Source organism: Sciurus vulgaris (assembly GCF_902686455.1).
Source record: "Sciurus vulgaris genome assembly, chromosome: 13".
NCBI lineage: Eukaryota > Metazoa > Chordata > Mammalia > Rodentia > Sciuridae > Sciurus > Sciurus vulgaris.
In genome coordinates this window covers 14,421,634-14,709,991 of record NC_136474.1, presented here as the reverse complement: position 1 = coordinate 14,709,991, position 288,358 = coordinate 14,421,634, and the positions used below count along the sequence as shown (strand labels likewise).

At 43.4% G+C, this 288,358-nt stretch overlaps 4 protein-coding genes across 7 annotated transcripts; 3 read left to right on the top strand and 1 right to left on the bottom strand.

The window, feature by feature from the left end:
- Positions 1 to 11,819: 11,819 nt before the first annotated feature.
- On the bottom strand, positions 11,820 to 34,420 carry PSMG2 (proteasome assembly chaperone 2). The gene is made up of 7 exons (XM_079108920.1): positions 34,235 to 34,420; positions 31,593 to 31,764; positions 22,421 to 22,479; positions 18,906 to 19,024; positions 17,816 to 17,989; positions 12,801 to 12,921; positions 11,820 to 12,115 (listed from the first exon to the last, which is right to left on the bottom strand). Exons 1-7 carry the CDS (start codon positions 34,289 to 34,291, stop codon positions 12,017 to 12,019), a joined length of 801 nt encoding a protein of 266 aa, XP_078965046.1. The 5' UTR covers positions 34,292 to 34,420; the 3' UTR covers positions 11,820 to 12,016.
- A 257-nt stretch (positions 34,421 to 34,677) lies between these two features.
- On the top strand, positions 34,678 to 56,259 carry CEP76 (centrosomal protein 76). The gene is made up of 12 exons (XM_079108854.1): positions 34,678 to 34,871; positions 35,338 to 35,493; positions 36,578 to 36,653; positions 37,269 to 37,493; positions 39,191 to 39,376; positions 41,002 to 41,099; positions 43,103 to 43,231; positions 47,859 to 48,047; positions 50,874 to 51,040; positions 52,426 to 52,759; positions 54,053 to 54,270; positions 54,683 to 56,259. Exons 1-12 carry the CDS (start codon positions 34,809 to 34,811, stop codon positions 54,819 to 54,821), a joined length of 1,980 nt encoding a protein of 659 aa, XP_078964980.1. The 5' UTR covers positions 34,678 to 34,808; the 3' UTR covers positions 54,822 to 56,259.
- Positions 56,260 to 76,639: 20,380 nt separating this feature from the next.
- Positions 76,640 to 222,555, top strand: SPIRE1 (spire type actin nucleation factor 1). Of its 4 annotated transcripts, XM_079108850.1 has the most exons (18): positions 76,640 to 77,111; positions 99,744 to 99,778; positions 147,486 to 147,719; positions 155,600 to 155,725; positions 174,716 to 174,793; positions 175,608 to 175,772; positions 188,380 to 188,466; positions 189,345 to 189,474; positions 196,968 to 197,009; positions 200,925 to 201,097; positions 209,234 to 209,324; positions 209,993 to 210,135; positions 212,448 to 212,621; positions 216,367 to 216,504; positions 217,009 to 217,079; positions 217,635 to 217,662; positions 217,754 to 217,890; positions 219,424 to 222,555. In XM_079108850.1, the coding sequence occupies exons 1-18, from the start codon at positions 76,844 to 76,846 to the stop codon at positions 219,680 to 219,682; spliced, it is 2,379 nt and encodes a 792-aa protein (XP_078964976.1). In that variant the 5' UTR covers positions 76,640 to 76,843; the 3' UTR covers positions 219,683 to 222,555. The 4 variants fall into 4 exon arrangements, with proteins under 4 accessions (XP_078964976.1, XP_078964978.1, XP_078964977.1 ...); XM_079108852.1 differs by lacking the exon at positions 212,448 to 212,621 and having other exon boundaries at positions 76,641 to 77,111; XM_079108851.1 differs by lacking the exon at positions 196,968 to 197,009 and having other exon boundaries at positions 76,642 to 77,111.
- Positions 222,556 to 242,393: 19,838 nt separating this feature from the next.
- On the top strand, positions 242,394 to 244,266 carry LOC306643017 (protein AF1q-like). Its single transcript, XM_079108939.1, has 2 exons — positions 242,394 to 242,550; positions 242,758 to 244,266. The coding sequence occupies exon 2, from the start codon at positions 242,827 to 242,829 to the stop codon at positions 243,214 to 243,216; it is 390 nt and encodes a 129-aa protein (XP_078965065.1). The 5' UTR covers positions 242,394 to 242,550; positions 242,758 to 242,826; the 3' UTR covers positions 243,217 to 244,266.
- Positions 244,267 to 288,358: the final 44,092 nt, after the last annotated feature.

Sequence of the window (288,358 nt, the reverse complement as noted above, 5' to 3'; positions counted from 1 at the left end):
GCTTACAATTAAATTTAATTACCACCAGTTGAAATAAATGTTTCATTTTCATCTCTTATTTCATTTAATCTGATTTATCTTCTTCCCAAAGGAAAAACTACAATTTTATTTCTGCTGGCAGCAGCAAGAATTTTTCCCTCCATAAATAAACCAAGTAGCAATATGCTTTGCAAACCACATAATCTCAGGGTCAGAAAAAGAAAGCAAAACAAAATCAACAACAAAAAATGCTGAAGGAAGAAAATAAGTTTAAAATGTTTATTCAGGGAGCTCAGCGTCAGAGTGTGCTTAGCATGAGTGAAGCCCTGGGTTCAATCCCATCACCAGCGAGTGAGAGAATGAGTGAGTAAACAAGTTTGGCTTAGGCAGTTCTAGGTTGGGGGAGCTGGAGAGAGGCGAGCATGGGCGTGCGCTCTGCACTGTGCCCAGGGCATCCAGACACACAGATTGCTGTAGAGGGAAAATCACGACTTGCATGTCAGTAGAGGACCTGGAACCGGTCCCTGGCCTGGAAGTTCTCCTGGACAACGGAGTACCGGTGCTTCCCTGGAGTAGCGCTCGCCCAGGAAGGTCTGAGAGTGAAGCCAGAATTGGGAACGGGCAGTTAGTGTAGAAATAGGAGGCCATGAAAGCATCTGCTTCTGGTAGCTGGAGACTGCCCCTGGGAGAATGGAATGTAAAGGAATTTCAGAGCCCATTGATTACCAGATTTGCCTGTGTTTGTCAGGGACTGCAGGCAGGGAGCTGCTAATGAATGCCCCCTGGGCCCTTGCCTGGCTGAGTCACTTTGGCCCTCCCCCTGCCCATTCACTCCTCACTTTATGCATCTCCCCTGCAAAACCAGGCCTAGTCACTAAGCAGGAAGGACAGACAAGGGGGAGAGAACTGGAGAACAAAAGAGACCTTAGCCATCAGCCATGGCCCCCTTTTCCCTTCCAGGGGAAGTCTGTATTATTACCATTAAATAAAACCTGCTAAATCTGCTTGCCTTGGCTTCTCTAGTGTTCAAACTTCAACATTAGAGGGCGCAGAACTCGTCACCGTTAAATGGAGGTATCAAGAGGATGCATAGGAAGTGCAGTAGGTCGCTGTGGACGGGCAGCGCGTGACAGGGACCGGTGGAGGGACTTCACATGCACTTGGGTTTCTCAGAGTGTGTTCGTCACTTACACAGTAAAGACTTTAAAATCAGATACAAATCCTTTATGCAAGGTAGTGAAAGAATGGACATTTTTTTAAGCTGTCTGAGGTCACCCTCCCAGTCATTTCAACTCCCTAAGGTCTCCCTCCCAGTGACGGGAACAAAGCCCTTAAAGCTGTTCCAAGAAACAGCCCCAAACAGAGAATAAAAGGGTAAATTGAGCCAGATAGCCAGATAGTGCTCAAACAGAATGATTACCAGAAACTATTGACCAGAATCTACGCCCTGTAAAACATTGTGAAACATGTTGTATGTTATCAGCAAACCCAGACCCCCTTTGGAATTTCCCGGCAGCTTTGTCCCCCTTTTCCCTTTCATGTGCGACCCCTCCCGATGTGTGGTTTCTGCCTTTATAAACCTACAAGATTTTCTGCTAGGGACTCGACTCCTCCAGTTGGGTCCCAGCGCGCTGGAATAAACACCTCTTGCTGTTTGCATCAAGTGACGCCTCCTGCGGTTGATTGGGGTTGCCGTCCATCCATGGGACAGAGTTGGGGTTTCCTTTTTGGGGGCCTTACAGTAGCATAAGTTTTGTTTTAAAAAGTCAAAACTTACGCTGGGAATATAGCTCAGTTGGTAGAGTACCTGCCTTGCAGGCTCTACAGACCCTGGGTTCAATCCCCAGCACTGGGGGAAAAAAAAAAAAAAAAAGAGTAAGTTAAAACTTACCTAGGTTTTGTTTTTTTTAAAAGTTGAGTTACTGCCCTTGGTAGATTCTGGGTAATCAAGTTTCCATCTTTTATAGTTTGTCATTCTTAGGAATTAACCCTTACTATATTTGAGACAGGGTCTCCCTGAGGTGCTGAGGCTGGCCTTGAACCTGCGCTCTTCCTGCCTCAGCCTCAAGAGTCACAGAGATCACAGGCATGCGCCAACACATCTGGTGATCCCCAAGCTTTTATTTGACACTGACACCTAGGAAAACAGCTGTGTCTCTTTTATCCTCATAGTCACTGCATCTGTTTATATAGTTGGGAGCCTTTCTTCTCAAACTATGTGCTCAGGACTATTGAAATGATCACTCTGTGTCCTGTGCATGTCCAAGGAGAGCAGTTTGAACCTGGCACTCCTCATCTGGGTTCTTAGGATGGACTTGAAAAGGTCTGGTGTGTGTTCCTCTGTCTGGGAACTTGGAAGGCCGGAGAAACCAAGCTTTATCTTACGCCAGCCCAGAGGAGATTAGCCCTCCAAAATTCTGAGCCCTGACCCATGGTTCCTCACGATATTTACAGGTTATTTCACGTCATCTTAGACCCATCCTATCATTGGGGTTTTTCCTCTTTATTACAAAAATTCCTAATCTCTGCGCTGAAGGGCTGCGCAGGGTCTCTAACACAGAGCTGCTCACAGAACAGAGAAGCAATGGCTCTGTTCACAGACGCGGTTACACTTCAGGAGGGGGCAGTCAGACCCAGGGCAGCCGTTGACCCTGCAGGAGGTAGGGCCTGGTTAATTAGGCTTCCTGCAGGGGGTGGGGGGAACGACCCCTCCCCAGGCACCCGACTCTTCCCAGAACGTTCTTGTGATTCCATTTCACAACCAGGTCTGGTTTTGCATCACACTCCTGCTCTCCCCAGGTCGAGGGGCTCTGGGGGCGTGGGGATCTCTTCTGCGGGTACCACCACTGTTCATGCAGGTCTGTTCTCCCTGCACAATGGGCATTTATGGCGACAGAGAGGAACCACAGGACCCAGGGAGGGAGGCCGTGGGCCTGCCGTGATTCCAGGCAGGCTGAGGGGGTTGCTCCACCCAGATGGGTGCCGGTCCCAAGGTGTTGCTGATGGCCTGGGGTCGTCACGACCTTGATGATGGGAGCAGTCGATGTGGGGGCACTGCCTGGTGCCCCAGCTGATCCTAATAACATCATGCGACCTTCCCTGCCTCCAAAGCCACACCTGGGAAATCAGATAACATCAATAACAAATGTAGACTTTTCACAATTTTTTGGATTGCTTGTCTGAGAATCAGAGTCAATGTGTCAAGTGCAGCTACTATTTGGAACTGGAAAACAAAAATGCTACCTAAATCTCTTAGTCAGGCACCCGGTCAGCAAACTCGGTTCGCAAGGGCCAAACTCTAGTTGAGACACTCTCGCCCTCCCCATCTCAAACTCCTGCTTCAGAGGTGATTTCAGCCCTGCAGATTTCCCACCTCCTCCTCAGCTGCTGCCTTCAACTTCTTCCTCTACTGTGCAGAGCAGCTTAGCTGCCTGCAGCCACAAACATTTTAAAGGAACACACTCTAATGAGTTTCCAATATGCCCAATATATTCTGTTCCCTGTTAATTTTCACTGGCTCTCAGAGGAAAATCGCTGCAGGTGTAATCGTTTATTCATTCAACAAACGTTTCCGGAGCAAATGCTCTGAATCAGGTGCTGGAACGTGAAGATAAAGTGCAGAGGGCGTGTTGACACACACCCCACTAAGCTCACTGCCCTGTTCTGCTTCTTGGGTCACTCACTGCTCTTGTCCCAGCTGTCCTCTGCCTGGCGTGTGACTCCCCATCCTCCATTGGCCTCGGTAATTGATACTCAATTCGGATGTCACTTCCGCTCACTGGCCCAACCAGGCTGGCTGAGGATCATTTCCTCCCCGTCCTCCTGTCCCATGTTCTTATCTTTACATATGCCACAGGGGACCGAAACTAGCTCTGAAAGAAGTGGGAAAAGAAGGCTGAGTGAACCACAGTCTTTTTGGTTTAGATTTAGGTTCAAAGACTTGACTCTCCTGAGAGTTCCTGGGCCCCCAAATTCATACACGGAAATCCTAGCTTCCAAAGTGGGGGCGGGGTACCAGGAGATAACTAGGTCATGGTTGGGTGTAGTGCCCTTGTCAGAGTGATACAGACAGGGTGCCATGGATCAGCCAGAAAGCTCACCACCACACCCTGCATCTGCCTTGACCTTGGACTTCTGCCCTCTAGAACCTTGAGAAATAAAGTCCATGCTGTGTAGGGGCCATCTGGTTCATGGTATTTTGTTACAGCAATCTGAGTGGGTGAGGACAGTCCTCAGGTTCATCGATGCAGTAGCTTGTGACAGAAGAACTTCTTCCGCTTCCTTTATATGTATAAGTTGCAGGAGGACACAATACCTTTGGTTTTATTTTTATGTGGTGCTGAGGATCCAACCCAGTGCCTCATGTGTCTGGGTGGGCGCTCTGCCACCACCCCAGCTCCAGAATCTCCTTCTTGAGGCTGAATAATATTCCATTGTTATGTTGCACCATGTCTTTTCCATGATGCATCCACAAGTGCTTCGATTGCTTCTATGCCTTGGCTATTGTGAATAATGCCCAAATCAACACAGGTGGGCAAAGGACTCGTAGCAACCATGTTTTTAATTCTCCAAATGCATATCCAGAAGTGGGACTGCTGGGCTGCACATCCATTTCAACTTTTTAAGCAATCTCCATATTGTTTTCCACAGCAGCTGTTAGGTAGGCGTTCAGGACACCAAGATGGCAGAGGCAGGGCAGAAGGAGGACGCTGCTGGAGGTCAAGTCGAGGAGAGGAGTCATGTCCCTGTTACCGTAAGTCCCATCAAATGACAAACCCTGCCACTGAAGACTTATCACTCTGACATTTCCCACCACGGTTTGTATTTCAAAATGACCAATGGGCAAAAATTGGACAGTATTCTAATTAGGTTTTCTAAAGTTGCCAAAGCAAGGAAACTGGACGCTATTCTAATCAGGTATCATAAGGTAACCAATGGGAGCAAATGGGGTAGGTCTTCAATCCAGTCCATATAGGGAAGAGAACGCCTCACAGCTCAGCAGACAAGACAGCAGTTTCCAGGATCTGGACCTTGCGCCTCTCTCTCGCTCGGCCCACTTCCCTCTACCTTATGGGGTACTCCTTCCACCTTCCCCTCAACAAATCTACACTTTGCCTGTTACTTGTGCATGTCTTGCTTAATTCTTTCTTTGGATCACCAAGGACCTGGACCCTGGGGATAACAGCTGTGCCATTTTACAATCCCACGGAGCATGGAGGTTCCAGTTTCTCCGCATCTTCTCCCACACTTTATCTTTTAATAAAAGATCAGCCAAATGGCTACTGGGGTGCGCTCTCATTGTAGTTGTTTTTGCTTTTTTAGTTGTTGACAGACACAATACTTTTATTTTATTATTTCCATGTAGTGCTCAGAATTGAACCCATGCCTCACATGCTAGGCAAGCACTCCACCACTGAGCCACAACCCCAGCCCAGCATTGTTTTGACTTGTGTTTCCCTGGTAGAGAGGCCGAGCACCTTTTGGAGTACATGCTGGTCATTTGCATATCTTTAGAGGAGAGATGTCTGTCCACGTCCTTTGCCCTTTTTTTTTTTTTTTTTTTTTTTTTTTTTGCGGTGCTGGGGATCGAACCCAGGGCCTTGTGCATGCAAGGCAAGCACTCTACCAACTGAGCCATCTCCCCAGCCCCTCTTTGCCCACTTTTAACTGAGGTTTGTTATGTGTTGTAGGAGTCCTTCACACAAAGTGTCACTGACCCTCTGGCAGTAAATGATCTGCAAAGGTTTTGTGCCCTTCCGTGCATTTCCCTCCTGCTCTGTCGTCTCCTTTGTTCTGCAGAGGCTTTTACGTTTGATGTAGCCCCATCTGTCCATTTTATTTAGTTAGTTAGTTTTGTTTCCTGTGTCTTTGATTCCATGTCCAAGAAGTCAGTGTCTGTTCAACGTCCTGAAGATTTTTCCGTTTTCTTCTGGTTTTAGGTTTGTTTACATCAGTTTCAACACTTAGATTCAGGTCTGTGATTCCCCTTGAGTTATTTTTGTACAGGGCCTAGGATAAAGCCCACCTTCAATCTTCTACATGTGGAGAGCCAACTCTCCCAACAGTTTGTTGAAGAGACTGTCATTTCCCCACTGTGTAGTCTTCAGCCCCCTCGTTGAGAATCATTTAATCACAAATGTGGGGTTTGTTTCTGGGCTCTCTATTCTATGGCTCTGCTCTATATGCCGCTTCTAGACCTTCTCATTCCTGTAGCTTTGGAGTATGCTTGTTTGTTTGCAGTACTCAGGATCAAACCCCAGGGGCTCTGTACCATGAAGCTACATTCCCAGTCCTTCTTAAAAATTCGAGACAGGATCTCACTAGGTTGTCCTCAAACTTAGGATCTTCCTGTCTTAGGCTTTCCCGGACCTCACTAGCTGGGTTTGCAGGTGTGCACCACTGTACCTGGCTGTAAATTTGGGGAAGCGGGTACTAGGGATTGAATCCAAGGGCATTTAACCACCAAGTCACATCTCAGCCTGTTTATATTTTGAAACAAGAACTGCTAAGTTGCTGAGGCTGGCTTTGAACTCGTGATCCTCCTGTCTCAGCCTCTGAACAGGTAAGATTACAGGCATGTGCCACCCCACCAAGCTGAAAAGTGCCTTATTCTCTTTGATGCTGTTGTAAATGGGATTCTTCTTAATTTCTTCTTTGGACTGTCCATTGTTTGTGCGTGGAAGCCCAACTGATGTTTGAGTGTCAGTTTTGTATCTGCAACTGTGGATTCGTTTAACACGGTGTTTGCAGACACTGGATTTCCTGCAGTTACAGTCCTGTCCTGTGCTGCGGGCTTACTTCTTCCCGGTCTGGATGCCGTTTGCTTCTTTTTCTTGCAGAGAGGCGGGAGGGCGGCACCTGGACAGGTTCCTGAGCAGCTTTCGGGTTTTCGCCTGAGCGTGGGGTCAGCTGCCATGTGCAGCCTTTCGATGGCCAGGCACTGGGCCTTCGTTCCTAGTGTGCGTCTCATCCGGCAAGGCTATTGAACACCCTTGGATGCTGCTTCTGCACCAGGGCCATCATCCCGTTTCTGTCTTCCTGTGCGTGTGGCGCACTACGTTTGCTGACTTTCCACATTGAGCCATCCTCCATTCCCAGGGATGATCCCACTAGGTGATGCTATAGAATTCTTTCAATGTGCTGCTGGGTTTGATTTGCTAATATTTTGTTGAGAATTTTCGCATCACTATTCATTAAGGATATTGGCCTATAGTTTTATTTTTGTAGTATCTATCTGGGGGTCGTGCTGGCCTTGTAAAAGGAGATACGGACTGTTCCTTTAATTTTTTGGAAGAGCTTGTGAAGTATTGGTATCAATTGTTTTTTTGAAGTTTGGCAGAATTGTCCAATTTTCCAGTGACGTCATCTGGTTCTGAGTTTTCTTTGAGGGGTTTGTGATTATTGATTCATACGTCTACTAGTTATAGGTCTGTTCAGGTTTTTAATTTCTTTGAGGATGTGACTTGGTGGTTGAGCACCTGGTGAGCATGGGTGAGGCCCTGGACGTGGCCATCAGTGCTGAGAAGAAAAAAAGAAAAAAGTCCTATTCTCTCTATGATTCAGCTTTGGTGGATTGTATGCTACTGGAGTTTCGTTCTTTTGGACTTTCCAAATTATTGGTATACACTTGTTCATGGTATTCTTATTTCTGCTACGATAGGTATAAAGTCTCTTTTCTGCTTTTAGTTGAGTCTACCTAAGGGTTTGTTAGTTTTTTAATCTTTTCAAACAGCTGACTCTGAGTTAACCTTTTTCTATATTTTACTATTGTCTAAAATTTTGCCCTAATTTTTTTTTCTTTTCTTTTTTTTTTTGCTTTGCATTTAGTGTTTTCTTCTTTTTCTACTTTCTTGAAGTTAACTTGAGGTCTTTTTTTTTTCTTTTCTTTTTAAATTTTTAAAAATTTTCAATGGCTCGTTTGTTTATTTAAATGTGGGCTGAGGATCGAACCCAGGGCCTCACACATGCAGGGCAAGTGCTCTGCCACTGAGCCACAGCTCCAGCCCCCTTTTTTCTTTTTTTAGGCAGTGACCACTATAAACTTCTTAGTTCTGCTTTTGATACACCCTGTAAGTTTTAGGGTATCCTAGTTTTTTTCATGTCTCAAGGTATTTCCTAATTTTCCTTGTGATTTCTTCTTTGACCTATTGGTTGTTCAAGAGTTCGTTGTTTAATTCCCACATATTTGTGGATTTCTTCAGTTTTCCTACTGGTATTGATTTCGGTTTCTTTCCATTGGGACTGGAAAAGACACTTCTAATCTTAAATTCTGTGGGGCTGAGTTAGTGGCCTACTGTGTGATCTATGTTGTTAGGAAATGTTCTGTCTGTACTTGGGAAGAATGTGCTGCTGGGCTCCTGGATGTGTCCTTTGTCAGGGCCAGGTGGTCTCTGGTGTATTTAAGTCCTCTGATTCTAGTGGACCTTTCTATTACTGAGTATGGGTGTTGATACTCTCCTCCCATTATTATTTATCCCTTCAGTTCTTAGTGTATTTGGGTACTTTAATGTTTGTTCACATATATTTATAATTGTTGTATCTTCTTGGTAAACTGCCCTTTTCGGATGAGATCCTTCATTATTTGTTGTTGTTTTGGTACCAGGGATCGAACCAGGGCACTTAACCAGAGTCACATCCCTAATCCTTTTTATATTTTATTTAGAAACAGGGTCTTGCTGAGTTGCTTAGGGCCATGCTACATTGCTGAGACTGGCTCTGAACTTGAGATCCTTCTGTCTCAGCCTCTGGAGCCTCTGGAGTTACAAGTATGTGACAAGGGGCCCTGCTGTTTTTGACTTTGTTGTGTTATCTGCCCTGCCCTGCCTGGCTACCATTGCCGTGGGCTTACCTCTTTACGTCCTTCCACTTTTGCATTGTCTTCGTGAGTGAGTCTCTTATGGAGGTGTATGTGGTGCCTGCTGAAGAAGGGGATCTAATCCATTTACACTGAAAGTAATCACTGATAGGGAAGGGCTTACTATTGTCATTTTATTCCTGTCTTGTAGCTATTTCTGTCACTTTTCCTATTGCTATGTCCTCTTTTTTGTATGGACACAATTTGATTCCTTTTTCATTTTCTTTTTTGTATTTTCTATCAGTGTTGTGTGATTATCATGTTTACTAAGACACCTTATTCCAATTAAGAAGCTATTCTAAGCTGATAGCAACTTAACATATATAAACACAAACTTCTTTACAATACTGTGTTCATATATTTTAACACTTGAGTTATGTCATGCCTTTGCTTTCAAATTCTCCACCAGAATTAACAGTGCTTAACGCGGCACCAGCTAGTGCTGAAGGATCTGCCTTTACCCGTGAACTTTACGATTCTGCACGCTGCCTTCTGCTCAACCTGCAGGACTCCTCTTGGCATTTCCTGTGAGGAAATGTTCACAGTGATGAACTCCCCCTGCTTTTATTTATTGGGAGTCTTTGTCTTTCAAATTTAAAGGACAGTTTTGCTGAAGAGCATTCACAGAGGCAGCTGTTCTCCTTTCAGCACTTGGAATATAACACCCGTCTCGTTCTGCTGTCAGACTTCTGTTGAAAACTCTGAAAATATTAACGGCAGCTCCCTTGTTTCTGATGAGTCTTTTCTTTGCTGTTTCCAAGAGATTCTCTTGACTCTTCTTTCTTCCTTGGATTTAGGAAGGCTGGGTGGTTCTTTCTTTAGATCTGCTCTTTTCCTTTCCTCCTCCTCTCTAGAATGACAGTCGGTCCACTTGATGGTATCACTTAATTCCTTTAGGTTTTTTCTTTTTGTTCCTCTCAATAATTTCAAATGGGCTGATTGCAAGCTTGCTGATTCTTTCTTCTACCAACTCTGCAACTGAGCCTCTATAGTGGATTTTTCAATTCAGCTATTAAATTCTTCAGTTTCAAATTTTGCTTGCTTCTTTTGTTTGTTCGTGCTCAAATTAATGGTAAAGTTAAATTGCCTTTTTAACAGTATCAAGAAGTGGGTCCTTTAAGCTGGGTGCAGTGATGCCATCTGTAGTGCCAGTGACTCTGGATGCCACGTGTCCGTATCTTCATGCGCCTTGTGGTTTTTGCAGTTTGTTGAGTTTGACACAACGGCCATCTCTCTGTTTAAACACACTGGCTTTGTGCTGGAGGGAACACCACCAGGAAGCCTGGATTGATTCTGGGTGCCTGTCAATGTTTTCACAAGGAATCAATTTCTCCGGCTTAGTCGTGTCATTTCCTGGTGCAAGTGGTTTGGTGGCTCCTTTTTCAGATTGTCATCTCTTGCTTCCTCAGCTGTCAGTCTGCAGGACTACAGGTTCACGGGTGTTGCAGCAGCAAGTTGTCAGCTCTGTCCTGAGGCTTAGGCATCCAAGTGCGGCAGCTGTCCGTGAATGCCCCAAATAAAACTGAGACAGACACCAGTCCCTCTAGAGCACCCTGAAAAAACCAGAATGCTGGACTCTTGCACTCCCCCCAGCTGGGTGAGAAGCTACAATGGGAGATGTCTCCTCACTGTGCCCAGCCACAGGTGCCTCCGAACTGCAAGGCCTGGTGCCACAGCAAGCTACCCCACTGGTCCTTGTGATCAGGGGCTCCAGGCACCCAAACTACACCACGTTCATCAGTGAATCAAGTCAGGTGAGTCAGAAACCCGTCCCCGGGGCAGTCCTCTGGAAAGCTGGAATCGATATGGTCCACACCTCTCTACCTTGGTCTTCCTGGAAGCTATAAGCCAGGTGTTTTTCCAGCCATGCTGAGCTGTCAGCCTGGGCCAAGGCAGTCACAGGAAGTGAAATGAACCTTCTTACCTATTCCAATGCAGCTGTTCTTGGTTTTGCACTCATTTTCGGGTACTGCAACTGAACTGGTTTCTAGTATTTCACCCAATATATCTAGTGAGAGCTAGAATTTGAAACCTGACATCCTGTCCTTGTTCCCCCAAATTTTAAATGGATTCATTTTATAAAACAGAGATAATTATATCTTCCTCAAGGATGGTTGTAGGGACTGAATCATAAAATTGGCAGACAATACTTAGCAGTAACAATCACTCAATAAAAAGAAGTAGCACTAAGTTTTCCTCCCATTAACAATTCCGGTCTCTTCCAGTTATGTATTCTCAAATTGGCATCTCTGTGGCATATAAAGGGCTGGTTCTTCCTATTCTGTCACTCTGTCACACCCAAAATTTTAGCCAAAAAAAGAAACAGGCCATGGAATCCAGGATGATTTACATGTCATCAAAAGTGCTGTGGAGTAGAATGTACTCTTTGATACTCCAAGTCCTTGTTTACACAGGAGGGAGTCTGAGGTACAGAAATGACACAGCTGTGAAGGACTGGTGTCTGTCTCAACCTCAGCTGGGGCATTCATGAAAAGCTGCCACACCTGGATGAGGTACTCACTGCAGCAGCACCCATGAGCCTGCAACCCTGCGACCAGACACCAGAGGGAGCAAGAGATGGTCTCCTGAAAAAGAAACCACCAAACCACTCACCAGGAATCACAGATGCGTAAGCTCCTGTGTAAATACAATTTTTATTTCTTTTATAGTAAAATATATTTGAGATGGAGAGATTATCCTGGGTTACTGGGATAGGTCCTATAGAATCATAAGACTTTTGATGTGAAAGAGGGAGAAAGATTTGCGATGCTAAGTTCCTGGTTTTGAATTTGGTGGAGGGAGCCATGAACCAAAGACTCTGGCGCCCTCCCAAAGGTGGGAATGGGCTCTCCCCGAGCCTCTAGTTTCTAGAATCGTAGGTAAAAATAAACGTGTCATTTTATGTCACCAGGTTAGTGAATTTAGGACAACAGGAAGAGTGAACGGATACAGTCTGTATAAGAAAATACTTTTCAGACAGAATTACTCAGGAAATAAAATTTTACTGTATGAAATTTACATTTGTTACATATGACGAAAAGTACAGCCAAAGATCTTTTGCTCTGCTCATTCTTTTCCTAATGCATTCTTGCAAAGTCACATTTTTATATAGATTATTCAACAGTTGTTATAACAGTTGTGCTGGCAATAAGTGTATAAATAAGGTATAAAACGAAAAACAGATCAAAACAGTGCAGGGGGAAGACCACTGCCAAAGAGTAACCTCCAAGAACTTGGGATTTTCCACGGCAAGGCAGGTGTTGTAGGGTCATCGCTCTGTAACTGAAGAACAAGATACTTTAATCTTTTACTTTTACTGTCAAATCACCCTTCCAGTTCCTCTTTTACATGGTTTTCACTGTTAGGAAAAATAAAGCAATAATTTTCTACACCCCGCCCCCCCCCCAAATATAAATTCCTTCAAGTTCCAAATCATAGAGATATGTCAGGAAGGCTGCAGACAGTCTACTACATAGAATCAAATTCACAAAGAACAGGGGGTAAACAACAAAGTGATTGGTATCAGGTTTCTTCTTAGCAAAAAGCATGAATTCAAAAGTAACCTCTGCCCCTTCCAAGGGCTGTCATGCTCCTATTTCAGGATAGAGAAGGTTCTTCACTCCACGTGCAATGGCTACAGGAAGCACTGCTTGTGGGCAACACCTTCTGCTTCCCTAAAACGGTCCTGAATTCCACAGAAGACCTTTCTAGAAGTATCTGTCTGATGTAATGAATATGACAAGAATAATGGGTTCAACAGAGAACCTGGGCTTTCCTTTCTGGAAAACGAAGCAACTGTAAATAGACTGGTTAACTATCTTATTTTCAAAAGTTCAGCTTAAACTTAATTTCATATAGATATGTCTATATTTAATGTAAATTCTCACTTATCTACTCACATATATAAAATGCAAGTTAAAGAATACAAAGCAGACAAACCAGAGGCTGCTGGTGTAGTAACACTTACACAAGGTTTGATGATCTGAAGCCATTCATTAAGATACTCGACAAGACCTAATGCATCTGGGATATTGTCCCCCTCGGAAACAAATTTCAGCAGAATAGCCATTTGGATTTCTTTAGAGCAGCTACAAGAAATAAAAAAGAATAATTCAGTGTTCTTCCACTCATAGAAGATTCTCTCTACCGTGTTAGCTTTAGAGTTAAGATAACCTGCCAGGTTTTAGGCAAGGAAAAGACACCATATGATAAAATCACTGTCTCCCAGGGCCCCACATATACTTCTGTAGGTGTGGGGCAGGAATAGGAGCCCTGGATTACCCACCGGGGGATGTACGAGTTTGCGCCTTACCCCACAGCTGCAAGAACATCTGTCCTTGCACGGTTCAACTGCACTTGGCTATAGCATATGAACTGCTCTGAACTACTCCCCAGACCTACTTGGGAAGACAGTGACCTTCAGAAGGACCATAGCAAAGTGACCGAAAGAAACAACACCTTTGTTATTAGTTATCTAAGCCAGGGAAGGAAATCTGGAGAAAATGGAATGGCTAGAGGGAGGAATACTCCCACCACTTCTCAGAGATGGCACCTACCTGCAGCTTGTTAGGTGCTAGGCGCTGTCTGCAAAGTTTGTGACTCGGTACTTCCTTGAGGAAGCTGGAATCATCTCTATTTTCTAAGTGAATCAGTTTGAAATAGTGGGAACCAGGACAGATTGCCAGGATTCAATTTTTGCTCTCCACTGATCATTTGACCCATTTGACATGGGTCAAATTACTTCATGTCCCTCATCCCTAAAAGGAGGACAATGCCAGAACCTACCTCACAGGCTACTGTGAGGCTTAAAGGAGGTAATGGAGGCAATAGGCTTAAAGGTGAAAAACTGGCAATACTATGCAAGCATCAGTTGCTGTGATGAGGCAACAGGTTTGAAGAGAGGGAACGCAGTTAGCCTGCTCCAAGTTTCCCATCCAGTCCAGTGGCAGAGGTGGGACCTGAGGCTAGGTCTTCCTAACTCCCAAACAGCCTCCCTACTATCACGGGCAGCTGCCTCCAGGCAGCGGTGAGGCAACACACTGATGCGAAGTTTCCTGTTTGCCAACAAAAGCAAAAAAGTCCTAAAACTAAGAAGTGCGAGAAAGATGTAATGTTGGAAGTTGAGAGTGCATGACTGACAGCTACAGCAAGAGTGGGGCGCGAGCAGGGTTCTAGGACAGAGGAGAATGCCGTCCCCAAGGCTGCATGGAACCAGGACAGTTAGCACAGCACTCTGTCCTCGGGAAGCAGAGAGCGGTCGTCGTCAGCATTGCTCACACCACTCCACTCTGCAGTTCTGCTTCAATCTTCATATGGAAGTACCATGAGTTCTGATGCTCAGAAAATTCTAGTTCCCAAGTGCTTCTGCAGTGGCCTCAGCGAAGGCTCCTTACAGGAGGCTAGCCTCCCTGATGTGCTTTATTTTAAAGGTTCTAGCCTGTGCAGTGCTTCAGCTATGGAGAGCAGTGTAACAGCTTTAATACTACCACATGTTCCTGCTGACAAAGGACGATGGAAGAGGGTTATTTTTGTTACTCTCTAGGACATTAAAATCTAGCACAAGATATATCCAATTTTTAAAGTACAAGTGTACTTCTATTCTGATTAAATGTGATCTCTGATCAGCTACACCATTACCACTATATGTTATCGAATAACCAGTATTTTTCAGAGATAGGAATAAATATTTGTTCTGATAAGGGAAAGCAAAATATGCATATTATAAATACACTGGAAAATATTTGTGATAAGCACTGAGGGAGAAAAAGGACTCAAAATAGTATGTCATATGATCTCAAGCATTTTTTTTCAATTTCAAAAATTCTTTTACCACAATAAATGCTTAATTGTACTGAACAAGGTTTGGTAATGAATGAATAAAAGATTTGCTAAAAGAAACTTAAAACTGTGAAAATTCTTTGAGTAGGATGAACTCTAATCAGTGTAATAAATGTCAGAAGTATATTATCTCACAGATACATATACTTGGTTCAACTATAAAGAAGTTTTTAAGAAAACAGGATAAAAAAATAATGGAGTGTGACTTCTGCGTGACAAGACTATCGGGGATATTGCTGCTACCTTTGGGGCAAACTTACAACTATTCATGGAGTTTCACCTGCATGTGGCTAACAATTCAGAGACGCAAGGAGATCCAGAGCTCTTCTAGGGAGCGACCCCTCCTCTCTGGTCCTCTGCAAGGATTTCCAGTCCTCTGCACCCCCATTCCTTCAACTCAGTAGGATGCAGTGCTCTGCTGGGGCACCCCCTGCTGGGCTGCAGTACAGGAAGTGCTGCCAGCAAAAAGCTTTCTCTCAGATCAGACCCAAGCGCAGGCTGTGGTCCAATGTCTGAGAAACAGTTGTTTCGTTTATTCTGCCAAATTTCTTGTTTTTACTGCCAGAGAGCAAGTCTGCTATAGGGTATTCTGTCATGGTCAGAGGCAGATGTCAGGCAGACTGACTAGTGAAGACTCAAGTGCCAGAGAGAAGAGGTGACACTACTATTGACTCTTGGAAACTAGGCAGGCTTCTGCCAGGAGGACAAGAAGAGACAGTGACAGAGGAAACAAAGAATCAAGAGACTATAAGGCACACAGAAAACCAAGGGTGGGATGGCAGAAGTCCTTCCTCATCAGTGATCACTCTCGATGTAATGGCTGAAACACGATCCAAAGGCAGAATGGATAAGTAAAAGGACATGATCCAACCACAGGCTGCCTGGAAGACCCACTTTAGATCTGAGGACTCACACGGGTGAAAGTGAAAAGATGGAAGAAGACACTCCGTGCGTACAGAAGCCAAAGAAGAAGGGTGGTTATATTAACATCAGACAAAACAGACTGTTAAGTCAAAAACTGTGCAAGAGACAAAGGACAGTCTACACTAATGAAGTGTCAGTTCTTCAAGAAGACACAACAAAGATAAACATATTAAGTGCAAAATAACAGTGTCTCAATACGTATGAGGCAAACAGTGACAGAAACGGAGGAGAAATAACTCTATAACAGCAAACATCGGCTAGAAGAGTCAGCCAGAAGATCAGTGAGGAAAGGGAAGACTTGGACAGTGTTATGAACCGGTCCTGAGGAACGTGTGCCAAGCACTCCCGACAAAATGGCAATGCTCTTTTTTTCTCAGATACACATGGAACATTCTCCAGGATAGATCATATGTCACACCACAGAACGAGCACTGATGATTAAAAACATCAAGATACAAAGCTTTATTCTATACCAACAAATGAAGCTATGAATCAATAACAAAATTCAAAACATGTAGAAAGTAAGCAACACTCCTGAACAATGGAACAAAGAAACCACAGGGAAGCTAGAAAATACTAATGAAGGAAAATTAAAACACAAAACACCAAAACTGCCGGACGAGGTGCCACACGCCTGTAATCCCAGGGGCTAGGGAGGCTGAGACAGGAGGATTGCAAGCTAGCCTCAGCAATGGTGAGGCGCTAAGCAACTCAGTGAGACCCTGTCTCTAAATAAAATACAAAATAGGCTGGGGACTTGGCTCAGAGGTAAAATGCCCCCGAGTTCAGTCCCCAGTACCAAAAAACAAAAAACACAAAAAACCCCATCAAAACTTATGGCATGCAGCAAAAACAGTGTAAAAAGGGGAATTTGGAAATATAAATGCATACATTGAAAAAAGAGAACCAGGTTAGGGCCATGGTGCACCTTTGAGATTCCAGGTGCTCAGGATCTGAGGTTGTGATCCTGAGGAGGATCACAGGTTGGAGGCCAGCTGGATAATTCAGCAAGACCCTGTCCTGATATAAAGATAAAACGGCTGGCGATGCAGCTCAGTGGTAGACCTTTTTTTTTTTTGGCCCTGGGTTTGATCTGTAGTACTGTCTAGGAAAAAAGAAAATAATTTTGCAAATAATAATCTGTTTATACCTTGGGGAAGAAGGAGGGAGAAAGAAACAGAAGCAAACTCAAAGAGAGGGGGAGAGAGAGGGAGGGGGGAGGGAGGGAGGGAGGGAGGGAGGGAGGGAGAGAGAGAGAGAGAGAGAGAGACACAGAAGCAGATGTAAAGCTGGCACAAGGAAGAAAATAATAAAAGATTACAAATGCAGCTAAGTGAAAGAATAGAAAACAGAAAAATCAGCGAAGTCAAAGTTGGTTCTTTGTAAAGATCAACAAAACTGACAAATCTTTAGCGAGACTAAAAAGAAAAAAGACAAATTAGTAAATTCAGAAATGAAAAAGTGGGGACATACTAGGGATTTTACAGAAATAAGATGGAGAGTTATTTTATGTGTGCAGATTTTCTATTTAGGAAACAAAATTCTGGAAGTGGGTAGGGGTGACAGAGGCATGCAATGAGATTACACTTAATGCCATTTAACTGTGCACTTAAAAGATGAAAATGGTAAGTTTATATTATGTGTATTTTACCACCATTTAAAAAAAGTGTTCGGAGAAACTGCATGGAATGATCAGAATTCCTAAAAAGTTACACACTAATACAGCATTAAATATGGCTTTTCAGGAACCATGTCTTCTATAACCAAATTTAAATTCTTCCCCTACAAGCAAGATCTCTATTCATAGCACCTAAATTTTTTTTTTTTTTTCGGTACCGTGGATTGAACTCAGGGGCACTCAACCACTGAGCCACATCTCCAGTCCTATTTTGCATCTTATCAGTGACAAGGTCTCACTGAGTTGCTTAGCGGCTCACTTTTGCTGAGGCTAGCTTTGAACTCCAGATCCTCCCTTCTCAGCCTCCCTGTGGTCATATAGCACCTATTTTATTAATACATTCTTAAATTCTAATAAAAAAATCCAATACACTCCTAATTACCTTAAAATTTTTTTATTTCTATTTTTTTGAGACAGGGTCTCAACTTCTGGACGAGTATTCCTCCTGCTTCGGCCTCCTGAGAGCTAGGACTACAGGTATGAATCACCATGTCAAGCAATTTTAATTTGTTGTAAATAAAAGGAGGAACAGACACACTCACCTTTCATCATAGAGTGTTTTTGTGATCCCTCCTCCTGGAACACGGACACAAAACTCAGAATCATCCATTTGAGGGATGCATGGACTTTTTTCCATTTCTTGCCAGTTAAGGCTCTCTATTTTATTTTGAATCCTTTTGTGCACAGAAGGTGTAAGCAGGTACCGGAAGGGAGTACTAGAAACAATCACATAATTACCTTTTCAAAAACTCACCAACATGAACACTATGGCAAATAACAGTTTTTAACCAATATCTTCTTGGTCTCCATATTCTGTTGCATAAGGCAAGTAACAAGTTTCAGCAGATGAAAGGTAACTCAGGCAAAACATATCTGGCTTGACATTTACATACAGGAGGGAGTGAGAGAGACAGGAAAACTTGAACCAGTGAAAGCCTTTGTGAAAATAAGCCCATTTTCTATAGCTACACTCCCTTCTGCTATGGGGTCTGAAATGTCTATTGTGAGGATCCTAGAAATGAGGTCCCTTTGAAAGGTTAGCTATGGGCTTACTGATATTTTTTACCCAGGTTTTACAGGTATATAAATGATAAAGGTTATGATCTAAATGAATCAAAAGTCAAATCTTGGAGAATATAAAAATATTTTATATAATATTTTATCAACTATGTGACAATGACAAAATATCATTTATATTCTATTTCTGGGATACTTTGTCTTATATTTAAGAATTCACTCTGACAGGCTAGGTGACTAGACTTACAGAAGACTGGACTTCTGTGAATACAAATGGTTGCACTTTGGAAATAAATAGAAATATCAATTTAATTTTCAAAAGTCAGCAATCAATACAACCTGGGTGTAGCCTGCCCAGCAGGCACAAGGCCCTCGGTTTGATCTGCAAAATTACCAAAAAGGTCATCAATCAATAAATCTCAGGTCCCTTCTCTCTCTCATGCTCCTTAATAAATACCAAGAGCAAGGTTCTAAAGCTTGCTCTCCATCAAAGTCCTGGCAACCTCACAGGACTGGAGGACCTACTAATTACACTCTCCTTATCTCTCACCTTTCTTTCACCTTCCTCTTTCTAAAATGGCCACAGTATACACCATAATGACGGCAAGAACACACCTGCGCAGTTGGAGATCATTGCGCTGGTAGGAATGACTGCTTGAAAGGACGATGACTTTAGCACAGCCACTGCTTTGCACCCAGGAGAGCAGCTTTTCACAGAATGACTTGGATTTATACTTCGTACACCATTGAGAGAACAGACAGACAACGTGAAAGTGAGACCTTAGGGTAAAAGAATGGTGTCTAGTTATCCACGTTATGTGACAATGGTAAATAATTTAGATACTAAAATGGTTAGTATTGTCAGATACACTTACTGTTTTTAAATTGAAAATGGAAGATAAAGGGCAAAAAACTAATATACCTTGACAATTATAAAATAATTTTAACTAATTGTGAGAAATCTGTATTTCTAAGGAAAATGTCTCATTTCTCTGCTTAAGAAATCTATTGTTACATAATGATCTCCACATGGTCATCATGAGGTATTCTTGCCAGAAAGCCACTGCCTGGAATCTGATCACATGGTAGCCACCAGGTGACTGTAGAACACTGAACATTTCTCACCTCACGTCCTCACACAAGTCAACATGGGTAGAACAGGAGGAGGAAGGGGGCCAGTTGTACACCAAGGAGCACCAACTAAATGATGTAATGGAGATATGCAACATGTGAACCTTGACTGGATCCAGAACTGGAGGATATCTTGAGTAGGAGTGGGGGAACCTGAGGCCACACTGGATGACACTTCTGAAGGAAGCATGCAATGCTTATTCTCTCGAGTATGGTAATGATGATGGGGTGGTGATAGCGAATGTCTGTGTTCTTGAACATGCTTTGTTTTTCCAGTGCTGGAGAACCCAGGGCCTCATGCACACTAGGCAAGCACCTACCACTGGGCAACAACACAACCCCTGTCCTAGTTCTTGAACACTGTGTGCTGGAGTATTTCAGGGCAAAATACCATATTGTTAGCCTATTTTTGGATTGCTTGGCAGAAAATTGTATATGCATGTGTGTGTTCACATGCACAGAAAGAGAGATCAAGTAGGTGTAGCAATAAGAGGGTAACAGTGGGTGAATCTGGAATATGGATTATAAAATTTTAGGGGAAGACACTGTACAAGAAGGGGAAGGATTCTCTGTATGCACAGGGGAAGCGGTGTTATGGTAGGAAACAGAGTGGCTATGGTGGGCAGACTAAGCCAATTTTCAGGAAAAAGGCTAAAACTACAAAGAAGATTGTGCTGAGGCTTGAGTGTGCTGAGCCTAACTGCAGATCTAAGAGAATGCTGGCTATTAAGAGAAGCAAGTGTTTTGAACTGGGAGGAGATAAGAAGAGAAAGGGTCAAGTGATCCAGTTCATTGTTTGTTATGAAGATAATAAAATGTTGAGGTTATCTTAAAAAAAAAAAATTCTTAAATTTAAAATGTGGTGGCTAACTTTTTGAAGGAAGAGAGCAGCAAAATACAGCGTGTAAGAGAGGCAGGCTCTGAAGTCAGGCTGCCTGGGTGGGAACACAGGTTCCTTTCCAGACTCTGCATCTCAGGCAAAGGGTTTAACCTTTCTGGGCTTCAGTTTCCTCCTGGCAAAAACAGGACTGTTGTGAGGAGTAAGGGAAGAATGAAGTGCTCAGAATAGCAACAGTGCCAAGAATGGATGCTCCGCAACTGTTCTCTATTTTTAAATCATTATTTCCACCTACTAAAAATTCATTTAGAAGTATCTGAATGGTCCACCTTAATTTTTAAACTGACACTGATTAGGAAGACAATCAAAAAGCCATGGGCCACAATGTGACAATGTCAGTAACTCTCCACATGGTACTGTTATGTGAAAAAGTGATCCTGATACTAAAATCATCATAGCGGCACTATCCACTAGAGCCTGAACCAGAAAAGCCGAGTGCACGTTGACAGTGCAGTGGCCCACCATGGTCCACTCATACAGCAGGACAGGACGTGGTGGTCGGAGGGCCTGCTGCACGGACTGGCGTGGATGGGCCTCACAGGTGGACACTGAGAGCGGGAAGCCAATGTGCTGGAGCTACGCCCACGTAAGGACGACTAGGACACATGGTAGCAGCCCTTGGGATATGGACAATATTCTGTCTTGATCATGAGGCTAGTTTCAGAGTTTTTACTCCTGAAATTTCATCAAGTTGTACATTTATGATTTGTACACTTTTCTCCATGTATGTTATACCTCGATAAAAAGTTAAAACAAGTACTATGAAGTTAACCTTGTTAATAACATCCTATATTTCTGACCTCCTGACCACACATATTTTAAGTCATTTCAAATAACTCACTCAATAAATATTACCTATTGACAGTTTCCCTGTGTGAAAAGCTGTCCTAGGTGCTGGGAATATCAGAGTGAATGCCATAATGTCAATTCTCTCAGGAAGCTCACTTCTTATTAGTAAGGAAGGTAATAAACATTGTCATGCCAGGAAGCGAAGATTTCCGAAGAAAATGAACACAGAAAAAAGAGACAGAGAAGGTTGTCAGGGACAGCCTTTCTGATGAGACAACATTTAAGCAAATGCAAAAGGAAGTGAGCCACTTGGGTCTGCTTGGAAAAGCATTCCAGGCAGAGAATCAGCAGCAAGGTTCTGAAATGGGCGTGAAGGGAAAGTGTCTGAAGAACAATGCAGGCAGCCAGGGAAGCTGGGGTCCAGAGCACGCGGAACTCTGTGAGAATTGGCAATGCTCTTCAAGGCGGTCACTCACCATGTGTGGGTTATGGAGAACTTGAAATGTGGTTGCTGACCCAGGAACCCAATGTCTAACTTCATTCACCTTAAATCCATGAGTTAACATTAAAACAGCTACATGGTGGGGATGCTGGGAGTAGAGCTTAGTGGCAGAGCCCTTTCCTAGCACACAGGAGGCTGGGTTCAATCCCCAGCACTGCCGATAAATAATGAATGAATGAATGAAGAGTGACATGGTGCTAGTGGCTAGCAGATCAGAGCCTTGCAGGCCCTGGTAAAGGGTTATGGATTTGCTGTGAGACGGGAAGCCCCCAGAGGGTTCTGAAGAGAGTACCGACCTGATGTGACTTGGTTTAAATGATCATTAATGTTGCTGTTTGAAGAGTTCATTGCAGGAAGTGGGCAAGAGTGAAATCAGGGGCTTGAGAGAGCACGAGCGATTTTGGCCGAGTGGCAGCATGAGCCGTGGCAGTGGAGGAGCAAACTGGATGCAGAGCACACTTTGATACACAGGTAATTTGACAGACACCTACTTTATATGTAGATGCCACTGGTTGATGTAATACAAATGGAATAAGCCCATAATGTTCACATACTGAAATTTTTTCACAAACATAATCTGAACTGAGAATATCTCAGACCTGAGTTATAAGTCCCAATTCCTTTCCATGTAACCATGAAATGATGGTAACACACTATGAGATTCCTTCTTCATAGAATCAGACCTTTTTTAACTATATGCACAGTATAATAGAAACCATTTTTTAATCTGAATTCTTAATGATACTGACTTGGTTTTTTCTTATTACATTTTAATTTAATAAACTTAAGAAGTGAATATAACATACCAACCTTGATAAAAATGGATCTTAACTGAAGAGCCACAAGCTTCCTTGCAGGCAATGAATATACTATAAGGATAAGAAGAAACTGAAATCATACAACAGTTAAAATGAAGGAACTCTGCAAGATGAAATTATTAATAATAAAAAATAATATTTGAATAATATATACATGCTTTTGCATCTATTTTCAATAATTAAAATATAGAACATAAGTGCTATGTTAATTTATTAAAATAAAACATTTTAGAAGTAACTCGAAATATGTGCCAGCGGGCTCTGTTCTGTGGAATACAGTCATTTCTGAAAAGCTAATGGTAGCGTTTGTGTACTCCTGTAGTCTAGATTATGGCAGAGGCTGAGCTGGACAGCTTGAACCCTTGCGTTTGGGGCCAGTCCAGGTAACAGAGTGAGCCATGCGTGTCTCTTAAACCAGAGAAGTACTTCCCCAGAAATTTCTGGTATTATGACAAAAATCATCTTTAAGAAAGCTCAACTTTTTTTGTCTGATATTCTTTCCTCTTCTCTCTTGGAATAGTAATATTCACTGGGATTAACAGAAGAAATAGGTAAATTTGTGTTCTTTAGGAGTTTTTAAAACACCTCAAGATAACAAACATTCCTGTGAATCAGTGTGCTTATTTTTTCTGTGGAAAGGATTCACAGCTCTCACCAGATTCTACAAGAAGCCAGCTCTGGAGATGTTAAAGGCTCCCCTGCCCAACTTTACCTCTGTGAATGAGAAGTTCTTGTATGAACCAAAGGCAGAACAGAGTCATTAGAAACAGAGAACTAAGCCCCTGTGGCAAGGAGTTTTTGTTTTTAGTATCAGGGAATGAACCCGGGGTGCTTAACCATTGAGCCACATTCCCAGCTCATTCTGATATTTAATTTTAGAGACAAGGACTCACCAAGTTGTTCCGGGCCTTGCTAAACTGCTGAGGCTGGCTTTGAACTTGCAATCCTCCTGCCTAAGCCTCCTGAGTCTTTGGGACCACAGATGTGTGTCACCACACCTGGCTTAGGAGTAAGTTTTTAATTAGAATAAATGGATTATAAATAACCTAGATTGGGCAAATTCTTTGGTGGGTCAAGTCTCTCCTGTTACAAGTTTCTGGGGGATTGTTATCTTGTGGTTGGTATGACTAGGGGTTATGCCACACTCAGCAAGTCTACTAAACACAACTATACTCAGGCCAAAGGGAGTAGAGAAGGAAGTTTAGGAATTAAGGAAAGGGGTATAAATTTAGGGAAAAAGGACTGAGGCACAGGCCACTCAGGCCTCTAATCTGTGACATACTCCTGTAGTCCTGTGGTAGGGATTTTCACAGTACAGAAAAAGATAAAAGGGTACCATCTGCATCAGTGTGAGCCTATCACAGCTCAGCTGCAACACTGTCATTATTCTGTAGTGCAATAGTAAAATTCCTTATCAGAAATGTGTACTACCTCACATGGGAAACAAAGAACTTGTTTGTAAAAGAAAACTAACAGCAGACCAACTGCAGACCACCAGTAACCCCAGACTGACTGATTGCAACTCACCTCCAGACCAACAACATCCACCTCCAGGCCCACTGCCCGACCAACCACACCCCACATCCAGGACCTCCAGCCGACCACGCCCACACCCCAAGCTGCAGCTCCCCATTTGACAACATATTTGGAAACCAGAGTGGCCATCTTGGATAATACTGGAAGCTGTATCTCTCATCTTTAGGTGCGGCAAATTTCATCCTGAGACACCTGCTGGAGACTTGAAGCTCATTGTCAGAAAAGGTTTGGCAACCTGTAGGGTCACTATAAGCCTATGGGGGGAAACTGCAATACCCCAGATCAGCACTGCTAGAGGGGAAGATGCATGAACAACATGAAAAAACAAGGGAAGAAAATGATCCAAACAAATATAGATTCTATACTAGTAGAATTCAATCACAGTAAGGTAGAAGAAATGTCAGAAAAAGACTTCAGATTATACATGATTAAAATGATTCATGAAGCAAAGGATGAGATAAGAGAGCAAATGCAGACAATGAATGATCATACCAATAAGCAGTTGAAAGAGCAACTGCAGGAAGCAAAAGATCATTTCAACAAAGAGACAGAGATTCTCAAAAGAAACCAAATGGAAATCCTTGAAATGAAGGAAACAATAAACCACATAAAAAACTCAATGGAAAGCATCACCAACAGACTAGACCACTTAGAAGACAGAACCTCAGACAATGAAGACAAAATATTTAATCTTGAAAATAAAGTTGTCCAAACAGAGAAGATGGTAAGAAATCATGAACACAATCTCCAAGAACTATGGGACATCATGAAAAGACCAAATTTAAGAATTATCGGGATTGAGGAAGGCACAGAGATAAAAACCAAAGGAATGAACAATCTATTTGATGAAATAATACCAGAAAATTTCCTAAACCTGAAGAATGAAATGGAAAATCAAATACAAGAGGCTTACAGAACACCAAATGCACAAAATCACAACAGACCCACACCAAGGGATATTATAATGAAAATGCCCAACATACAAAATAAAGATAGGATTTTGAAGGTATGAAAGAAAAGCATCAGATTACATACAGGGGGAAACCAATACGGATATCAGCAAATTTCTCAGCCCAGACTCTCAAAGCTAGAACAACCTGGAACAACATATTTCAAGCTCTGAAAGAACAACCAAGAATCCTATACCCAGCAAAACTAACCTTCAGATTTGAAGACAAAATAAAATCCTTCCATGATAAACAAAAATTAAAAGAATTTACAAATAGAAAGCCTGCACTACAGAATGTTCTCAACAAAATATTCCATGAGGAGGAAATGAAAAACAACAATGTAGGTCAGCAAAGGGAGGAACTACCTTAGAGAAAAACCCACTCAAAGGAGAAACCAAGTCAAGTTAAAAACCAAAAATAAGCCCCAAACTGGAAATACAAATTATGTCTCAATAATAACCCTGAATGTTTATGGCCTAAACTCATCAATCAAAAGACACAGACTGGCAGAATGGATTAAAAAGAAAGACCCAACAATATGCTGACTTCAAGAGACTCAACTCTTAGAAAAAGACATCCACAGACTAAAGGTAAAAGGATGGGGAAAAGCATACCATGCACATGGGCTCAGTAAAAAAGTGGGTGTTTCCATCCATTTCAGATAAAGTGGACTTCAAGCCAAAGTTAGTCAGAAGGGACAAAGAAGGACATTTCATACTGCTTAAAGGAACCATAAATCAGGAAGACATAACGATCATAAATATTTATGCCCCAAACAATGGTGCATCCATGTACATCAAACAAATCCTTCTCAATTCCAGGAATCAAATAGACCACAACACAATTATTCTGGGTGACTATAACACACCACTATCACCCCAGATAGATTTTCCAAACAAAAGCCAACCAAAGAAACCACAGAACTCAATAACACAATCAATAACCTAGACTAATAGACATATATAGAATATTCCATCCATCAACGAGCAGATTCACTTTTGTCTCAGCAGCACATGGAACCTTCTCATAAACAGACCATATGTTATGCCACAAAGTGCCCTTAGTAAATGCAAAGAAATAGAGATACTGCCTTGTGTTCTATCAGATCACAATGTAATGAAATTAGGAATCAATGACAAAATAAAAAACAGAAATTACTCCAACACCTGGAGACAGAATAATATGCTATTAAATGAAGCATGGATAACAGAAAACATGAGGGAGGAGATAAAAAATTTTTAGAGGTCAATGAGAATGACGATACAACATATCAAAATCTCTGGGACACTATGAAAGCAGTACTAAGAGGAAAATTCATTGCATGGAGCGCATTCAAGGAAAGAATAAAGAGTCAACAACTAAAAGACCTAACATTACAGCTCAAAGCCCTAGAAAAAGAAGAACAGAACAACACCAAAAGTAGAAAGTGGCTGGGGTTGTGGCTCAGTGGTAGAGCACTTGCCTAGTATGTATGAGGCACTGGGTTTGTTCTCAGCACTGCATGTAAATAATTGAGTAAAATAAAAGTCTATCTAAAAAAATATTTTATAAAAGTAGAAGACAGGAAATAATTAAAATCAGGGTTGAAATCAATGAAATTGAAACAAAAGAAACAATTCAAAAAATTGACAAAACAAAAAGTTGGTTCTTTGAGAAAGTAAACAAAATAGACAAACCTTAGCCACACTAACAGAGGAGAGAGAAAACTCAAATTACTAAAATTCGTGATGAAAAAGGAAGTATCACGACAGACACCAGTGAAATATATAACATAATGAGAAGCTACTTTGAAAATCTGTATTCCAACAAAATAGAAAATACTGAAGACATTGACAAATATCTAGAGACGTATGTTCCTCCCAAACTGAACCAGGAGGACATACGCAATTTAAACAGATCAGTATCAAGCAATGAAACAGAAGAAGCCATCAAAAGCCTACCAACAAAGAAAAGTACAGGACCAGATGGATTCTCAGCCAAGTTCTACAAGACCTTCAAAGAAGAACTCATTCCAATATTTCTCAAAGTATTCCAGGAAATAGAAAGGGAGGAAACCCTACCAAACTCATTCTATGAAGCCAATATCACCCTTATACCCAAACCAGGCAAAGACACATCAAGGAAAGAAAATTTTAGACCAATATCCTTGATGAATATAGATGCAAAGATCCTTAACAAAATATTGGCAAACTGCATCCAAAAACATATTAAGAAGATAGTGCACCATGATCAAGTGGGGTTCATCCTGGGAATGCAAGGATGGCTCAACATCCGTAAATCAATAAATGTAATCCATCATGTCAATAGACTTCAGGGTAAGAATCATATGGTTATTTCAACTGATGCAGAAAAAGCATTCGACAGAATACAACACCCCTTCATGCTCAAAACACTAGAAAAAATAGGGATAGTAGGAACATACCTGAACATTGTAAAGGTTATTTATGCTAAGCCCATGGCCAACATCACTCTTAATGGATAAGAATAAAAGCATTCCCTTTAAAAACAGGAACAAGACAGGGATGCCCTCTTTCACCACTTCTATTCGACATCGTACTTGAAATACTAGCCAGAGCAATTAGACTAAAGAAATTAAAGGGATACGAAGAGGAAAAGAGGAACTCAAGCTGTCACTATTTGCTGATGACATGACTCTCTATTTAGAGGATACAAAAAACTCCACCAGAAAACTTCTAGACCTCATAAATGAATTCAGCAAAATAGCAGGATATAAAATTAACACACATAAATCTAAAGCATTTTTATACATAAGTGATGAAACATCTGAAAGGGAAATGAGGAAAACAAATCCATTTGCAACAGCCTCAAAAAAAATAAAATACTTGGGAATGAATCTAACCAAAGAGGTGAAAGATCTCTACAATGAAAACTACAAAACATTGAAGAAAGTAATTGAAGAAGACCTTAGAAAGATGAAAAGATCTCCCATGTTCTTGGATAGGCAGAAATAATATTATCAAAATGGCCATACTTCAAAGGTACTATACAGATTTAACACAATTCCAATTAAAATCCCTATTACAGTTCTCATAAAAACAGAAAAAGCAATCATGAAATTCATCTGGAGGAACAAAAGACCCAGAAAAGCCAAAGCAATCCTGGGCAGAAGAGTGATGCAAGAGGTATCACTATACCAGACCTTAAACTCTGCTAGAGAGTGATAGTAGTAAAAACGGCATGGTATTGGCACCAAAATCGACAGGTAGATCAATGGTACAGGATAGAAGACACGGAGACATACCTACATAAGTATAGTAACCTCATACTCGCCAAATGTGCCAAAAACTTACAAAGGAGGAAAGATAGCCTGTTCAACAAATGGTGCTGGGAAAACTGGAAATCCATATGCAGTAAAATGAAATGAAATCCCTGTCTCTCACCCTAGACAAAACTCAATTCAAAATGGATCAAGGATCTAGGAAGTAGGCCCGAGACTCTTCACCAAACAAAAGAAAAAGTAGGCCCGACTCTCCATCACATTGGTTTAGGACCAGACTTCCTTAACAAGACCCCCATAGCACAAGAAATAAAAGCAAGAATCAAGAAATGGGATAGATTCAAACTAAAAAGTTTTTGTCAGCACAGGAAACAAACAATAATGTGAAAACAGAGTATACAGAGTGGGAGAAAATCTTTTCCACACACACTTCAGACAGAGCAGTCATCTCCAAAGTTATAAAGAACTTATAAAACTTTACACCCAAAATGCAAAGAACCCAATCAATAATTGGGCCAAGGAAATTGGCAGACACTTCACTGAAGATATTTAGGTTATCAACAAATATATGAAAAAGTGCTCATCATCCCTAGTAATTAGAGAAATGCAAATTAAAACCACTCTAACTCCAATTAGAATGGCTATTATCAAGAACACAAGCAATAATAAGTGTTGGCATGGATGTGGGGAAAAAGGCACACTCACACATTGTTGGTGGAGTTGCAAATTGGTACAGTCACTCTGGAAAGCAGTATGGAGATTCCTCAGAAAGCTTGGAATGGACCCACAATTTGACCCAGCTATCCCACTCGTCAGTTTATACCCAAAGGACTTAAAATCAGCATACTACAGTGACACAGTCACATCAACGTTTATAGCACCCAATTCACAATAACTAGATTGTGGAAGCAACCTAGATGCTCTTCAACTGACAAATGGATAAAGAAACTGTCGTCTATATACACGATGGAATATTACTCATTCATAAAGAAGAATAAAATTATGGCATTTGCAGGTAAATGGATGAAGCTGGAAAATATCATGCTTACTGAAATAGGCCAAGCCCAAAAAAACCAAAGACCAAATGTTTTCTCTGATAAGTGGATGACGATATATAATGTGTGTGTGGGGGGTTTGAGGGGGGAGAAAAAAATGAAGGAACCTTGGATGGTATAGAGGAAAATGGGGCAGGAGGGGGTGGGAGATGGAAAGATAGTAGAATGAAACAGACAGTATTACCCTATGTATATGTATGATTACATGAATGGTGTGAATTTACATTATGTACAACCCTAGAGATGAAAAGTTATATCCCATTTGTGTACAGTGAATCAAAATGCAGTCTGTAAAAATAAAAAAGATTAAAAAAAAAAAAAAAAAAAAAAAAAGGAAACTAACCAAAATTTATAAGGCTATGTGCCCCTAAGCTAGGGGTAGGGGCTCAGCCTGTGGATGATAATCTGCTGAGCCAGTGCTGGCACTAATAAACACTGTTTCCTGCTGATGGCCTTGCTGTCCCGTGTCTTTGTCTGAACAACAGTCCAATTCAACAGATCTAGGTATAAAAAGCATGTATCTATTAAAAGCACAAGATATACCATCTTCAATAACAGCAAGTTTCATATTGTCCATGAGTATATCACACAATTATTTTTTGTTGTTAGGATCCTGTTTTCTGGTTCCTTCTTCCCCCCATGACAATGACAGTATGAAAACAACATCAACTTTTATGTGTTACCTTGTAGGAAATCAAGACAACAGACCTAACTCCAGGTTCAGAAAAGAGGGGCCAGAGAAGCCAAAAGATAGCACAAGGAAATAATCACACAAATGCAGAAGCCAAGACATTCTATACAACAATGGACCCAGATTTCTTCAATAAGTTGGTTTTGTGAAGAAGAGAAAAGCACTACTCTAGAATAAAAGTGATTCCAAGGTCACAGCCATCAGTATGGGTCCTGATTTGGAGAGATTTATGTGACATTGTGAGGCAAACTGGGTCAATCTGAATACAGATTAAGCATGGGAAGATATTAAAATATTAATTTTGTTAACATAGTGCTAATGTCATTTTAGTTACATGATAGGCCAATGAAGAATTATGGTCTTACGGTATAAGAAAAACTCACGTATCAGTGGCACTGAACAACTCAGAGTCTTATATATATTGTATTATTATGGATTCTAAAAATTTGAGGGGATGACTATGAGTCTTAGATGAAGTAGCATATATTAAATACAGGACTCGGCCTACTGGAATTTCTTTTCCTCTATCTACAGTATTAGTGATGGTAACATATGCCAGTAAGAACAGAAAATAAAACAGGATAAAAGGAAAAAGATCTATGTTGAAAAAAGTGGAAATCTGAAAGGATATCCAGATTACAAGGACAATATGTGTTCATAATCTTCATGAGTTGCCATTACACTCAGTTTTTCTTTTCTTCTTCTTCTAAGAAATCATGTGAAAGGAAGTCTTGTCATGCGAACCAGGCTTCTTGTCAAGAAGTCTTACAGGGGCTGGGATGGTGGCTCAATGATAGAATGCTTGCCTAGCATGTATGAGGCACTGGGTTCAATTCTCAGTACCACATACAAATAAATAAATAAAAGTTCATCACAACTAATAAAAATATCTTTAAACAAACAAAAAACAAAAAAAAGGTCTTACAGACAGGCCAGACTCCCAGCCACACTCCTGATACTCCTGCCTCAGCATCATGAGTAGCTGGGATTATAGGTATGTGCTGCTGTGCCCAGCTTAGTCCTTTCTCATTTAAAAGAAGTGTATCATGTGGAAGAAATAAACATGCTAGCCACACCTTCAGCACTTACACTAAGCAAGAACTCTGCCTGGTGGTGGAACTAAAATGCTAAAACATAACCTCACTGTTCATACTAAGGATGAAGTCTTATTACTGTGGTCCACTTTATGCTTTGAAAATAGCCCTTGCTGCTCTGCCACTGCAACTTATTTTTAAAATACACAGGACATATTTCTTTCTCTTCCTCTTTTCCTGCTCCTCCCTAATCTCTCCTGCCCCTAATCTCAGGGGAAACAGGATTACCTTTCTTCCCTAGTTTAGGCAGATTTATCTGTCCTTGAGTACACACCCACCATAGGAACAAAGTAATCCAGACTTCGGGAATGGTACCACAAGATTTCAGAAATGACTATTTCCCAAATTAACAGGCAAATTACAATTCCAACAGAGAACATGTAGAATGTAGTCTCTGTACCTCTTTAAGAGTCCCCTCTTCCTGCTGATGGAAAACTTCTTTTTCCTTTTTCTCCAAACTGTGTACTCATTATTAGATTGGCACTGGAGACAGGATTGAGCTTTTGGTAACAGAAAAGAACGTGCCAAAGACATGCCTTCAGCATTTATACTAATAAAGAATTCTGTCTTATGGTGGAACTAAGAATGCCAAAGACATACCTTCAGCGTTTGTACTGAGCTCTGTTGAATTGTCTTCTGCAGTTGCATATGGATTGTTTCCAACCATTGGCACCAGGCAATCGGTATAGAAGTAGCCAATTTTACGCATGTTCAATGTAGAAATGATCAGATCTATTGCAAGCTGGCCAACGTTTCCAACAGATACTGCTGGCTGAAAAAAGACATGTTCAATGAGTCACCAAAATTAGGAGTACTTCAGTTTAGACAGAAGATAATAACTGATTGTTCTGAATGCTTATGTTCAGGTGCATAGCTAGACACTGACTCTTTCATGCAGTAAAACTAAGTTTCTGCTCTTGTGGAACTTCCATTCCAGTGAAAGAGTAGTTAACCTGTAATAAATAAAAATAAATAGCAAAATACAGTGCTAGTACTATGAAGAAAAACACAGTGAATGAATGGGAGCATATGTGTATGTAGTTGGCTGCAATTTTAAATGGGGTGATCCAGGACTTCAGGTGAGAAATCACTATAAGATCTTAAAGCCGTAATGGAGTCTGAGAGAAACCTGGAAAAACAATACTCCAGGAAGCAGGAAATCAAGTACAAAGTCTATAAAGGATCTGTGAAAAAAGTCTCTGAGAGCTGGCACAGAGGCCCACACCTGTTATCCTCATGGCTCAGGAAGCTGAGGCAGGAGGATCACGAGTTCCAAGGCCAGCCTCAGCAAAAATGAGCTGCTAAGCAATTCAGTGAGACCCTGTTTCTAAATAAAATACAAAATAGGGTTGGGAGTGTGGCTCAGTAGTTGAGTGTCCCTCGGCTCAATCTCCAGAACCCCCCCCAAAAAAAAAAAAAAGAAAAAAGAAAAAAAAAAAAAAGTCTCTTGGACTTCTTTCCATTTGTTTTATTAGTCTCCTTTCCATCCACTCCCTGAGGTCGGCATGACCTTTCACATTAAACACACACACCCTTCCATAACTTCAAACAGCCTAACTGTGAAATTTACCTACATCACCCATTAATTTTTTAGGCTCCAGAGTCTACTGGACATATCTACATAACTCCCACTCCACTCGTACAAAACCAATTTTTGCCCAAACTTGTTCTCATATTTGTATTTTACAAAAGAACGTTATTCTCTTGACTACCTAAACCAGGAAATGTCTTCCTTTTCCTTTATTAACTTATATATGACAATGTTTTATCGATTTATCTTCAAAATACCCCTTTAATGAGCTCCTCCTCTGCATTCTTCCAGCAATCACCTTTTTTTTAGCCTTCAATGTTCTTACCTACGCTTTCTCCCATTTCTCACAGCTACCATCTACCGAACTTCAGGTTACCTATGATGTATAATTCCCTTCTCAAAGATTTTGCTACTTTGGTTGGACTCATCTGTGCCATCCTTGTCCTCACTATTAGACTGTTCCCGTCAGCATGTAAACATGTTATCTTTCTTTCTAAAAAAATCTTCCCTTGGCTCCACATACTCCTCTCCCACCTAATTTCTCTTGCTCTTCATTGCCCAAATTAGCCAACAGCTGTCTACTAAACATAAGGAACTTTACCTCTGAATGAAGAAATGTGTGGACACACAGACACACACAATCTCTACAGCTTCTCAGATTTACTCAACTCACAGCAGTATGCTTCCCTTTTCACCACCCATCCCATCAGTAACTGTTTGCCCAGGTGATCCCCACTAACTTACATGTTGGTATCAAATTCTTAACATGTTTGATGTTTTATTAATAAAAGAATGTTAGTGTCACTCCCAGTATTACACCACTCCAAACAGTGCATTCTTCAGTGGTACGTTCGGTGTTCACAGGGATCCCAGCTTATTCTCTCTCAAATCTTTCATTCCAAACCTTTTTGCACCCGTCAGGTCCTCATTGCTTATGTACCTCTGGTTCAAGCATCCAACTTTCAGAAAAGCCCCCTCTCCCATCTTTCGGACACTACCTTCTCGGCAGCAGCTTTTCTTAACAAGCTCCTGTGTCCCTCTCCCTGTCAATTATCTAAGGCCTTTCTGCATCATTTTCAAACTTCTAGTATTACTGGTAAGGATTTCCAACTACATTGTAAACTCTCTGAGAAAAGCATCTGTTCTTCTAATACTGGCACAAAATAGAACGTTCACATAAACAGACGGAATGCGGGCAATTGAAAGAGCAACAGAACTTCGTGTTAGCTACTAACAATTACTCTTATTACCTAACAGTAGTTCTAGTGACGATGTGTTAGCTGCGGACTTACTCTAAAAAATATATATATATTTTTTAGTTGTAGATGGACACAATACCTTTATTTTGTTTACTTATGTGGTGCTGAGGGTGCAACCAGTGCCTCCCGCATGCGAAGCAAGCGCTCTGCCACTAAGGCACAGTCCCAGCCCTAAAACAATGTCAAAGGACGGAACTCAGGGATGCGCTGCACGATGTGCACGCCACGTGTCTGCAGGATACAAACCTGCTACGTTTCACCGGCAACAAAGACAACCGGTAAACGTTTATTTATAGCGCCGTCAAAGGCGGGATCCAGGCCGCCGCCCAGCGACAGCCTCCGGCTCCTTCTCAGGCTGAACAGCTGAAATAAAGACGCGCGCCTTCCCCTCCCGAGGCCCCGCGGGCACCCCCGGGCGGGGTCGCCCTGGGGCGGCCGCAGCCCACACTCACCATCAGGAGCGTGAAGCCCGTCAGGTCCGGCACCCAGTCCCCGCAGGGAACAAACATGATCGCGGCGGGGCGGGAGGGAGGGGCCGCGCGCGGGCTGGGACCGGACCAGGGCCTCGGCAGGCGCAGACGCGAGCGGGCGCCGCCGCCTCGCCAATCCCCGGAGCGCCGCGCGACGCGGCCGGGGTCCTTCGAGTCCCCCGGCGCCGGGTCCTGAGAAGCTGTTCAGCCTCCTGCCGGCGCGCGGCGCGGAAAGCGGCGGCCCGCGGGAGACAGGCGGCGGGCCTCGCCGTGGGAGCCCCGGCTGGGCGCAGCGACCGGGCCCGGGGTGGCCGGGGGCGGCGGGACCGGGGCCTGCGGGGGGACTGGGCGGCGAGCGCGGAACAGGCAGCGCGGCGGGCAGCCCCGGGTCCGGCGCCGTTTGAAAACAGTTGGCGGCTGCGCGGCAGCAGCCGGGTTCCCGCCCAGCGCCGGGTCGGCCTGACGCGGCGTCGCGTCCCGCGGGACCCGCGCGAGGCGGGCGGCTGAGCCGCTTTGTGCTGCGGCCGCCACTGACGCTCCCCGGCCGGCCGCCAGCATGTCGCTGCCTCCGGAGAAGGCGTCGGAGCTGAAGCAGCTCATCCACCAGCAGCTGAGCAAGGTGCCGGCGCGCGGCCCGGGCGGGTCGGGGCGGCGGGGCGGCCAGGGCGTTCTCTGAACCTGAAGTGGGCACGGAGCCCGTCTGCGGCCGGTCCGCTGGCACTTCCGCGCCTCCCCAGCGCCGGGCAGGTGCAGCCAGCGCCGAAGAACCACCTGCGTGGCGCTGCGCTCGCGGCCGAGCTCTGGCCGGGGTCCGGCGACCGCCGCCCGGGCGGGGCGAGGGTCAGGGACGCCCGGCTCTGGCCTGCGGGTCTCCGGGCTGAGCGCCTACGGCTGGGTGGCTCTGTCCGCCGCCCGAAAGGCTGGCTGTGGTGCTGGGGCGCGGGGAGAGCGCTGGCCGGGGTTCCCGCGTTCGCAGTTTGCCCTGCTCACCGTCGCTCACCGTTAGCCTTAGAAGCCTGAGGCTGGGGAAGCAGCGCCTGACTGCTTTGTGATGTTGAGAGTTACTCTTGGAATTTTCTGCGTAGATGGATGTCCACGGCAGAATAAGAGAGATCCTTGCTGAGACTATACGGGAAGAATTGGCCCCTGATCAGCAACATTTATCGACAGAAGATTTGATAAAAGCCCTTAGACGTCGAGGAATCATTGATGATGTGATGAAAGAACTTAATTTTGTTACTGTGAGTCATGTTAGGGGAAAAATTTGGAAATGTATTTAATCATGCATAACTCTTTAAACGGACTGTATTTGGGTCCTCTCCCTTAATTTAGTAAGATCACTTTAAAGCCATTCTGTCTACTATTAGCTTAGTTTCAGCTTTGAGTATGGCAAATAGCATTTTATATCAATGAAACTTGAGTTATACATCATGTTCCTTTTTCTGCACAACAGTATTTTCTTTTGTTTTTCTTTACATAAGTAGTCTTAAGTACACATCCTTTAGTCAAATTAGTTCCCCATTTGACAAAGTGCTTTTTTCCAAGATTGTTTTATAACTCTTTTAGGTTGTTATTTTAAAGAAAATCTGTTGTGAAAGTTTTTAAAGAAAATGCTGGACTACATAAGAGCTCTGGAATCTTTTGATATATATAGGTCAAAATGGGATGATAGCCTCTTGGTACATTAGTAAGTAGGCCCTCTTTTGAAAATGAGGCAATAATGAGAAACTGACCTCAATATCTGGGTAGTATAATGTAAAAATAGAATGGACTTCATAATACAGCAGGGAATTAAGTCTTTTTGTACAGCATCCTTTTTTGGTTTTTGAGGTTTATGAACCCATTTGTTAAAAAAAATTGACCTATTAAAAGTCTCTGCTATATGAATGTCACTTTATTAAAACCAGTTCATGGTGGAATCCTAAGCCACTATTATATAAGGTTTAGAGAAAGTTTAACCTTGTTTACAGTGTTAAGAATTTGTTTTAGGGGGCTGGGATATAGCTCAGTTGCAAGACAAGGCCCTGGGTTCAATCCCCAGCACCGCAAAAAAAAAAAAAAAAAAAAAAAAAAAATTTGTTTTTTCACAATCTGTGAATGGTAAGACTTACAGGCAATTTGCACTTTAGGAATAACCAGTTTTACCATCTTTTATGCAGATATTTTTAGGTATTTTCATTATACTAGGAACATAAAGTTTTGGGTTTTCTTTTTTTTTGGAGGGGTCTTATGCTGCCTACTTTTGGTTTTAATGATTGTCATGTTCTTACCTAACTATAATTTTTGTTTTCTAATTGTTTTCATTTTTGTTATCCTGCTTTTTAGGACAATGTTGATCAAGAACTTCCTTCCTCTCCAAAACAACCTGTTGGTTTTGATAAACAATCAACACTAAAAAAAAGTATGTATATATACATATGTATTTAACATTAATTTAGTTATGGTTATTAATGGGTATTAAAGCACTATAGTGTTTGATATTTAATAGAAAAATACTCAGTAATTGTTTACCAAAATGAAACACTTAAAATTTTATGGTTAGTTTGTCTAAACTTGGATTCCATTTTGTATGTAGTGTATCAGATTTCATATGTAGCAAGTAGATGTGAAACCAAGAACACTGGTTTCTTATGTTTTAAGATATTTTATAAAAACGTTACAACTTTGCTTTTTAATGGTAACATAATTATTTGACATATACTTGTTAAGTTGATAACTGTGTGAATTGGTTTATGGGGCAGAGGAATGTTTTATAAGCAGCTAAAAAAGCAGTGAACAGGGAACCTTGGCTCTGATTCCTTTCCTGCTGGGAGGAAGTAGCCAGAATGTAAATTCAGAAAAGGATATTGTATTCCATATCTCTTGTCAGAGTGCTAATGATTTGCTCTATAGTAAATTTGTTGCCTTCTTTTTTTTAGTATTAGGTTTTATTTCAGTCAAGTTATTGTTTCCTAATGTCTTGATCACAGTCTAAGTTATTTGGCAGTTTCCTCATATATATTGCTACACTTTACAGCTAATATTGATCCAACACGGAGGTATCTTTACCTTCAGGTTTTGGGTGGAAAAGCTTTCTTGGAACATCTTCAAGAACCCGAACCTTTACCAGGACAAGTTTGTTCAACTTTTACTTTATGTTTACATTATCGGAACCAACGTTTTCGTTCTAAACCTGTTCCATGTGCCTGCGAACCGGATTTTCATGATGGCTTTTTACTTGAAGTACACAGAGAAAGCTTAGGTAAGGAACGAGAAAGACGTTTAATCGAGTAAATCTTTGTCAGGTTTTATTGCAGAACAACTACAGCTTTCCCTGTAAGAAGAGGTTTTTTGGGGGGTGGGGGGTACCTGAGATTGAACCCAGGGGCACTCAACCACTGAGCCACATCCCCAGCCCTTGTTTTAATATTTTTATTTAGAGACCGGCTGTCACTAAGTTACTGAGGCTGGCTTTAAACTTGCAGTCCTCCTGCCTCAGCTGCCAGAGATGCTGGGATTACAGGCATGTGCCACCACACCTAGTAAGAGGAGATTTTTTTTAATGGATGAATCTTTCTAATCTTTTATTTTTTCGTGTACTGCTGTTTTTTTATTTAAATGACTTCTACCCACCTTGTTTTATTCTGTTTGCTAGTAATTTTCCTTATAGATTATTTTTTGACTTTTAATTATCAGTTCTTTAGTTATAAACACTTAAGTGCCTATCATGTGCATATTACTGTGCTAGGCAATTGCTGGGGATGTAATGGAGAATGAGACATGATCCTTACAGTTATGTAACTTAAAAGTCAAAGTTTGGAAAAATCATCAATAATTTTTATATTGAGTATTTATTGAGAAGATACTCCTTGGGATTTACTGGGTTAAATAAAATATAGTTTTAAAATTAAAAAAAAAAGTCAAAGTTTGCATGTATATAAAGGCATTTTATTTTATTTATTTATTTTTGTGTACTGAAAATTGAACCCAGGGACACTGAACCACTGAGCCACATCCCCAGCCCTTTTTTATGTATTATTTAGAGACCAGGTCTTGCTAAATTGCTTAAGGCCCTACTAAATTGCTGAGACTGGCTTTGAACTTGCTGTCCTCCTACCTCAGCCTCCCAAGCTGCTGGGATTACAGGTATGTGCCACTATGCTTGGCCTATAAAGGTATTTTATACATTTTAGTTGTCAACATAGCTTTATACGTAAGTAAAATTGTAGAATTATATCTTCATAAGTTTAGATTTTAAGATGGAGAATGCACTCATAAATTGTTTTTTCCCTGTAAAAAAATGTTAAAGGCCGTTAATGTGATAAATTTCTAGATCCAGGCATTACATATTTTTCAGTTTTCTGTAGATAATAGAGTGATAATTTCTAGAGGTTGAGAGTAAGGTAGGCAGACACAGTAGTGTGGGCCTATAATCCCAGAGACTCAGGAGGCTGAGGTGAAAGATTGCAATGTCAAAGCCAGTGTCAGCAACTTAGTGAGATCTTCAGCTACTTGGCGGGATCCTGTCTCAAAATAATAATGTGGTAAAGTGCTGCCTCTGGGTTCAATTCCCAGTACCAAATAAAAAAAGAAAAGAGTAAGATTCTCACCATGAACATAATTTAAAAAAATTTTTTTTGAAGAAGAAGAGAAAAGATAATTTAAGGATTAATGATGTCAAACATGGCATTTTATTGTAGTGTTTGCTTTATGTACTTTAAAGAACAAATTCGCACTGTCTATACATTAAGTAACTGGATGATATCACATATTTGCCAGTTCTCTTAGAAGTTAATGACAGACTGTATTCTTATTCCCATTTTTCCAAGACATACAAAATTATTTTCTTTGGTTTTATATGAGTTACTTATTTAGTATAATTGTCAATAAAAGTTGTCTTTTATATTGTCTAATGAATATGTAATGTGATATTTTTTCTCTTTTGGCTTATGTTGCTAGGCGATGGAACTAGAATGGCTGATTCAACAACAATGTTATCAATAAGTGATCCAATTCATATGGTGCTAATCAAAACTGACATATTTGGTGAGACCACTTTAGTAGCATCCTATTTTCTGGAATGGAGATCAGTTTTGGGCTCAGAAAATGGAGTAACCAGTCTGACTGTGGAGCTTATGGGTGTAGGTATGATGAGTGTCAATCTTACTTTTTATAGGCACAGTTTGTATATACATTTTATATTTATATCTTAGAGATTCCTTATAAGCCAAGAGGGAAGCCTGTTAAAGAGAATTACTTCTTTATTTATATTTGGTAACAGGAGTTGAACCCAGGGTGCCTAACCTTTGGGCCACATCCCCAGGTTCTTTTTTAAAATATCTTTTTATTTAGAGACAGGATCTCACTAAGTTTCTTATTGCCTTCCTGAGTTGCTGAGGCGGTCTCCAACTTGCAGTCCTCCTGCCTCAGCCTCCTGAGCTACTGGGATTACAGATGTATGCCACCATGCCCAACTTAAATAGAATTTCATTAGCATTCCAGTTGTAATCTTAGGGCACATCTTGACATATAATACCAGTATAGCACTGGTCAGTCGGCCTTGCCTTACAGAAATTTTTTTTCCTGGAAATTGAATATAGAAATTTTGAAGGTTTTTGATTTTCATTTGCTCAAATAAGTATGAGACTATAAAGAAAAATAAGATTTTTGGCATACAGAAATATGCGTGTGCAAAAAGCTTACTCCTCTCTAGCATATGCTGAAATACAGTGCATCTAGTCAGTACCAGTGATTTCTGAAGAATATGGAGTACATTTTTCTCTCAGCATTTTACAGTGGGCAAGTGAGATTTGGAAGAGGTGATAACTTGCTCAGTGTGAGTATTAATAACTAGTAGTCCTTGAGGGGAAAGTTCATGCCTATCTTCTTTATCATTGTCTCCTTGGAATCTTGCATACTGCCTGTTATGTATGTTTGCTAATAAAATGGAAAACCCAAAATCCCAAACCTACCAATGTTTTATGCATGACTTACAATGGAATTACTTTGATATTGAAACTTCTTCACAGAGTTAAACCTGGCCAGTGCACAGCATAGCTTTAGTAATGGTTTGGTTTTTAAATCAGACCTAGAATGTTTTTCCTTAAGTAAAAAGAAGGGAAAAAAGGTGTTCTTTATGCAGGAAATTTATTTTTAAAAAATTCCCAGGTATTTGTCTTCAAAAATAGGCCTAACATGATAATCACAGTAATGATCTGGAATCAAGCATATGCTGATTTACTGAAGCAATATTAAATACTTTGGGTATGAAATACATTTGTTTTCTAATTCTTCAAGTCTAGACATGGATTAAAAATTTGTATTCATGTGTGATGTGATAATAAGAAAGGGTAAAAGAGAATTATTCTACATGTCAAAGAGAACAAAATGCTTTCTGACTTTTTTATTCATGGAGACAGAATGAGGTATTAACAGTTGCATCGATTTTGTGTTTAGTGTAAGTCTGGTTGGTGAGATGCATTTAATAAAGATTAAAAGTTAAGAATCCCTAATCCATTAGATCAGAAAAATTTCTTAAAATGTGATTAGAAAGCCAAGAAAATAGTTAATCTTCTTCTAACTAGAGAAATGCTTTGTAAAAAATAAAAACTGATTTTGTTCATTTTTTAATGTGAATGGTAAAGGAAATGTTAAATATTAATTCCATTTAAGTGGAAAACACCAAGCTAAGTTATTCTGGTTACACTTTGGTGTATGTAATACATAGTACTGAAACTTGCCAAGTTCTAAATCTTTATTTATGTTTATAGGCACAGAATCAAAAGTTTCTGTGGGAATTTTAAATATAAAACTTGAAATGTATCCACCACTCAATCAGACGTTATCTCAAGAAGTGGTGAATACACAGGTAATTCCTGGTTTCTCTTTGTATATTTGTTTTCATTGTAATATGTTTACCTGTTGACCTTAGAAAGTACTCCCTTTTTGAAATTGCCATGTATTTTTAAATTAGTATTCAAAGGTTAAAAAAGATTGAGAAAATGACAAGATTGTTTTTCTAGGGAAATCTGTGGTCTGCTTTGGTAAATGCAGTGAATATTTGAAACGAGCAGAATTACAATATAAGGATTACAGAACTGAAGGAGATAAAGGAGTAACCTCAGTAGGGTGGGGTTTGTGTTCCTTTTGTAGACGTTTATTGAGAGATCGGTGTCATGTTGTTTCTGTTCTGTGCTTAGCGGTTGGCACTTGTGGCAAGTTTGGAGAGGCTTTCTTCCCTGCTTCTGCTGTCAGGTCTCTGAGGAGCCACTTTCTTCTTGGTACCTGAGACCAGCAGGTTTCTCCACCCCTTCAGGTGGGATGTACCACCCATTTCTTGTTAGTCTTTGCATTGCAGGTCATGATCCTCTGCTGCCTTGTGGCATGATCCTCCTTGACTGCATACTTTGGTCCTGAAATTGTGCTTTTACTCAGTCATACCCTTTCATATTGTTCTATTTATAGTCTTGTGGTATCTTAGTCTTATTTACTTTTTATTATTATTTTTGCAATATTGGGGATCAAACCCAGAGCCTTGCACATGCTAGGCAAGTGCTGTACCACTGAGCTTTTTGGGGTCTTGTTATTGGTTTTGGTTTCTCAGTTTTGCATTGCTAGCCCCTCTCCCCCAGGTAAACAGCATCCTACTCTGCTTTCTGAAACAGCTTCTTCAGTTCTGAACTCTCATCATCCTTTAATCTCTGGCATCTGAGATTTGTGTTACATACACCTTAAACTACATAGTGGGAACTAACCTGATACTACTGGTAAATAAATAGAAATGTGTACATACACATACATAATGTATAAGTTTTACTTATGTTACTCGTAAGTTTATATAATATATAAGGAAGTAAACACTTGGGTCCTATTTTCTTTTTAATATATTGACAAGCAGTGGGTTTTGTGTGTGCGTGTGCACCCATACTAGGAATTGAACCCCAGGCTTCTGGCATCTGTGTAGACACTCTACCACTGAGCTCCATCCGCAGTCCCAAGGGCTCTAATGTTTAACATTGTTTTATAAGCATTTCTCATGTTTCTGTTGTCATATTTGTTTTTTAATGACTGTATCGTAGGTTTATTCTCCTATTTCTCATATATTTTTAATAATTTCTCAGATTTTTTCTTTAAAATTGCAATTGTTAACATTTTCAGGTCAGAAATACTTATTGATCTTAAACAGATATTTAAAAAGGCCAGGCACTTTTCTAGATGCTGAAGATGCAGCAGTGCACAAGGCAGAGAGCTTGCTCTTTGGAGCCTAGATTCTGATGAGAAGACAAATAATAAACATGAGTCCATAAGCAAAATACCAGATAGCAGAAGGTGTTAGGTGGAGAAATGTAACGGGTGAAATGTGCGATATGTGATAGAGTGGATGCTGGGAGTGAGTTATTAGGGCAGGGAAAGGTCCAGCTGGCAAGAGCAGCACACTAGGCCAGAGCATTCCAGGCATGGGGAATAGTAGCTTCAAGCAAAAGTCCCTGACAGAAACAAAGGCCCTGTGTGGATGGGGCAAGAGAAGAAAATGAGATCAATGCCAGAGTTTGGCAGCCCAGGCAGGTACTCCAGAGTGTGGTAGAAAATTATTGAAGTGTTTTAAACAAGGAAATAACAATGTAATTTTGTAAACAATAAATTGCATGTCTTGGGAGGATAAAAAGATTACTTTGACTATTGCCTGGAGACCAAATAGTATGGCTAGTCATAGAAACAAGGAAGTGTCCAGGCTCTTGCAAATGAGGCAAAGACAAAAAATGAGGCAAAAACGAGGGAAGAGAAGTGGATCTGTTATATATGCATTGTGGTAATCAAGGAGATGGAGTAGAAATTTTAAAAAAAAAAAAAAATTGTTTTTTAAATTTTAAGCTTGCCTTGGAACGTCAGAAAACTGCAGAGAAAGAGCGGTTATTTCTTGTGTATGCCAAGCAATGGTGGAGAGAATATTTGCAAATTCGACCCTCACACAACTCACGGCTGGTGAAAATTTTTGCACAGGTAAATATTGTTAGATAAATTTCATTCCTGTATATGATATTTAGTATTATATATATAAATTTTATTTAATTTGTACTTGTAAAATGCATGTATTCCAGGTAAATGAAAGTTTATTTGTAAAATGCAGTGCTGATTAGTGGCATAACACAATCTTTTATTTTGCTTTCAATTTTTTATTAGGCTTTTAAAACCCTTTCTGAATTTATTTGATGTAAAGTAGTTGAATATTTTATTTAACCTGAACTTGACCCTTGCACAATACTTAGAAGTTAGATAATTAACCACTTGGACACTTTGCAATTTCTATGTAAGTGCAGCTCTTGTGTGCAGAACACAGGTTCAGGACATAGATTATTTTCAGTTGGGTTTTAAAAAAATGTTACATGCAGTAATTCTGAATAACCAAGATCTCTCAGTGACCCATTGATGGCCAACTGCAGAATTCCAACAACAGATGCTTCTTGACTTATAATTGGGATTATATCCTGATAAACCAAAACCATCAGAAGTTGAAAATTTAATACATTTTAAAATACTGTACATCATAGCTTAGCAACACAGAGTGTTTACCCTTGTGGTCATGTGTCTGATTGAGACCTGTGGCCACCTAGCATTGAGAGATGGTATCATACTGCATATTCCTAGTGTGGAGCGCAAAGTTGAAAATGTGAAGTATGGTTTCTACTGAATGCACTTAGCTTTCACACTATAATAAAGTGGAAAAATTGTTAAGTCAAATCATCCTAAGCCTAAGACTATCTGTATATATCTCTGTCTCTGTTTTTCCCGAGTCTTAAGTCCATTTTCTCTTTAAGAAGCCATTATAAACTGTGTAGTATGATTCTATATTTATTATAACTTTTGAGGAGCCATTCAAATATTTCACATATGTTCAACTGCATATAGATGCTTCTGTATATAAGTATAATGTGGTATTTTTTTGACTTATTTCTCAGATCCTAGCTTACCCTGTTCTTCCTGGATGTTGGTACAAATGAAAAATGGTTCAGTATCTAGATGGGGAACTTGGGAATGAGAGTCCCTGGTTGTCTAGTGGTGGGAATGAGGGAGATGGCTTCTGACTTCACAGAGACATTGTCCGTGCTTTAAATGACTGCGTAGGTAAGATAGTGCTGATGTCATCACAAGGGCATGGAGAAACCAATCAAAATATAAGTAGCTTCCTGCTTTTTAGTCGAATTGCAGATTTTCACTGATGTGGAGTCTGGGACCAGAGAGGATTCAAGAAGTGGATCAGATAAATGACAGATTACAGAGAAAGGGCAATGGACTAGGGGATGTAGCTCAGTAGTAGTAGCAATAGTAAGAAGGCAACCCTGGAATTGATCCCCAACATCAGGGTGTGGGGAGACGGGGGGACAAGGAGGAGGAGGAAGTTGATATGCAGCTAAGGAAATTAAGGAACTGGAATTTTCTTTTAGGAAATATTGAACAGGGCTGGGAATATAGCTCAGTTGGTAGAGTGCTTGCCTTTGTAAGCACAAGGCCCTGGGTTCAATCCCCAGCACCGCAAGAAAAAAAAAAAAAAAAAAATTGAACAAATTTTCTACCTCTTAAAATTCATTGTCAAAAGAATTGAACCAGTAAGTTCATTTAATCTCATGATAATCATATCAGATTGTCAAGTGGTCAGGTGTTCCCTGTCTTTGTAAACAGTGCGAATGAATAAGTAGTAGAGTCTTTCATAAGATCAAATGGCAACTCCTTGGTCCTGGCATAGTCAACATTAAATTGCATTTATGACTAGGTATTTGTGCTGTGTGCCACCTCTTTATGTATATGTAGAGTAATTAAAGTGCCTGTTTTATTTAGTCCTAAGGTATTCCCAGTGCTTCTTCCCATATTTAACTATCTGTGAAATTAAGGAAGAACAGGTATTTAAGGCAGTCAATCTAATTATTAATACCATAGTATTGTGTTGTGTTTTGTTTTTGATTGAACTCAGGTGCACTTAACCACTGAACCACATCTCTAGCCCTTTTTATTTTATTTTGAGACAGGGTTTCACTGAGTTGCTTAGGGTCTTGCCGAGTTGCTAAGGCTAGTCTCAAACTTGCCACCCTTTGGCCTCAGCTTCTTGAGTGATTGGGATTACAGACATTTACCACCGTGTCCTGCTTAGAACCATAGTTTTAAACTAGAAAATTATACATGGCCGAACAAGAATTTATTCCTTCCAGGCCCAAGAGGAAATGAGTTTACAGCAGTATTATGCAGTAGAGCTTTGCAGAGATGGCAGTGTTCTTTGTCTGCTTTGGGCTCTCGCAGCCATGTGTAGAGAACTCAGAATGTGGCTAATGAAACTTAAACTGAAATTTAGTAATTAAAATTTAGGATGAAATTCTGGTGTTGTATTGCACAGTGGATTGACTGAAGATAATAATAATGTACTGTAAATTTTTAAAAGCTAGAATAAAGAATTTTGAATGTTTTCACCATAAAATTAGTAAATAAGATATATATAGATAAGTATAATTTTTATGTATTGAAATTTTTTTAAATCAATGAATTTAAAAATGGAAAAAACTTTATTATTGGATAGTGCAGGTTGAGAAGTTGAAATTTTGAAATTTTCAAGAGAAATAATATATGGGGATTTATAGATAATATATTAAATATTGTTATAATGAAACATGATGATATATCTTGTATTCCAAGATGCTATTGTTGATAGCAGATAAATCTGTTGTTCAGGTACTTGCCCTTTTCTTTTCATTAGTGACTTTGTAAAAACAGAACTGGGTTCATTATTTTTACCTAACCAAAGATCTGTGGACCCACCATGATTATTATATACTTGGTAATCCTTTGTTCCTTTTCTCCCTCACTAGCTAGTTTTAGTACAGTACAACAGCAATTCATTTAAATGACATCTTTTGAAATTTTTAGTGGAAGAAATTTTAAATTAAGTTATAGAAATTGAACCTTAAGGCTAATAAGTTTTAAGAAAATGTTATATCCTTTTAATGTTCTGCTTGTGATTTCAGAACTTAATATTCCCATACTACACTAATTAGTAATGCTGTATTAATGTAAAAGAAAACCAAATAATAGTTTTCCACTTTCCCCTAAAATTAGAATAATTTTGTTTTAAAAAATTGGTGGCAATCAGAGTTGAGAACTGTCAGAATGAGTGAAAATGAATGAGTGAAATGTTTTGTTCTGGATTGTGTAACAATTTATGATCAGATGTGTATAATAATCAAGTGTAAGGGATACGTGAGCTTTTTTTCCTTGCTGAGGTGCAGGATTATTCTGGAGAAATGATGTCTTTGTGATATAGAAAGATCAGCACTTCTGATCGTTGTCGGCTGAGTTGGGTTTTGTCTCTGAGGAGCCCTGCCAGGGTCAAGAGTGGGAATGTAAATTGGTGCAACCATTATGGAAAGCAGTGTGGAGATTCCTCAGGAAACTTGGAATGGAACCACAATTTGACCCAGCTATCCCACTCCTTGATTTATACCCAAAGGACTTAAAATCAGCATACTACAGAGATTCAGCCTCATCAATGTTTATAGCAGCTCACTTCACAGTAGCTAAACTGTGGAGCCTAGTTCACAATAAGGGGGCGGAGGTGGTCCTAGGGAAGAATAGAGTTAACTTTAGGTTAGGTAGAGTGGAGTGAAGGGCAAGGAAGGGGTTGTGGAGGCAGAAAGGATGGTAGAGTGAAACAGGCATTATTACCTCCTGTACATGTATGACTGCATGACTGATGTGATACTACAACGTGTACAATCAGAAAAATAAGAAGTTATACTCCATTTATGTATGATTAATCAAAATACCCAAATGCATTCTACTATCATATGTAAAACTAATTAGAATAAAATTTAAAAAAAAATTTTTAAAAAGTGATAGGTCTCCAGACCTTGACCAGCCAGCCAGTCCTTTTTTATCACTGTGGCAGTAACTGTGAAATTAAGGAATGTGTGTGCCTTGGTGATGTTAACTCCTCTCAGTCAGGAGAGACTGTTACGCACACAGTAGTTACTTCCACAAGCATTAAGAGGTAGGATGAAAGGCATTTTCATAAAATGGTTTTTAAAATTGAACTTTCAGTTGACTTGGTTAACAAATGAACATTTCCTGAGGATCTCTGAAGTGGGATGCTGTAATGGAAACAAATTAGCAATAAGCTCTGATCATTGTTAGATCAGCCAATCAGAGGAATTATTTGTTCTGTCAGGATACATATTAAATTCTGTTTGGTAATATGAAAGTCTTGCTAAGATGCTGAGGCTGGCTTTGAACTTGTAATCCTCCAGTCTGAACATCCTTAGCCTATGGGATTACAGGTGTGCAGCACCTTGCCCAGCTGTCATAGGCTTTGGAGCCAGACAGCTTAGGGTTTGAATCCTGACTGTTGTGTGTTAGATGTAGCTTCTCTTTTTTTATCTATGAAATGAAAATAATACAGATGAGAATGAAAGGAGATTATATGGACAGTTCTTAGCAGCATAGTGCTGGATTTAAGGTTAACAATAAATGGTATATAGAGTTATTTTATCTCACATTCATGTATTCTTAAAAAAAAAAAAAAAAAAAAGCTAAAATTGGGGGATGATAATCTATCATTACAGATGATGTTCTCATCCTCTTCTTCCAGGATGAAAATGGAATAAATAGACCTGTCTGTTCCTACATTAAACCACTTCGAGCTGGCCGGCTTCTGGATACTCCACGGCAGGCAGCAAGATTTGTTAATGTCCTTGGTTATGAACGAGCCCCTGTTATTGGAGGAGGAGGTAAACAGGAACAGTGGTGCACTCTGCTGGCCTTTCTCTGTAGAAACAAGGTATCATACACACATAGTAGAATTAAGTAGCAAGTACATCATAGTTACTCTGAACTTAAAGTACACTTGTAAAAGAGTGACCTTAGGAAAAAAATGTACATACTGTTAACTTGAATGAGAAAATCTCATTCTTCCATTTGCCATAAACATTTCATTGTCTCAATACATGCAGAAGGAATCTTAGCATCTTTGTTTTCTCACAGTTTTCTTGTGTAACATTGTGATTTCTGCAAGGTAAGGATGTGTAAGTACTAGTCAGAAACCAAGCTATAGAGTGAATTGGAGACAGCCTCATGACCAGAACTATGGTCTTCTGGTACAATTCTTGTGTTAATATATATTTTAAAACGGAAAATGGCAGTACAAAATGAATATGAAAAAAAAAAAATCTTGGATTCCATTGTATTTTTGTTTAGTTTTAAACACAGCATGTGATTAAAGATGTGTATAATTTGGTAATGTTAAAATTTTTTAATGACTCACTTTTAGTAAGTAAACAGATTATGGGATGTCCCCTAGTCATCTGAACTCTAAAAATGATGATAACATAATGAACAAATAAGAGTATAACATTTAGTTCTATCGAAACAGGAAAAAAAGAGAACTTTCCTTCATCTGTTATTGTTTTGAAACAGTTTTACTTATTCTGAGGTTGTATAAATAGTATGGTTATTCTAGGTAAAGCTCAGTCTGTGGAAGAAAGATTTTTTTCTTTCTTCCATGGATTTGGATGATGTTGATAAGACAGAAAAATGATGCATGGGTTTTTGTTTGTCTTTGTTGTTGGTTTGTAGTGCTGGGGATTGAACCAAGAGGTGCTCTCCGCCTTGACTGTGTCCGCAGCCCTTTATTAAAGACGGTTAAAGAACATTTAACTTTACTTAGCAAAAAAAGTGAGATTTATTTCTAAGCTCTAGTTCCCAAAAGTTATGTTTATGGTCTTTTTCAAAATTTCAAATGTAATAGAAATAATGTATTCACAATTATGTCTATAATTATTTTGTAAAGAAAATAATCACCTTTTTATTTTGGTACCGGTGATTGAACCCAGAGGGCACTTTACCACTGAACCACATGCCCAGTGGAGCTGCCCCCCCCCCCCGCCCCGCCTTTTTTTTTTCTTTCTTTCTTGAGACAGGATCTGGCTAAGTTGCTTAGGGCCTTGCTGAGTTGCTGAGGCTGACTTTGAACTTGTGATCCTGTGCCTCAGCCTCCTGAGCTGCTGGGATTACAGGCAGGCATATACCACCATGCTAGCTTGATTGCTTTAATATTTAAAGGCAAGGTACATCGTAAAGGAGAAGCTTAAAAATTATTCAGTCTTATAAAAAAGCCTTACGATAGTAAAGGTGAAACTTCAGAAACTGCTAATTCTTTTCCAAACTTACCATCTCTTTATATTTTTTTTTTTTTTTGGAGGTATGTTGCTTTTTCCATAATATAAGTATAAATTTCCATAATTTCCACAATTATAAGTATAATGTTTGGTACATTTTTGTGATTTCCATCTTCTAATGGTCATTTCACATTTTCTTGAGTTCCAGTTGTAGGAACTGTTTCTTTTGGCCAACTTGTGCTTCCAGTTTTTTGATATTATGAATGAATTTTTAAAAATTATTGTAAATTTTGTTTTTGTAACCAAACCTCAGGATCTAAAAGGTTGTTTGAAGTCAATTTTAATAACTATAAAATAGCACTTGTTTAGAATGCATAAGGCCCTTGGTTCCATCCCCAACACCACAAAACAAACAATGGGGAGCCAGTAATTTAAAATTTCGAGGGGAAAGGAAGCATTCTTCCTTCTAACATTCGACTTGTTATTTTCAGGGCTGGGGATGTAGCTCAATGGTAGCTAGCACTTGCCCACCAAGTGCATGGCCCTGGGTTCCATCCCCAGTACTACAATAACAAAAAGTTTTTTTTACTTTGCATGTTACCTGTAGTATTTCAGTATACAAATACATATATTTACATAATTGTAGCCATATTGTTATTTTTATAGTTTTCCACAGAACATATTAAATATTTTCTATGTGCAGTCTTCATAATTTTTTTAAATTGTGAAATAAAACCATAGCAAAGAGAATTTGGAAAACGGGGAGAATGAAGTATAACCTAACTTAATAATAGATTGTTGTCATTTTATTATTCTTTTCCCAGTTTTTCCTACATATGTATTTCCTTGAAATTATATACAGATGCCACAAAATCATTAGTTTTTCCATTTATTTACATTTTCTGCTGTATGATTTGTCAACTTCCTTATTCATGTCCTTTAGCTATTCATTTGTTAAAATCTTCCTGATTTGTATGAGTTCTTTGTAAACTTCTGAATCTAAGTGCCGCCTTTTAAGTGTACATTATGATTATTATATCTGTGAGAACTTAATTTTTTAAATTAATTTATTTTGTGGCACTGGGGATCCTATTTAGTGTCTCATACATGCTAGGCAAGCACTGTACCATTGAGCCATGTTCCCAACCCCTGAACACTAACTTTGTAAAATAATTCAGGGGGGCTGGGATGGTGGCTCAGTGGTGGAGCACTTGCCTGACATGTGTGAGGCACTGGATTTGATCCTCAGCACCACACACACAAAAAAACTAAATTAAAAAAAAAAAAAGGTAAAAAAATACATTCTGCAAAAAATAAAACAATTTAGGCCCTTCCAAAATTAGTATATTTCCCCCCATTCTTGCAATTTAATACTGAACTAATGATTGAAAAAGAAAAAATTTGTTAAAAATTTTGATTGTATTAGTGCAACAAATATTAAATGAGGCAACAATATAAAGAAAGTACTTTTAATTCATTCTCTCCTCTAGGGTGACTGTGAAGATCATGCAAACCTTCTGTGCAGCCTTCTTCTTGGATATGGGTTAGAAGCCTTTGTCTGTGTTGGGACTAAGGCAAAAGCAGTACCTCATGCATGGGTTATGACTTGTGGAACTGATGGAACCATCACTTTTTGGGAGAGTTTAACAGGACACAGGTAAGTCAACTCCATTTACAGGGATTATAAAATGAAGGTATCAGTAGTTTTAATTAGTTGATTTTTGTGGTGTTTGGGATCAATCCAAGCCTCAAATGCATTAGGCAAGCACTGTACCTCTGAACTGCATCCCCAGCCCTAAATATTTTAAAATAATAGTTTTTGTTTATATTGATGGTTCATGTTTATAATTTTAGTTATTAGAAACTTTTTGGAGACTGTAAGAAATTACTTCAATTATGGCAGCTAAGTAAAAACTCCATGAAAGTCTGTGCCCCTAAAAAGAAATCTTTCCTGACATAATACTGTTAAAAAACAAATCACAAATCATAGTGATTTTTTTTTTTTTGGTAGCGAGGATTCATCTCAGGGGCACCCAACCACTGAGCCACATCCCCAGCCCTATTTTGTATTTTATTTAGAGACAGGGTCTCACTGAGTTGCTTAGCAATTTTGCTGAGTCTGGCTTTGGACTTATAATCCTCCTGCCTCAACCTCCTGAGCCCTGGGATTACCTCACCTAGCTCATAGTGACTTTTAGTTTTATATAATTGGCACACTTTTTTTCTGACAATCATACCTAGATCTGAAAATAAGTACAATGGATTTTTTTTTTTCATTTAATATCTTGGCACTTATATTTTTATTTCATTGTACAATTACCAGAATTTGTTATGGTTTGTTAAAGTACTTTTAGTATTTACAATTAGGGTTTATTTCAGTTTTTTGTTTAAAAAACTCAAGCACTCCCTCTTTTCTGGAACATTCTCTCCTTAGCTTCTATCCTTCTTCCTTTCTGGATGGTCTTTCTCGGTTTCCCTCATCTCATCTTTATTTATTTGTTTTAATTTTTTTTTAGTTGTAGATGGACACACTACCTTTATTTATTTTCTGTGATGCTAAGGATTGAACCCAGTGCCTCACATGTACTAGGCAAGAGCTCTACCACTGAGCTACAACCCCAGCCCCATCATCTCATCTTTAAATGCCGAATGTTATAAAGACATAGCCCTGGATTGCCTTCTTGTTTCCCTGGGTCTTCATTCTTCCTGGCTAATAATCATTTTGGTTAGTCATGCCTGCTAATATATAGCTTTTATTCTAATTGTATTATACGAGATAAACTTTTTTGATATTGACAGTAGACATAGAATATATCATATTGTTAGGTGAATACAGTTTGGTTTCTATATTATAAGATGTTCATGCAGTTAATACAGAGTAATCAGATTGTGAAAATATGCAAAGAAAAAACAAGTATTAAACTTTAGTCCTTCAGGGTGGCTATGGTCTTATGTGTTAGACTAGTTTTTTTCCCTCAGTAAGATGCTGTCTGCAGTTTTAAATTTTTCAGTATGTAAAATTTATAATTTAATTTTTTTTAGGTACATTCACAAACCTACCAATCCTGATGAGCCTCCACTTGCCGAACAGGCCAAACCATTGTACCCATATCGAACAATTGGTTGTGTTTTCAATCATCAGATGTTCCTTGGAAATTGTCAACCCTCTGACGCAGTAGAAACCTGTATATTTGATTTGAATGATGAATCCAAATGGAAACCCATGAGTGAAGAAGCAATTAAATCTGTGTGTGCTCCAGGAGCAACAACATCCCTTCCTCCCTTCCCACCTCTGTGTGCATCCACAATTGATGCGTCTGTCACAAGTAATGAAATAGAAATGCAACTGAGGCTCCTGGTGTCAGAACACAGGAAGGTAATCAATGTCAGAATAGTTGTAGTTCATACCTTTTTCATTTGTTCATGTATTGAACTTTTTTGTGCTTTTTATTTTTGTTTTTGGTACAGAGGATTGAACCAAGAGGCCCTTAACCACTGATCAACCACATCCCCAGCCCTTTTAATATTTTATTTGGAGACAGGGTCTCACTAAGTTGCTTAGGGCCTCGCCAAGTTGCTGAGTCTGGCCTTGAACTCACGATCCTCGTCTCAGCCTCCTGAGCTACTGGGAGAGGATATCATTTTATATACATCCATCTAGGCAAAACAGATGCCAGTGTTGATATTATCTTTAATGGTATCTGTGAACTAGAAAGTGAGGTTCCCATTTTGCCACAGGAAAAGTGTAGTTGATCATAAACCTTTGTGATGAGCAAAAACCTTTAATGTTAAGTTAGAAATTAATAAAGATACATTATGGTTATCAGAAGATTTAGAAGTTTGAAAAGTTTTTGTTTGTAAATGTATGTTTTTTAAATCATGTGTTGTGTACAAATGAAACCATAATTGCCTTTAACATTCCATAGAAACATGCTTTAAGCTCCCTAAGGACCTATAGCTGGTTGTCTTTTTTTCTCTTATGGTATAAAAGAGCATTTTACAGAGTAAGTGCTTACTAAATACTGAGTTTAATTATAATGTATCATTAATTTGTTTTTTCTCATGTACTGCAAGTGAATTGATATGGGTTCAGTCTTTTTTCTTTTTAGAAATATATGAAAGTAGCATGTATTTTGACACATTATGCATACATAGTGTATAACTTATTCTAGGCAGATTCAGTCTTATTAAACTCTCTAAAGTTAAATAAAATATGATCTCCAAATTCATTGACTCTGCTGTGTCTTCATATTAGGACTATTCCATGTGGCCGCCTCTAGTACATGTTTTAAAAGTACAGGATATAAAACCTTCATGAACATCATTATATTGAATGTTTTTTGGTTGTTTAAGAACTGAAACCTGATAACCGTTAGTTCCTCTTTTTTTACTTCTATTCATTCTTAGGATGATTAATAGGAAATTTTTAAAAAACTGGTTACTTTAAAAATCTTTTCTTGGCATCCATTAAAAAATAATCAACTTTTTTTTTTTTTTGTTTTTGTTTTTGTTTTTTTGCGGTGCTGGGGATCAAACCCTGGGCTCTGTGCTTGCAAGGCAAGCACTTTACCAACTGAGCTACCTCCCCAGCCCAATAATCAACATTTTTATTTGTTGATTTGTATAATATTAATGTTCTTCACTTTTTCGTTTCCTCTTGATCTTGTAGGATCTTGGCCTCACAACTGTTTGGGAAGACCAGCTTTCCTATCTTTTATCACCAGCTTTGGCTTCTTACGAATTCGAGCGTACCACAAGTATATCTGCAGGCAATGAAGAGTTTCAGGATGCCATAAGGAGGGCGGTGCCTGATGGTCACACATTCAAAGGGTTCCCAATACATTTTGTGTATAGAAATGCAAGGCGTGCATTTGCTACATGTCTCCGGTAAGGTGGCATTATGGAGGTATCACTTTTTTTCCTTAGAAATCTTAGAAACGAGTTATTCTGGTAGTTATTAGGAGTGACAGCACAGCATGAGCAATGACTTAACCCTTCTTGCCACACATTTTGTTAGGTCTGATGTAACCCTAAATAGTCTGGGATAATTTTCCCAATGATTTTGGTCCAATCTCAGTTGAGGATCTCTGATCTTGTCTAGTGTATAGACTATGAGGAAAGAGTCTATAATTTGAATAGCTCAACCAAAATTATTGAGCCATTGATAGCAAAGATAGGATTTTTAAATATTTAGATACTTATTAAATATTTAGTTAAGTATTTAAATACTGACTTAGTTGGAAATAAGAAAGTAAAACCTGTGGTCACTTCTTAATTGAGTAAATTTTCTTTCTAACAGATCCCCTTTTTGTGAAGAAATAATCTGTTGTCGTGGAGACCAAGTGCGACTGGCAGTTCGCGTCCGAGTGTTTACTTACCCTGAATCTGCATGTGCTGTTTGGATCATGTTTGCTTGTAAATATCGCTCTGTATTATAGGACTAACATTTCCATAAGAATTATATCTGTGTTTTACTGGAATTTTACACATTATATATTACTAGCTGTTTGGAGGGTTTTTTTTTTTTTTTTTTTTTTTTTTTTTAAATTTTAGCGTCATAATCTGATTTGGATGTCTTATTTCAATTTTGTATAGACCTGACAGTGTTTCAAAAAAAAATCATGATGTATGTATTTAAAGTATAAGGATGAAAAGCTTGTAAAAAAATCTTAGTTGAATTTAGTATAAATTAAGTGTATATTCTATTTTAATAAATGCTACTTTGTTTACAGATATTCAGTAGTTTAAATATGAATATAAAATTTACTCAGTTTTCTTTACATTAATAATCATAGAGGTATATGTCTAAAAGTTTGAACCATAGTAAAAATCAAAGTGATCATTATTTTTCATAGGTGAATGAATTATTTTGCAGACATTAGGAGAAATTAACCTCACAAGATTTGTTTATTGCATATATAAAAATACATTTTCTGAATTACCACTTTTGTGGTTTACCCATCACGCTGGGGATATTTGAGACTTCCCAGAAATTTATGGGAAGTCTTTGAAATAACAGTAGGAAATCAGTAATCCCATGAAAGCATAAATATTAATAACAACAGTAATTTATAAATATTCATTATTATAAAAGTGTATTGGGAGCCTGGTACAGTGGCACACATCTATAATCCTCAGTGATTGGGGAGGCTGAGGCAAGAGGATCTCGAGTTCAAAGCCAGCCTCAGCAAAAGTTCTGTTTAATTCTTTTCATCATTCACTACTGTAAATTAAATGTTTTAAAAACATAAAACAAAGTTATTGCTTTATTTTTACATATAGTGAATATTTATGATTTAACTTGTTTCAAAAATTTGGAAATATTATCCTATCAGTTTTCATGGAAAATGATAATCAGGTGTTTTCTTGTGAGATGACATGATTTAAAAAATTAGTAAAATAAGAATTGACATTTTTTATCTGTTGCCACAATTACACATAAAGCTATCAAGAGAGAAAATTGCTTGTAATTTTAAATTTTTGAGATGCACTATGAAGCACATACTAAGAGACAGACTGTACACTTTGCATAGTGGGACACACCTGTAATCCTAGCGACTCGGGAGCCTTGGATAGGAAGATGGCAACTTGGGCCAACCTCAGCAATTTAGCAAAGCCCTTAGTAGCTTAGTGATTAGTGAGACTGTCTCAGAACAAAAGATGAAAAGGGCTGGGAATATGGCTCAGTGGTTAAGCACCCTTGGGTTCAATCTTCAGTACCAAAAAAAAGAGGCAGACTGTATTATCATCAAGTGATTGAGACTGTTTTAACTTTTAGGTTGGGCTTCCTGCATTCCCGTACCATAATAACATGTGTTTTGAATGTGCTTTTGGTATAAATTCTAAAATAAATTTGCTTTTTAAGCACTTTAATAAGAGTCTGGCATTAATATTTTCCTTTGAAGATAGTCTACTTCAATGACTTCAATATGTTTATCCTACTAATAATTTTTCTTAAGAATTAATTTACCTTGTATATTTAGCCTCTTATAAGGTTGTTTAAAAAATTTTTGTAAAATGTGTAATGTGTTCTTTTTGATAATATGAGTATTGACATGGTTCTCTATATTTATATATATATATTTATTTATATAAACATTTAGTAGAAAATTATGAGAAGCCCAGAACTTTTATTTTTCATTATCAAGCATAAACCTGTTGAATAAAACTTACCTAAATCCAGTTCCAACTTACTGAATACTCCAAGTGCCTTGGGAATTTTTTTCTAGTATTTAGGCATGCATTTTTAAATATGATCTGCAACACAATGGTTTCATACTTTCTACTTTAGTAGTATAGGAATTGGATGATCTGTTTTTAACATGGAATTTAACCTTTGAAAGTAGCATTACTTTTCAGAAGTCGATAATTGAGAAATTTTGAGATTAGTCAAAAGCTGTATAAAATCTTAAAATAGCCAGACTTTTAAACTAGATGCCCTCCTATTTGAAGAACCACATCATATTGTTTTACCATGATATAGTTAAAGCACAAATTCATTTATAATCATTAATGTACTTAAATAGGGGTTGAATGTTGTTTAAGATTTTCTTCTGAGACTTGGTATATTCTTTGAACTTCCATTTGGCTTATAATTGGACTGAGAACCAACTACATAATACAAGTGTTAAAATAGTCACAGATTTTTAGAAGAACAGGGGAGAGAGCTGTTAATTGGCAGCAGTTTGAATATGTTTACATGAAATGAAAGATTTATCTTATTCTATTGAATTTAGATTTGTAAGCCAAATTTCTAAATTCTGCATGTTTTCTAGTATTTTTGAAAGTTAACCATTGAGTTTTTTGTTTGTTTTTGTTGTTTTGGTTTTTTTTTGTTTTGTTTTGTTTTTGGTTTTGGTTAGTTTTTGTTTTTTTCCATTTGACCAAAACTGTCGAGTTTTAACTGCCTTTATATGTGTGTTCTCTATTTTTAAATGTGATTGAGTATTTCCTGGACTACAACTATGGAATTTTGAATTTGAATCTTAGGGCTTCCAGACAACAGGATTTATATTAGTGAAATGGAGATCCAGAGAATTAAGTTCCTCACCTAAAGATACATATCGCTAGTAGCAAATCGGTTCTAGAATTCCAGTTTTGATTTTACTTTTACTTTTTGCTGTAACTCACTGTGCATAAGTGTATGTTGTGTGTTTTTTATTTTGTGACTGGGGATGGACCCTAGGGCTTCACACGTGATAGACAGGTGCTCTAACACTGAGCCACATCCCCCACCCTCAGGTGTGTTTTTGTCTGTGCAGAGGTGGTGTTGTTCTGTCACCATTATAGTTTAGAAAAATATTTGTAGACAGCTACTATCTTTAAAGAAAAAAAAATGCTGATTGCCCCTCAGGCCACCATTCCTACTTTCTGATTTTCGTGTGTCTACCCCAAAATTAGAAATACGAAAGGTATTTCTTATGGCACCCATACATAACCTAATAAATTTATAACAATATATTGGGCATGGAGTCACTGACCAGTGGGACTAGAATTAGTTTTTAGAGAGGATGACTTGGGAAAGGTGAGACCTTGAGACAGGTAGTGGGTGCCTGGTTACTTGTGGTGTGGTGGGTTCAGCAGATACAGAATTTTGCTGTTTGAATACTGAGAGATTGAATCCATGACTGAATACAGTGTCCACTAATGTGCATCCATAAACTATCTCAGTCATGTTTAGTTTGTATTCTGAAAGAATTCTGAAATTCATTTACAAATTAGGTCTAACTAACCAGTTGTTTTACATTTTCTTTGCCAAAATGTACAGCGACAGAGTTGTAGGTCCAAAACAAGGAAATGTGTATCAGAAAGTACAAAAATCATTTAATTTGAATATAAGCAAAGATATTTCTCACCAGTTCCTAATTTTTAACTTCTTTATTGAGATTTAATTTGCAAGCCATACAGTTAATTTAAAGTGTACAGTCAGTGGTTTGGAGAATAGTGAGATGGCAGTCACCACTCAGTTTAGAAGATTCTTCCTCACCCTTAAAAGAAACCCTGGACTCTTCAGCCAGCAGCCCTCTATCTCCACATCCCTTTTCACACCAACAGTAAGCACTAATTTACTCTCTAGAGCTCCCTATTGTGAACTTCTACGAGTGGAATTAAATAATTGTCTTTAGGGTCTGGTGTCTCACTTGGCGCGATGTTTGCAGCTTCACCCAGCTCATAGCGTGTGTCATGCTCGGTTCCTGTTTGGAGTGAAGGCTGCACCATTGGGTGGATGCACCAGACCTGTCCTCTTGTCACTTGTATTCTGGGTATTTCCGCCTTTTGGCTGTTAGGAATAATGTTCCTATAAATGTTTGGGTTATTATTGAATTGAAATGGTTCTTAATATTATGTAGGTGCAAATCTCTCATTAGATACATAATTTATAAATATTTTCTCTCTGGATTCTCTCTTCATTTTCTGTGACGGTGTCCTTTGAAGTACAAAGTTTTTAATTTTGACGGATTCCAGTATATTTGTGGCTCATAGTTTTGGTGTCATATCTAAGAATCCATTTCCAAAGTCAAGGTTATGAAGATTTACCTGTTTTCTTCTTAGACTTTTGTAGTACTCTCATACTTAGGTCTTCACACAATTAGGCAAACAAATTTTCAGTTGGTTTTGTGTATGGTGTGAGGTAAGGGTCCACCTTCGTTCTTTTGCATAAGCATACCCAATTCTAAGAGCACCATTTTTTGAGACTTTTTTTCCCCTGTTGAATTGTCTTCTCACCCTCATCAAAAGTTATTTGACCATTGACCTATTGGTTTATTTTTGGACTCTCAATTCTATGTCTAGTACCACACATTTTGATTGCTGTTGCTTTTGTAGTAGGTTCTGAAATTGCAAAGTGTGGTTCCCCCAACTTTGTTCTTTATCAAGATTGTTTTGGCTACTCTGGGCCCCTCGCAATTTCATATTAATTTTAGATCAAATTGTCAATTTATACAAAAGCTTTTTGTAGAAAAGGCAGAAGGGACTGCCTTCAATTTGTGGATTATGTTGGGGAACATTGCCATTGTAACCAAGTTAGGCCTTTTGATATTTTGAACATGGTGTGATTTTCCATTTATTCCAATCTCCCTTCAACAATTTTTGGGGTCTTAAGCCCCCTTGCTCTTCTCGACCAGCGGCAAGGGATGGGGACACTCCCCAACAAGGTCAGACCGGGATAGGTAAGGCCGACTGACCGCTCGCTCCCAGCCCTCCAGGCGGAGGACAATCAGACGAGTCAGGGAGACCCGTCACAGCAGGAACTCGTTTATTGAGAAGATCACACAGCTTTTATGTAGGGTGAAGGCTAGGCGGGAACCAATCAGCTTAAAGGTCATCAAGGCATGGGGTGTTCACGCAGGCGAAAGTCCCATAAGACTATATGGCAAGCACGAGCTGATCACGTTAGCAGAACTATTGTTCACCAATCCCTGACGGTGGTCCGATTCATCATGATTAACTATTGAAACCGCCTTTGAGGCCTTGATCTTGCTCACTCGCCAGGGAGTAAGGAGTCAGCCTGAGTTAGTTAACGTGTCATTAGTCCCAACAAATAATGAGTTAATATTATTCCTACTTTTTCCCTTTTGATGCTATTATACATGGAACTTTTTTAAAAATTTCTTTTTTAGATGTTGATAGACCTTTATTTTATTTATTTACTTATATGTGGTGCTGAGAATCAAACCCATTGACTCACACATGCTAGGCAAGTGCTCTACCACTGAACCACAATCCCAGCCCTACGTAGAACTTTTTTTTTTTTTTCTTTTTTTCTTTTTTCTTTTTTGTAGTTTTGGGGCCAGGGCCTTGTGTATGCTAGTCAGGTGCTCTACCAAAACTTCAGTTCCAACCCTAGCATTGGATTCTTAATTTTAATTTCAGATTGTTCATTAAAAGTGTATAAAAATGCAATTGATTTTTGTATATTGATTATATATCCTGCAACCTATTGAACTCATTTATTCTAATAGTTTTTTAATGAATTATTTAGCATTTTCTTTATACACAATTGTGTCATCTACAAGAGAGAGTTTTACTTTCCAGTGTAGATGTCTTTTGTTTATTTGTTCACCTAATTGTGCTTCTAGCACAGGTCAGACAGAAGTGGAAGGGCGGATGTCTTCCTGATCTTGGGGAAGACATCCATTATTCCACCATTATGTTAACTGCGTGTTTTGTTTTGTTTTGTTTTGTTTATAGATGACTTTTTTCAGGTTGGGAAAGTTTCCTTTAATGCCCCTTAAACATTGTTTTTATTAGGAAAGGATATTGGATTTTGTCGAAATGTTCTTTTAGTGTCTGTTGAGATGATCACATGATTTTTGTTTATTATTTGATTAATAATAATACTAATGCATTAATATAATTGATTTTCAAATGTTAAACCAACTTTCAATTTCTGGGGTAAACCATACTTGGTCATGGTGAAAATATGATACTCAGCATCTGTATTTTGCTGAATTTGGTTTGCTAGTATTTTGTTGAGAATTTTTATGTATACATGAGATTTTGGTTTGTAGTTTTCTTTTGTTGTCTGTCTAAATAGCTTCATAAAATGAGCTTGGAAGTATTGTCCACCTCTTCCCTTTTTTGAAAGAGTTTATGAAAAATTAGTATTGATTAACTTTGGTAGAATTCAGAAACCATCTGGGCCTGGGTTTTACTTTGAGGGTAGTTTTTTGATTATTAATTCAACCTATTCACTTGTTATAGTCTATCTAGAGTGTGGTATTTAGGGAGTTGTTCATTTTATCTAAGTTACCTAATTTTGGTGTACAGTTGTTCATAATTCTTTTTATTTCTATAGTGTTAGTGGTAATATCCCCTCTTCAGTTCTGACTCTAGTAATTGGAGTCTTTTTTTTTTTAGTTTTTTGGGTTTTTTTTTTTTTTTTTTTTTTTTTTTGTACTGGGGATTGAACCCAATGGTACTTTACCACTGAGCTACATCCCCATTTCTTTTTTTTTTTTTTTTTTGGTTAAAGTTGGAGAGAGGGTCTTGCTGAGTTGCCCAGGGTCTCACTGAGTTGCTCAGATGGCCTAAAACTTGCAGAGCTGCCTCAGCCTCCTGAGTCTAGGTGGGTGTGCACCACCTCACCAGCCTGGCTAAGGACATAGCAATCATGTTAATCTTTTTAAAGATAAACCAGCTTTGGGTTTCCATTGATGTTTTTCTATTCCCTGTTTCCTGTTTCACTAATTTCCATTCTGACTTATTATTTCCCCCCCCTTTTTTTTTACTTCTGGTTAGTTTGTTCTTTTTTTTTTTTGGTGTAAGGTTAGGTTATTGGTTTGAGATCTTCTTTATTTAAACATGTAAATTTCCCTGTAAGCATGCTTCAGCTGTGTCCTATAAGTTCTGTTATAGTGCTCTTCATTTCCATTCATCTTAAAGTATTTTCTGATTTCCCTTTTGATTTCTTCTTCAGTCTGTCGGCTATTCAGGAGCAGCGTGTTATTTACATGTCTATGTGTGTTTCCCCAGTTTCGCCCCTGCTATTGATTTATACTTTCATCCTGCTGTGGCTGGAAAACATACTTTGTATTACTCCTATCCTTTTATTTATAAAGGTTTGTTTTATGACCTAGCATATAGTTTATCTTGGAGAGTGTCCCCATGTGCCTTTAAGAAGAATGTCTATGTATTTTTTGTTGTTGGGTGGAGTGTTCTCTAAGATACATGGTAGGTCTAATTGATTTATTGTGTCATTGAAGTATTTCCTTGTTAATCTGCTCATGTTCTATTCCAGTTGTTGTATCCACTATTGAGAGTAAAGTGTTGCAGTCTACAACTAACTGTTGTGTTGCTGGTTTCTCCCTCCATTTCTGTCAGCGGTTGCTATGTGTGTTTTGGTATGACCGCATCTTACCATAATCTATTTCTCTCTCTCTAATATTTTTTGTCTGAAACTCTTTTTTTCTGGTATTACTGTAGCCACTCCAGCTTTCTTTGGTGCTGTTTGCATGAATATATCTTCTTTCCTCTTTCTTTGGTGCGGATGGGTACTGCAGTTGAAACTGGGGGCCTCACCCTTCCTAGGCAAGCACTCACTCACTGAGCTACATCCCCTGTTCCTCTTCTAGCCTTTCACTTTTGATTAATCTGGTTTTTTTTTTTTTTTTGTGGTGCTGGGGATTGAACCCAGGGCCTTGTGCTTGCAAAGCAAGCACACTACCAACTGAGCTATCTCCCCAGCCCTAATCTGTATTTTTGAACATAAACTCTGTCTTCAGTAAATTAAACTTTTTTAAAAAAAATTCAGTCTTCACATCTGCCTTTTGATGGGATTATTAAATCCATGCCCATTAGACTAAGAGCATATATATACCTCAGTAGTGGCGCGGGTGGCGAACATGTGGAGGACCCAGCACTTCCCTCCCCAAATTCTTTCACATTTAATGTTCTAATTGATAGAGTTGGAGTTAGATCTTTTTTCCTTTGTTTCATTTCTATTTTTTTATTCCTTTATTCCTGTTACTACTTTATTTTATGTTAAGTGAATGTTTTATAATGTAGCATTTTGATTAACAATGAATTTATCACTGTTTTAGAGGGTGTGTGTGTGGGTGTATGTGCATGTGTGCACATACTTTGGGGTTTCCCGTATGCATTTTAATTTATCAGAATTCACTTCACATTTTTACTAGCTTAATTCCAGTGATATGCAAATTTTAAACTGAAGTTACAGTGTTTTGAATGAGAATTTATTATTTTTTTTTTCTGGAAATATATTACTAAAACTAATGTCTTTGGATTAGTTCAAAGAGGGTAAATTGGAATCATCAGTTTTTGTTAAATTTTTTTTGTTGTTGTTATTGTTTTTTCTTTCTTTCCTTTTCCTTTTTTTTTTTTTTTTTTTTGTACCAGGGTTTGAACCTAGGGGTGCTTAACCACTAAGTCACATCCTCAGCCCTTTTAAAATTTTTTATTTTGAGACAGGGTTTTGCCAAAATGCTTAGGGCCTCGCTAAGTTGCTGAGGCTACAATCCTCCTGTTTCAGCTTTCCAAGCTGCTGGGATTACCATGCCTGGCTAGAAGATATAAATTTTAAGTCATTTGTTTGTAATTGTCCCTGGCAACATTAGGTTCTTTTTAAAATGATGTTTTCAGGATTAATTTTTTTTTTTTTTTACTGGGAATTGAACTCAGGGGCACTGAGCCACATCCTCAGCCCTTTTTTGCATTTTATTTAGAGACAGTGTCACTGAGTTGCTTAGTGCCTCACTTTTGCTGAGGCTGGCTTTGAACTTTCGATCCTCCTGCCTCAGCCTCCTGAGTTGCTGGGATTACAGGCATCTGCCACCATGCCCAGCAAAGATGTCTTTAAGTGAAGCATTTTTCTTATAAAATATGTAGAGTCTAGTCATTTGGTAATGCTACTGAATAGATGAAAATGCTAGTTTCTGTGTCATGAACTACATAGTAAAACTTACTAGTAGGATACTGGTGGAGAAATTCTCATGGCAGTCTCAGTTTCTAGGACTGTAGCAGCCTCATCTTTCTGGACCTCAATTGCCTCATTGTTTACATTCAGATCATAGAAGTTGACCTGCCTGGAGTTATAGATCTGGATTAATCTCTTGAGATCTTCTAACAGATCTTTTATCTGTTACTTTATGAACTTCCTTTTCAGCTATGTAACAATTTTCAGGTACTTTGAAAGAATTTTATTTACGTCTTAACATGACTGATTTACTTCAATTAAACAGATTCAAAGTCTACATGCTATGTGACTCTTAGTTGCCATGTTTATTCTCTTGCATAATAAAGTGCATTCTTGAGTGGGTGAGAAGTGGAGGTCCCGAGCTAGAGGTGGTGGAGAATTCCAAATACTTGTAGATATGCTAGGAATAGTGTGCAAGTGTATGTCCTCTACCTTGTGTCTAAAGTCAGAGTAAAGATTGTGAACAGTTGGTCTGAATTATCTAGGCCATTACTTGAGTGTTTTGCTTTAGCTAAGGAAAGTTGGCCCAAGATTGATAACAACATAAAATAAAAATTGTCTATTAAAATGAAAAAGTATACAACTTAGTCATCCCTGAAAATGACCATGGCATTATTTTTGACAGTATGACAGTTGAAGAATGACTATTAACCAAATCTTGCAAGGAAATCATTTTAATACTATTAAAAAGAATAACGTGGGCTGGGGATGTGGCTTAGTGGTTAAGTGCCCCTGAGTTCAATCGCTGGTACCAAAAAAAAAAAAAAAAAAAGGATAGCGTAAGAAAGTTTGCTTAAGCTGTGTGCAGTGGTGCATGCCTATGATAGCGACTCGAGAGACTTGAAATTTCAAAGCCAGCCTCAGCAATTTAGTGAGGCCCTAAAGGCAAGTCAGCAAAACCCTGTCTCTAAATAAAGGTCTGGGGATATGGCTCAGTGGTTAAGTGCCCCTGGGTTCAATCCCTGGTACAAAAAAAGAAGAAAGGAAAAAAAGTTTGCTTAAAATATTCTCATTTAACTTCAGATTGAACTCTGGGGAATCTTTTTACGAATTATCAATGATTTTTCTTCTAACTTTTTTTGTTTTTTTTTTTTTCTTTTTTGATACTGGAGATTGAATTCAGGGGTGCTTTTACCATTGAGATTGCCTTTTTTATTTTTGAACAGGGTGCCACTAAATCATCGAGGCTGGCCTTGAACTTCAGCTCCTGCCTTAGCTTCCCGAGATGCTGGGATTCCAGGTGTGTGTGCACCACTGCACCTGGCTATCTTCTACCGTGTCTTAAGAAGGATGCGATTGTGAGGCAGAAGTAGGAGCAGAGGTTAGAGGTTCCTGAGGAATGAGCATGTGGAATAGCTCCATTAATGACCCTTCACTGAGAAAGGACCCCAAGGACACAGGGCTTCAGGTTCACAGAGCAGTTCTGGGAAAAACAGCTCAAATATGGGGCTGGGGAGATAACTCAGTTGGTAGAGTGCTTGCCTGGTAAACACAAGGCCCGGGGTTCGATCCCCAGCACCCTAAAATAAAAAAGGCTCGAATATGAAGAACAGAGCCCCATTTAACCCTTCCAGTAAAATCACCCAGGCAAGGCTAGCTTAACCATTGCTTATTTAATTGACTTAAAGGGAAGCTACATTTTATGTTGGTTACATGCTGACCTTGGAAGAGAAAGGAACCTCTCAGGGTCAAAGGAGAACATAATCCAAGAGCAGCTCCACACCTCTGCTGTATGTTAGGAAAAAAAGATGGGTTTTAAACAAGAAAGGGCTGTCTTTTTTTTTTTTTTTTAACGATCAGCAAAAATTAGGCACAGCACCATGGCACACACCTGTAATCCCAGCGGCTCAGAAATCCAAAGCAGGAGGAGTTCAAAGTCAGCCTCAGCAATTTAGTGAGGCACTAAGCAACTTAGCAAGACCCTGTCTCTAAATAAAATGTAAAAAAGGCCTGGGGATGTGCCTCAGTGGTTAAGTGCCCCTGGGTTCAATCCTTGGTAATACACAATCAGCAAAAATTAAAAAGTGGTATGAAAAAAATATTTTAACTTTTCTAAATTCAGTATGAAAATGGATTGCCTTTAACTTATATATAACTCCAAACTCTGGTTTCTTAAACTTTTGTCAAGAATTCTCCATTTTAAAGCAGTTACTGTCAAAAACCAAATGCTTGCTATCAAATAAAGGTATTTTTATACTTTATATTAATATAGGATATTACTTATATCTGGATATATTATTTATATCTGTAGTCCCAACTTCTTGGGAGCCTACAAATTCAAAGACCAGCCTGGGCAACATAATTAAGTCCATCTCAAAAAAGAGGAAGCTACTGCTTGTCCTCACTTTTTAAAAAAAAAATTTTATTTTTTGGTATGGGTATTGAACCCAGGGGCAATCAACCACTGAGCCACATCCCCAGCCCTTTCTTATATTTTATTTAGAAGCAGAGTCTCAGTGGCTTAGGGCCTCACTAAGTTGTTGAGGCTGGCTTTGAAATGGCCATCCTCCTGCCTCAGCCTCTCAAATGGCTGGGATTACAGGCATGCACCACCATACCTGGCTTTGTCTTCACTTTTGGAATCTGATGGGAATTAGGTAATATGGCTAAAAGGAGGGTCTAGGAAGTTTGTTTTAGGGAGAGTATTTGAATAGCCTCTGGCAATGAACAGAAATTCAGGGTAAGTCATTTGACCTTTGCAGACTCCAAATCCTATTGGCATAAAAATAGTGACTTGGCCTAAAATTTGGATCCATGTGATCTTTTCCATATTGAGTCTTTCTAATTAGCTGAAGCTAATAATCCTACTTACACCCTAATCAAAATATCATACTGGTTTTAAAATAATTGTTTCAACATTAAAAAGGTGAAGCATGTCTATTGCTTGGCCCAGTATTTTTCAGAGTTGTCTTGTATGTACTCATATTTTTACTGTTTGTGTTTTATCTTATTTCTCTACTTTCCCTCAATTTTTATCAAAAGGTACATAACTCCCTTTGGGATAGGTTAGGTAAGTTATAAATAGATTTTATAGAATGAAAATGTAGAAACATTGGTTTAGGATATAAAAATGAAAGAGCACTAATAAATATTTTCCAGATAAATATATACTTTTTCCATAAGAAAGAAAAAGTTAATTCTTTAGAAGTTTAGAGACCAAAGGAAGCCAATTTTGTTCTTATTGGGTCTGTGTACTTGTAGTTCTGGGGATAAAATCACATGCTGGTTTTCATGCTGATTTTAAAGATCATTGATTACTAGAATTATAAGAGATCAGTTTCAAATTGCACTTAGGATTGTTCCTGGAACTTTGCCTGCCTGTGGTGTGATAATTTATAATCCTTTCATGGGGATGAAATCAATAGATCAAATGAAATAAAAATGAAAGCATTTCGAAAGTTTTAAAAAAATCACTAGAAATTTATAACGTATTATAATGATGAGCAATGAAAATTTAGGTTGCAATGTTGAAAAAATATGCTGTCCTATTTTTTTTCCCCCTTTTTGGTGCACTTTTCTAGGTGAATGTGCCTCTTAGGAGCGACTGTCTGGAAGTGTCTGGGATGAGCTTGGGCTGCACATGCAGCTGTGCTCCCTGAGGCCCGCGCTCCCCGGAAGACAGAGCAGCTGCGCCAGCACATCCGGAGCATGAAGCATCAAGTACATTTATTCTGCAAAAATGATAAGTAAATATTAGGAAAAAATGTCAAGGATTCCTTTTTTTAATAAACACAGCAAAAGCAATGAAAACAAATCATTTTTGGAGTAACATGCTGTTCTTTTTCACAGATCTCTCAACATGTTGGAAAAGACATTTCAATGTTGATTTGAATTGTCTAGACATTTTAAGCACATAGAACAATTTTTAAAAGGTGAAGTCACAGAGTGACGATAATATCAGGGGTGTGATGTAGCTCAGTGGTAGAGTACTAGCATGCTTGAAGCCCAGGGTTCATTTCCCCAGCCCTGCAAAAAATAAATTTAAGAAATCAATGACAGGAGCTGAGGCTGTGGTTCAGTGGTCGCACGCTTGCCTGGCATATGTGAGGCACTGGGTTCGATCCTTAGCACCGCATGTAAACAAATAAAGGTCAGTTGACAACTTAAAAATATATTATTAATATATGAAAATATTTAAATAAATTAATGACAGAAATTGGGGCCGAATATACTGAACACAAGGCATTTGAATCTTTGAATTTTAATTGAAAGTGAAAAAGACGGAAGGTGCCAACTTATTCCACAGGATTACTTGAACTCCACTGAGAATCGATCTGGTAGATTTTGAGGGGCCCGCAGTCACTTTCAAAGACATCTTGTGATGATGAATGGGTGGGACTTATCAAAATTTCAAAGGGTACTGAAAATTATATAAAAAATTATGCTGCCTTTGTACAGAAAGTGTCAAATGTTCAGACTATATAAAATATCATTGCTGACCCTCTTCCTCCAGACCCAGTGGTTGACAGACTGTGTCTCAGTGTCACCAGGAAACTACTAATGTTCCTGTGGAACCAAAGTAGAATTTATAAGAACATAATGGTACCTCTTTGAAAAAGACTGATTGCTCACTGACTGGTGCCTACCATCCACCATTTGCCTGCCCTTTGCTTGTCTGTCACCTTCCTTTCACCTACCCATCACCCACCACCCAAGTTTCACCTCTCGATTCTCTGACAGCAGTCAGCAGACTGACCACAGACTGCCAGAGGAGCACCAGCTGCCTGCTGCTGTTGCCTGGAAGTTCACTGTCACAGTACCTGCAGGTTTGGTTACACATGGCTGCCGCCATTTTGAGACAGAAGCCAGGACTTCTAGGATGCCAGGCCGGACTGACTAAGCCCCATTTCCAGAATCCCTCAGCCTGACTGAACACACCCTGCCTCCGGGACCCTCATATCAACTGACTGCTTCCTGCCACCAAAACCCCCAGACCGACTGACTGCGCCCTACTACCAGGACCCTCAGACCAACTGATTGCACCCCGCCTCCAGAATCCTGCAACCAGAATGACAACACCCCACCTTCAGGACCTCCACCGACCACGCCCACACCCCGAGCTGCAGCTCCCCATTTGACAACACATTTGGAAACCAGAGTGGCCATCTTGAATGATCCTGGAAACTGTATCTCCCATCTTTAGGTGGGGCAAATCCCATCCTGAGATGCCAGCTGGAGAATGGAAGCTTATAGGTTTTAGAAACCTATAGAGTCACTCTAAGCCTATAGTGGGGGAACTGCAATACCCCAGATCTGCACTGCTAGAGGGGAAGATACATGAACAACATGAAAAAACAAGGGGAAAAAATGATCCAAACAAATCTAGATTCTATACTAACAGAATCCAAGGACAGTAAAGTAGAAGAAATGTCAGAAAAAGACTTCAGATTATACATGATTCAAATGATTTGTGAAGCAAAGGATGAGATAAGAACAAATGCAGACAATGAATGATCATACAAATAAGCAGTGGAAGAGCAACTGCAGGAAGCAAAATGTTTCACCAAAGAGTGATTCTCAAAAAAAAAAAAAAAAAAAAAAAAGCAAATGGAAATCCTTGAAATGAAGGAAACAATGAACCACATAAAAAACTCAATGGAAAGCATCACCAACAGACTAGACCACTTGGAAGACAACCTCAGACAATATAAGACAAAATATTTAATCTTGAAAATAAAGTTGCCTAAACATAGAAGATGGTAAGAAATCATGAACACAATCTCCAAGAACTATGGGACATCATGGAAAGACCAAATTTAAGAATTATCGGGATTGAGGAAGGCACAGAGATACAAACCAAAGGAATGAACAACCTATTCAATGAAATAATATCAGAAAATTTCCTAAACCTGAAGAATGAAATGGAAAATCAAATACAAGAGGCTTACAGAACACCAAATGCACAAAATCACAACAGATCTACACCAAGGCACATTATAATGAAAATGGCTAACATACAAAATAAAGATAGGATTTTGAAGGCCGTGAGAGAAAAGCATCAGATTACATATAGGGGGAAACCAATATGGATATCAGCAGATTTCTCAGCCCAGACTCTCAAAGCTAGAACAACCTGGAACAACATATTTCAAGCTCTGAAAGAACAACCAAGAATCCTATACCCAGCAAAACTAACCTTCAGATTTGAAGACGAAATAAAATCCTTCCATGATAAACAAAAATTAAAAGAATTTACAAATAGAAAGCCTGCACTACAGAATGTTCTCAACAAAATATTCCATGAGGAGGAAATGAAAAACAATGTAGGTCAGCAAAGGGAGGAACTACCTTAGAGAAAAACCCACTCAAAGGAGAAAACAAATCAAGTTAAAAACCAAAAATAAACCCCAAACTGAAAATATAAATTATGTCTCAATAATAACCCTGAATGTTTATGGCCTAAACTTATCAATCAGAATACATAGACTGGCAGAATGGATTAAAAAGAAAGACCCAACAATATGCTGACTTCAAGAGACTCAACTCTTAGAAAAAGACATCCACAGACTAAAGGTGAAAGGATAGGGAAAAGCATACCATGCACACGAATTCAGTAAAAAAGTGGGGGTTTCCATCCTTATTTCAGATAAAGTGGACGTCAAGCCAAAGTTAGTCAGAAGGGACAAAGAAGGACATTTCATACTGCTTAAAGGAACCATAAATCAGGAAGACATAACGATCATAAATATTTATGCCCCAAACAATGGTGCATCCATGTACATCAAACAAATCCTTCTCAATCCCAGGAATCAAATGGACCACAATGCAATAATTCTGGGTGACTTTAACCCACCACTGTCACCACTGGATAGATCTTCCAAACAAAAACTAAACAAAGAAACCACAGAACTCAGTAACGCAATCAAAACTTAGACTTAACAGTCATATATAGAATATTCCATCCATCAACAAGTGAATTCACTTTTGTCTCAGCAGCACATGGAGCCTTCTCATAAATAGACCATATGTTATGCCACAAAGTGCCCTTAGTAAATGCAAAGAAATAGAGATACTGCCTTGTGTTCTATCAGATTATAATGGAATGAAAGTAGAAATCAATGACAAAATAAAAAACAGAAATTACTCCAACACCTGGAGACTAAATAATATGCTATTAAATGAAGCATGGATAACAGAAAACATGAGGGAGGAGATAAAAAAAATTTTTAGAGGTTGATGAGAATGACGATACAACATATCAAAATCTCTGGGACACTATGAAAGCGGTACTAAGAGGAAAATTCATTGCATGGAGCGCGTTCAAGGAAAGAATAAAGAGTCAACAACTAAATGTCCTAACCTTACAGCTCAAAGCCCTAGAAAAAGAATGGAACATCATCAAAAGTAGTAGAAGGCAGGAAATAATTAAAATCAGAGCTGAAATCAATGAAATTGAAACAAAAGAAACAATTCAAAAAATTGACAAAATAAAAAGTTGGTTTTTTGAGAAAGTAAACAAAATAGACAAACCCTTAGCCACACTAACAAAGAGAAGGAGAGAGAAAACTCAAATTACTAAAATCCATGATGAAAAAGGAAAGATCATGACAGACACCAGTGAAATATATAACATAATGAGAAGCTACTTTGAAAATCTGTATTCTAACAGAATAGAAAGTACCAGAGACATCTAGAGACTTATGATCCTCCCAAACTGAACTAGGAGGACATAGGCAATTAAAACAGATCAATATCAAGCAATGAAACAGAAGAAGCCATCAAAAGCCTACCAACCAAGAGAAGTGCAGGACCAGAAGGATTCTCTGCCAAGTTGTACAACACCTTCAAAGAAGAACTCATTCCAATATTTCTCAAAGTATTCCAGGAAATAGAAAGGGAGGGAACCCTACCAAACTCATTCTATGAAGCTAATATCACCCTCGTACCCAAACCAGGCAAAGACACATCAAGGAAAAAAAATTTTAGACCAATATCCTTAATGAATATAGATGCAAAGATCCTTAACAAAATCCTGGCAAACCGCATCCAAAAACATATTAGGAAGACAGTGCACCATGATCAAGTGGGGTTCAACCTAGGAATGAAAGGTTGGTTCAACATCCGTAAATCAATAAATGTAATCCATCATATCAATAGACTTAAGGGTAAGAATCATATGGTTATTTCAATTGATGTGGAAAAAGCATTTGACAGAATACAACACCTCTTCATGCTCAAAACACTAGAAAAAATAGGGATAGTAGGAACATACCTGAACATTGTAAAGGTTATTTATGCTAAGCCCACGGCCAACATCACTCTTAATGGAGAAAAACCAATAAAAGCATTCCCTTTAAAAACAGGAAGAAGACAGGGATGCCCTCTTTCACTACTTCTATTCGACATTGTACTTGAAATACTAGCCAGAGCAATTAGACAGACTAAAGAAATTAAAGGGATACGAAGAGGAAAAGAGGAACTCAAGCTGTCACTATTTGCTGATGACATGACTCTCTATTTAGAGGATACAAAAAACTCCACCAGAAAACTTCTAGACCTCATAAATGAATTCAGCAAAATAGCAGGATATAAAATTAACACACATAAATCTAAAGCATTTTTATACATAAGTGATGAAACATCTGAAAGGGAAATGAGGAAAACAAATCCATTTGCAACAGCCTCAAAAAAATAAAATACTTGGGAATGAATCAACCAAAGAGGTGAAAGATCTCTACAATGAAAACTACAAAACATTAAAGAATATGAAGAAGACCTTAGAAGATGGAAAGATCTCCCATGTTCTTGGATAGGCAGAAATAATATTATCAAAATGGCCATACTTCCAAAGGTGCTATACAGATGTAACACAATTCCAATTAAAATCCCAATGACATTTCTCATAGAAACAGAAAATGTAATCATGAAATTCATCTGGAAGAACAAAAGACCCAGAATAGCCAAAGCCATCCTGGGCAGAAGAGTGATGCAAGAGGTGTCACTATACCAGACCTTAAACTACAGTAGAGCAATAGTAGTAAAAATGGCATGGTATTGGCGCCAAAATAGACAGGTAGACCAATGGTACAGGGTAGAAGACACGAAGACATACCCACATCAGTACAGTAACCTCATATTCGCCAAAGGTGCCTAAAACTTACAATGGAGAAAAGATAGCCTGTTCAACAAATGGTGCTGTGAAAACTGGAAATCCATATGCAGTAAAATGAAATGAAATCCCTATCTCTCACCCTGGAGAAAACTCAACTCTAAATGGATTCAAGGATCTAGGAATTAGGCCTGAGACCCTTCACCAAACAGAAAAAAATTAGACCCAACTCTCCATCACGTTGGTTAAGGACCAGATTTCCTTAACAAGACCCCCATAGCATAAGAAATAAAAGCAAGAATCAAGAAATGGGATAGATTCAAACTAAAAAAGTTTTTTCTCAGCACAGGAAACAATAATGTGAAAACAGAGTATACAGTATACAGTATACAGAGTATACAGAGTATACAGTGTGTGGGAGAAAATCTTTTCCACACACTTCAGACAGAGCACTCATCTCCAAAGTTGATAAAGAACTTAAAAAACTTTACACCCAAAATACAGTGAACCCAATAAATATGGGGTAAGGAAATGGGCAGACACTTTACAGAAGAAGATATACAGCTGATCAACAAATATATGAAAAAGTGCTCATCATCCCCAGTAATTAGAGAAATGCAAATTAAAACCACCCTAAGATTTCATCTGTCTCTAATTAGAATGACCACTATCAAGAACATAAGCAATAATAAGTGTTGGCGTGGATGTGGGGAAAAAGGCACACTCACACATTGTTGGTGGAGTTGCAAATTGGTGCAGTCACTCTGGAAAGCAGTGTGGAGATTCCTCAGAAAGCTTGGAATGGACCCACCATTTGACCCAGCTATCCCACTCCCCGGTTTATACCCAAATGATGACTTAAAATCAGCATATTCCAGTGATACAGCCACATCAACATTTTCAGCAGCTCAATTCACAATAACTAGATTGTGGAACCAACCTAGATACCCTTCAATTGACGAATAGATAAAGAAACTGTGGTATATATACACAATGGAATATTACTCAGCCATAAAGCAGAATAAAATTATGGCATTTGCTGGTAAATAGATGAAGTCGGAAAATATCATGCTAAGTGAAATAGGCCAATCCCCAAAAAACAGGCCGAATGTTTTCTCTGATAAGTAGATGATAGTGTATAATGAGGGGGGGTGGTGGGGGGAAGAGAAGAATGAAGGAACTTTGGATGGTGTAGAGGAAAAAGTGGTGCGGGGTGGGGATGGATAAACAGTAGAATGAAACAGTATTACCCTATGTATATGTATGATTAGGAACGGTGTGAATCTACATTGTGTACAACCATAGAAATGAAAAGTTGTATCCCATTTGTGTACTTGAATCAAAATGTGTTTGTAAAAATAAATATTTTAATTAAAAAAATTTTAAAAGAAACAAAATTGCTGATTTTCAAGATTTTCCTCTGTGTAGAGATGGAACATCTAGCAATATTCTAGCCTCTACTGAATGACATACAAGCTCACAAAGGCAAAAGATTTACTTTTTATGCATGAATTTGCGTTTATGCATGACACACACACACAGACACACACACACACAGACACACGAGTCCTTCTATTGTATATACCCTCTGTGACTCAGTGCCATGTTTTTCCCTCCCCAAATGTTTATATTTTTAAAATTATCATTTAGGAAAGGAAAAAAAATCTCAGTGTTACTAATTTTTTTAAGAACCTTTTAAAAATCAGTGTTAACGTTGTTTGGATTTCTTTTCCATTTCCACTCCTCCTCCCTTGCTATTTGTTGTCCTTTGGTGGATGTTTATTTCCTACCCATGCCTGATACTAAGTAGCAAACAAGTGACTCCTGGGTTGCTCAGTTGATTAATTCATTTAACTTGTTTCTTGGCAGGTAAGGCAAGGACACCAGAGGTGTTTTTGACTGTAGTTGTGCAAATGCAATGGGGCAGCAATATCCCACAAAGCCAGAAGATGGTGGTTCTGTTCACAAAAGTAGGCCATTTCACTCCACTGTTCAATCTACTTTAAGCCCCTTGATATTTTAAAATTCCACCCAGAATCTAAACTTGCAAAATAGCAAAATTTGGGAATGTTTGAGCATGATTTTAATCATAGTCTATAAGGAATCAAAGCTTTTTACCTATGAGGGTATGGTGACATATAAATACTGCATTTTTACATATGAGATTATGAACTGATAATTAAGTGGTGCTACGTATGTCTTTTTAAAAATATCAATTTGTTTTTGTACTGAGGATTGAACCCAGGGGTGCTTAACCACTGAGCAACACGTCCAGGCTTCTTAATTTTTGAGACACTGTTACTTAGGGCCTCCCTACGTTTCTGAGGCCAATCTTGAACTTGCAATCCTCCTTCAGTCTCCCGGAGTTGCAGGGGTTACAGGTGCGTGCCACTATGTCCAGATGTATGTCTTTAAGTGAAATTATAATAAAGTGACTGCACCCCATTTCTTATACTTCCTGAGTTTTGGCTTCCTCTTTTCCATATTCCAGGTGTATACACGGTGGCACCTTAGACATTAACAATAAACTGTTGTGAGTTCTTCTGCAAGAGTTAGCATGAGGTTTCTTATATTGCACATAAAATGGTAGTTCTATAAATTTCTTGGCTGATGCTTTCGACTCTGTAGAGTATTTGACCCAAGACTAGCCTTCGAATTAACTCCTTTACCAATGGGTGATTATTTTACTTAAGAATTATGTTTTATGGCTTGCTCAGCGGGTTCAGTGAGGCCCGGGATTTATTTCTTGCATTCTGTGGCTAATTGCCCTCAGCTGAGTTTTGCCACTGTGATATCAATTCCATCTCCTGTGAGCAGATTGGGTTAAGTGGGTCATGACACGTGTGGATACTGGAGAGATTACCTTAGTGAGGGGCTCTTCTAATGATACCAGTGAATGTGAAAGGAGACTGAAACAAACATCTGCAAATTGTTCCAGGCCCTGATCTAGGCGATTGGAAAGAGTCAGAGAGGGGCACCCGAAAAGTCCCCTGTTCTTACTGAAGAGGAGAAAGAGATATATAATAAAAATCTAAAAATCAGTGCAGGGACACTGTCGAATCGGATGGTCAGGAGAGACTGCACAAGTCTCCAAAGAGTCGAGGGGTCCAACAGGGAGGCCCGGGAAACGGAGGCCGGAGCGTTTCAGCAAACCTTTCGTTTCTTGGGGATTCACTGCAGGCTGGGCTCAGGTTGCCAATTAGCATTTCCGTAAGCCTGTTCCGAGGGCGAGTCAGTGACAGCTACTACCTTGCTTGCTCTGCAGGGTGGCATCCCGCTGGCGCGCTCGGAGCACCGCCACGGTCCGCGGGAGGGCGCCGGGACCGTGCCCAACCTTCCGTCGCGCAGCCCCCAGGCCAGGCGCCAGGGCCCCGGGCGCGTCAGCCTCCCGAATCCGCACGTCCTGCCCTCCCCCGCGCATCCCCCGCCGCACATTCCCCCGGCCGCGGGCACCCTCCCTCGACCGCTCATCCCCCGCCGCGCACTTTCTCTCCCTCCCTCCCTCCACAGCGCATCCTCCGCTGGGTTGCGCAAGTCTCGGGACTGCGGGCCCCCTCCTCAACCGCGCGTCCCCGCGGCCGCGCCGAGCCGGGGCTGAGCATTCCCCGCGGACCCTGCCCACCGCTCCCTTCGGCGGCGCGGCGCCTCCGCCGGCGGGCCTAGGGGGCGGGGCCTAGGGGGCGGGAGGGGCGGGGCCGGCGGGCCTAGGGGGCAGATGGGGCGGGGCCAGCGGGCCTGGGGGCGGGTGGGGCGGAGCCATCGGACGCCGGCGCGGCCGGCGCGGGCCTGTCAGAGCTGCTGCGGCGTCCCGGCCGTCCTCGCTCGCCCACGCCGCCGGCCCTCGCTGTCCCGCGCCTAGGCGGCGCGCGCGGCCGGGTGGGGCGGCGGCTGGGGCGGCGGCTGGGGCGGCGGCGGCGCGCGGAGACGATGCCGCGGAGCTGAGCGGACGCTGGCACCCGGCGCGGCGCCTCCACGGGATGGCGCAGGCGGCGGGCGGCGAGGGCCCGGCCGAGCCGGCGGCCGCGGCGGGCCCGCCGGACGCGCTGAGCCTGGAGGAGATCCTGCGGCTGTACGGGCAGCCCATCAACGAGGAGCAGGCGTGGGCCGTGTGCTACCAGAGCTGCGGCTCGCTGCGGGCCGCCCGCCGCCCCCCGCGCCGCGTGCGCTCGGCCGCGCAGGTCCGCGTCTGGAGGGACGGCGCCGTCACGCTGGCGCCGGGCGACGAGGGCCCGGCGGCTGCCGCAGGTGAGCGGGGCCGGGCCGGGCCGGGCCGGGCCGGGGCTGGGGGGCGGGCCGCGGGCCCGGGTCGGCTGGCCTCCTCCGCGGCCGCTGCCGGTCGGCGCGCAGCGGGTCTCGCAGGTCCGCGGCCTGCGGCTCGGAACGCCCGGTTGCAGCCCCGGGAGGAGGCTGCTCTTCGGGGAGAAATGAAAATAGGCCAGGGTTTTAGGGGCTCCCGGGGCTGGAGAGTGCGGGCCCGCCCGTGTGGCGCGTGCCGCGGTGATGAGGAATAGGCCCGTGAAGTGGAAACTTGGCGGTGCTCAGGGAGCGGGGAAGGGGCTGGTCGCCTATTGTCTAGTGTCAGTCGACAAACACCTGCCCAGGGCGAAGAGGAGGTTGGCGGCAGGTGTCTTCTGCCGGGTTTGAGCTCATTCAGCCTTTTGAGAGGCAGGTCTGTTAAAACATAGGAAAACAACCCACCTTCAACTTTGAGAAAGTTGATGGAAGTGTCAAAATGCTGAAGGTGAGAGATGTAATTCAGAATTAGTCAGTAAAATGGCATCCAGTGAAAATCCTTTACTAAATTGAAAAACATCCACGATTATAGTTATTCTTTCAGTCCTACCAGAACGTTTATCTTTGTGTGTGTGTCAGGTAAACCCATTTTGTATTTTAAGCCAGCCTTTAAAATTTTTTTTTAACCAAGACAAGTCTTTCAAATTGCACATATTTATGGGGTACCATGTGATGTTTCCACACATGCATACATTGTTATTCAAAGCCAGCCTTTTGATAATTCTTTTGAAATTATATTTCAGATTTTCTGGATCTGATGTACTTCTTGTATCTGGAGTTGGACTCAGTAGTACTAAATATTACTTTCAGTTACGAAGTATTAAGACAGAATGAAAATATACATTTTTGAAAGGACAGTGAAGCTGTGCCTTGGTATTTAGCTGTTTTCTCAATAGAGGTGGTGTGCAGCCTTTATTTAGAAGTAAGTAGTATTGGCACTTTACAGAGAGAACAATCCCTGGTTGAGAATAGTCTGTCTCCTGAACTTAATCCCAGAAGAGTACTTTAGTTGCCAGACTGACAGATTCTTTTTGTTGCTGATAGAACTTTCCTTGTATGACATGAGTAATTTTCGGCTACATAGTGCAGGTGGGAGTGTGTTGACTGCAGTGTGAGCAGAAATGGCCATGGATGTGTCAACCGTCCTCTTCCTCCTTGCTTCTGCACGTGACCTCTGCTGCCAGTTGTGGAGAGAACCTAATCAATGTGTTGACGAAGTCTTGAGCATTTCAGGCCTTGTTCATGAAAAATATTTAGGAAGTTCATAGTAAAATCTTATATTAACTTATTTTTTCAGGATTATGAGTAGATGCATGGCTACAGAAGACACATTGTCTTTGAATATTTAATCATGATTCTTAAAAGTGATGAGTAATTTGGTACTGTGCATACTTGTGTAAGTTCTATTTTTAAGGAAAAATCATATTTATACAACAGCTATTGTAAGGAGCACTTTCTTTTTCCTCTTGTATTTAGCATGATTGTATGTAGTTAGTGATCAGCATTATTCATATTTTTAAATGTTATACAGTGAGTTATTTTCTAAATGGAGACTTAGGAAGTTCATCAACTTGCTGAAAGTCATAGTGGTAATTCTGAATCAAATCCAAGTCTTTTTGACCTCTATTCTTTGTAGTAGTGTGGAATGACAGATTTGGTTTGATTCCTTTCCTTTGTAGCTGAATGACCTTGAATAAGTTCCTTAACCTTCTTGTATCCAGCTTTCTGTATAAAAGTAGAATATATGTCTTTTTTTTCATCCAGGAAAGTTTTTTTTTTTTTTTTTTTTTTTTTTTTTTTGTGGTGCTGGAGATTGAACCCAGGGCCTTGCATGTGAGGTAAGCACTCTACCAGCTGAGCCCCAGGAAAGGTTTATGTGAACTAATACATTTAAAGTGATTGACACTTTCTCACCCTCTCTGCTGGTCTTTTCACACCACCGAAGTACCTGTAGTTTAGCTGCTTTTTATTTCTACTCAGAATTGGGACAAATGTCTAAGGGCTACTTTTCTTTTTTAGTGCCAGGGATTGAACCCAGGGCTTTGCCATTCTGGGCAGGTGCTTTACCACTGAGCTACACCCCCAGCCCCTAGGCAAGGGTTTCTCCATCTCAGCAACATTGACATTTTTGGTTGAATAATTCTTTGTGTGGGGGTCTCCTGTGTAGCATCCCAGGTCTCTACCACTGGATGCCAGTAAGCCCCAGCTCTCCCCTCCAGTTGTGACAATAAAAAACCTGCAGACATTGCCATCTGTTCTCTGAGGGACAAAATTATCCCCTGTTGAAAGCTACAGATGCGCCCAGGAGTGTGTTCATGTGTAGCAGTGGATATTGGTTGTAGGCCTCAGGTGAACACAACCTTCAGCCTGTTGAGTGAATGGGTGGCGTTGGTGCTTGCCGCCATTAGTATCACCCCACTTAGCCCCATCAGAAGAAAGAGCACCTCATAAGCTTTACCATCTTGGGTGTACTAGGCAAGTGCTTGATCACTGTGCTTCACCCCTAGACCAGTTCTTTTTTACTTTTTTTTTAAATGCATTTCGACTCATTGTACACAACAGAGCAGAACTCTTCATTTCTCTGGTTGTACATGATGCAGAGTCACACCATTCGTGCAGTCATACATGTACATAGGGTAATAATGTCTGTCTAATTCCACCCCACACTCCCTCTTCTCTTGTATACTTTTAAAGAGTATGGTCCTCTGTCAGCATTTGAGGGAGTTTGGTTCCAGGTCTGCTGCAAATACCCAAATCTTTGGATGCCATATAAAATGGCATAGTATTTGTGCGTGAACTATGCATATCTTCTCTAGATTACTTTTGACACCTAACGTGTGGGATCCCACAGATACTGAGGACTGACTTTGGAGATCCATCCCAGAACAGTCCCATTTAGCTTGGATAAAACAAGTAGGAGTACATTATAAGAGAAGTAGAAGATGATGAGAACTGTTCACGGCATAGAAATGAGACATTGGAAGGAGAAACAAGTAGTTTGGCTGCTAAGTACTTCAGGTACATCTCAGAGCCACACTTAGGGTTCTCATAAAGGCAGCAAGATACAAAACTGAAGGAGATAAGGAAAAGGGAAATTGTGAATTAGGATCGTAAAACCAGCAATGTGTTTTGTGAAGTGTTTCTGTGATGACAGGAGGCTAGATTGCTTAGAATTGTGAGGGTTTATGAGTATTTTTAGGTAGTTTATATGCATTCTTTCCTGATGTTTAAGCAGATGTACTCATAAGACCTTACTGTGGGAAGAGTTTCTTAGGTGCAGATTGATGAAGTTTTCATTTTCATGCCCTGATAGTCAAGGAGCTAAAGATGTGGGCCCTGGGTGCTCACGAGGAAACCTAACTGGCACTTAGAGTATACTTTGGTATCTTTAGAAAGAAGTAACTGATGATATTTAGGTGATATTCTAGATTTCCATAAGATTAAAAAATTTGTTTTTCTGGGTTGCCACAGAGTTACTAATAGCATCATATTAAAAATTAGAATCATGTGTGGGCTTGTCAACCTTCAGGACTTAAACACATTTGTTAAATGATGACCAATATTTATTTCAAATTTTTATTTCAACATTTTTAATGTGCCTTTTTAGATTGGTAAAGAACATCTTAAAGATTATGGTCACATTTTGATTTTCAATAATCTTAAGGTTGGTAATAGGTTTTCCTGGGAGGAACAATGAAGGCTGTGTATACTAATAAAGGCATCCCTTGAGAATGGTTTCTTGGTGTAGGGAACATTCAGGCTTTGTTTGGGATTTGAAAAGAGGATATGATCAGTCAGGCTTCTCAGCAAGGTTCTTTCTAATTTAGTGGTGAGAATGGTGTTGGGATAATATCCCATTTGCTTTTAAAGAGGGAATATTTGTGAAGGTAGACCTAATGAAAACGTGTAAAACAATTTTGGTCCACTCCTGCTTTATTGCTTGAGTGTTCACCTCCTGGTCATTAAATGAAAAGAACATATGAGGTATATGTGTGAGTCCAGGGTAGGTGTTGGGGGTTAGTGGTGGACTTACGGACTGGTGAAATGCCTTATTGGTTACAGGAATAGGTAAGACTCACCTTCTGTGCTGCGTGTTCAAATCTGTCAGCTTAATTCTGTCTAACGTGTATTCATTGGCTTCCTACTATGTGTGTAGTGTTCCAGTTTTCATGGGTTATTTAAACATAAATAGTTGTAGTCATTGAGGGGAGAAAATAAAACCTATACAGAGTAATAAATTTACCGTGAAGTTAAGATACCTTAAACTCCAAGCCCCTTCATTTACCCAGGCCCCTCCCAGTTCATTTGCACAAATAAATCATTATTAGATGACTCTCAGCTTCACCCTCCAGCAAACTTCCATACATCTATTTGAGCTGTATGCTCACAAGCACGAGGAGAGATTCTAGGGTAGAGCTTTCTGTCTTAAGCAAAGGGAAGCAAAGAATTTATATTCAGGTGTTGGTGCTTCGGTAAGTTGTGCTCAGGAAAGCATTAGTCTCGATAAAAGTTTTTTTTTTTTTGGTATTGGGGATTGAACTCAGGGGCACTCAACCACTGAGCCACATCCCTAGCTCTGTTGTATTTTATTTAGAGACAGGGTCTCACTGAGTTGCTTAGCACCTCACCATTGCTTTGAACTCACGATCCTCCTATCTCAACCTCCTGAGCCTCTGGGATTATAGGCATGTGCCACCGTGTCTGGCTTGCTTTAAGTTTTGACTGAATGAAGACAATCATTGATCTGCCAAGGGTCATGTGTTGGTAAGAGCCACTCGGCTGCTCTCCGTAAGGTCAGACTCGCCCTCTGGATCATAGGTTCTGTAGGCAGCAGCTCCGTCCCTCTTCTGTAGGAGTCATGAGCCTCTATACTTCCACTTGCTTCCTGTTGACCAAGTGGAACACAAGAAAAGGGCCTCTTCCCAAGTATTTAAAAGAATGAGGGAAATACTACCTGTCACCCCCCAAAAAACAAACAAACAAACAAACAAAACTTTATTTTGGGCAGAATTTTAAGATTACAGAGAAGTTACAGAGATATTCCCAGGGATTCCCGTGTACCCCTCACTCCCCCTATGATGCTGGCATCTTACATCACTGGGCACATTTGTCAGAACTGAAGCCAGCAGTGGTACCCGACTGTTACCTGGACTGCTGACTTGGCTCGCATTTCCCCAGCGTTTCTGCTCGTGCCTCTTTCCACTGCAGAAATCTGTCCAGGATGCCATCCTGAGTTAGTCCTCGCCCTGCTCGGTCTGTTTTGGGCTGACAGTTTCCTGGTGGAGTGTCTCTCCGTTTGGGCTTGTCTCACGTTTTTGTGTCTAGACCTGGGTGCAGATGAAGAATTCCAGAGGTGAAGGGCTCCTCTCCTCGGTGGTGTTGGGGCCCGAAACGTCAGTGGTTATGTTAACCTTGACACTTTGTTAAGCAAGTTTTTTCCAGGTTTCTCTACTAAATTACTGTTTTCACCTTTTTGTGCTCTTGTTTAGAAATGGGTTGCCTCCTCCAGCCTCATTCAGAAAGGGGGCCAGGTAATTAAACAGCTCTTGGAGACCAGAATGTCTCTTCTCTAGCTGAGATTGTCCCCTCTCCCCCCATTCACTTGTTGATCCAATCACCTGTTTTCATCAGTCTGGATTCCCACATGTTTTGTACTTTGGTTGTTATCCATTTACACTATTTTGCTGCTCAGATGGTTCTAGCTGTGGCCATTGTGGTGCTCTTTTGGGTTGGCCACAGTCCTTTTAACCTTCGCCATCCTTTTTGGTGGCACACATCCTTGCTTTCTGGCACTGCAAGATGTTTTGAGTCTCATGTTGTGTATTTCCTGTCCAGCACCTGGCTTCGTCTGTGCCTCCAAGGAGCTGTGGTTCCTTTGGCTGGGAATGGTTGGACATCAGAATTTGAGCCCCAGCCATGCTTGTTGCTGCTGTAGCTTAATTTTAGTTTTAATGTAGAAGAATTACAGTGTTAGCTTCGTTCTTTTTGGTGATCACACTGCTAGGTTTGGGGTTTCTTGCCGGTGTTTTATTCCTCTTGGATGCCACTGTCCTGTTCCTTTGCTCAACAGGTATTTACTGGATACCACAGAGCCAGGCTGAGTGGGGAGGGTAACAGCAGTCTCTGCAACCTATGTGTCAGAGGGAGAAACGCCTGGGAGTTGAAGCCAGAGAATCCTTTCCTGGGACGTTGAAAAACGTCAAAATAGATCTACTGAGTCCTGGGGTTGTGGCTCAGTGGTAGCATGTGTGAGGCACTGGGTTCAATTCTAAGCACCACATAAAAATAATTAAAGAAAGGTTCATCAACAACTGAAAAAAAAAAAAAAAAAAAAAAAAAAAAAAAAGGATCTACTGGCCCTGGGAGGAGGATGCCTCGATATAGCTGGGCCAAGCATTCATTGACTGAGGTATGTGGATGGTCAAAAAATGGTTTGGGAAATCTCAAGGTCATTGACCTCCCACTTTCAAAGTAGTTGTGGAGACAGGACTGGCAGTGCCCCTAAAATAGTAACAGAACTGTCCAAGTTATCACCCATCAGCCACATTTGAAATTGTTCCCTGTTTTGCAAATGTGGGTTTCCATTAGTGCTCTGAAGTGCAACATGTAGGTACAGTTCACTCTCTGTGGTGTGTGGATCTGCTCATAAAACATCTTACACAAACAAAAGAGACGAAAACAAAGTGTGGTCAGCACAGCGTTGGCTGAGTATTTCATATTGCTAGCTGGGATCTTGTTGCTTTAGGGATCTAAGACTGAAGCATGCCATATAATGTGATGTAAATTAATTGGGAAGGTCCTGATATTTTCTCCAGTTCTAACCTCTTCGGAGTTACTTTGGTGGCACTGCCAAGTCAGCCAGGCAGGGTTTGCTTTTGACTGCATTGGGACCACCTGGTCCAGCCTTTGCTCATAGGTGGGCATCCTGTGCATTTTCACGTGTGTGGAGGAAGCTGTTTCCTGGCACCTTACTTTGTTTTGCTGCTGGCATTATTCTCATTTGAAGGTTCTTAATGCCTCACCAGATTTTTAACCACTTTAAGCCCATTTCATCTGTACCTAAGTTCATTCAGCAGGTAGTGTTGGATTTATTCCTGGTGGGCTGATAATGAAGTACTATCAGGGTCTCTTAAAAACTTATTTTTTTGTGTGTGTATGTTGTACATATTTGAAAATAAATATTTGACCAATTTTCTTCTAACTAAAAAACTAATTTCACATTTCTTACTCAGAGCTTATTTCTTGGACTTCTTGGGCTTTTTCCAGTTTTCCCCCACAATTTTTCTTTTTTGAAAGTTCAGCATACATACTGGGAAGTGCCCAAATCATTAGTAATACAACCATGTAAATACTAACCCAGTAAGAACAACACTCAGCATACAAAACAGGACCAGACCAGGGCAGGAAAGAGGACATTACCAGTCACCCAGAAGCCCTCAGCCCAGCTAATCATTGTCTTAGTTTTTATCACCAGAGATTGGATTTGCTTGTTTCTGAACCTTATGTGTACGGGATCTTATATTTTGTTTGTGTCTGCTTATTGAAATTTTTATTCTTTTGTTTGGTGCTGGGGATGGAATCAAGGACCTGGTGTTTGGTAAGCATGTGCTCTGTGGCCAAGCAATACTCCCAGCCCTGTCTGGCTTTTAATCAGCCTTGCATTTGTGACATACATGATTAGCGGCATGCTGTTCAACTGTAGGACAGTACCTGAATTGATGTATCCTTTCTGCTGTTGACTTGAATTATGAATAGTTTGGAATTTTTAGCTGTTTCAAGCAACACTGCTGTAAACACTGTTGAATTAGTAATATTTGGCTTTCAAAAATCTGCTAAATTATTATTTGCTTTCTGTTTATCCCACCTGTTCTGTATTCATTTTCTTATTCTCTTTATGGATATTTAAAAAAATTATTAAAATTTCCTCCTTCATTGTAATATTCCTTTTTTTCTTGTGATTGCCTTACAAAATGCATTATTGACTTATTAAGTCTTACATAAATTGCTAGTTGTATTATTTTCTGGAGGTTCTAAGGTCTACAATGGCCTTAGAACACTAATTCTATTTATTTCCTGTTTTTAATATGATTGCTGACATGTATTTTAGCTCATATATTTTATTTATTTATTTATTTATTTTGATATCCAGGATTGAATGGCAGGGTTGCTTAACCACTGAGCTTCATCCCTAGTTCTGCCCCCTCCCCCGCTTATTTATTTATTTATTTATTTTTAATATTTTGAGATAGTCTCCATAAGTTGCTTAGGACCTCACTAAGTTGCTGAGGCTGGCTTTGAACTCTTGATCCTCCTGCCTCGGCCTCCTGAGCCTCTGGGATTACAGGTGTGTTCCACTGCTCCTGGCAAGAATTCCTACGGCAAAGGAGTAACTATTTGAGCTAATAGATATGCTAAGTACTCTGATGTGATCATCCTACAATATATACATGGTGAAATATCCCTTTATACACCATAAATATATATAGTCATTGTCTATTTGAAATAAAGTTAAAGGACTGGGGATGTAACTCAATGGTAGAGTGATTGCTTAGTGTGCATGAGTCCCTGGGTTTGATCCCCTGCGGGGAGAAGGGGTGAGGAGGAAAAGGGGAGAGAGCGAGACAGAGGAGAGAGTTTTTAGTGTTGGTTGTGGTGGGGTTTTATTCCTAATAATAATAGGACCTCATGGCCTGTGTTTTGCTTATAAAAACGGACCCTTAGGTTATACTGATTGTGCTAATTTTTTTAAAAAGTAGTCATTTCTCATTTTCTCTACCTTCCTCAATATAATTAGAAGTCAAATTCCTATTTAATATACTTCCTTAATATCTTTTCTTTCTCAGAAATAAAGCTGGGTTCTTCTATTTGACCAGGAATGGTAGAGTGCCTTTAACAATCCCCATAGGCCTGGGCATGGTGGCTCATGCCTGTACTCCCAGGGGCTGCAAAGGCTGAGGCAGGAAGTTCATGAGTTCACATTCAGACTCAGCAACTTAGTGAGATCCTGTCTTTAAATAAAATACAAAAAAGGACTGGGGATATGGCTCAGTGGTTAAGTGTACTTGGATTTAATCCCCAGTACCAAAAGAAAAAAAAATCCCCGTAGGTTGCCTGGTCCTGGGCGTGGCCTGTCTTTCTGGGTGTTTAGTAAAAATACCATGTCAGGGGAATCCTGTTACATGACTTACTAATTTCAGGGATATTTGAGTGCCTTCTGAGAGAACTGTCCCACAGGTTGAAGATGCCGGGGGTGGGGGGGTGGGGGGGGATGTGGTGCACCCGTGCCAAGCAGCGGCTCGCAGCTGCATTGCCCTATAGTGCAGGGCAGCGACTTCAGAATCTCAGAGGCATGTGGAAAACTTTGGGCCCAGAGCAGAGTGCTGGCTTCCCGGTGACACCGACTGATATCAGAGGAGGTTTCGTTTCTGGACAACGTAAGGGTTGAGCAGTGGGATAAAAGGAAGGCCGAGGGAGGCAGTAGAAAGGTTGGCAGTATGGAAGGATGTCTGTGGTAGGAGACAGCATGCCACCTGCGGGGCGGTGAGTGTGGCGCTGTGCTGCCCCCACTTGCCCTGGACATCTTCACTGCGTGGCTGCTAAGTCTGTCAACAGCCAAGTTCTCACGGGGTGCTTCAGGCAGCACTGCCACTTATTTGGACTTGGCATAGGAGGTTAAACCTGTTGGTCCTCTCTAGTGGGTGTTCACTGCGCCTGGGGCATGGGATGTGTGTGGGAGGGCATGCTGGCTGGGACTATGGGCACTGGAGAGGCCGCAGAGGGCTGTGTAGGGAGATGAAGAGGAAGGGTGACCTGGAGGACTTTGTAGAGGGGTCCTTGATGGGGTGAGGTCAGGGCCAAGATGCCACTGGTCTTCCCCGCTGTCTTTGGAGCCAGTTGCTTTGAGTTGTAGAACCAGTTAGAGTTACCAGGGCTGCTCAGATCAGAGGGATGGAGGGCTGTCCAAGGACAGTGGGACTGAAGAGTTGGGAACTGGAACAGGGTGTGGCTCTTGAGTTCTTGATGTGTGGGTGAGAAAGAGGAAGGAATCTTCAGAGGCTCCCAGTCTCTCTGCCTGGGTGGTGTGGAGGCCAAGGGGCAGGTCAGGGAGGGAGGAAGATGACCTGTGCTTCATGGAGACTACTTTTCCTGTGGAGTCATGTTACCTTGTTCTTCCAGACACTTGTGAATCCACTGTGTGATGTGTGATAACATGGAAAGACTTGGCTACAGAAGATATGGTTTTGATTCTTGGCTCTGATGCTTATTGCTTGGTTGTAACCTCAGGCAAGCCATGTAGCCTCTGACTTTCTAATTAAAAAAAAAAAAATCTATGAAATGGAAGTGATATTTGTTCACTTTTTTTTTTGTACTGATGATTGAACTCAGGGGTGCTCTACCACTGAGCTTCATCCCCAGACCTTTGCATTTTTTATTTTGAGGTGGGGGTCTCATCATATTGCTGGGACTGGCCTTGAGCCTGTGATACTCCTTCCTCCTGTTGGGAGTTATTGGGGTTCCAGGCGAGCATCACCACACCTGGCTGTTCAGCTTTTTTTACAGGATTGTTTGCAGGATCGAATGAGGAATGTGTGAGGGCATTCTGTCAGCTCATATGTACTGCACAAATCTTTTGGTACCGAGCTGTTAGTACCCTTTGTGAAAAGATGAGTATTTTAAGATTCTTTGAGTCAAGATTGATAAGAAGTTGTAAAACAATGTCAGATATAATATCTGGAGATTCACAGAATGATTCTTGAGGTTGAAAACAGTCTGAAACTGCAGGTGTTCATATTTGTCTTAGTACTTGCTATCCCAGGTTGTAAGAATAGATCATAAATACTATGAAGAGTTCAAGTAGCAGAGGAGGGTAATTAGCCTTTGAGAACTATTTATAGTTTTACTTGGTTTCCATGTGTATATTCTTGTTTTTCCTGTTCTTTACTACTTTCTAACTCATTGGATATTCACTTACTAATTAACTTAGCTTCTTTAAACCTTTTTTTTGGGAATGAAAGAGCTTATTTCCATTAATAATAAAAATAATGTAAATATAGCAGATCCCCTGAACTCTGGGAACAGATTTCACATAAGACCTGTAAGATAAGACAGCTTAGAAGAAATGAAACATTTGGATGATTCTTTGCGTAGTGTGTTAAAATTTTGATGGGATATTGTCATAATGGTTGCTCCCAAACTCATGTTTTCCTTTAGTTAATGTCATTTTGTTCTGTCGGTACTTAAAGAACTTGGGCAGGGAATGCAGCTCAGTGGTAAGGCACCTGTGCACGAGGCTCTGGGTTCAATCCCTAGCACCAAAACAAGCAAAAACTCAGTATTTTACTCACAGGTATAATAAAAAGCAAAGCTGCTTCTTGACTCTCCCCTTCCCCTTTTCTTTTTCCACATGTGTCTGTGTGTGTATAAATATTTACATGAATGAAAATTGAAATAAAAATTAAAAACATGTTCCTAAGTAGGTTTGTGTATGTGTGTTGTGGGGGATGCTGGGGATGAACCCAGGGCCTCTTTCATGCTGGGTAAGCACTGTACCCCTGAGTGACCCTCTCTGTCCCCAGGCCAACCTGGGTTTTTTGTAGTTTAAATCAGATATACCCAAATCTTGGTAGGGACGAGTAATAGAGAGGTCAGTGATATGGATGGTGGCATCCATATCACTGACCTCTCTATTACTCGTTGTGATCTTTCTAGGGGAGATGCAGCTGGCAGGATAGGAGAACCTGAGCTGTCTGGCAGGGCTCCTCTTGGCTGGAGGATCTCCATGCGGTCCTGTGCTACAGTGGGGAGGAGATCCTAAGGGTGTGCAGGGACGTGTATAAGGGACACAGGAGAACCGGACCCTTGGCTGACAGGGAGCCCTAGACATTTGGGATTGGCACTGCCAGGAGCCTCATGTGGTGATTCTGCCTGGGAGTCTCCTAGTTCTTGTTCTTGAAGGAAGTGATATAATGCTATAGTCTTAAGAGTGTTCTTAAATTTCATGAAAACAATATTGTAATTAGTATTGCTAAGGAAAATTGAATCTGAATTTTCGTGTTTATAAAAAAGTGTCACAGATTCCGTTATCTCAGTTCTGGTGCAGGTGTGTCAGCGCTGAGCTCCAGGGCTGATCTCCTGCCTTCGGGTGCCCCTCCCCTACACCTCCCACCTCCCACCTGCCACCTGCCCACAAAGCTCTTCTGAAGACTGAGTTCTGTGTAGCCATGACTGGCTGGCTGCAGCTGGTGCCAGATGAAACCTGTTCCCTCTCGGAGCTTTGGTATTGCCACGTTATGTAAAGTAGATGAAGGTGATGTTTGAGCTACGCTGAGAGAAGCTGTGCTGAAACTGAAGTGATTATTTTTCAGGGGAAAATACTTGACATTTAATGATGTTTATGATGTTTGTTCTATGAGACAACATTAAGGTTGTTGAACACGAAGAAAAAAACACCAATAATTAAGAACGCTTCTTTGAAAAGTTAAATTTCTAATATAGTGCCATAGAACTGGTCGGGGGGCTGTGGGACACACTTCCTCTTACATTGGGGCGGTGGAGGCGTTGAGACGTGAAGAGGGAGAATAGAATCAAGGTGTTGGTCCCACACGGTGCTCAGCCTCCATGGGCACTGCTTTCTTGTCTGGCATGCAGCCTGTAGCCATAGCCAGGAGCCAGTAAGTAGTGTGTGCTGGAGAAACTCGATGGTGGGTTTTGATCCTTGGTGTTGGGTCCAGGACTAACCTCTGGCCCCTGGGAAGGTGACGAGCTATAATAAACAAACAAGGCTTTTGATGTTTTTTAAAGTAAGAAATTTAGTTATGAAATCTAGGATGCACAGTGTAGACAGTCTTGAAAAAATAAAGCAGACATGTCACCTTTGTCACAAATCTGATTTTATAAAAATTCTAATTAGCTATACATGACAGCAGAATGCATTTCGGCTCACTGTACACAAGTGGAGCACAGCTCTTCATTTCTCTGGTTTTACACGATGCGGAATTGCACCATTCGTGCAGTCATATGCATACACAGGGTAATGATGTCTGTCTCATTCCACCATCTTTCCCACCCCCACGCCCCTTCCCTTCCCTTCCCCTCATTCCTTTCCGCCCAGCCAAAGTTCCTCCATTCTTCCCTTGCCACCTGTGCCCCACCCCCACTCCCATTATGGATCAGCATCCACGTATCAGAGAGAACTTTTGGCCTTTGGTTTTTCTGGATTGGCTTATTTTGCTTAGCATGATATTCTTCAGCTCCATCCATTTACCTGCAAATGCCATAGTTTCATTCTTTAAGGCTGAGTAATATTCAATTGTGTATATATACCACAGTTTCTTTATCCATTCATCTATTGGAGGGCATGTAGATTGGTTCCACAGTTTAGCTATTGTGAATTGAGCTGCTATAAACGATGTGACTGCATCACTGTAGTGTGCTGATTTTAAGTCCTTTGGGTATAAACCAAGGAGTGGGATAGCTGGGTCAAATGGTGATTCCATTCTAAGTTTTCTGAGGAATCTCCATACTGCTTTTCAGAGTGGTTGCGCAAATTTGCAGTCTGAACAGCAATGTTTGAGTGTACCTTTACCCCACATCCTCGCCAACACTTATTGTTGCTTGTGTTTTTTATAATTGCCATTCTGACGTACATTGGAGAAAAAGATAGCCTCTTCAACAAATGGTGCTGGGAAAACTGGAAATCTGTATGCAGCAAAGTGAAATTAAATCCCTATCTCTCATCCTGCACAAAACTCAAAGTGGATCAAGGACCTAGGAATTAGACCAGAGCTGCACCTAACAGAAGAAAAAGTAGGCCCAGATCTTCATCATGTTGGCTTAGCACCTGACTTTCTTAACAAGACTCCTAAAGTGCAAGAAATAAAATCAAGAATCAATAAACGGGATGGATTTTAAATAAAAAGCTTCTTTTCAGCAATGGAAACAATAATGTAAAGAGAGAGCCTACAGAATGGGAGAAAATCTTTACCACATGCATTTCAGATAGATCCCTAATCTCCAGGATATATAAAGAACTCAAAAAACACCAAAAAATCCCAAATAACCCAATCAATTACTGTGCTAAGGAACTGAACAGACACTTCACAGAAGAAGATACACAATTGATCAACAAATATATAAAAAAATGTTCAACACCTGTAGCAGTTAGAGAAATGCAAATCAAAACATCTGACTCTTTACCCCAAAAGTTGAAGCTGAAGGTCCTAGAGCCGCCTAGGGCAGAGCCTGTAGATGGGGGTTATTTCATCCCAGAGGAGAAGTCAGTTCTGGGCAGTGCTTGTCTGTGTGTGAATAGATGACAGAACACTTGTTCCCTGAGTGGCGTTAAAATTAGAGGTTATGTTCCTGACCAGGATCTTGGGGTCAAAGTCAGGTATCCCTAAGAGCAGCAGTGTACATCATGTCTATCATGTCTAGCAAGTCTGTAATTGTTTAAAGTAGTAAGATTATGCTCCAGGTCCTTGAAAATGTTGATTAAATGTATCATGTGTGTTGATTATTCAAAGGATTACTTTGCCCTCTCAAGTAGGTGTAAGTCTTTTTTTTTTTTAAGGTGTAATCTTAAACACAGCTTTTTTTCTTTTGCCCACAGTTATTAGTTACAACCAAGGAATAGTAAACCAAAGTAATACTTAGCAAACTTTGCTTCTAATATTTCCAAACTTTCCCCTTCTGCCAATCCTCTGCCTCACTGTTAGGCACTATTGATTCCTGTTCTTTTCCTTATTGAGTGAGGAGATATCATGGTTAGGTCAGCAGCCTGGGCACTTGGTCACAGATCTTGGATCTCTGAGGACTCATTTTATTTTTGAACTCGAGCCTCAGCTATAGCAATGAGGACTTTATACCTTTCTTCTCACGTCTGGTCTTCAGATCAGCATGTGGCATGTGTTTGATCTCTATAAAACAAGTGTGAACTAGTTGTAAGTATTGAGATATTTCACTAGTAATAATTTTGTGTCTTACCTTTTAAAAGGCCACTGTGAGTGTTTGAATGGCATGTATTTTTAGAAATGTCCAGGGAAGTTTGGATAGATACCTCTTGTCTTTTTTTTTGGGTGCTGGGGATCGAACCCAGGGCCTTGTGCTTGCAAGGCAAGCATTCTACTGACTGAGCTATCTCCCCAGCCCCCTCTTGTCTTTTTAATATGTCTTTGGCAGAAGTGTTCAGAACAGTCCCAGTGTTCATAGCATTTCCCTTAAGATGAGGATCCTTGTAAAAATGATGGTCAGAGCATCTTCATGAAGTTTTCAACTAGAGGTGTTCAGTGTTAGGAGATGGAAAAAGTCATAATAACCAGAATCTCTCAGAGTGCCGTCAGTTTTGGAAGAACACTTGCAAGGTAGGATAGGACCCCTGGGTATGCACAAACTGCACAGCCGGGGAGAAGCCACGGTGGAGACAGTGGAAAGGCAAGGGAAGGCAGAGACAGAGGAGAACTGAGGCTCCTTGCCTGCCCTGTCTTCAGAAATGTCAGTGATTTTTCTGCTTCCAGGCTAGTAATGCAGAAGTAGCAGACTCTTGGACCTTGAAGAAATTGGGTGGGGGCTGGGGCTGTTGCTCAGTGGCAGAACACCTGCCTAGCATACGTGAGGCACTGGGTTTGATCCTCAGCACCACATAAAAATAAATAAATAAAACAATGTGTTAATCTACAACTTAAAAAAGAAAGAAATTGGGTGGTCTTTGTACTTAGGGCCCAGGCATGGCGAGGGCTTAAGTTGTACCAGATCTTGGAGAGATCAGGCAGCCTGTTGATGTGTAGCTAGTGTGGAAGAGAAGAATCTTTTTGAGTCATCTCCCTAGAGAGAAGCCTTAAGTTTAGGAAGAAGTCCCCCTGGATCACACCTAAAAAGTGATGCTGAGGCCTCGCTCTGCCGTCTGTGTCCTGTGAATTGTGTGGGGAGCTGTGGCTGACGTCTCACCCAGGACTTCCTCTCTGGGGTTAGTGGAGTGTGCACGGTGTCCAGGGTTGTGTTTGTAATGGAGATGGGATGTCCTTTTGCTTTGATGGTCCATGTCTTGGTTTTCTGTAAAAAAAATCACAAAGTTGGTGACTTGAAAACAACAAAATTATTATCTTACAGTTCTGGCAATCAGAAGTCTGAAAATAAGAACCCAAATCTAGGCCTTGGCAGGCTGCGTTCCCTCTGGGTTCTAGGGAGAATCCATCTTTCCTTTTCCAGCTTCTGATGGCCTCCTGCCTTCCCTTGGGTCCTTTCCTTTTGGCTCCCGGCTGTCCTTCGCCTCTGATTCTGAGCCTTTGGGTCACCTGGGAGTGTTCCCATCTCAAGTTCCTTGATTTACTCAGGCCTGCAATGCCTTTTGCTTTGTGATGTAATGCGCTCACAGAGGCTCGGGTGAGGACTTGGACACCTTGAGGGGCGTTACTCAGCCTGCCAGTCTTTATTAGTGGGCTGATTATATTACTTGATTTCCAGGCTGCTGGTTTTAGTTTGGAGCAATAACAGATGACACCTTCTTTCCTGCCACTCTGCCTTGAGCCCTTGCTCAGCTCCAGTGTTGGACCATCTGATGTCATTACCTCGAACACTGTTCCCTGAAGAGAGGTGTGACGGTGTGTCAGGAGGCCTTGGGGAGAGGTGTAAAGCGCACAGTTGTGGGTTTTAAAGATTCAGGGGACAAGTATAAAAATGAGTTGAATTTCAGAATCTTCATAGGATAGAGCAGTTCTTTGTATTTCAAAATCTTTACCTCTTTACGTGCGGTATTCCTAAACATAAAAATTTATATTGTTTTTCGATAGAACTTTTCATCACAAGCCTTTCTGGAGCGTAACCAAGACCTTTTTGAGCCAGGCATGTTGTTGCACACCTGGAATTGCAGCAGCTCAAGATGAGGCAGCCAACTTAGGGAGCCCTGAGAAACCTTTTGAGACCCTGTCTTGAAAGAAAGAAGAAAGAGCTGTGGGACGGGGCTCAGTGGTTAAGCCCCTCTTGTGTTCCATCCCCAGCACCCCCTCCACCAAAAAAGGCGTGTTGTCACCTTGCGTGCCAGTTTTCCTTAGGTTCTGTCTGCAGGTGTCCTGCCTCTTTTGCAGGATTATGGCGTCCACAGCCACCGTTCCTGAGCCTCCATCAGGTGCCCACAGGACCCTTTGCTAGGTTTATTTTTTGATTTGATTTTCACGTCAGCCTCGTGAGGTAGGTGTTACTCCCTTTTTTGTAGACAGGAAAACCAAGAACTTTTTTGAAGTCATATCACAGCTGATAAGAGATATGCTGAGGGTCCAGTTGATAGTGTCCTCTGAGGATTGTTTTGATCATCTACCACACAGCTCGCAAGGTCGCCAAGTCTGGCTTGAACGCCAAAAGCTGTGGAGAAGAGAACACATTAGCTCAAGGGCTGTCAGGGCCACAGGAGGTTACGTTTTATTTTGTTATTCCTAATATCCTGGACCTTGATGAAATATGTAATCTTTACTTGGTTAGCAAGCATACCAAGTTCCCCTCCAGGTTTAGATTCTAAATTCTTACTGGTCTTTGAGCATCTTTACTAGTGAGGTTGTGGGACACAGAGGAAAGTGATTGATCGTTTACAGCCCAGGTGAAGGTGTCCTGCATTTGGCTCTTTCTTGTGTCAGAGGCATAACTTAGGTGACTGTTGAGTTTGACTTAATGAACACAGGTTCACCATCCTTGTTTTGATATATTAACAGGGAACTAGTTGGTGCTGCTCATGAATTCCATGTTTTGGAAGTTATAGAAGTTCAGGTGTGATGAGGCTGCAGAGGTTAACTGTTCAGAACTCTGTTTTTTCTGTAATAATGTAGCAGCTCCCAAGCATAGTTAGTATGCTTACTTCTTCTAAAAAAGTTTTTTTGTTAAAAAAAGGACAGGATATTTAAAAAAAATTTTTATGTGGTGCTGCTGAGGATTGAACCCAGTGCTTCACATGTGTTAGGCAAGTGTTCTGCTGCTGATCTTCAGCCCCAGCCCCACTATGCTTCCTTTTAATAAAAACCTCAATGTTCTTTAAGAGTGCTGCTGTCAGTCTGAGACTTCTTAGGGATGCTGTCTTGAAAACAGGGAGCATGTTCCGGGATCATTCTTTCTTCTCACCTGTTGAGTCCCTTGGCAAGTCCTATGGGCTCTGCCTCTACACTCCCTCTGAATCCTCTCCTTCCTGGCCTCATGCCTACCACCCCGGGCTTGGCTACCCCTGCACCCAGGACCATGCCTTGCCTCCTTGCTGTTTGGTGCTCTCACTCTGCCCCCTCGGTGCTTCTGCAGATGGCACCAGTGCCGACCTGGAACACACCTGGAGCAGCTCACCTGCGTCGGTCCCCCAGGAGCCTCTTCTTGTGCTCAAGTGGCACCTCATGCCCGGAGCCTCCCCACAGGTCCAGTATCCCGCTCCTCCCTTGTCCTTTCTGACCGTCTGTGTACCCATCCGCTGTCTTCTGGTTCTTCTCCAGCCTGCAGTCAGTTGTTCCCGGCTTCAAGATCTCTGTTTAAAGAGAATCTTCTCAAAGAGTCTTACCTGGCCACCGCAAGGGGCATCACTTCTCTTGTTCTTTCTCTCCCTTTTGTGTCTGTAATAGCAGTTATCACTAGTTGTGATTATTTTACTTGATGGCTTTTTTAATTCTCTTTTTTGGTCTGTGGTATTAAATGTAAACACCATGGGGCAAGGGCCATGTCCAGCTTGTTCACTACATGTCGTCAGTGCTCCTGATCATCAGTAGTACTTAGGAGGTATTTAGTTAATGGACAGTTGGGGAGCAAGCTGGCGGGAGGTATCTCTCAGTTTTGTCATGATAAACCATATGTGTTCACATGTTTGGACCTGAAGGTTGTCCAGTTTGGTCACAGAGGAAAATATTTGAGAATAATTCAGAGAATCATTTATTTGTCCTAAAAAGTTCAGGAATTCTGTGTCTCTGGGGGTATAGTTTGCCTTCTGCTTACTCAGCAGTTGAATCCTGAGGATAGTATGCTGGCATGCTAATTCAGGCATGTGGGAGGTTTCTGCTCCAGCTCTTAACTCAGAAATACTGTTCATCCACATGAAAACTTCAGGATATTTTCTGAAACTGTGCCTTATTTTGTGTCAGAGTTGTGTGGTTCCTAGGAATCTGTGGCTCCACTGAGGGAAGTGGATAAAGTGCTGAGGTATAATCCTAATGCCACTGCCCAGTGCCTACTGTGCCACTCATGGAAATGACATGTGCAGAATTGCTGAGCACATCTGCCTGAGTGTCAACACTGAAGATTTAAGATCCATGCTAGATGGGGCTGCAGTTATAGCTCAGTGGTAGAGTGCTTGCCTAGCATGTGTGAGGTACTGGGTTCAATACTCAGCACCACATAAGAATAAATAAATTAATAAAATAAACAATGGTATTGTGTTCATCTACAACTAAAAAAAAAAAATAAATGAATAAAGTACTAGAGATGATAGTGTTGTCCTGGTGAGTTATGATGGGTGTCTTATACCAGGACCTGTGTGTTTTTTAAAACCCTTCCATATCAGTTTATAGTGAGACACAGGGTGTTCTGTTTTCTGGACCGTGAGCGGGCTCATCTTGGAAAGCTTAAGAGCGGAGTCGATCTTTTAGATGAGTTAAAAAGAAGGGTTTAAAATGCAGCCCTGCCTATTCCTGTTGAGAAACACCGAGCTGAACTACTGGCTTCTTGTGCAAATTGTCCTTCTTATTAGTGTGTAAGTGCTTCTTGATAATTTGGAAATATTTTGAAAACGTGACGTTTAAATGCCACTTTACGTTGTCCCATAGTTAATCTGTCCTAAACTCAGCTTGCTTTGTATTTAATTGAAAGGTCTGCTTCACTGTGTTTATAACCCAACTCCCTGGGAAGGCCTTGCATCAGCATGGGCCGCTGCAGGTGGCACAGGTGAGCTCGTAGGATTTCTAGGTTCTGGAGGGATGCTGAGATCTGCTTGTATGCCACAGCTCCCAGTCCTTGAAGAAAGGCACAGAAGTTGTCCAGTGAAAACCCCTTGGTGCCAGACTGGAAGTTTCCAACTTGGGATGGTGTGTGAGAGTGATAGTCTCCCCATCTCCCCACAACAGCCAGCACCCCTGTGATTCCCTCTGATCCCACTGGCTCTTGGAAGTGGGAGTGGTGGAGAGGGGTGAGGCACCCCACTGGCACACAGGCAGGCGAGGGCCTGGCGGTCCTCTGGGCCTGCCACCCACTGTGTGTCGTCATGTGCAAGTCATTTGGCTCTGCAGCCTTTCGGATTACTCATCTATAAAATGAGTGAATTGGGCAAGATCATTTCCAAGGTCCTAAGCTCTGATGTCATGTGATTGGGTTTTCTGATTCCTAGGTCAGCGTCTGGGCGACGACTTGGTGGTAGACTGGTGTAGGCGGTCAGGCACTTCATACTCATGACGTTGGCACATTCTCAGGAGGGACTCACCAGCTCACGCTGGATAACCAAGGGCAGTTGCACACTCCTATAAGAATTCTTGGTATTCTTACAGGAAGGCATTTTCAGTTTCGTAAACAGGTCTTGAAAAGAATCTCTTTCATAGAATGAAATGCCCTTTTGACATTATCTTTCTTGTTCTGGTGCAAAGATGTTTTAGGCTTATTTGACCATTTCCCTGGCCTGGTCCAGAGTTGGCCAGCTCCTGAGGGGTCCTAGTCCACTGAGGGGAGTGGGCATAGGTATGCCCTTGCAGAATGTGTGCCTGGAATGGGGTGGCGTTGAGAAATGCCTCTAGTTCCAGTGGCCCACGGAGCTCTGCCCCTCCTTCCCACGCAGGCTTGTGTTTTCCTTCCCCAACAGAATTGTCCTCCCGCCTCCAGTGCATCGACTCGTTTGCTCAGTGCTTTAGTACATGCAAAATAGTTTCATGGTTTTCATTAGTACTAGCACCAGCAGCAACCCACTACCAGAAAGGTCCAGATTTCTTTGCAGTTCTCTTTACCTTAAGAATCTGTCCTGCTGAAGCTACACATCCATGGTCTTACTCTTGGAGGTTACTCTGTCCTCTGTTACAGTTTGGGGTGGCCTCTCCCTGGTGCAGGATAGGCCTTAGCAAATGTTCACAGAGAAGCAGTCTGCCCCCTTTTCTGGGCTGCTTCCATTCAACAGTACTTTGTTACATTCATTACCACTTCTGTAGGAGTTTAGTATAACTAATCTACTCAAAGCATTAATGGTTTGGCAATCAGCTGTGTATGAATATGTAAATAAATAAAGTCTAGTGATACACAGAATCACATACTAATAATTTTATAAAACAAATACATAAATGTCATATTTAGCAAACCCTACTAAAAGCCTCGTTTATTTAGCTCATTATATAGTCACATAGTCTTTAATTGCTTATTGCATATATGTATGTTTTAATTCACAAGACCTAGGGTCCCTTGTTTTCTGACTCACCTGCAGCTGGTGTTTTTTTTTTTTTTTTTTTGCAGTACTGGGGATTGAACCCAGGGCCTTGTGCTTGTGAGGCAAGCACTCTACCAACTAAGCTATACCCCCAGCCCTGCAGCTGGTGTTTTTATATCAGGGTCACTAGTGATGGGAATTATGGGCTCCTCTCAGTTTTTGTTTTGAGAGCTGGGTGGCCTGTGAAATCATGGCTCATGATCTTCCTTTGGTGGTGCCATCATAGACTCTCAGGCATGTGAATTCATTAAGCATGAAAAAATGAAGCCCCAAGACAGAGGGGACCATTGTCATGGAGTAGGCTGGGTGAGGCGCGGGTGGGGAAGGAGTGGAGTTAGTGGGGGCACGTGGAAGGCGAAGAGCAGCGCCAGCAAATGACAGGTGACCTTGGGAGGATGAAGTTTGAGCCATTAAATTTTCCAGTGCCCAACATGAAGGCATTGCCTGTTCTTGTTGAAATGACTTGATGCATGGTCCTCCTTTAGAATAGCTGCTTTTATTTTTAGTGTTTTCACCACCCACATTGATAGAAATGTATGGCCACATGTGTTCCTTGGCTCATGTGTCTGTGGTGACAGATGACACCATGTTGGTATAGTCAGGTCCTGTGCAATGCTGGTTATTCTTTAGGTGCTCCTCTGTTGAAAGAATTACTAAATTCATGATGTGCTATATAATCATATATTAAAGAAGAAAAACCACATATGTTAAAGAAAACATGAATTTGAAACGTTTCTGCTTACATTGAAGTGATCATTGTACCTTTAAAATAAAAATATATTGGGGGAAAAGCCCAAGAATCTTTAAAGGTTTCTTAAGGTATGTTTAAAATATGTTTAAAATATTTTAAGATATTTAAAAAAGAAAGCAGAATTTGAAAGCATTTTTCTTTTTCTTTTTGACTAATTGGTATGAATGCATATTAAATATGTGTATGTTTTATATATTATTACAATTAAGCATATTCTCTCATCTTTTTCTTTATTGTTTTCTCATGGGCCCATTTAAGCTTGACTATTCGAGCAAGATCTAGAAAATTGGTCATTCTGGCACTTTTCATTTCCATAGATATTTTTATAGATATAATGAAGTCATGGTCAGAGTAGCTCATATATTCATCAATGATTTAAAAATCTAAAATGCTTTGAAAGTAACTTTTTGCATTTTTATTACAGGTAAATTGGGAAATTCACATTGTACAGAAACAGAGGTAAGAGACGCTCAAGTATTTTGAGTAAAGCTACTTTGCTGTCCTGTTTTGACTTAGTACTGAACTGTCATTGCTGTTCTTGTTTTTCTCTTCAGAATATATTGGGAACAGGTATAAACCGTGTATACTAAAGAATAAAAAGTGAGGAGAAATTAGTTACCTTGTCTACATGTTTATCATGTCAGGGTGTATTATAAAGAGTAACTTAATTTTAGTTTAAAATTGTTTTTGTCATATTATTTGTGGGATTGAGTTAGTTAAGATCCAGATCTCTGAATAAAAATTAGCTTAAGTTTCAGTTTTGTAAACAGGTCTTGAAAAGAATCTCTTTCATAGAATGAAATGCCCTTTTGACATTATCTTTCTTGTTATGTTCTGGTGCAAAGATGTTTTAGGCTTATTTGACCATTTCCCTGGGTTATTTTTTAATAACCCAGTCTAGTGCGTTGTGATAAAAACATCACTTAAACGTGTTGGACTCTGTGGGGCTGAGTGTAGGAACAAATAGGGACTCAGAAACAGTGTTCTAGTAAGAGTAATGAGAAGTCAAATGCTGCATTGTTCACACAGGTAGACGGATTACTTTCTAATCATTTAAATAATGTTCAGAACTGTGGTTGTGAAGTTTGAGGTGTTTCCGTGTGTCCCTGGGATGCCGGGCTGCACTGCAGCACTGGGACTGCACCATGTGACACTCTTTTCACCCTCATGGGGTGCAGCGTCAGGTACTTGTTATGGGGATGCATAAATAAAGGATTTAAGAAATGGTATTTTTCATTTTATAATGCCTCTGCATATTGCTGTAGGTTTTAGTAAATTTTAACTTAAGCAAAATGCAAGCTTCCCAAGGGATTATATTATGTAATAAAAAGCAAAAATGATTTTTGTATTTTCAACTTTGAAATAACTTGAGATCATTTATTTTTTCCAAATTAGTTCTTAAAATAGGTAACTTAGTGTTTTTATATTGCTAGGGTTTTTGAGGCACCATTCAGTGTAAGGAGTGGGACTGGACTTGAGTCAGGATGGAGGTTTTATCTGGTTTCTAGGCATGCGTCTTTCTAGCTGTACCATTTTGAGCAAGCCGTTTTTTCTCTCAGAATTTTGTGTCTCTTACCTGTAAAATGTTAATGACAGTCCCTAGTTACTTCCTAGGGTTGTGGAGTTCAAGAGAGCGCGTTGTGGTCTTACATGTACACATGCTTCGTAAGCCTGAGGGCACTGTCACAGCGAAGACCATGGAGCTCCTGGCCCTCCTCAGCTCTTGGTGATGAGGTGTGGCGCCCCCGAGCCAGGCACCGTCCCTGGCACCGTCCCTGGTCTCCCGCGCCATGTTACATTGCCACAGGATCAGCTGGCTGTAACGATGATGCCTTTGCACAGGAGCATCCACTCTTCTTGGCTCCTAATTGGTAGCCCTCTTCCTGTGATCCATAAATTAGGTCACCAGAAGGATTTTTTAAAAATTCACTAAGCAGAATTTTTAAAATAACTGTTTGAAGGGGGCAAATTATAGGAAAATGAAAAGTTCAGTCTGGTTTAAAAAGTAGGTTCTGGGTAACTTTGTAGTGGTGACAGTTACCTCTGGAGAGGAGATTGAGATTGTGGATGGCTGTATTGTGTGAATTTTTTTAAAAAAAGCTGAATGCCTCTGTATATTACTTTGATAATTAAAATACTCACAAGGAGGAGTGGCAAGGCAGTAGGAACTACATTTTTAAGAAGTTTGGGAACCTGAGAGGAGACAGTGCAAGGGGGAGTTTTGTGTTCTTGGGTTGGTTTTAGGTTAGGGAAGATGTGCCTTTGGTGGTCAGGGGAGGTGGGCCAGGAGATGGTGAGACTGAGGTCCAGGTGGAGCCGAGTACCTGACCAAACAGCCCCCAGAGTGGGTAGGAGGAGCGGGAGCAGGACCAGGGGTCCCTGAGGCCCTTTCTGGGAATCTGCAGGGTTAGAACCACTTTCAGAGTACTCCTAGGACATTGTTTGCCTTTCTTCTTCCCTCTCTCGAGAGCGTGCCATGGGTTTTCAGTGACTATGATTTGGGGTGGCCGTGGTGGCTGCGCTGGCTGTGCTGGCTACAGGAGCAGACCCGAGGCCCCCTTGCCTGCTGTCAGCCCAGCATCAGAGAGTTTTGCAAAAATGTAGAACAGTATAGCCCTTTTTGGTTTTTTGGAAAATATAGTTTTTTAAAAAGTGAAAATTATTTATATTAATATGTTGTGGGGTTTAAATGAACTGATGATATTTTTAAAAATTGTTTTGATTTCTAACACAGCAAAGGTTGGTAGATCATAACCTGCATGAACAGAAGCTCTCTGGAGTCCTTGGTGATTCTTGTAGAGCATAAAGGGTTTCTAGGACTGGGGCTGTGGTTCAGTGGTAGAGCACTCGCTGAGCATGTGTGAGCACTGGGTTCGATTCTTAGCCCTGCATATAAATAAATAAAAATAAAGGTCCGTCAACAACTGAAAAATATATTTAAAAAAGTGCTTTTAAAACCAAAAGGTATGACAGCTGCTGGGTAATGTGCCCTTGCAGAGGGTCTCCTCCTGAGGAACAGGAATGTGGGAGCAGAGAGGGAACCAACCCTTCCTGCGGCCAGGAGAGCCAGGATGCGTCCTGCAAATTCTGGCCAGTGGCCTCTGCCCTGAGGCACTGCAGGGCCCTCGGGGCTCCCAAGTTGTTTTCTAGTGAGGAAAGAGGTGCAGCTGCTGTGCACGCGGCAGGCTTGCTGTTGGAGGGTGGCCGGGCCCTTGAGTTCCTCCTGGTGGCAAGCGGAGCCGAGGGCGGAGCCCCAGCCAGCCGGCCTAGAAGTCAGCAGCCCTGACTGCTCTTTGGGGAAGGGGATTTCCTGGAGGCAGAGAAGGGCCTGCTCTTTGAGCAACCCGCTGGTGAAACCGAATCCCTGTATCTCTCTGGGGCTTTAGGACCCTCATCAAGACAGCATAGTTGAAATGGACGACTCAATTCAAGTGTCCAACTGTGTTTTAGTAGTTTTTGTGGTACATAAAAATAATGTTAGGAATTATTTCTAGTTTTACTTAAAATTCACTTTTTAATATTTTTCCCACATTCGTAGAAGCCAAAGTAAAATTTGAGTTTAGAGAAAGCAAGGAGACTACACAAGCACTTAGTTAACTTCACAAGATGTTTTGCTTTAAGATTAGCTAATGTTTATTGAAATCAAGCATTTTGCCACATTTGTCATGGTTTGGATTTTTTTTGGCGGTACTGGGGATGGAACCCAGGGCCTTGTGTGTGCTTGGCTGGTGGTGGCAGTGAGGGGTGCTCTGCCACAGAGCCACACCCCAGCCCACTGGAGGAATGTTTTAGCGCACTGGATTATACTCTCATTTTCCAGTATTTGAACTTGTAAAGGAAACTCTTTCATATGACTTCTTTTTAAGGACATATTTCCTTTTTATTTATTTATTTATTTAATTTTTTTCTGTGCAGGAGATTGAACCCAGGGCCCAAGCACTCTACCAACTGCACTATATCCCCAGCCTGACATATTCCCTTTAAACATTTTTTTAATAAGCAATTAAATTTTTCCCCATTCCCCCATTTTTACATACAGTGAAATTCACTCCTTTTAGTCTTATGGTGTTGGCAAGTGCATTCAGTTGTTGACCGTCCTCAAAATCAAGTTCCATCATCCCCACATATCCCCCTAAGAGTCCCCAGTTCTCTTTCTCCAAGCCTCTGGTGACCTCTGATGTGCCTGCTGTCCTTGCCACTCTGAGGAGGACGTGTGATTTGAATAGTGGCCCTTGTTCCTCCCTCCCTGCAGTCGTGCACAGCGCAGGCTGGTGACTTATAAACTGGAGTGACTGACCTGTACTTGGCCTGCCTGCCAGGGAAGCAGTTCTGACCCAGAGTAGGGGCAGCTCTTATCCCCAGTGTGCAAGTTTTTCCTTCTGCCATTATTTAAATAGTTTTATGGATCATAAACTCTGAAGAAAAATTGTAGAGTACTAAAGATGTAACTTATTTGAATTTTCAAGTATTTTAACTGAGACTTTTGTTGTTTTTTAAAAAATTTTCCAGATTTCATTACACACCTGTCTTCCATTAGCCACCACTAATTATGTAGCATTCAGAGGCCTTTCCCTTTAATAGGAAAGAAGGTTAAATGAATAACTAGAACAACCCTGCTGTTCCCTTGGTAGATTAGCTATATTTTAAGTGGAATAGGTTAACGTATTACATAAAGTTAAATTAACTTTTATCATTACTGTAATCTTGATAGAGCTGATTTAAGTGAACTTTCAATAGAACTGAGTTTAATCTGTTTCATAGCAGAAAAATTTAAACTTTACAGTAGGAAACTATTTAAAAAATTTATGCTTATATCTTAAAAGTAGAGTTTATATATGCTATGCATAAGTATTTTGTTTCATTTTTACATGCATCTTTAAAAAATACTTTAGATCTTTCTCTATGGTAGGCACTGTTAGAAACATTCTTGTGACAAATTTATGAGATGGGCACTGTTATTATTTTAAAGAGGAGAGCTAAGGTATGGAGAGGCTAAGTGAGTTGCAGAACCACTCTTGTCTTCTCCTGCTTTCCTTTGCCCAGCCTGTGTGTATGTGTGTGTGTGCAGCGTGGGCATCTGCATTGTGCTGGTAGTTAGGGCTCTGATTGGAGCACTGTGTGGCCTGCATTTCCTCACCCTGTGTGTGCCTTGGCCAAGGACATGCTCTTGCTCCATGTAATCAACCAGAGAAGGCATAGTGCAGTCTGTTGGCCTTTAGCTCACAGGTTAGGTGGGTACGGATTTGTGCAGTGCGCTGCTTCTGAGTTACTCAAGAATGATTCAAGAACTGTCCTGTATATTAGAATCTCCTGGGAAGTTGGACCTAGAATTGATCTGCTTTGGGGAAAACCCAGATATCTTGGGAATGAGCCAAGAAATACATCAGAGGTAGTGTCTGGGACTTACTCCATTCTGGTTGTGGATAGTTTTTATCCCAAACTGGATTATATGAATTATTTTGGTTTCCTGAACAGCCTAAAGGTAGCACATGGGAGTTGCTGCTTTGATGCAGAATATGACATTTTTTTTTTTTTTTAATATGACGTTTTAAAATGTCCACTTTGTCTCTGACTTGATTTGCCCATTGCACTCTGGCCTCCATACATACTGTTTCTTTTGACACTGGATCACCCTTAGTTTTATAAGCAGCTGAAAAATCAAACCTGAAAGAAGTGCATGATATTTTTTTGTAAAATATCTGCGTGTGCACAACTTGAGCTGCTTGGATAAGGCTTTTATGTGACTTTTTTCTGGTACTAGGAATTGAACCCAGGGGCACTTAACCACTGAACCACATCCCCAGCCCTTTTTATGTTTTATTTAGAGACAGAGTCTCACTGAGTTATATAGAAACTTATTAAGTCATTGAGGCTGGCTTTGAACTCATGATCCTCTTGCTTAAGCCTCCTGAGCTGCTGGGATGACAGGCATGGGTCATACTATGACTGTTAAAATAATATTTGATACAAAATAAATCTTGGAATAGTTAGCAGAAACAAAGGGAGAATTGCTATTGAGTCTGCTCTTTTTAGCACAAGGCTTTGTTTGTCTTAAATTAAGTTGAACAGTTGATAAATGGAATTGCACTACAAGAAGTTAAAACGATGATATGCCTTATCCAAAAAGATTAGAAAAATAAACTCTGTAAACTCCTGGTAACAACATCACATTCTCCATTCTGCTTGGTCTGCAGGCTAAGAGGAGTGGGAGGGAATGCTCACATTCTACTTCCTGTTTTTTTTTTTTTAAATGAAAACCCCCAGGTGTGCTAGCATTCATATGGCCATTTGGTTGATGTTAACTTGTATCATCAGGAAATTGGTGTGTGTTTCCTCAGACGAAATTGCATTTATATGTCAGTTGCCACTTCTGATTGTCCTTTCTCTATGAGCGTTCTCATAGATTGGTAGAGGGGTACTGGTGTGCTAAATAGACAGTCTTCTCAGATTTCCTGTAGACACAGACGGGCATTGTGATAGTGACCTGGAACACTTGGAATCTACCCTCCCCTCCCCAACCCAGACAGTGTTCACTACTGCAGTGGCCTATCTGGGTGACAGTGGTCGGAGATAGATGTCTGTGTCAGGGTGTAAACAAAGACAGTGGGGTCATATCTTGGTGCCAGCTGGGAGGCAGTAGTGGGGAAAGATCACCTGCAGCAGGTATGCTCTTCCCAAAGGAAGGAGCGTGGGTATTTGTTTGGCAAGCCTGCATGTGTGCACACAGGAAAGCACATTGGGGGACCACATTTCTGAGCATGCTCAGTTCGAGGTTACAATTCAGGAACGTAAATGTGGCAGAGGTTCCTGGACTTGCACAGCTCAGTGACAGGGAGCACATGGTCACATGGAAGGATGGCGGACGGGAGCACTCCAGGCATGTTGTCCGTGGGTCCCAGAAAGAAAAGTGGGAGTGCTCCAGTGATCCGGACTGGTCCTGAAGGTGTCCTCCAGGAGCTTCGACTGAAATGAAAAGAAAGGACAGTCTTACCAAGGGAAGCAACTTTGCCCAAAGGTGCCTGCCTGCCTCAGTGGCCAGTGGGAGACCTGATGTGACCACATTATTCAGTTTATACAAGTAGTGTTTTTTTGTATGACTTTTACTATATCCCAGACAGAGGATAATCGTGTATCTGTTTTTGGCAAAGGATCTCAGAATAACCAAAAATGTTTATCTATAAGTGAACATTTTGTAATCACTCATAATTATTATACAGTAAATGGAAGTTTCTCTTACAGGTAACTTAAACACCTCTCAGTATTTGGTTAAGGGAGTAGAACATTTTCTTAATAATTTGCCCTATTAGGGGGCCATATCATCTTATCTTGATGAAAAGTTAAAATGTGTTTAACACGGCTGGGATTGTGGCTCAGTGGTAGAGTGTTTGCCTAGCACGTGTGAGGCACTGGGTTCGATTCTCAGCACCACATAAAAATAAAGGTATTGTGTCGATCTACAACTAAATGTATTTAAAAAAATGTGTTTAATAACATTAAACTTGAGGGTTTTTTACCACACACAATGCAATGACAGGACCAGATTTCTGTTTCTTTTTTCAAAATACCTTTATTCATTCGTAGAGTTGTAAAAACTAAAACAGCACCGAAAGGTAAAGGAAGACAGTAGAAATGACTGTTCACACTGGCACTCGGGGCAATAGCTGTTTAGAGTATTCTCTCAGACCTCTCTTCCCATGTGTATGATGGCGATATGTTAAATTGAGCCGGATCAGGTGCCACTCTCAGGGTTTTTTGCATAAAAAGACAAACTTGGCTTCAAGCAGCCAACTAGTCTGAGAGAAAGGCCTAGATACATAAGGGAGCTTTCTAGGCAGAGGACACTGCTGTGGGCACAGCGGGTAAGCCGTGCTGTTCTGAGAGCATCGGGATGTGAGGGGGGTTGTGGAAGAAGCAGGGAGGACCAGCTGATGTGAGGTCCTGCCGCTCATGCTAAGACGGGACATCACTCTTCAGTGTAAGAGCCTTTCTGCCTGAGGTCATCTGGGTCACTCTTTTGATGCCTACTCTTTATGTTGTTTGCCTGTGTTCTTTTGGGGGGTATTTACGTATTCACATATCATCAGTTTATGCATTATGTTTGAATTGTTACTGTGATCACACAAGTGCAGTTTTAAGTTACAGCTGACTCATGGAAAGGTCACAGCTCACCTAGTAGGGGCAGGAATGCACTGATGACCTAGGGAGTGGCAGCCTGTGCTGGGGAGATCATTCTCGGATGGACTGGAGAGTGAGAGATGGACAGGTCAGCTACCTGGAGACTGACCAAGAGTGGCTGCTGCTGGACACAGCGTTTCTTGGTGTCTTCCCTCAGTCTGGTAGAGATTTTATGCATTTAGCAAATGCCATAAAATAGAGCTTAAAAAATGCCATTGTCGGTACAATTAGATAATTTACTTGAGATTGTAACCTAATTTTTTTGATGATGGTATTTCTTAATTTTTTATCAACTGTATAAAGATGTAACTTGAAAGCCATACAAGTTATCCATTTAACCAAAAAGCAATATCAAGGATCTCTACAGAACTGTTTAGCTATTGCTGCAGTCAACTTTAGACTTTCTTCTCCCCTTAGGAGATTCCCAGCATCCTGTGCCTTCCCTTTCCAGCCCCACCCACAGAGCTTACTCTGTGTCTCTGCAGATTTGCCGGTGCTGGACGTTTCATGTAGGAGGCTGGACACTTCACATAGCATGTGGTCTTCCCGTCCGTCGCTGTCTCTTGGCAGTGTGCTCAGTGCCCCCCACGTGAGAGGGTGTGTTGGTATCTGGTACCATTTGATTGCTGGATATGCCATGGTATTGCTGACAGCACTTTTTTTACCCATATATCTATTGATGGAATTCGATTTGTTCCCACTGTTTAGCCGTTCTGAGCGATGCTGTTAGACACAAGGTTTTGTGTTGACTCGTGTTTTCTTTACTCTTGGGTGTACATGTAGGAGAGTATTTTCTGGTTAAACATGGAACTCCATGTTTTACTTTTTCAGGCTGCTCCAAGACCGTTTTCCAAAGTACCTCTATCCCCTGATCCTACCAGCAGTGTGGGTACTGGTCTCTCACATCCTTGTCCACCCATTATTATCTGATACTTTGATTCCAGCCATCCTGGAGGGTATGAAATGGTATGTCATGTAGTTTCATTTTACATTTCTCAGGGTGGTAAATGAGGTTGGGCATGTTTTCGTGTGCTTTATTGACTGTTCATGTATCTTCTTTGTAAAAATATCTATTCAAATTCTTTGCCTATTTTTGCAATAGGGTTATTTCTCTTTTTATTATTGAGTTGTAAGAATTCTTCACATTGTGGAAACAAGCCCTTGTAAGATCTGTAATTTGTAAATATTTTCTCCCAGTCTGTGGGTTTTCCTTCTGCCTTCTTGATGATGTCCATGGAAGCCCTGGGTTTTAACGTTGGTGAGTCAGGGTTTCAGCTTCTTCTGTTGTTGCTCACTGTCTGGTGTCATGTCTTTGAGTCCATTGCCTCATGGAAGACCATGAAGGTCTATGTGGCAGCAGGAGCCTGCAGCTTCCCCTCATGTTCTCACAGCAGAGAGGACCAGGGTACAGATGCTGGAGGTGCGGAGGGGTGCGCTCCCTTTTGATCCTGCAGACGGGTATTCTGGAAATAGGTCTCAGTTAAGACTGGAATAGACCTGAGCTACTCCTCTTTGGTGGAGCACAGAGCTGTTCAGGGATAGAAAAGACATCGTGCCAGCACTTCCTGCCGTGGCGATGGCAAGAGGAAATGAGTGGAAAAATGTGAGACCAACTTCATTACTTGAATCTGGCATGCTGGTATCCTGGTCATAGGAGAACCACCACCCAAACGTGGATTTCTGTGGTATAAGTCACACTCCCGCCTGGCCAACTGCAGCCTAATTAGTTAACTTGCAGGATCCCTGAAGATTTGCCAGTTTGGCTCTTGATGAGTCAGTATGAACTCTGTTGCATACTGTCTGCTCCTTTCCTTGAAGTAGTTCTGTATCACAGACCTGAAAACTGATGCTCATTTTCAGTTTTGCTTGTTTTCAGTTCATGACCTTTTGGAGCCTCTATTTCTTGTCTAACCTGCACATATTACCACCTATTCCTTGGCTGCTGTAAGGATTTGAGATTAGATTAAAAAAAGAACTAATGTCGTTGTCTATGACAATGAACTAATGACATTGGTTCTAATGTCATTGTCTTGACTTAAAACCTTGTCACAGAGGAACTCAGTTACCAGAGCACATACCTATTTTATGCAGGGGTGGGAGTAGGTATTGCAGTTAACTGTCTCGAGAGCAGTTGAACAATATGTCATACATCTTACGTGGGTTTAATCTAGTAATTCTAGGGCCTTTTCCAAAGAAAATAACTACAAATATGTGCAAAAATGTAGCGGGAAGACATTTATTCACAGCACTGTTGTAACAGAGGAAAGTTAGAATCTGCCTCAATGTCCTAAATGTGGTACAGCAGCAGTCAGTGTTTTTAAAAACAAATAGAGAGCTGGGGATATAGCTCAGTTGGTAGAGTGCTTGCTTTGCGAGTACAAGGCCCTGGGTTCAATCCCCAGCACCGCCAAAAAAAAAAAAAAAAAAAAAAAAAAGCAAATGGAAAGAACAGCATTGGTTATGTGGAAAGATGGTCCATTGCAGTACAAAGCAGTTTACAAAATAGTAGGTACTGAAAGATCCACTCTTAAAAACAGAGCATACAGAGGGTGTGAGCTCCAGGGCATGTGAGGTGATCGTGGTCACAGCAGCGATTGCCTCTGAGACAATACCACATATTCTTTTAGCTTGCTTGTGTCTCTCTGCACTTCATAGTGAACGTGTTTTGCTTTTGTAATGAGAAAGCCCTGAAAGAGGCCTGGAGGGGCGTGTCTGTGCACGCGCCTCTGTGCACCTCCCGGGGGGGTTGACAGGCCTGGTGAGGGAGGCTTGCACTGCTCTCCCTCATGGGCCAGGAGTGACTGCTGCATGCTGCTGTGTCCCAGGACTCTGCTAGATGAGGGCATGGGAGGCCTAAGGGGCCTGTCTGCAGTTCAAGAACTATAGTTTAGTTGATTTCCTTAAAATTGGGTCTCTGTAGAGATCTCCATCATTTTCAGCTGGGAGATAAAATTAAAAAAGGGTTGCGATGGAAAGCAGCTTTAAAGCGAAACATGAAAGGTAAGGGAAGTTCAGAAGTTGCAGTTAAACCTTCCCGTGAGTGGTGGAATGAGAGGTCAGAGTGTGAGGGAGTGCACGCACCTTGAGGCTGCCACGGGGCCCTCAGCAGCTGAAGCCAGGAAGCTTGCTTACTCTTGTGTGAATCTAGTAGAGCGGGAGCTTCAGATCCAGTGTTGAATAGCGCATGGCTTCCCAGCTAATGAATATACTCTCTGAAGTTTGCTTACCTTGAGCTAAGTAAAAAGCAAATTTCATGTCTCAACAAAATTACCTTTTATTCTGTTGTTCAGCAGGTGTGAGGGTAAGGCAGCTTTTTAATTATGTGTGTAGTACTAATAAAAGGGAACGTTAGCATATCTAAGTGTACAAATCAGGTAATTAAAGGGAGAAAATAATCTGCTGGCTTTAGGTAGGTGAGCAGCCCTAGATGGCTGGTCAGACCCTACCCTCTTCTCTCCTTTCTCCCTTCCCATCTCCCTTTGTCTCTCCCCCTTTCCTTCTCCCTCTTCTTTCTTTTCCTTCTCCCTCTTCTTTCTTTTCCTTCTTTCTGCAAAGAGAGCTTCCTTTCTTTGAGGAGAGCATACCTGCTGCTAGGCTTTGAGGTTTGTCAGTGAACAAAACTGACCACACCTCTGCTTGCCTGTGGTTCACGTGCTAGTGTTATAGGTAACACAGACCAATGTCTGTTAAGTATGGTATGGCACGAGGTGCTGTAAAGAAGAGTAAAAGATCAAGGAATGGAGCATGACTGGGCAGGGTGGAGTAGAAGAGAGGGTCCCATGGATTCTGCTTTTCAGTTTTGTTTGAGAAGGGGAGGCCTCTTTTTGAGGGAGTAAGACAGGCAGAAGAAACAGCAAGTGCCATAGGCATATGGTGGAGGGTGTCTGGGTGGCTCAAGGAGGAGGGCAATGTGGCCGGGAGGCAGCAGGTCTGCAGTTAGTGCTCACCTGAGTGAGCTTGGGGACCTCCGGAGGTCTCTCTCACCCAGGAACAAGTCAACCAGCGAGCCATCTCCTGTGTCAGCAGCTGGTGATCGAGAGGGACTGTGGCTGCATTTCAGAGCCCTGCCCGGCCGTCAGTTTCTTATCTGGGGGTTAGTTGGTCCTCCACTGGGGTCTGCTAGCAGATGAGTAAGGTGCTAAAAGTTTGCTTTTTAAAACTTGTGGTAAGAAACACCTGGTACTTACCATCTTAACCCTTTTAAATGTCCTTTTTGTTGGTGTTGAGTACAGCCAGGATGCTGTGCCACAAAACTCCACAACTCTCATTTGGCAGACCTGAAGCTTTCTGCCCTTCTCCCTGTGCCCTACCCTGGCAGCAGCCACTTGTGCTGCCTCCGGTGGGCCACTCCAGGTGATTTCCGAGTGATCTCGTGCGGCATTGTCCTTCACCACTGTTGGTTTCACTTGGGTCCCTCCTTGCTGCAGCCCGGGGCCCAGCTCCTTCCTTTTGAAGGCTGAGTCCTAATCCTTCTGTGTGTATATGCTGCACTGTGTTTACCCACTCACCTGTGATGGACGATGACTTGCTTCCATTTCTTGTGAATAATGCTTCTGTGAACTTGGGTGTGCACTCTCCCACTAGAGAGCTGAGAACTGAGTGACCTGACCTGACCCGAGGTCTTCCCCTCCCTCACGAGCATGTGTGCAGACTTTGTGTTTATTTCCTGCTCTTTCTGACACGCACACTGCCTGGCACAGAGTTGGGCATGCGCACATATGAAGAAGTAAGTGGCATAAGAAAACATGGAGTGGCAAACCCTGGAGGCCATCTTGTGGTTTACATTGTGTCAGCTCACATCGTATCTTAAGGCAGGATTCTTTACTATTTAGGGGTCACTGACCTCATAGAAAATTTGATGAAAAATATGGAACTTGTGCAGAAAAGCAAAACATAGTTTTACCTACAGCTGCAGTGGTTCTTCAGTTCCTGACATCCATGGAAAGGCATCCTGCGTCACTGGGGTATGGACTCCTCTCACTCTGCTGGTGGCGTGGCGTGCTCTTCCTGCAGCCGTGCTAGAGATGTGGATCCTGTCCTGTGCAGCGCTGTGGCCTTGCAGCTCTGGGTTCTTCTCCTGCCTTACACAGTAGCCTGGATTGGAGTCTTCTCAGCCTGGTCCCTATATCCTGCTGATTTTGGATACAGAAACTGGAAAATCGTGGCTTGAGAGCTTTTACTGTTGTATTTTCCTGTTTAGCTTGTGGTCTACAGAGTCATGGTTGTCTTACTGTGTGACTGTGTCTCAAAGATATTTTAAAAATTTCCTCTTCCATTTTTTAGATTGTGTTAGTGTGTTGTGGCAGTCTTGGTTACTTATTTTGGTGCTGTGGATTGACCCCAAGGGCTTGAGCATGGGATGACAATCTTAAAGGGTGAACTCATAGTACCACATGACTGAATTAATTTTCTATTGCTTTGAAACAATTTTGCCACCAACTTAGAAGCTTAAAACAATCACATATTTGTCATCTCATGTTTTCTGGGAGTCAGGAAGCTAAGCCTAGCTAGATGGGTCCTCTGCTCAGGGTCCTCTGAGACTGGAATCCAGGGGTCAGCTGGGCTGGGTCTTCTGGAGGCCCAGCTGGGGAAGGGTCCTGCTCTTGTCTCCTGAGCTTGTTGGCCGTGTTGCCTTCCTGTGATCGTAGGACTGACAACTTTGTTGTGTGCTGGCGTTGGCACCTATAGGCATGTCTACAGTTCCTGCTCTGTAGGTTCCCGACAGTGCCACCGTGTGCAGGCCTTGGCTCCTGGAGGCTCCTGCAGTTCTTGCCATGCAGGTTCCCCCATGACCACCTTTTCGCCACAGCAGCTGGGAGGGCGACTGGCGCTAGAGGCTGCAGCTCACTACCGTAGTCGTGTGCTTGAGCCAGCCGCTTTCTGTTGGCTGGGGCACATCACAGGCTAGTCGTGTGCTTGAGCCAGCCATTCTCTGTTGGCTGGGGCACAACACAGGCTCTGCCCCTGTTCACAGGGAAGGGTCACACAGCATGAACACAGAACACCTCGGCGTTTGCCCACTTCAGATTTACAAACAGCACCCCATGCCTCCTGATGGCTTAGAGGACCCAGCCTTGCTCCCTGGGTGTTCCTGCCAACGATGCATAATCCAGGAACATGAAACCGACCACACACCCGAGGGACCAAGTGCCCAACTTCTGAAGTGTCACTGTCATGAAGGACACAACTGAGAATTGTTCCGGATTAAAGGAGACTAAAGAGAAATGACAAAAAATCCAATGGGTGATGCAGGTTACCACAAATAGTATAAAGTAAGTATTCTGGGGACAGGTATTGAAATTTAAATACAGGCTGGATTAGATTGTATCTGTGGTAAATCCTGATTTCAGTCATTGTACTGTAGACATCTAAGGCATGTCCTTAGGAAATAACAACAGCATTTGGAGAAGAGATGGTGATGTGTCCAGTTTACCCAGATGGTTTTAGCTGTGTATGGGAGAGTATGTATGAGTGTGTTTATGAAAAAAGACAATGGAGCAAATTAAGCAGAATATGAACCGTGGATACATTTGGGTAAAGGATATATAGAAAATCTCAGTACTTTTTTTCTTTCTGTACTGGGGATTGAACCCAGGGCACTTTGCCCCAGAGCTACATCTCCCCCGCTTTTAAATTTTGAGACAGGGTCTCACTAAATTCCCCAGGCTGGCCTCGAACTTGCAGCCCTCCCCGCTCAGCCTCCCAGGTTGTTGGGATAACAGCTGTATTCTTAGTGCTATTTTTGAAATGCCTTTATTTTTAAAATTGTATCACAAAGTACCTAAAAATGTAAACTGACTTCAGTGATAAGGAAATTACCTCAGTAGCTGAAGTCCAGAAGAACTCAACTGGAAAGCATATGAGATACCAGGCCCCTGGTCTGGGGCCCCTGCAAGCTCCATACCAGAGCCACTCCCCTGCAGGGCTACCCATTTTTCTTGTTGAGCCTGTAAATGTGCTTTGGAAATTTCATTTTAAAATGATTTAAAACTTATAGGGGAGTCTCAAGAATAGTCCAGAGAAGCCATTGACACAACTAATTACATTGATAATGTTTAAGCTTTTCCTGGATTGGTAGTTAATTTGGCTTGTGAAGTTTCATTGTTACTTAAAAACAAACAAACAAAAAACTGTAAGCAGTGATTTATCTTAAAGCTCTGCTGGGATAGATACAGCCTAAAAGCAAGTGGTAATGAAGCACTTTTCTTCTCGTGTGTGATTTGAGTTTTATGTACCCTCTAAAGGAAATCTTAGGATTTAAAATATTGTATTTAAGAAAGAACCAGGAGCTGGGGCTGTAGCTCAGTGGTGGGGCACTTTCTTGGCCCATGTGAGGCACTGGGTTCGATCCTCAGCACTCCTTAAATATAAATAAATAAAATAAAGGAATTGTGTCCATCTGTAACTTAAAGGAATCATGGCTCTGACATAATTTGAAATGAATTTCAGATTTGCACTATCTTACATTCATTATATATTTCTAATTTAGGAAAAGAAAAAAATGTACATGTTTAGGGAGATACAACTGTGCCACACAAGTACAAGAAAAATGTGTGAGGAGTGAATGATACAGATGTTAGTTTTCTGCCTTATAGTTCAAAATTCTGAAATATCAAAGATCATATGCCCTTAGGTTTGATACCCAGGCTCGTCGGTTGTGTAAAAATCTGAAGTATGAGACCAGGGCCACCTCTGCACCCTGTTCCAGCATGTCTACCCTCCCCTCCTGTGCCCTCTCCAGCTGCCTGCAGCCCACTATCTATCTAGACACCAGCCAGTGGAGTGTGCTGGGCAGGGCCAGGGCCCACACATTGGCCATATGGTCACCTGGCATCTGCACATTGAATTCCACTCTTCTCTTCCTCCAGCCTGCATAGTTAATTAGGCCTCCGGAAAGGGGCAAAGAAACTAGGCAGCTACTGCAGACAGTCAGGCAGCTCTAAAAAACAGTGAAGACCATATCTGCTCTGTGAATGCTCTTGGTGCAAGAGATCCCCAGTGTTCAGGCCCTTTGCACACAGTTCTTAACAAAGTTATTACTGTGCAACTTTCCCTTTTCTTCTGGCTAAACCTTCCTTTGAAATGTTTTAATTCTTTTGGGGGCCCGAGGTGAAACCATTCATGTGGCAGACGATCACAAGTGCCAGGCACAGAGACAGAGGTAATATTCTGCCCTGAGCTGCTGGCACTTAGGCCTAGGCAGGCTGCCCTGGCTCCATCCTGTCGGGTTTGTCTTCAGTGTCTGTCCACGGGGGGTTAAAGCAGCACCCGGTGTCCTGCTCCTGGGGCTCCCCTTCCCTGTGGTTGCCCGAACCACCAGCCTCTCCGGCTCTCCTTCAGACCCAGGGAGCAGCGGTGTCTGGTCGGATGTGCCCTTTCAACTTTTGGGATTTTAAGTAGACCTGATGGTTGAAGTTGTGTAGAGGGAGAGGGAGGGAAGGAGAGAGAGATCCTAGAGAAAGGATACAAAATGCCACAGTGAATAGCAGTTTTGAATAAGTAATAAAAAAGCGGGGGCTTATATTTTGTTAAAGAAGCCAAGGGAGGAGGAGAAGGCATTTGTTAAGAGAGGGAGCAGCTGGTGAGAGGTAGCAGGGTGAAGTGGCTTCTGAGCACGCTCATTCTTAACGGGAAGAGGAGATAGGAAAGGGCTAACAGCCCTGCACGGGACAGCTGTGGTGCCAGGGTCTCATATCCACAGTGATTTCTTAAGGAACATGTCCTGAGTCAATTCCAAAAGTCATTTTTCCCTACTGAGTTTTGTGAGTTATTGAATGTCATTTTAAATATTAAGATTAACCATGTGTGAATGAGACAGCGTTGTTTAATTTTTAAATTGGATCCAGTGCTTGTCATTGCAATGTGTAGAATTTTATGTGAGCCACAGTTTCTCCTGAAGACACTTCAGCATGAACATGTCAAGGCTACTAACTCAAAATACAGTTACTTACGTGGTCCACGCTGTAAAAATGCATCCTCCCCCTTTTTGAACCTTGTAGGGAATGAATATTTTTCATCAGCTTCTATTGTATGGAGATTTGAGTACTCAGAGTGACAGAGGTTTTATTTGCCTGCTCCTACTGTATTTAGAGGAAAGCTGGAGTAGAGGGTGGAAGAGCAAGGTGAAGTATCTGGGAAAAGAAGACTTGGAAATTAAAGCAAGTGCTTTCGAGTCTGGAGGGTCAGGATGCAAGCAGAGGGAGCAACAGTGTGGTTCACTTGACAGTGAGAGTGTGCTCTGGCTTCTTCCTGGGTCTCCGCTTGGTAGAAGACAGGCAGTGCAGGGCTCCCTCTCCTGCTCTTTGACTGGCTGGAAAGCTGTTGACATATAGCCAGAGATGATTGCCATCTGCCCTCGACAACCCAGAGGCTGGAGAACAGGAGTAGACCATCTGATAACGTGTGCCTGGGCTGGCCATTGTGTCCTTCCCACAACAGGCGCCTTGTGCAGCAGGTTCAGAGCATCAATGCTGCATTGTGGGCCTGGTTTCTATAATTGGCGTGGCATCTCTCCCAACCCTCTTCCCCCACTTTTTTCTCTGGTGGCAAATAGGTCAAGGTGATGTGGTGTGAATGGGACTCTCTGGGGCACAAGAGGCAGTTATTGAAGAGCAACTTCTAGAATGCCAGAGGTCTCTGTCCTCAGAGCGCCACAGTTCTTGATGGTTCTCCATTAGCAGGTACGACATCACGTCACACTCTGTTTACCTGCCTGTCCCACTTGACTCTGGGCCTTTTCAGGGCAGGGGCCCAGGCTCCTCTGTCCTCATGGCCACATTGCAGGGCCTGGAATAAGGAAGGTCTCCAGTGGAGAGTAGTTGGATGATCATTTTAGAAACAGAAGCAACCTTACGTTTCTTATTGGCAGACCTTGTGGAGGAGCCACACGCCTTGTGCTCAGTAGCACCTGGCCCTATGCAAAGGGTTCCAGCCTGCTTTGGGTTGCTTATGCTGATTGTTATAAGAGGGAAAGGCAGCAAAAAGAAAGGAACAGATCACCTCCAGCCTCATTTTCCCCAAATAATCGCTGTCAGCATTTTATATTCTTGCCCTTTTGTCTTGTGGGCATGTATGTGTTTTTCGTGAGAATCAGGTCACATGTGAACATGCTGGTTGCAACCAGGTTTTTTCACCCTCCTAGCTCCGTAAATACTCATCTTGACAAACGTCTTCCATATTCAATGCATTCCAGCTTCTGTACATGGCAATTAAGGTCACATCACATGTACATGTCGTCGTTCACCCAGCTAGTCCCCAGTTCTTCCTGGTTAGGCTGCTTGTTCACTCATTTAGCAGAGAGCATTTGATCTGCACACCTCTCTGACTTCATCCCTTTCCCCTCCTGTTGTTTATTTTGATGATACTGGTTGAACATCCTGAATCCAAAAATCTGATCTCCAGAATGCGCTGTAACCCAGAACCTAGGAAGCCTGGACGTGACTGAGCCCAGGTGAATTCTGAGGAATGCCAGCCAGCAAAGCCTGTGCTCCACAGTTGGGCGACTCTGTACCCGGGGCACCTGTGGCCCCAAGTGTGTGGGTGAGGGATACTAACCTTTGTTGGTCCATTTTTAAGACTTGAAAGCTTTATGCTCTTTCACTTTCAGATGTTGCAGAGCTTTTCCTTCTGCCCGGAACATGCTTACCACTTTGCCTGGCCAGTAAGCTGTTTTTTTAAAGCCTTAGACGTTCCTTTTTCTTGAATGTTTCCTAGACTGAGTTACTGTCTCTCAGAGGTTTTTTTGGGTAGCATTTTTTTTTTTTTTTTTTCGGTGCTGGGGATTGAACGTAGGGCCTTGCGCATGCAAGGCAAGCACTCTGCCAACTGAGCTGTCTCCCTAACCCTTGGGTAGAATTTTGTACACACTTGTGTGGGAGCAGCCTGCTGTTTTAACTATGTGATGTCTTCAGTGTGTCTCCCACCAGACCCTTGCAGCCCTCAGGAAAGGAATTGCACCTGATTTCCTGTTGTATTTCCCAGCCCTATGTGGTGCTGGATGTATAGTTCGGTTTGGATTTCTCAGCCCTGGTGGTTTCTGTCGGGGAGTTTTGAGTCTGGTCTTTCCTGGGGCAGGTACTGTGTGCTCTCACCTCCTGTGTTCCTGCAGTAAATGTTTATTGAATGAATGAATGCATGCACGAAACATTCTGCCTTTTCCAGGGTGTGTCATTAAGTGGCTGAGTCTGACAAGCATGATAACGATGACCTTTCACTTACAAAGTACTTTATAGCACCTTTCATGTTGGAAAATTCTAATTTTTAGTAAATTTATTCTGCATTTCAAATAAACTTATCTGCTGCACAATACTTTAATATATATTGATCTTTATTGGTAGTTAAATGGTTAGATGATAATAATTCTCATGTCTATCTCAAAAAAAGTTCAAGCAGAGAATTTTCTTTCTAAGCAAATTACAATTGATACAATGTTTTTGGTTTATATTTGAAGCCTGCCTTAAGTAATAATTAGGCATGATGAGAATTTTGTAACAGGTTTAAGTTGATTTAAAACTGTAGTGTAAAGATAAAGGCTTTATTTTATAGGCTAATGACTCATAATAGTTGGGCTTTGATCAGGTCCTAAGAAGAGTGACCTGTAATGAATACTTAGACAGGGACTAGAGAACCTGATGGTAGTGGTAGAGAGCAGAAGTGTACATGTGGTCCAGGTGGCTTCCCTCGGCTGTCTATGTGGATGGCCCCCAGCTCACAGTAGTTCCTTTTGGATTTTTCGCCCCTGGCTGTTTCTGTCTTCCTTGGGCGAGCAGCGTGTGCTCTGGCCTCCCGTGTCCATGGAGCAGCAGTGATCACCAGGGGGACTCCCCATGCTCTATGGCACCACCAGATTGCTTGCTAAGTGTTGGGTAGGTTGGGCAGATGCACTGCTTTTTCGACTTGGTGGGCTGCCAGGGACTCAGTTGAGGAGCATCTGTGTTGTCACTGAGGGACAACTGTCTTCTCTGGGACGTGGCACACTTGGGGTGAGAAACCTTTTTGGATGCTTTGCCCTCTCCCTGGGTCTGCAGCTACTGCCACGTGTGGTGGTGCTGAGTGGAGGTGAGCAGGTGAAGGGAGGTGTGGGTGGGAGCTGCTGCTTTGCAAGGAGAGCTGTGGCTCCTGCTTCGGCAGAGCCAGTGGCCATCCAGTGGGAGGGTGCTGGGCCTGGGGCTGCGACGGCACTGCAGCTCTCCACAGATGGGGAGAATTTGACAGGTGGCTTAACCTCTCTTCACCTTCATCTTCCTTTCCGTAAAACAAAGGGATGCGCGATCAGGTGGTCTGTAAACTATGTTTAGAAATCATCTTGTCTAGTTTTTCTGATGCTCAAACATACGAAAAGAATCTTGCTCTTGAAAAAAGAAATGCTTGAATGAAAATGATATGCCTTTGTCTAAAGCGTGATTCTCTTACATGAGTTTAATAGATCTACACATAACTACACATTTAAAAAGTCCTCCAAATGAGTCTTCACCTAAGACACTCTTAAGTTGCTGACAGTTCTTCATTACCTCAGAAAAAGGCGGCTCCTCTGTGCTGGTGCCCTGGAATCTAGGACAGTACCTCAGCGTTCTCATTGTTCACGTCATGGTCTCTGTGCCCATGACTTACCTGGACATCGCTGACCTGACCTGCGCTGCTGGTGAGCAGTCCTCTTAGATGTCAGTGGGCGTGGCTTGAACTTCATCTGTCCAAAATGGAATCCAGTTTTCCCTGCAGACCTGTTCATGGTGTCTCTGTGTCTGATGGGGACAGACCTAGGCGTGTGCACCGTGCTTGTTGACCCCTAGCCATTCGGCTGTTAGCGCAAGCCCTGAGTTTTGCTGTACCTGTATCTGCTGCCTTCTCAGCAGCGCTCTCTGCCACGCCTGAGCTCCATAGTCTGTTCGCAGCAAGTGTCAGAGGCAGTCACGTCTGGGTCTCTCTGCCACTCACCTTCAGTGGCTCCCTGTCCCCGTCGGCCAAAGGTCCGAGTCCTTGCAGTGGGCAGCAGCTCCCACCCATCTGGTGCCGTGAGGCTTGTCCTTGCACCTTGGCTGCTTGCTGTTGGGAGAGTGCTCCACACACAACTCTTCTTGGGCGTGGCACTGTGGTTCCCTTGGTCTGGGACCCTCTTTCCCCAGACAGCCACTCCCTGCTCCACCTGCCCCTGTGTAGCCATCCGCCTGGCACCTGCTGCCTGACCTTTTCACAGCTGCACACCACTGCCACTCAACACAGCACTATTTCCCTCAACTCAGCATCTTCTGATATGCTGCTATTTATTTATTAGTATTGCTGTGGAGCATGAGGATGTCCATCTCTTGGATTCACTGCTGTCTCTGGCTCAATGATACCAAACAAATAACTTACTCTTGAGTCTTTTCTCACCTGAAAAAATAAAGATGATAAAAACAATAATGTGGTTATGAACCTTTTATTGACACCCTTGTGGTTGACTGCTCCTGCATTGAGGCTGAAGAAGTCTGACAGGTGTGTGACTCACTTCACAAGCTCGGTGCAGAGCTTATGCAGATAGAGTTCTGACTCAAGGCAAGGCGGCCCTGCCAGGCCTTATGGGACAGGAACCATGAATCCCGGCGGCCTCCATGAGCTGCCAAGCTGCTTTCACCTTTAGCTCCTCAGGAGCACGTTCCCCTTCTCCCACTCGTGGCCCAGAGGATCGTGGGTGGGTGTGGGGCTCACACCACTTTGGCACCGTGCTTTCAATTTGACTGGTCCATTGTGGCCTATTATTGGAGCATTTCATAACTTTTCTTTTTTTGGTACCAAGGATTGAACCCAGGGGTGCTTAACCACTGAGCCACATCCCCAGTCCTTTTTATATTTTGTTTAGAGACAGGGTCTTGCTGAGTTGCTTAGGGCCTTGCTGAGTTGCTGAGGCTGGCTTTGAACTCTGCATCCTCCTGGCTTAGCCTCCCAAGCCACTGGGATTACAGATGTTCACCACTGTGCCTGGCTCATAACTTTTTTTTTTTTTTAATTTTTTAAACATTTTTTAGTTGTTGATGGACCTTTATTTTATTTATTTTTTTGTGGTGCTGAGGATTGAACCCTGTGCCTCACACATGCTAGGCAAGCACTCTGTCTCTGAGCCCCAGCCTCTCATAACTTTTTTATGTCCAGTTTACAGTTGCATTGATAGAAAACTGGAACATAACCCACTTGGCAGTTAGGAGAGGCCTTGAGAATGACTTTTCATTTATTGCTTAAGGAAAAATATTACTGAGAGACAAGATTAAGGTATCCTGGCATCCTAAATAGTCCTGAAAATATGTTTATCACGTATCTAAACCTTTAAAAATTGCAAACCTCTGTTCAGCACTTTAAGTTTGCTTTGTGAAGATAAATCATTTATGAGTAGACAATAGGAAAGCATTTATCTTGATGAACGAATATCACTGTTGTATTAGACTGCTCTCCATAGTAGAGGGTAACTTAATCCTTGACATGAGATCCCTGCTTCCCTGTTCTGATACAGGTAGGTAAAGGTGGTGGCTGCCACTGGATTAGAACAGAAGGAGCTGGCACTTGGGGGTTAGTGCCTGTCCTTGCCCTGGCTCTTCTCAGGTTGGGCTTGCTTGTTTGTTTTTTCTGCTTGGCACAGGAATTTTTTCCAGAAACCATGAGCTGTAAACCACAGAATAAGCTGGTTTGCCTGAGGGCATCTGAAACAGAGAGGACATTTTACATACCCTGCAGTGTTTGGGCCCTCTGTCCCGGTGGTGCTAGTGCACGTTTGAAGGAAGGTCCTGGTAGAGCTGCCTGCTGGACGCCCAGCAGGCAGGCTGCCTACACACTGCACACACGCTTGGTACCTGGCGGTGTGTCCAAGGTCAAGGGCGTGTCCTCCTGAGCTGCTTGTCCCCATCTTCTGCTCTGTTGCTTTTGACGTGTGAGTGGAGCACAGAGGTCAAGTCCTGGGCTCTCAAAGCAGACCTGGGTTTCAGTTCCAGCTCCATTACTTACTTTGCTCCTAATTATCTTACTTTCTTTATCTCTAAAGTCGGGTGTGTTAATATACCTAACGCCTATTTAATAGTACTATTATGACAATTAAATAGTGTGTGAAAATATTTAGCACAGGCCCTTGCACATAGAAACTCAGTCAGCTATTATGAAAATCTACTTACGCTGTATTTTTTTCATTCACTCTGTTTTATATGTACAAAGTTATTCTTTTTTGTCAGGGGCGGGTATCAGGGATTGAACTGAGGGGCACTCGACCACTGAGCCATGTCCACAGCCTGTTTCATATTTTATTTAGAGACAAGGTCTTACTGAGTTGCTTAGCTCCTTGCTTTTGCTGAGGCTGGCTTTGAACTCGTGATCCTCCTGCCTTAGCCTCCCGAGCTGCTGGGATTACAGGCGTGTGCCACCATGCCTGGCACAAAGTTATTCATATAGATGGGTAAGAGTAAGTAAGTGCCTGTGCTCCCTGCTAGGTGCCAGGTGACCACAACTGCCATGGGACACTGAGTCTGGGGGAGAGGGCTTTGTGTCTTGAAACCTGGCAGAAGTGGGAGAAGAAATCTAAGATGAAGCAGGGATAAAGTTTTAAATTGAAAGCTGAATAACTCTGAAGTAAAAAAAAAAAAAAAAAAAAAAAGAGAGAGAAATCATTGTACTTTTTGAGAGTTTTGATAGAATTGTTCTGGAAAGCTGACACTTGCCCCTGAGGCGCATCAGTGGGTCAGCTCTGGGAAGTGGGGAGGCAGTGGGCAGAGCCAGCCTGCGAAGTCCATGGATCAAGGCCCAGGAGGGCCGCCTTTCAAGTGGATCTGGAGAGCACCATGCCCTGCCAGATGAAGACAGGGATCTCCCAGGACGGAAGCCATTACCCTGGCGGCAGCATCAGAAGTTACACCTGGTTTTGAAAGAGCGAGGGTTTGAGCAGCATGGCCCCCAGCCATTCAAACACTTGGTGGTAAGCATGTTCATGTTTTGTTATCTGTTTACTTTAGTAGCAGTAAATGATATGGGAAAGTATGCTATTAACTGTTAGGTGGTATGTTTATGCTGATAAGATTTACTCTAGTGAACAGATCGAGTATGTTGATATCTAGGAAAACCTTAATGCAGTTTTTTAAACCCAATGTACTTTTTTCTGTATTAAAATGAGGCAATTTTAGAAATAAGTGGCTGTCTATGGTGGGTGAGTGAGATGTGTGTCTCCACATGTGGGCTGTCACAGGGCCGGTGTTGCTGTCTGGAGACAGCAGTTGGTGTGCCCAGGGCTAGGCAGGGCTGGGGTTGGAGCAGCGAGGAGTGACTGCAGAAGCTGGGGCCGCCTTCGGGAGGAATGCCTGGGATCAACTGTGACACGGTGGCATAGCTCTCATGAGAGTGCTGAAAGCCACCCAATCGTGAACACTGGCTGGGCATTGTAAAAAAGCTGTTAAAAATTTTTAAAAAAATGTAGTTGAAAAGAATTCTTGATGTTTTCAGGGGGCAAGATAGACCATTTACATGGAGCCAGGTTCTCCCAGTACCTAGATCGGGGAAGGACTCTAGGACCTTGGTTGGGGCAGCGGTTCCCCAGTGAGGGGTCCAAGGTGCTTCTGGATAGATGGGTGCTGCTGCTCCCCAGCAAGTCTGCTGTCCCTCTCAGGCACCCAGACCTGCCCGGTGAGCTTTTCTTAGAGCAGCGTCCTGGCCTGTTGATTCAGCCTGGGTTTCCATACATTCCGCTGTCCTGTCAGTGCTGTGGTTACGCGGTAGTTGGTTTAGTTTGAAATGACATCAGGCACTCTTGCATGGACTTACTGTGACTGAAGACAGGTTAATTTTTTCATGAGGGTCTGAAATCTACCAAGTAGGAACACTGGAATCTAGATTGAGGCCGGCTTGCACCCACTTCCTCACTCCGTGTCAGAATTCTGTTCTACATGCAGTACTCCCTCCTTGACCTGCACAGGTTTGGAGGCTGACTGCTTTTTAGTGGCTTTACAACATTGGCTGTGCCTTTGGGCAGGTTGCTTCACTTCTCTGTACTCCGGTTTCGTCCTCAGAAGGAAGCAGGGTAAGAATTATGTCCGCTTGGCAGAACTCTTGTGAGGGTTTACAGCGTCGCCCCTGGGAAGCTTGCTGCAGTCACGGCATGTAGTTCGTGCTTGGTGAGTGTGAACTGATGTTTCTGTAGACGGTTTCAGGTAGCTTGGCTTTACAACCTGGAGTCAGGAAATGTTTTCTGAGGGGCAGGTAAACAAAATGTGTGCTTTCTCAGCATATCACCCTGTCACTGTCCTGCTGGGGCTCGGAAGGGAAGCTGGACAGTGCTCATCACATTGGTTGGAACACATGCTAGGCTGTGTTGTGCACTGGAAGGGTGTGGGCAGCACACGCGTCCTTCAGTAGATCCGTGTGACATACATTCACCATAAGTGCATGCAGCCACGAGACGGCCACACGGGCCAGCCCATGCCCTCCTTATAAATCATGCCACTTCAAGTTTGTGTCGTGTTAACTTGTTTCCTCATCTACCAGGGCACGAGTAGTAGCTGAGGGGTTCTGTGGAGAGGATCGTCTTCACTGATTCCAGCCTTTGTGCAGCATGGAGAAAGCGGTCATTCTCCGCTCTCCATCTGATGCTTCATTCCGGCCTGTGGGACTCCAAGGCAGCCTGGTGCGCAGCTGCGGAGCTGCCATTTACTAGGCGAGGGAGTGAGCCAAGAGATGGGGCCAGCCAGGTTATTTGTGGGGCCTGGAGTTTGCTGTAGCAGGCTTGACTTGTGAAGTTATGCTGACAGAAGAGCTCAGCTGTGAAGCTTGTTTTTGCACTCTTGAATTTAAAGTTTGTGAAGGTGGTAGAAAAAATTACACAGCGCAGCACAGTGCTTGCCCAGCCCTTCCGGTCTACTCGCCAGAAGTGACTGTTAGAAATTTGGCCATTCTTCTAGAAGAAGCCACAGGCATCTGTGTTTGCTGTGCACTTTATTTTAATGTGACAGTTTCACGTGCACTCGACCTTTCAACCCTGACGTGCAGAGCTGCCTGCTGCTGGTGACTCAGCTGCCGACAGTTCCAAAGCCTGCAGTGTGGCGCCCTTCTGAGCTCCTTCACACTCCAGGCCGTGTTGGATCTTCACACAGCCTCAGGGACAAGCTGGTGAAGGGTCCCCAGGCCTGGAGGGGTGTGGCCACCTTCCCGAGATAGCACAGGACTGTCTGAGGTGCTGGAGCCGACGTGGAACCCGGCGCTGACCTCCTGCGAGGCCACTCCTGAAGCTGTCACCAGCTCTCCTTCTTTATTCTTTGTAAGCCTTTCATGAAGTATTCTAGTCTTCCCTTTTTATTTTTTGTGGAAGGGACAAATAGCTTTCAACCAAGGAGAGAAGTACCTGAGTGTTTAGCTGCAGATCTTCCCCCTGGTGCTGGCGACAGCCTTGTGCCTGGTGGGATCCCACCGTCCGTCCTCTGCGCGTCCTCTCACGGTTTCTCTGGCTTTCACATTTTCAATAAAACATAATGCTGGTGTTTGGAGGGTTGGTATCCCACTGTCCCTCATGTCACTTCAGCAGGTGTTCCACATGGCTTGTTCATCCTGTTATTCAGATGTTTTCATCCTGAGTCTTTTGCGGGGCCTGATTTGTAAGATTTGGGAGAAGGTGTTTTGAATTTTCCTTTTATAACTAGGGATGTATCATTTTCTCTTTGTATTTTTGATATTTTTAATTACAGCTAAAATATTTGGTCTCTTTTGAGGCTATATATTTGGTGCTTACAAGTTTATAACTGTCATTTTTTTTTGAAAGTTGCCTTTGCCTTTTAAATCTATTAAAGTCTATTTCTCTCTTAAGTCTATTTCTCTCTGTGTGTTGACATTGTACCCAGGTCGCCTTCTGTTTTGGGTCCTCCTGGCCTGTGTATTTTCTTCTGCTCACCCTAGACCACTCTGCTTGGTTGGCGGTGTTCTTGTGGTGAACAGCATGTTGTGGGACTGTCTTTCTTGAGACCTCATCTGTGAGTCTGTTGGCAGGCATGTTTTGTCCGGTCACACTTAGCATGATTTGTGATGTATTTGGACTAATTTCTGTCATCTTACTATGTGCAACTTGTTGTATTTGGCCTTGGGTCCCTGTCCTTTCTCTGGCCTACTTGGAAAGCCACGTTTGTTGTTATTGGGCATGGGTGCCTGTGTGGAGGTGCATTGGATGGTGAGGCTGGAGTCCACCTTTGGGAGCTGTATACTCTGACCATTGTAGCGTCTCCTGGTTGTTGGTCATATCTGTCTGACCTTGTACTAGGATCCATGAGGAGAATGTTCTGGTCACGTCTGTCCTTCAATACTGTCCCTCAGCTCTGGACACAGTATGCAGGTGCTCAGTGTACATTTTGAATGAATGAATAGAGGATCCTTCAGGTCACGTAGACAGCTTTACAAAGCGCTGGAATCTACCTTCATTCTCAGGAGCTCTGACTTGGTAGATTAAGAAACAAATTCCCCAGATTGTCAGGTAGACTTGGAACTGTATGAACTCATGTTTTTATGAACTTTCCTGTCTTGAGAGACACTTTGGTTCCTTTGTTATGGTTAATGATTGTGAGTCAAATCATCCATCATTGGGTAATCTATTTACCTGCTTAATGTCAGGCTGTTGTCCCATAAAGCAGGAAGCAGAGAAACATTCTACCATCTTAGCTCTTTTTTTAAAAGTTAAGTTGGAGGATACCATTTGGGTAACATCAAAGCAGCAATGTTAAATTTTCCCTCTTTTTCTGAAAGGATTCTTGGAGCTTTTCCCTATCTTCACATGCTCTGTGAGAGTGGGCGTGGCTGGGCATGCACCTGTACTTTCCATCAGCCCCCTCCATTCCTGGAAGTAGCTAAGAGGTTTGAGCATGGACCCAGTGGCCTAGGAATGGTCGGCTTCCCCCATCTCCTCAGATACTGATTCTCGTAGCTGACATTTATCATGGTTTGTCATTTATGCAATTGACTGGCATACAGAGGGCCTGCTTTGTTACACCTCTGAGGTTTTCTTGGGGTTGAGTCGTCTGTGGAGTTGGGAAATGCATTAGACTCTAAGCGCACACATCATGGGTGTAGCCTTGTGGAGTTGGAGATAGTTGCTAACGAAACCTGTGATTGAACCAGTAGCCCGCTGAGTTCCTGTCTGTGCTGAAGCTGAGCACCTAGACATTAGGTGGGCCATGGTGAGTTGTTTGAATAGATATATTTAAGGGAAAATACTAGTGAGAACTGCATTTTCAGATTTACTCAGGTTAAGATACAAATAATATGGCTTTTTAGTTCTTAAATTTTTTATCTTTTAATCAGGAGCATATTATTTAACCTTTCAGTGCCTTGGTTTTCCTGTTTTCAAAGTGGAAATTATACTTAGTGCAGTGTGGACTCTGAACTAATGATTTAAGCAACTTAGATGAAAATCACTTGAGTTCAAGACACTGTAGGAATAGTAAGTTGAACAGGCAGTCTGAGAACTCACCATGGAGGTAACTAGGCAGGCCAGGATCGTGACTGACTGTCAGGGCTGCTTCGTGCTCTTGGTGACCTGGGCTGTGCGTGGTGTCCTGTGGTGGTGGTCCTGCTCTCCGCTGTGGAGATCTTGACCCTGTTCTTGGACTGCTTGGCCTGGAAGCCTGGCAAAGGGGAGCTCACCGTGGCTCCAGTGGTGCTGCAGAGCACCGCCATGTTGCAGGGTATCATGCCAGAATGGGAGGCGGGTCTCCCTTGAGGGTATCAGCAGGGTCATCTGGAAATGAAGAAACCAAGTCCTTGCCCCCAGAGAATGACCTGCTTTCCTTGCTCTGTGTCCACATCTGTGCTGATAAAGCCACATCGTGTGGTACTTAGCCATAAAGCTTCAACTTGATCAGCTGGTGTTCGCAAGACTGGGTCCCTCCTGTGTAACATGCTGACAGCAGTTGAGTTGTGATGTTGAACTGTGTCCTTGGGTACAGCCTGTTTGTTACCCTGTGGTCCCTGGGCTGTGATCCCTGGCCTGGGCCTTGTTGGTGCCTGTCTGTCGTCCGTCCTCTCTCTGGCTGCACAGGCTCATGTGGCACACACTGCTTTCCTTTTTCTGGCTCCATACTGTTCAGCAAGTAGCCACTTCCCATATATGTCTTTTAAAATTGGAATCAACTAAAATTGTGTCATATTTCCTTAGTCCTCTGGTTATATTTCAGGTATCCATGGGCCGCATGCTGGTGGACGCAGCATGAGGCAGCTCGGATACAGAACATGCCACCCTAGAAAGTTCTGTTGGGCATTGTGGCTTAGGATAAAGCATGCTGACTGTTTTTATCCACATTTAGTTATTCAAGTGGGGTCTGCCCATCCACTCTCTACTTCAGGCTGTGATTTTAGATGTACCGTATGTGATTCTTAGCCAATTTCCGTTTCTTACCTTAATGTTTTTACATTATTTTAAAAAATGCTTTCTCTGGGGCTGGGGATATAGCTCAGTTGATAGAGTGCTTGCCTAGCAAGCACAGGGCCCTGGGTTCAATCCCCAGCACTGCAAAAATAAAACAAAAAACAGAAAAAACCTCGTTTCTTAATATGGTGCTTAGGTTTTAGTTCCTATTGTCTATGGTCTGGACCACTAAATCCCTGCTATGTAATAGAGTAGTTGTTAAGGACAGAGGTTTGCAGATGATGTTCATTTATGTGTGTTTTTTTTTTTAAAACATCCATCTTGAGATCGTTTACATAACCCATAATTTACCATTCACAGTAAAGGCAGGAGTTCTCGTACACGCCCAGCTGTGTGACATCACCACCATCCGTGTTCTCATGTTGTCTTTGTCCCAAAGGTCTCTTGTACCCAACAGCAGTTATCCCTCGTCCCCCTTGCTCCCAGTGTCAGGTCTTCTGCCTGCTTTCCATCGCTGTGGATCTGCCAGTTCACAGCCTTTCACATTGCAGGTCACACCGCATGGCCCACAGTGACTGGCTTTTTCCCCTGGATGGCTCCTCAGGGTTCAGCCGTGGTGTAGCCTGTCAGGGCTCAGCCTGCTACGACTCAGCGATGTTCCCTTGTGTGGGTATATTGCGTGTTGTTTATGAGGACATCAGACGATAGATATGGTCCATTGTTGTATTTTATAATCTTGTTTGAATAAAAAGTAATATAAAAAGCTCAGGAAATCATTGTGTTATAAGGAACATGTTTTGTTTTTAATTGAACCTTATTGAAGAAATGCAGGCTTGATTTGTTTTCTGGACCTTTACTCCTCCTCACATCATCTAGTTGAAATGAGTCTACGCATGTAAATGGGCCTCAGTAGGACTCGCTTGACGCTTGGAATCATGTTGTCTGGAGTGCCTCGGTCTGTCTTTATTACTGTTGTCATTAGACCCTTTTGGTCTCAGGTTTGGAAGGCACTGTAAATACTGGAAAGTGCTGGAGAAAGAGCAAAGAGCTTATGTCCAACACAAAACTACATGTGATAACACTAACAGAAATTGTAGGAAAATAGAATTTAATAAATACTTTAAATTGTCACAACAGAACCAGTGAAACCCCAGCTTTCATGGCTGAGAATTGGAATGGCGACATCCTTTGCTGCAGTGCCTTGATTCCATAACAAAACTTTGCACATGTACAAATCCTCTCCATGAGCAGCTTGACTCAGCCACCCAGTCTGCCTCTGTCCTAACCAGGTCGTTCTTCACGTGGGCTCTGAGGCCCCTTCAGGGTCAGGAGTCCCACCAGAATGTTTGTTTTGATTCTGGTGATGATACACAAGTGGGTCCCACTCAAGTGCTGTCCTATGTGGTGCCTGCGGTCATCATGTGTCAGCTGCGCTGGCCTCCCGAGAAGCTGGTGACCTAAAGACAGCAACACCAAGTGTCCTTCTGGCTGCCCCACAGATGTTCTCAGGAGTCCTCACTTTCTCAGTTGGAGAGACACTGCCCTAATTTAAGTTCGTGACCTTTGGGAAAGTTAATTTGCATAACATGTCTAATTTAAGATATTACTCCCCCTCAGTGATAAAAACTCAGGACCTCTTTATTAGAAAGTATAAATCTGTTTCAATAACTACTTTCACTTAAATTCATTATCAGAGGTACAGATAACATTAATAAGCTATTAAACATCCCATTGTCAAAATTGCTGGACCATGCATCTAACTTAGCCGTGTTTAGGAGTCAGCGCCTATTACACTTCTGAGCTCTAGACCTCCCATCTTGGCACCTTCTCACTTAAATGTAATTTATCCTGTTTGTGCAGTTGCTACTATGCCTAACAACATTCTTCTAAATGTTATGCCTTTTTAAAAAAATACTTAGTTGGAGATGGACACAATGCCTTTATTTTTTATTTATTTTTATGTGGTGCTGAGGATCAAACTCAGTGCCCCACACATCTGAAGCAAGTGCTCTACTACTGAGTTGCAACCCCAGCCCTGTTATGCCTTTTTTTTTTTTTTTTATCACTTGTGAAGTATAATTTTTCTGTTAATTCTTTGAATGGAATAAAATTAAAAGAGGATCCTTACAATCAGCAAATTATCTGATAGGACATTTTTGACTATTTTACTGTTGTAGTTTTCATAAGAAAATACTGGTTCAGTCGCACATGGTAACTCATTCCAGTAATCCCAGCTACACGGGGGGCTGAGGCTGGAGGATTGCAAATTTGAGATCAGCCTCAGCAACTTAGCAAGACTCGTCTCAAAATAAAAAATAAAAAAGGGATGGGGATGTAGTTCAGTGGTAGAGCACTCCTGGGTTCAATCCCAGTACTGATTAAAGGAAAGAAAATACTGGTTCCAAGGTACTTTTTCTTGGAGCCGGGGTGTAATGGGCATTGGAACTCAGAGGCACTTGACCACTGAGCCACTTCCCCAGCCCTATTTTGTATTTTATTTAGAGACAGGGGCTCACGGAGTTGCTTAGTGCCTTGCCATTGCTGAGACTGACTTTGAACTCAAGATCCTCCTGCCTCAGCCTCCTGAGCTGCTGGGATGACAGGCATGTGCCTCCGCTTCCAGCTCCAAGGTACTGTTGTGTTTGGCATTGTTCCTGCAAGCTTTGAATCCCGGTATCGCTGTTCTCAATAACTCCTTATTAGGAAAATGGCAGTGTCCATAAGTACACAAATTGCTATATCCCAGTAGGTGGTAGTTTACATAGTCAAGATGATGAAAAAATTCCTTACAGAATTAGATTTTAAAACTGCAAGGTGCTGGAGAGGATGTGGGGAGAAAGGTACACTCATACATTGCTGGTGGGGCTGCAAATTAGTGCAGCTACTCTGGAAAGCAGTGTGGAGATTCCTTAGAAAACTTGGAATGGAACCACCATTTGACCCAGCTATCCCACTCCTTGGCCTATACCCAAAGGACTTAAAATCAGCATACTACAGAGACACAGCCACATCAATGTTCATAGCTGCTCAATTCACAATAGCCAGACTGTGGAACCAACCTAGATGCCCTTCAATTGATCAGTGGATAAAGAAACTGTGGTATATATATACAATGGAATATTACTCAGCCATAAAGAATGATAAAATTATGGCATTTGCAGGCAAATGGATGAAATTGGAGAATATCATGCTAAGTGAGATAAGCCAATCTCAAAAATTCAAAGGACGAATGATATCGCTAATAAGTGGAGGATGACACATAATGGGGGGGAGGGAAGGGTTAGTGTTAGGGTTAGAGTTAGGGTTAGGGAGGGGGGCAAGTATGGAGGAAGGAAGTACTGTATAGAGGGTAAAGAGGGGTGGGAGGGGTGGGGGGAAGGGAAAAAATAACAGAATGAATCAAACAACATTACTCTATGTGGATTTGTGATTGCACAAATGGTATGCCTTTACGCCGTGTGCAAACAGAGACAACATGTGTCCCATTTGTTTACAATAAAAAAAATAAAATAAAAATAAAAAAATAAACTTGCAAAAAAAAATAAAACTGCAAAAATATATTAAATTACTGGTTGTCTCAAAGGTTAATATTAGGGGGCTGGGGCTGTAGCTCAGTGGCAGAGTGCTTGCCTACCATGTGGGATGCCCTGGGTTTAATCCTTAGCTCCACATAAAATAAACAAATATAATAAAGGCATTCTGCCCATCTATAACTACAAAAAATAATTTAAAAAGATTAATATTAGGAAAATGCAAAAAAAGAGATATTTGTTGATTGATACTAGTTTGATTTGAGAAAGCCAGGAATGAGTCCATTCCACGAAATAAGCAATACATATAAAAGTTATGGTCAACATACTGTATCTCTTTTTTAACCCAAGCAAACTTTTCTCTTCATAGAGGACATTTGACTTTGAGATTCTTGATATCCTTTGTCCAGAACAGGATCCTGTTTTAAAGCACGATTTGAAGAGAGTTCATAATCTTAAGTCCTTTTTTTCCATAGGTTATTCTCATTTCAGTACATAAGCTACAAAATGGCAAAGGGCTGAGTCAATTGTCAAGAATTTTCAGTGTGGGTTGGGTGTCCTTTATTGAAGTGCTTGGGACCAGAGTGTTCTAGATGTTTTCAGATTTTAGAACATTTGCACAGACAAAATGTGGTATCTTGATGATGCGACCCAGGTCGAAACACAGAATTCTTTATTTCATATAGCCTGGAAGTAGTTTTATGTGATGTTTTCAGTGGGCCTGTGTTTTGGGGGGCTTGGCTTGTGGTCTTCTGTTTTGTGGCAGGGTCTCACTGTGTCACCCAGGCCCATTTTGAACTCCCACCTGGGCCTGTGCCCCTCTTGAGGTCGGCTGTGGCGCTGTCCACTGTGGCTTCATGTCTGTGACAGAGTTTCCTGTTGGGATCCTTTGGGTTTTGGTTTTCACATCAGGGCTGCTCATCCTGCCTGTGAATGTTAATGCATACTAACTGCCAGTGGGTACCCAGACTTCAGTGCTGAAGCCTTGCAGCCACCAGTGTCCTCCTGTGTGGTCAGCCTCGCTCACTGGGCAGTGCTCTTTCTCATGGGATCAGAGAAGCCTTGGTGGGTTCTTCCGCAGCACAGCTTTCCCAGCGATTTTCTCTGGTTGCAGCGGCTATTCATTCCTCCAATGCTTTCTTAGTCATTTAGCTTTCTCATTGTTTTCATGATGTTTTTGTTTCTTCTTTTGCACCTTCTCCCTGGCTTCAGTCAATTGGGCCAGATCCCAGGGCGCGAGGGCACTTGCTAGGAACGGTGGAGTGAGGGTCGGAGCCGTTGTCGTAAGGAGGCCTGCCTTCGCCACCACGCCTCCACACCCAAGGACATCGCAGGGCAGGCTCAGCAACAGTCTTAGGAAAGCCTGTTTTCAGACTCTCTCGGCCTTGGTTGTCGTCATCCTTAGTTCTGTGTAGACTTCCCGAGGTTTCACTTGCCTTCGTCTTTCCCTTCTTCCTGTGACGCCCCTTGTGCACCCTTCCTTCTTTCCCCAGTGTGGGTGCCAGCCCCCAGGACCACATTCACCCCTACCCTCTGCAGTGGCGGTGCAGGTCCTCATCTGGGTGGCTGGGCAGGGACGCAGAACTGAAGCCCAGGCGCGCCCCTGCACACCTTGCAGGGCCCCAGCAGCCCTCCTGTCACCCTGCTTCTCAGCTGGGGCACTGGGGCAGCTCGTTGCACACTGCACTCAGCTCACCTGGGTTTTGTTTGGTGGTCAGCTCGTCCATAGCAGCACCGTGTGGGGTCGCGGTAGATGCCTTGCTCACTCTGTGTCACCACCTGGGGCCCGTTCTTCCTACTGAAAATGAGTCCTTGGGTGAAATGGAGCTTGGAGTGTGCCTCGGCCCCAGGCTTCCGGGCAATAGACGTCCCTTTACCACAAGGCCGTTGGGGACAGACTTCATGCCTGCTGGAGAAAGTGTTGCTGTACTCGACCCAGAGTTGGCAGATTCTTCAGCGAAGTGCACTTTATTTTTTCAGAGCAGGGAAAGGTTGGCAGGAGAGGACTTGATAACATTGGACTTTCACAGAGACCACACTCCTGGGAACTGGGACCAGACTCTCTTCAGCCCCGCAGCACCCTCATCTCTCTCCACACTCAGCTCTAACTGCGTCCCCCCCCATTCAAGAAAATAGAAACAAACCGAGAGTGCCACGTTTCCCACCTCCCAGTCCCCAGTCCACCAGTGTGTGCCTGAACCAGACCCCCTCCAGGATGTTATTTCAGAGGTGACTAGGAAGTGTGGTCTGCACCCTGTCCCCCGCTTTCCTCTCCTCACATGTTCAGTGTTCAGGAGGAGCCTGGATGAGAGCCCCCTATCAAGGGCATCAGCCTAGACAGGAGGCAGGTCAGAAGGGTGTGGAGTCGGCAGAAGGAAGCATCCTGCGTGGTCAGCTTGTTGAATGCTGGGACAGGTGCTTCTGAAAGCTTGGTGACAGAAGCCAGCTGAGACCTGCGATGCGGCTCTGAGCTGTGTGGCATGGGAAGCAGCTGCTAGTCCCGAGGAGATCGTGCACAGGAAGAGGACAGGGCAATTCCTGGATTTTTATCCTGCCTGGAACCCTTACTAACCCCTGTAGGTACAGGGACTCAGACTTTTTTTTTTTTTTTTTTTGAGTGTTGCTAAGTGATAGCATTTCATAAGAAACCGTGGTGCCCGTGTGTGTGTGTGTGTGTGTGTGTGTGTTTTACTGTGCTAAAATACACATCAGGATTTTAACCATGATCAATATACAGTTTAGCAGCATTATTTCCATTCACAGTGTTGACAGCTGTTACCACAGTTTCCAGAACTGCATTGCCCCATATTGAAACTTCGTACCCAGTAAGCCCTCGCCTCCCCACTGCTCACCTTGAACCTACTTCCTGCCTCTATTCTTATTCTGGATGTTTCACTTAAATGGAGTCCTAAAATAATGAACTTTTTGTGTCTGACCTCTTTTACTTAGCATAATTAGCATAACATTTTTAAGGTTCATCTGTGATGTAATGTGCATCAGGATTTTGTTCCTTTTAAAGACTGGGTAATATTCCACTGTATGTATAGCCCCGGTTTTTAAATGGGCCTCATTCCTCGTCAGTAGTGTGTGTACATTTCTCCCTCTCGGTGGTGGAAGATTCCTATCTTGTTTTTAGTCTTGTTCAGATTCAGTTGCCTTTGATGTTGAGGTTTTTTTTTTTTCCACCTCCTCCTTAAAGTCCTTAAGGCCTGATTTTTTTTTTTTTTTAATTCAAGGAGAACCAGTTCCAAAATTGAGTGTTCTTCAGAGCAGGCCAGGCAAGTTCCCACGATGACAATGAGGTTTTTCGGAGGCAGCTGATTGTTGCTGTCATTTTTCTATACTCTTGCTAAAGTGCAATTTATTCCAAGGCCTGCTTACAAATTCCACTGAGCCCGTGCGACTGGGGTGTTATCTTTCAGTGTTGCAATTCTGCACTTCTTTCTAACCATACCGGTCCTGCTGTATGGGAATCCCTCGGGCCGGGTGTCCCTTGACCTTGGCCCAAGGTCACACCTCAGATGATAGGCAGAAGCATCTCAGACCCACTGGCTCGATAGTCTGCACAGGGAAATAACCTGTTCAGCTGTTTTAAAAAAGTGACCATGAAGTCTCACTTAAATATGATAAAATGCCAATGATATAAATGTTGAAGTCAACGAGTTCTAACAGTTTTGTACACTGGTGTAGCCAAGGTTCCAGCCATTTCATCACTGGGAAGGTCCCTCTGCAGACACCCTGCCCCCGGCCCAGGTTCATGTGAAAGTTGTCATGCTGAGTGCACTCCCATGGGGACCCCTCTCTGTTCAGGGCAGGGCTGACCTCTGAGGCGCCTGGGCTCCCGTGTCCGAGCCCACGGCTGCAGCGTGCCCTGGTAATGTGCGGTTCTGGCAGCTGCTGCTCTTCCGTCTGTCGGTTTATTGCAGTTTGTTCATCCGTTCATCTGTTGTTTGACTGTTGGGGTTTTACAAATTGGGCCACTGCAAATACGGTTGCTGTGAGCTGCTTTTATGTATGGATCCTTTTGTGGGCATACATTTTCATTTTCCTTGGGTAAATAACTTGGAATGTAATTAGTGGGTAATAGGGTAAATGTGTTTGATGTTTATATGAAATTGCCATATATTTTGTAATTTAGTTGTATTTTCAGGGGAGTGGTACTGGTGATTGAACACAGGGGGGCTTAACACCTGAACCACATCTGTAGCCCTTTTTAATTTTTATTTTAAGACAGGGTCTTGCTAAGTTGCTTAGGACCCTGCTAAGTTACTGAGGCTGGTCTCAAACTTGGGATCCTCCTGTCTCAGCCTCCTGAGTTGCTGGGATTACAGACTTTAGTCAGTGCACCTGGCTAATATACTTGTATTGTTTTATATTCACATCAGCAAATCTGAAGGTTCTTGTGTTCCGCATTCTCCCAATACTTGTGATTTCTGACTTTATGTAGAGGACATAAAATATCACCTTATAATGTGCATTTGCTAGTGAGTGATGACATAGACCCCTTATCCACATACTCATAAATGATACGTGTATCTTCTTTGGGGGAAGTCTGTGTTTAAATCCTTGGCCCATTTTTATTAGACTATTTATCTTAGTTCTAAGTTTTTTTGTTTTCGTTTTGTTTCCAGGAATTAAACCCAGGAGTGCTCAACCAATGAGCCACATCCCCAGCCCCCTTTTTAAATTTTTAAAAATTTTAAGACAGGTTCTTACTGAGTTGCTGAGGCTGGCCTCAAACTTGTGATCCTCCTGTCTTAGCCTCCCTAGTTGCTGGCATTCCAGGTGTGTGCTACCGTGCCTGGCAGTTCTGAGTTTTTAAAAAAATATATTCTGGATTTAAACTCTGTATCACACACAGAATATATGTGAGAGTCACTTTAGTTTAATATGTGACTTGCCTTTTCACTTTGTTGTTGTTTTTTTTTTTAGCAGTTTTTTTAAAATTTATTTTTATTGTAAACAAAAGGGATGCATTTTGTTTCTGTTTGTACATGGAGTAACAGGGTACCATTTGTGTAATCTTACATTTACATAGGGTAATGGTGTTTGATTCATTCTGTTATTTTTTTCCTTCCCCCCTACCCCTCTTTTCCCTCTATACAGTCCCTCCTTCCTCCATTCTTGTCCCCCTCTCTCCCACCCCCCATTATGTGTCATCATCCGCTTATCAGTGAGATCATCTGTCCGTTGTTTTTTTGAGATTGGCTTATCTCACTTAGCATGATGTTCTCCAATTTCATCCATTTGCCTGCAAATGCCATAATTTTATTATTCTTTATAGCTGAGTAATATTCCATTGTGTGTGTGTGTGTGTGTGTGTGTGTGTGTGTATATGTATGTATGTATGTATGTATGTATTTATTTATTTATTTATATATCACAGTTTCTTTATCCATTCATCAATTGAAGGACATCTAGGTTGGTTCCACAGTCTGGCTATTGTGAATTGAGCAGCTATGAACATTGATGTGTCTGTATCTCTGCAGTATGCTGATTTTAAGTCCTTTGGGTATAGGCCAAGGAGTGGGATAGCTGGGTCAAATGGTGGGTCTGTTCCAAGTTTTCTAAAGAATCTCCACACGGTTAAGCAGTTTTTTAAAAAAAATTTTTTTAGTTGTCGATGGACCTTTTAAAATTTATTTTTATGTGGTGCTGAGGATGGAACCCAGTGCCTCATATATGCTAGGCAAACAATCTACCACTGATCCACAACCCCAACCCTGAAGCACAGGTTTAATTTTGATAAATTCTAAGAGATTTTTTTCTTTATGCCTACCTCACTAATAACATGACTATGGAAAATACTTAAAAATTGATAAAAAATATTTGCCATTCAAATTTTTATAAAGTTTAGTACATCTTTGATATGTGATCTGTTTAAAAATAATATTGGTGTGTGATGTGAGACATGGGGTCTGGGTCTGTTTTCCTGACGGAGACCCAGTTGTCCAGCCTGTCCGTTGACCTGGTGGCCTCTGCCTTTTACCTGCCTTGGCAGCTCGTCATGGACGTGCTCAGCGCCTGGTAGATTCGCGGTTGTGTGCGTTTGTTCTGGGTCAGTGCTTCACGGCGTTGGTTCCTACAGCTTTGTCCTGAGTCTTGAAGCTGGGTCACCTTAGTCACCCAGCTCTGTTCTTTACTGAAACAGTGAGTCTAGGTAACTTGCATTTCCATGGACATTTTTAAATCAGTTTCTCTGAAAATGACGAGGATTTCGATAGAGATTGCATTGACTTTAAATCAGAATTTTACGTGTTTCTCTGTTTACGTAGGTCTTTGATTTCTCAGTGCTGTTTGTATCTTCAGCTTTTGATGAGTATGTTTTCAGGAAGTCTGTCCACCCATCTGACGCTGTCAGTTTCTTAAGCACTGCTTTCACTGCATTCCACAAATCTTGATATCTTGTGCTTTCACTATTATGAAATATTTTCTAATTCTCCTTGAGATTTCTTTAGATAGGTGTTATAAATTTTTCAGGTTTGGAAATGTCATAGATATCATTAACTGATTTCTGATTTTATTGCATTGCCAGCAAACATATTCTTGGATAATTTAGTCTTGAATTTTATTGAGACTTGGTTTCAGCATAGCTTTGGTGTTTTCTTGGTGAATGTGCCAGTCACATTGGAGAGAATGTTCTAGGCATCTTAGTAACTGACCTCTGCAGCTTGTGGTGTGATTAATAGTCACATGGATTGTGGTGAGTCAGATAGGGCAGGGGAAGGCGGCGAGCCTGGCAGCTCAGCCCTGGCCAGTGGGAGCCTCTGAGAGGAAACGGAGGAGGTAGCTGGGACTTAAGGGCTGACAGAATTCCGTGGGAGGGCTTTTAGGCAGAGGGCACCACAGATAAGGAAAGGAAGGGACAGTGGTGTGGTGTGGATGTGACGGAAGCCCCTTGCTGGGTGGAGCCAGAAGGCTGTGGCCAGGTTTGCCAAGGCTCAGAATGACACCTTGATGGACTCGCGTCCACTGCCGTAGGAAGGCCTCAGGAGGCGGAGCTGAGGGGAGTGACTCTCACGCGTGTGCAGAAGTACACCTTTCTGTTGGTCAGTGAAAGCCAGGCCAAGGGGCACGGGGCTCAGTGGGAGAGCGCAGGCGGCTCCAGCCTGGCCTCAGTCAGGGCCACGTCTCTGAAGTTCAGGGAGAGGCTCTTTGTTTCTTGTTTTAGTTACAAAAATCACTGACCCTTTTGGGGATCTGATTTGCCACAGTCAGGTCATAGGTAATGCTCTGTCGTGTGAGTCACTGACCCTGTCAGTCCACCGTCTTGGTCTTTTCCCTTGGAGTTTTCTTTCTGTCACCATTTCAGCACACACGCAACTCCGCAGTTACACAGGACAGCACCTGCCTCCGCCCTGTCTCCTTGCCCTCAGGGAAGTCTCTTAGACTGCCACGTCCCCATCTGTTGACACGCGATGGCCCTGGCTGAGGTCCCCAGCGGCCTCTGCCTCTCTTACCTGGTTCTAGGTGTGCCCTGGCCTCTGGCCCAGCTCTGTACTGGGTTGAGCCTGCCTCTCCAGTACTCTCTGATGTCTGTGATCCCTCAGTCTTGGGATTTCATCCTGTTGCTCTTTTGTAGTCCTCATCCCTCTGTCCCCCCCGAATCCCTGGCCGCCACACTGCTGTCTCAGCTCTGCTTTTCCAGAGTGCCCTGTCGTTGAATCTTACAGGATATGGCTTTCAGGTTGGCTTCTTTGACTTAGGCACTTACAGTTCCTCCACACCTTTTCAGGACTTGATAGCTCATTTTCTATTTCTGTCTCCTTTCCTCCTTTTTCTCTTTTCTTCTCTTGTTTTTGTGGTGCTAGGGGTCAGCCTGGGCTCTGTGCGTGTGATGACGCAGTCTGCTGTGGAACTGCGTCCAGCCCTTGCCCGTCTTGCGTCTCCGAGTAGTGCCCCCTGCTGGATGTACCTCCTTTGCCGTCCCTTCACCTCCTGAAGGACTCTGGTTGCTTCCCAAGTTTTGGCAGTCATGGTTAACATTGCTGCAAACATTCATGTCTGGGTTCCTGTGTGGACAGAGGCCTCAGCATACTTGAGTGGACACCAAAGAGCATGATTTCTGGATCGTTTGGTAAGAGTATGTTTAGTGCCTCCAGAGGCCGCCAGCCAGTCTTTCACCGCATCCCATTTTGAGATCCCAGCATTGGCGAGTGAGTTGGTGTGGCTCCATCCTCATGGCCTCTGGCGCTGCTCTGTGCAGGTGGGCCGTGCGGGAGAGTGCAGCCTCTCTTCCCACGGTCCTAGCCAGAGGTGCCTCGCCATGAAGGCAGAGCTGCTTTTCATGCCCATCTGCCGCCTGCTTGTCTTCTGGCCAGGTTTCCGTTCACACTGCTTGCCCACTCTAACTGCCTTTTCTTATCGAGTTACATATTTTGGGGAGTAGTACTTTATTGGGTATGTGGTATGCAAATATTATTTCCAGTTTGTGGCTTGTCCTTTCATCCTCTGAAAAGTGTCTTTACAGGGCAGAATTTTTTAATTTTAATGAAGTCCAACTTGATTTTTTCTTTACAGATCTTACTTTTAGTGTTATACCTAAAGAGTCATTGCCAAACCCAGGATCACCTGGGATCTCTTCCTGGGCTGCTTTTAGGCATTTCAGTTTTACATTTTACATTTAGATCTGTGATCCCTTTCTGATTTTTGTAAAAGGTTTATGTTTGTGTCTGGATTCCTGTTTTTGCATGTTGGTGTCCAATTGTCCCAGTGCCATTTGGGGAAATTGTCTTGGTCCCTTCTCCATCGCACTGCCCTGTTCCTTGGTCACAGCCAGTTGACTGTATGTGGCTCTGTTTAGGGGCTTTCTGTTCTGTTATGCTGATCATTTATCTGTTCTTTGTCAAGTACTGCACCTTTAAAAAATAAGATCAGTCAGATTGACCCTCTCTCTACTTGGAGGCTCTACCTGATGAAGACCCTGGCTAATTTTGAGTTCTCCATTCAAAATTTGTCTCAGCAGGACATCCTTGCTCACCAGGCATGGTCCCATGACACTCTTCCTCTGTGTGTGTGTGTTGGGACCCAGAGACTCACACATGCTGGGCAAGCACACTACCACTGATCCACATCCCCAGCCATTTTTATTTTTATTTCAGGACAGGCTCTCACTAACTGCTGGGGCTGGCTTCAAACTTGCATTTTCCTGTCTCAGCCTTCCAAGTATCTGGGATTACAGGTGTGCACCACCATACCTGGCTCCTTGGTAAATGTCTGCTTAATGAGCACAAGAAATTCTGTGTGATGAATACTAGCTAGGTCAAGTCACATGAGAGAGTGCTTTTTTAAAGGTAGAGTTTATTAGATGTGAGATTGCAAATTAGTATCCAGAGATCATAGGAAGGTATTAAGTCTTTTATAATATTTTTTGTGAGCAAGATGCAGATAGATGTAATGAAGTTTTTAAAAGTTAGATTGTAATCAGTGTCAGCATGAGAAAAATGTTCCTGGTGTTCTGAAGTGTGCCATTTAGATGGATTTTCTGAATACTCTGAATGTGTACCTGATTGGCTGAGTTCATAAGTTGGGATGATAGATGATGTTAGGTGGCAGACTCCAGATTGGAAGTTCCTTCACTAAGCTGAAGTGATTAGTCAAGATGGTGCCAGTGTGATAAGACAGGCACGATGACTTTCAGCTGCCTTGAGGCTGCTACGTCCTGAACATCTCGGATCTGACGCTGCTGTGGCGTCGCGTTTTCTCGGTGCTTCCTGGTGATGAAGAGAGTGTCTGTGTGCAGGAAGTGAACAGGTTAGAGGTTCCTCCATCCCGTGAAAGGCGAGTGCCATGGTGTGTGTGTCTGAAGGTGCCCAGTGCCACGACACCTGCGTTTCTAAGAGGTCAGGTTGGTTTTAGAAGGCCCTCCCAGCTCAGGTTTACCTCAGGACAGTGGATAGGTCTGGGATGCTTACATAGGAGCAGAAGTCGTTTATCCCTGGGCTGGGAATCCCTCCAGGACGTTCCAGAGCTGTTCAAGCAGGGTCACAGCTATAGTGGTTTGTTGGAGTGACAGAGGTTGAGTGGCAGGTGTTTGTCCCTGTGTCTGTAAATTCCACATCTAACTTTAAACCATACCTGTGAGTGGAAGGAATTTGTATTTTGGTTGATTCATTCATTCATTAACTGTTGAATCCCACTATTTATAAAAAATTTGGATATGTAGAGATGAATCTCAGAAGGCTTTTGCCTTCAAGGAGCTTAGTCTTGTTGGGGAGTTAGGACATGCACACAGTGGGCCCCAACTCAGGGAACAGGTGGAATATCACAGAAGGTTACAGCCGAGGTCATGGAGATGCAGCAGGCACAGGGCTTGGCCCATCTGGAAGGGAGGGGAGAGACCTGATGCCACATCTGTCAGGGCCCTGGAGGCCTCAGGAAGGAGGTGTTTTTTTTTTTTCTTTTTTTTAAGTAGGGGATGAGGAGATGCACAGGAGTGGGATGTGGCAGTGCAGGAGGAAGCTGTGCAGAAGCAGGAAGGACACTGAAGAGGGGCCTAAAGGGAGCACTGGTCGCCGAGGAGAGGGCAGGACGAGGACCCACAGCTCGCATCACAGCTTGCGATGGCCATGCAGGGAAATCAAGTAGGCAAGGTGAACAAGGTGAGCTGTGGCGAGATCAAAAATTCAGACCGTTAGAGTGGATTTGTCATGTGAGACCCACATGTCCACTTGGAGGTCAGAAGACACCGTCCACTATGACTGTGGAGTCGCTCTGTGAGGAGGACTGCTCCCCGCGTCCTTGAGGATCTCTGATTGCTCCCTGTGTGTGCCAGACCTTGCAGTGGGAGCCGTGACCCTGCTCTGGAAACCCAAGTGCTGTGGGAATGACCTGGAGGGAGGGTGGCAGGGCTGCATGGTGGCACTGGGCCACCCGGGCATGGTGGGCGTGGCCACTGTGATGAATGGCAGGGTCAGTCAGCCTCAGAATGGTCTAACTCATGCAGACCTTTGTCTTTGTTGGGTTGACTCTGGTGTTCCTACAAGGAAAATAGAAATAAGAACTTCATCTGTTATAAGCAGAAAAGTCCTAGGTTAAGTAAATAAAACCTAGCCTGAACCATACAAGTAGTGGCAGTCTCACATCAATTCCCACACCGGAGCTGTTAACATCCCCAGAACCCATGGAAAGTAGGGAGGTTGGGTTCCTGTGAGGAAGAATCCTAGCACACTGCCAAAAATTAGTATCATGAATCCTTCCCTGAAGGACCTTGACCTTCTACTGGGCATATTAATTTATTTTCCATTGCTATAACAAAATATCTGAGTCTGGGTAATTCATCAAGAAAATAAGTTGATTTAGCTCACAGTTCTGGAGGTCCACGAGCATGGGGCCAGGCTCTGCTCGGCTCTGGTGAGAGCCTGGTGGCAGATGGCACCATTGTGGCAAGAGCGTGTGTGGGAAGGGAGATCGTGTGGTGAGACCAGAAGCCACGGAGTGGAGGATTGTGGCTCATTCTTTTTAACAGCTCACCGTCACACAATTAACTGTGTGACGCTTCCAAGGGTGATACCCCAAACACCCAATCACGGCCCCCTAGGATCTAGGGGTTCCACCACTTCTCACTTCACAACACTGGGGACCAAGCTTCCAACAGATGAGTCCTCTGGGGACACAGTCACACTCTCCAAATCACTGGGGAAAGGGAAGTGATCAGACCTTACTGGTCATGGGCTCCAGACCCACACTGGTTCCAGGAGACCCCTGTGGTCTGTGGTTAGAGTAGTAATTGTGTTGACCGTTCTGGGTCATTGCCTCTGCATATAAACTTGGAATGCTTGCTGATGAGGCTGCAATGTGGCTCAGTGGTTGAGGGTGGTGGAGAACTTGCCTGACATGTTTAAGGTCCTGGGTTTGAACCCAGCACCAGGGAAAAAAAGTGTTTTTGATATCTGAAAAATATTGACTGAAATCACAAGTGGGATTGCATTGAATATATAAATCAAGTTGGGAGGAACTGACATTTTGATAATATTGAGTCTTCCTATCCATGAACATGGAATGTTTCTCTGTTTTGGTTCTTTAATTTCACTCACCAGAGTTTTGTAATTTCCTCACATAGATATTGTATGTGTTTTGTTAGATTTATATCTAAGCATGTCATTCTTGGAGGGGGTGCTAATGTAAATAGTATTATATTTTTAATTTCAAAATCTACTTGTTCATTGCTGACATATAGAAAGGCAGTTTACTTTTGTATATTTTGTGCCTTGTATCCTGCAATGTTACTATAATTGCTAGGAATTTTTTTGTGGATTCTTTTAGATTGTGCAGACAAATCATGTTAATGATGAATAAAATTAGTTATATTTCTTGCATACCTTGGATAAATCCCACTTCACCGTGGCATGGGATTCTTTTTGTACATTGTTGAATTTGATTTTTATGTAAGTTTACAGGTGAACAATGTATGCCTAGAGCTCAGAAAGACATTTTCTGCAATAAATACAGGGTGGGATTCTCACCCTTCAGGTGTGTTTGCCAGGTTGGGTGGGAAAGCAGTGGTTACTTTGTTACCCTCTGAGTGAAAGGCATTTTTTTCAGTTGTGAGCCTGCATGATAAGCCACTGTAATATTAGCATTGTGGAACTCTGTTACTAACAGAGATCACCTTTTGTTTTTTTTTTTTTTTTAGTTTTGCAGATATCTCAGATACACCATCACTGCTCTAAAATGAATGAATAAAATGAATGAATGAACACTGGTCATGTTCTTTAGTGTATATCTGAAGAGGCTTGTATTGTATTGCTGCACTCTAATTTTAATAGCTGTATGTTAGTGTAGTTTTGTTCACAATCTCATATTTTATGTATTTGAAAACATTATTATGAGACAAGATTTGTGCTTCATTAGAATGCTAAATAGGTCGATGGTGTGTGACATTTTAATGGCGGGAGGCCTGGAGGCTGGGCAGATCTGGAGGCTGGGCCTTCGTCCTTTTCCTCTTGCTTCTTCACTGCCAGACGGAACAAACTGAATTCCATTCTTCCAGGATGCTTCACTTGGATGCTGTTATATTCAGCCTGATTCACTCAGGATTCCTCCCTGCTGTTGCTTGATGGCACTACCATTGCATGGTCCTTGTTACTGTGATTTTAACAGCTCTCAAAATCAAGTCTTTTCCTAAGTTTGGCATCTAACTTGTTTGACGACAAAACCTAACCAGTATGAAACTACATAAATATTCTTTCTTTTTCTATTCACTATAAGTGGTCATCATTTCATTGCAGTAATATTAAGGTCTTTAAAAAATTTTTTTTTATGTGTAGATGGACAAAGTACCTTTATTTATTCATTTTTATGTGATGCTGAGAATGGAACCTGGTGCCTTACACACGCTAGGCAGGTGCTGTACCACTGAGCCACATTCCCAGCTCAATATTAAGGTCTTGATTACAGAGTGCTGTCCCAGATCCCACTGGGAGAAGTACACGAAGAAGTACACGAGATATAGAATGTGTGTGATAAACCTTTCTAAAAATCTGAAAATTCTTAACTCTCAGCTGCCTTATCTTGATTTCAGATAAGAGATGGTAGAAGTTGATGGTTGTGTAGATAGCCTTGGAAACATTAGTATATTTATTCTATTTTGACATTTTAACAAGAACCAAAATTCACTGTAAAGTAAGTAGAAACCACCTGTATTCAAATGTAGTCAAAATAACTTTTCTTAGTAACTCAGATTAAGTACAAATTCCATAACTTTTTGAAAAGATTTTTCACTTTACGTCTAAGAAGTGGATGTGTTTCTTTTATAAATTAATGTATTTACTTAATTATGAGATATTTATTTGACATCGCAGTGAGCCAGACTATGTAGGTGTATATTCCATGGTGAACAGAACCAGAGAGCTCCCAGGCCCAGTGGAACTTGAGCCCTGGTGCAGGGCTAGCCAGGAGACAAACTTCAGCACTGTGTGCTCATTACTTCTTCGTGTGCAGGTGTTGAGGAGACGGCAGTGTGACGTAGAGTCTGCAACCCAGGGGCGAATGGCAAGCCCTGTGAGTGCTGTGTGCAGCCCACGCCAGAGAAGCAGGAAGAGGCTCCCACCCTGGGGGAGGGTGGCCAGGGAGGCTGCCAGGAGAGCCCACCAGAGCAGTCTTGGAACCTGAAGACCCATTGTTCAGATCCATTTTTTTGAAAACAGTGACTAGAGTTTCAGGTCAGACCATAAAAACTAATCAGAATATGTATTTTCAACAAAAAATATTGACTGATTAATTGGTGGATGGACTGATTGGTTGGAGTTGAACCCAGGGACACTTAACTACTGAGCCACATCCCCATCTCTTTTTATATTTTGACGGGGTTTTGCTAAGTTGCTGAGTCTGGCCTTAAACTCAAATCCTCTTGCCTCAGCCTCCTGAGTCACTGGGATTATGGTGGTGTGCCACTGTGCCCAGCTCTATGGTGTTTTTCTGAGCAGAATGGGAAGGCAGTATTGAGGAATAGAGTTCCTGTGCTGGCCAGTGTCCGGTGTGGTTGTGAGAAGGCTACTCAGCAGCGACGTGTTCAGTGTTGGTGAATGAAGTTTGTGTTCCTTGGTACTGGTGTTGGAGGTGGAGGCGGGCAGGTCGTCTGGAAACTCTGCGACCTCAGGACTTTTGAAGTCTTTCATGTTTGTACTGTGTGAGAGTTATACCTTTCCAGGAATTGAATGTAACTCAGTAAGGGTTAAGTTATTCGCTACTCAGAGCTGAATTATAGGCCTCTCAGCTTGGGGATGTTTGTGAAATCTTTAAATGTTGCCTTAGAGTTCTGAAAGGATATGTTCCTTAATAATTCCTTCTTTCCTCAAAAATGTTTTGGGGAGATGTTGAGAATCAACCTCGTGAAACCAGTGGCTTAAATGAAAAGAGATTGTTGATCTTAACATTTTGTAAATCCAAGAAAATATAAAAATGGTTGTGGGCGTATTATGTATTGGTTCAAGGGAAGCAAGGATTGCCAACTGAGTTGTTTTGTAGTACGTGTAGGCAAGACTCCTGAAATCTGCTTTCATGTGTCTGGAATAGTGTGGCATCACACCCAGCTGAAGTGTAGTGCTGAACATTTATGCCTCACAGTTGGTCCTGTGGAGCCGGTCCATCGCCTCCTAACCTCCTTCTCTCATGCTCCCAGGTTATCGAGTCGTTGGGAATTATAATCTATAAAGCACTGGACTATGGTTTGAAGGAGAATGAGGAGCGGGAGCTGAGCCCCCCGCTAGAGCAGCTCATCGATCGGATGGCCAACACGGTGGAGGCTGACGGCAGCAAGGACGAGGGCTACGAGGCTGCGGACGAGGGCCTGGAGGAGGAGGAGGAGGAGAGGAGGACAGTCTCCGCGGTCCGCTCTTACCGAGACGTCATGAAGGTGAGCAGCAGCTCAGAGCGGCATCGTGCCTGTTTCTCTGGGTGGTTATTTTCAGTTTTCAATCTAATGCTGCATGCCTGTAATCCCAGTGACCCAGGAGGCTGAGGCCAGAGGAACTCCAGTTCCAGACCAGCCTGGCAACTCAGCAAGGCTCTGTCTCAAACTAGGAAATAAAAAGCCCTGTGGTACTTCTCACTTTAGGTCAGTGTCCTCGACAAGTAAACGGTCCTCACATACATACAGATTAAAATTTCACACGTGGTATTCATTTTATATTTTCTAGATGTTAAGGTCTATTTTAAAAAAATACAAACAAGAGGAAATCATGTTCAGTGAAGCCAAACACAGAGAGATGAGCAACTCTAGCTTCCTCATGTAGAAGGGGACAAGCCAGCCTGAGCCTGGGACAGTGACTGCTCCGGGTGAGGAGGGAGTGTGGGTTCTGTCAGCGCAGGCTGTGTATGTGTGTTGATGTGTCACACTGACCCCATTAGTAGGTACACTCACTCATGCTAACCACAAATGAAACCCTTTTTTTCTTTTTCTTTCTTTCTTTTTTTTTTTTTTTTTTGGCTATACTAGGGATTGAGCCCAGGACCTTGTGCTTGCAAGGCAAGCACTCTACCAACTGAGCTACACCCCCAGCCCATGAAACCCTTTTTTTAAAAAGAACAGTGCATATAGATACACCCGCAGACCAGACATACTTAAAGATTCACAGAGCAAAACCGACCTGCTCATTTTACAAAAGACCAATGATGAAATGGTGGTAAAAAGCAAAGAGTGAAAGGTTTACATCAAGAAGCAAAACTACTCCCACCAGCTCAAGCGGAGTGGTGGTCTTGGTGGTGTGCTGGAGGACTCGGAAGGAATCATGCCAGGGCCAGCTTGACAGTGCAGTGATGTAGTGGCCCAGTTGTTCCCTTGCACTGCAGGTTCCGAAGATAAGGACCAGAGATTAGTGAAGTCCTAAAATTCTTATTCCAAGTTCTTGAATACTTAATAACATGAATGCACACCTTTTATTTTTAAATTTGAGCAACTGTGTTTGCCCTAACTTATTACTATGGTCTGTGAAAAATGAATTGGTAAAAGTGCTTATGAAGAAGAGTCCCTCATGTATTGCAGGGAATCTGTAAGCCTGCTGCTTCCATTCTTAGCACTCTTGATTAAGACTCTGGTACCCTCACTTCTTATTTCTTGGTTTCTACGCTAATTAATACTGGCACATAAAATTTTCCATATCTGTAATAATATGTTCTGAGTGTTCCTTTTAGCTAAATGAGAGGAAAAATTATTGCTGAGACATTAGACAAGTAAACTGAACTTTTAAATATCATAGAAGCCATTACTTATGACTGAAGAAAGACATGATTTTGTGGTTTGGCTGGTGGGTTAAAAACCTCAATTAGTAATTGATTCTTTCACTTCGTTAGGAGAGAAATCAAGAGTTAACTGAAGAAATAAGACTGCATTCTTACTGTTGGAAGTGGAAATGCAAATAATAGTGTGATTAGCATCTTGGAGACAACTAGTTTTCAGTTCTTAGTGAGCAGGACCTCTGTAGTGTGTAACAGATACATGCAGTCCCTACCTGGATGGCTCTTAATGGTAATAGAAACAGAATACACAAAAGCCATAGGCCTCTCAGATTCTTGGGTTGTCTGCGGAATCAGAAGCACAAGTGCTCATACATAAATTTTTTTTTCTGACTCTTTCCAGGGCTCTTTGCCTTTGAAATTGCAGGCACAAAATAAATTGCAGGCACAAATTTATGTCAGGACTGAAATATGTGCTTCTTTAAATTTAAATATGACATTTAAAATACTTTGCATTTTGTTTCTTGAGAAACATGAGCATCAGCCCTCTAAAAGTATTAAGAAATGATGGCCCCATTATTTTGATGTATATAAATACATCCCTGAATATACATTCTGTCAGCATTAGGAAGAAGGGGAGCTGTGGAGGTTGGGTGGACAGAGGTGGTGGTGGGGCATCCTGCACAGGGAAGGAAGCGAAGACGAGGCCTGGGACAGCGGATGGGCCTAAAGGCCTGGGTGGTGTGGGACCAGAAGGCGTGTGTGAGAAACGCCTGAAGTCTGCTCGTGAGCAGAGTTCTCCTGTGAGAGGAACGTAAACCTTTGTCTTTCAAATAGTCAGCGAGCCTTCAGTGTGCTTCTTTGTCTGGGAAGTGCAGCAGGCACTTGGGTCCCCATGATGAGAGAGTTCTGGTTCCTGCTCTTGGAGCTGACCACATTCTGGGACAGGTAAAGTAAGCAAATAGCAGCCAGGTAAACGTGGGGCAGGCGTGTCGGGCGGGGCTGGCCCTCAGAGGCTTTTCTCTTCAGGACACTCTTCTTTCTACCAGAGCAGTTATGATAAATGTGTTTCTCTCATCTGGTGTAGAGGAGGAGTTTCTAAACGGGGTGGTCTCTCCACACAGAGGGAAGGGGTGGCCCCTGCGTGGACTGGGGTGCTCTGAGAGCACCGACGGGCACTGAACTTAGCCAGGTGGATCTTTTCTCCTGCTGCATTCTGTGTCTGACAGTCAGGAACACAGAGCACTACCTTTTGCAAACAAGAATTTATTTTGTTGAAATTTGAGTGTGGTAAATTTTTTCACTTGGTAATTTACAGCAGCAATGTAAGTTTACATATTCCTAATAAAAATAATTCGACAGTATGTGAAAAAGTTCAAAGTGGTTCACTGCTTATAATACAGAAGTAAAAGTCTAGAAAAAACTTGATTGTCCATTAATAGGGGCCTAGTTCAGCTATGGTACAACCAGCCAGTGGAGTACTGGGAAGCCATAAAAGGATTCAGGAATATCTCTTTATACATGGTGGAAAAATCTCCAGGGCCTTTACCTGAAAGCATGGGAAGTGTGCGTGCTGCACTGGCACTTGCCTGGAGGGGGCACAAAAGACCACACATGGGTGGCGTGGCTTCCTGACTCGACCCTCGCTCTCGACACCCCCATTGAGAGGCACAAGTTAGCACGTGGCTCAGCAGCTAGGTGGGGTACCGTGTAGGCTGCAACATTAAAGTCACATGGGTTATGTGACTGTATAGGAAGCTTTAGTTTTAATACATGGGGGAAAACCACATCATTTGCACATATTAAAGAATAAAAGAAACTCTGGTAATTTGGAGTCATATGTCAATGATGTTGAGACCCAGAGTGAATTACATGTATTACAAACAGCTGAAACTGGACACATCTGTTACTTTGGCCTGTGCTTGTGGAGCTCATTCAGGGGAAGTCAGACTGTTGGGTGGAGCTTGTCTCTAGTGAGTTACGATTTCTGCTCACACAGGCTGGCTTGCTGGGCAGTGCGCACTGCTCCCTGGAGTGGCTCCACAGAGAGACTTCTCCAGCCTTCCTAGTTCTGTGTTCTTAATTGTGCCATGGTTTTCAGGAAGACTTTATGGTCTCTTATTGTGTGCTATTTTGTCACTAATTAGAAAAAAGTTTCAATTGTTAATAAATAGAATTTCCAAGTTACTAACAACATCTCAAATGTATCAAATAAAGGTTTTTCTCCTAGCCGGTACATTGTTTATGATGCAGATATATTTTATTTGCCAAAACAACAAAGTGAGAAGGTTTCAAAACAATGGCACGTAAGCAGGCTTTTTTCTCATCACATCAGCCTAGATGGAGTTTGCTGGTACTTTCAAGTTCTGTTGAAAATGTCTAACAAAGTCTTATGTTTGTTGACGAAATTTTCCAAAAAATCAGTTTTGATTCCAGTATTTTAATAACAATTTTATACAAGGAATTCAGATAATGGAATTGTGAGACCTTAAATGATGTTCAGGGTTTTAAGAACCAGAAAACTGGAAAAGATTTTAACAGAACCAAAAACAAAACAAAACAAAACAAAAAAACAAAAAACACAGTAACTGAAATAAAAGTTGAATGGATTGGTTCACTAGCGGACTAGAAATAGCTGAAAAGAAAATGAGTATTGTAGAAAGTGTGGTCAGTAGTAGATACTCAGCAAAACACAAGACACAAAATGAATAAAAAGTGCAGAATAAAGGTCAGACACAAAGGTTGTGCTAAATCAAAGTCTTAAAGGACAGCAAAGAAGAGAAAGGCTGACACTGGTGTTTGAGGACATATTATTTTCCAACAACGTGTTGTATATTTGTGAGACCCTAACAACCATAAGCAAGGTAGATAGAAAAGTGCATCTGATTTCATTAAAGTAAAACTCCTAACCCCCCCCCCCAAAAAAAAAAACACATCTAAAATCAGCCAAGGATAATGTTCAAAGGAACATCAATGAAATGCACTAGACAGCTTAGCAGAAAGGATGGAAATAGAAGACAGAAGGGAGAACCATCTTCAGAGTTCCAAAATGCAATCTAGAATTACTCAGTGAAATAACTGTCAGCAATAAAGATGAAATATCTCTTCTGACAAAGAGAGAGCTTGTCAAACAAAGATCATGCCAGGTGGAAGCTCGGAGATGGAGAGAGAATTAAAGAAAAGAAAAAAATAAACATGAAAATAAATAAAAAGGAATACTAACTTCATAAAACAATAATAATGTCTTATGTGAGTTAGAATTATATGAGAGTTAAAATATCCAACATTAGCACAAGTGGAAAAGTAAGTGGGGTTAGTATTGTCAGGTCCTAGAGTCATGTGGCAGGAGGATTGTGTTAGTCAGCCTTCCCATTCTGTAATAAATACATGAGAGAAGCTGACTTACAAAGAGAAAAGGCTTATTTTGACTCAGTTCTGAAGGTCTTAGTCTGTGCCAATTGGCCTATTGCTTTTGGGCCTTCATTGAGGTAGAACTTCATGGCAAGGAGATTGTGGTGGAGCCAACTGATCACCTTGTGGCCAGGAACTGAGAAAGAGGACAAGAAAGTAGCTAGTCCCACCACCCCCTTTGGCAGCATGTCCCCGCTGGCCAGACCTCCCATTGGACCCTCCTTTTAAAGATCCCACCACCTCCTGAGAGTGTATCTGGCACCTAGTCTTCAACACACGGGCCTTGGGGGACAGTCCAAATTGTAGCAGGGTTTGAACACTGATATATTAGATTTTGATGAAGAACAGAGCTAATCTCTAAGGAAGCCAGTAAAAGAAATTAAAAGAATTTATAAATTCTAAGCTGGTAGGGGAGGGTAAGAGTTAATAAAATAATTTTGATAATGTGAAAGAAGGGAAGAATGATAAAGGAATGAGGAGCTGTTAGACAAGTGAAACACATGGAGGATGGTGTCCTAACACCTGAGCAGGTGGGCACTGCTCTGCTCAGGACGTTGCCAGCAGCCACAGCTGCCTCCACCACCTGAGACCATGTGCAGAACACCTAAAAGTAACGTGAAGTGTCTGCTTCAGAATTCTTACATGGACTGCAACTTGAAGTATTGTACAATATGTATTTTGTCAGGTTAGCTAAAATATATTTTCAAGGTCAGTTCCAGTGTTTCTTGTACTCTTAGAACGGTCACTAGGAAATGTTAAGTTACGTATGTGGTTCACACTGTTTCTATGGATTGTACTCGCCTAAAACACTCGAGTTAAAAGACAAATATTTTTAGACTGCTCTAAATATACAAAATACAGCCATGTGTTGCTTACAGCAGCAATATTCATATATACAAGGACAAAGAAAACTTGAAAGTAAAAGGACAAAAAAAGATACACCATTCTAACCAAAAGAAAGCTATTATAGGTATTCTTTTCAGATGGACTGGACTTAAAATGCATTACTGTAGATGAAAAAGTACACTTAGTGATAGAAATTTGATTTACTAAGAAGTAGCAATTCTAAATTTGTGTGCACCTAATAACAGCCTATGAACAGTAGCATTAACAACATATTCACTTAAATAAAATTAAAATTGATAGAATTAAATGGAGAAATGGACAGATCCATGGTCCTTGAGGGAGGCATTGTACCTCTCACAGCATCCATCAAAGGTAGGGTGTGTGACTGTGGGAAGAACAGACTGACATCATAGGATGTGCCCCCAGGCACTGTGGAAAACATGTGCTGTTTAGGTTTGTGTGAAACAGTTACAAATTTGATCATTCCAGGACATGAAACAGGTCTTTCCAGATGTTCAGGGTTAAAATCACATTGACCAGTTTGTTGACTTTGCCTGGTAGAAAGCGGCCTGTGCCCTATAGAAACTGTACTTGGTGTTTGAACCTTGATCTTTTCCCAGGCTGGCAGGGTCTGGTGCTGAGCGGGTCAGCAAGCCACAGCTCCCAGCCAGCTGCGCGATGTCCACCACGCTCTTACTTTCTTCATGACGATTAGTAGAATTTATGGTTCACAGATCGACTGTTGAGTGTGGTGTGAGCAGGAGTCATTGCATGATTTTCAGGACCTTGCACTATTAAAAGCGTGCTGGGTGCTGTAGCGGGCATGCATCTGCTCTGGCCTTTCTAATGGGGCTCAGTGGTCCAGGCTTTGGCTGCACACTATCTTAGTTATTGTGGCTCTGCAGGAAGTCCTGATCCAAAGTTCTTCCCTACTGAGTGCTTCTCACCAAGAGGGGATGCATCCGACCCTGGGTTCCATCCAGCACCACAAAATGGAAAAAACCAGCCACCTAAGAAACCAGTCCCTCCATTCCTTCTGGCCCTGGCATCTCCATTTCCATCTTAGTACTCTTCAGTTGATAGCAATTATTAAAATTAATGACATGTTCCTTTTAGTAATTGAATTAATGTCAAATTTATTAAGGGAAAACTTATAACTATTTTTGTGTTTAACCCAGGGACACTTCACCACTGAGTTACATCTCTAGCCCTTTTTAGTTTTTGAGATAGGGTCTTGCTAAGTTGTTGATTCTGACCTTGAACTCGTGGTCTGCCTTGCCCCAGCCTCCTGAGTCATAGGAATTATAGGTGTGCACTACCATACCTGGCTCTTACATTTTTTTTTTTTTTTTTTTTTTTTGCGGTGCTGGGGATTGAACTCAGGGCCTTGTGCTTGCAAGGCAAACACTCTACCAACTGAGCTATATCCCCAGCCCTCTTGCAGCTTTTTAATGAAATGGAATACTTTAAAACATGGCTGTTGAATAAGGATATATAATTATTATAGAAAGATGGTTATTCCAGTGCATTGGACTCCTGGGAGATAACTTTGCAATTTAATAAAATAAATGGTGCATGTGCAATGAAGCCCACTATTATGTGTAATTACAATGCACCATTGAAAGATTTAAAAACAAATAAAGTGAATGGTATATGGTTTTTCTGAATTGCTCTGTGTAGCATTAAATGGTGTATTTTGCCCATAGGTGACCTCTGGGGGTCATGGGCTCTATAACGTCCAGGATAGCAGAACAGGCAGCATGAGTGGCCTCGTGCTGCCCTCTTCTCTGCTCCCCAGCACCCTCTCCTCTGGGTCCACTAACTTCTCTGACATTCTTTTTACTACATGTGAAGGTCAGCATGTACTAGAATGAGCCTGGACCTCAGAGCCAGGTAGCATTGTGATTGGATTCCTCTTCTCCCTCGGGAACTCTGACTGGGCAGGTTAACCTGACTTCTCTCGCTGTCAGCTTCCCTTACCACAAAAAGGGGACAAGTGAGGTCACATGGAACAGTAAATGATAATATGCTGCATGTGTGGCCCATCGGATTCAGGACCTGGCGTGATGACAGCTCATTAAACAGCAGCTGTTCAGATACTTGTGTTTTATCAGTAAATGGTAATTCCCTTTGTGGTCCCAGCTGAACTTTGACGTATGCCTGTGCGTGCCGTGGGGCGTCGGTTGTTCCTGGGTCCTTTCCGTCACAAGGAGGGTCGCCTTGCTGTGTGCAGGAGAGCGACCGCTAGGTGCGCAGTTTCTAAGTCCCAGAGCCCTGACTGCAGCCCACTGTTCTCTTCCGCAGCTGTGTGCCGCCCATCTCCCGGCCGAGTCGGAGGCACCGAATCATTACCAGGCAGTATGCCGCGCGCTGTTCGCAGAAACCATGGAGCTCCACACGTTTCTGACCAAAATCAAGAGTGCGAAGGAGGTGAGTGCTGCTGCTTGGGCTCACAGACATTGTGGGAGACCAGCCTGTGGTCCCAACGCTGTCTCCTAAGTGTTACCTAAGTGTCACCTAAGTGTCTGTCACCGTCCTGCTTTCTGGTGAGTACCGAAGATTGTTTAGGAAAGAAGCAACGTAGGCGTGATGGAATCTCTTCTCTTTACCTGTGGACAGCGTGAATCCACTTTACTTTCATGAAACAGGTTTTTGTAAAACTTCCTTCCTGGTGGGGAATAGAGATGCCAGGCTGGCTTCTCCAGCTTCCCGTGTACCTGCCCTTCACCCGTTCTTCCACTCTTTTCTTTTGTCCACTCTGAAACCTGGAGAGGACAAGGACTCTGAAAGGATGTGACCCTCACTTCTGGTTGGATTTGATGAAAGATTTAGTGGAAAAGTTAGAATTAATATTTGGATCCTAAAATCTTACTTTGTTTTTTTTTAATTGTTTATTAATGTCTGTGAGTTTAAAATATTGTTAAGTCCAAAGAGAATCATTCTACTTTATTTAGAATGTGAGTCACATCTTTTGTATTAGATGGTTGTGAAGATTCAGTGAGATCTTTTATAAAATGGCACAGCATCCAGGATCATTATAGGGAACAGATGCGTTATTTCAGTGCCTGAAGTACAGAATTCACCTAAGGCACTAGGCCAAGATTCACTATGCACGGTGTGGGGAGGGACATGTGTTAGATGCAGAAGCAAAGAAGGGAAAACTAACCTAGTTGCCAAGTAAGACATGGCCCTGGTAAAAAGGAGGTGAGTGTGTCTCAGTCACATCCTCCATAAGCTGCCCCTACCTGAATACGTCAGGTACCTGTGATGGAGAGCTCCAGGCTTCTTATATGCTCTAGCCAGGACGCTGCTTACAGTCTGGGTTTTCTTTCTTTCTTTCTGATAGGCCAGTGAGAAGCTATGCCTTTTTTTTTTTTTTTTTTAAGTTTATAAAATTGGACCCCAGAGGAAAGCCATCACCAGGGTGGAAAAAGGTGAACTGTACATTGTTTGGAGGATCATCATATGTGTCACGCTCAGCTTGGACAGGATCAGAGGAAACAGGATCCGTTACAGCTTCAAGTGAACCTGGGAAAACACCCTAAGCTCAGTTGTCTCAAGTAGTAGCAAGGTTAGGATTCAGGCCGTCCTCACCTGCTGGTTGCTTGAGGTTGAGGTTGCTCTCCTCAGAGCTTTAGCTTTTGGATATGAGTACAGTGCTGCAGAGTTCATGTGGCAAATTGGATAGCTACTAACATCTCCAGCACAGACGTTCTTACAGGCTGTTTCTGAGCACAAGGAAGAGTGTTAAGTATTTTTACCACTGTCCTCCTGTGAGCTTTTAAAGTCTTTTCTTGGCTCTTGATTAGAACTTGGCTTTTTCAGATATGCAAACACATTCTCAGAAAGAGGTTTAAGCACGATCAAAATCTACTTAAATCAGAAAACTCACAGTTGGAGCAGCATTGCTGAGTGCCTGTCCTGCAGGACCAGCCGGCCCTGGGGCTGCTCCTTCCACCCTGCTTCCCCACCCTCCTGCTCTGGATCCTGTGCTGATCTCCCTCTCAGTCTTGCCCATCTGCTCAGGCTCTTCTGGTGGTCAGCGTCCTCTGGAGGGATTTCATTGGTAAGGGAGAAACATAGCACTGTCCTGCCGCCCTCTGCTGCAGGGCTCTGCACCTAAACATTCCTTTCTCCTCGTAAAACCTGTGTTTGTCCCATGTTGGAGTCATGGCCCTGGTCCCGGCCCTGGCCCCGGCCCTGGCCCTGGCCCACTGCTGCCCGCACAGGTCTTCCATCTCCTCAGCTCTCTCCCATCTTCCATTTTTATCAGCCTTTCCAGCTACACTTCCTTTGGACTGGGCTCAATCACTTTCCAGTTCAGGTCTGCTGTCTCACCTCCATATGACAACAGTCTCCTAGGAGATGGCCCTCATCGCTGAAATCCTCTCCATTAAGTTCATTTTCCTCTTTGTTGATGGCTGGTTTTTATAGATCACAGAGTAACTGAGGAGTCCTGCTCTAGACCCAAATCCTCTGTGTCCCTGTGGCCCAGCACAGCAGGTGACAGGTGCGACCTGGAAGGCTTGTGGGCAGCCCGCTCCCCCCTGCCCCCCACCTTGGTGGCAGCCAGTGCCCTGTTGTTTTCTCCCGGTCACAGGGATTCGGAGCCTGTATGGGCAGAGGCTCATGGTGGTGTCCTCCTCTCTGACTCCACACTTCCTTTCCTGGCCCCTTCCTCTGCCCTCCTATGGGCCCCTCAAGAGCTTTTTGTCCAGTGTGCCTCAGCAGTGAGATGACTTCCCCTGCCTGTGCGACCTTGACCTGCCTCAGTGCCATCTGCGGGGAAGTAACAGGACAGGCAGCCAGCACTTCCTGCCTGGCCTCTCGCCTGCCCCATTGGAGGAGCAGCTGCTTGTTTCTTTGGCTGGTTGTCATGACACTCTGCTCTGACCCCGGAGACTTGCTTTCCTGGTTGACATGGCTCCCGTCCACTGTAGGGGACAGTTCAAGCTCATTGTGTTCGAGGCCTCCAGTGCACTTCACCTGCTCGCAGCTCCTTTGCAGCTCTGCCTTCTTGGGGTGCCCACTGTCCGACCAGAATCCTGAGCTGTCAGAGGGTACTGCTGTCGCGTGTGGGTGGCCCCTGCATGTTGGGCTCCCCATGTGTGTTCCGCTCCTGTCATGCTGCCCTCTTGCGCTTTCTGTTTGGCATCCTCACGACTCACAACTCCCTCTGCTGCCCTGCCTCCCTGTGTCCTCTCACTTCTCAGGCTCAGTGGTGGCCGTTTGCTTACATCCTTTAGTCCCATCTGGACCAGATGCCGCTTTGTGTTTGAGGTCATCACACCACATGGGGCACTTAGGAAACCCTCTAGAAATACTGGCTGAGCTGAAACCATTTGTATGTTTCTGTGTCTTCCCACAACCTTAAGGATTTCTCCTGGTGGAAAGGAGTGCGTTTTGAAAGCGCATTTGAAACATCTTGATCCCGTGGTCCTAGTGGACACGGGAACCCTGCGGGCTGCAGGTGAGGCCTTCCAGTGCTCTCACCATGCTGTAGGCTTGCGCTCCCGTCTGACAAGGCAAGCCATGGGGCACCAGCCTGCTGAGCCACGTAGCTACAGAGTTTGTGCTGCGCAGACTGCCTGTCAGCACTAAGGCTTCAGGAATGAAGTCTTATAGGGTCGGAGGCTGTCTTAGGACATAAAGCACATGATTTAGGAAAAAAGAAATGACAGAAATATTGAATAAAAAACAAGTAGGTTTTCTTTTGTAATGTATAAGGCAGTCTCAAAAGTGATAGAAAATTTTCATTGATGTTCAGTGGTTTTAACCTTTTCTTAAGAATGCTGAATTCATGCTACTAATAAAATATTATTTTTATATATATATATATATTTTTTTTTTTTTTTTTTTCTGGCAGTTGAAGAACCTTTATGGTGGGAAACAGAACAGCATAGATTTACAAATAGGCTGCCAGCATTTTTTGTGGGGAGGTGGGAAGCTGGGAAACAGTGTTTTCAGAACTTTTTCTTTCCTCATCTTAGATTGTGACTAGATTAATTTTAAAAACAAGACAAATTTCTCCCACAAATATATTCACTTACAATAGTTTGGTTACATGCTCTTCTGTATCAGCAGCAGTCATTTGGGGGCTCACTGTGTCCTGATCAGCTGGGATGCAAAGGGAAGGGAAGGGATCCTGCTTCTGTACCGGAGATGCTCAGAGTCTCATTGGGGAGATGACAAAGTAAATATTCACAAGGCAACATAGTAAATGTAGAATAGTCTTCAACACTGTTGGCGCAGGAAGCCAGCTGGATAATTGTCTTGATGACGCTGGAGTGTATTTCACAAAGAGGGAAACAAACAGGACCCGGATGTGGCTGAAAGGGGTATGGTCTCAGTAAGCCAACTCAACTATAAGCAGGTGTAAGTTCAAGAAAAGATTCTGGAGTCTTCTGGTTTGGCTCCATCCTTCATAACAAAGGTAGAGTTACCATGACTTTTTTAGGTGCACAGGATGATTCCACAAAACAGATCTGGTACTCCATCTCATCTTACAAGATGCCCTGAAGTCTTGAAGCACGTACTAAGAAAACTGCATCGGTTTGGCCAAGTGAAAACCAAAATCTAAGGCATAATTTATTAAAAAAAAAAAAAGAATTATAAATGCCAATTGATTTTTTAAAAAAATTTATTCTTATTGTAAACAAATGGGATACATGTTGTTTCTGCTTGTACATGGAGTAGCAGCATACCATTTGTGTAATCATACATTTACATAGAGTAATGATGTTTGATTCATTCCGTTATTTTTTCCTCCCCCCCACCCCTCCCACCCCTCTTTTTCCTCTATACAGTCCTTCCTTCCTCCATTCTTGCCCCCCTCCTACCCCCCATTATGTGTCATCATCTATATATTTTTTTGATTTTTTTTTTTCTGAGGATCTCAAATACTTAATGCATTTTAAGACTCAGACAGGGCTGGGGTTGTGACTCAGTGATAGAGTGCTTGCCTAGCACATGTGAGGCACTGGGTTCGATCCTCAGCACCACATTAAAAAAAAAAAAAAAAAGTTAAAAAAAAGAATCAGACAGTATTTTTAAGTGAAATTTTCAAAATAGCCTCAGATTAAACAAAATAAAAAAATAGATTATCAATGATCTTTCAAACTACCTTATATTAGTGTATACATAGGTGCATATTTTATGTAAATTGGGTAAAAATCATAGTATTAGAACATTTGAGCTCAGCCTGATAACATTCCTGATTTGATGATCCAAAAGTACATTAATCATATTAAATTCCTTATTTGTTAAATTGGCAATGATTAAAATATAAAATCTGTCATGCATAGAATGCTTTGAAGTGTCGGGATTTTAAAAATCGGTTTTCAGGTGCCACATTGTTCTATAAAATGGTGATGATGTTCTCATTTACTAAACATGGGTACTTTAAGCTTTTTCCTCTCATTTCTTGGTGCTGGAGATCTAGGTGGGGGGTTTTCTGTGTTGTTTTTGGTTTGCTGTTTGTGGTACTAGGAATCCAACCCAAGGGCTCTAACCACTGAGAGGCATCCCCAGACCTTTTCAATTGAACTTGCCATTCTCCTTCAGCCTCCTAAGTGCCTGGGATTGTAGGCGTGGCCACCATGCCTACAATCCTTATGGGTCCTTCATAAAGCACATTTCCTGGATTTTATCATTTATTTATTTAGAAAGTAAATTTGTTTCTATTTTGGTCTCTTTTTATGATATGACGTTCTTCTTAAATGACAAAGTCCTTTGAAGTTATTTTCTCAGTGATAGAAAAGACTTAGATGGGCCTGCTGTTGTCTCAGAAGCAGTTTGATGTCCTTGCAAGTAGGCAGGCATTACCATGCCTCGTGCCTCGCAGGCAGCTGGTGTCCTTATGTGTAAGTGCAGCTGGGTGCATGGAGCACCCCAGTTCAGAACCCTACTGTCAAGTCAGAGGAGTGGTAGTTTGTTTTCATCTGCTGCTGTCAGGGTAATTTTTTTTTTTTTTTTATCATCAGTGCCTGGTTTTGTTACTGTTAGGTGAAATCATCAGTCCCTGCTACTTTCCTGTCTGCGTTCAGAACTCTCTGGCGTGGCCTCTCTTGCTGGCTTCTCAGAACACGCTCATGACTTTTACTTTGCAAATGAGTGAAGCGAGCCTTGGGGAGATGAGAGGTTCACATGGATGTAAATTCTCTGCACCACTAACACCAGTATCTCCATCCCTGTCCCATGGTTCCGTCTAGCCATGTGCCCTGGCCTTTCCCACTGTTTTCCCATGAGAAGTTGCAGGCAGTACATTGTATTGGAATGAAACTTGAGAGTTCCTGGAGGGCAGAGGTGGATACTTTGATGTAGACTCTGGAGCAGGCTAGGAAAGAAGAAGGTGTGAGCTGGAGAGAACAGAATTTGGTGGTGGGAGAGACAGGTGGCACCGACCTGTCTGCGTAGGTGGGTGGGGGGAGGGACAGATCATGTTAAGCTTAGGTATGAAGTAAGAGAGAGATTTGAAATGGGAAGATGGAGTGTTACAGAATTGTCAGTCACAGAGATAAAGTGATGTTAAAACTAGAAGGAATTGGTATCGTGTTCCTGGTATTCTCTTACCATTGCTGCCTGCACCTTAAGATGCAGTGTGGCTGCCCTCCATCCCCCCATGCTCCAGCAAAAACCTGTTGCATAGAAGTTTATGATAGTAGGGGCAAATTGTTGTATCAGAGAAGTACATCTCTCAGATAGAATCATTTTGAAAGAAAAATCTTTTTAAAGCAAGTAACTTGTTTTTTTTTTTTCATTTATTTTATAATTTAACATGTGTATATTAACATGGGTGCTTTTAAAGAGGTCCTTTATTATTGAATCATATTCTGCTTCTCTATATTAATGTGACCATTTAGGTCAATATATATATATATATATATATATATATATATATATACAAAATGTGACACAATAGCCTGTGCTCGAATTCTGTTCATCCTCTTTAAAAGCAGGGAGAGGGCATTGCCCTGCTGTTTCCTCATGATCATAGAAATCTGTGCACAGAGTTCAATTCTTGCATCTACATCTTGGTTGTGTTCATTCAGCAGCCTTTTCCTTACTTTTGTATTAGTTTTTTTTTTTTTCTTCTTCTTCTTCTTCTCTTTGTGGTGCTGGGATCTAACCCAGGGCCTCTGGCTTGCTAGTCAAGAACTCTACCACTGAGCCATGTCCCACCTTTGATTCAGTCTTATTGTGTAAGCAAAGTGTATACATAAAAGCATTTTAAGTACAAGCCCAGTAAAATTTGTTATGAGATTATTAATTACAATTTTACAGTATATTTTAAATTTGAGATAGACTTTACAGAAAGTCTTTTAGTGTTGTAGGTGTTTTAATCAAATTTCAGTATGCTGCAGATCTTTTAAAAAGTAGATTTAACTTTTTAAATTGGTGACTGACTATAACATTCAGTAGACATCAGTACTAGATTGATGCCAGTAGGGACTAAAAATAAAATTTTTTATTTTATAATCTAGTGGTAGAAAAATCCTTATGAAGAAGAAATTCCTCATAGAGTAATAAAAGTCATGAATGAATGAACAGTGAAAATAACTGAGCATCACGCAGCATTACCTGCCCTTTTTATTGTAGGGGGACTTCACAGGCATGTTCCATGTCGGGGTTTGTGGGTCGTGTACTCCGCCTGGTGGGAGTATCTGCCCTGGCTGTGGCTTGCACCATGCACATAACACCAAGCTGAGGGTGTTCCAGACATTTGGGCATTTGAGAGGCGAGATGTCTAAGATAGTCAGACTTTCTTAGGTTTCTTTGGGGCTGGCTATTCAGGTGTGGATTGTCCTTGTCATTAGCTGAGTAAGTTGATCTTTGATCTTTGATGATCACTGATGTCCCTCAGTGTGGTGACATCTGTGGTGCTTAATTAGTTTCTCGTTGACATCTTAACCTCCTCTGCTGAATTCTTTATTCATCCCCGTTCACTTAAGATTTTTCACTCATATCCTTCAAGCCTCCACTACAAAGGCACCTCAGGCCACCCCATCACACCTCCTCCTATTTGGCTCACACTGCCCTTTTCTGTTTAAGCCACAGTGCCCTGTTGCTTGTTTGTCTGGCAGCTGTCACAGTGGACAGGTGTTTTCTTGGTCTCTCTCATGTTCTTCTGTGAACGTCAGTGAATGGGGTGTCCTTGAGGACAGGTGCCTTTCTGCCTGATTCTGCAGCTGTGGTTTCAATGTAGGCCGGCTGAGAGGATCTGCTGCTCGGGTGTCCTGGATTCCTTCTCACCTCTACGCCCGCCTCCTACTGGGGTCCAGAGCATGCAGCCTCCTCTGGTCCTCACTGTGCCCACCTGACCTCAGGCCAAGGTTGGTGTTGCTCACCTGGGCTGCTTCGTGCAGTCTGTCCCGGCGTCAGTCCACGCCTCAGTGTTTACAGGTGGGAACTGTGAAGAGCTTTGGGGCGCAGGCCCCACTCCCGGCCAGCCCGTTTCCCCTCTGAAGGCTCTTCCTTCATCCTCCCCTCTGCTGCTTCTGCCTGTTTGTGTCTCTGGCACCAGTGCCCAGGGCTTCCGCACCTGAAACCTCCCTGTCCCTCTTCACTCACTCATAAAATGCCTGCTTCTCCTTAAGACCTAGGTCAGATGTCCACTATGCTGAAGTTCTTTCTGTGTCCAGAGGTGATTCTTTGTCCAATTAGTCTGCAGAGGACCTGACTCTGTCTCCTCCCTGTCACCTCCCACATGTGTGTGCTGACTGCTGTACAGACCTCCTCCCTGGACTGTGGGCTGCAGAAGAGAAAGGTCTTTTCCTATTGTCAGAGTCCGTAATTGAGACCCAAGACAAAGTCTCACACAGTCTGTTTAGATGTTTCCCTTGCTGCTTCCTCAGCTTAGGGTAATACTAGAACCTTTGTCAATGAAACTGGCTTTTTTTTTGTACCAAATTATTCCATTTTGAAGAGGGTCAGCCCTAAATGTTAGCAGAATGGGTAGGAGCCAGAAGGCAGCCTCAGAAAACCTGAACTGCTGATCACACCTGGTCCTGCTGGACAAGGCCAACCCCTCATGTTCATCTGGCTGTCCATGTTGGGAGGCTGAAGGGTTAGGGGAGATTGAATACCTTACTTGATTTTTATTAATTTTTAAAAGATTTTTATGGCAGGGCAGTTTACATGCCCCAAAGCCCTGTGCAGCAGCTGAGAGCGCAGACAGCCCACACAGCGGTCACTTAAAGCCCTGTCGTCATAAGCCCTGAATATCTTGCTCCTTGCTTATGTTAGCCCTTAATCCCGTGATATTCCTGTTAATTGGGTAGTGTTACCCTTTGCCTCCCACTTCTTTGTATAGATAGGAAAACCCAAGTATGGTTTAATAAACGAATAAGTTAGCTGCTGAGGATGATGGAATTAGATCAACCATGCTTTTTAATTTTTTTAAAAAATAACAAGTAACGAAACACCTGAGATAGCAGGTCAGGATGTGAAATACTTGGCTGAAAGTCTCAGTATAGGAGAAACAGTGAAGAAACTGGGGATTTTGGTGTAGAATTGGAAGAGTGTAATAACCATTTCTAGATATCAGAAATGCTAGTGAGTAAAGAAGTACTACATTTAAGAAGAACCAGGACCTCAAGGCAGAATTAATTCGTTTGTGTAACAGCTATTCGGTGGTGTGCGTAACAGATGCTGCTGCAGCAGCAACCAGATTGCTGCCATACTTACGCTGTTCCAGCTGCCACTCCGAGACGTGTGCCTTAATCTGTTGAGTCCTAACAACAAGCCATTATTAAGTGCTGTTACTGGTGTTTTCCCCCTTGGGGAGTAGACTGGTGAACAAGGTTATGTTAGCTTTTTGTCGCTGTAATCAGACTACCTGACAAGGATGACTTAGAGGAGGAAGTTTATTTGGCTCTCAGTTTCAGAGGTCTCAGTCCATAGATGGCCAACTCCCTTGCTCTGGGCCCCAGGTCAGGTAGCACATCATGGTGGGAGGGTGAGGTTGAAGAAAACTGCTCAGTTCCTGGCACCTGGCAGCAGAGCCACAGGGCTGTAGGCAAGATGCACCCTGCCAGGGTTTCTCCCAGAGACCCTACTCCTCCAGCCATGCCCAACCTGCCTATGGCTCCCTCTCAGTCAGCCTATTCAAACTAGGTTGGACCAACTAGGATACAGCTCTCACAGTCTGGTCCTTTCACCTCTGCATGTTCCTGCATTAACACAGGGACTTCTGGAGGATTCCTCATGTCCTAAGCATAATAAGAGTGAATGGGTTTCTGCCCTCAGAAAACTTCTAGCTGAGTAAGGCTGACAGTCTCAGAGCAGCCATCCCAGAATAGAGTGAGAAGACTGATGAGTATATACAAGGTACTGAGGATGCATCTAAGAGCATCTAATCCAGGCCAGGGGGACCAGTGCCACCGCAGAAGTGACTCTGAGCTGAAGCCCAAATGCTGAGCAAAATGGTGGATGGAAACAGCCATGTGAAGGCCCAAAGGCAGGCTGGGGAGAAGGCAGTGTAAGATGGCAGGGAAGAAAAAGGCAGACCTGTTCAGCAGTGGAACCACTGTCTTAGGAGGAACATCCCAGGAGGCTGCTCCGGGCACCTGACGGGGGAGGAGTTGAAGGGCCAGACTTCCTGCCCACTCATGCTCTGAGTGCCCTCTTCAGGAACCAGAGCAAGTCTGTGGCCTTCAGCACTCTGAGCCCACTGCCGTGCTGCTTCCTTCCTTCATTAGTCATGGAACACGTCTGTGCAGCAGGCACTGAGCTTCTGAGCACATGCAGGTCACCAGGACTTGCGTTCAAGTGACAAAATGACCCTCAAAACGAGCAAGTCATGCCCAGAAACATGAACTAGCGTCCCAGGGAAGGTCCTCTCTCATTCTGTCAATGACCAGATGGAGAACAGTTCAGTTATGAGGTACAGTTAGCTTTTAGTCATTCAGTCTTCTCGATATGGAACTCCTTTGTCTTAACAATAGTTTTGTTTTAAAATAGAAACCCTGGTAAACATGTGTCCGGACAAAGGTGGATGTGTGAGGACCCAAGCTCCTATTTGCAGCGTTAGGTCAGGGCTGGAATAGTGTGCCCAGGCCGGTACCCAGAGACCTCATGGAAAGGGGCTGCACTTGAGAGACAGCTCCGGGAGCCCAGAGGAGGGGAAAGTCAGGGATTGCTTCCATTTTCTCTGTGTTCTCTCCTGATTTCTTATTTGCTTTTTTGGAAAATTCTGAAGTACCCAGTGGCTTGGGAGGCTGAGGCAGGAGGATTGTTAAGTTCAAGGCCAGTCTCAGCTACTTAGTGAGGCCCTCAACAGGACCCTGTCTCACACTAAAATATTTAAAAAAACAGGGGGGCTGGGGATGTGGCTCAGAGGTTAAGTGCCCCTGGGTTCAATTCTTAGTATCAAAAAAGAAAAAGAAAATTGGTAGCAACTTAGATGGAAAGCCAGAATCTGAATTTGGGTCTGTTAGCCTTTGGCCCACAATTCTTGGTCATGTAGCTCTGGTGAAAGGGCCCTGGAATAGCAGCTTCCCTGTCTTCCTTCAAGTTTCCCATCCCCTTTTTCATCTGGATAGTTGTCTGCCATGAAATGATCTTAACCCCTTAGAGAATGGAAAGAACATTAATGAACAAGTTTTAACAAAGAAGCAAAGAGCAAGCACTCTACCAGCACCTGAGAACTGGATCCACGACTAAGAGTGAGCTGGAGAGAAACTCCCGGGATCTAGGAATCCTGGTTTTGCCTGGTGTCCAGACTTGGGATCATTTTCAGTAGCAGAGTTCGCTTCATCTGAGATAAGCTTACAATCTCAACATTTTTTCATAACCCAAAAGTTATATGATGGTTTCATAATGAACATGCACTGTGACTAGATTACGTCTACCTTGTGATTTTAAATTTGCTCTCTAAAATGCACATATTTCTATTGTTTGACCATGTACCTATTTTGTATTGCATTTTATTTAAAAAGTTATGATTACTTGGCATTTCTAACCCTGTCCCTTTTAAGGAAAAGGTCCAGATTTAAAAATTTTTAAACAATTTTTTTAAGTTGTAGATGGACACAATACCTTTATTTTATTTATTTTTATGTGGTGCTGAGAATCGATCCTAGTGCCTTATAAATGTGAGGCAAGCGCTCTGCCACTGAGCCACGACCCAGCCCCTAAATCCTCCTCCTTACCCAGGTTCATTTCACTTTTGTCTTCTTTTCAGGTAACTCTTCAGTAACCCATTTTGATTGAACAACTTTATAAAGCTGATGGAATTTTGACCATTTCAGCAATGTTTATTAAGCATCCTTATTTTCACTATACCCAGGATTTCATTTGAATTACTAAGTAGGTTTATTATTCTGTCCCCACCCAGACCCCGCATAAAAGCTTAAAGTGAACTTCTTGCCTATAATTCTCTTAAACAAATGAAATAACATGTGTTGAATTAAATATTGATTTTTAAAATTCTTATCACAAAAATGATTTTTAAATTTCTTCTTGCCTTTATTTAAATTCATTTCTATGTAATTATCACAATAAATTTTTTTTAATGCAAATTTAAAATTTTTTAGTATTAGGCATCGTGTAATTCTGCACAGTTCTGCTTGAATTTTAAGCAAGTGTTTTCATAAGGATGTATATTTTTTAAATATTATTTTAGCTATTTTGGTTTTAAATTTAAAAATTTAAAAAATTTAAAAAGTACAAGTTAGGTCATAACAATTTTAGTATGAAAAACAATATTATTCGTTTTCACCTTCCATTCCGTTATACTGAGAATTGAGTTGAATTTTTTTGTCTTTCATTTCTCAGAATGTTTTAAAAGTTGTCCAGAGGAAGAAAACATTTTCCCCCTTTACCAGTGCTACTGGCTACAGCTATTTAAGTAATATTATTCTAGCGGGTGCAGTGGCACTTGCTGCAGCCCCAGCGACTCCAGAGGATTGCAACTTTAAGGCCAGCAAACTGCCACCCCCTCAAGAAAAAAGAGATGGAGGGATGGAAAGTATTTACATTTGATTTTTTTCCCCAACCAGTTTGCAGATTATAAAATATGGTTATAAAATTTAAAAATCAGACAAAACCCATTTCATAACAACTTAGTTAATTAACTTAAAAAATGCTCCCCTAACGACAGAAGGTACTTTCTACATGCATATACATTATTCCATTTGTAGTAAGATTATTTTGGCATTAGGTATTGAATCCAGGAGCACTTAACCATTGAGCCACATCCCCAGCCCTTTTTATTTTAATTTTTAAATTTTGAGACATGGTTTCTCTAAGTTGCCTGGGGCCTCTCTAAGTTGCTGAGTCTGGCTTTGAACTTGGGATCCTTGTTTCAGCCTCCTAAGTCGCTGGGATTATAGGTGTGTGCCACTAAAATAATATTATTTTAGTAATAGTTTTATTTAAGATAAATGGAGCTCAAACATTTCATCATGAAGTTAAGCTTTCTTGCACACGACTGATTGAAATAATATGTGTAAATTACTTAATAGTTTCTCAGTAGTTCCTCTGTGTATTAAAAATATACTCATATAATCTTTAAAAAATTGTAATGAGCCACAGTTATTTCCAATTCATCTCCTTACCCTATAATTTCAGTGTATAGTTAAATATTTGTATCTAAAGATAAAGTGACTAATTTGGGCATTTAAAGTCATTCTTCTGTCCTCAGATCTTATTAAAAGAGAATTTTAAAACAAAGTCACAGGAGAATTGTTTAATCATTTGGAAAATCAGGACATTAGAAGAATGCTGCTTTCATTTATTTTTTAAAAATTGGGGGCAGTACTGAGGATTGAAGCCAGGGCCTCCCACGTGCTGGCCGATATTGTTACCACTGGCCCCAGCCCTCCACCTCTTATCAACCAGTGGCCTATGGAGGCCTGCCACAGGGCAGATCACACCTTACCCCAAACGAGAGAGACACCTGCTGGTGGCGTGGTTCCTGTAGACCCGAAAAGGCGAAGCCCCAGGCCCAGGCCCCACCCTCGAGCCGGAGTGCAGCAGTATCGTCCTCACGCTGCTGCCGGCCTGCCCTCCCATTTCCAGCACCCCCAGTGACACAAACCTGCGGCATTTAAGTGGCTGGAAATTCCTCGCTAGACTCTACTAAGGTGGTTTAATCTCTCCAAGTGGTGAACATGTCACTTTCGATAGACAGAATTCACCACTGGATGCCTGCTTGTGAGTTGGCCATGTTCACTTTAGTTAGGCCCTCTATCATCTGTGACTTTCAGGGTCCTTGTCACCGCCTGCCTCTGTCTGATTTATTTCCGTCTTGTGGGATGTTTGCCACGTCAGCAGTCTCACATCACCCTCCTTTCTCATCACTGCCATCCCTGTGCAAGACTGTGGAAGGGCTCCTCCAAGGGCCCGTTGCACAGGGGAGGTGACATGTAGTTTTAAGTGGTTAACAGTGTGGAAAAAACAGTGATTTTTTTAAATGGAGATCTAATCAAAAAGGGAGACACATGTGAGCTGACATCGAACCTTCACAAACGAATTAAAATTATTCTCTGAGTGTTTGACAGACTTGTGAGTCACAGGGTAGATTTTGTTTGTTTACACTTTAAGATGCCAGGAACTAGAGTGTTGGCATGGAGCAATCCTAATTGCCATCTTGACATGGTTATGTCAGGAATGGGGAGACTTAATTACCATGTGGGTGCTCCCAATTAGAGCTTTCTCACCATATTCTAGGCACAGGTTGGCATCTGTGATTACATTTGTGCAAGCAAATAAAAAAGAATTTCATTCACAAACTGAAATAGAATTCACAGAAGCTTGTCTCTAAAACTGGACAAATCTGTAATTGACAAGTAGCTCATTTGTTTTTCTGTGAACTAGAAAACCCAAGCTTCTAAATCACATATGTGATCAAACTTGTTCAATTATAGTATTTACAGATTCTCAACTATTTTACCTTGATTTGTTGCTGAGCCAGGATTTGGATTTCATGAAGAAGCTGGAGAGAGGTATCATTTGGTAAAACAAACTCAAAAAGAGTAAAGTGCAATCAGATCCTCATGGATATCCATTGGCTTATCACACCTACTGTCTCCTAGATGCCTACTATGAGCAGGGCTGCATTCTTCTCTGTTATATTATATTAACAAAATCCTACAATCAGTTATTATTATCTGCATTTCACAGATGAAGATGAGCCATTGAATACCATACCCAAAATCACACAGCAGGAAAGTTTCTGAGTTACCTAAGTGTTCTGATCAGAAAAATAAGAACCTGACATTCTTAGATCATTCATTGAAATTATCATCAGTATTATAAAGAATAGATGGGTTTTCTTAGTAGCAGGGAGTTAGGAATTTGACCCCAGCCCAGACAGGCAGAGACATGTGCAGGCCTATGTTCAGTCAGGGTGTTGGAGAGCCGTAGGTGAGGTCAAGTAGGAAGGGGCCATGTTTGGCAGCTTTGGAACACAAGTTTGTATTAGCTGGTTGCTGCTCCTCGGGCTCGTCCACCAGAGAAGCACAAACTGCTCTTGTACGTGTGGGGATGTATTCTGTCACAACTTTCAGTTGCAAATGATAGAATCGCACTCAAAATAGCGTAGGAAAGGTAGGGGAGGAGGTAGGTGGTCGAATAACGGGGACCTTCAGGGGTACAGTAGCTTTAGGCACAGCTCTCATTAGGAACGGGCTCTCCCACCCATTTCCCAGGAAAGGCAGGAGACTGCTTGCCCTGCAGCCCTAAACATGTCCTCTCAGGCCATGTGACTCCAGTGGAAATTCATTTGTTATTTGGGGCAAAAAGTCTTGGAGATACACTGTCTTGGGAACCCGTCACAGTGATGGTCTGTCGTGTCCTCACCTGGCGAGTAGGGTAGGGGATGAGGTGCTGGCACTGGACCAGCTCTGCTCCACCATAGGAAGAGGGCCTTTGACAAAGGAAGGAGCAGGACAGTTTCTAGGCCCAAGGAACAGCTGACCTTGAAGGGATATGTAGTCCAGTTCAAGTCATGATCTCCTTGAAATTCATAAAACTGTGACTACTGTGTCTATAATAATGATCTTTAAATGTCCTGTGTTACAGATTGAGTTTCCCCAGGAAGTAGACTCTGAGGGTGAAATCTGAATTCAGGAGGTTTATGAGGAATGCTCTGGGGACCCTGAGGAGTGCTGGAGCAGGATTGAGCACACAGGTCACAGGTGCAGTGGAGGCCCAGCTGACCCACCAGAAGCTGGGGCGCTCCTAGGAGATGTCCCAGATTGAAGCCGGGGGCCTGACCTTTGTACATCCACACAGGCAGGACAGGTGTGGGCTGCCCCAGGGAGGATGGCCTCCCTTTGATGAGGACATTTCTGGGAGAGGGAGGGAGTGAAGAGCAGAGTCTCTGCAGATAGTGGAGGAGATTTCCGTACCAAAATGGAGGGCGGTTTTACTGCAGCTTCCGTTGCTTCATCTTGTAGTAAAATTAACTCCAGGAAATGTGTTAGGTTTTCTGTCATTTTTAATGCTCTCCTGCATGTCCCTGTGCTGTTGACCAGAAGGTACCAGTTTGAGGGTGCCAGCAGTGGTGCTGGGACCCGTCACAGGGGAGTGAGCAGGTAGACGCAGTGGGGAAGAAACCAGAGCACAGGAGCGACTCAGGCCTGGAGCGATCACTAGGAGTCCAGAAAGGAGAGTGCACCTCGCCAGAGGCCTCCTAGCCCCATCACCTGTCTGATCCTGGAGACCTCTGGAGGGTGGTCAGAGGCATCCAGGCCTGTAAAGGTTCGCGCCCAGTTCCAGCCCTTTCCACTGTCCTTCTGCTGGGTTAGAGGTCGTTGGCACTGGTATGTGCTGTGCCTTCAGCCCAGGTGATGGGAGAACTAGAACTTGGAGCCAGAACTCCGTTCCAGCTGGACAGGAGGGGCTGAGCTGCTGCTGTGTGTGGAGAGCAGCCGCCAGAGCCACCAGAGCAGTGTGGCTGCTTGGGCTTGGCTGGCTCGGGCAGAGGGTCTCAGCTGGCTTGTTTTGATGCTGCTTGAGCCTGTTGACCTGCTGAAACTGTGATTGCTTCATTTCTTCAGTCAGGTGTTAGGAATGGTTCTTCTTCCTTTTAATTTTGACTGAGGGCAGTTCCCGGAGAGGAAGGAAGTGATGCCTCTGCGGACTGAGTGGGACACCTAGGCATGTAACCTGAGCGCGGACGGTCTTCCTGAGCTGGAGAGCACTTCCCCTGGAGATTCTGAACTGAAAGGAGAAAATGCAGATTCCCTTCTGAATAATTTTCCCTCTGATTGAGCTTCCGCTTATTAAAGGTGACTTTTACTAATGAGCTATGAAAAGATATAAGCATTTAAACATTCTTGGTTGAAAGTGTCTTAATTCACCTAGGAACAAATACATACTAAATGCCAGTTGTGTGCAAGGCCTGTCAGTGAACAAGATGTGTGAAAGTGGCTTCTCTCACTCAGGGAGGCCAACAGTAGACACTGTCGTGAGTAAGTCGTGCACTCTTAGAAGTCAGTCGTGCTCTGAAAGAGATGTAGACCAGGGGAAATGACAGTGGCCAGGGATCTGGCTTGGAGTTTGGTCAGGGAGTCCCCATTACGAAGGTGACATCTGAGCAAGGATGCGAAGGACATGAGAGTTGGCTCTGTGGGGTCCATTGGAGCCATCTGGGAGGAGGTGGCAGTGCAGCCTCAGGGCTGAGTGGGGAGGAGGAGCGGGGGAGCCAGGTACTCTGGGCTCCCGTGGCACATGGGTGGCTGCGTCTGGGCACCTGGGGCAGTTCACCTGGAGTCCCTTTTCTCTCACTATTTTAATTGTAAAACAAAAAACTTGAGGAAAGGCTTTTAGTCAAAAGAACAATGTACACTCTGTCATTTATTCTTTTGAATGGAGCCTGGATCCCAACACCAGAGCAACAAAGTACACTCAGCAGATCCCTCCTGTTTGGTCTCTTCCCAGTCAGTTCTGATTTGGACACTTTGTGAGGAGTCTGGACTTGGGTTGAACACTACAGTTGCAAATCATCAGAAATTTTTTAAAAGATATCTGATCCCTATCAAAACAAATCAGGGTTTTTGGATATCAGAAATATTGTGTATGCCAGTTTGACACATCTAAAAAGGTAGAAATGGTGGAGTCCTAACTTAGTAATAATGATTACAACTCAGATTGCATGTAAGGCCACTTTCTGCAAAGACCAGTTACAAGTCATAAATTCTATTCTCTTTCCTTACATCATATCAAATTTCATAAATATTCATGAATGTTGATTTTAGCAAAATAAAGTAGAACTTCATCCAGTTGTTCTGAGGGTTGTCCAAGACATTTTGGGTGGGCTAGGGAATTGTTGGTTGCCTGGAGGGATGCTCTTATCATAGCCGGGTGAGGCCGTGTATCCTACTCAGTCTGAGAGCCTGGGGCCATGGCTACCTGCTCAGGCCTGCAGGGAGACTTCAGGTGTCTAGTCTGTCAGAGCCCCAGTTCCCCTCAGCCTGGGCTGTGGTAGGGGTTAGTGGTGGTTGCCTGAAGGCTTGGCAACTTGTTTACTATGGCCCTACCACTCTATGTGGGTAAGACCAGCATTGAGAAAGAGCCCAGATCCAGATGAGTGGGAGGGCCCAGAGGGGTGGCACAGAGAGAAGTCCAGATGTGCATGTTTTGGGGTTGCTTTCCTCCAAAGAATATACATGCCGTCTCTGCTTAATCTGTATTTAATTGATTGTATTTTAAGATTTGATATATACTGTGATTTATTATACTTGGAAGGTATGGGGAGCTATCCTGGGGGCCTTCTCTGTGCTAGCCAGCATGCCAGTAATTTACTGCAGCAGGTGATTTTCTCACAACTTGGTGAGGGAGGTAGTGGTGTTTTCTATTTATAAGAGGGCCAAAGTGGGTAACTTAGACAAGACCAGAGACCCAAGGAGTGTCAGGGATCCTGTCATTTTGTCTCAAACAGGAAGCTTGACTTGGCTTTTAAAAATAATAGTGTAAACAAATTCTGAAATAACCAGAAATACTTTTTTTTTCTAATTTTTTTTCCTGGGGAGAGAAGAAATAATGCATTATTTACACTCCGTTTTCCCTGAGTGTTCCAAGTAATTCCGTGTCTTCCTGCATTAGCACTCCTTCATGTTATTGAGGACAAAGAAGCAGGTGGTGTGATCTGCCTTTACAGAAGGCAATAGAGAGGTTGGGAAGCTAAGAATAAATGGTTTAGAAATGTTTCATTTGTATTCTCATATAAAACAAGTTAGATCTCATATGGCCATTGCTTAGATGTTGCCAGTTAGCGAGGTGACTGTCGGGAGGTCACCGTGTGCTGCCTGGTCATTCCTCTTGCCTGTGTCCGTTTTCATGGACTTCACAGAGGCGCAGATGCGCATTTTCGTCCACAGTAATGCTTCTGTATTTCGTCTGATCTGTTAGATGTTTTAATTTGAGAAGGCAGCCTCGTGAAATTTTCATGCCTCTTTTTACTTTAACTGATAGAATCTTAAGAAGATTCAAGAAATGGAAAAGGGTGACGAATCCAGCTCAGAGCTAGAAGAGCTGAAAAATGCTGACTGGGTAAGAGAGCGTGATACACTTTCTGATCAGGTAGTGTCTAAAAATGGTGTGACTTTACATATAGCTTATTAAGGATTGTAGTACAAATTGATATTGAATCAATTTGAATACTTGGTTTAACATAAGGAAGCATCTTCTCCCATTTTAAAAAGCTTTTTTATTTATTAGAGCCACCCTCGATGTCTCTAGGAATTTTGGTATTTTAAAATACTAACATTTCTAATTCTGTTAACACCTTGATGTACGCTTTTGTGTACTCAAAGTCAAACCTGTTTTCAGGGTTAAGTGCAAAACTAGCGGTGCAGTGCGCTCATTGTCCAGCAGACATGCTGCAGCATGAGCAGCCTGGGCTCTGCCTCACTGAGCTCAGGGCGGAAGGTCGACGCGCAGGGCCAGTGATGGCATGCGCAAGGAACGTGCCCCCAGCCTCTGCTGGCCTGGTGCCAGCTACCAGTGACGCAGCCTGGGGTTACCGCCCCTGTGTAAGACTGTGGCTGGGCCGGACAACGTGGAGACAGCAAGTGCCCTGAAGTGTCCACAATGGGCTCTGTCCAGGTGTCAGGGGAGGCCTGTTTTAGAATTCTGACTTTTTTGAACAAGACTTTAAACCCAGGTGTCTCAATGGTGAGCGCTTGTGGCTTCTTGGCTGACTTTGTCTTTTTAATATCCTAAAAATGTAATTTTTAGAATAGTTTTTGTTTGGTTTACTCAGCATTTTATATTCCAGGTTTTTCCTCTATTCTGCATGACTATAACTTTCAGAGGAAACTAGTAAATTTATTTATTAATGCTTCTCAACCTGTGGTTCTTTCAGGCCCGGTTCTGGGTCCAGGTGATGAGGGATTTGCGAAATGGGGTAAAACTGAAGAAGGTCCAGGAGCGGCATTACAACCCACTGCCCATCGAGTACCAGCTGACCCCCTACGAGATGCTGATGGATGACATTCGGTGTAGAAGGTACACCCTGCGGAAGGTGATGGTGAGTGACCACAGCCAAGAGTGCTCTCAGACGGTCATGTGATGACGATGTTTGTCGAAATGGCCTACTTGTTGTATTTTTTAAAGTATTTCTTTTCATAAAAGTAATACTTGATCATCAGAAGGAAGTTAAAACTTGTAATTGCACAAGCAAAGAGGAACTTTGTTATGTGGGTGGATAGCCCTCAGTCTTTTCTCTGTAATTTCATTTCGATAAAATGGGCAAATTTCATTTATTGCCAGTTATTTTTGTTTGACACATTGTGAATATTTTTTTCCTGTCATTTTAGTCACCATTACCCTTTCTGAGTGACTCTGTCTTTTGTAGCTATGGCTAAACCAGAGACCGTTGGTCTCTGGATGGACCCATGTCCTGTTTGTGTGTCCTTAGATGTAAGTCATCTTGAATAGCCGGAATGAAATCCTTGGGTTCACTTCTTAGAGTTGGGAGCGTCCAGCTCACCAGCATGCTGGGCAGCCCTACTGTCAAATACGCCCTGAATCTGACACTCAGCCCTTCCACTTCGGCCCCCCGGTCTCTCACTTGGACTGTGGAGGTGGAGACGGAATGAGACACTGTGTTGGGTCTGTCTGTACCCTGCACCCTCCTGGAATGGGGTGTGTGGCTGCTGGCTCTGCCCTGTCAGCCTCCGTGCCCTGGGGAGTGCCCCATCACTGCCACACACTTGTAGTGCCGTGTGACAGCAAGAGGGGCTCATGTCCAGATCAGATGCCAGGGCAGCACACAAGATGTGGCTCAGCCACACCACAGCAAATGTCTATGACCGTGCACAAGCAGGACGCCGCTGGGACGGCAGGGCGTGCCGGGGGCAGTGCTACCAGTAGGTCTGTGTGCTCCAGGTGGCAGGTGCATCCAGATGCAGTTCACCTTGCGTTCACATGGATGTTTGGCACAATGCTTTGGTCCTCTGCTTGCTCGCTGCAGAGGGAAATGAGTCAAAGCAGCATTCTGACACTTGTGCCCGGCCCGTTCACCCTGTTCACTCCCTAGTTACCCATGGGTAGGTAGGTGGGTAATAGTTCTCGCAGAGAGTCGGGTGTGGTTGAGAGTCGTTTTCATTCTGTAAAGATTGGGGGAGACCATCTATTTCTTTAATGGTGGTGTGGTGTTTCCTTGTATCCGGACAGCAAAAACATTAGAATAAAAAGAGGAGTGTGCTGTAGGTCTCGTGCCTGATGGTCCCCCCCGCCCATCCTGCCATGACTTACTTTCCCACCCCACCAACAGACAATTAGGTTGTTTCCAGTTTTCATCATTTTAATCAGTGTTAGGATGGTCATCCAAATAAAGACATTTAATTCACTTTTCCCTGGGTTTAAATTTCTGCTGGAGAGAGGAATAGATAAAGATGAGGCACATTTAAAAATCTTTAAATTTTTAAAGATTTTTGCTAATCTTCTCTCCAGAAGGGCTGTGCCAATTTGCATGCTTACCAGTATAATATCGAGATAATACCTTGCAATTCTGTTGATGTTACTGGGCAGTGGTATCATTTAAAAAAATGTCTACTTATTAGAACTTTGCCCACTCTGATTGGGCAAGAATGTAGCATAAATCTCAGGTGGTTTTCTTCCTTAACTAGAAGGTCTTATTGAAAAATCCATCAGTAATTACAGTAAGCCCTAATAGAGCATTAACATTAATAGTTGATCTACCATCAGTATCTTCTATGTGTTACCCTTGATATTGCTAAGTCTTCACATTTTTATCAGAGAAAATAATTGTCCTAAATAGTGGGGTAACCTGTCTGATACTAAAAATTCTAACAGACTCACCTGGGACCTGGGCCTCTGTATGTTTTATGATCACCCTCAGTGAGGCTTATGGAAATAGTAATATGAGGTAGAATGTGCATTGGTCAGCTTTTTTATCACTGTGGCCAAAAGACCTGACAAGAGCAACTTAGAGGAAGAAAAGCTTATTTGGACTAATGGTTTCCAAGGTTCAGGTCATGGTCGCCAGCACTACTGCTCTGGGTCTGAGGACAGGCAGATTATGTGGAAGGGCTTGGTATAGGAAAGCAGCCCAGAATATGAATCAGGGAATAAATATAAACCCAAAGGCACGCCCTCAGTGACCCACCACTCCAGCCACACACTGCCTGTAGTTGCCACTCACTTCATCCATATCACTGGATGAGTCCACTGCTTGGGTTACAGCTCTCATAATCTAACACTCTTGCTTCGTTTCACACACAAACCTCCGAAGGATATCACATATCCGAACCATAACAGAGTGACATCCAAGTGGGAAAGCATTTGCAAGCATAATTTTTTTTTTCCTGGGTTAAATAAGAGGCTTTGAAAATGATAAGAATTTGGCTAGGTATGGGTGGCATGCTCCTGTAATCCCAGGGGCTCAGGAAGATTGCAAGTTCCTGCCTCAGCAACTTAGTGAGGGCCTAAGCAACTTGGTGGGACCCTGTCTCAAACAAAAATGGCTGGGGATGTGGCTCATTGGCTAAGCACCCCCAGCCCCAGTCCCTGATACCAAAGAAAAAAAGTCTACAGGGCAGTGACATTTAGTATATTCATGAGATTGTACAGCCTCCACCTCTATCTACTTCTGAAATAAGTTTCATCCTCCCAGAAGGAAACCGGTAGCCGTGATGTATCATTTGCATCCTGCCAGCCCCTGGCAACCACTTAGCTGCTTTCTGACTCTGTGAACTCACCTAGTCTGGAGTGTCCCATGAATGGAGTCGTGGGATATGTTACCTTTTTGTGTCTGGCTTCTTTCGCTGAGCATCATTTTTGAAGTCATCCACGTTACTAGCAGGTGGGAGTACTTCATTCCTTTCTATAGCTGAATAATAATTCCATCTTGTGGATAAACCATGTTCCACCGGTTCATCGCTTGATAGACATTAGGTTCTTGTCACCATTTTACAGTTGTGGTGGTGCTGCTGTGGACGTCACGCAAGTGTCTGAATGTTGCACTGTGTTCTTGTGGTGCTGACCTAGGTGTGGGGTGTCTGGATCACATGGTGATTCTGTGTTTGACCCACTGAGCAGTCACTGAGCTTTCTCCACAGTGGTAGCACATTCGGTATTCCCGCCAGGGGTGTATGAGGGCTCCAGTTTCCGCATCCTCGTGCACATGTACCGTCCCTGTCTGCTTTTAGTCATGACTTCCCTTGTAGGCCGCTGTGGTACCTCTTGTGGTTTTGATTTGCTGATGACCAGTGATGCTGTTCTGCATCATTCGTGTTTCATCGCTCCTGTTCTCGTGTGCTTGTGGGCCATTGGTGTGTCATCGTTGGAGAGATGTCGGTTCAGGTCCTGCCCACTTTGGATTGAGCAGTTCACACTTGGCTGTTGTGCCGTAGGAGTTCTTCCTGTGGTCTGGGTGCTGGACCCTTGGCACGCACGATTTACGAGGAATTCACTGCATTCTGCAGCTGGTCATTCTTCCACTATCTGACAGCATCCTTTGGTGTTCAGAAGGTTTTAGCTTTGCTGAGGCTCAGTCCATCTCCTTTGTCTTATGTTCCCCTTGTTTCAGGTATCCATTGCCAAATCCAGGAAATGAAGATTTCCTTTTGTGTTCTCTTGTAAGATTTTTAGTTTTAGTCACAGTCAGGCCTTGGCTGTATTCTGAGTTAATCTGTGTATGAGGTCAGGGTCAGGCATCCTTTCTGTGTCTCGGCACCCAGCTCTCCCCACGCTGTTCACTGAAGTTACTTCACCTCCCCGCCACCTTTCAGTTCATCCATCTTTGTGCAGCTAATGTATAAATTCATTTCTGGTCTCTGCATTATTTTTATTATTTTAATCTAAATGTCATTGTTTTCTTTACTATAGCTTTTTTAACTCTTGAAATGAGAAGTGAGCTCTTTTCTTTTTCAAGATTGTTTTGACTTTTCAAGATTCCTTGAAATTCCTTATGAATTTTAGGATGTATTTTTCTATTTAAAAAAAAGCATTTGGGATTTTGGTAGAGATTGAATTACATCTGTAGATCACTTAGGGCAGTTTGTCATCTTAATAATATTAAGTCTTCCAGTACACAAACATGAGGCATTGTTTATTTAGATCTTCTTTTAATTTCTTTAAGCAATGTTTTCTAGTTTTCAGTGCATAAATCTTGTGCCCCATTGGTCAAACTTTTTAAAAAAATATTCCTTTCAATGTTGTTATAAGTGGAATTATTCTTAAGATTGTTTTTGATTGTTCATTGTTGGCATAGAGAAGCTTTCGGTCTGTGTGTGCTGGTCTAGTGCCCCATGACTCAGCTGAACTTGTTTGTTCTGGTGGTTTCTCTGGTGGCTTCATGGACATCAAAATGATTCATGCTCATGTCCTCTGTGCAGAGCCCTGTTGTACCTCTGCCTCTCCTGTCTGGATGCTTCCTGATTCCCTGGCAAGGATTCCCAGCACAGTGTTGATCTGATATGGCAGAAGCAGTGTCTGTGTCTTGTCCCTGGTCTTCTCAAGGCATTCTCTGTTATGCCACTGAGTATCTCAGTAGGTGTGGGTTTTCATAAATGACTAGTCATGCCCAGGAAGTTCTCTTCCAATTCAGGTTTGTTGAGTGTTTTTTTTTTTTTTTGTCACAAAATGGTGTTAGATTCTGTCAGATTCTCTTTCTGCATTAACTAGGACAATCATGGAAGTTCTTTTGCTTCCTTCTATTAATGTAGTGTCATACCCTGAGAGATTTGTATGTGTTGGACCACCCTTATATTAATGGGATAAATCCTACTTGTCAACATGACCTTTTTTTCCCCCCAGAACTGGGGATTGAACCCAGGGGTGATTAACCACTGAGTGAGCCACATCTCCAGCCCTGTTTATATTTTATTTTGAGACAGGGTCTTTCTAAATTGCTTAGAGCATTGCCAAGTTGCTGAGGCCGGTCTTGAACCTGGGATTCTCCTGCCTCAGCCTCCTGAGCCCCTGGAATTACAGGCATGTGCCACCACAACTGGCTGAACAGTCTTTCTGCTGTGCTGCTGAAGTCCCCTTGCTAGGATCCTGTTGGTTTGTGCAGCCACGAGGTGTGTTGTTTTCTTCTGCTGTCTTGTCTTATCTTGACTGCAGGGCAATGCTGGTCACAGAGAACAAGTTAGGAGGTCTTCGCTCTTCTACTAAGTTTTATGAGAAGCATTTGGGCTCATTCTTTGAAGGTTTGCGTGAAGCTCACCGGGAAACCTCCTTGCCCTGGCCCTTTTCTGTCTGTCTGTTGATCGCTGGTTCGCTGTCTTCCCCTTTCAAGTCTTCATTGGTGTGCTTTCTGTCTGCTGTCTTCTCTCTGTTTTCCCTCTCTTACTTATCACTTATCACTTTTGCCCATTTGCCCATTTCCTCTAGATGACCAGTTTGCTGATGTACAGTCATCAGGTATTCTCTTACAGGCCTTCATATTTCTGTGCAGTCTGTATAATGTCCTTGTTTTCTTTTTCTTTTTTCCTCCAAATTTGCTTTATATAATTGAATGGATATAAATCAATGAACAGAAATTTGAGCAAGATACATTAACAATGTAACGAAACCTGATTATCCAATTTCTTTTGATTTTTCTCAAATTCATTTGAATGTTTCCATCATGGTGCTCATAAGGAAATTAAGCTGCATGTGGCTACTACTGTTGAATGTCAAATTAAGTACTTAGGACTTACTAAATTCTTCTATAATTCAGTTATGAAGAATCTTCAAGGAACTAAGGTTTTGTATGTAGAAAATAGAGTCGAACATTCCACTCAGTAAAAATTTGAAACATTTCTGATTCCTTTGTTAGGAGGAGACTGCCTCTCCTTTTGCTAATGAATGTTTTTTAGCTATAATATTCCTGAACTGAACAGATAAGTCACCTTAAGTACATAAGGAAAAATAAACACCTTTGATAGCTCCCAAGCCTAGAGATCGTGCTTTCTAATTTTATATTTTGGGTCCTTTTCTTTGGTTAGTCTAGGTAATGGTTTGTCACTTTTAGTCTTCTTGGCAGGGAAATACCTTTGGTCTTGTTAATTCTGCTTGCTGCTCTTCTGTTCTCAGTTTCATTCGTATCTTCCCTGTCTTTATGTCTTCTCTGCCTGGTGTCCCAGGCTTGTGTTTTGTTCTTTGGGGGTCCTCAGATTGTAGATGGAGCCCTCTGGTTCAGCTCAGGGTTTTGCAGCTGTGGACTTCCCTCTGCGCTCCACTCTTGCTGCATCCCCTAAGCTTTCCTTTCTTTCATTTTCTTTCTCAAGGAACCTGTTGGTGGTTTGGGAGTATGTTTTTAAATTTCTCATATTTGTCAAGTTTTCATTTTTCTTTCTGCTTAGGACTTCTAGTTTCAGTCTGTTGTGGACAGACATGGTACTTGGTGTGGTTCCAGTGTTTTAAAATCTGCAGTGTTTCTCATGGCCTAGCAGGTGTCTGCCCTGGGGAGTGCCTGCTGTTTTGGATGGAGTGTTCTTCTAGTTGGTTTGTGGTGTTTCCAAGCCCTCTCTTTTCCTGTTGGTCCCACTGCCTAGTGGTGAATCCCAAATGGAGAATGGACTGTTGAGTCTCCAGCTGTTGTGGAACTCTCCTTTCTGCTTTTGGCCTTTGCTCCCTGTGTTTTGGAGCTCTGTGGTCCTGGTGCATGTCCACTTATAACTCTCGAATAATCTGAACCAGGGCCTTTGTCTTGACGAGTGTTTCCTGAAACTCCAGACTGATGGCAGCATTGCTGCCCCTGCTCTCTGGTTACTGTTGTATGAAACATCTTTTCTATCCTTCACTCCCAAACCTACTCATAACTTTCTTTTTAACTTTGTATTTTATTCTAGAAGTATACGTGCTCTTTGTGGGGAAAATAGAAAATATGGGTAAAAAGAAAAAAATGCTGCACAGTTCGTCTGCTCTTAAGATCACTTCTACTATTTTTATTTAGCATGTTCACTTCTGAGTTTTCTGTGTAAATGTGTAATGTATAATTATAAAAATACAGTTAAAGTGGACACAATGTGTTAGAACTCTTCCATCCTGCTTGATGTGTTATAACTTGGTTCTGTATCATGAAATATAATTTTGTGTCATTTTACAAAATTTTAATAACTTAGTTTTAAATAGGCAATAAATAATCCATGGTGCTAAATTAGAAAGACATGTGGTACATTTGTAAGTCTCCCTCCAGAGCCACTGGGTTTGGTTTCCTAGAAGTAGCCAAAAATCTGTCAGTCTCTGCACAGCTTTCCAGTGAACACACACACACACATGCTTGCACCCCAGTCTGTGCTAATAACATTTGCACAGTTTTTCCACGTTATAAACGTTGTTTTGGGTTTTTATCTCTTACTGATGATTATGTTAATAGCATGTAAAATTTTTCTTCTTGTTTTTGCAGATTTATTATATTATATCCTACATTATTTTTAATGTCTCAGTCTTGTGAGTGGGCAAACCATAATTTATTAAATTAATCTATTGGGATTTCCCATTTTTTAACAATGTATAAAAACTGCATTAATTTCCTTAAATAAATCTAACCACAGAATTACTGGATCAGTGAATATTCATGCCTTTATGGCCTTTGATAAATACTGTCAAATTGTCCAAAATACTTGTAAGCAACCTGTGCTTTGAAAATTAGATTTATATTTGAAATAAGACCAAAGTTAAACTCATAGTTTTACATATTTCTGAAGAAAGCTATTATTCATTTTCTTAAAAGTACATGTGTTAGAATAGGTGTCAGACCATGTATTTTATACACCTCTCTTTTTTTTCTTTTTTTTTTTTTTTTTTTTGAGGTGCTGGGGATTGAACCCAGGGCCTTGTGCCTGAGAGGCAAGTGCTCTACCAACTGAGCTATATCCCCAGCCCTATGCACCTCTTATTAATGTTTGCGTATCAGCAAATAAGCATAAATCCCACCTTTGATGTCTAATGTTTTAAACAAGTATCAGTGAATTGTAACAGTGTGTTGAATCGGCCTTGCTGAGGCCAGAGGCAGCACAGTGGAGCAGATGCAGTGGAACAGTTTTAATTTGATTTAATCTTTCTTAAACCTGTTTTCCTATCATTTTCATGATAGGAAGTGGCTGGGAGGAGGCAGCAGCTGGTGGGGTGGTATGGGTGTGGCGCCATCCTGCGCCTTGAGCAGGGGGCGCTCAGTGGAGCACCTTCCCTCTGTGTGAGAGTGACACCTCCCCCAAAAGATCAGGCCTTCTTAGATTTTAGCACTTCAAGTAGAACAGAAGGATTCCTCCATGGCACAGAAGCACTGCATCCTCAGCTGACTCTTTTCATGAGCAGAGTGGCCTCATTCTGTAAACATCACGAGGTCTTGCTATTTACAGCTACCATCAACTTTATGAGCCAGTTCAGCATTTTTCAAAGAAACCACCCCCCTACAGAAGCTGCTGCTAGAGCAAAATAAGAGAAAGAAGGGGGGGAATCAGATATCATAAACGTATAGGGAAGATCAGTGCAGTGGATGGAGGAGATCAAGAGGGAGGGGAAAGGGGAGGAATAACCAAAACAATGAGCAAAAGGAAGAAGAGTAGAACAGAGAAGGACAGTAGGGGGAGGAGGAGGGAGGGAACAGGGATTGAAATCAAACTCGGTACATGTATGGTTTTGTCAAAAGGAGCCCAACCACTACATATCACTGTAATAAAGGAGAAGTAGCTGCAGGGTTGGAGGTATCCTGGGGTGGATCTCCATTCACGCACACATGAGCAGCTCTATATGTATGAATGTGTGACTGTAGAACCAAAAATTCATCGATCATTTTATATAAGTTCATACACATGTTGGTTCTGCAAAGTGAAACATTGGTGTGTCCATTAAACGAAATACTAGAAGTAGAAATGGGTTTCCTCGTGTCTCTAAGAGTGCAGAGCATAGGAGACACTGCGCACCCAGGTGCCTTAGGACTGGACAGGCAGTCCTGGAGAGTGCCCTGCCATGGTCCAGATGCTGGAGCATGGACAAGTCGGGCTGAACTTGTCATCTCCCCAGCCCGTGAGCAAGGACCCTCCCCAAGAGGTGGCCAGAGAAGAGGTTGGAGCAGGGGATCCAGAGGAAGGTGGGGAAACCATGGCTCTCCAGAGTGCACACAGACCATCTAGAAGAGCCGCTGGACTCAGAACAAGGCAAGGACTAGGTTCTGTTTATTGGGACACATGATCCAAGAACTATCAGTAGATAGTAGAAGCATGCTTGGACCTGGAGTTCATTTGGTTGGTGATAGAGACGACACTGAAAAGCAGTGGAGGAAGAATGGCACTTCAGTAAATGGTGTATGTGCGATTAGATCTTATGGGAGAAGAGTCCATTTTGACCCTGACCTCCAAGTGTACCAGTTAGAAAAACCCAGTCTCACATGGGTTTGGATCTCAAAGTGAATGTGCAAACTATAAGTTTCTGCAAGGCAGCAGTGTCTTTGCGAGCTTCTGGCAGGCAGTTTCTTAAACAGGAGAGGTGTGCATGTGGCTCCCGAGACACATACAGTAGTGTCCTGTTAACATTATTTGCTGCACCAACAATGTGAGCATAATCCAGAGTCTGTCAATACTAACAGGAACAAGTCAGGGGACTATTGACAAGGAGTGAGCTGCCACATGCAGCAGTGTAGTGCAGTCTCAGAGTGGTGAGTAGTAGAGGCCGAGCAGGAAAACCTACGCGTGAGTCCTCTCACCCGAGGCTTTAAGAAGTGCGCAGTGATGCCTTTTCCCTGCTCTTCACTGGTGATGTGCTATAGTCAGACTTTCATCTAACAGTTCTACAGGTCAAATGTGTTCTTACTTAATTTTTGTATCTTTTTAATGTGTTTAAGCAGTTGCATGCAGTGGCCTAAGAGCACAGGCTCTAGCATTAGCACTTGTGTGGCTCTAGCATTAGCACTTGCCCTTACCTTAATGATTTGTTCTGCTTGGCTTCTCTGCCTTGGATTTCTCATCTTTGAAATGTGGGTAAAAGTATTTACCCCAAAAGCCTGCAGTGTGTATCAAATGGGATATTTTTAAAGTGCAAAGATAAGTAGTCCTCACAAATGCTTAGAACACAGGGAGTAGTATGCAGTATTTTCTAGTGGCTGTAGTTTTTTTGGGTGTGTGTGTCAGGGTGATTTTTGTTTTTTTGGTACCAGGGACTGAACCCAGGGGTCCTTAACCGTTGAGCCACATCTCCAGCCCTTTTTATATTTTATTTAGAGACAGGTTCTCTCTGAGTTGTTTCTGGCCTTGCTAAGTTGCTGAGGCTGGCTTTGAATTCATCATCCTCCTGCCTTGGCCTCCTGAGCTACTGGGATTATAGGCTTCACAAATATTTTTGTAAAGAGTAAATGCACACTGTTTTCACTCATGATCCATGCATACCTGAAGTACTATGCCAGCCTACCTCAAATTTAATCCTGAGGTTTAAGCTACATAGATGTACCACTGTAATTCTCTATTTTCTGCATATTTGTGATACTATTTGTGATAATTGGCTCAGCTATATTTGGTATTATTTAGAGTATTTAAAGTTATAGAGATGTAAAACATTTGATTTTTTTTAACCCCAAAATGTTTGAGTGGAATGCTTTATTTCTAACAAATACTTTTGTCCTTTAAAAATAGATGTAAAAACTTAATACTTATTGTAATTCACAATTTTTTTGGTTTTTAAATTTTTTTGTGTTATAGTTCTATATAACTGTGGGGTTCAACCAGGCACAGGCCTGTAATCCCAGCCACTCAATAGACTGAAGCAGAAGGATTGTAAATTCAAGGGCAGCCTCAGCAACTTAGTGAGACCCTGTCTCAAAATAAAAGTTTAAAAGGACTGGGATTATAGCTCAGTGGTAGTGCTCCTGGGTTCATTCTGCAGTCTTCCCAAAATAGTGGGGTCTATGTTATATGCCTTTATGAATTTTGAAATCCCTATCAGTACTACAAGTCACAAATTTTCAAATTCAATTAATACGTGATAAATAAAAATTATTACTCTTGTAATCTGCTTATAATTTTGTAATTGAAAAACCAGTTCAGTAATTTAATTATATCTATGTATTTATCTATCTTAGGGGGGTGGTGGAGATCAAACCTGAGGCTTCGTGCACATGCTGGGCAGGCACTGTCACTGAGCTATTCCCTAGCCCAGTGATGTACATCCTAATAGGAGAAGAGGTTGTCTTTAGCCTTATGTTTTTTAAAATATGTCAATACGGTTTCTTTTATCTGTTTAGCTTGAAGTTCAGCTACCTAAAAAAAATTCATTTCAGAAACAAGGCAGAGTTCAGGATAGGTGTTTTAAAATATTCAAAGGGAATCTTTTTTTGTACTTGAAGTTTTGTGTTTGTTTAAGCCATTTGGCCGAAAATTAAGGTCAGGTTTCTGTTAACGGATCTTACTTACTTTGAATCTGCTGTTTGTGTCTACACAGGACTGTTTCTCTGTGCAGTTCAGACTTGGTGTGTACCTGGGGATCATTGCCCTGCCGGCAGGCTGAGTTCATGGGGTCGCTTGCCCTTAGCTGACTTACCCACCTGCCTGCCCTCTGTGGCATGCTGCTGCCCCATGTTCACAGCAGGGAACAGGAGGCAGCTCCTACCACTGAGGAGCCTGGAGAGAATGTGCCTGTTTGGGAATGGGGCCTCCCTTGAGCCGCGCTCTCTGTGGGTCTTGCAGTTGTGGTGGAGAGAATAGTAAAGCAAAGCATATGAAAAACAGCTGGAAAGGTAGATGTTGTTCTGCTCAGGAGTGGAATTGTGGGTCAGGAAGCTCTGATTGCTTCATATGCTAAGGATTTTAAAAAATTTTATACAACATGAAGCCCTCAGGTAGGTGTGGGGTCACACTGGGGTCACGTGAGGCTTTGGTTCTGCTCCAGGTCATGTATCATACCTTCAGACCGAGCACTGGCAGCCATGTGGTGGGCTGGCTGGGCTTGAGAGTGCTGCTGAGACTTGCTGCGGGGCCACCTGCCCTCTGTCTGGCCTGGGAAGGGTGCTGGGATGAAGAGGCAGTAGATGTGGTCAGCCCAAGTGGGCATGGAGGTCAGTTCAGTTTGTTTTGTTCAGACAGGACTGGAGAGCAGGTGTGGCCAAGTGGTCACAGCTGTGTCTTTTGGAAAATCAGACTGAGTTCAGGTTCTTAGTTTTGTGGCTTTCTGAAGATTTTTTGTATTTCCTAAAACAAAAAACAAAGCTTTTATCTTGTTGCTGTAAAAGGAGAGGACCTTAGAGTACACGTCAGAGGCGTCTGGGGCTGCAGTAACCCTTCTGCTTACTGGTCCTGGGAACGTGGGCAGCATCCCCTCTGCCCCACTGGACTGTCATTTACAGAGCATGATGTGTGTCACCTGTCCTTCCTGATAAGCTTGAGAATAGGCTCACCCTTGGAAAAAAGCTTTTAAATCACAGGGTTGTGTATTCCATTCACATGCATGATTTCAGAAACTTGGTTGGAAGGCCAGGATTTCAAATATCTCAAAATGATGGGACTAAAGAGAACAGTTACTTTCGCTCTGAGTCACAGACGTTTTTCTTTCTCTTTATTGATTTGAAATGTGTCCATGGTGGAGTCTGGCTGCACTTCACTAATTTTGAGATGTATTTTGGGTAACAGACATACCCAGGAACTCACCATGGTAATCCTGGGGTCAACTGAGTCTTGCGCCTTTTGTCTCCTTAGGTGAATGGTGACATTCCCCCTCGGTTAAAGAAGAGCGCCCATGAAATCATCCTGGACTTCATCAGGTCAAGACCTCCTTTAAACCCAGTATGTAGCTTTGCATTTCCCGCCGTTGGAGATAACACAGAGGCACTCTCTGCCAGGGCTCGGGCCTAGAACGCAGCTTTCCCAAGTGGTTGGTTTGTCCACTGAGCTTTCATTTCAAGAATGATGAAGCCCAAGTGTACATCACATCCTATGTCATAGAAAAATGCTAAACTCATTCACTAGAGGGCCCTCAGGGTGTTTTTACTCAAAACAACCTGAATCTGGTGCATGATTTGGCTGGACGATTGCTGACAGAAGCTCAGGGTAGGGCCCCCTGGTTTCCAGGGAGGAGGCCCACCCAGTTCCCTGATCTGCCTACCCCTTCCATCACATTGGCACTGTGGCCTTCTTTCAGGGCAAAACCACCATGTTCTGTACCTACTTTGGGTTAATTATCTCCCCTGTTAACCAGGTTCTTCTGGTGACCACAGAGTCGGAACATTCTAATCAGGAAGAGCATGGAGCAAGATGAAACTTGACAGGCACACTAGCTCCGCAGTTTAGCAACCACACATCTCTAAGCAGTTAATTGGCCTCCCTAAGCCTTAACTTCCTCAACCATAGGATGAAGAAAATAAAAATAGTCTAAGAAGGTTGTGGTGAGTTACTCAGAAACACCAGCTGGGAAGCAGCCTGCCTGAGAGCGTCCAGGGCTGCGGGTGTGACTTGAGCAGAGCAGAAGCTTCAGATCAGTGGGGCATTGGTGACCAAAGCCCTATGAAATCTGGTGTTCTCCCCATCACTTTAGAAATCGTGATGTTCAGTGACCTGTACTAGTTTATCAAGCAGCGTTCCAGCCAATGAAGTAACAACCACAACGTTGTGAAAACCGCTGAAGCGTGAGCACCGATCTCCAGCCGTTGTGCTCTTTTTTCCAGGCGTCAGCCAGAAAACTGAAACCAACCCCACCCCGGCCTCGGAGCCTCCACGAAAGAATATTAGAAGAAATTAAAGCAGAAAGAAAGCTGCGGCCTGTGTCACCAGAGGAGATTAGACGGAGCAGATTGGGTGAGGCCTGCCTCTTGCACTCTTGGTTTGTGGTCGCCGCTGGGAAAGGTGTATTTGTGTGACCAGCCCCGTGGAAGTAATGGTGCAGCGTAGAGCTGATCCCTGCAGTTGTTCTCGATCATCTCCCTCCCTCACTCCGTCTCTCACTCCGTCTCTCACTCATGCACACTCATGAAGTCTATGCTGGGAGTCTTGCCCATCAGTGGAGGGAGCTCGGCGAGGCTGTAGGAGAGGCTCTGGACCTCTCTGAGCACATGATCTTCATTGGCAAAGAGGCGATAAAGATCCTCCCTACCGCACTGTGGCTTTTGTGTAAGAAATAGGAGTGTGGTAAAGACACTTCATAAACTGCAGCATCTCTCTAGTGACTAGGTGTTGCGTTTTGGGGATGCACATGATAGATACATTCGTATTTCTATGATCTTAATTATAGGTGTGATGTGTGATAGCACCTTTTATCATCAGGTACATTTACTTCCAAACTTCCTTTATATTTATTATTGTTAAACAATAAATATTTTAATGTGTACTTCACATGTTGACTTTGATTCAAGGTAGGACCATATTGTTAGATGTTTGTAAATATTTTTGTTTATATAGCTCTCCTCTGATTTGTAAGATTAAAGATGCCCAAAGAATTCAGAGAAACTTCTTTAGGAAAATAGATTTTAGTGGTACCTGAGAGGGAAACATCCAGTCCTGTGGCGTCCCACGCGGCCACTTCTCTCCCTGATCCCTTTTCCTGCCTCTCCAGACTCCTCATGGGCCTTCAGTTTCCATGCTGGACCTCTGAGCAACCACACCCTCCCTAGGGTTTTGTTTCGGGATGCCTCCCAGCTCACAATCTAAAGCGCAGATCTCTAAAATTCAGGCCCTACATCTAGCTGTCTGCTAGATAGGGCCTCTTCATATCCTAGAAGCAAAACAAACCAAAATATCCATGAGTGAGCCCCTCTGCTCCCCCACCCCTTGCATCCTGTCTCACCAGGCAGGAGCTTCTTCGTCATCTCTGGCTCCTGCCTGCTTTGCAGGCCCTGTTTAGTTGCCCCTTTTGGGAACCCAGCAGCCACTGTCCTGGCCAGTGCTGCCTCCCTGTCCTGGTGCGCTGCTCACTGCCTGTATTCCCTGCTTACACTCTGGAACCCTTCACTCAGACCACACCAGTGTTCCCCATTCACCCTCACCCTCCTGTTAGTGTGACCTCTGTGATGGCAGGGCCCCTGTCTCTCCTGTTCCTCATACAGGGCTGGGCTATAGAATAGGTAAATGTGCCTTCTGGTCACAAAGCTAGAGCAGCCAGGTTCTATCATTTTATCCCTCACAAGATTTTTTTGTTGTTGTTATTTGTTTTTTTTTAATTTAATTTTGTTTTTGTCGTTATTGTTGCTGTTGTTGTTGTTTTGGTTTTCTTTTGAGACAGGGTCTCACTGAATTGCCCAGACTGACCTCGAACTTGCAACCCTTCTGCCTCCGCCTCCTGAGTGGCTGGGATTACAGGCGTGCACCAACATGCCCAACTCCCTCCCTAGGTTTATGACAGCAAGTTTTGTCTCTTGGAAACATTTAAACTGAGTATACTTGTGCACACCTGTAGTCCCAACTATCTGGGATACTGAGGAGGGAGGATCACTGAGTCTAGGAATACAAGATCAGTCTGGGCAGCACAGGGAGACCCTGTTTCAAAAAAAGAAAGAAGGAAATAAAAAATATTTAAAGCATGTTAAGTGACAATTCCATATAAGCATTTATATAATTATGAGCCAAAACATATAAACCGTGCAAACCAAGGGTTCTTTTCCTTGGAGTGCTTGAATGGGCCTGAGGAAAGTCTGTGGATCCCCTAAAATATAAAAACATGCACAGGGCTGGGAGTGTAGCTCAGCGGCAGAGCACTTGCTTAGTAGGAATGAGGTCCTGGGTTTAGTCCCTCACACCACTGAAACAAAAAAATGCGTATTTCACAATGGCCTTCAGGATATCATGCTAAGTGAAATAAGAAAATAAATATTGCATTAATTTACTAATAAGAGGTTGGGGCTGTGGCTCACTGGCAGGATGCTTGCCTAGCAAGTGTGAGGCACTGGGTTCAATTCTCAGCACCACATAAAAATGAAATAAATAAAAAGTATTGTGTCCATCCACAACTAAAAATATATATTTTAAAATTTACTAATAGGAGGCCTCTGAACCATTCAAATTCATAGAATCAAAAAATGGAGTGGTAGTTGCCAGGGACTGGGAACGGGAAGAATCCCTAGGCTTAAGTTTCAATCAAGCAAGTTGAATAAGCCCCAGAGATCTGTTCAAAATCATATCTGTAGTCAATAATAACATATTGCACATTTTTTAAATGGGGCTGGGGTGTAGCAGTGGTAGAACACTTACCTTGCGCTACCAAAAAAAAGAAAGAAAATAGATTAAAGTAGATTTAATTTCATTTTACTTTATTTTATTTTTAAAAATTTTTTTTAGATGTTGATGGACCTTTATTTTATTCATTTATTTATATGTGATGCTGAGAATTGAACCCAGTGTCTCATACACGTTAGGCAAGTGCTCTACCACTGAGCCACAACCCTAGCCTGGGTAGATTTCATTTTAAAGGGTTCTTATGACAATGTTTTAAAAATTAAGCTTTTCTGTCACATTAAGGAATAAAATGATAACTATTTTAAAAAGAAAGGGAAGTCTGCTGTGGCACTTTGGTGCAGTGGGGTGCGTCCCTGGTTGCATAGAGGACTGCGGGTCTTGGCCTCCTTCCGTAACCTCGGTAGCTGCCTGGCCAACTGCGGCTAGGGCTCATTCACGCCTCCGCCAGTGTGAAGGCTTCAAGGTCTGATCCAAAGTGCTTGGTAAGCAGGGCTGGGCCTTGTCATCTGTGGGTCTTGTGGCTGGCACAGTGATGGACAGCAAGAAAGCAAGGGGCCGATGTCCAGCGGCAGTCTGGACCCCACGAGCTATGGTGTTGCCTGGCCCCTCTCCACGCTGCTGACACTTCTGGAGCTTTTCGGCTTGATGCAGTTCCATGTGTCATTTTTGCTTCTGTTGCCTGTGATTCTGGTGTCATGTCCATTGAATTGCTGCCCAGACCACCGTCCTGGAGGCTTTCTCTGTTTTTTAGTGGGAGTTTTACAGTTCAAGGTCTTTCACTTAAGTCTTCAGTCCATTTTGAATTGATTTTTGTGTATGGTGTAAGATAAGGGTCCACCTTCATTTTTGTGAAGTATTTTTATTTTAGTTGTTGATGGACCTTTATTAATTCATTTAGTTACATGCGGTGCTGAGAATCAACCCCAGTGCCTAACACATGTTAGGCAAGTGCTTTACTGCTAAGCCACAGCCCCAGACCCCAGCTTCATTCTTTTGCATGTGGATACTCAGTTTTCCTGACTCCACTTGTTGAAGAAACTAGTATCTGCCTTCTCCACTGTGGGCTCTTGCAACGCTGTCACACGTCAGTGAACCCTGTCTGAGCAGGTTTGTTCCCTTCCTTGGGTCTCAGTGCCTGTACTCCAGTACCCTATGTTTTGATTGCTATAACTTTGTAACATCGTATTTGAACCTCTGCAAGTGTAACGCCTTCAGCTTTGCCCTTCTTTCTCAGGATTGATTGGCTATTCATCTTCAGTTTTCCCTGTGAATTTTTGGACTGATCTTCCTATTTCTACATAAACTACCACTAAAATTATCATGGGGATTGCATTGAATCTGTATTTAGCTTTGGGTGGTATAGATATTTTAGCAATATTAATTCTTGTGGTTTCCAGAATACGAGTATTTCTAGGTGTTTTATTCTTTTTGGTGATAAACGGGATCATTTTCCTAATTTCCTTTCCAGATGGTTTGTTGTTATGTATTGAAATGCCACAGATTTTGTAGTTGATTTTGTGTCCTGCAACTTTACTGAATTTATTGGTTCTGACAAGTTCTGTGACATCTTTAGGGTTTTCTGTATATAAGATCCTGTTGTCCACAGAGACAGTTTCACTTCTTCCTTTGCAGTCTGGGTGCCTTTCCACTCTTCTCCCCCTTTGTTGCCTGGCTATTTTCCTGAGGCCCGCCAGTGCTGTGTTCAGGCTTGCCTGCTTCCTGATGCTAGAGAGAAAGTGTTCAACTTTTCACTGCTGAGTGTAGTGTTAACTGTGGGCTTTCCACACATGGCCTTATTGTTGCTGATTAACTTCCTTTTGCTCCTACTTCCTTGGGAGTCTGTGTCATGGAAGGTGTTGAGTTTTGCCAAACTCATCTGCATCACATGAACTGGTTCACCCTGGGGCCACCTGCCCCAAGGTTGAATCCCACCTGGCCCATGCCTGGTCCTTTCAGTGTGCTGTTGGAGCTCACTTATTGCTACTTTGTTGAGGATATTTCATCTGTGTTCATTGGAGATATTGGCCTGTAGTTTTCAATTTTCGTTTGATCTTTGGCTTTGGAAGACTGAGAAAGATTGGCATTCATTCTTGCAGTGCTTGGGGGAGGTCGTCTTGGCTCTTCTTTTTTGGGAGCTGGTCGATTATTGCAAGCTCTTTTCAGTATGTGTTCTTCAACTTCACTTTTTAAAAAATTAGATTCAGGTGCCACCTAGGCAGGGAGGGACCCCTACTTTAGAATCAGTAAGTAACAGTTTTGTGTTGAGTGTATCTTACTTTAGCCTTGACTGTTGGGCTTTCACAACCACCAGATTTAGTGGTTCTGTGAGAATCTTAACTTTTAGAATTCCAAGTTCAAACTGATCTTAAACCTTACTTGAAAAGTAAGGGATTTGAATTCATTTTTTCCCATAGATCTACATTGATTTTTAACTATAAAATTGTGCTTGGGGAGTTTGGATAAGTTTGGCAGAATTAAAAGTTTCCCTAAGTATTTTTATAATGTTTCCTCTCCATTTATTTGTTAGTATAAACCCAGTGCAGGAATGGAGAAAATGTCTAAATGTTTAAAGAAAGAAATGTTACCCATAATTTCATCAGCCAGAGGCATCTACTGTGAATTAGAAAATAAAGATAAGGGAAAAAACCCTATGTCTGTACAGTGATAAACAGTATCCCATCTTTCCATTTAACATTGGCTGTGGCATGATAATCTTGCCATTAAATATGACATAAAACGTGATTTATAAGGATATGACCTTCTAGCTTGTGGCTAATTTGTGGTTTAGATACCTGCTCTCGCCTGCTTTCCCTCAACATGTTAATTGCAGCGATCCTCAGTTGAACTCTTGGTGTAGAGAGCTTAGAAAGATACGAACCTCATTCCCTAAGAAATGATGGTGTTCCTTTCTTAAGTGGCTGTCAGTCTTACTTCACAAGGTATGTTCACATACCAGAGAAGAGCAGAATAAGAAAATGTTAGAAAAGATCAAGGAGTGCCTTGAGAATATGTGGTATTTTATTTACTTTCCATAATTAGGAAAATCTACAGTAGATAGTATTTTAGAAATACATAGTTTTTGAATATTGAATGAAAGCTTATTCTCACCAACACAAAATCCCTAATACTTCCCTCTGTCGAGAATCCCAGTGACTCAGGAGACTGAAGTCAGAGGATGGATTGCAAGTTGGAGGCTATCCTGGACAATTTAGTGAGACCCTGTCTCAAAATAGAAAAACATTTTTTAAAGGACCAGGGGTGTGACTCAGTGTTAGAGCACCCTGGCTCAGTCCCCAGTACTCAAGGGAAAAAGAAGTTACATCCTAACTTGTACATTAGGATGGAAGTGCTTAAAATATTACTTTGACCCATCGGACAGTGAGACTGTAAAGTGAAATAGGTGCCCCATTTGCCCCACCTGAGATGCAGATCCCTTTGTTGAAATACAGCTTTTAAAAACACCCACCTGTGATTGATACCGTGACGTGTGTGGGACCTCAGGCAGTGCTTTGCCTTCACATTTGTTTTCTAAAAGGACACTGAACTGGGGTTTTGGGTTGTAGATGTGAATCATTCCTTGAAATCATCTACTGACATACATATGAAACACACATTTGGTTGGGGTACGAGCCCCAGAGGCTGTCTTCCCGGAGGACACTGCTTGGTGAGCCTGTGCCGCCAGCCTGCCCTCCTGCAGCCTGTCCTCCCCCAGCAGCACCTCAGGCCTCCAGAAGTCCTACCAAGAAGGCAGCGGTGTCCCTAGATGACAAGTCTCCTGAGACGAAGGGCCGGCTTCCATGAGGACTTTGTGAAATGGAGGTGGCCAAAAAGAAATAGTTAACACCTAGGATTATCCCACCTTGCTGGACTGGAGAGGATTTAGAGGAGTGGAAGGAAGAGTTTGACAGGACAGCAGAGATTCCAGTGGTCCTGGAGAGCCCCGCGGGTCCTGGTAGGTCAGCGTCTGCAGGCAGAGAGCAGGCGCGCCTCCTGAGGGAGGAGGAGTGGCCTGTGGGCCTCTGGAGTGCTGTCATCCGCGCTGCTGTGCTTCTGGGCTGCTGTGGCCATTTCCCAGCAGGGACAGGAAAGCAGCTCAGGGCACAGAAGAGACGTTCTCCTGGGCGTGTTACCACCAAGGTACAGCTGAGGGTTTTGGACTATAGGGAAAAGAGGTGGTTCTTAACTGTCAATTCATCCAGTCTCTCTTACAGCCTCCTCTGACAGCTTGGGTAAGGTATGATTCACGTACCCTAAAATTTACCCATTTAAAGTACATGATTCAGTGGTTTCATTTTATATAATAAATTTTAGAAACAATTTATTTGAGCAAGAGGGAAATAATGATCTTATCATAAGAAATGGTAATTACTGCTTTTATACTGTGTGCCAAGTACCCTTTTTGTATGTAGTCATTTAATCTCACAACAGTTTATTAACGTTTGTGATGCTGCTGGTTCCTGAGACTGTTTTATGAAATGTTTCACCTTATTGAGAAAACCAAATTTTCATCCTGACTTACATTATTGAAAGACACATTTATGTGCTAAAATTTCAAACATTTTGTACATTCCCCAAAATCATGTTTTAAAACATGCCCATTTTTTTTTTCTTTTGGTTTATTTTCTATTTAAGTGAAAAATCCATCTGTGATTCTTCATCTTCATTTTCAACATGTTCTTTCAAAGATGGTTTTTCCTACTGCTGGGCATGGTGGCGCACCCGTCATCCCAGCAGCTCGAGAGGCTGAGGCAGGAGGATTGCAAGTTCAAAGCCTGCCTCAGCAATGGCAAGACACTAAGCAACTCAGTGAGTCCCTGTCTCTAAATTGAAATACAAAACAGGGCTGGGGATGTGGCTCAGTGGTTGAGTGCCCCTGAGTTCAATCCCCAGCACCACCCACCCAAAAAGGGGCGGTTTTTCCTTCTGTTGTTACTGCATTTCAAGTCTCAGTGACACAGTTGAAGCTCAGCTTCTTGCATGGTGTCATCACCTTCAGACTCCACTCGCCAGCCCCACCCGGAGGCTGAGGTGTGCCCTAGGGGTCCGTGCTTCTCACCCTCTCCTTCTTCCCTGTATACTCCTAACAGCTGAATTGTTTTCTTTTATTGTTTTCTTTTTTTCAGCAATGCGGCCACTTAGCATGTCTCACAGTTTTGACTTGTCAGGTAAAAAAAAAAAAAAAAAAAAAAGACATTTCACACCTGACGTGAGTTTGTGTGGTTTCTGTGAAACACATTGCATTCATCTGCTTGTTCAAACATGTCAAAAAAGAAAATTGAAAGGCTTTCTTCTAATCTGTGGTCAGTAAGACATTCTGCCTGTTTGAAAACAGAATAGTTAAAGTAATCCAAACGCCAACATCTGCACTGTCTTGAGCAATTGTGCAGGAGCCATGATGCCATGCTAGGGCGCGGAGCTCAGCCACCACCCACGCGGTGGCTGTCATGGCTTCCGACCTTGGCCTTAAGAGGAAAACCTTTAATGAAACCAAGTTGCAATGTGTCCCGTTCTCAAGAGCATTCAGTTTTTAGTAGCTGAACTCCAGAGAGTCAGCTGTTTGAGATGACTGCAGAGCCTCAGTTGACGGGCAGGAGCTGCCCAGTCTCCCTGTGCAGGTAGCTGTGGCCAGGGCATGAGTGATGCCTGGGAGTGAAGACTACAGCAGGTGTGGCTCGGAGAGCATCTGTGAGCAGACTCCCAAAGCCAGCTGGTTCCAATAAAATATTTTGCAATTTAGAGTTTTTAATTTTAGAAGCCACTGCTCAAAACATAAAACGAGACGTTAAAATGTTTTCTTCTAGAATTTCCTTTTAAATACTATGGGATGCCCCTTAAGCCCCAGAGAAGGTGCAACATACCTTACATACAAATTCATGTGTAGAGAACCAGAGTTGTAACTTCATTTTCTACATTGAATATTTACTGTTTTTTAACTACAAAATTAGTTTCCAACTGCTTTTAAGTTTTCTGTTTATTTTTTTGTAGGTCTCAGGCATGACTAAAATTTTACGATCTTTTTGTCTGACCACTGAAGAGCTTTTTCTATTTTCTTTATCCATTTGGCGATTTTTATTTTATCAACCATTTGCAGAGTAACCCTGTAAACAATATAGCCTGGAAAAGGATCTCAGGAAAGTTTGGGAACTTAGGTATGACTCCTGCTCTCCGGAAGTCGGCGGTCTCTTCCTAACGTCTGCCTGAGTTGTCTCCGTGGCTGGACCGCCGGGAGTGAGCACGGCACTGGGCTGGGAGCTGTTGACGACGCTGGCTCAGGCACCCATGCGTGGCGCGCCCCTCTCACAGGCTCTCGGGGTTCTGTGCTGGGGAGAAAATTCTTGTTACTTAATACTCTCCGTGTGAAAGGGCAGCAAAGAGTTTTGCTTTGCTTCTTATCATCTGCTGTGATTTATTTTGTGCCTTAATGTACTTTGTGATTTCTAGCTGCTTCATTCTTGATGTTTTGTGCTACTTTTATGTTTTCCATTGTTGTGTTTTTGACTATTAATTGAAATGTCTCCAATTACAAATGGGAAAGATTAGTCTATTCCTCTAATTGTTTAACGATGGTGGGTGTTTGCTGAGTTGAAGAGTGAGCAGACTAAGGAGTACACATTTGAAGCTGTAGTCTAGATAATGGCTTTGAACTTAAGTGTAGAATAATAAGATAGTACATTCTAGCGCCTAAGGATATCTCAGATATCATTTCTTAGTGCAATTTCTAGCAAACCAATCAGCATCAATTGAGGTAAGTGTAACTTATTTTTCCTGTGCATATATTAAATGTATGACCTGCATTCTAGTTCTATTTCCTCAAATTCAATAAGGCAGCACACACACTGTTATATAAAATATTGAATATCATAAGTATCCATTCTAGATTCTGAGCCTAACATAGGTGTTTCTAAAGCTATGTCTAAGTATCTCACATCTTTAATATAACTGTCACCATTTTTTTCCTCAAGAAGTACTCTTACCTAGAAGAAATACACAGTTTAACCAAATACCAGCAGGCGTTTACGTCAGGAATTCCAGGCAGTGAGCTGAAGTGACTGCTGTCACAGCACAGTGTTCAGGTAGTCAGAAAGCTGTGGCAGCTTCTCAAAGCCCCGCACTGGAAACGAATGCACTCAGGGCAGCCACTGTCCCTGAACCTCCCTTGCATGCCACCAGTACTGTTTAAAAGATTTGAATCTATCCTAAATGACTCTCCAGTGTCCTAACAATATCATCCATAAAATCTGGATCTGATGTAGGAGTTATATTTTTTACAGGGTATTAGTAAGCATGTGCCCCAGAGCTGCCTCCGCACCCCGAGTGCTGCCCGTGGTGGGCACAACAGGCAGGAAGTGTGGGCTGGCCTGGGAGGCTGGCCGCGTCCTCAGGCTCCCGCCTCTGCTTTGCCACCAGCCCGCTGAGGGCTGCTATGGGAATGTGGGTAGCTGAGAAAGGTGAAAGCAAGAGAAGCATTTGCGCTCTCCTGAGCCAGCGAGCAGGGCTTTGGAGACGTGCGTAGTAAGGATTCTATAGGTTGCTATTCTGTTAGAGTAAAGCTTTTAGAATTTTATTCTTCAAGACCATATTTAAACACTCACTTTTTTTTCTCAAATAGAAATTAGTAATTTAGCCCAGTCATGTCCTCTTTTGCTTTCTGGAAAACTTTTAAAATACTTAAGAGACCTCTTACATCTTCTTATGAAAGATTTATTTAATGGTTTCTACCTTTACATAAACCCTTGCCACCCATTCTGCTTTTTCCTTTCAACACCCCCCCCCCCCCCCACCACCACAGTGACTTACTTGGTGTAGCCATTTAATACCCAGGAAGGCAGTGATAGAATGAGCGGGCGTGCGGCAGGTGTGAAGGGGTGTGCCCTGAAGTGGTAAGAGCTGGCGCTCTGCCTTCTCCATGCCCCCGCCTTCTCCCCTTCCCTCTTCCTTTCATGCTCCCGTCCTTGTTTTCTAGCTCATTCAAACCCTTCTTCGGGTTCTGGAGGACATGTTCTCTGGCTCAGAGATCGTGACAATCACGTGATTGTCACGTGAGGACAATCACGTGACAGCTGCCTGTCCTTTGCAGGAAGAACAGTGTGAGGGCTCTCTTGATGATGAGCGGGAAGGCACAGGAGGAGCACTCTGGCACACTGTTTCCTGGAACTTGGCCTCTTACACTCCAGACACAGGCCTGTCATTTGTTGAGGAGAAACCGACGGCACTGCCCCTCCTCACTCTCACATACTCTCATTCTGTAGGTAGCACTGCTTCAGGCCAGGCCTCAGTTTTCACTCCAGGATTCCAGGCCAGTGTGCCCCAGGGCACGGCTTGGCACCAGAACTAACAAGGACTGGCCATCGGCTCTGGCCCGCCTCACTCGCTCTCGGCTGCTGGCACTGCTGGTGCCTGCCTTGCCGGGCATGGTGTCTGTGAGCAGTCATTATTGTTCTGCCCTCTCTCGGGCTCCCCTCTCTCCTTGTCCTCGTGTTACAAAGGAAGGAGCAGCTTGGGCAGCTTGCTCAGAATCAGAGGCTCTGTTGGAGAGCCGCCTGCTTTTCCTCGTGTGTTATGTTAATTTCCTGTCCACATTTGAGGCCTTAATAATTTAAATATGACGTGTCAGAGGGAACATATCCCAGATTCTCTGGCATACTGATTTTGGGTGTGTGAATTCTTGGTGTATTGATTTTGAAGCCAGGACACTTTCAGAACTTGAAGCTCTGCCTGTAAGCATCCTTCCATGTCCCCACCTCTGCAGTTCTTCCATGTGCCCACCTTTGCTTCCATAGAGGTGGGAAAGCCAGAGTCTCAGAGCCTCAGTTTCATCTGGAAAACAAAAAGTCAGAGTCTGTAGGATTTCTACCAGATCTGAATTCTGAACTACAGATGTGAACATGTGAGATTTCCTTTAGTCAAGTCTTGACAGTTAAAATGTAAAAAGAGTGGTTCATGTGCAGAGGTGAGGCACCACTGTGCCAAGCCTGTGGCGCCTGTGTGAGCAGGAAGTGCTTGTCGCCAGGTGCCAGCTTCCAGCACCACTTACCTTTTGAGGCTTAAACACAACTGAGCTGCTGCCTTTCTTTCACCAGATGTGACTACCCCAGAATCTCCAAAGAACATCGGGGAGCCTTCTATGCTGAATGGAGGCCTGGCATCACAGACAGAAGAAAGCGGAACCCGCGCCGCCCAGCAGGTACCTGTGCAACGGAAGAAGCTCCTCAAGGCCCCCACGCTGGCCGAGCTCGACAGCTCTGACTCCGAGGTGAGGCCCGCCCGGGCACCGCTCTCTGGGCCCGTCTAGGTCACCGTGGCCTTTAGAGGTTGCTTCATCTCCTTCTGCGTTCCAACCATTGAAGAGGATTCCAGTCAACTTGGGTAGCAGAAAGTAAACAGCAGGTGCCGTACGGTCACTGGTGTAGACCAGTGCAGTGGTGCACTCCTCGGAGTAAAGGTTGAAATTTGGATATACCGCAGTCTTAAATTATATGTAGGGTTAAAATTAGTCAGCCATTTTCAAACTTATATTACCTTCCCCTTTGTTTAGAGAAGAGAAAAATAAAGACCAGAAAAACCTTCTATGTATTCTTCTCCCTCTAAAATATACACGCCGGAACTGCAACTCTTTCTATAATAGTAATGTCAGCAGACAAGTCTCAAAAAGCAAGCATGCAAGCAAACACCCCTCGAGAGCATTCCCTGGGTTTCCTTAGCTTCCCACTCTTCCCAGTGTCCAGCTCCTCCTGGGTGCCATTGTCCTGCTGGGTCCCACTGCCTGTGTAAGTGACAGTGGCTTCTGCCCTGCCTTCCCCTCATCTGGCTTGCCGCACCATCTCTCTCCCCATCTCACACACACACAGGCGAGTGTGTGGCTGCTCCTCTGCTCTCTCCCCAGTTGCTTGCACCAGCCTCCACATTTGCACTTGGATTGTCAGGCTCCGTGGCTGCCCCAGGATCCCCTAGCGGAGCATTCTGCTGGGTGGATCTGGTCCGCAGCTTCCAGGGCTCACTCGCTTCTTTTGCCCTGGCCTGTGGCTGACTCCTGCTTGACTCCTCCATCACCTCCTGCCCAGGACAGTGCTCCAGACAGCGGTCCCCAAGACTGGCAGCCTCCAGTCTTTTTTATGGTCCCTTCCAAAAGATACAGTGCGAACATCCCAAGTCCCTCAGGCTGTTTCCCCAGCCACATGCCATCAGAACAGAAGGACGCTGCCAGGGGAAGCATTAGAGCTGAAGGCGAGGCCTCTGACCTTTGTCACTAGCTGCAGAGGTTGTGGCCTTAGGGGTCTGGAAGTCAGCACACCCTCCCTTCCTCTTCGCTTTAAGATGATTGATGTTTCTAAGTGTATGGAAGGACTAGTCAAAGGGATTATATGTTCCTTTTTTGAAAATAATTTAAAAACTTAAATTTAGAGCATTCAAATTTTAGCATTAAGAAAACATAAACAGAAGGCCTCATATTTAATCAACTATATTTCATATTTGGACTTTGTAGTAATCAAAGTTTCATTAAAGTGCCTGTGCTCATCTTAAAGTATCCTCCAGCGTTAGCTAGCTCTGGTGATCTATTACCTGGTTGAAGCTGACTTGGAAGGCCACCTGCTGTAAAGTCAGATGATCAGCTGACAGTCATCCAAATGGATGAAGCACTTGGAAATTCACACCAGCTTTCCTTCCAGTGTGGACTAGTGAAGGTGGTTCTCCACATGGAACCTGCTCAGGCTCCCACCTCTCAGAGCCTGGGAGAGACTTCAGCTTTTTGGTTGTGTACCCTGCACCCAACGAGTGCAGTAGATCCCTGTACCCTCTACCCCACGAGGGCAGTAGATCCCTGTGCCCTCCACTCCGTGAAGGGAGTTGATCCCCGCACCCTCCACTTGACAAGAAGCATATATCCCCACATCCTACACCTGGTGAGAGGCGTAGATCCCACCCAGTGCCTTTCACTCAGTCTGGGGTGTGGATCCTGTGCCCTCTGCTGGACAGGATAGTACATCTCCATGCCCTCTGCCCCATGAGGGAAGTAGGTCCCTGTGTACTTCACCCATGAGGGAAGTAGATCCCCATGTCCTCCAACTGGTGGAGGAGTAGAATCAGGTATCCTGCACCTGATCAGGGGAGTTAATCCCTGTACCCTCCCTCTGATGAGTTCCCATTCTAGAACATTTCAGTTCAACCCCAGAAGTACGTAACTGAAGAAGGCATTGAAGAATCCTGCCTTTCGTAACCTGTGGCTGGTATTCTTCTGCCCCTTTTGTGATTTCTGATGACAGGGCATTCCTAAACCAAGATTGACCTGTATTCATATTTGCTCTCATGTGAAAATGGCCACAAATATGAAGACAAGGTGTGTCTCATGCCACATCACAGATTGCCTTTGTCTGCATTCTTGAGTATTTTGTTTTGTTTTGTTTTCTGCTTCTTAGCATATTCTTTACCTCTTCTTCTATTTGGCCTTTTCACCAACTTGTTTTTCCCACTTTTTTCTGCTCAAATATTTATTGACTGACTTCAGTAAGTATGAAGGTGGAGGCAGAAACACCATAGCCTTTGCCTTCCAGGTGTTTGTCATTTAAATAGGAAATGAAAACTTGCAGCCAGGAATCCTTTCAGCCTTTCTAAGCACAGTGTCTGCGAGCACTGTAGGCTGTGTGACCAAATGCACAGGAGTCTGGTGACCTCAGAGGGTAGAAGGCTGGAGCAGCCTCAGGCAGGTGATGGGACGTGGGTGTTAGAGGTAGATGAATGTGGTAGACAGACCTTCTCTTCTGCAGTGCAGATATGCCACGGCATGCTCGTGCTGACCGTGCTCCAGGACAGGAGACTGTTCAGCCTCTGCTGTACCTCTGGCATGCGGTGGCTCTGCTGACTTACCTAGTGAATTCCTGGCCAAGGTGGCACCAGGAACAAAGGCCAGGACAGGACTTAGGGCTGCAGAGGCCAAGAAAAGGGATGTCTCAGAGAAGGGCTGATCTTGGTTTCTTGTTTCCTTTCTCTTAATAACCTTCTTCCCCATTTTCTTCCTTCCCTCCTGATTTAAGGAGAGGCTTCCAGACCTTTCTTTAAGCACCAAAACTTTTCCTTATAGCAGAGTTACTCAGAAGTACTGTGTCCATTGATTAGAAATGGAGGTGGAGGTCATAACCTTTCCCACTTTTGCCGCCCATCTTCCTAGCCTCGCTGAGGGCCTCGTGGGGCACCATGAAGTTCATCTTCACTTCTAAGTGCACCAGAAGTGACAGAGCATGACCAACACTGAACTTCTGCCCCCTGCCCCCCATGGGTCTGTTTGCCACCCCATGTCCTGCAGTCCCGGAGATGGCTGGAGGAGAAGCAGCTGAGCACCTTGTCTATCCCAATGCAGGACCTGAATGTAAATGCCCCTTCTCGGCCAACCCCAGTAGAGAGCTGTTGTCTTGCTCTCTTAAGGCCATCAGGACACCTCACTTACGTCCTTCTGCCTGAATACTTTATGTTCTTTTGAGAGACATTTTCTCCCTCTCAGGATATCACCTGGAGAGAACTTTTCAGTTGATGACATCGACCACCAGCAGTTTCCTCATTGCTGATTTTGAGGTTAACTTGTGTCTATATGCTCACAGAGAGCAGTTTACTGTTTAGGTAATCCTTATTTTGTCCTGAATTTCCTTTTAATCAGCTACTACATTATTATAGATCAAATGCTCTTATTAAAAGAATATTAAGTATTTGTATCATCAGTGATGAACTCCACTGTTTTATGCAAAAAGAAAATGGTCCTCTTAATCACTTTAAGAACTGTGAGACACTGACTTGCTTTTCCATTTTCTTTAAGTCCAAAGTTTGTGATTTAATCAAGGAAAATCAAATTTTTTCTTTTCCATTAAGAAATCCATTTGCAGAAGTGCAAGCCAGTGTTTTTCTCAGACTTACCCAGTAGCTTTGCCCATTCAAATTACAGTCACAGTAAGCACTAGCTCAAGTTGGGGTTGGTGTCTTTGGCTCCAAAGCTATCAGACATGGCTTCCTGGTTCTGCCTCCAATGCTGGCCAGCGAGTGCTGAGCCATTGGTGGGGCCTTGGGAATTTCTACTGTTGAACTTGTCCATTGGTGGTGGCCAGAAGCCTCACACCTCTTAGGGCTTGGAAGTAGCTTGTCTAACCTGCCATTCTGCCAGAGCTAGAACTAACCTCTGTCTTTTGCTTACCAAAATATCATAAGCATTTTACCATCTGATTAAGTGTCCTTTTTAAACATGATGGTGTTCTGATATCCATATGGTGTGCCATCATTAGCAATTTACCATATTTATTTGCCCAGTCCCCCATTTTAGAACTTTTAGATTGGCACCAATTTACTGCCATTACAAGAAACAATACTATAGTAAACATTCTTATGTTACATTTTTGGATTATTTCAGAATATTTCTAGAACTACATTTAGAAGATAAAAGGATGTACATTTTTATAGCTTATATATTGTCAGTTTCCTTAAAGGAAATTATATCAACTTTTTTTTCAGTTTTAAGAGGTCATATTTCTTTTTTATTAACCTTTCTAGATTGGTACATTATAATTATACATAATAGTGGGAATCAATCCCAGTAGCTCCGGAGTCTGAGGCAGGAGGATCGCAAGTTCAAAGCCAGCCTCAGTGACTTAGTTAGGCCTTAAGTAACTCAGTGATACCCAGTCTCTAAATAGAATACAAAAAAGGGCTTAGTGGTTTTGTGCCCCTGAGTTCAATCCCCAGTACTCCCCTACCCTGCCCCCCAAATAGTGGGACTCATTGTGATATATTTGTACATGTACATAACATAGTGTGGCCAGTTTTAATCCCCAGCACCTCCCCTTCCCCTCTAATGGCCACTTTCTACTGAGCTAACTCTGAGCTAGACTTTAGGTATCAATTAACTCATCTTCAGAAGACCTTAGAAAGTAACCTAATCCTTATTTTAAAAATGGTGGCACTTCCTTGTAATCCCAGGGACCGGAAGGCTGAGACAGGAGGATCGCAATTGAAGTTCACCCTGCTCAACTTAGCGAGACTCTGTGTCAAAACAAAAAGGCCTGGGGTGTAGCCCTGTGGTGGAGCACCCCTGGCTTCAGTCCCTGATTCTGCAAAAAAGGAAGTGATATGTGGTTCCTCTTCATAGCATGTACATATTTCATGTTTTGTTTTTTTTTTATTATTATTATTTTTTAGTAGTACTGGAGATTGAACCCAGGACCTTCTGCTTGTGAGGCAAGCACTCTATCAACTGAGCTATCTCCCCAGTCCCATGTTTTGCTTTAAAAAAAAAAAAAAAAAAAAAAACAACAAACAGAATGCTTGTCTAAGTTCAGAGTGGGATTTGAAACCAGTTTAACTCCAAAGTCCATGTATCCCATGAACTTGCTAGTATTCCAACTAGCAAGTGTGTGAGAATGCCTAAATTTAAAACAAAAACAATGTTTTTTAACTGGAAGAGGTCTAAGAAATTTTTTTCAGCATTGTTACTCTCCCGTGAGAACACAGCCCCTGGTGAAGGTAGCGACTGAGTCACAACAGTCACACTCTGTCTAGTGAACCTGTTTACTCCTACCTCCCTGCCAGGCCTTGCGTCGGTTCCTAGAAATGGAGCTGTGGGGTCCCTGGTTTAGCTCTGATGACCGCTGCTAGCCTATGTTGAAAACTCTTCCAAAGTTTTGATTGTTCTCCAGAGAGAAAGCTAAGCAAAGATGCTCTGGCCTTTTCCAGGAAAAGGAAGATTTCCACTCCTGCGATGTGAGTCAGAGACTCAGGGCAGCACTGGTGCCAGCCTGGGAGCAGAGCGCCTGCGCTGTTCTAAACTAGAGACCTGAGCATCGGCCAGGTTCCTGGGGTCAGACAACTGAAGCCAGTTCAGGAAAGGAGGCCAGGCAGAGGACACGGGTGTTTCTAGAGATGCCAGAGGCTGATCAGAGCCCCTCAGACAGGCAGCAAGTTTGGTTACTCAACAGGAACAGGCTCGAGGGCAACCACAAGCAGGGGTGTGCACAGGTCCACATGCACATCTCCTGCTCGAGAAGTCTAGCCTCAAAGTCCCCTGGGCCCTGGGTGTGGTGGCCCCTGCAACGGGAGCTTATCCTGGAGAAGGTTAGTTGTGAGCAGTCAGAAGACTGGGTGCAGCTTCCCACCAAGGGCATGTGGGGGAGCAGAGGACCATCAGCAACTTCTGGGGAACCATTTAAATGGAAAACAATCCTTTAGGAGGCCCGGGGTGTAGCTCAGTGGTATGGCACTTCCTAGCATACCCAAGGTCCTGGGTTCCATCCTGTACTGCAAGAGGTTAAGAGCTATAACATTTTAATTCACTATATGTCCATGAAGGGGACATCAGATTCTATCCCCAAACCTTGGTTATTTCCTTTTTGCCAAAGGACTTAAAAGTCAGTACATCATGTAGGTTTCTGTGTTGCTCTTTAATCTTGAGTGAATGCATTTTAAATAGAGAATACAGCCTCTGAGTAGCACAGATCCTGCTCTGAACGTGTTTCTTTCTCATTCTTACCCTCTACAAGAGTGAAAGAAAATATACACCATTATTAGGAAAAAATCAGAATGTTACCTTTAAACTTACCTAAACTGAAATATTTATATCCCTATAACCATATCTGCACATTTTCAGTGTTACTTTGAAAAGCAGAATTCAGGAGTAATGCTTACTTTGATTTGTTCTCTGATCTGCATGAGGGGGTGAAGGGAATTCCTCCAGCCTGCTCACTGGTGCATGTAACAACAAATCCCAGCATCATGTGCAACAGTAATGCACCAATAAAAAATGTGGGAAGAAAAGAAAAGGAGCCCCACCCCCCAGCAGAGTCCCCCTCCACAGCTCTTCTCCTTCAATACAGGACAATGTAGGAGGGGCCAGGCCAAAGTGGGAGGCGTTTGCTTAAGAAAGACTTCATTCTGACAGATTTATTTAGGGAGCTTTTTTTTTTTTCTCCTTTCCCTGAGTTTTCTTAAAGAAATAAGGATGGTAATATCTTCAGTAGACAAAGTTTGGTTTTACAATTAGGTTCCACCTGCAAATAAAGAAATGTAGTCCATTTTTCTCTTGACACTAACAGAGGTAACAGCGTGTAAAATTGGACTTCAAAATCCTTGTGAAGTGCCAGGCATGGTGGTGCAGGTCTGTCATCCCAGCTGCTTCAGAAGCTGAGGCTGGAGGCTTGCAGGTTCGAGGCCAGCTCAGCAATTCAGCAATACCCCAAATCAAGATTTACAAACAAACAAACAAACAACAATAGGGCTTGGGATGTAGCTTGGTTCAATTCCCACTACCACAAAAAATAGCTCCTGAGGCAGGCGGGCGGGAGTGAGTGGAGCCAGGGGAGTTTCCAGGGTCTCCATCAGGTAGTGCTGTGCAGGCCCTTGGCAGGGAGGTGCTACCCCTCACTCCTTTTCTCTTTTTCTCAAATGTGCTCTTGGCTTCTGTTCCCTTCTGACCTCTATAAGCTGGAGGTCATTCTTGCTGCTCGCTGGCTGTGTGTTTGAGATGCCCTGGGCTGTTGCACGCATGGACAGGGCCGTGGCCTGTACTGCTTGGCTGCTCTTCCTGGCACGTCCCAAGAATGGGGCCACCACTGCTAACCCTGTTGGTGCCCACTGCCTCCCCTTGTGGCCTTTTCTTCTCCTCTGCTTGGACCAGATTCTTTACCCTGTAACCAGTTGAAACTGATGATTTCAACATGAAGTTTCAGGGGAGGCCCCTTTTTGGTGTCTAGCTAATTAATTCTAAGTCACCTTAGCTGAGAAGGTTCAAGGGAATTCTCACTATCTCACAAAGTCATGGATGAGTAGATTTACCTAATATTCTTACTTCTCTAAAACTATTTAGCAGTATTCCACAGGTTATAGTGGAATTTAGTTGCTTCCTACTTAATACATATTTTCTGTCACAAAGTGGAGAGAAAATATTTCATAAATAAATACTGTACCTTATTTTGGTTTGCACTAAAGCCAAATCAGGGTCCCTTCTCACTGGTATCAGGAATTTGGATTTTACTTGGTGCACTGTAGACATTTTTCTAGACTTAAGACATTTCTGTAAATGTTTACTTCCATCCATGCATTCGACAAATGTTTCCTCGTCACCCCTCAGTGACAGGTGTGGTCCTAAGCATGCACCAATGAGCGGATTCCACTGCGCAGGAGAGGTACCATGCCCTCTCACAGGCGATAGCCCTGAGACACTGCCCTGTGTCCCATCACTCCAGTGGGACAGATCCAGGACACAAACCCAGAGCCGTCCAGCCTCAGACCCTTCTGGATCGTCTCCACTTGCTTTGGACCTTTGAGTTATAATTTGGCACCTCATGTAAAAGACCCGCTGGGTAGTGACTTGTCACTCGGTAGCCTGGGAGCACTGATGTCGGGACACCTCTCCCTTCCTCAGGAGGAAGTTCTGCACAAGTCATCCAGCAGCAGCAGCGCGTCTCCCTCCTTCCTCGAGGACCCAGCGCTGGAGGCCGTGTGCGTGAGGAAGAGTAAGTACCCTGCAGGAGCCAGTCCCGCCCCACCAGGCACTCCTGACCTAGACCGAGAAGCTCTCCTTCAGGCACGCCCCCGAAACACCTCGAGGCGGAAAGGACAGGGCACAGTGCTAGCATTAAGCCTGGTCTTTTGTTTACGATTTGAGTAGGATTTAAACCTAAGAACAAAATATCTGAATGAACATATAGAAAGAAAGTTTTTCTTATTTTATCTTTATAAGGGAGAAAGTAAAAAAAAAAAAAAAAAAAAAAAGAGGATACACTTGAGAATTTTGGTTTGGTGTGATTTGGGAGCTTTTTTGGCTATACAGAATACATATTTTTGCATGTTTTAAAAATAATGCCTGAGACTTGAGTTGTAAAATTTCATCCGAGATGGTGCCTATACCATATTTGTGTGTGAACTTTAATGAGCGTTGAGAACGGGATGTTTCTCCTTTTCCTTTCTACTGCTGCCACCAGTCTACCTTGCCGACTCTGCTGTGACGTTCCCTCAGGGTTTCCCTTTAGCTTGGCCATCCCGGTCTTAAACTCTCTCTCCAGTGAAATCCAAGCTTCATCTTGGAATGTGGTCTTGTCACAAATGACAAAGGGCTTTCTGTTGGAAAAGTCAAACTCAGATTCTCATTTGTAAGACTTCATTTTTGCGGTTCAATCTTCAGAGCCTCCGAAGTTCTTGCCCATATCATCAACACCCCAGCCAGAGAGGCGGCAGCCGCCGCAGCGTCGGCACTCCATCGAGAAGGAGACCCCCACCAATGTGAGGCAGTTCCTGCCCCCGTCCCGGCAGAGCTCCCGCTCCCTGGTAAGCACTGGGAAGACCCCGGCTCCTCTCAGAATGATAAGGAGAAAAACTTTCTGAAGGCTAAAGTGAACTCCACGTAATTAAGAATATTGATTCATTTAACACTGTTAAGAAATAATCTAAAAATTCATAGCAAACTCTGACCACAGGAGAGGATTGTGTTGGAGCAGAAGTGTCGAGAAGAGAATTTTGACCCGTCGGTCCATTGCACACTACTTTCTACTGTGTTTTCTGTTATTGGGCCAAGGCTGCTCTTTGGACTGCTTAACAGTTTTTGCTATTTTCCAGAGCATTCCAGGTTCGGTGGTTGGTTTTGGTTGTGTTACTGGGGATCGAACCCAGGTTGCTCCACCTCTGAGCTATATCCCTGGGCCTTCTTATTTTTATTTTATTATGTTGCCCATGCTGACCTTGAACTTGAGATTCTCCTGCCTCTGACCCCCAAGTAGCTGGGATTGCAGGAGTGTGCCACTGTGTCTGCCTGATTACCTGGTCTGCATAGTGGATACTCGTTTCTCAGGACATGGGGATAGTAAATAAGTTCCTGAAAGGAAAATTAATTCTTTTTAGTTACACTTGTGGTGGCATGTAAGGCTTCCATTTTTTTACCCACAACCTAATATCTAATGTTTTTCCAAATTCTTATGAATAAAATTCACCAGACTATCCTTAAGGCTGGGATGGAGGTCAGAGTTTGCAATGAAGCAGCAATAGATGTCCATCTGGGTTGGGGACAGTGTGGTCATTGTGAACACAGGGAGTTTGAACAGAGCTGAGAGCACTGACATTGGATCAGGCTTCTCTATTTTCAAATAATGCAATGAAAGTATGAATGATCTTATGGCTGTTCCTCCTGGGGCTCCCCTAGCCTGTAAAGAGTCACTGAAACGCTTTGGGATCAAATGTAGCCTTGCAGTGGCTTCTCAACAGAGAAACAGAACTCTGACCAGGCAATTCAGACTTTAAATCCAGACTTTTGCCAAGTGCAGGGGTGTAATCCCAGTGGCTTTGAGGCTGAGGCAGGAGAATGGCAAGTTCAAGGCCACCCTCAGCAACTTAGCAAGACCCTGTCTCAAAATTTAAAAAAAAAAAAAAAAAGATGGAATGGGAATGTGCCTCAGTGGTCCCTGCGTTCAACCCTGGTACCAAAAAATAAATAAAATAAAACCCAGACTTACACTAACGCAAACGTTGTTGCTTTACCAAAATATGCATTTATTGTTACAACTTAATTATGTAAGCAGGACCTCTCCCTGACGTTTGGCAGGTCTAATAATTAGGAGATTCGCTCTTTTCCCAGCTTTCCCTGGAAGCCAGTCTGTCACTCACCCATACCTGGTCTTCGTGGTCATATAGCATCCTCACTGAGGTTAGACTCAAACTAAAGGAACTCCAGATCAACTTCAGAGTGGTTCCACCTAATACAAAGGGCTCCCATGGGCTTGGTGCTGCTGTGAGCAGTTCCCCTGTGGGGAGGAAGGAGAGCCAGACAGACCGCATTTGCAGGCCCTGAGAAGGTCCAGGGACAGGCAGCAGGAGAGCAGCTCTGCTGGCACAGAGGGGGACAGGGAGGGCGCTGCAGCCTGGGGTGCCCCCCGCCCCACCGTGGGCCACCAGCTACCGCAGAGGAAATTCAGTTCCACACAAAAACTTTCCACTAGCCGCTTATCTTGGGAAATCCACAAAATCACACTTTTGTAGCAATGCCCTCTAGCACAATGGGGACTGTTTTATGAAGTGTGGTCATTAGGTTAAATTTGTGCCTGCATTTTAGAAAACAAGGAATAATTTTGTGTTTGTGACCCCTCGACCAGAAGTGGCAGGAATGCTTTGGTATTGATTGTTTTTATTTTATTGTGTCTTCTGCCCCTTCCATAGGACGTTTATATGACATTTTTTTCCATCATTTGGTCCGGTGCCCGGGTGGTTGTCCATCCAGGTGAAAGGAGAGCGTCTTTCAGGACCTTCTGGGCGGTGGCTGCTGTGCTGTCCCCCCAGTGTGTTCTTGGCACGGGAAGCAGCGGCCGGTCCTGGCAAGCCCAGGGAGACTCGTGTCGCAGGACCAGCACGTTAGGAAAACTCTCAGTTCGGCGGTGCTGTGGGGGCTGCGCCCCTGCTGAGGTCCCTCTGCCTGGCCTCTGGGTTGGTTCCTGGGCTGACTGAGCAGGGGCCTCAGCTGGCCCCTCACCCCCTCCTCACGTGCTTCTTGTTTTGGTCTGGTTTTCTTTCATGATCTTAATTGCTGTTTTTTAGGTTCGGCGTCCTCTTCTGCTTTTCTTCCCCTGCCATGTTCTTCTCCCTCTGTTGTTCAGGTTCCTAGGATGACCAGTGTGTGGCCCCGGACGCCTTTCCGACCACTTTTCTCTGCCATACACACCGCTTCCCTGCTCAGCTCTCATCCTCTGGAAGCGGCCGTGTTTGGGGTCGCAGGGGCTATGTGTTTTCTGTGCGCCAGAGCTTTTACCAGCAGGTGGACCTCCGCAAAGGTTGGCCTCTTTCTGCCGGGCTGGGAACTTCTGTCTGACGCGGTGCCTCAGCTCCTGCCCTCTGCAAGAATTAACAGCCCGGGCACTTTGCTTCAGGTCGTTGATTCCGATCTCGTGTAGGCTGCGCAGGTCGTGCCAGGGTCTCTCTCGAGAGGGGAACAGTGAAAAGGACAACAAACTCAAAATGCAGCATCACCTCAGAGAGCCCCGTGGGAGATTTCCTCCTGGAGCCAGTCACCGGCCGGCGGGTGGGGTAGCCTCCCATCTCCCGTGCTGAGGCTGAGGGCGGAGGTCCGGCCCCCATTTCCCTAGGCCTGCTCCCCAGCCAGAGTTTGCTCCAGCCCTTAGCTGGCTGGCTGGCAGAGCAGCCTCCCACCCAGGCAGCACTCCAGCGCCACCCCTGGAGGTGGGTGCAGCCTCTTCCGGCACCTCCTGGCCAGTGCTGGTCATCAACTGCATTGTGGTGGACTGGGCGCTGCCCGGAGGCCAGCACCTGTCAAAGTGCACTGTGATGGACGGGTGCTGCGTGGCTGTAGAGAGGCTTACTTTTCTGTATTGATGTGGTTATTTAAAATGTTTTAAATCTGCATTTCATTGCATTTTTTGGAGATTTTTTCCTGCAGAATAATATATTTTACTGATATTTTGAGCCTTTGGACCTAAGGACCGCAGGGAAGCCTCTTCTGCCCCCTGGTGGGGCAGGTGCCACTGAACCCCCAGGTCCAGGCTCCTCAAGGCTCTCCTGGGGATGACCCAGCAGCTGCTTCCTTCCCCTTTTTCTTAATACTCATCTTGGAAGAGAGAGGAGAGCCCAGATGTGAATGAGCCACACACATTCCTCTCTCTTACTTTCCACAAGACCTCTCCTCCTGTTTTAGATCTGACTTGGGCACAGAGTGGTTGGGTCCAGGCTGGCCTTCAGTACCGGTCACTCCTGCCCATCCGCACTTGACCACCAACATCCCAACAGAGAGACTCTGCCCAAAAACCAGGTAGTGCTTTAGGAGGCGAGAGGAGTCACCCCGACCTTTACGGTGGAATTCTAAAAAAGATTAGTGTAACTAAACTTCAGAGTTGCTATTTGTATTTATTTAAAGTTGCCTTCCTTTGATATTTTAAAAACTTGAGAATAGGTACTAATTTTATATAGTTTTCAGGTATCTATGACTTACGTGTGAAGTTTTTGCTAATCAAGAACATTATATAAAACATCTCTTTGCATTTCTTTGTGGATCAGTAACCAGAGTTTTACACTCTGATCTCTACTGCCTAACTCTGCTCGGTAAAATAGGAAAGAATAGTCAATAAAAGTTCACTGGTCTTCCTGACACGCACACAGGTTACATTCTGAGGCGTGTCTGTCCATGTAGCAGATTGTGGTCGCTATTGGCCTCTCAGGACTACCCTCCTTTCCTAAATTTGGGAGTCACGTTTAAGTGCAGAGAAGCAGGGGACAGGGGTGCTGGCCCCAGCCCTCATGCACAGGCCCACATCTTAGCTATCGGGTGAGCGGAGTGCCCCCTGCAGGAGTGACAAAGCAGTATCCCCGAGGGCAGCTCTCTCTCACCCTTAAACCCTGCTCTTCACATTTTGGAGCAGTAGCTGCGCAGCAAGATCCGTAGAGTTTAATTTGATGTTGGGAATGTCAAATGAATGTTTTTCTCAATTGGGAAAAGACTTCCGGTAGCTATTTATCATTTTATTTCATGTTGCATTAGAGTGTTGTTGTCCTTGGGAAGACTCTAGAGTTAAAACATTAGCATTTTACCTGATATCATTTTACCAAAGGGTAGTCTGCTCAAGATTTTAAAAAACAAGAAAACAAAGAAACACAAGTCTTTGATTCTTACGAAGCTCCGGATTTGCAGATGGTTCAAAGCTTGATGAAGCCCTTTTATGACTTCTGACCAAAGAGAGGGCAGCACAGGCTGTCGAGTGTATGGTGTGTGGTAATAGGACCCCACAAATAAGAGTCGCCGTCCACCCGCCCGAAACGTTCAGCAGCCCAGGTGTGCTGCTGGTACAGCTCATGGAACCGGCGCTGGGGGCTGTCTTCCGGCATGCAGTGATGACGGGCGCCTGGGCTGTGCTAGTGACAGATTTAGGAGTGACTACCTGGCTACTTGTATTTTGCTGCCACTGAGAAAGTTTATCACAGACTCAGCCAGAGCAGACGTCCCCTGCTCATGCTCACCACTGTGAATAGGAATGTGGAGAACTTCCGAAACATGCTGAAGCTGAGAAAAGCCACCACCAGCTGTCGAGCCAGCTCTGCTTGTTTGGTACAGTTTCAGCGCTGACCTTCAAAGGGGTTCACTGTCCCCCTTGGCCCCACTCTCTCTTCTCAGTGCAGAGCGAACCGCAGTGGATAGTGAACACATCCACTTTATCTATCATCTCCGTAAGCCGCTCCCAGAGAAAGAAAACTGTGATTTTTTTTTTTCCTGATAAGTATTTTGGGCATCCTTGAGCAAATGATGTGACTTTTTTGAACAAACCATGTCCTCCAACTACTAACAAGCTCCTTGTCTTAAAAATTCAGTCACAGGCTTTTTTCAAAACATTTTTAAGCAGATTTATTCTTCCTTAAGTTTGCCTGAATAGAGATGGTTTTGTATGGAGTTTAGTAAGAAGCAGTAGTGTTTCAAAGTACTTTTTTTAGTAAATGCTAATGTTGGTCCAGTTTGCAACCTAGATGAGTTTTGTTCTCCTCTGATTGAAAGGCAGAACCAAACGTCAGGGCTCTGTAAACTGACCGCGTTCTGGCACTGCCCTCGCTTGGCTGGCTGGGTTGCAGAGTGCCTGTGAGCGGTGCTGGCGTGTGTGGGAGTGAATCCTGATGTGCTGGCTCGAGGACATTCAGTTTCAGTGTCACTGCACCACAATGGCCCCTTGAAGCCCGGTAGGGCCTCGTGCACCAGACCGTTCTGTCTTTCTCTCAGATCGTCAATCAAGAGCAGGGATGGAGAGTGGAGGGATCGGTTACATCAGCATCTTCGCTGCTGGTTCAGGGAAGCCCTTAGCAGGAGACAGCGGCATAAATACTCATTATGAAAGCCTTCTGAGTTTCTCCACGTCTTCCCAGTGCTGACTGCGCATTCAGCGGTTGTTGGAAAATAATGACCAAAACCCGGAGGCCTGTGGGCAGCCTGGAGAGGCGGCCTTGCGGAGGTCGACTGCTCCCAGTCTCCTGTCCAGGAGAATAGTTTTCAAATGTGCTGATGTAACTGATCACTAAATAATGCTTGTCACTATAAAGTACTAACCACCGTCTTTTGGCTATTCTGGGTACCACAAACCAGTTATAAAAACAGGACCAATGTTGCAGATTTGCTGTTTTATCTGTTAGTATAAAGTGCCCCCAAAACATTAATTATAGGAGAAAATTGACATAAAATTGGCCTAGAAGAACAAAATTTATTTGAAGATTTCAAGTCTAGAAACACAGCTCCGCTGGACGGGATGGTCACTTAAGTCAAAACACCTGAATAAATGTGAGGGGCTTTAATTCATGGAACTTCCCGTGGCTCCAGGGCTTCAGGGAGTTCCATGTCAGTCATCTGTGTCTCAGTGCACTTGGAACCGATGTGGTCCCCAGAGGGAGCCAGTTCTGTCCCAGTGATCATGGGAAACCTCCTTCTTTCCTCTCTGATGCTACTAACCAGGTGTCTGATCTGAAGGGGAATGTTGCAGTTCCAGGACAGGCGGTGGGAAGCTCTTGCTCACTTGGCGTCTTGAATTTCAGGAGGAATTCTGCTACCCAGTGGAATGCCTCGCTCTGACTGTGGAGGAGGTGATGCATATCCGCCAGGTGCTGGTGAAGGCTGAGCTGGAGAAGTACCAGCAGTACAAGGACATCTACACCGCCCTGAAGAAAGGAAAGGTAGAGCTGCTTGCAGGCGCCCGGCTGGAGGGTAGGAGAAGGCATCCCAGGCGTGGCTCCTAGCCTGGCAGGCTTGTCTGCTGGCTGCACGGCTCAGGGTGTGGAGGGCAGTAGGCGGTTCAGGAGGCAAGATCTGTGCTCCTGTGATGGCCCTGCTCTGCCTCTCCTGCAGAAAGTCAAAATCTGGAGGTTTAAAGACCACCATTAAGATGGTGGCCCACCTTCATGACTGTAGTAGTCACTAGACTTCAAAAGGTTCTGTACAGAAAATATGTCTGAGAAGTGTGTGTGGGGGGAGGGGTTTCAGGACCCTCCTTCAGCCTGTGTCTGCCAGGGTGAGGTGCTGCATGCTGGGCTGCCTCAGCCTGGAGGCAGGGCCATGAAGGGCAGAGCAGGCCTGCAGGCTGTTTGGGCCCCTCCTGTCCAGCCTGAAGTGCACCCACTGTGGGCAGCCGGCAGCTTTTGGCTCTGTTTCTTTTCTCTTCCCAACTCTGTGTTTTTTAGCTCTGCTTCTGTTGCCGAACCCGAAGGTTTTCCTTCTTCACTTGGTCTTATACCTGCCAGTTCTGTAAGAGGTAAGGTACCTGTAATTGATGGAAGGATAAGATTAGCAGTCATGAAAGAAATACCAGTCACCTCCCTTGTTTCTGCATTCTTGAACCCAGGGATATTAGGAGAAGCCCTCCTGCCCTGTTCCCTTGTGCCCTCTTCCAGGTAGAAATACCCATTTCCCCACAGAGAGTGGGCTAGACAGTGATTTGGTACTGAACTGGGAAAACGTTTGCTCATTATTTCTCTTACATAAGCAAGAGGATTCTAATACTATGTCATGTGGAACAGGAAAACAAAAAATAAAAACCAAACAGGTATGGTTGCCTCGTGACTTGGGGAGACTAATTAAAAAATTCCAAATAGATATCAGTTGATCCTTTTATGAAAGACAAGTAGGAGTTTAGTTTTACAGGTGCCATCTTGGCAATCCCCACTGTATCAGTTTGTTGGGTTCAGTTAGCTGGGCCAGAGGGTGTTTGTAGTTAGCTGCAGAGATTCACAGCATGCGGCCACAGGCTTCTCTAGCTCTGTGGTGTGTCCTTTCTCACATCAACTGATATTTCTGGTTTTGTACACAGGCCCGTGTGCTCACAGTGCTGCAAAAAGGTAAGCTTCACTGGGTGACGTCGGAGCTGAGGCGGCTTGCTGCCCGCCTCCTCGCAGTGCCACTCACACTCAGTTTTATTTGGGGTGACAGATGCGACTGCCCTCCAAGCCATACTCCACTCTGCCCATCTTCTCTCTGGGACCGTCCACATTGCACAGAGGGGACAGTAGTATGAGGTCAGAAAAGCCCCCTGCAAGCCACCAGCGGCCCCTGCGCAGCATCGCCAGGTGAGGAGGAGGCCTGGGGAGGGAGGGTGTGCTCCAGGGACAGGTGTTGGCTTTGGTTTTAAGACCCTTTCACGTGGGTCTCTAGAAGTCCCCAAAGGTAACTTGGGGGGGATAATGGCTAGCTACTAAAGGATGCTCTAATAATGTGGTCTATTTTGTTCCTTCTTTTGAAGTAACTGTTTTTTTTATGTCCTTAAAAAGCCCTCCTTAAAACTAACTCCTGTCAGTGGAATGAAAAACTTGCACGTAACAATCTTATCCTTTCTTACCTGAGTTTTGGGGGGGGGGGGGGGAAGCAAAAACAAAAACCAAATGTGTTCATTCTTGTGCGACAAGTCTGCAGCAGCTCTGGCCGCTTTGCTCCCGTAAGGAAGAAGCGAAGCCCCGTGCGGAGAGCTGGAGTTCAGAAGGCAAAGCTCACGAGGCCCAGCCCTTTGCATTCAGTGCACAGTGCACGGCAGGGTTGGTGCTGGTGCTTGAGAAAGTGGAAGGAAGAAGGCCGGCTCCGCCCTGTCACATGGTGGCAGGCCTCTTGGCAGGAAGATGGCAAGTTCAAGGCCAGCCTGGGCAGCCCAGTGAGACCCTGTCTCAAAATAAAAAATAGAAAACTTAGTGAAACCCTTCTCTAAATCAAATATTTAAAAAGGGCTGGAGAGGTGGCTCAGTGGTTAAGTGCCCCTGGGTTCAATCCCCAGTACGAAAAAAGAAAGAATAAGGAAATGCGCAGAGGGTCCCTCAGATGTGACCAAAACGTTTCTGATGACGTTGGTCTAGTTGACTCCAGCTCTCTGGAATCCAGGTTGCCAGTCACCCAAATGCAGAGGTGACTGGAGGAGGGGAACACATGTAGACAGATACACACATGGCAGGAAAACTGATCAAAAGACAGTTTTTCAGGATGTGTCATAGGATGAAGATAAACGTGCTTCAGTTTCCCATAGTCTGCCTTCCCGTGCACCATTTTCTAATCGGTATAGGTTCCAGACCCCTGGGAAAAGAACTCCTTCTAAATTCTCAGTAGCATGCTGGAGCAACTTGTACCTTATGTCATTTAGCTGTTAAAGTCTGATCTGTATATGGTGATCAGGCAAATACCCAAAATACCCTATTTTCTTTCTTTTCTTTTCTCTCTTTTTTTCCTTTTTGATATCAGGGGATTGAACCCAGGGGCACTTAACCACTGAGCCACCTCTCCAGCCTTTTAAAAATATTTTATGTAGAGACAGGGTTGCAACAAGTTGCTTAGGACCTTGCTGAGTTGCTGAGACTGGCTTTGAACTTGGAATCCTCCTGCCTCAGCCTCCTGAGTTGCTGGGATGACAGGCATGTGCCCAGCTATTTCTGTTGCTTTTTAATGAAACATGTTTCTTTGCTGAAAACTATTTTTTAACCTTGTCTCCAATAAGCAATTCCTCTTGGAATTAAGTCACTCACCCTTTCCATGTTTTGGCAACAAGTCATTTTTTTTACACATTTCTCAGTATTGCAGTAGTGAAATGAGTAAGAATATTGAGTGGTCTTGGCTTCTCCCAGGTTCTCCTCAAAGTCCAAGTCTGTGGACCGATCGGATGAAGAACTGCACTTTCCCAAGGAGTTCATGGAGGACTGGAGCACCATGGAGGTGTGCGTGGACTGCAAGAAGTTCATCTCGGAGATCATCAGCTCCAGCCGGCGTAGCCTGGTGCTGGCCAACAAAAGAGCCCGGTTAAAAAGGAAAACACAGTCCTTCTACGTGTCCTCCCCAGGCCCCTCGGAGTACTGCCCTTCAGAGAGGACTATCAGTGAGATCTGAGTCGCACCTTCCACTGGCCTTTGTGTGCACGAGGATACTGACTCGGCTGCTCCTTTCCGTGGTTTTCTTTAACAGGCTCAAGTTTGTAGTGGACCAGACTCCTGCTGTGTCACGCTGTCCCACAGACTTGTCCCACGCTGTGTTCCATCAGCGTGGTGTGGGACGGGTCAGCCACCTGCTGGTTGGCCTAAGGAAGGACACAAGTCTGGAACTCACTGTGCTTTGTGTGGATGTGGAAGCGGGAAGCTTTGCCAGGTGCAGGTCCTCGCTGCCCCTCAGGTGGTTCCTGGCTGAGGCAGACTCCACCCCCAGACAATTGGTCCCACAGACGCTGGTGTCAGCATGCTCCTGTGCAGCAAGTCACACTGGCAGTCCCCGCGACGGTGCTCCCGTTTGAGGTACCTGTGGTGGCACGCCGGGCTGTCCCTCTCTCACAGCACAACACTGGAAGGGTTTGCTGACACCATCCAGCTGCTTTTTAAATCTCATTGCTCCGAGGTACAAGTTACGTGAGGGACTTTGTGCAGCGCTGTAGTGCGGAGCATCCGAGCCAGCTGGAGCCCACCAGGTGCCCTTCCCTCTGAGTGGCCATGCTGTCCCGGCGCCCTGGGTCAGTGTCTGCCGAGCCCGTGCCAGGCTCCCTTCCCTGTGGTGAATGTATTTCAGTCACTCCTACTTTCATAGTGGGGATCTGAGAATGAAAGCTTGGTGGGCTTCAGGACATAGATGACTAAACTGTCCAAGCAGCCTAGGGTATGTTGGTCAGTCCTGGAACGGCCTGTGACCGCAAGGCCTGGAAAGACAGCTGGGGCCACGCGTTTCCATGACTTTATAGTGCAGCCATCACGGTGAATCAAGCTACAATTTGGTACCTAAGGTCTCAAACTGAAATTTATTTTTTATAAATGAATTTTGAAAGAAAAATATCTAGCTCTTTTAAAATTATATGAAAATTAACCTGCTGACAGGCAAGACTTTTGGATGCTTTTTGCACTGGTTTTCCTTGTAGATGACTTGAGTGTAGGTTGGGGTTTTGCTGAAGGAAGCCCGGAGGGGGGCAGTTCCCAGTTCCTGCGGCCCCTTGCCTGGGCCCGCTTTTATTGTTTTGGTGTGCTTAGAAATGACCAGCCAACCAACTTGGCATTGAGGTTGCTGCACGTGCACAGTGACTTCCTGACGCCTGCAGGGCGTGTTCCTAGTGGCATCACGCAGCACCACCTGACCATGGCATGGCAGTTGCATTTCCAGCCACATCAGAATATAGTAACATTTCCAGATTAAATTAACAGTAATACCTCAAAACTGCTCTGGTAGTAGTTTTTAAAGGATTGACATTTACAATTTAGTAAATGGCTTTAAATTACTGATACTTATGAAATAAACTTTAACAGTTGGCTAAAATAATACATGTTAATAGTTCGTCTATGTTGCATGTGAAAGCGGACCACCAGGAAACACTACTGACTCTTTGTTTCAATCATTTTAAAGTCTCTTTAAAGAGCTTTAGAAATTTCATTGGAGAGGCTTGCTTATACAGTTTTCCGGGAGAATCTCAGCCCTCTAGGCAGTTAGGTGGGCCACCTGCTTTGGTGGCCCTGGATTTGAGCTTCTGAAGCAGCTACCAGGCAGGTCACGGGGAGAGCGAGGAAAGCAGATGCAGTTTGCACGGTATACATATGCACACAGGGCCGTGGCTCGTTCCTGTGCATGTCCAACACCAGATACAGCCCAGGATGGGGACTTCACTCCCATTCACAAAGCAGTTAGCTGGTCAACCCCCTTCCCTCCACCACCTCACACAGGACGGCAGGGCATTGCCAGCTCCCCTTAGCAGGCCATGAGGTATGGATTCTTCAATAGCAGGAACAGCTTGGCCAAGTGCACAGAGGTGAGCTGAGCGGCATGTCCGTGACCAACTCGCAGCGGTCTAAGAAAGGGCACCAGCATGGCTGGAACCAGACACAGCCTGCATTGTCCACACCTCCAAGATGGGTTGTGAGGTAGCCCTGGGATGTGTGCTGCGCACTTCCAACTGCAGCGGGCGAGGTGACTGCTCGGCCCTCACGGGCCCGTGGGGCTCCCTCTCAGCCCTCAGGCAGAGCTCCTGCTCCTTCTAGAATGACCGCCCTGTGCAGCTCCTGCATCCTGGCTTCCACTCCAGGAAGCGTGGGGCCTGCTGGTCTCAGTGGGACTCTGGCTGTCCTGAGTGTGCAGACCTGAACAGTCACCTCCTCCTCCACCTCTGTGTGAGCGCCATGTCCTCCTGTCCCGTCTGCCATGAGGTCATGTTACAGGAAATCATCCCTTCCGTGGCTGGACTTCCCAGAGTATGTAAGAATGCTTGTACATACTGTAATATACGTATTAATATTTAAAAGTCATTCCTTCTGTGGACAGTGGGAATTAACTCTCCCAGGCAAGTAAAAATTAAGCCAGGCAGATGACGTGTGCATTGACTTAACAATCTCACTAGATTTCAAGTCACATCTTTCAAATTCAACCAGAGGTTGTTATGTAAGAGTTTTAAAACTAATCGTATGTTGAAGAGATTATGTGATTAATACATGAACTCGTACCATGAAATTTTTAAGACTTTTATTTTTCTAACTCTATTAATAAATATAGGACTGGATTTTAGGTGTCATACAGGAAATGTGAAAGTTTTAAATTATGTTGCTATTTGCTAAAGCAAAACAGAAAATTTTGTACATGCAAAACTATTGAAGGACCATGAAGAATTGTGTGCTCCTGGCCGCCCACAGGTGTGAAAGGTCCTGCCGGCCTTCAGGGTGACCTGATGGGTGGGTACTCAGTGTTTTCCGTTGAAGTGTTTTAAAATCTATGTAGGGAAAAATAAAATGGCTTTCGTCATACCTCTGTGTTGGGTTCCTGCTGTGAAGGGATGTCTTTGGTGGCTGACTGTTAAATCACTGGGGTCAAGGTACTCTCCGCAGCACCTCACAGGCACTGAGGAAATGCGATCTGCAGGGACCACCCTGGAAAGACAAGGGTAGGTCAGCCACCAGGATGGCAGTGTTATCAAGCAGTGTGACTTTTTTTTTTTTTAAACCTCAGGATATTAAAATAGAGAATATAGCATTTTATTATATGTGGAAACAGACTACAGATAATGTTTCTCTAATAGCTTTCTGGAACAGATGCCAAGAAAACAAAAACAAAACATGTGAACCTTTTCATGTATGTCATTTGATGAGTTTGGGATAAAACTTTTTTTTTTTTTTTCCTGTTTTTGAAATGAGGGCTGTTTCCCAGGCTGACCCTCAATTCCCCAGCTCAAGCAGTCAGTCCTCCTGCCTCCCCCTTCCACATCTTGAGATACCCAACACATACCACCATGCCTGGCTTTGATACATGCACCTAAATAGCACTCCTCAAATAACATCTTCCTAAAAGGTGAATGTAGGGAAACTTGTTGGCCCTCTGCATATTTTCAACAGTATGTGATCATTGAATTTGATATTAACCCATTTTATCAAACCTGTTCCCTAAAGTTGCCTGAATTTGTTTTGGTGCCTGGGATTGAACCCAGGGGAGCTTAATCACTGAGCCACATCCCCAACCCTTTTTGTGTTTTATTTAGATATAGGGTCTCGCCGAGTTGCTTAGGGCCTCCCTAAGTTGCTGAGGCTGGCTTTGAACTCAAGATCCTCCTGCCTCAGCCTCCTGAGTTGCTGGAATTACAGGTGTGCACCACTGCGCCCGGCTGCCTGACATTTTTTAAGGAGCTCTTTTTACTGAGTTTCTCTGTGCTATGCAGTGAAAAAGACCAGCGTGTGTGGCTACCTCATGATCCAAACATTCATGGCCTTCTAAGTCCAAGGCAGAACTCTTGATTCCAGAGATACAGAAAATGGGGATAACATAAATAAATGGTCAGAGGTTTGAGTGAGTCTGTAAATATATATTTTTCTTCCCAGCTCCAATAGAGGAAAAGATTTGTACTTGTAAACTATCAGTACAGTGCCCTTACGAGGACTGCTTTCCCGAAGGGACCTGATTCCACATATTTCAAGGGTATTTAAACACTGGTTCTGGTAGCTCTGCGTTGTGAGGTTGTGCCTGCTCACATGTGCACATGGGCTGCCTCCCTCCTGCCACCCAGGGGCACGTAGTCTAGAAACAGCTCCCTCTGCCCACCCCCCAAAAGTTTAACAGCTAAGTGCCTGCTTAATACCGAACTCTGCAGCAGTAGTGCGCCCCGCATTTGTGTGGCGATTGGATTTGTGCTCTCCCAGCTGATTCCATTAGCATTTTGATGAAGTTGCATAATTGAATAGAATAGATTCACTGCACAGAGCAGCCTCCAACTCTGCTCCGGTGCCAGAGGCCAACCCAGAGCCCGTAATGTGGAGGTGCTAAAGGAGGAGGGGCTCCAGCCTGACAGGGCAGCTCCCGTGAAGGGGCACCAAGAAGCTGGCTCACCGTCCCTGGGCTGGGGGTCTGACGGAGCTCACAGAACTCTTTCAATCTCCATGGGACCCAGAGGGTCAGACGCACTGTCTCACCAGCTGCCGTACTGAGCCTGGGGCAGCTGTGAGTTAAGGTGGTGTGCCCTTGGCAGGCTGTGGCCAGCAAGGAGGCCCAGCCGTGAATGAGCCGCCCACCTGATGTTGCCTCTTCTACACATGCCACTTCACTTGAGTGCCCTCTTGACTCCAGTAGTCACCTGCCTCCTCCCCCAGAGTCCTTCCTGAGGGGCGGCAGGGAACCTTACCCCTCCCAGAACAGCCATTTGTGAAGCATTCGTTCACCAGGGGCAAAGGTCAGGAAAGCCACAGGAGAAGCATTAGGAACAACCAGTGTGCACAGGTGAGCCTCTGGGCACACGGAGGCCAGGCAGAAGAGCAGGAGGCAGGGACGTACTTCCAAAATGGTGAAGCTTTGACCTTAGACAACCCAAGGGAAAGGAGCCCAAGAGCCATGACGCTTGTCCACCACCCATGGGAGCACAACTTGAGAAGCCCCAGGGCCCCTTCCCTGCTCAGGGTCACTGGGCATCAGCTGCACAGAGCACATGGTGGACAGGCCTTGCCTGAGAGGTCCCCCGTGTCCAGCAGTGGCTGAAGATCCTTGTAGGCGGTGGGGCCCTCTCCCAAATGGCACCTCTAGCATAAAGGCCTTTGCAGGACCCAAGATAATTGAAGAGAAAAAAATGGAAAAAAAAAAAAAAAAAAAGCCTAGTTAGCAAAGGAGACGCTTCAGGAACACTCGGTTTTCAAGGATCAGAGATGGTACTAAGGACACTGTGCCTATTCAGCAGCAGACCAGCTCAGGAAGGTTTTGGAACACATCTGGATTTGTTCGATTTTAAGACAAGGATGTTAGACTCAGTAGTCGCTGTGTCACTTTTTACCTGGAGCGGTACTAGTACTGTGTTAAACCACCAGCACCACGCAGGCACAACCAGCTGCTGCAGTTAAACCTGAGCCTGCGGTGATTACAAGTGCAGGGAAACCTGTGGAGCCCCAGCCAGCGTGCCACTCAAGTGTGGAGGGGCTGATCTTCCTCTCTGATCTCTCTCTCTCTCTCTTTTTTGGCATGGTGCTGGGAATGACCACAGAGCCCCAGCATGCTCACAAGTGCTCTGTCACAGAGCTACACCCCTAGCCCTTTTTACTTTTTTATTAGACAGAGTCTGGCTGGCCTCAAACTTGTGATCCTCTGCCTTTGCCTCTCGGGTCACGGGTATCACAGGCATGTGACATGGTGCCTGGCTCTCAGCTGTATTTCTCAGTGCTGAACACAAACCTGACTGTGAATATTATTACCTAGAAGCAAGAACAAGTGCAAACTGGGCTTTGCTTATCCGAGGCTCCAAGCAGAGACCAGTTTGGTGTTAGTAGTTGCTGTAAAGAATCCAAGTCCATCTCAGAATTAAAAAGAAAACCCTCAGAGAGATGAGTGCTAGACATGGGACCTGGTGTGCCATTGTCTTCCTGTGGCACCATCTGGGCCCCAAGGTCCACCTCTGGCTCTCCTGGAGGCCCAGGCCTTGCCTATCCTTGCAGGAGCGGGTGCTGGGTCTCTGTGCCCCACGCTGTGCTGCCTCCTTCCTGCTGGAGATATAAAGAGAAGCAGGTGATGGTCTTGGTCTCCACAGCTGCCCCTCAGAGCTGAAGTGGCCACTCTTCCCCTCTGGCCAGTGGCAGGGGTAGTCCTCAGCCTCTGCTGATGGGCTCTCCTGGTGTTGCACGGACGAGGCCACCTTCTCCCTGCAGAATTCCATCTTCCAAGAGGTCGAACCCTTGCAAGTTCCGCCCTCACGCACTCCACTCCCGTCTGTTACTCCCGGGCTGCCTGTGCGCTCTACAGAACAGCCTCCTCTTCCCAGAGGGGCCTCCCCATTCTCCTGCCTCCCTGCGGCGGCACCTTCTCCTGCCCTGCCTGCACCCGTGTGTCTCCCCGCTGCCCTCGGCCATACTTCTTCCCTATTGAACTCCAGTTCCCGAAAGAACTACCTGGCATGGAACAGGTGCTCAGTAAGTGCGTAGCGAGTCAACAGCGTGTCAGAGTAAGTGAGAGATGAGAGACACAGAGATGGGTCATCAGGTGCCAGCGCCCGGCAGGTGCAGCCAGCCACTGCCCACTGGGAGCTGCCTCGGGAGGCCCTCCTGCACCGAGCCTGCAGCCGAGGGAAGAGCCAGGGTCACAGCAGCTCAGCCCTAGCTTGGTGGACACGGAGCTCTCAGGACCCCGACTGGCCGCCTGGCTTCCTTGGCTCCTTTCCAGCTCAAGAGCCCCTGGGTGGGCAGCCTGCACCCCTGGCCTCCTTCCATTAACAAAGATGTGCCGATGCGCAGGGGCCCAGGGCCTGTCCTGAGGCTGCTGTGTCGACGGGCCGGGTTTACTGCCTGCCTCTTACAGTGTGGTTGGCTCTCAGTAGGAATCATCAGAGTTTCATTAACCATTTTATTCCAGTTGAGCCAACGTAACTGAACTATTTCTAATTTGTCTATGAAGACAATGTGACCAGTAGAAAGTGAGCTTTCGGACGTTAAGATTCCACTTTTAGTGTGTCACTGTTGATAAAGGGTCTTTCACCGTTTGTTTTTGTGGCCGGGGAATCGCTCTGTTTCCCAGGCTGGCTTTGATCTCCTGAGCTCCGGCGACCCTCCTGCCTCGGCCTCCTGCGTAGCTGGACTCTAGGCATGCACCGCCATGCCTGGCTAATGTTTGTGGACTCTCTGGGTGTGAGTGTAGCTGGGAGAACGCCTGCCGCACAGGCACAAGGCCCTCGGGCCACTCCCAGCCCAACTAGTAGCTAGCAGAAGTTCTGCTGAGCCACGTCCCCAGCCCACGACATCTCCTTGAGTACTGCAGACCAAGGACGGCGGAGCAGCGCATTCGCCGTGGCCTGGGGCAGACCGAGGCTTTCGTAAAGCTGCCTTGCTCCGTTGCCTTTCCAGCTGCTTCTAACAGCGACCGGCGTCGCAGAGCCTTCGCTAACTCCATACTGCTCGCCAGGAGAGCATGATCTTGGCTCTGGAGGAACCCTCAGTGCAACAGGTCAGACGCGGACACACGGAAGCCCTGGACTGACCGGGGACCAGGGCCGCCCAGGCAAGGCCAACTCCAGGGCCGGGGACCAGGGTGGTTCAGGAAGGGGCACCCAGACTCCTCCGAGCGCCATCTGGTGACCACAGGCACCCCTGTGCCAGGGCCTCAGCCTTGGTTTGACATTTTCCAGAGGGAACGAGACCTCCCAGCATGAGCCGAGTCGGAACAGGACATGGTGGGGAGAACTTGCCACAGGACAGCCGGTGTGAAGGAATCCGATCAATCAGGATCCAAATCCGGTGATCTGTTGCTGGGGAACAGATGGCCCCAAAGCTCTGGCTTGGAATAATAAGCCCTTACTATCTCACAAGTTTCCTGGGGTCACCAGAGCAGGAGCAGCATCAGCAGGGATCCACGCCCAGGCTCGCAGTGACGTGTGTGCAGGCTGTTGTCCCCGAGGGCAGCTCTGGGCTGGTGGATCTGCACCCCTGGCTTCTGCAGGACCCCGAGCGCTCTCAGCACACGTGTCTCTCGTCACCAGCCTCTGCGGCCACACCCCTCCTCAGCACGTTCCGAGATCACGCAGGCACCCTACCGCCCCGGCACGGGCCAGAGGTGTCAGAGGCCGGTGAGGAGCCCCTGGCACAGAGCAGGACAGTGAGCTGAGGAGACAGAACCCATCTGAGACGCTGGAGGGCGCTTGGTTCCCAAATGGCTCCAGAGAGGAGCGGCGCGAGGTCTTAAGTCACACAGCTGTCTGCTTGGGAAGTGGAGGCAGCCGTGATCAGGAATGGGGGAGGGTCTTCTGGGGGAAGGAGGCCAACTGGGGACACGGGAACCCTGGGAAGCCGGGCAGTGTTCTTCATCCAGGGCCCTCGGCCTCACGGGTCCCATCACTGCTGAGGGTCTTAATTCACAGTCCTTTAAAAATGCCTGAGCCATGCTGGGCTCTCAGGCCACAGCCGGCCAGCTTGCCCTGCGTGAGCAGTTCTGGGACCGCTGGACACAGCACAGACCTGAGAAGCCGAGGCTCAGAAGCCCATCAGTCCCCATGAGCACGCATACCTTTTCCACTAGATGGTCTGCAGCCGACCGGTGCCGCTTATTAGTAACTGAGAAGTTCCAAAAAAGTAAGCCAGGTGAGTTGGTGCAACGGGGAGGCTGAGGCAGGAGGATCACAAGTTTAAGGCCTGCCTCAGCAACTTAGTAAGCCCCCATCTTAAAACATAAATAAATAAATAAAAAGGGCTGGGGGTGTAGCTCCGTCATAAAGTGTCCCTGGGGTCAATCCCCAGTAACAAAATGAAAAGTTACAAGAAGTAAAAATACCCTCCCTACGATGTGCTCCCAGCCCCACTTTCCCAGCCACTGGCCAACACCTGCCACACAGCGCCAGCCAGCACGGGCTGCACAGGGTCCTCTGGATTGATCTGGTTGGCCCAGTGTCTACACTCCCCAGGGAGGGCACGGAAGCTCAGTGCTCCAGCGGCCTGCCCCTGCTGGCTGGCACTCGCCCGGGAGACCCAGGAGACCCAGGAGACTGGCCCACAGTGGGGCCGCTCCCTTAGCTGCCGAGGCCCCCTGCACAGCCAGCCTCTCCTTGGAGGCTGAAGTCTGGAACCATGGAAATGTCTCTCCCAGGCTGACTCCCAGGCTGACTCCGCAGCCCATCAGCAGAGAGCAGGGCTTGGCCTCGGGAGGCCCCGAGTGTGAACTTGCTGTCGGGAGACTCTGGGGAGACCACGGCAGGGCAGAGAGGAAATCCTGGCCCACCTGCAGCGGGCTCCTCTCCTGTTGGCCGGCCCACCCAAACACAGGGCCCAAGCACCTGGCGACGCGGAAGCAGAGCCGCCTGCTCAAGTCAGATGGTTCCAGCAGCACTTGGTTCCTGTGCCACAATGTCAGAGAGGCCTTCAGAGAAGGCGCCGCTCCTTCCCTAAGGCCCTATGAGGAAGGAGGCCGGACCCCAAAGAACCCCGCCCAGCATCTAGAGAACAGCCTGGCAAGTGCGGCCCGAACCACCCACACCAGGGATGGTCTGCTGGGCTCGCGGCCAGGAAACCGGCTTCTAGTAAGGACAGCTGGGATTCTGTGGGCGTCAGCGGTGTCACCTGGGGGCTGAAGAGCTGACGCAGTACTTGGTGTACTGAGCACATTCCTGCTGGACTCGGGGCCCAACAGATGTGAGGCTGGAAACCGAGAAAGGTCGAGCGCTGGATGCGTCTCTGCACCACCTGCTGTCCCCAGCTCGCAGGCTCCGGCTCAGCCACCCACAGGTGGGACGCACTGGGGCACCCAGCTGGCTGAGCACTGCGTTCCTTCTCATCCTGCTTCCTAAACAACCCAGGACAGCAGCACTCACACCACCTTCCGCCCCAGCTAGGGGTCACTCAAGGTACCGGGAGGACTCATGGGTCACAGGCGGAGGCGGGGCCGTTCTGCGACCTGGACTGGAGCATCCCTGGAGTCAGGCGTCCTGGGGGTCCTGGAAGGTGCTGGGAGACAACTGTACACACGAGACAAAGCCTCTGGCAAGGGACACACTGCGGACAAGAGTTTTCCCTGCGGTGCGTGTTTCCCTCTGAAAAACTAAACCAGCTAAGTTTAAATGGTTAAAGCATCAATAAGGAATAAAAGTCCCATTTCATACCCCAAACTAAAATGAGACCCGGACATTTCGCATTAACTGTACAGATACGTTAACAAGTTCGCACCCTGAATCAAAACGGAGGTCTGAGGTCAGTGAGGGGTAACCAAGTCTGGCTCTGCGTGTGGACAGGACGGCTGTGACCTTCCAAGGGCGTGCCGACCGCTCTGGCAGGCGGGACCGTGTGGCCCTGTGGGAGGACCCTCTGCACCAGCAGGAGACTGGGAGACTGGCCGGGGCCCAGCAAGGCTGCTGTGTTGGAAACGCCTGCCCAGGTGGCTAAAAGCCAGATGCCTGGCCCGCCGAGTGCAGCTGCGGCTGGCCACCCGAGCTCGGGCATTGACCAGCCTCCAAGGCAGGACCTCGCCACCGAATCCACTCGGTCCTCTGAGGGCAGTGTTCTTTCTGAGAGTCTGGGGAGTACCCACTGCCCGTGACAGCCACAGACCTGAGGCAGCCTCCAGAAGCACCTGCGGGCAGGAAATCCGCTCCTCCTCCCCAGGTCGGGGACCTGCGGAGGGCATCTCTGTGCACGTTGAGCGACTTCCTGTTTAGCAGACAACACCATCTTCCTCCCATGGAGAAAGGCGCACGGTGGGCCAAGGGCAGAGAGGCGCGCCCTCCGTGCCCCTCCCCAGCCTCCAGGCTGCACGGCCGCAGGCAGGGCCAGCCGAGCTGCGGGGAGTGGTGGTGGCGCTGCGTTTGCTGGGCCCACCAGGCTCCGTCCCTGCAGAGACACCCGAGGCCTCACCACCAGGGCCACCCTCAGGCGGCCAGTCACCCTCCCCAGGCACCTCGGCCCTGTCAGAGAACAGCACCGAGCCCCTCCCAGGGCAGCCCAAGGGCCTCGCCCACATGTGCTATCCTGCACGGTGACATCGCGGCTCGCTGGGCGTGTGTTGTTTCTTTTCTGTTATCGTTTCTGTTACTGTGGGGACTGATCATCCAGAACTTCTGCCCACAGCATCTCAGGACATGAGGCTCCCCTTGGAGGTATTTGGGTGTCTTCCAAAAAAGCGACTCATCGATTATGGAGACCCTGTCTTTTGTTAAAGTTGACTTATGACCATTTTCTCAAGTTCTAAATGCTTCTTGATACTTTATTGTACACACTTAGTTTTGTGCTGATGAATTCCAAATATAAACAGTGGTACGTTCACTTCCAACCAATCGTAGGTTACAAAGCCAAGCAGCTTACTACTACATCCTAGGTTTAATGATCACTTGAAGGGAAAGAATCTTTAAAAATCTGTTAATAACTGAAGGCATGGGAGACCAAGAAGCCTAGCGCATGCAGGTGCTAGTTTCTACCCCACCTCCAGCCCCCAACTGTGGGACATAACCAGCGACCCACACAACCTTCCTTACACTAAAAATGTGACCTTCCTCCAAAACACCCGGGACCTCTGCGGCCTCCCCACACACAGATCAGGGCAGCTGCCCTGACACCATCCGCTCTCAGCACATGGTTTACACATCACAGCCTCACACGCGTCCCTCCAGAACACCACTCCCGATGTCACACACTTAGACAATGAGCCTGTGAAGTGACAGAGCCATCCTGAAACCGGGAGCGAGGGCTGCACTGGAGAGAGCAGGGCACAGTGTCCAGGAGACGGTGCCACCTGCAGGGGCAGCCCAAGCCCACCTCACCCACCAGCCGACTGGGCCCAGCAGAGCCAGTGAAGGTGGCCCCTGCGGTGCATCCTCCAGGGGACGTTTAAGAAGCAGAAACAAAGACAGTCACAAGCAGCGTGTGCAGCACGAGCCTGTCCAAGTTTAATGACAGAAGGGGACGATCAAACCCCACACCGGTGCTTTCACAGGCACACGGATTTCGGGAAGGGGCTGAGAGCAGGGGGTGGGGTCGCCTGCAGAGGGAGAGTCGGGCCTCTGTTCAGCACAGTCCTGTGCTTTTCTTCTAACCCATTCATTATGATCGCTCTGGAACTTTTTGAAATGAGTGTTGTCTTAAACAACTTCGATTTCAGGACAGTGGGAAAGGCCTTCTGCCCTGATCCCTGAAACGTCCAGGAAACGATGAGGGAGAGTCGGGAAAACAAGCTGCAGAGACTTGGAGGTGTCGGCACCCCCGAGGCCACCGGCAAAGCGCGAGCAGAGCTGGGCCGGTGATGGAGGTGGGACCGTCCAGCCCAGGCAGGGCCCAAAGCCACCAGGCGGAGCCCAGCAGGCCCGCACCCCAGGTGTCCCGAGGGCTGCGGCACAGCCCGTAGGAAGGCGAGGTCACTGGGAGTCCCCTCTCCCCAGGAGCCGGGCAGCCTTGTCAGCAGCCAGACCCCTCCAGAGAAGAGACCCTTGGGAGTCGGTCCAAACCCCGCCGGGCCACAGGACCCCAGAAAGGCCTATGGCACCCAGGGCTCGGCTCCTGTGGGTGGGAAGTGGCTGGTGAGCAGAGCTCCACGCCAAGGGGAGCAGAGGAGGCCGGGGCAGAGGCGGCTTCAGGACCCGGGGTGTTTCTGTGAAGCACGGAGGGCACGTGAAGCTGGTGCAGGGACAGGGCTCAGCAGGGGCATGAGAGGGGCTCTAGCAGCAAGGTCCTGAGCCGGCAGGAAGGGCTGGGGCCCCTGCCAGGAAAGCAGCCAAGGCCCCAAAACAGGCCCAGGGCTGCAGCTGCCAATCGGCGTGAACAGGCACTGACTTCTCGAGTCTTGCACTGCGGTGCTGCTCCAAGGTCCCCAGGGCACCGGAGGGGGCCAGCAGGTCCCTCCAGTCAGGGACCGAGCCACGTCCCGCTCGCCTCTCTTCACCTTCTTCCTCTTCCTTCCTGTCTTCTTGGATGTTTTGGGTGAGGTATCTAATTGAAGATGGAGGCAGTTCAGCTCTGGCTTTTAAGGAAAGAGAACCTGAGAAGTCACGACTCACATCAGAGCACTCTCTCTCTCTCTCTCTCTCTCTCTCTCTCTCATCTCTCTCTCTCTCACACACACACACACACACACACACACACAGAGCCACACCAGCCTGGTAACCTACCCTGCATGTGCTCAACTCAGTGCCCCCCTGAAACAGGAAGGATGTGTGGCAGGTCTCAGCCTTGGATTCAAGGTCAAGGTCGCCGGCAACTGAGGTAAGACCAGCGACCAGTCTTACAGACCCCAGGACGGCAGCTGACTGGCTGAAGGACCGACCTGAGGGAGAGCAGGTGTGCTGGGGACAGACAGACGCACAGGCGGTGGGGAGCAGCCCAGCGCAGCGCAGCACCGCAGCGCGGGGACCAGGAGCAGAGGCATCCCCTCGACCAGGGAGACGGGGCTCTGGTCTCCTCTCCCAAGTAAGCCTGGCAAAGGGCGCTGGACATCCGGCATCGAGTCCCGGGCGGGAACCCAGCGGTGCTGTGGCGCTCACGGAAATGCTCACGATGCTCTGCCCCGAAAGCAAGGGCAGGCTGGGCAGGGGCCCTGGCAGGCGAGGACTCCACACAGAGACCATTTCCCAAGGCAGGGCTGGGGCGGGAGGAGCACAGGGGAGGTGCGAGGCCTGGGACCCATCCCCAGCTCCAAAAGAAGAAAGAGCACATCCACCCGAGTGAAGTCTCTCTGCAGCGGCAGAGCCGCGGAGCCCCTCTGACCTACCGAGGAGGCTCCCCAGGAGCCACCACAGTGGGAGGATCATGCCGCACCCTGTGCAGGCAGATGCGTCCTGCCTTCCGCAGACCCCAGGGACAGCAGCTCAGCGTCCCGGAAAATAAGTCCTGCGTGAAGCAAGGAAGTGCGAGCGGTGGAGCTGGAGGCTTGGCTCCCGCTGGGGACACTGAGAAGCACGTGTATGTGAATGCGAGTGTGTGTGCACGTGCGCATGTCATACACAGATGTAAGCGTGGTGAGTAGGAATGCGTGCGCGTACATGAATATGTACATGAACACGTCGTACATGTACGTTGACATTAGTGAGTATGAATATTTGTCAGAATGAGCATGCATACGCACAAGCACATTAATATGAATATGAATATGCAAACATGTATATGAACATGTGTATGTGAATGCGAACCTGTAAATGAACATGTATGCGCACCTCTAAAGATATACATGAATTCGATCCCAGTTCCCTCTGCTCCATGGGGAAATGATCGCTCTGCCCTCCTCTAGTTGAGGGGTGTAGCTATCTACCCCTTCTGCGTCGTGAGGGCTCCCATAAGGGGTGCAGATCCCCATGCCCTCAGCCTTGTGAGTGGATTAGAATCCTGCATCCTCCAGCTGATTGGGAAGCTAATCTCCAGACCCTAATCTGATGAGGTTTCATGCCAGAATATCCCAGTTCAAACCCAAAGCATGAAACTAAGATTTTACAGATGAATCCATATATAAATCCATATACATATATATGAGTATGTGTAAGAATATGAGTTAACACATGTACCTATATGAGAATATATATGTACATGAATATGTATAGAACATGAATATGAACACTTAGGTATAGGAATATGAATATGTACCTTAATATGTATATGACACTAATATGAATATGTGGATTAATATGAACATGAACATGTATATAAATAAGTTTATTCATATGTGTATGTTTGAATATTTATATAAACATGAATATATAATATGAATACATACATTAATATGAATACAAATATGTACATGTACATGCATGGATATAAATCTATTGAATATGAATATGTATTGAGACTGTATATGATTATGTGAATATATTTATATGAATGTTTATTAATATGAAGATGACTATAAATGTGCATATGCACATGGACATGAACAGAAATATGAAAGTGTGTATAAACATAAATATGTACATGAATGTGTACATGCACATGAATATATGCAAAATTATGAATATGTACATGAGTGTGAATATGTGTGAGATATTAATTTGAATATGAATATAAATTTTTACATGCACATAAATGTGAATCCAAATATGTATGTGAATATGAATGCATACATGTACATAAATATGAGTATACACATGTACATGCACATGAATGTGAATGTATACAAATGGATATGTACATGTACATGAATATGTCCATATTCATGAGTATAAAGATGAATATTTGATTATGTACATGAATACAGTATATGAATATGTATGTTAATATGTATATGTATGTACAAATGGCTATATATATGAATATATAAGGATATATTAGGATATACATATATATATATAAAATATGAATTAGATCCCAGTGCTTTCTGCTGTTATGGGAAATGGATCAACCTGCCTTCTGCTAAATGAGATGAGCAGATCTCCATGCCTTTTGCACTGTAGGGGCTGTTGGTCTCCATGGGGGTGGTAGGTCCCCATGTCCTTCACCTGGTGAGTGTATTATTAATTTGGATACCCTCCATCTAATGAGATCATACTCCAGAATATTCCAGTTCAAATCCCAGGGAAGATAACTGGGGAAGATGTTATAGATGAATCTACTGATGAATCTGTAGATGGAATTTATCCCAGGGCTTTCCGCTCAGTATGGGGCATGGAACACCGTGCCCTCCCCTAGATGGGGGCAGTAGATCCCCATGCTCTCCAGGTGAGGGGAGTAGTTCCCTGTGGGGGTGTAGGTCCTTGTGTCCTTCACACCTTGAGGGGCACATATATCCTCATGCCCTCCACCTGGTGAGGGGTGTAGAACCTGTATCCTCCAACTGATCAAGGAAGTAAACTGCACCCTCCATCTGATGATTTCCCATTCCAGATTATTCCACTGGAATATATCTACTAATAATATCTATATTATTCCACTGTATATATCTACTGGGGAATATATACATTTACATTATATGTACATATAAAATAATATATATAGCATGTATATGCATATGAATATATGAATATGTATGTAAGTATGAATATGAATTTGAATGTGTAAATGAATATGAACATGGACATGAATATGTATGTGAATATGAACATGCATATGAATATATATGTGAATATGATCATGTACAAGTATATGTATTTAATATGTATGATTATGAACATGAACATATACATGAATATGAATGTGTATGAACATATATAACTATAAATATGAATGTGTTTATATATAAAAATAAGTACATAAATATAAAATATATTAATATGTATATCAATATGAGTGAATATGAATAGTATATATACCTATATATGAATATATACATGAATGTGTATATGTGCATGGATATAGTTATAAATATGTATATGAGGTAATATATATGTGAATATGAATATTTTATGCATATTATAGGAATACAAATATTGATATATTAATGTGTATGAGCATGTACATTAATATGTATAGGACTATGCATCTAAATATGAATATTTGTATATGTGATTATGTATGTAATATGAATGTGTGAATATATGTGAATATGCATATTAATATTTCTTTAGTGATAACTTTATCTTAACTTTATCCAGCTTCTCCTAGTGTGACTGCAGATCCAGTCCCTTCATGTGGCTCCTGGTTTTCCAAATGTAACCAATCCATTTCCTTTTAATACTGTCTAGAGAAGGGCAATTCCAACGCTGTGATGTTGGCCCAGAGGAGCCTTAGGCAAGATGGAGGCCTGGGAACCCTGCCAGAATGACGTGCTCTAAGCACATGATGGACATTCAACTCCCATGCAGGGGCCATTCTTGTCAGCCTTGCTGACAGGAGAGAGCTTCTAAACTTCTCAAGCCATAAAGCCTACACAGGTCACAGAGTTTATGCTGGTTGTAGAGGGTATGCTGGTCCTAGAACTTACACTGGGCATTGAGGTTACTCAGTTCACAGAGGCTAATCAGGTCATGGAGGGTATGGAGGCAGGAGGCTTCAGATCATGCATAGTATGCAGATTTTAGGTGTCATTAGGCCATAGAGGTTATACAAGTTATAAAAGACACTCAGATCACAAGGGCAGCTCAGGTCACAGAGGCTACTAATTTCATATAAACTACTTAGGACACAAGGCTACACAGGTTACAGATGTTATGCAAGTCATAGAGGATACCGTGGACACAGAGTCTACGCCAGCTAGCTATAGAGGCTGCTCAGGTCATAGAGGTTGTGCTGGTCATAAAGCATATGACAGTAACAGTGGCCACTGAGATTATTTTGGTTTTCAAGGCCATAGAGGATACTTAGATCACTTAGGTTACTCAGGTCCTCAAGGTTACACTGATCACAGAGGGTACTCAGACCATTGAAGATACACTGGTCTTAGAGGCTCCTGAGATTCAAGAGGCTACTGATGACATAGAGGCTTCTGAGGTCCTAGAGGGTACTGAGGTCCTAGAGGCTACTGAGGTCCTAGAGGGTACTGAGGTCCTAGAGGGTACTGAGGTTACTTAGACTGCTCAGACTATAAAGCATTTATAGGATGAGCAGGACATACAGGCGAATCAAGCTATTGAGGCTACACAGGTCATAGAATCTATGCAGGCCATACTGGATACTAAGGTTATTCAGGCTACAGGTGTGATAGAGGTTACATAGAGACTAGTTTGGCCAGAGTCTATGCAGACCATTGAAGATACTCAGGACACAGAGGCTACGCATGCCATAGAGATTATGCTGGTCATAGAGGATACATAGGTCATAGGAGCAACTAAGGTCATTAGGATACTCAAGGCACAATGACTATGCAGGCTGTAGAGACTAAAAAGGACATTTCGACTACTCAGGCCAAAAACCCTACACAGATCATAAAGAGTACGCAGACAACAGAAGTTATTTAGGCCATAGACACTAGGTTGTTCATAAGGGTTACTTAGGTCATAGAGGCTATGCAGCACATAGAGGCTACTCAGGTCATGGAGATCACTCAGGACACAGAGGCCACGTAGGTCATAGAGGTTACTAAGGTCACTTAGGCTACTTATACCCAACAAGTCACACACATTATAGAAGACACACAGGATGCAGATGCTAAGTGGGTAATGGGAGACATTCAGATCATAGAGGTGATGCAGTGTGCATGAACTACTAAGGTCATTTAAGCTACTCAGGCATAAGGACTATGTAGGCCATAGATTCTACCCAGGTCATAGAAACTAAGGTCATTTAGGTTACTCCATAAAGGACACACTGGTTGTCATGGCTGCAGAGGCCATAGAGGTTACATAGGTCATGGAAGATATGCAGGTCATAGATGTTTTCTGGCTTATTGATGTTACAAATGCCAGAGAAGCTCTTCTGTTAGTAGAGGCTTTACAAGTCTTAGAGACTACAAGGAAATAGAGGTTAATCTATTAGAGGACATAGAGGCTACTCAGCTCAAACAGAGAACTCAGAGTATAGTGGATATACAGGCAGAAGAGTCTTCTCAGTTCATAGATGCTACACATGATGGGGCCTACTCAGATCATATACTCTACATAGGTCATAGGACTGTGCAGCTCTTGGATATGGACAGGTTGTAGGTGCAATGCAGATCCCATAGGCTACTCGCACACACATCATTCAGGATACAGTGGTAATTGAGGCTGCAGAGGCCATAGATGCTACGCAAGTTATAGAGACTATGTAGGTCTGAGAATTTATGCTATTAATAGGGGCTATTAAATTCCAAGAGGCTACTCTAGACATAGATGCTACATAGGCCACAGGGGCGACTCAGTCTATAGAGGATTTGTAGTCACAGTGGCTCTGCAGGACTTATGCAGGTCATAGAGGCTATTCAAGCCACGGAGACTGCTCAGAACAGAGACTGTGCAGGTCAGAGAGGCAATGCAGGTCATGGAGGCTATACAGGGCATTTAGGCTAATCACACCATAAAGGCTTCACAGGTTAGACAGACTGTGTTGGTTGTAGAAGCTTTTCAGTTGATAAAGTCTGCACAGGTCACAGAGCTATGTAGGTCATAGAAGCAGCTCAAGTAATAAAGGTTATGGAAGTCAGACCAAAAAGCCTACTTAGGTCATAGAGAGGCCAGAGGCCTAGAGGCAATGCAGAAAATAGGAGGCACTAAGGTCATAGAGACTACTCAATCAGAGGCAATGGAAGCCATAGAGGGTACTAAGGCCAACCAGGTTATACAAGAAATAGAGGACACAGAGGCTATGCAGGTCATAGAGACCACACAAGCCATAGGGGCCATTAAGGTCATTAAGTCTATTCAGGCCATAAAGGCTACCCAGGTCATGGAGGCTAGATAAGTAATAGCAGATACTTGGTCAAAAGGGAATTTGCAGATCATAGAGGCTACAGAGATCACTTAGGATACTCAGATAATAAAGAGGGCACACCTGCCGAGTAGCTCATTGGGGCAACTCAGGTAGGAAAGGCTATGCAGATTATAAAGCCTACTCAGGTCAGAATCTACTCGGGCCACGGGGGATACACAGGCCATAGAGAATTCTCAGGACGCAGAACCTATGCCAGTCACAGAGTCTATGCAGGTCATAGAGGCCACTTAGGTCACCTAGACTACTCAGGTTATAAAGAGGTCTCAGAGGTTATGTTGGTCATAGAAGCCATCAGGTTATAGAGAGAAGCAGGCAATAGAGGCTTCAAGTCATAGATGTTATTCAGGTCATAGAAGCAATTCAGGTCTGGAAGGATGCTAATATCGTAATGTCTGCTAAGGCCATAGAGGCTATGCAGGTCATTGGGACAACAAATGCTATTTACTAAGGCCATAGGTTGTACAGGTCATAGAGAGTAAGATGCTCGTAGAGGCTACGTAGGTCATGGAGGACATTCAGGCAGTAGAAACTATGCAAACCACAGAGGGTACTCAGGCCATGTTGTCTATGCCAGTAACAGAGGCTATGCAGTTCAGGGAACAGCTATGGTCATTTAGGCTCTTCAGGTCATTTAGGTTACTCAGGACATGTCGTAGAGGCTACTGAATTCATAGAGGCTACTCAGGTAATTTAGACTACTAAGGCCATAAAGACTATGCAGTCCACAGAGACTACTCAGATTATAGAGGCTACTCAGGTGTGGAAGCAACACGGATCATGAAAATATGCAGGTAATCAATGTTACATAGATGATAGAGGCAATGTAGGTACAGAGGCTATGCAAATCATAAGGGTGTCAGATGGTAGAGGTGATGCTGGTTACAGAAGCTGCTCAGTTCACAGAGGACACTAGGGCATTAGAAGGCACTCAGGCAGTAGAGGCTATTCAGGCCATAGGTACAAGACACATCACAGACTATACCTGAGTCTACCCAGGTCTTCAGGCAATGCACGTCTTGGGGGTTATTAAGATCATTTAAGCTACTCAGTCCATAGAGTACATGCAGGTCATAGGGGAAGTTCAGAACTCAGAAGTTACACAGGATAAGAGGCTGCACAGATTAAAGAGGCTGTGCAGGTCATAAAGGCTATGCAGTTCTTATAGGCTATGAAAGTCATAGTGACTACTGAGGTTATAGGGGCTACTGGGGTAATTTAGTCTACTCAGGCCTTAAAGGCTTCATAGGTCATAAAGGCTGAGCAGGTGACAGAGACTATACTGGTCACGGACTTTACTCGGTTCATAGAGGTTACCAAGGTCATGAAGGATACTCAGACAACAGAGGCTATTTGGGCCACAGATGGTATGCCAGTCTTAGGGAAAACTCAGGTCATAGAAACTACTCAGGCCATTAAACCTACTCAGGTCATACAACCTAAAAAGTCACAGAGGTTAATAAGGTAGTTTAGGCTAATCAGGCTATAAAGCCTACACAGGCCACAGAGGCTACCCAGGTCATAGAGGCTGCACAAACATAAAGCCTACACAGGCCACAGAGGCTACCCAGGTCATAGAGGCTGCACAGACATAAAGGCTACACAGGACATACAGCTGCTAGGCCACAGAGACGACCCAAGCCATGAAGGGTATACAGATCTCAGAGGCTGCATAAGGCCTTAGCAACTGTGTGTCCCGTAGAGGCTGCAGGTCTTCCCAGATAGGCCGATCATAGATATTACATAGAGGTTGCTCAGGCAATAGAGTCTTCCTAGGCCATGGCGGTCACTAAGGTCTCCTAGACTACCGAGATCATAGAGGCTAAGAAAATTAGAGGCCACACAGACACAGGCACTATGCAGGTCATAGAAGTTCTGCAGTTCACAGAGGTCACTCAGGTCCTAGAGGCTACTTAGGCCAAAGAACCTATGCAGATCATGGTGGCTCCTGAAGTCAAAAAGACTACACATGCCATTTAGGCTACTCAGGTAGTGAAGGCAATGCAGGTGTGACGTGAAGTGTGACGTGTTTGCAGCTGCTGGATTTGGCAGGTCAAACCCAATAGACAATAAAGACACTCTCTTTATACAAGATAGCATTTATTTTAGCAATAATTATCAAAGCAAAAAGTGAAAGGCAAGAGAGAAAGAGAAAAAAAATACATAGCAGATTGGGGAAATGCCCACTCCTGAAGTCATGTAGCTGGGGAGTCCTGGGTAGCTTTTCAGGGTCCTGACTGGGAAGTCCCAGGCAGAGCGTTCTCTCCACAGTGAGACTTCAGTCTTATTCCCAGTGGGGCTCCTTAAATACAAGTGAGAGCAAAGAAAGCACTGTTCAAACAAGCTGTGTGACCTGGCGAGCTCCTCCAGAACATTTCATACCCTGCGCACGGGCCAGATCCCAGAAGGGAGGGAGTGTCTGCTTTGAGAAGAGTGGATGACTGAGCTCCTGTGAGTGAGCCAAACCCACCAAGAAGGCAGCCTTCTTTAGATGTTGCATTAGGGTGTGCAGAGGTCATGGCCGGCACGTGGCAGAGAAGATCTTTAGTATTTTCCTTACTCTTTACTCAACCTTAAGGTCACATGTGTTCATTGTGTAGTCTGTGAACAATTTGGGGATCAACTTTTCATATCACCTTTTGATTTTAACATAAATGTAGATATTACAACAACACAGTTGGATTAATAAAGTTATATATGTGTGGGGTTAGGGTTAGGGTTTTGGAATCCCTGTCAAAATAACATCTTCCTCTTGGTCAGGGGAAAGGTAAGACATGAACCTGGCAAAGGAGAACCTCTAGGTACTCCACACACCCAGTGAAAGGAGCAACTTGATTAAGAAAGTTTAAGTCAGTGTGGTTTTTAGAAGCTAAGTCAACTTCAAAGAGCAGAGATGTTACACATGGGATACAGAGCAAGGTCATATAAGGTAGCAGACAGGGCTCCACCTGCCTAAGCACTCACCCGCATACCCATTCTTGATCACAAATAACACATTCAGATGGAGAGTAAGTCACATTGTCTTCATCTACACGAGTACCAATGAAATGAGGCAAAGCAAAATAGCGTTAAACAAAAGGTATAATATCAAAATTACATAAATATGTTGGGTGGACTTCATAAAACTGTATAGTCCCAATACAAAATAAAAGAGAACACTGCATATTAAGTAGCTATAAAGTTATTCAATGTGCTTTAGAAATTTAAATTGCAGGTCTCCGCCTGGCCCGGCAGGCTGGACTGGCGGCCAGGGCCCAGCTCCACAGTCTCACCTGCTCTCCTCGGGCATCTAGGCGCCCAGCCGCAGCTGGAAGGGGCCTCTCGCCCGGTGCCCGCCAGTGTGGGCTTCCCGGGCTCGCTCCTCGCGGGGTGGGGGAGTCGAGGGCGGAAACGCAGCGACGCGATTACCAAACCCGTGGGGCTCCGAGCCGAGCTCACAGCTCCCCCAAGGACTGCTGAGGCACTGCACCTTAGAGACACGTGGGAGGGGGCCTCCTCCGCAGCCCCCGAAGGCCGCTGCTCCTCCCCAGTGCACCGGAGTATGTGGACACCTCGGTGGGGGCCTGGCACCCAGACCCGGCTCTCCTGTATCTCGCGTGACCTCCACGCGCCAAGCATTGCGGGGGAAAACAAAGTGGAGCTCCCAAACGCTCCAGACCTAACCGAGTTCAGGATTTGCAGAAGCACTTTTCCTCAATCTCCTGCTCTCTGTTCCAAATGGAATAGGACCAGGTTTATTTAACCCACTGTGAGGGTGAGAAGACCCCGGAGCCCCTGAGGCCCTCCCTACATCTTTGGAACACGCTAGTAATTCATTGATAACAGGAAACTATGAGGGACCCTGTGAGTAGCCAGTACAGCTCCTTTCTTTTCTGGAGGATGCCTATCCCAGAACTGGATCTGTTGGAGCTGGAAGGCCTGGGTCTGTCAGATACACCCACCTACAAGATCAAGGACAGCAGCGTTGGCAAAATGACCGGGCAAGCAACAGGAGCAGAACAAGAGAAAAACCCAGAAGGTGATACCCTCCTAGAGTACAGCACCTTCAACTTCTGGAGAGCTCCCATAGCCAGCATCCACTCCTTCGAAGTGGACTGCTCTAGGCTAAGACTTACCTCTCCTACCACTTGCCCTTACTGTCTTGTCTTTCAAGCCCCTTCCTTCTCATCCCTTTCCCAAATTAATCTTGTTCTCTTCTCTCTATTGTGTTGGTGGTGCTGATGAATCTGCCAGTTGTTTGTTTGTTTATTTATTTATTTAACTACCTACCTACTTACTCCATTTCTCTCAAAAGCCCTCACACCAAAGTAAAGGGTTCAAGTAAGGGAGTACTGGATCACAGAAATCCTAACCCCACCCCCTGGATTAACCCCAGAAAATAGGCTTTGGGGAGGCATCAGGGAGTAGTAGTGTAAAATAGAAGACCATTTTGATTTCATTTTTAATCAGCTTTAAAGATTGTTCATACCCTCTGGCAGAGGGCTTGCTTGGCATGTGTAAGACCTTGGGTTTGATCCCTAGCACCACAAAAAAGAAAAAAGATTGCTTAAACCTTTGTAGTTTCCTGTAGTTACCAGTAAACCTAAGTATTTTTTCCAGGGTTAGTAAAAATCTTCTAATTTTTAATTTAAGATGACTTGCCACACAGAATGATCCAAAATGCTAAAATGATAATTTTTTTAATCCTGCTCCCTATAATACATTCTTTTCCCCAGAGAAATTGGGGGTTAAGGTATAAAACAAGAGGAAATAATATATTATGGAAAATGAAAATATGGGAAAGCACTGAATCATTTCAGAAATAGTTGAAGCTCTTTTCTTCCAAAAAGTGCTCTTTTCTTTGTTTTCTGCAGTACTGGGGATCCAACCTAGGGGCCTTTTATCACTGAACTATAACCCTAGCCCATTTTATTTTTTAAATTTTGAGATGGGGTCTGAGTTGCCCATGCTGGCCTTGAACTTGTCATCCTTTTGTCAGCCTCCCTAGTCCAAAAGGGTGTTCTTGAGCCTACTCACTTATAACTTTGCTTCTAACTGTGGGTTGAAAATTCTAAGGAAAATCAGATTTTAAATCTTAAGAAGAAACCGTGCTATTAGGATAATTTGTAAGTTTCTAATTCAGTCTTCTAAAAAGCATAGGGGTTTGGTCCTGAGTATTTAGTCTTGCCCCTTCCTCATTTGCAATATATAATACTACTAATCAGTTGGCCTCAGGCACAGTTCTAAAGCTACCTTAAGACCATGAAATGAACGATTACATTCTGTTCCCACTCCTTGCAAAATTATTGCTGATTTGTGCTGCCATTTACTCATTTATTTAATAAAGACATTCAATCCCCCCCCCAAAAAAAAGAAATTTAAATTGCAAACAAAGTCCTTAAAGCAACCCACTTCCAGCAGTTAATGTCGTCTTTCTGAAGTATACTTATTTTCCATAGAACAAACAATCCACTTAAACAACAAGCTAGTATAAGTATCTGTACTCAAATTAGCAAAAGGAGATTTACTGAACATGGTCAGGAACTCTTAACCGTTTGGCGAGGTTTGGCATCAGGTTGAAATTGTAATTTTTTTTTTTTAAATCATACTGCTCTCTTTATTGTTATGTATTTGTGAGAATTTCCTTAATAAAATATTTTTTAAATTGTGTTTTGTTTTGACATTGTTATACCATGAAAACATCAAAAATTTCCTTCTTTAATGAAGATTTCCAGATTAAAAAATAGAATTTTCTGATGAACCACTAATTAGTACATTAACTTAAATCTTCTAAGTTACTTAGAAACTGACAACAAGAAATGATTTTTTAAAGATAGTGCAAATTACTGTATGTTACTACATCAATAAAAGACCACCAGAAGTTGGAATTTTAAGTCAAAAACAGAAAGGTTCGATAAATCTAACATTAATTATAGGTAAGGGTGTGGGCTCTTGAATCAGTAAGATCTAGATATATCTTAGCTCTGCTCTGTTCTGTTCTGTTAGTCCTCAATGTGTTTGGCAGATCATTTAATTTCTGTGAACCTCAGGCTCCATGTCTATAAAGTGAGAATAATGAGATTTCTTGATTAGCAAAGCACTGGCCACAAGGCCTGGCACGTGGTGAAGTGCTCAGGAAAGGACTCCAGTGCATCTACCACCTCATTTCAGTCTTAAGTGCACATTTTCCCATGTTCTAACATCTAATCAGAGGATTGAGAGGTATCCTGCAATTGATGGTGTAAAGGAGTTTTCCTTCCCTAGTGGTATATAATAAAATAATGGTGCATTACTACAAAGTGATAGCATCTAACATTCAATATAACATGGCATATCAATCATGATAAAGCTATGTTCCTGATTTCTATTTTAAGATCATTCTGAATAATGATTCTTATTTTAAAAAATTCCAAAAGCTGAGCAAAATATTTCCAACACATCCAGAGCGGAACAGTTTTGAGACAATCAATCTTATAAATGTGTTTTATCAATTCCATCTTTGTATAAAGCACGTGGGAGAAACCTAGCCAATGCACACGCAGCCTTAGCCACAGGGAAAGGTTCTTCATCAGACTTGGAGTCCAAGAGCCCGCCAACCTCCCTTGAGCACACTGACAGTAATGCCGCGGCCTGTCCATCGGCCTACTGTGACCTTCTGTCTCAGTCACAGAAGGATGGCCGGAGGACCGGGGTTGGTCATGGCAGCACTCCAAGCAGCCTCCCGCGGTCCCTGCTTCCCAATCAGAGGCTGGCGGTGAGCGGGACCATGGCCGCCCCCAGCTCGGTGGCCTCGATGGAGGCTCCACCTCCTCCCCCGCAGACTGAGACTCCTGGTGATGCGGAGTGATGGCTTCGAGGGGACTGTGACGTGCCACCGTCCTCTGGCTGCGCAGCAGTGAGGCCCCGAGTTGCACCCTGAGCATGGCAGTCCGGCACCCCGTCTGCGGCTCATGTGTCCACAAGGCCCTGCTCAGTGTGTGGGCACTGCCTTGGCCTTGACCTCCGCCTGACCTTGGCCTTGGCCTTGGCCTGGCCTCACCGCTACCCTTCCCAACTCTGCCTTCAGCCCTATCTCTCGCCTCCGCCTCAGGCTGCCCCAGCTCTCGCAGGGATGTGACACCTAAGGTGGTCTCCCTGTAAGGTAATATAAAGCTGCTCCCCTGCTCTTTACCCTGCAGCCATTGCCCTGCCTCCCAACTACTGTCAGTCTGTGCACATCCTGGCTAGCTATTGGTTCATCAGTCAGCTTGCAAGTATCCTTCTCCGTTATTGGTCCCCTGTTGGCCCAGCAGAATTCAACTGCTTAAGGATAGCTTCCCCGCCATTTTTTCTCTTGCTTTCTCTCTCCTACTCACTTTCTCTCTCCTCCTCACTTTTCACACTCTTTCTTGCATGTGCTCTTTCTCTTTTCCTCTCATTTTCTCTCTTACCCTGCAGGGAGACACTGTTTACTTAATAAACCCTCTTATGTAAGTTCCCGTGTCCGGAGTGGTTTGTGGGTTCTTACATTGGTGCCGTGACTCGGATGGGCTCTTCCACTGTTTCTTAATAAAAGTGGAAACCCATCTATTGCCCCAGTGCCCCCTGGACACAGCCTCACCTTCCATTCAACTGGATGCTCTGCTCTGCATCCATCACTGGACTTCAGATTGGTGAGTTCCCTAGGCGGGTTCCCCTAGGCAGATTCAAACACTCCTCTGCCGACCTGAGAAGCGACTGTTGAGTATCTGGGGCCCTCGAGGCGGCTGAGGGGTGGGGGTATCCCCAGTCATGACTTTTATAGTTACGGCTGGCCCCCTCAGTCAGTCTCATCTGCCAGGTGGGTTCCTGATTTTATGGTGGAGATTCTCTCTCAGGGTTGAGGGCCCTCTTCACGCTCACACTTGCTCTCAAAAATCCTGATGTCAGGTCCTCAACCCCCTCAGTGCCTGGCCCACATTGGTGCTTGTGTGACGACCCCATCACTGTGCTGCCTTCTTGTCTCCAGCCAACTAATCTGTGCCCTCGGGACGCCCTTGTCACTAACTTGGCTGTATCAGTCTCCACCATGGGATCTGGGTCCTCCATTCCGGCAGATTCACCCCGGGATGTCTAGTAGACAACTTTAGAACCCTTTGCCTGACCCCCGGCTTAAAGCCATCAAAACTTATTCGTTTGTGTACCCTTTAGATAATCAATCCAAAATGGCCATGTAATGGCACACAGCTTCTGTGAGCGAGTGGGCAGATGGAAAGGGATTCCTTATCTTCAAGTCTCTTCTTTCTTGGGCTTCTTTGCTCTTCCTGCAAACTCGAATGCCTCCTTTTGGCTTCTTTGCTCCCTCTTAATCCCTCCTCCTCCTCCAACTTCAACTCAGCTAACAAGCCACTCTGATACCGGTCCCCTCTGGCCCCTGCTCCTCCTTCTCCTTGGCCCTGTTCTGTTTCTGCTTCCATTCCCCTGCCCAGCCCCGCTAGTCCTCCTGCCATGAAGTCCTGCATACATATTCTAGTCCCCCCTATGGGAGGTGGCCGGTGTGGAGGGAATAACCCGCCCAACAGTCAGTGGCATGTCCCAGTAAGGAGAATGATATAGCAGCCCCATTCCTCAAAAGTAGTGGGAGATAATGTTTCACAATTTTCTGCATCCAAACCTGAATTGATTACTAACCAGGAAAAAGGGTTAAAATGCCCTAGGCATCAAGTTTCTGCTAGAACCTGTTAGCTCCTTTCAGATCTCAGTCAAGGCTTACATTGAAATGTGAATGGAGAAAGCCAGAAGGTGCAGTGGGAGATCAGTCTCAAACCCAAGAAAAAAAAAGTGTCCATTTTAAATTTCTCCTGGGCTGCAACACAACACTTTATCTCTCCCTCTCACTCCTTCTCTCTGCCCTTCTCTTTCCCATTTTCTCATGCTATAATTAATGACCATTATCCTTTTTCTTCTACGACTTTTGTTTTTCTTAAATGCTATATTTTTGAGCTCACAATTTTGATCTAGGTTAATGATTTTTGATCAGTTATTTTTATCCAACTCTAGAGTTATTTTTGAATATCTGTTACATTGCCATGGAGATAAACATTACAAGGCCTTTGCTTTTGTGTTGAATATAAGCATGCATAAAATTTAAATATAAAAAAATGGATCCAAATACTTTTAATTCACGTGATTTAAAAAGGTTCAATTTAAATTGAGTAAACTAATAGAGGTAAAATGTCTTTAAAATTAACTCACAAGTCTTTAGGTGGTCAAACTAATAGAATGTTGATATTTATAAAATGTCTAACATCGATTTTTCTGGGACTTTTCTTCAATAGGAAAGAGACGGCAAATACTGTCGGTACACTTGTCTGATATCTCGATTTTTTTACAATAAGATGAGTGAATTAGAGTTGACATGTATGAGATTACTCAAATGTGTTTGTTAGGGACATCTGATTAATTTACAAAGTTATCATTTAATGTTCTATTATAGGACCTGTCATCAATAGGGTATATGTAAACTTTTTACACTGAGATGAAAAAAATTTAAATGTAAAAGTTAGTGAGAGCCTGATTTTTTTAAAGGTTAATATCGTGAAACATGAAAGCATTCTGCCACTTTGCCACACAAAAGGAAAGTTAAAAGCTCTCTCAACCTTTCTTTAATTCATGTTTTAGATATAATGTTAAATTGTGTTAACTAATGTTCATATAGACTCAGGAATCAATATATGTAAACTCCTTAAAATGACATTTAAGAAAGAAGTAAAGATCAACATCAGAATTAGAACACTTCACTCAAGATTTGTAAAGAGCCCTGCCTTACCTGAGATAAGGCTCTGCCTCCCCTCCCACCCTGCTGCATGTCAGAATGGCTCCAAAGTAAGCCAGACTTTAACTCACTTAAAGTTGTGTTCAAAAGTTTGATGTTTGTTGTAAAGATTACTGTGATCTCACAGGGGATATAATGAATAACTCAGCCAAAATTCAAGGTCGCTATTGCACAAACTGAATGTTTTACTGTTGCTGATTCCATTTTGTGTTTTCCTTGTAGACTCTGTAACTGTTGCCTGTTTAACATTTTGCAGTACTGCTTCAAGAGCAAACACTGTAAATTAACTTGAAATAAATAGTAAACCATCACCTATAGGACAGATAATGTAGGTCCCAATTAGATAAAAGGGGGTAAATAACTGAAAGTCATAGACATTGAAATTAAAGCCCAGCACTCTTACTTTATGACTGGTGAGACTGGCTTGCTGGATGGTTGAGATCAAACTTAGAGATTGCTAGGAACACGTCACTTTGACCAACTTGATCTTAGACACCTAGCAAAACAGTTAAAACCAAAACATAGCCATTCTTGGGCATTTAAAAGAAATAATAGTTAAATGTAACTTAAGATGTACACTTGTGTTAGTACACTAGAATAAAAACTAAAAGCTACAAAAGAGAGATTCTTAGGCAAATGTGCCTGATAACTATCAAGAGAAACTGCCAGAGTCAGAAGTTTTAGTCAGTTTAAGGCCTACAGACATAGGTAGGCTTAATCTATGTTTGCTAGTAACAGAAGTATAGAGATCTCTACTAAATGTTGTGTTTACATTCCTGATAACCTGGACAATGTTAAAGTTCCCAATTAAAGGCCTTGTCCTCTCCAGCCTTTGTTGTGCCTTGTTATGGGAACAACTTCTCAGTTCTTCCACCCCAGGATACATGCTGGACTGTATCCTCTATGGGAACACTTCTGTCCACACACTTTGTAGGGTGGCTCAGGGAGGCTGGAGGGGGCAGGGCATCAGGCAGCCTGCACATGCGCAGAGAAACCACGTAGCCTGCGCATGCCCGAAGGAGCCGCCAATCAGGCCCTGAGGAGCCACCCCTGCCAATCCCAGGAGGACCCGAGTCCTCAAGCTTCCCCTCCCCCACCCCATTAGAGAAACACAGCCCCATCGGGCACCTGGGGCTTCTCCAGCCAGCGCCCTGAGGTACCCCCGCACCTCACCCGAGAGCTGGCCTGCGTTAAAGTTTCTTTCTGATTCACACCTGGCCTGTCTGTTCTCCCAATACGTTGTCTGATCAGCTTACCCAGTCTGATCTTACACTCTTCTTACAGTCGGTATTTGTTTCCAGGAATTACTATATTAACCTTTTGGTGGAAGGTTATGCTTGGAGTCCATGTGTGCCCCACAGTCCAAATTCCTGGGAGAAAAATTCCTGTGACATATTTCTATTCATGAAAAAACTAATCAGTAGGAAGAATTTCTAAATCACTTTTACCAGCCTAGTGACCACAACAGTGCTGTTTTTGGATTTTGCTATGACTGCCAGGGCCGTTTCCTTATCCACGCTTTTGCTCCTGTTTTGACGTTAGCTGATCCAGCCGCTCCCATGCAGGTAGCAACATCAAGAGGGGCAGAAAGTTCCTCCCAATCTCCATTTTAAAGAGGTGTGATGATTAATTGAGCAGGCATATCTAATGTGTATTGGTTCACTCCCTAAATTTGTAACAAGACTAAAATTTCTCCTATGTAATCAGAGCCAATCACACCTCCTAGTACATGAATTCCTTTTCTTGATAAGTTTGATCTTGATAAGTTTGATTTCTTGATGATGTTTGTCCAAAATGATTTTTTGATATTTGAACACCTAGTCCCATATGCGCTGGTTTTATTTCTCTTATATGCTCCCTGCAATGATGAAAAATCATTGCCTACAGATCCACAAGTGCCTTGATGGGGCAGTTGGTTTACATCTACTGCCCACCATTTTAAAGACAAATTCTGCTTGGCTTCAGACCTCATATCTAGATTAGGAGGGGTATCATTCTGTACTGTCTCCTAACGGGTGAATGTTCAGATTGCACAAGGCTGTAAACAGTTGATGTAAGATTTTTTCCTAACTTTTTCACTGCTATTTAAGCATCCCATTTGTTCACTAAATCAATCCAGCAACTTGGGGATAGTATAGGATATGGGAAATTCATTCAAAATTAAGATACAATACCTTTGAATTTCCTTGCCTTTAAAATGAGAAACCATGACCACTTTGGATCTGTAAGGTTCCCTCTATAATACCGAGTGATAATACCTAGGGCACAAGTATTCTTTTAGTAGCCCTTTTGTGAGCACAAGCAACAAGAGCACCCAAATACATACCCACACTAGTGCACACATACTGGCATCCTGTACTTGTGGAGAGTGGCCCTGTGTAATCAACTTGCCATATCTGTGCAGGTCAAGTCCCTCTAGATAGCTTTCCAGTTATTCTTGGGACACCTCTTTCATTTTCTGACTGATTTCATATTCCTCTTTTACCTTCTTTAAAATAGACAAAGAGAGAACTATCCCCCAGGCTGGCGGCTACCTGTGCGTAGCTTGAACTCCTAGGTGACTTGAATTGTGCTGCACACATTTTTGCAAGGCATATTCTTCAGGTTCTTCCCCTTTCACCATGACCATCTTTGCCAGTTGGTGGAAAAGAACACTTATTGGTTAACTTGCTTGTATGAAACCTACATAGCTTCCATTTTACAAACCTTTACCTAACACTAAGACAAAGCTCAGACAAACATAGTTAGTTCTTAGATGTATCTATATCTCTAGTCACATATACTTAGGGTGTGACCATATTATAATAAACTCGAATAACAGTTGTTTATTTAATCAGTTATGAAGTAATCACTTAAAAGACTTTAAAATAGATTTGAACCCTAATTCCTTTAAGACTTAGTTTCTTTAAGTAACAAAAACTAACAGACACAAAAAAATTATCCTGATAAATAAGAGCAGATGGATGTTAGAAGAAACCCTTGTTCCTTCAACACACAGAGAATTAGATTGTGATTTATATCAGTACATTAAAGTTTGACTGCAGCAAACACATTAAATAACTTTGTGCTAATTAGAGTCAACTTAATCACATACACAACCTTTCTGAGTTTTACCTCCAGAAACCCTCCAAAACTTACTTAGACATTCTACAACATGCTTACATCCTTAGTTTTGTCATCTCTTTTATTTTGGGCTTTAGCACAAGAATATTACCTTACTCTACAAAATGATTTCTAGACCAGAAACATTTCCTTTTCCTTTTAATTTTCTGTACTAAGATATACTTCCATGCCCATAGCTTTGCTATCTGCCTTTTCTAGTTTCAGATCCTTTTCTAAATTCATATTGTGAAACAATCCTTATAAACTTTCTGAATTTAGAAAAAGTATTCCTTTTTAATGAGATGAAATACTTTGCTTTTTTTTCAAAACACAGCTGCAACTTTTTGTACTCTTTGCATGTAGAAATATACCTGTTAGAATTTTAACTCTTAATAAGCTTGCTTTTATTAATTTCTTTTCTTTTTTATTAATTTAAAAATTTGTTCTAATTGGTTGTAAATGACAGTAGAGTGCATTTTGACACATTGTACACAAATGGAGCATAACTTCTCATTATGTGGCTGAACATGGTGCCGAGTCACACTAGTACTGCAATCACATATGTATATAGGATAATAATATGTGTCTCATTCCACCATCGTTCCCATCCCCTCCACCCCATCTCTCCCCTCACTCCCCAGTGCACATTCCAAAGTTCCTTCATTCTTCCCTCCCCTCCCCACCACTATTGATCAGCATCCACTTATTGGAGAAAATATTTGGCCTTTGATTTTTTTGGGATTGCTTATTTCACTTAGCATGATATTCTCTATTTCCACCCACTTACCTCCAAACACCATAATTTCATGCTTATTTAAAGCTGAATAACATTCCATTGTGTATATATACACCACATTTTCTTTATCCATTCATCTGTTGAAGGGCACCTAGGTTGGTTCCATAGTTTAGCTATTGTGAATTGAGCTGCTATGGGCATTGATGTGGCTGCATCACTGTAGTATATTGATTTTAAGTCTTTTGGGTATAAACCAAGGAGTGGGAAATAGCTGGGTCAAATGGTGGTTCCATTTCAAGTTTTCTGAGGAATTTCCAAACTGCTTTCCAGAGTGGTTGCACCAATTTGCAGTCTGAACAGCAATGTATGAGTGTGCCTTTTCCCCACATCCTTGCCAACAGTTATTGTTGCTTGTATTCTTGATAATTGCAATTCTGATTGGAATGAGATGAAATCTTAGAGCAGTTTTGATTTGCATTTCTCTAATTGCTAGAGATGATGAACATTTTTTCATATGTTTGTTGATTGATTGTATATCTTCTTCTGTGAAGTGTCTGTACAGTTTCTTAGCCCATTTATTTATTGTTTTTTTTTTTTTTTTTTTTTTTTTTTTTTTTTTTTTGGTGTTAAGTTTTTTGAGTTCTTTATATATCCTGGAGATTAATGCTCTGTCTGAGGTGCATGTGGTAAAGGTTTATTTTCCCATTCTGAAGGCTCTCTCTTTACATTATTGAGTATTTCCTTTGCTGTGAAGAAGCTTTTTAGTTTGATTCCATCCTATTTATTAATTCTTGATTTTACTTATTGCACTTTAGGAGTCTTGTTAAGTAAGTCAGTTCCTAAGCCAGTATAATTGAGATCTGGGTCTACTTTTTCTTCTATTAGGCACCAGCTATTTGTTTTAATGCCTTAGTCCTTGACCCACTTTGAGTTGATTTTTGTGCAGGGTGAGAGATAGGGGCTTCATTTCATTTCATTACATATGAATTTCTAGTTTTCCCAGCACCATTTGTTTAAGAGGCTATCTTTTCTCCAATGTATGCTTTTGGCACATTTGTCTAGTATGAAATAATCATATTTACATGGGTTTTTCTCTGTGTCTTCTATTTTGTACCATTGGTCTACATGTCTATTTTGGTGCCAATACCATGCCATTTTTGTTACTATGGCTCTGTAGTATAGTCTAAGTTCTGGTATTGTGATGCCTCCTGCTTCCCTCTTCTTGCTAAGGATTACTTTGGCTATTCTGGGTCTCTTATTTTTCTACATGATTTTCATGATTGCTTTTTCTATTTCTATGAAGAATGTCATTGGAATTTTAATAGGAATTGCATTAAATATGTAACACTTCTGGTAGTATGACAATACTACATTTTGACAATATTAATTCTGCCTATCCAAGAGCATGAGAGATCTTTCCATCTTCTAAGTTCTTCAATTTCTTTCTTTGGTGTTCTGTAGTTGTCATTGTAGAGGTCTTTCACCTCTTTTGTTAGATTGATTCCCAAGTACTTTATTTGAGGTTATTGTGATTGGGGTAGTTTTCCTAATTTCTCTTTTGTGGATTCATCATTGATGTGTGGGAACACATTTGATTTGTGGGTGTTAATTTTGTATCCTGTTACTTTGATGAATTCATTTATTAGTTCTGGAAGTTTTCTGGTGGAATTTCTTGGGCCCTCTAAATATAGAATCATGTATTGGCATGTCCTATTCATATGCCTTTAATTCTTTCTTTTGTCTGATTGCTCTGGCTAGCATTTCAAGGATGATCTTGAATAGAAGTGGTGAAAGAGGGCATCCCTGTCTTTTTCAGTTTTTACAGGGAATGTTTTCAATTTTCCTCCATTTATAATGATGTTGGCTGTGGGCTTAGCATAGATAACCTTTATAATGTTGAGGTATGTTCTTATTATTGCTAGTTTTTCTAGTGTTTTGAACAAGAATGGATGCTGTATTTTGTCAAATACTTTTTCTGCATCTATTGAGATGATTCTTGTCTTTAGGTCTATTGATGTGATGAATTATGTTTATTTGATTTTGTATGTTGAACCAAACTTGCATCCCTGGGATGAACTCTACTTGATGGGTTGGCTTTAATTTTGTGCACTATTTTTTAAATATGTTTTTCTATGTGATTTTCCAGAATTTTATTGAGAATTTTTGCATCTATGTTCATCAGAGATGTCGATCTGAAATTTTCTTTCCTTGATGTGTCTTTGTCTGGTTTTGGAATTAGGGTGATACCAGTCTCATAGAACAAGTTTGAAAGGGTTCCCTGTTTTTATATTTCATGGAATAATTTTAGGAGTATTTGGTGTTAATTTTTCTTTGAAGATCTTGTAGAACTTGGTTGAGAATCCATCTGGTTCTGGGATTTTCTTGATTGTAGGCTTTTGATGGCTTTTTTATTTCATTGCTTGAAATTGATCTGTTTAAATTGTGTATGTCCTCCCGATTCAATTGGGTAGATCATATGTCTCTATAAACTTGTCAATGTTTTCAATATCACTGGAGTATAAATTTTCATATTACTGTCTAATTATCTCTGTATTTCAGTAGTGTCCATCATGAAGTTTCCTTTTCATCATGAATTTTAGTAATTTGAGTTTTCTCTCTCTTTCTTTTCATTAACATGATTAAGGGTTTATCAATTTTATTTATTTTTTCAAAGAACCAACTGGTAATTTTATCATTTTTTTGAATTGTTTCTTTTGTTTCAATTTTATTGATTTCAGTTACTGCTTTTGGTGCCAATTTGTTCTTTTCTAGGGCATTGAGATGTAATGTTAGGTCATTGATTCATTGGCCTTCCATTCTTTTAATGAATGAGCTCAATGCAACAAACTTTCCTCTTTGTACTGCCTTCATAGTGCTCCAGAGATTTCAATATGTTGTGTCAGTGTTCTCATTTGCCTCTATGCATTTTTTATTTCCTCCCAGATTTCTTCTGCTATCACTCATCATTCTATAGCATGTTATTTACTCTCCAGGTGTTATAGTAGCTTCCATGTTTCATTTTATCATTCATATCCAATTTCATTCCATTATGATCTGATAGAGTACAGGGTAGTGTCTCTATTTTTTCATATTTGCCGAGAGTTGCTTTGTGGCATAAGATGGTGGTCTATATTAGAGAAAGATCCATGTGCTGCTGAGAAGAATGTGTATTCACTTGATGGATAAAATATTCTATATATGTCTTTTAAGCCTAAATTATTGATTGTATTATTTAGTTCTATAGCTTCTTTGCTTAGTTTTTGTTTGGAAGATCTATCCAGTGGTGAGAGAGGTGTGTTAAAATCACCCAGTATTATTGTGTTGTGGTCTATTTGATTCTTGAAGTTGAGAAGGGTTTGTTTGATGTATGTACATGCTCCATTATTTGGGGTATAAATATGTATGATTATTATATCTCACTGACATATAATTCCGTGAATCAGTATGGAATGTCCTTTTTTGTCCCTCTAACTTTGACTTGAAGTTCACTTTATCTGATATGAGGATGGAAATCCTTGCTTGTTTACACAGTCCATGTGAGTGATATATTTTTCCCCATCCTTTCACCTTCAGTTTGTGGATGTCTTTCCCTATGAGGTGAATCTCTTGGAGACAGCATGTTGTTGGGTCTTGTTTTTTTAATCCAATCAGCAAGTCTATGTCTTTTGATTGATGAGTTTGGGACATTAATGATCAAGGTTATTGTTGAGATATGTTTATTGTTCCCAGTCATTTTGGTTTATTTCTTGCTTTTAATTTGAATTAGTTTCTCTTTCGATTGACTATTCCTTTAGTGCAGTTCCTCCCTTTGCTGTTTTTCACTTTTTCTTTTTCCATTTCAGCATCATGGAATATTTTGAGAAAATGCTCTGTAGTGCAGGCTTTCTAGTTGCAAATTCTTTTAACTTTTGTTCATCATGAGAAGTTTTTATTTCATCTTCAAATCCAAAGCTTAATTTGTTGGATATCAAATTCTTGGTTGGTATTCATTTTCTTTCAGAGCTTGGTATATGTTCCAGGTCCTCCTAGTTTTGAGGTTCTGGTTTGAGAAATCAGCTGAGATCTGAATTGGATTCCCCCATATGTAATCTGATATTTTTCTTTTGTGGCCTTTAAAATTCTATTTATATTCTGTGTGCTAGTCATTTTCATTATAGTGTGTCTTGGTGTGGGTCTGATTAATTTTGTATTTGATTTTCCATTTCATCCTTTATGTTTGGAAAATTTTCTGATACTATTTCATTGAAAAGATTGTGCATTCCTTTGACTTCTATCTCCGCACCTTCATCTAACCTGTATAATTCTTAAATTTGGTCTTTTCATGTTGTCCCACAGTTCTTGGAAGTTCTCTTCATGGTCCCTTAACATCTTTTCTCCATGGTCAACTCTATTTTCAAGACTATATATTTTGTCTTCGTTGCCTGAGGTTCTGTCTTCCAAGTAGTCTAGTCTGTTGGTGATGCTTTCTATTGAATTTTTAATTTGGTTGATTGTTTTCTTTATTTTGAGGATATTTGCTTGGTCTTTTTTTCCAGAAGCTCTGCCTCTTTATTGAAGTGATCTTTTGCTTCCTGTATTTTCTCTCTGATTTCACTCTTTACACCATTCTTTACTTTGCAGTTTTACTATATGCATTTTGAACTCCTTCTCTGACATTTCTTCCACTATGGTGTTGATGGACTCTGTTATTGGAGTATCTAGGCTTGTTTGGAGTGATTTGTTCCCCTGTTTTATCTTATTAGTTTGGATCTGAGGCAGTAGATTTCTACCCTGTGGACTTACAATGTTCCTGAAGGTTTCTAGTACCTCACTTGCAGAGAAGCTGCCTGTCTGCTTTCTTGGTTTTGCACCACACAGCAGCCAGGAAAGTAATCTCCTCTATTCCGTCATCCTGAACCACCCCAGTCTTCTTGTGTGTTAGCATCTGCATATTGGAGAAGGCATTTGACCTTTATTGGAAGGGACTGACTTATTTCACTTAGCATGATATTCTCTAGTTCCATTCATTTACCAGAAAATTTCATAATTCCATTCTTCTCTATGGCTAAGTATTCCATAAGTATTCATATATCCCATTGAGTTTATGTACCACATTTTCTTTATCCATTCATCTGTTGAAGGGCACCTTATTTTGACTATTGTGAATTGAGCTGCATAAACATTAATGTGACTGCATAATTGTAGTATGCTGATTTTAAGTCCTTTGGGTATAGCTCAAGGAGTGGGATAGCTGGGTCAAATGGTGGTTCCATTCCAAGTTTTCTGAGAAATCTCCATACTGCTTTCCAGAGTGCTTGCACAAATTCACAGTCCCACCAGCAATGTATGAGTGTATCTTTTCCACCACATCCTGGTCAATATTTACGGTTACTTCCATTATTTTTTTAAAGTACATTTTAAAATTTTATTTAAAAAATTTTTAGTTTTAGGTGGATACAATACCTTTACTTTATTCATTAATTTTTATGTAGTACTGAGGCTCAAACCTCGTGTCTCACACACACTACATAGGTTCTCTACCACTGAGTCACAACCCCAGCCCTGTTACTTATATTCTTGATAATTGCCATTCTGACTGGAGTGAGATGGAAATCTCAGAGTAGTTTTTAAATGTTCATTTCATTAATTGCTGTAGATGTTGAATATTCTTCATATATTTGTTGATCAATTGTATTTCTTCCTTCTGTAAAGTGTTTGTTCAGTTCCTTTGCCCATTTATTGATTGGGTTTATTATTATTATTATTATTATTATTATGTTTACTTTTTTTAGTTCTTCGTGTATCCTGGAGATAAATGCTGTATGTGAGATCCAGGTGGCAATGATTTTCCCCCATTTCGTAGGCTCTCTTTATGTTCTCGATTCTTTCCTTTGCTGTGAAGATGTTTTTTAGTTTGATACTCTCCCACTTATAGAGTCTTGATTCTTTTTGATACATTTTTAGTTGATTTCAGTGCAGGATAAGACATAAGTGTGTAGTTACATGTGGATGACCAATTTCCCAGTACAATTTGTTTGAAGGCTACCTTTCTTCCATTGTATGTTCTTGGCACCTTTGTCAAGAATCAGATGGTTGTAGGTATGTGGGTTGTTTCTGGGTCTCTCTTCTGGACCATTGGAGTCTGCTTTTATGCCAGTACCATGCAGTTTTTCTTGCTATAGCTCTGTAGTATAATTTGAGGTCAGGCATTGTGATGTCTCCAGCATTATTTTTTTGGCTTAGAATCATTTTGGCTATTATGGGTCTTTTATTCTTGCAAATGATTTTTTGTACTGTCTTTTCTAGTTCTATGAAGAATGTCATTTATTTTAATGGGGATTGCATTGAATGTGTAGATGTTTTTTGTTGTTGTCGTTTGGTACTAGGGAGTGAATTCAGGGCGCTCAACCCCTGAACCACATTCCCAGCTCTTTTAAATGTTTTATTTAGAGACAGGGTCTCACTGGGTTCCTTGGGGCCTCACTAAGTTGCTGAGGTTGGTTTTGAACTTGTGATCTTCCTGCATCAAACTCCCCAGCAGCTGGAATTACAGATGTCCACCACCATGTCCCTCTGTATATGACTTTTAACAATATTAATTATACCCATTAACATAGGAAATCTTTCCATCTCTTTGTGTTTTCTTTAAATTTTTTTTTTTTAGTTGCAGATGGACACAATATTTTTTAAAATTTGTTTTTATGTCGTGCTGGGGATCAAACCCAGTGCTTCACACATACTAATCAAGTGCTTTACCACTGAGCTATAACAAAGCATTTTAAAACTGTTTTTTAAAAATATGCAAAGATGGAGGAACTTTGGATTGTGTAGAGGGAAATGGGATGGGAGTGGGTGGGGGAAGGAAAGATAGTAGAGTGAGACAGACAGTATCACTCTATGTACATGTATGATTACATGAATGGTGTGAATCTACATCATGTACAACCATAGAAATGAAAAGTTGTACCCCATTTATGTACAATGAATGTAAAAAATTAAAAAATGCAGTCAAAACAATTCATCCTCCCCTACATAAACTCATCATTTCTTTTCCTTTTCTAACTGGCACTTTCTATAGACAAGCAATAACTTGAGGAGGGTCACTATTCCTAATCTCTTGCCCCATTCCTCACAAAGACCTCTTCCTTGGGCACATCCTCAGGCCAGAGCAGAAAATGGGAGTTGACCTATCCTGGAATGTCCCAGATTACACAATTTTGCTTCAGCTTTTTTTAAAAAGAGAAACATGCTGTTGCCTAGATCCTGCTGACTATGCCAATTTGTAATGTTAGAGTTTTATGTGTCTTTACAGCTGCTGAACTTGGCAGGTCAGATCTGACAGACAATACAGACATTCTCTTTATACACAGCAACAGTTATTTTAGCAACAGCATGAAAGTAAAAGTGAAAGGTGAGAGAGAAAGAAGAGAAAATACATCACCAGACTGGGGGAAGACCCTCTCCTGAAGTCATGTAGCTGAGGAGTCCTGGTGAGGTAATGGAATGCCCAAGCCCAATGCCCTTCTTCCAGGATGAAGACAAAAAGAGGACAGCTCGTGCCACCTGGGCATTAGGCCAGGAGGCAATATCTGTTGCACCTTTGTTCCTCAAACTTGGTTCCTGACCTTAGTTCATTTTTATTTTGAGACAAGCGTTGCTGAGGCTGGCCTTGACCTTGTGAACCTTCTGTCTCAGCCTCCTGAGTCACTGGGATTCCAAACATGCAGCAGCACTGCACCGGTTCCTGGCCTTAGTTCTAATTGGATCTACACAGATATGCATTCTTATCTACACATTCATGTGTATTTTCAGTTTCACATGATAACCTCAATTGAATCCTCTTTATATTTGCCAGTTCACTATATTAAAGACATTTTCTATGTCTATTTTCTGCAGACAAGCTTTCCTGAATGTACTGAGGAAAAGAGCAATTGTCACTGCTTATCTGCCCAGTAGAAGGTGAAATCACCCCAGTGGTTCTGAACTTTGTGAAACTCACAGAAATTCTGGGTAAGAAATATGTCAGTCACAATGAAGCTTTGAAATTATTGAACATAAAAACTTTTTGAAGAAAAAAGTCAGAGTAGCTGAATGCAATGAATATCCCCTATGGAATCCTACATCCTGTGACATATGCAAGTCCACCAAAGCTCCTAAGGCAGGAGGACTCTGCAAGGAAACCCATCAGTGTGTCCTCCAAAGGAATTCTAGAATATTTTCCACCAGTCCTGTGCAGGTTCCTTGTTCTGAGGGAATAAATCTGTGGGCTTTATATTTATATCAGAGTCTGGCATATGTGACCCCATATGTGTTTCTAATCTTGCAGGGTAAGTTTATCCAGTGTGTCACAGAAACCTTTATTTTTTTTTAAAGAGCCTTCTACGCATAGGAGCTGGGCTTATCCCAAAAAACTCATGCATGCATGGTATTCTATTTCAGTTCATGATCCCCCACATTTTTCTTCCATCCTCCCTTCCCTCCCTCACTCCCCTTCCTCTACTCGCTCACTGTTTAATTTACATTTGCTAGGCTCTTTTTACTTACATATAAGTTGAAGTTCCCTGTAGTAGTTCATATGCACATACCATGGTTTATAAAGACCCCATTCTGCATAGCCTCCCTTTGCCCATCCCCCCACTCTGCCTCTAATCTCCTACTCTGCTCATCTGCCCTTCTTCTTTATGATATCCTTGTCTTCCCTTCCCCTTTATTTTGCTCTAGTTTCTGCATATGAAAGAAAACATTCACCCTTCTGAGTTTGGCTTCTTTCACTTAGCATAATATTCTCCATTTCCATCCTTTTATTGGCAAATACCATTTTTTTTTATAGCTGAGTAGAACTACATGGTATATATATATATATGTACCACAATTTCTTACCCCATTCATCTATTGATGGGCACCTGGTTTGATTTCATAATTTGGCTATTGTAAATGGTCCTGCTATAAACATTGAGGTGACTGTATTGTTCACTATAGTATGCCAATTTTAGAACTTTTGGGAAAATACCAAGGAATGGGATAGCTGGGTCATGTGGTGGTTCCATCACTAGTTTTCTGAGGAGTACAGAAACCATTCTTGATATCATAATGTGATTGTCAGAAGTTGGAGTCCAGGACAGCTGTAGTGAGGAGACCATATGGGTATGGAATTTCTATAGATAGGTACAGAAATTCCTTGTTACCTCCAAGGATCTCTGTGAATGCCTGGATAAAATGCTGGGAACAGGTCAGAAAGAAGATTGATTTGGAACTATGAAGTGAAGGGACAATGGGTTAACAAGGTTACAGTCATTCACTTCTCCTCTGCCATTTTGCTCCTGCCATTATTCTTCCCCCCACCATTTGACAATCTAGATTATTAGCCTGTGAACTTCCTCGTCAGCCATTGGTCAAATCCTTAGCCTGCAAACTTCCTTGTCAGCCATTGTTCTGATTGTTATAAGCCCGCAAACTTCCACTGGTTAAGAATAGCTCCCCTGCCCTTCCCTCTCTTTCGCTCTCTCTCACCTTTGAGGGCAGACACTCTGCTCATCTGCTCAATAAAATCTCTTGTGTGAGTTCCTGTATCTGGAGTGGTTTCTGGGTGCTTGCATTGGTGCTGTGACTCAGAGGGCTCCTCTACCACCACTTAGGTGAGTGGAATCCCAGCTGTTGCCCCAGACCCCTGGTCTCACCTTTCATTTGCCCAGACATCTGGTTCCACATCCACCACTGGCCTTCAGATTGGTGAGTTTTCCCCAAGGTCAACTTAAACACTCCTCTGCTGACCTGAGATGTGACTGTTGATTATTCAGCACCCTCACGGAGGTAGAGGAGTGGGGGTTCCCCAGCCACGACTTTGACAGTTTTGGTTGGCCCCCTTAGTTGACCTTATCTGATGGGTGGGTCCCTGATATTTATGATGGAGATTCCCTCCCTTGGTTGAGGCTCCTCTTCAGTTTTCCTTTCAAAATTCCTGGTTCCAGGTCCTCAACACTCCCCACCCCCAACTTTTGCCTGGCACACACTGACGAGGGTGATGACTCCCATCATTGTGCTGCTTCCTCGTCTCCAGCCAACTAGTCTGTGACCTCGCGACATCTTGGACACTGACTTGGCTGTTTATCAGTCTCCACCATGGGATCTGGGTCCTCACCTCGGGCAGATTCACCCCTGGGGTGTCTACTAGAAAATCTTAAACCCATTCTCCTGACCCCCTACCTAAACTCACCAAAACTTATTCACTTGTGTAATGATATTTGGCCACAATATCCTTTAGATAATCAATCCACATGGCCAATTAATGGCACCCTCGATCCCAATGTTCTACAGGACTTATACAATTGTGAGCAAGCAGGATAATGGAAAGAGATTCCCTACCTTCAAGCTTTCTCTTTCTTGTGCACTAAACCTAATCTTTGCCCTTCCTGCAAACCCAAACACTTCCTTTTGCTTCTTCTCCCCCTCTTAATCTCTCTTCCTCCTCCAACTTTGACCCAGCTGACAAATTACCCCCATACCAGTCTCCTGCAGCAGAGGCCCCTCTGGTCCTTGCTCCTCCAACTCCTTTGCCCCATTCTGCTTCTGCTTTCATCCGCTCCCACCCAGCCCACCCAGTCCTCCTGCCTCTTGGTCCCACACACATGTTCCAGCCCCACTTCTGGAAGTGGCCAGTGTGGAGGGAGTCACACCAGTCATGTGTCAGAGTCCATGTTCTTTTCTTGCTCTCCAATCTTTCCCAAATAGAGAAGTGGCTAGGCTCCTTCACCTTCAACTCCGCAAACTTCATTCAGGAATTTCAGTATCTTACCCAGTCTTATGACCTTACCTGGCATGATATTTACATGATCACGTCCAACACCTTGACCCCTGAGGAGCACAAGAGAGTCTGGGAACAGGTACAGAATTATGTGGATGAGGTTCACCAATCGACCCCAACCCACCCCATTGGGGCTGAAGCAGTACCAGATAAGGAGCCCAGTGGGACTATAACATGTGGACTGGGCATCTGCAGTGGGATGAGTTCCAAACTTGCATTCTTGCAGGTCTCCAAAGGGCCACCATTAAACCCATTAATTATGATAAACTTCAGGAAGTAATACAGGACAAAACTGAAAACCCATCTGCCTTTCAGAATCACCTCACAGAGGCCATGCTCAAGTGTACTAACCAGGACCCTGAAACTCCAGAGGGACAACAGCTACTCATGACATTATTTTTCCAAAAGTTCACTGGACATAAGGGCTAAACTGAGGTGGTTGGACAGGAAGCCCCTCACCCCACAGTCAGAGGTTCTAGTGGTGGTATTCAGGGTGTATAAAGGAAGGGAAGAAAAAAACCCCAAAACTAAAATACCAAATGCTGGTTAAAGCCTTTCGGCCAGCTAGATCTGCCCTACCGGCACTAGGGACACCCTAGCTCCCAGAAGCCCTCCAAGCCTATGCCTCAAGTGTGGACAAGAGGGCCACTGGGCATGAGCCTACCCCAACCCCCAGAAGCTCCCAGGTCCTTGTCTAAAATGCTACCAACTGGGACATTGGGCAGTGGATTGCCCTGGTGCTCAGAGAAGAACCATTTCACCTTCGTCCCTTTCCCCAGGATTTACTGGGATTGGCAATGAACCACTGAAGGGGCTTCTACACCCAAGGGCCATAACTACTCAGGAACCTGGTGACCCCTATGGTGGCAGGCAGGCAGCTCCCTTTCCTTACAGATACTGGAGCCACCTTCTCAGTGCTGCAGGGGTTTTGGGGACCCACTTCCCCTGCCAGATCCTCTATTGTCAGGGTAGAGGGAAAATATTACCCCCTACAAACCCCTCCAATAAGTTGCCATATTGGACAAATCTGCTTCACTCATTCCTTTTTGATAATTCCTATGTGTCCCATTTCCCTCCTGGGAAGGGACATCATAACCAAATTGGGTGCTTCTATTTCCTTCTCACCCACCATGTGTCTCCATCAGGACTCCTCTGCTGTTTCTCTCCTCATGACTTGCAGGAATATACAACTCAACCTGAGTCTTCATATCCCCTTCCTCCTTCCCTTGTTGACCCCAAGGTCTGAGACACCCACCCTCTGTAGCCACATGCTCGCCTGTACTCATTCAACCCAGCCCAGGACCAATATCTCCTTCCCCAAAGGAGCCTCTTAGGGCTTCAACCAGTCATCCAGGATTTCAGGCAGAACGGCTCCCCGTGCCCCTCCAACTCACCTTATAACACTCCCATCCTGGCCGTTAGGAAGCCTAATGGATCTTACCATTTGGTGCAAGATCTCCACATCGTCAACTTGGCAGTTGGCCCCATCTTCCCCATTGTGTCCCATCCCTACACCTTGCTTCCCTCTATCTCCTCCTCCATGTGCATCTCTGTGTTGGATTTGAAGGATGCCTTTTTCACTATCCCACTTCATCCTGACTCACAGGATCTCTTTGCCTTCACCTAGACTGACCCTCTCACTCAAGTTTCTTCTCAGCTGACCTGGATAGTTCTCCCACAGGGATTTCAGGACAGTCCTCACCTGTTTGACCAAACATTGTCTCATGACCTTACCTCTCCTAATTTCATTTCCTCCTTCCTCTTACAGTATGTTGTGATGATCTTCTATGGAGTCCCTCTCTAGAGGACTCTCAAGGAGACACTATTAAGTTTATAGATTTTCTGGCTGACAGAGGGTACAGGGTCTCTCCAGCCAAGGTACAGTTTTCCCAACCTCAGGTTATTTACTTAGGAGTCAGCCTCTCACCTGGATTTAAGGCCATTGCCATAGAGAGAAAAGCATTATTGCAGGACATGCCCACTGCATCCACCAAGGAAGAAATCTTTTCCTTTCTAGGACTAGCAGGATATTTACGATCCTGGATCCCCAATTTTTCCATCCTGGTGATCCCCTTGTATGAGGCTTCAAAGGGCGCTCCCACTAAAACTCTCTTCAACCTGGTGGAAGCCCCTTTCTAGACTGAGGAAAGCCCTTCTTCAAGCCCCAGCCCTACACCTCCCTGACATCATGAGACCCTTCTACCTGTTTGTCTCTGAGAAAAGTGGGCTCACTCTGGGGGTCTTAGGACACATGTTCAGTCCCACCTTCAGCCCAATGGCATACCTATCAAAAAGTCTAGACCCCACCATAAGAGGCTGGGCACCATATCTTAGGGTATTGGCTGCAGCATTCATCTTAATCCAGGAATCAAAGAAACTTTCCTCTGGGGCTCCCACTGAAGTGCTGTCACCTCGTCATCTGTCCAAGATTCTTACTTATAAGGGTCTACAAACTCTACCGCCCTGTCAGGTATTAGCCTTGCAAACTGCCCTTATTGCAGACTCTTCCATTTCCTTTAAGACATGCCCTCCTTTAAATCCAGCCACCCTCTTACCCCCGCCTTCCAACATACATGCTTCAGCAACCCACAGCTGCCTCGAGACCCTGGAGGAGTTACTCCCCTCCCCTCCAATGTCCAGGAGGGGGCCTCACACAACCCTACTTTCATATGGCTCACTGATGGGAGCTCTTCTCTCCATGAAGGGATCCAATGTCCTGGATGTGCCATGGTCTCCCTGGAAAAGGCTATAGAGTCAGGACCACTACCTAACAACACCACCAACCAATAGGCGGAACTAATCGTCCTCACCCGCACATTCACCCTCGCAAAGGGAGAATCTCTCACAATCTACAGACTCCAAATATGCTTTTCACATTATCCTATCCCCTGATGCTATTTGGAAAGAGAGGGGCCTTCTTACCACAAAAGGGAACTCCATCACCAACTCTAGCTTCATCCTAAACCTCCTTGAGGCTGTTCGCCTCCCAGCAACTATAGGCCTTGTACATTTCTGAGCCCATCAGACAGACCAATCTCTTCAGGGAAGCACAAGGCAGATGAGGAGGCTAAAAGGGCTGCCCTGTCATCCATGCCAGCTCTCATTATGACACTCCATGATCCCTTACCACCATTGCCTCTCAACAGGGAGATACTTTCCTACCTCCACCATCTATTCCACCCCAACCTTTCTTCATTCTCACAATTTGCTAAGACTCATTGGCAACCATCCTCCTCTGATATCTCATTTCTGAAGGAACTCTCCTCCACGTGTGAAGGTTCATTTGCCTACGAACCATCCTACAGCCATCAGACCCCCCACTTTTCTGACTCACCAGCCTCGTGGCGCTAATCCAGGGGTTGACTGGCAACTTGACTTCACTCACATGCTCACAGTAAGAAAATCTAAATACCTTTTGGTCAAGGCAGACACCTTCTCTGGATGGGTTGAAGCCATCACTACCTCCAACAAAAGGGCACTAACTGTCTCTACCTTCCTCCTTCATGAAATCATTCCTTGCTTTGGAGTGCCTCCCTTCTTCCAGTCAGATAATGGGCCTGAATTCATTTCTCAAGTTTCCCAACAACTTGCCAAGGCTCTGGGAGTCCCTTGGCATTTCCACATTCCCTTTTACCCAAAGTCATTGGATAAAGTAGAATGAAAAACCCAAACCAAACTCTTATAAATGTCTTAACCAAACTTTCTTTAGAACTTCACCTTGACTAGGTTAAACTCCTGCCTCTTGCTCTTGTGTGTCTTCACTCACTCCCAAAGAACCCTGCCAATATCTCCCCTTTTGAGCTATCTTCCCTCTTTCTTCTCATATATTTATTCCTCTCCTAAACCACATTTGGGCATTCCTATGGGGTTGTGCTGATTCCTCCCCATCTAGACCTTTGTCTGGCCCTTGGCTCAAGCTTTTCAAATAGAAGAACAAGTTCTTATCTCTCCTTCCCAGGAGGCTACAGCCTCTATATATCCCAAGTGGCAGGGACCCCATATGGTGATTCCGGCTATGCCAACAGATGTCAAGGTGTGAGGTTTACCAGGATGACTACACATTTCTCTTGTTAAGCTCTACTCTCAATTCAAACACTCCTCTCCAGCTTCTAACCCACAGGCTTCTTCCACTCAATACTTGGCTACCCTGGTGGGATCTCTCTGCCTTAGACTGAAGGCCATCAAGACCTCCACCCTTTTCCCCATTCTGGAGACTGAGGCACAGAACACCAAGGCACCAGAAAACCACACCCAGCCATGAGGACTGGACTGCCAACTACATTCTTGCCTCCCCTGCCATTCACCCTGTCTGCCATTTTTCTATCGGATTTTCCCCCAACAGATCTGTCTAGGTGCCAGTTATTTCCTCCCTCCCCAGTTGCCTGCAGGACTGCTGGAAGATCAACTCCTACTGTCCCCAGGGATGTTTTAACCCATTTTACATATGCCCACAGCTGATGCTCTGAGTCAACTTCCCTTTGCAAGGACAGCAACCTAAGATATTGGACTGGAAAAGCCAAACTCCCCAATGCTGACTATACCTGTCCCTGGGACTCACAACAAACATGGGACAAAAGCTGGAATCCCCACACTTACTGTTGGTCCCATTAAACCCACTGGGGTATGCCAGACAGAGGAGGTATGCAGGACCAAGCATGCTATAAGGAATTGTTTACAAATATACCTCAGATCTTACACAACCTGTTTCATCCCACCTGCCATCCCCTCAACCTGTCCATTCACTGGGAACCAATCCCAGAAGATCCACTCTTAACACAGATAGTCACCACCTCACACCACATACTCAATTTAACTAACACTCTCATGGCACAGGGATGTTGGATGTGCATGACAGCAGGGTTCTCTCGTCTCCTGGTTAGGGCCCTAGACTTTAACAGCTCTTTGACTTTCAATAGCATCCCTTTGGAGCAAGCAGATATCACCCCAAAATTATCAGGAGTGCCTCTCTTCCTATTTGCTTCCAGGTGCATATCTTCCAATGGAAGTCACCCTGTAGGTTCACTAGAAAAAGGGAAGTCTTCACAGGAAGAGTGCTGCTTCTATGTCAAACAATCAATTCTATTGTTAAGGACAAGATCAAACAGCTGCAGGAGGACTTGGAGAGGAGAAGTAACAAATTTACCTGAGGATCCTCATGGCCCAACTTATTCTCCCATTTATGTTCCCACTCCTTATAATTGCCATCATACTGGCCTTTACCCCCTGTGCATTGAGAACTGCACAAAATCAGATTCAAAAAAATTCTAATCAGACTATTAATCAGCTTGTATTACAGGAGTTTTAGGACCTCATAAAGGAAGAATCAGAGCCTGGCTGCAAGTGCACTCCCCAGGGGCACTGTCCAGTCCCCAACCCTGCCTATTACAATGACATCTCCTTCCCCTGAATCAGCTCTGTGCCCATGCCCAGCAGGAAGAGTTACTGAAGATGGATCTTTGTCCATATGCCCAAAAGGGATCTTCTTATAAAAACAAAAATGGGGGAATGAAGGGACAATAGGTTAACAAGACTGCAACCATTTACTGCTCCCCTGCCATTTTGCTGCTGCCATTATTCTGCACCCCCACCACTTTACAACCTAGATTGTTAACCTGTGAACCTCCCCATCAGCCATCTGTCCAAATGTTATTAGCCCACAAACTTCCACTACTTAAGAATAACTCCCCTGCCATTGTCTCTCTCTCTCACCCTTAAGGCAGACACTGTGCTCATCTGCTTACTAAGATCTCTTGTGTGAGTTCCTGCATGTGGAGTGGTTTTCTGAGTACTTTCAAGAAATATACCTGAGTCACAAATAGAATGACCCAGAGATAAAGCTGTATCCACCCAAGGGTCTCTTTGAGCCAAACCAGTATGAATTGGTTTAAGCCTTCTCTGATCAGAGTAAAAGGAGTTTGATGGGACCCAGCTGGGAAGGGAGAGCCACTGGAAGTTCCTTGTACCAGTAGAATTATTATGCAAAGCAGAGGAATCCTGAAGAGAATGCATCAATAGTTTGAGTGCAAGAACTTGTCAAACCTGGTTGCCAAGGCAGACTGAGACCATTCCTGGCATGTCTTGGGAGGAAGAATTTAAATGATTGAGAACTGTTGAGGGCCATCTTGGACAAGATGGCGCCTGGCAGTGAGCCAAAGGGCGCTAGCTGCAAAAATGAGGTAGAACCTAAAGGTTGTTTGCTGTTACTAGTTCCTTGGAGACTTATGACGTGTTAACACCAGGCTCAAGGATTGGCTATCTAATATTATGCCACATGTGGACAGCTTGTGATTTATGTAGTGTTATGCTGGCATTCCTCTGCATGCTCTCCTGCATGAGAGAAAGCTTTGCTATAATTGGCTGATAAGCTAGGAGCCTGGGGGAGGAGAGAGAGGGAGAGAGAAGAAGAAGGAAGATAGGGGAAGAAGGCAGGGGACAGAGAAACAAGGAGGATGCAATAAATCTCTTCAAACTAAAGATTAGTGATGTCTCCTTTCTCTGTGCCGGTTCCGCTGGATGGAACAAGTGGTGGCCCGTACAGGAAACTTCTTTCTCCTTCTGCATCCTCCCTGGTAAGTAACTTAAGGTAAGCTACAGGAAAACTGTAGGCTAACCTCCCAGAAATCTCTGGCCAGAATGTATAAGGAGGAGGCCACATAGCCCCGGTAAAGGAGGCCACATAGCCCTGGTAAAGGAGGCCACATAGCCCTGGTAAAGGAGGCCACATAGCCCCGGTAAAGGAGGCCACATAGCCCTGGTAAAGGAAGGTCTCATAACTCCAGTATGGGATCACAAGTGTCAAAAAATCATATGATAAGAATCATACAAGATGTGCTTAAGGCTAATGGGACTGCCGTAAAATGATCTACTATAACAGCATATGTAACCACACTGGCCAAGGTTAGTTCTCGGTTTTTGGAAGAGGGAGTCCTAAATATTCCACAATGGGAACATCATAAAGAGGATCTTATCAAAGCAGAAAAGCAATCTCCATTACCTAGAGGTACTTTTCCCAAGTGGCAGCTCATTAAGGAATGTCTGACATCTGAGAAAGGCAGAATAAAAACTTTAGTAGAAGAAGGAAATATGTGTCTGGAAGAGATAAAGGAACAACTAAGTGTAACTTCTCATAGAGAGGAAGAAGAGGAGGAGGGGCTTACTGGGGAGGAATTAGAAAGAACATCAGGGACACGGTCGCCCCCACCAGTTATGTCAGGAAGGAACACAATCCCTTCCTGGAGGCAGCAGCCACCCCCCAAGCAGCCTACCCCCTATATCCCCCAAAGTACCCTTGGGAGGAGTTAGCTCATGCTATTAATCAGATGGGTTTTTCACCGCGAGGAGAAGAGACCCCCATTAAGGAAACCTCAGCAGTCCCACAGTTCTTCCCGTGCTAGAGGACCAAAATAGACAAAGACTCCACCAAGCTCTGGATTTCAAAACAGTAAAAAAATTTAAGGAAGCGGTGGCTACGTACAGTCCACAGGCCCCATTTACAATTAGTATGTTGGAATCAGTAGAGGGACTAAATCTACTGCCAGAAGACTGGAAAAGGACTAGGCAAAAATTTACAAGGTGTTACCTGTCCCATTCTAGCCAAAGGACAAACAGGGACTGAGGGGCTGGGTTTTCCAGAGGGGCCACTGAACCATTAAAGATAACATGGGAATCCAATAATCCTATCTGGGTCCTCCAGTGGCCCCTTTCTAAAGAAAAAATAGAGGCGGCCTAGGAAATAGTTAGTCAACAATTGAAGGAAAACCATATCATTCCTTCCACTTCCCCTTGGAATACACCCATTTTTGTCATAAATAAGAAGTCTGGAAAATGGCAACACTTGCAAGATCGAAGAGGCATAAATTCCAGTATGCAGATTATGGGCCCAGTGCAACTGGGTCTCCCCTCACTAGCTGCTATTCCAAAACATTATCATATCATCTCTATAGACATAAAAGATCATTTCTTTTCCATTCCTGTGCATCCTGAGGATAGCCCTCGATTTGTCTTTTCTGCTCCTTCTTTGAATAATGAAGGGCCTAATACTAGATACCAATGGGTGGTCCTTCCCCAGGGAATGGCAAATAGTCCCACTATGTGTCAAATATATGTTGGCCAGGCTATAATCACAGATTAGACAGAATTGTAAAGAACTTTATTGTCTCCATTATATGGATGATATTCTTTTGGCTCATAGGGAACAGGAGACTTTATTAAGGGTATTTGATAATATTATTAAAACCCTAGGAATATGGGGATTACATGTGGTCCCAGAAAAGGTGTGCACCCGCAGCCCTATTACCTTTCTAGGACATCAAATATTAGATACCTGTGTTAGGCCACAAAAAATTCAATTAGCCATGGAAAAGCTTAAGACTCTAAATGATTTTCAAAAATTATTAGGTGATATAAATTGGATAAGACCAAATTTGGGAATCACCACTGATCAACTTAAGCTTTTGTTTGATATTCTCCAAGGAGATTCAGACCCTACATCCCCCAGAAATTTAACTCCTGAAGGTAGAAAAGCCTTGAGGTTAGTAGAACAAGCTTTAGAAAATGTTCATAGTGATAGAGTTGATCTATCCTTGCCTTTTAATCTCATAGTATTAGATTCTGAATATACTCCTACAGGTCTATTGTGGCAAACTGGACCCCTGATATGGATCCATTTGCCAGTGTCCCCCAAAAATGTTGTTTCCCCGTATCCTGTGATGGTGGCAAATCTAGTTGCATTAGGACGTAAGACAGTCCTTTGAGTTTTTGGAGTTCATCCTCAGACAGTTATTGTCCCGTACATGGCAAACAGATTGAAATACTAGTTAACAATAATGAATTGTTATAATGGCAATTGTCTATTGTTCCACCATGGCCACATTGGATAATCACTTGCCAAGTTCACCTATTGTCAGCTTCTTCAGAAGACATCCTGTTATTTTCCCTCAGGTTGTTAAGGCCCAACCTATCCCAGCAGCAAATTCAATCCTTACAGATGGCTCCTCCTCCAGTACAGCTACAGTAGTTTCTGATAAAGTACAGACTGTTATTACTTCTCATAAGTCTGCTCAAAAAACTGAATTAGAAGCAATAATAACTGCCTTACAAACATTTCCTGAGGAACCTTTAAATATTTATACTGACAGTCTCTGTATTGCCCAGCTTGTGCCACGGCTTGAGACAGCTGGACCCATTAGTCCTCAATCTACCTTACAACAATGCTTTTATCAAGTACAAACTCTTCTATGGACTCGCAAAGAATCTTTATATATAGGCCATATCAGAGCACACTCAGGCTTACCTGGGCTTTTAGCTCAAGGAAATTCTACTGCGGACTCAGCTACTCGAGATCCTCATGTGTTTAATATTGTACAAGAAGCAATTAATTTCCATAAAGATTTTCATGTCAATACTACTACTCTCAAAATAAAATAAAACATTACAAAAGAACAAGCCAGAAATATAGTAAAACAATGTCCTGTGTGCCTCATTTATCTGTTCCTCATTTTGGAGTCAATCCTAGAGAACTCCTTCCAAATCATCTATGGCAGATGGATGTTACCCATATCCCTGAATTTGGTACTTTAAGATTTGTACATGTAACTGTAGATATCTACTCAGGATATATATTTGCTACCACCCATACAGGGGAAAAAACAAAAGATGTAATCAGTCATTGCCTTCAAGCCTTTGCTAATATGGGAAGGCCAAAATAATTTAAAACAGATAATGGGCCTGTGTATGCTTCTTCATTTCAACAGTTTTGCTCAAAGTTTAATATCTATCATTCTACAGGATTGCCCTACAATCCACAAGGACAAGCTATCGTGGAAAGGGCTAATCAAACATTAAAGGTCTGCTTAACTAAAAAAGGGGGAATAGTGGCAGTATCCCCTCCCAAGAACAGACTTAACCTTGCTTTATTTACCCTCAATTTTTTAACTTTGGATGCTATGGGCTGTACTGCGGCTGATAGACATTTTAGTGGAAAGTCTGGTGGCCATCCACAAGCAATGTAGAAAGACATCTTGACTGGGTCCTGGAAAGGACCTGACCTAGTATTAATTTGGGGGCAAGGATCTGTTTGTGTTTTTCCTCAGGACCAACAACAACCTATCTGGGTCCCGGAGCGCTTGGTAAGAACTATCCATAGGAAAGAAAATGGTACTGAAACACAAAATGATGGTGATGGTGGTAAGCCTGCTGTTGTTAGCTCTTCCTAAAACTTTTGGGGATACATTCTGGGGACTGCTATCTGCATGGCCTATTCCCTTGCCTATCACTCACGATGCACAAGTTTTCCCTCAATTATTTCCTAGTACAGAACTTCTAGGTATCCCTTACCTACCAGCTGATTCCACTGTAAAGCCACTTAATACTAGTCTAAACTTCAAGTTAAGGGTTAGTCTTTGCTTCCTCTGGTTAGCCACCTCAGAAACCGCCATTGGTGCCTTGCCCTGTGTGCAGCTTGCTTCCAATTGGAATCTTTCTTATGGGTATTATCATGGAGAGGAATACTATGGCCTTGCTTTAAATATAACCAAGGCCATTGGTAGTGCAAATTATACACAACAGCCTAGATGGGGTCCCACTTGTACACCAATTTCTTATGGCAATGTTTGATCTATTAAATGGGATAGGTGTCAAGGAGATGTTACAGCTTATAAGGTGACTCCTTACTTTTCCTTGGGTTGTTTGCCATAGATTGGGAGATTGTTAATGAAATATTGGAAAATGCAAATGCATCATATAGATATGCCAGTACAGATACTGATTTTGCTACCAATGACTATTCTCCTCTTTCCATGTGGTCTCTTTGTAGTGCGTCTGCTTGTATGGACATTAGTCTGCTTAGTATGATAGAGGGAGGCAGTCTCTCTCTCATTCAACAAAGGTGCAGTCATAAGCAAGCCTATATAGAGGGAAGTAATACACCTGTTTATAGTTATACAGGGTGCGAGGCCGATTACTCTTCCTTTTATCAATCTTTCCCCACTACTCCTGTATGTGTCATGTCTCCGTTCCTGTTCATTCTAACAGTTCTAAGTTTAATGTTAACATTACTAATAACAATGATAATGATACTGAGGTACCTAACTGCGCTAACCAAGAGTGTTATGTATCTAGTTGTTGGGATGCTTCATTATTTCCTCTGGCTGTGATTGCCAGGATTCCTAAATTTATTCCAGTCCCAGTGACCTTAAATCATAGTGAGTGGAATTTCCTACTCGTGAGAGCCAAAAGAGATTTTGGTATCTCAGCTATTATAGCCATCGCTGTTGCTGTGGCTGCTGCTGCGGCTGCTGCCACTGCTGCTGGACTTCCCTAGGAACTGCTATTCCTACTGCTCACATGCTCAACAACCTGTCACGAGCCACTGCCGAAGCATTAACAGCCCAGGAAAACATTAATGCACATCTCACCACGGGAATTCTGATTCTAAACCAAAGAGCGGACTTACAAGAACAAGTGGACATGTTGACTGTTACCGCACAGACAGGCTGTCTAGTGCTCGCCCAAGCACTCTGTGTTACCCCTATACCTTATTCTAATATTACTGCTGCTGCAAATCTGTTCAAACAGCTTGGAAGCATGCTTAATGGGACATGGACTAAAGAGTTTACTAATTTGACTACCCTATTAAGAAATTCTATATTTGTGATAAATAGTACTCAGGTCAAGGTCCCGGGTACGCCAGAAACCATTAGTTTCTTATAGTCAGCATTACAATTTGGTAAACAATGGATGTGAAATTTTGCTATGATGGGATTGTTGTTTTTGCTGTTTTTATTGCTGCTCAGATATGATGGGATTGTTGTTCTTGCTGTTATTATTGCGGCTCAGATATCTGTTGTCTCTAAGGAGTCATCAAAGACAGCAAGCCTTAGTGGTACGGCAAGCCCTTATGGCCATGGACCAAGGCTCTGATCCACAGATTTGGCTCTCCCAATTACAGGGCTGGTAGTCAAAGACGGGTAAGCACAGGGTGGACTTTATACCAACCTAAGACAGGGATGAAAGCATGCGAACAGCTCTTTGACTCCCAATGACGGGTAAGGATAAAGTCTGACTCTGGTACCTAAGACAGGCACAGTCGCTGTCCTTTTCTTTTAATAAAAATAAAGGGGGAGCGGTTGAGGGCCGTCTTGGACAAGATGGTGCCTGGCAGTGAGCCAAAGGGCGCTAGCTGCAAAAATGAGGTAGTACCCAAAGGATGTTTGCTGTTACTAGTTCCTTGGAGACTTATGACGTGTTAATGCCAGGCTCAAGGATTGGCTATCTAATATCATGCCACACGTGGACAGCTTGTGATTTATGTAGTGTTATGCTGGCATTCCTCTGCAAGCTCTTCTGCATGAGATAAAGCTTTGCTATAATTGGCTGATAAGCTAGGCCTGGGGGAGGAGAGAGAGGGAGAGAGAAGAAGAAGGAAGATAGGGGAAGAAAGCAGGAGACAGAGAAACAGGGAGGACAAAATAAATCTCATCAAACTAAAGATTAGTGATGTCTCCTTTCTCCGCACCAGTTCTGCTGGACGGAACAGAGAACTGCTTTTCAGATGAGGGGTGTGTGACCTTGGCCCAGGCGAGAGAAGTAAAATGTGCTGTCAAATGCAATGGCTCCAAGCTGGGAACATACACAGTACAGCATTTGCCATACTACATGCTGCGTGTTGGGTTCTCGAACCTCATTGTTTTCCTTGGGGCTAAATTGGTCTCCATGGATTGGGTGAGTACTTATGTTTATCTTCCTACACACATTCATTCATACTCTCAGTTTTCATGTGGAGCCCTGAAGTGAGTCCTTTGAATATTTGCCAATTCACAATATAAAAAAATCTTCCCTAAATGTGTATTATCTGCCGGCTTACCTTCCCTGAATGCACTGGGAAAACTTGCTGTGGGGCATTAGGACAACATAAAAATTTTAACCTGGTAATTCAGTGTGTTTGGGGGAAATTCATAGAAATTAGGGGTAAAAAATATTTAAATCTCACTCAAACTTGTGTGAGATTGACCCAGAAAATTCCTTCATTGAAGAAAAAGCCAGAGGAGATGAATGTGATGAACACACTCCCTGCAAGTTTTATGATGTAACAATCACCAGCCCCCAAAGGATCCTAAGTCAAAAAGAGGAATTTTGCATGGCCAGCCATCTCCGTTCCTGGAAAGAATCCCAGGCCACTTTCTTCTGCTCCCTTTCAGTGTTGTTGTGTTGAAAATAAATCTGGTTCCAATTTACCAGACTTGATATGGTCTGGGAGACTGGCCTGGTGTCTTTCTGGACGTGTAGGACAAGATTTTTCAATGAATCACAGAAACAGTTCTTGACATAATGATTTGTTGGAGGTGGGATCCCAGGATGATGTCGGTGGGCAGATGTTGCCTGGGCATGAAGTTGCTGGAGCTGGGCGCCTCAAGGAATCTCTGTGAATGTCCGAGAAAAAGCTGGAACCTGTCCAGAAACAAGATGGATTTGCAAAGTAAAGGACGCCTGCTTTGTAGGCAGAGTGACCAAGAGTTGGAAGGTCCACAGTCCTGAGGGAAACTTCTGGAAGAACATCTGAAAGGGATTAAGCCTCAGCCATAAAGAGGACACAAATAGAACCAGCTGTGCATGTAGGGGTCTCCTGGAATTCCTTGCTCTAATGGAACTGCTAAATGAAGGTGAAGATTCCTGAGTACCATGTCCCTCCAAGGAAAGTGGACATAAGTCACTGCCAAGGTAGTCTGAGGCTTTTCATGGCAGGAATGCTGATGAATCATTTGAAGACTAAGAAGAGCCACATTTCTGGGTGTGTGGGAAAGAATTGAAATGAGCACACATGGATTCCTGTGTCCAGGAGGGAGATGCACAAAGGACTTCATTCTGCCTGGTCCTGAGCCATGGGGCAGTGCCTGCTGTGTCTTGGTTACTCAGATACGGCCCTTGCCCTAAGGATGTGTCTCCACATGGAATTGGTCAGCTCTTATGGGTGTCTTCACACATGTTTATGACTATTTTGGGTGCTATATGATAACCCGAATGGTTCTCTCTGAATATTTTCCAATCAATTATGTGAAAGATGTTCCCTCCCCATCTGTCATCTGTCAGTCGAGCTTCCCTGAACATATGGGGGAAGCACCTCTCTACCTCATCCCCAAGGCCAGGATGTGGACAAAAGTTACAGACACCATCAGTGTCCACTTCTGCCCCTCTGTTGACACACAAGCCACAGGCCGCTCACTTCTGCTCAGCTCACACATGCCCGGTGGGAATGCATCCTTCCCTATCTATCCCATCACTGAGTACTACTGTCCCTGCCTCACCCTTCATAAGACCTACCTTGATCTCATCCTGCTCTCTCAATTCTCCTCTTGAACTCACCTCTACCAGCAGAGGATGCCACCCCAGGCTGCTGCGCATCCTGCCAACTCTCCCAACTGACGTGCAACCACTTTAACCCAGCAGGTTGACTTGTGATTTGGGGAGACAAAAGAAGACGCATGGGACTCTAAGGAGACCTGACTTTTTTTTTATTTATTTATTTTTTTTGACACATTGGAAAGTCCCAGTCAGTTCATATACTAAGTTAAAACAAAGCCACAGTGTGCCAAGCATGGAGCATCACAGGTTACTAAGATGATGCGTGTGCTGCTGTTCCTGACCTAAGGAAACACCTCAGCCATTGCTTCCCAGACATCAGGTGAGGGAAGCTGATCAAATCCATTTTCCTTAAAGGAAAATCCTGAATCGAATCCCTCCAACCTTTGTTCACACTGGAAGCCCTGACGCCTCTCTGCAGACACATCTAGGAGAAGGTCACTTTCTCACTGTCCATCTGCAGAAGCCCCAGCTCTCTGTGATTCAGTTCCCCTGACACATGATCTGAACGGGTCCCCTGAAGTTTGTGCCTCTTTCTTTGGCATTCCACGTAGCCACACCTTGTGCCCTGTGGAACCAGTGCCATCACTTTGGGGGCAACTCCAGCTAGAGGTCTGGCCAAACTGCTCATCGCCTACTGAGGCCAGCAGTCCTACGCCCTGTCGCCCTTTCCTGGAGACCATCCATCCCTTACACGGCTGCTCAAGCCTGCAGTTCACTTCATGGCTCCTTTCTTAGTTTGTGCCTGTGCCTGGCCAAAACTCTACCCCAATATGCTCCTTCAATGGCTTTCAAACTTGTCACTTCTCTCTAGCCTCATCACCGCTCTCTCCTCATACCTAGTCATGTACCTGGAGCAGAAGGGCCCTCTCCCTGGTCTGATTGCCTTGGGATGCTCCTATCCAAATTCATTCTCTATAGTGTACCCAGTCTTAAAGTGTCATCTCTGCATTCCACCTGTAGTAATTGAAAACCAAAAGGCCACGCTCCTATGTGGATGCCTCTGGACTCCTCCAACTTCTCCCCAGACATCTAAGATCTCCCGAGGAATGGGCACATGCCTTTCAAGTGTATTTCCAATTTCAAATGTGTGCTGATACATTTTCACTGCTATAACAAAATGCCTATGGCTGGTTGCAGTATAAAGAAAGGTGATTTAGTAGGCTCATGGTTGGAGGCTAAATGTCCAAAACTGAACAGCTCATTTTCTTGGCTCTGGTGAGGATCCATTGACTACGTCACATCATGGAAGGAACACATGTGAAAGGAAGAGGTCATGTGGTGAGACATGAAGCCAAAGAGATTCAAGGGTCAATCTCATTCTTTCAAAGCAACTCATTATTGAGGGACTATCACTGCAGGAGAGCAGCGTTAATATCCCCAACGTCACATGCCCAGTGTTCTAAACATAGCCACTAAGCTCCACCTCATAAAGGTCCCAACACTCCCTATTGTCATACTGGGGACCAGGGTCCCAACACATGAAATGTGGGGACAAACCACATCCAAACCTTAACAAGTCTTGTCTTCAAAATAAATAAAGTAGGACTGGGGCTGGAGCTCAGTGGTAGAGCACTTGCCTAGCATCAGCCTGGTCCTGGTTTTATCCCCAGCACTGAAAAGAAAAAGTTGACCCACTCACTGCTACTGCCTCACTGAACACCCTGTGGAACCCAAGCTCACTCTCTGAAGCCAGGTGACCTCAGGGACCACAGCATGGACTCAGGTGTGCTCAGTCTCAATGGATTCCACTCGCTCCTGCCCATGGTTCTCCCCCAGCCAATACAGACTTGCTCAGGAACAATGACCTGCCAGCAGGCATGTACCTTAAATATACACAGATTACAATACATCAATTATACCACAATAAAGCTAAAAAAAGTGAAATGCATGTAAAGTTGAGATTAAAAAGGCAAATATACAGTCTTAAGTCCTTACAGTCTTAAGTACTTAGAGTACTTAGAGTAAGCACTCAATAGCTAATCATCAATCTCAATAGTTTGGAGAAGACAAATTTTATAAAAAGGAGATGAAATATAATCTTAAGCAAAAATGTAAAATTTAAAGACATTGAAAATGCACATGTACACAGTGTTAGCAGGATCCAATGTTTCGCCATGATGTCGCATGACCGAGCATGTTCTGGGTGGGTACTTTGCCTAAAAATGTCCCCTTGTCAATGCCTTTGTCCCATCTGGTCTGTTATTTGTTCTGAGGAAAGGACAGCTGGACTGTCCTCGAGCTCCCTTTGGTTTAGTGACGACTGGCGGCCACCTGGGCACTCGCCCCCCTGCAGGAGGAGCGCCTCTGTCCTTGTCGCCTATACCAAGTGAGCGGCTGATCCCTTTCTGGGGTTTTACGGACAGTTCCAGCGAACTCCGTCCTCCATTTTCTCTTTTGTTAGTTTTGTCCCATCCATGTAAATTCTGTCCTCTGAGTTTGTTATTGGTCCTGTCACTTGTCCACGGACTTCCCAATTGTCCCTCTTTCCCCCAGGATGGGAAGTTTCCAGTCACACCAGCCCGCTCCTGGATTCACCCCTCTGGCTCACAACACTGCCCACTCCTCCTGCCAGGCCGAGGGTCAGGGCCACTGCATGGGGCCCAGGGGCTGGTGTGGCCAGGCAGTTTCCCCCATGTCCACCCTGGGACCTCCCGTTCAGCACTGTTAGTTTATGACCTGGGGACAGGAGTAGTCCCCCCTTTTAAGATCTGACAGGACACCCCATGTGGCAGGGAATATTCATCACTCGGGTAAAAGCGGTTCTTGCTAAAACAGTATCCCCGGTGTCCACCCCTCTCCTGGGAGGACATGTGCTGTGTAAAGTCAGTACGCAGATAGCATTCACAAGGACTGAAAGAATCCAGAACGGGAGGGGATGTAAGAAGGTTTGTGAAGGGAAGGAGAGGTAAGAAGGTTCTAGGTATGGAAATATTTAGTAGAAAGAAAAGGAAAATATTTCTGGGTAAGAAAGTCTTTATGTGGTAAAAGTTATGATATGTCTAAGAAAGCAATAAGAGGGTCTGAGTAAGTGAAAGGAGGGTCGGTGTAAGTGAACGGTAAATTTCAAAAGTTTGTGTTTGAGATTAATTTGGCTGTCATTAGCACAAAGTTATCTGAACTTTAAAGTACTGATATGAAATGTTGATCTGCTCTTATCAAAATAATTTTCTTATATTTGTTAGGTTTTATTACTTGGGGAAACTGTCTTAAAAGAATTAAGGCATGCTCCTATTTTAAAGTCTTAATTGATTACTTTGTAACTGGTTAAGCAAACAACAGTTATTTAGGTTAGAACAATATTGACACCCAAAATATATGTGACTAGGTATATGCATGCATCTGAGAACTACATCTGTGTAAGCCTTGTCTAAGTGTTATGGAAAAGTTTATAAAATGACAGTTTATGTAAACTTACTGAAAGGCAACCAATAAGTGTTCTTTTATACAGGACCATAAAGGGTCACACTGTCATTTAAAGACCTGTCTAATACTTGTTTGCTTTGACTAAGTCAATTTCTGAATATTAACACTGTTTCTTAAATGTATAGGAGATTTAAGGCTATCCATTGATTTCTGTTAGTCCATGCAGTCCTGTGTGGGGAGCAGTGACAGAGAATGGGAGAAGAGTGACTGAGATTGGGGGTCTCTGATGACCTCATGGCTGTGGCCTGCCTGGTGACTGGGTATGTTTCTGTGCAAGGGCACAGGATGCTCAGTTGCCGTGGCAATGTCCTGCATGAGGGGACTCTGAGGAAGAGTCTTATCACTGCAACCTTGATCCCAGGCACACAGCTCCCATGGATAGAGGAATTCTCATGCTAAACAACCACAAAATTTCACCAACTCTGCTTCTCCTGAGCCTGTCTGCTTAATGGTAGCTTTAAACAGTGGACCTACTTGAGAGCTACAGAAATCTTCTAATAATGCACTTTGCAAATGTGAATTGCAACTGTGGAAAAACTGCATCAATGTTTCTAGTTTTTGTAACTTTCTGAGTACAAAGAATAATGCTTGCATGGTCTTTAACCTGATGAGACATACATAAATAAGGATTGCTGGTGTAACTCTTTAGATCTGCTTCTCCATTAGAGAGCAGCACTCCACCTCATCCCAGCTAGATCTTCAAAAATCTACATGTGTGAGTCTTTATTTTTCGTATCCCCCATCACCCTTTGCTGGAACCCTGAGTTTGACCACACTGGTTGTGGCACTCTGGATTCTAAATTGTACTTTAAAAGTTAAACTTAGTTAAATGTAAAAGTTAGGAAAACACTTTGCCAAGTTGGTGTTCTCCAAACTAAAATTATGTGTACCAAAGTTTCAGATTTGTATAAAAATAACAAATTTGGTTGGTAATTATTCATGTCATTTGATGTCTTATAACTGGATATAGTAACCTGTTGTCAACAAGTTATATATACAATTTTGTGTTACTCTTCACACTGGAATTGGAATCTAAACGAATTCTTGGAAGATAATAAGGAGATCCTGGTCTGTTAAAAAGTGACATTGTAAAACATGAAAGCACTCTGCCACTTTTCCCACAAAAAGAAAAAACTCTCTTAGCCTTTCTTTGACTCCTGTTTCAGATGTAATGCTGTATTGTGTTATTTGTAAAGAGCCCTGCCTTACCTGAGATATGACTCTGCCTCCCACTGTACTCCATATTAAATTGGCTCCAAAATAATCTAGACTTCAGTTCACTTAAAGTTGTGTTCAAAAGATTAATTTTTTTTGTAAAGATTACTCTAATCTCAAACAGGGGATATAACCTATAACTAAGCAAATGTTCAAGATCATGAAAATCATGTTTCTTGGTTCATAGCTACTACATGAACTGAATATGTGTTTGCTCTGTTAATTTCATTTTGCATTTTCCTTGTAAACTTTATAACTGTTGCCTGTTTGTGTTTTGCAATGGTTGTGTTTTCTAAAAACCAACCAGGTTTAATCTGAGATAATAAACCATGACCTACAGGACAGACATCATAAATGTAAAGCTGACTTCCAGTACTAATAGTGACCTCAATTAAACAAAAGGGGTAATTGTAAAATTATAGATATTAAAGTTATAACTTATTACTTCCTCCTTAAGACTGGTGAAACTGGCTTGCTTGGTGTTTAAAACCAAAAACCTGGAGATCAAAGTCAAGGAAATAAAAGGGCCGAGAAAAATTCAGTCGATATTTTGGCTGTTGCCTCTAAGGTCAGGTGGCACTCAGGGAATAATGGGACCCCTCGCTGGACACTGCAACCCTGTGAGTCACCCAATGTGCTGATCGGGGTGATTGAGAGGACTCTAGAGCAGCAGAAAGCCAACCAGCGCACATTCTGCAGGAGGAAGGTCATCGGAGATGGAAATGTCCCTGAAGTCACAAGTGATTGGTGAGGTCCTTACTATCCTGGCAGAAGGTGCAGCTGGAGAGGAAAGCTGAAGGAGGAAGGAGGCTTCTCACAAGTTCCCAAGAGCAATTCCTGACTAATGCCAGCGGACCCCGGGCATCCTGTGCCATTGCACAGAAACACTGTCGGGCCCACCACAGCCAGGAAGCAATCAGGGACTCCCAATCTCAGTCTTGCTCTCCACACCCCCTGTCCACTAGAATCTGCCTGTCAGCTGAGGCAGCTGAAGAAAGATCCTGAAAGGGAAATGCCTGGGGCTACCTGTTCTGATTTTCAAACAGAAGTCAGCAAACCTTAAGTGGTGCAGGTTTTTCTTCAAACACACATTCACACTTTCCTCGTGCCTTCGTAACCATTTTCACCTTAGCCGCACACTTCAAGGATTGCTTTTCCAACGTGGAAGAGGATCTCCTCAGCTTTGGCAAACCTGGAATGAGCTATCGCCAAGGCACCCAAGAGAAGCCATCATATCTACTGAGAGCATGCCCAGGCCAATTCGAGGGGTGAGACAGGAGGGCGGCGGCCTTTCTGGGGGCTCGCTCCTGTTCCCATCAACCCCTCCTTCAGCTCTTCAGGCAACGGCAGTTCCTCATACCACTCTTCCTCTCCTCCTGTGGTTGAGATGCTCCCTTGTCAACTGCATCTACTGAGTCAGAGACAGAACTTCAACACAGGCTTCCAGGGGAGTTCAGAAGGATGACTCTTTCCCTTCAGCTCTCTCCTGGCCATGCACACCACCTCTTCCCTGGCCTTGCTGTTTCCAGTCTTCCTCTCCTAGAAGCCAGGTTCCTCGCCGTTCAGCCGTGAGCTTTTAAAAAGCACAAATCCATCATGTCACTCCTCCACTTCACTCTCTTCAGGGTTTGTCATCGGTATCAGGATAAAACTCAGGCCTCGCTGGTCCTCACCCTGTTCCCAGCCCTCAGCCCCACCAGCTTACTCACTGTGCTCTCTGCTATCACTTGTCTGGCAGTGGGAAGGTTTCACGTGGTCTCTACCAGAGCCATGGATCTTGGTCTTGCTGATGTCATCAGGAGCTCCTACGTGACAAACTGGCTCACATCAGTTCCCAGATGTGTTATGGAAAAGTGGGACTCGTGTCTCTAAATTGGGACCCAGACCTAGCCTCACCATTGGGTTACCTGGCCTTGAGAAAGATGGGAAAGAGGAGGAGAGAAATCGGAAGGTTTGTGGAAACTGTAGAAATCAGTGACACAAAAGCTAAGAGGGCAATTACTAAAATAGTGGTGATAGAAGGTTCATTCATTCTATGTGAAATGCTATATATAAATATTTGTTTTTGGTAGACTCCGGTAAGTTAAGGAGTCAAATTGTTATCCCTAGTGCAAACACTTAAATATACACAATAAGAAATTCTAGGCAAAAACCCAACAGAGAGAATAAAATGAAATGTCAACAAATGTTATTTTAATTTAAGAATTTTAAAGGTCTGGAAAAAGAAATAAAGGCAACATGGGGAATGCCAAATGAAACAGCAAGGTGTTGGTTATATTAGAATTCTCCAGAGAAATAGAAATGGTAGGAGATGCATGCTAAATATAAACAAGAGGAGGTATATTATGGCTAATGAGTCACTAATTTGGGGAGCTGAGAAGTCCCACGACATTCTGTATGTGAGATGCAGAATGAGGGAAGCTTTGCTGTAATTCAATCTGTAAATCCCAAACCAGGGGTGCAGTGGGTCGCCACATGGCAGAGTCAGAGGCCACAGAACCAGGAGCTCTGAAGTCTGAAGACAAGAGAAAATGGTGTTCCCAGCCCAAGAAAAGAAAGCAAATCTGCCCTCCTTCTCCTCCTTTGCTCTGCGGGCTGGCCAGCCGTGGGTGGGATGATGCCCGCCACACTGTGGAGGGAGAATATCTCTTTTTCAGTCTGCTCATTCAAATGCTGATCTCTTCCAGAAACACCCTCACAGACACCCCTCAAAAAAATGCTTTTCCCACTATCGGGGCATTCCTTAACCTTGTCAAGTCGACTCATAAAAGCACCCACTGTGTTAGAAACTCAGTCATAGCACAGAGTGTAATAGTGTCGCATTGGTTTCCTAGAACTGACATAGCAGATGACCACAAACCAGGTGACTCAAAACAAGAGAGATTTATTTTTTTTCACAGCTCAGTGGCCAGAAATACAGAACAATGTGTCAGGCAGCATTGGGTTTTTTTGGTTGCTCCAAGAGAGAATCCGTGCCATGTCTCTCTCCTAGCTTCTGGTGACTGCCAGCAGGCTTTGGTGTTCCTTGCCTTGTTGATGTACCACTCCAATCTCTGTATTTGTTTCTCTCACCTCCTCTCTGTCTCTGTATGTATGTCATCTCCTTTTCTTATAAGGACACCATTCTTGGATTTAAGGTCCATTATAATTCAGTTTGATCTCATCTTCACTAATTGACAACTGCAAAGATCCTGGCAAAGTTGTTCATTGCTCACAATTCCAACTATATCTACTTTTTTTAAAAAGTGTTTTAAGTTGTTGAAGGGTCTTTATTTTATTTATTTATTTATATGTGGTGCTGAGAATTGAACCCAGTGCCTCACACATGCCAGGCAAGCGCTCTACCACTGAGCCACAACCCCAGTCCCCACTTTATTTAGTTAAGAATTTGTAGTCCACTAAAAGTACATTCCTCAGTTGACCCAAAGCTCCCATTTAAGAAAACAATTCCCATAAATGTTCTCATGGGAAAGGGAGGAGTCTCTTATAAAAAAGAATTTTTCTTGTCACTAAAGAAGCCTGCATTTTCACAAACAGAAGTCAGGAAAATTATGGAAAAATGATACCTCGTAAAATGTATTCCCTGTTAGGATCAGTCATTTGATGAGCTAATAAGTTCCTGGTAGAGATAAAGCTAGCCTTCAAGACCCAGGTGTTCATTGTACAGTGGGATGTCAGATGTTTAGACTTAAGGACATTCAATTCAGTTTCCACTCACCACTAAACACATGCAGTAGGGACATCAGAAAGTGAGAGCTCAGTGTTTTAGTGAGAAAAGTTGTTCCTTGAAATTCCCACCTGTCATTTTGTCTTAGAAAAAAGTCACCTTTTGTAGAACCAATTAAATCCTGCATATTCCATTATAAATTATGTTAGGTAAAAGGAAAAAGTTTCCTTTAGTATGAGAATGTCTTCTCCTGAAGGAATCTAAGGAGTGAGCAGACCAATATTCATATGATCCATTGACCCTTCTGGAAGGAAATGATCAAACAATGGACTCCCACTTTTTTATATAGAATGGAGTAATTAAGACACATTCAGTATCATATTAAGTAATCTTTTGTAGAAGCACAGACTTGTGTAACTATCAGCAGTAATTATAGGATGTTTTAATACCCCACAAAGAAATTCTCTGTTCACTGGCAGCCACTCCTCATCCCTCACCCTAGTGTCAGGCAATCAGCTGTCTCCTTCCTGCCCCTCCCCATTCTGGACTTTCTGCAGAAGTGGAATCACTCAGCGCATGGCCATTCACACTCCAGCTGCTTTCCCCGGTTCTAGTGTTGTCCCCTTCCATCCGTGTCGTGGCCGTACCACCGGTGTGTTCCATTTCATGTAATCATCTCCTCACTTCATTCAGTTTCATCAACTAACTGTAGACCCTGAAGAATAGTTTGCCTTGGCCTATTTTTAAAATGGTATAATATACATAAGAAATACTTTCCATTTAATTATTTTAGTTGCACAATTCAGTAATATTAAGTAAATTCCACTTTTTTGAAAACCATCACCACTATCCATCTCCAGAACCTTTTCATTACCCCAAACTGAGGTAACCACTAAACACTATTTCTCAATCTCTCTTCCCACATCCTTGATAACCACCATTCTATTCTCTCTACACATAATTTGTACTATCTCAGAGATCTCGTATAATTTGAACAGTGTTTGCCCTCATGTCTCTGACTTTGCTTGCTTACCATAATGTTTTCAAGAATCAACCCTGTTTTAAATGTATCAAAACTTACTTTCTTATTAAGGTCAAATAAATTCTATCTCATGGCTAGATCCTAATGACATCTAGTCACCAGGATGACTACCAGGAGAGACATAGCTGGGTACAACCTGTCAGGAGGCAGTATCATCTGGATCCCTGCAGTGACTAGGTGTGGGTAAGAAATCCACAGAGGTGCCACCATGTACAAGATGAGAGAGCCCTATAGGAATGATGTACATAGAGGTAAGAACATATCTGTCCTACATGAGGATCCAGGCTTTGAACAAATAGAAAAGAGCCGAACTGGAGGGGGACTCAGTAGTTGGTCACTAGACAATAAGATTCAGTTCTTCTCTTTCTCTGAAGACTGGTAGCTCGCTTCTCCTGAAATGGACAAAAATGTGATCATCAATATCATTTTTGCCTATGTGATCAGCAGCAAAGATAAACAGAATCTTTTTTTTTTTTTTTTTTTTTTTTGGTGAAGGCAAAGTAAAATGTATTCCCTCATTGGAATACAATTTGGCACAATCTATCAAGTTTAAACACACACCTCCTTCATCCAGAACACTGTTTAACAAAAATATGCTGGTGGACACAGGTTTATGCAAAGGGGTTCCCAAAGAAGCATAGTTTGCTGCTAATTCTACCTCCTTCACTCCTTTTGATAACTGTATTCAAGAGACCAGAAAAACTGGTTTAGAACAAGACTCCAGGATCCAAGATGGTGGAATAGAGGGTGACTGCATCTCCTGTCACTCCAGAACCCAGGATTCAAGAAGGGGAAGCATTGAGAGACTCGGACTAACATAGAGCCATGGGGTGAGTCTCCCCCACTGGGTGAAGCTCGGCCCAGGCGGCAGGCCCAGACAGCTTCTCAGAGCAGGGCAGGGCAGCTAGAGTCTTCCCCAGGCAGCCCTGCTCCCTCCGGCATGGGCTTCTCCCACGGCCAGCTTCTCAGAGCAGGCCGCCCAGTGAGAGGCTTTCTGCACAGAGCCAGTTCCAAGCCCTGGAACCAGTAGTGGGCTAGGGGCAGCTTTCTTCGGAAGCACTGCATTATCAAGTTCCTCCAAGACTTCAGGCTACTGAAGGCTGGGAGGTGATATACTGTAAATCTACAGGGACACTATAAGCCAATAGAGGAAATCTGCAATATCTCAGAGTCCCATTGATATCTGACCAATATGAGAAAATGACGGAAGAAAATGTCCCATACAAACCTAGATACTATATCAATAAAACCCAATGACAGCACAGCAG

Excerpts from the sequence above, each read along its gene's own strand:
- PSMG2 (XM_079108920.1), bottom strand. The coding sequence starts at position 34,291 with ATGTTTGTTCCCTGCGGGGACTGGGTGCCGGACCTGACGGGCTTCACG. Across the intron at positions 31,765-34,234 it reads CGGGCTTCACGCTCCTGATG|CCAGCAGTATCTGTTGGAAA; the intron begins GTGAGTGTGGGC and ends GTCTTTTTTCAG. Across the intron at positions 12,116-12,800 it reads TTCAGATCATCAAACCTTGT|TTACAGAGCGATGACCCTAC; the intron begins GTAAGTGTTACT and ends CTTGTTCTTCAG.
- CEP76 (XM_079108854.1), top strand. The coding sequence starts at position 34,809 with ATGTCGCTGCCTCCGGAGAAGGCGTCGGAGCTGAAGCAGCTCATCCAC. Across the intron at positions 51,041-52,425 it reads GAGAGTTTAACAGGACACAG|GTACATTCACAAACCTACCA; the intron begins GTAAGTCAACTC and ends AATTTTTTTTAG. Across the intron at positions 52,760-54,052 it reads TGGTGTCAGAACACAGGAAG|GATCTTGGCCTCACAACTGT; the intron begins GTAATCAATGTC and ends TTGATCTTGTAG.
- SPIRE1 (XM_079108850.1), top strand. The coding sequence starts at position 76,844 with ATGGCGCAGGCGGCGGGCGGCGAGGGCCCGGCCGAGCCGGCGGCCGCG. Across the intron at positions 77,112-99,743 it reads GGGCCCGGCGGCTGCCGCAG|GTAAATTGGGAAATTCACAT; the intron begins GTGAGCGGGGCC and ends TTTTTATTACAG. Across the intron at positions 155,726-174,715 it reads AAATCAAGAGTGCGAAGGAG|AATCTTAAGAAGATTCAAGA; the intron begins GTGAGTGCTGCT and ends TTTAACTGATAG.
- LOC306643017 (XM_079108939.1), top strand. The coding sequence starts at position 242,827 with ATGAGGGACCCTGTGAGTAGCCAGTACAGCTCCTTTCTTTTCTGGAGG.